This window comes from Equus caballus, chromosome X, assembly GCF_041296265.1.
Source record: "Equus caballus isolate H_3958 breed thoroughbred chromosome X, TB-T2T, whole genome shotgun sequence".
Taxonomy (NCBI): Eukaryota; Metazoa; Chordata; class Mammalia; order Perissodactyla; family Equidae; genus Equus; species Equus caballus.
Genome location: NC_091715.1, coordinates 11,402,716 through 11,687,173, shown reverse-complemented (window position 1 = coordinate 11,687,173; position 284,458 = coordinate 11,402,716). Strand labels below are relative to the sequence as shown.

The window sequence follows — 284,458 nt, the reverse complement described above, 5'->3', positions numbered from 1 at the left end:
AACTTGATTTTTGAAGCCAGGTTTCTAAGCAAGGCTTTGGCTTCTTTTCATAGAGAGACAATTCTATATTGTTTGAATTTTCGCAACAACCATGTATTACTTTAGTTACAAAGAGGATTATTTTTAGGAGATCAAGTATATAAAAATAAGGAGAAGAAAGGAAAACAATCTTCAAGGGGGGCGGGGTCCAGGAACACCTAGTTCGAGCTGAGAAATCTTTCTCTGGGGCGTTAACTGTCTGAGGTACATGTCCCTGGTGGACAGGATCAGAGAGAGCAGCAAAGGCTGGCACCGCCACCTGACTGTGGGCCCATCGAGGGGGAGGGCTGTGTCACTTGTTCCTTCTCTTCCTTTGGGTAGGAAAGAACCTGGCACACAAGACACCCTAAAGAAATGCTTGCTGAATATATAAATACCCTAATGGTTATTTTGAAAGTTCCATTTCATTATAAATTGAGATTTGTGTACCTGTGTAAAAAATAGAAGGCTAGTATCATAAGTCAATTCTGCTGAATTTAAAGAAATCATTATTTAAATGTCAAGAAGCAAATAACCAAGAGGGATCTTTCGAAATAGCTGGGGGATGAGGGAGTGAGTGAGATGAGGGAGGGCGTGAATGTCTCTGAAGGGAAATTACTAACTTATATCTAGAAAATAGTAGCGGGGCTTACGTAGGGCGTCTTTTCATTTTAACAGTGCCCTCCACATCACCCTTCTCTTTCTCTTCATGACGTTATAGAAATGACAATGAAGTACTCCAAAACAGAGTAAAACCTACGGGTTCCGCAGCCGGCGTGAAGGAAGGCATTCCCAGGAACGGTTTTAAAGCTAAAGTACCTTTGAGTAATAGCCATGAGAAGCTAAAATAGTACTTTTGTACTTTCGTGTCAAAATAGAAGACTGAAATAGAAACTGCAGTTATCAAACTAGCCAGAAGCCCCAGAGCCCTAAACTCAAGGATTGAAAATGATTAGAAAGCAACGATCTAATCAATTCTAGATATAAGTTCATGGTTGCACTTGTGTTGAGATTGGTAACAGTTAAGGTTAAGGAAAAAGACATCAAGTTATACCTTAGCATCTTTTGAAATATGCTCTGCGTGAAACAAGGTTGCTACATTATTGAATAATATAATTTAACTTTAGTTTTTTATTTGTGTACATGGTGACGTAAAAAGTCATTGTTCTAATCCAGATGTCAGAGGAGAATTGTGTCATTTGGATTGGATTATGGACCACCTAATGATGCTCACCACATGATGAGGTCCCCTAGGGCAGTTTGGCCTGACTACACGGGGACATGTGACAACTTGTTAAAAATTCAGATTCTCAGGCTGCACTCAGACCTGCTCTACCAGAATCTCTGGGGTAGTTCCAGGAATCGTGTTTTAATAAACTCTCCATTTGATTCTCATGCATGCTAAAGATTCAGAACATTGAAACATCACGGCAAGTGTCCACCTTTCTGTACTCGATAATAGTATATTTAATTATCATGAGAGTGACAATTAAAGAAAAGAACAAATATCCAACAAATAATTTTTCAATTCTGCTCAATCTTTGCACACGGTACACACCCTCTTTCTATTGCAATCAGAAAATGTGCTTCTGCTACAGGCTGGGGAGTGTAATATTAAGAGCAGCATAAACAAAATTACTAATTAGACCTAAATTTCACGGAAATCTTTTGTTTCCTACCTTGTTCATTTCTAGATAAGATAATAGACAAACAGCACACAGAATACCATTAAGAAGAACTAGCTAAATTACATTGTCTGTGCCTTGCTACTTTCCTTAAAAAGAATGAAAATGTTGGCCAACATGTACATTCATTCTCATCAGAGCTCCTAATTTCTTCTTCAAGGCTTGTCTTTTTCCCGAAGTGGTTCCATAGAAGATAGGAGTTGCTGAAATGTGGGACGCTTTTCTGGAAGCTAAATAAAAGAGAAACCCAATGGTTTAGTCTATGAAGGTTATGATTAAAAACATAAAATATAAAATGTTTTATACCTCAGTCCTAAAGCTAGTGACGTTTAAAATGTGGAAACTCTACAGACATTTCTACTAAAGAGAAAACTAGAGGCCTAAGAATTGGAAAAGAAAACATAGAAGTATTTTTTTTGCATAAGATATGACAGCAAACCTGGAAAAACCAAGAGAATCAATGATAGAACCAACCCAAGTATTAAGGAATTCGCCAGGAGACCAGTATATAAAATTAATATACAAAATCAATAGCCTTCATATGTACGTACAACCACTAATTTGAAGATATAATGGAAGAGAAAACCCCATTTACAATAGCAACAACACCAAAATAAAATACTAACAAAAATGCACCCCGTAAATGAGGAAAACTTTAAAACTCTGCTGAAAAATACAAATGTAGACTTGAAAAACATAGAAAAGCAAACGGTGCTTGTTCTGGAATAGGACAAATCAGTATCATAAAGATGTCAATTTCCCTAGGTTAGAATATAAACTAAATACAATCTCTAGTTCATAGATTTTTTTAAATATTCAAAAATAGCTGAGAAAACTATAAGGAAAGATGAGCAATGAGGGAGTGCTAGCCTACCTAGTGTTGAAACATGTTCTAAAATCTTTATAATTAAAACAATGCAGTGCTAGCACATGAATTGAGAACAGAGAACAGAGAAAGTCCCAAAATAAACCCAAATATGTATGGAAATTTCGTATAATGTTAGGGGGTATTTTGACACCATTAGATGCTATCTTATCCCTGAGGATAACATGGTCTTTAAAAAAATGGTGCTGCAACAACTGGGTAGGCATTTAGAAAACAAGATCTTTGAGTCTATCCTTTATACCATACACCAAAACAAACACCAACTAGATCAGAGACTTAAATGAAAAAGAATGAAACCAGAAAAGTACTAGAGGAAAATCTGACTGAATGCCATTATAATCTGGTGTGGGAAAGCCTATCTCTCACTCAGTTTTCAGAAGCAATAAAAGTAAACATTGATATAGTCAACTATACACTTTTTAAAAACTTTTGCACGGCAAAAACCACCATAAATTAAATCAAAAGATAAATGACAGACTGGGAGAAAATAATTACAACTTGTGTCACAGATAAAGTATTAATCTCTTTAATTTATAAGGGGATCTTTAAAATCGAGATGGGAGAAACAAAAACCTGATAGAAAAAGGGAAAAGACATGACATATAACTGTCAGAAAGATATACAAATGCCCTTAAAAATACACCTCACTCATAATGGAAGATGTACCTATGCAAGGTGCACTACAATGCCATTTCTCATCTGTCAGACTGGCAGGAATTCAGAAGCTTGACAATGGTTTGTGTTGGTGAGACTGTGGGATACTAGGCACATTGTTAGAGGGCCAACACCTGTGGAGAGGAATGTGCTACTTTTTTTAAAGACAGAAATGGAAACAAAAACACATATACGTACATGCGCCTTTTTATGCAAAGAAATATGGGAAAGGTAAATTGGCATCTAATGAAAATTGTGAATGTTCTTCCAAAAGTTGCAAAATAAAATATAAAGGGGAGACCAAAATGTACAGAATGCTCACTATATGCAGACCCTTCAACTGGGGATTGTCTCTATGCAAACCCCTCTCAAAGGATTCTGCCACAATTCACCCACTTTCCCGGACCAGCTGTGAAGAAGGAAGAAGGCAGTTGCTTCCTGTTCCGGGCACCCTGTCCATCTGACGGTGCAGTCATATCCCCAGGAGCTAGAGTGGGGAGGGCCAGGGAAGTTCCTGGCTTCAACTCAAAAACCCCTTGTCTGCTCCTCTTCTCCATCTGACAGGTGAGAGCAGTAAGTCAGCCTGATTGTGGGCAGTGATAGGTCTCTAACTCCCCTCTGACCCAGTCTGACCCTCTAGCTCTGCCTGGGGCTCTCAGCACCTCAGACATTACACTTGGGGTAAAAAGGGTGGGGCAGCCTTAAATAGTATTCAAAGCGCCGTAGGATGGGAAACCACGAAGCGTCCATACTCCAAGAGATAATTTAAGGCTAAACAATAAAATATTATTATGTGATGCAGTCAGCAACCCTTCCAAAGTGGAACTCTAGGCTCCAACACAAGAGATTAGCAACTCTTTAAGTCGTGTGCAGCAATTTATTCTGAGCACCATGCATAGCGCCTGGTGCATAGGTACTCTGTAAATATAACAACAGCAAACACTTAGAGTACTTACTGTGTACCAGGCACTGTTCTAAGGACTTTATAATACTAACTCATTCAATTCATACAATAATCCTATAGGTTAAGTACTATTTCATAGTGAAGCACAGAGAAGTTAGGAGGCTTGTACAAGGTCACATGGCTAGCATTCAATCCAGACATTCTGGTTCCAGAGTCTACATGCTTAACCACGACACCAATCTGCCTTTTACCAGTGAATGAATGAATGCATCAAAGCATGAATGCAGCATTAGGCCCCTTTGTCAATGAGGCGGTACCATATAATGGCTATGAGCTATGGGCTCTTAGATCAACGTTCTTAAAAGTCCTCTATTGTCATGTCACCCTCAAAAGCCTTCAGTGGCTCCCCATTGCCTATAGAAAGCAAAACTCGCCCTCCTCTCCCTGTCATTCACTCTACAGAATCTGGACCAGATCTACTCTTCCAAATGAATTTCCAGCCCTTCCAACGATAGCTATAGCCAAGCATCACGCGCATTCTTGCCTCTGCAACTTTGCCTGTGCTGCTCTCACCTGGACACCCTTTGACAATGTCTCCTCTCACACACCTCTGGACATTCTGCGTGGATTTCCTGACCTGGTCGGATAGTGATGCATTCAGCAGGCTGGTCTCCCTCTCCTTTGAACTCTTCTTGTACTCGCCTATGTTTCCATTCGGTATGTATAATTATAAACTGCTTGGTGTTCTCAGTCCCACAGTGTGCGTGTGTGTGTGTGTGTGTAAAGACTGAGTTTGGCGAGGGCAGAGATGGAGCCTCATACTTCCTTAACATCCCCCTTAGTTCTACAAGCATAGTAGATGCTTTGCAAATTAATCTCTGCAATTTCAGCTCCATGTCTACCCCCAAAGATACTCTTACTCTCTACCTGCATGGGATGCTTTTATTCAGCATTTGGGAGGCATGGGAAGAGAGGATGGAATGGTGTCCATTACATGTTCTCTACACATGGTTGTATGTTCTCTGTTACACATATTCTATTTGAGGAGAGACCCCATAGTGTGTGGATAAGAACCGGCACTCTGATACTAGCTAGCCTGCTTCTTAGCTGTGTGACCTTGGGCAAATCACTCAACCTCTTTGAGTCTCTGTCTCCTCCTCTGCTAGTTTTAGCCATAATAGTACCTACGTCATAGAGTGTTTCCTCATGGATAAGTGAGTTAATATTTATCAAGTTCTCAGAACAGTGCCAGACATAAGCTGTTTGTTAAATTTTTGGCATCTACGTTGCTTGTTTTGGATTACAGACACTTGAGGGCGGGGTCCCAGGCCCATTTCCACCTGCTCTGTAGCAGGTGCCTTCCCTCAAAAATGCTTTGCCCAGCGGTGACACAGCAACCAGCCTGGATGTGACTGGCACCCCTTCCAGCTCCCCCTGGTGGTGCACTTGCCTCGTGCCAGCAGCTGTACATGATCTGGTAGATGGTGTCTGATGCCAGTTGGGGCCGATAGAGCCTGTGGCCCTGGGAGACCTTCACAACCACCTGGGAGTTGTCATACAAGTCGTAGGGCTGCTTCCCCAGGCTGAATACTTCCCACATCAGGATCCCTGCACCGCACCAAGGGGTGGCCGGCAGACAAAGAGGAAAGAGAGCCAACATCAGAAGGGACAGAGTTTGTCAAGTGAGCTTCACGCGCCAGGTCAGGAAGGCTATGGGTCAGAGTGAGGGATCCTTGGGAAATGAGTCCTAGCAAAACGGGCACGGTATGGAAGGTGAGCCTGTACCATCATTTCTGGAGCCCAGGGCCTCTTCCCGATGTTCCCTGAGACCTGGATGCTTGTTCTTGCTGGTAAACAACCAGCAAGGGCAGCTGCAGAGGGAGCTACCTGGGACCAAGATTCTTGGACTGCTTCCCAGAGGCAGTTGGGGCTTCAGCCCACAGTGATGACCACCCAGCTCCCACCCTTAGGAGTGGTTGACTGAAGTCTTTGCCCTTTCTCTCACCCTGCTTGGGCAGTTGTGTGCAACGATTTCACTGCACAATCAAATCACCTCTCAGTGGAAATGTAAAGACAAAATCATTGACAACATTCCTCCTCTTCCTATTGCCACAATAGTTCATAATATGCTGTGGGTCTTTTGAGAATCTGATAAAAGCCATTGGCTCTCCCTCGGGAAAGTGAACACACAGTACTTCTGAGTTCCCTGTCTGGAGATTCACAGTGCCCCAACAAGGGCATCACAGACTCCAGGTTAGGAAACCGAGGTCCGGTCATGGTGGTTAAGAGAGTGGCATTTGGGGTCAGTCAGATGTGGCCTTTGAAGCCCAGTCCTGCCACAGATAGGCGGGGCAAGTTTCTTAACCCTTCTCAGCTCAGGTTCCCCATCTGTAATATGTGGATATTTGCACATCATAGAGTTGCCGTGAGGATTAAATAGGATACAACATGCAGAGCACTTACAAGAGCACCGGGACATTTTAACTGCTCCCTAAATGGTGGCCATTTGCTGTTCTACTGGCCGAGCCGGAGAATTTCAACAGTCAGCCAGTTTGAAAAGCTTGGAAAACCAGAAATACGTAAGAAGGAAGAAAATTGTTCTAGAATCATTACTGAATTACTACCTTCAACTCTTCTTTGACTTTAAGGGCTACAGATTTTACGTAAAATATTTACAATAAGGCAATATTACAAGCTGTTATGGCTGTATTTTTTTTAAACTTTCTAAAACAATCATCCAAAAGCATGTTGCCCCCTTCACAATTCTCTCTTTGCAAGGCTATCCACTTATCTCAAAAATAGTATCATTGCTTCAAATATCTGTGGGACTCCTCCCTGAGAATTGCTTTCAGAGGCCCTGGTTCATTTTGAATAACCTCATCGGGGACAAATTTTTAAGAATAGATTTAACTTTTGGAAACAGCCAGAAAATTTCTTTCATATCTTTCATAAGGCATATCCATTGATACAAGGAGACTTAAACTAATTTTGGCAAGTTAATCAGCACAAAATGACATAGATATTCACCAAAATGCTATCTTTGTGTTTTTTCCTTTTTCCATGTACATTGGATTATTTTTTTAATGAACAATACCACTTTTACAAAAGGAATAATTATTTTTAAAAATTGTGTCACATAGAAAAATGAATGGCTACCTAAATTTTCCCTTTTTTCAGACAGTCTTTTGGATGTCACATAGAAAATCTAATTATGCTTATGGACTAAGACAGGCCAGAAACAGGTCTCAGTTGCATTTAATATATTCTGTAACTTTCTAATAATTGGGATTATTTATCCTAAATCCATCTGACAGTGGTTGTAAACAGGACTGACATTCCTCACCATGTAGAAAAATATCAGAAAATCTATAAAATCGCAATTTAAGAATTGTTTCTGTTTTCTAATTACTTTTATTAAATTTCAAAATAGATCTTTTAATAAAATAGAGGTCAGCAAAGTTTTTCTGTAAAAGGCCAGAGAGTAAGGATCTTAGGCTTTGCCGGTCACGCAGTATCAGTGGCAAATACCCTACTCTGCTGTTGCAGCGCAAAATCAGCCAGAGACAATACAGAAATGGATGGGCGTGGCCGTACTCCAGTAAAACTTTATTTACAGAAACAGGCCACTGGATTGGGTCCTGGGCTGTGGTTTGCTGACCACTGATCTAAACGATGAATTTTAACGAGGACACTAGTTGGAATTGGTATGGTCCAAAGAAAGCACTGAGTCACGTTTGGTGTTCACACCAGGCATGCCGAAAGAACCCATCAAGTCAGGAGGGAATGGTTGTCACAGCTGCCTTCTCACAGAAACTCGATGACTTCATTTTAAGCCCTTCAATGTTTCGGACTTCGCGCAAACTCGGTTTTAATTTTTAATGACTACTTTTTAAAAACTGTTTGAAATCTTCAGTGGAAGAGCTTTTATCCCCTATGATTTGATGAGAAGGTGCTAGCAGGATGCAGATTATACAATATGTGGCAGACATCTAACACCGACCCAAGAAAAGGTCATCACCATCTTCAATCTCTTGCTTGTCTCAGGCCACACAGGTAATTTCGTAACTGCTCAGAGCTTTTGCTAAAAATGGATGTTGCTGCTCTTGTGGTTTCCTGTTGTGGAAACCAGCTTATGCAATGGGGCTGGGGCCTGTGCGGCCACATTCTTACCAAATGCCCATACGTCTGACTTGCTGCTGTATTTGAAGTAGTGAAACACCTCTGGGGCTGACCACTTGACTGGAAACTTTGTTCCTACTGAACTGACATACTGGTCATCAAGAACATACCTGCAGGGAAGAATCAACATAGATCTTAAGCCACTTGGCTGTGCAAAATGGGAAGACCTCTGCTGGCCACCATTGTCTCCATGGCGGTACAGGCTGCTGAAGGACATAGAGCCATCCAGCCTCAGCCAAACGCCCCGGTTTTCTGGATCTTTTGCTTCCTTTCAATGTGCAAGCTTCACTAGAGGCTGATTACGACTTGTAATCTTTAAAAAATGATATCTAGGGGCCAGCCCCATGGCCAAGTGATTAAGTTCTCGCACTCCACTTTGGTGGTCCAGGGTTTCGCCGGTTTGGATCCTGGGCACAGTGCAGACATGACACCGCTCATCAGGCCATGCTGAGGCAGCATCCCACATGCTACAACTAGAAGGACCCACAACTAAAAATATACAACTATGTACCGGGGGGCTTTGGGGAGAAAAAGGAAAAATAAAATCTTTAAAAAAAAATCTAATTTTGAAAATACCAAAATCTGAAGGCAAAATGTTTAGTAAATATCAAAAACCACCAAAATGTAAAACTAAAAGCACTCAGAATCCCACCCCCAAAATAACCTGTAATTCTACCATTCAAGACACATTTTTGCTTGTATTTTCCAATCTTTTTTTTCTGTATATAATTCGAACAAAATTGGGTTTCTGTTGCATTGCAGTTTGCTTTTATTTTTCTTCTAATGGCATATCAAGAACATTTTCCCCATATGGTCACATTTCTTCTGCAGCATCATGTTTATTAGCTGAATAGTATTCCCTCTGATGGATTAACATAACCTGCTTAACCATGTAAGTTGCTTCTAATCTTCTGTTATAAACAATGATGAAAAACAATATCCTATGGAGATATCAAGACCATAATATATTCAAAGATGTGCCCTATACTTTTGTCTGTAATAATGATAAAAATGGAAGCAACCTCAATGGCTATATGTTGAGGAGCAATTAAATATAAAATGGCAAATTAATGCAATAGAATAGTGTGCAGCCATGAAAAATGAGATAGTTCTATATTTATCAAAATAAAAAGATGCCCATGGTATATGGCTATGTGCAAAAGCAGGTATATATAATGTGATTCCATTTTTGTGGGAACAAACGGTAAGTGTACATATTTGTGTATATGATTGGGTATACATAGGAATAAGGTGTAAAAGGACATCCACCAAATGTGTTAGCAGTAGTTGGTCCCAGTGCTGAAAACGAAGTGAAGGGGTCAGGGGCAGATTCTACTTTTTACTTTATACACTATTGCTGTATTTCCTATAATAAGCATGTATTATTAATATAATTAACAGAGGGGAACCTTGTATATTTGCCCACAAAAAAGAACAACAAAATAACAACTCAACTCAAAAAAATAGGAAAATGAAAATTATGGAAACTGAAATTTTGGATACACTTTGTAGGAAACTTTACACACCAAAATGTGTTAGAGATATTTACTGTAATTAAAAATATCAGAAAAAGCTGATTTGGCAAATCATTCTTTGAAATATTAACAATCATAATAAATAAATAACACATTCATAGGATTATAGACAGCACCTTCCATACTTCCCTCCCCAGGCCCCCCTCAGCTTCTCAGACACCCGGAAACTACCCTGGCACCCCTGACTGGGTTCTGCTCATGGCTTAAAGCTCCCTTCAAACCATCAGGACCAAGTTAAGTCACAGGCATCTGAACGGTGGGACCATAGATCTTCATGACCAACAGGGCCTGGTGCATGGCCTCCAGGATGCCTTATTCAGAGCAAGACCTTGTGTCTCCCTTTTCCTAAGCTACAAAGAACTTGATGGTCTATTCCCTGGATGCTAGCATACCAGCCAACGTTCCTGCTTTGAGAACAAGGTGGGGATCAGTTCCCTTGTCCTGGGAGCTTCCCCTGCCCTAAGGAGCCATGAATAGCTTTTACTCTTGCGCTCCCGAGAGCTAGACATTTGGAGTGTCAGTGTAGGAGACTCAGTGTATGATGGTTGGAGTGATGGCAGGTAGCACACACCTAAAGGGATATCTTGCCAATATTGAGGGGTCCCAGAAGAGGAGCATTTCCTAATACTGAATTTTGGGGAAGACTTAAAAAAATAGATCCCCCTATAGTGTTTTAGAGCCATGTTTGCTAAATATAGAGCTGGCCTTAGCCAACACTTCAGGTCTCTTTGAAACTGCATTATTCTTTCTCAGAATTATGTGAGCTTATGTTGAATCAGCACAACTTTATAGGTGTATTTTGTCTCAACATTAGGGACATCTACTTGCCTTCTGGACTAAAATGTGAGCATATGAGGGCAGGGACTATCTGACATATCAGTATCTCCCACAGGCCCAGGTATCTAGTAGGCACCCAATAAATCTTTGTTGAATGGAAAGGCCAACATGTATGTCTTCATTTCCCATGTAAAATCATGAAAATTGACTCTGAGGCTTAAATAGCATGAGGATTCAGAATCAAGGAAACAGAATACTCTTTTAAACTGCTGTAAGAATCAAAATAATTTCTCCAAATCATGAAGTGGTGATAGAATGCTCACCAAGAGAATTTCCGAGTCTACTTCCATGTCTTACTTGGTGATACATAAAATGTAATGACACGACAACAAAATCTTTCCTAGTGGTAATGCTATGCCTATTTGAACATATATTGAGAAAAAAGCAGAAAGGGCTAAAGGAGCCTTGATTGAATTAAAAATATATGTAGCCAAATAATCTGGCTGTAGCATGTTATATTTAAATATTTAGGATCTCTCATGGAATTTATTCCTAAGTTTAGAAAATATTTATTAGAGTGTTAGAAGAACTAAAAGGGACTTTGGATGATTTCTGAAGAACAAGTCCATCTTACAGGTGAAGAAATGAGGTGAAACATGTTTCACAGGTAGTCAGAGGTAGTATGGGGGAGGGGATCCAGGTTTCCAAGGCCCTAATTCAGAGCAGATTCTACGCCCCCACAAAGTCTTCAATTATGATGGCATTTAGATGTGAATGGAAATCTCTCTTTCATAGGTTGCCCCTTTGGAGCCGGCTTACCTCGTCATTCCAAAGTCAGATACTTTCACAGAGAGATCACTGTCCACCAAGCAGTTCCGAGCCGCCTTTGGAGGAAAAACAAAATTACCAAGTAGTAAAAGTGACCAAGAATCCGATGTCAGAATCCAGCATTTTCCTTCTCTTTGGCAGAGTTCTCAGCAAAATCTAAGATTGCCTATCAAAAACCCAAATGTTGAGAAGCTGTCTTTTTTCCTTTGCAGTTTTCAATTTTTTGAAATGAAAATGTGCTTCCCTAAGTGTTTTCACCCAAGCATCCATCCTTGTCAAACAACATGAAAGGTATTTCACATTAAACACAGAACCTCAGCCCATCAACGAGAAGGGAAAAATTATTTCTAGGGGTTTCCTCTCCACCACTAGGATACCGTGCATTAAGAAGGGCTTTGAAGGCATGATGCTGCACTGAGACTCAGAGAATGCACTGGCCTGGTGTGCATGGCATGTTTGCTATTCAGGACAAGGAAATCTCTAAAGATAAGCACCAGTACATAGCAAGCTGAACAATCCCCACTCCCACCCTGACCCAAAGACACCAATTTTATTTCCTTTTTTTTTTCTTTTGTTTTTTCAGTTATCGTATTAAGTGACTGCTTTAGCACTAAGCCCTTCCCGGAGTAAAGGTCAACTTGGGTTTAAAGGTTCCGAGAAACACTAAACTGACCAAAGCCTTTCCTTTCCATCTGTTTTCCTTCATAGCACAATGCAACTACATAGATCTTGATGGCTTCTTTGACTCTTTCTGTACTTTAAATATTTTATTTTGAAATTGTGGTTTTCATTACAAAACTGTCATGTATTTAAGCAAGTCATAAGTAGGCAAAGTAAAAGTGAAGATGCCCTCCTTGCCATCCCTCCTGATGGCCCACTGCTGGAAGCGGGAACTGTGGATTGCTTTCTTTCCTTTCTTTGAGCTTCCAATGGCTTTGCTTACCAAGTCCCGATGTATGAACTGGTGCCTCTCCAAGAAGGCCATGCCTTCACAAACGTCATAGCACATTTCCAAGAGCTGGGAGGGTTCAAGTCCTTTTCCATGACTCTTCAGGTAATTAAGCAAGCAGCCATTGGTTATATATTCAGTCACTATGTATATAGGGTATTTCTTTGAACACACTCCGTAGAATTTCACCAGCTTGGGATGGCTGAGTTTCCTAGAAACAACAGATTTTCAAAGTTCAGTACTGAATTTCCACACTCCATTTTCCAGATGTCCTGAGGAAGAATCATTCTCAGATTTTTGTTCATTTTAATTTCCCCCTTCTACTTGATCAGAGAAAGAGAGAGGAAAGTTTAGGATTTTATTTTGTGAGCGTTAGCCTTTGGAGGCAAACAGTGCTGCCTCACATTGGACATTGACAACCCCAGCAGCAGTTTAGCAGTTGCGGGGGCTGTGTTCAACTTACCTGCAGAGAATCAGGGAAGCAATGGTCTGTTGCCTCAGAAATCCTGTTTCGTCTCGTGGCACTTGAGAACTTCCATGACTGATTTGGAGGAAGCTATAGCGTAAGAGCAATCACTTCCATTTTAAAGCATCTAATTTTCATATCTAAGTATTTTATTCTAAAAAATTTGTTTCAGGGGCCAGCCTGGTGGTGCCGTGGTTAAGTTTGCACATTCTGCTTCAGCAGCCCGGGGTTCGCCGGTTTGGATCCTGGGTGTGGACCTACACACCGCTTGTCAAGCCACGCTGTGGTAGGTGTCCCACATATAAAGTAGAAGAAGATGGGCATGGATGTTAGCTCAGGGCCAGTCTTCCTCAGCAAAAAAGAGAAGGATTGCTGGCAGATATTAGCTCAGGGTTAATCTTCCTCAAAAATTAATTAATTAATTTAAAAAATAAAAATAATTGTTTGAGAATATGAAGGGCATAGGAAAAATGGAAATAGTTGCCATGTTAGGGAAGTGAGATTAGGCGTTATTTTTCTTTCTTTTAAAAAAATTCATTTTATATTATTGTTACATTATTCTTTCAATAATAAATTTAGAAAATAGTAACCACATGTCACAGCACTTCTGGTAGGTCATGATGGATGGACACTCAGCTATCATGATGTTCACCAACTTGTCCTTATGTGATTGATCTATTCTCAATAGATAGATTCAGGTAATTAAGGATGATTCTTTAATGTTCAGATGCGTAAAGTAAATCCAAATTTAACCTGTTAACTTGTAAACTTTTTAATAAATAAGGGTTTATGAAATATTTAGTTATTTTCTTCCTTCTTAGTTTAACTATAGGGACATGACTTATCATGTTACTCAAGGCAATGAGCTCAGTTATGTATCTTTCAGCAAGTTCGGAGACCTGCATGGTACTCAGCATTGCTCCCTTCAGAGGGAGGGCTTGTGGTGGGACAAAGGTCCACCACCCCATAAAAACTGTTTCTTGAGCAAATTCAGTCACTGACTGACAAGCTTATGGTGGGAACACCATGTCAACTGATATGTCCCACATGACAGGCCTCAGTTTCACCATTACATTTGGGATTTAACAATTTCCCCTTATGGTACAGTTTGACCTCTTTCGTTATGACTAAGTGATTTGGTAATGACTTTTTATGATTCTTTATGATTACCAGCTTAGTAATAGCAAAAAATATGTTTTAAAGTCACACCAGGACACAGGGGTTACACCATGAGCCTAAGGGAGTTTCAGCCAGATTTTTTTGTCCTACACAAAGAAGACATCAAGGGCCCTCTCCCCACTTTTATGACAGCACAATTGCCAAAGGCAGAACCATCGACATAATTTGCAGGGACTAGTGCAAAATGAAAAGGCAGGGATTCCTGTTTAAGAATTATTAAGCATTTCAAGATGGTGACAGCACAGCATTAAACCAAGTGAAGAGCCCTTCAAAGTGTGGGGCCTCTCCACAGGGCAGGTTGCATGCCCATGAAGCCAGCCCCAGCCAAAGGCTTATATTCACATGGTACCTTTGCTTCCAAACAATTCTGCAATTGTGGTAAAAGTGATTGTTCTGATTCTCCTGGCACCTTTGGCCTTCATAAAGGAATGACTAAGGAAATGGACACTGGAATGTCTGCCCTGGTTTGCATCTCTGCTTTGCCGCTTTTACTAGCTTGGTGACCTTGGGCAAGTTATTTAACATTTCTGTGCTTCAGTTTCCTATAAAACAAAGATAACCATGGTACATCTCTCATAGGCTTCTTATGAGAACTGAATGTGTTAATATCTAGAAAGTGCTCGGAGAGATGCCTATAAATACTACCTAAATGTTTTAAGTAAAATTTTTTTAAAGTGCTATTATTCTGTAATGGGCTAGGATTTGTGATTTCAACTATCTTTGACCACAGTCCTGCTATAGCATTGTTTTCACATCATGCTGATCGGGTCCCGAAAAGTAGGATGACCAGCTGTGTCAGTTTACCTAGCACTGAGGGGTTTCTGGGATGCAGAACATTCAGCACTAAAACCAGGCAAGTCCCAGGAAAACCCGGATGATTGGTCACCCTTCAAAGTCTGATTCACATGTTGACAAAAAGAGGTAGAATCATCAAAATAATTCTTTGTGGGGCAGGCCCAGTGGCATAGTGGTTAAGTTCGTGCACTCCACTTCGGCAGCCTGAGGTTTGCAGGTTCAGATCCCAGGTGCAGACTTACACACAAGCCATGCTGTGGTGGTGTCCCACATACAAAATGGAGCAAGATTGGCACAGATGTTAGCTCAGTGACAATCTTCCTTAAGTGAAAAAAAGGAAGATTGGCAACAGATGTTAGCTCAGGGCCAATCTTCCTTACACACACACGATAATAATAATGACAATAATAATAATAATAATTCTTTGTACTTACATAGACGAGAGAGAGAGAGAAAGAACAGAGAAAGAGAACACATATGTATTGCCAAGAACTGAGGACAGTGCTTGGAGCTGAGGCCCATTAGGAAGGGCATCTTCACTTGTCAGGTGAGGAAAGAAGTAGGGTGAGAAAGGGATTTTTACCAGACTGTACTGAAGCTACCAGGAAGGAAAAGGATACTGTCCATAGGGCGTTAGTGTTCAGTATTGCTTTAGTCCTGCCCACTAGAGGCTCCTGCTCTTGGGCATGTGTTTTACAGGGCCCCACTCTGTTCCTCATCCCACTATGCACCTCCTCACAAGGCAAGGAGACCAAAGGGCCAAGAAGACATACCCACTCAGAACCTGTCCATCTCTTTCTCTATCACCCTCAGGGTACCAGGACTCTGGAATCCCCTGTCCACATGGTTCTGAGGCCTCTGCCAGGATCCGTGCAGACTCTTCCTAGGTCTGTCCCCCTAAGACTGAGCCATGCTGTTGAGATGCCTACCCCTAACCAAGATAATTAGCCAATAAATATTTATTTGCAGGAGACACAGGGAGTTTGGATGTACTGAATGCTGTGTCTGCCAATAAGTACTGAGTATAGGGCAGGATGGAGCTGGGGTTGGGAGGAGAAAAGACAGAAGTGGAGTTTGGGTGGAGGGGCACGGGCCAGAGGCTAGTTTCTCTAGAGTCTGAGAACTCTAAACTTGAATACAGCCTTTCAGGTTGTTATGAAGGTATACTTGTCAAAATAGGAGCATAGAACCGATTTTATTTAACAGTGTGTTAGCTTGTTTATAATTTCTATGTATTAATATCTATGATCTGTGGAGTCTTGCTCCAGGCGTTGTAAATATTAGGGACAGGACTGTTAGCATGAACGTCCTCTCACGGTGAGGGCTAAATTGTCATTCCTCAGAAGAAACTTACATCATGGTCTGGGCCTCCTGGAAGAATTCATCCTCTGACATGGAACCCTCCTTGATCATCTTAACAGCAACATCATACTCCCCCTTCCACTTGCCCAGATGGACCACTCCAAACTGGCCACTTCCCAGCTCCTTCAGCAGGGTAATCTCTTCTCTTTTCAGTTCCCAGAGTCCTAATAAGGCAAGACAGGCATTCTTTAGGATGGGAATAGAAGGCTTTGGGGCTAAAAGCTCTCCAAGAGATTTTCTCTCCAGTGAGAGTTTCCAATTGATAATATGAAGGATAGCAAGACTTTTTAAGTAGCCCACTTAAAAAAAAACCCTTAGTGATGTGGTCTTATGACCTATTAGACCACATGATAATGCCACCTGGACAATATTGTTCTTGAAGCAGCTATAGTTATTAACAAGAAAGCTCTGAGTAAAAACACTTTGCCAACTAGAGGCAACTTGGAAAGGTTCAGTGTCAAAATGTGCTCAATGCCCTTAGCCTGGTAAAACATTGTTACATTTTCTTATAAAACAAATTAAACCATGATCTGGGTGGATGTCATTATCCTAAATACTCAAGGTTGAAGACTGGTTCCCCTGAACAGGCACAGAATCCCGGAAGAAGAAAGGAGAGGCAATGGGGTTCTAGAGGCTGATGATTGGGTTTATCAAGAGGAAGAATTTGACAATCTTTTTGGTAATGCTGGGGAGATTGCAGATTTAGATTGGGAGGACAGAATAGAGTTTGTTTTTTTTTTTAAGAAAATGAACAAATACATTAGAGCTGAAGCCCTGCCTGGTACAACCTGAGCAGGGACCTCCTTCCTGTCTTCCCTCCTTTTTCAGTAAATTAACTATATATATATACATTTAACCAAAAATGGTGGGAAATGGAGTTTAAGAGCCCAAGAGTGTGTCCATACCACTTCCCAAGGACACGGAGATGGGAACCTTGTTGGCCTTGGTCGACACAGGGTGGCGGAGTCGTGTGATCATGCCTGCAATGGAATCAGCACCACATCATCACATCATCAAACCATATCACACCAGATTACATCCTAATGGTTCACACCTCTGCTTATGCTCCCTCCAGAGCAGCTGAAAAAGCGCAGAGTTCAGGTTGCTGTGATGCAGACAGAGAATCCATCCTGACCATATTCATCCCGTAGTTGTACTAATTTGTTTTTGACTAATTAGCTCAGTGTAAAGCAAAAATTCAAAGAGTAAAACCAATTTATTTGACTTCAAAAAAATCCCATCGAAGTTAGTTGCTTGATGGAATCTTTCATTTAAAAAATTTTCCCTTTTTTATTTTGCTATCTCCTTATAGTCCTATATTTAAATATGTAAACACACAGCACATACATTTGGCAAAAATCCAAACAATTTAGAAGGGTGCAAAATAAAAAGCAAACCCCTTGAATTTTTAAAAATTGAACACATTACTAAATTGCATTAAGTGGTAAAGGCATTTTATTTGTTTACATCAAGTTATGGTAAAGCTGGGTTAAAACAGTCATAGTATTTACAATGGCTTGAAAGAACTCATTCAAAAAAATATATTTCTTGCTTTAAATGTGTGACGTTTTCCAAGTCACGAGAACTACCACACATGTCCTTTTTTCCTCCTTCCTTTTCCTATATATTTGTTTACTTTTTATATGAGTAAATCCTGAACCTTTAATAGACCAAAAAAAATTAGTGCATTCCTCCAAAATATGTATATATACAATTACTGCTTAATTGATAAATTATGTGAATCATAAAATATACTCACAAATAGAAAATTTAAGAGAATGAAATCTAAAAAAACAAACCTAAATAAACACTTTAATATTTTCTTCCTGTACTCTGTGGAGTTTCTTGAGCATCCTCTGGAGTGGAATCATTCCACTTGGATATGTCTATTTATAAAATACCTTTTCCAAAGGGTACTTTTGAGGTGCTACAGGTTAAAATAAACAATCGAGGAAATTTAGACAAAGGAAAAATGCAAGAACCAAAATGAAAACCAGGAGTAAGGCCAATTCACCAATGTGCACGCAATCAGGTCGGATAGAGTTGCACAAATTCGACGCTGAGCCCACAGTTTATTTTAACGCATTGTTAGAAATTCATCCAGTCACTGCCCATAAGCGGCACTGTTCTAGAAAAGACATTTAGAAGGGATCTCTTTTTTCATTTCTTTTTTGTCCAGCGTTATTGAGATGTTATTGACATATAACATATGTAAATTTAAGGTGTACAATGTGATGATCTGATACATGTATATATTGAGAAATGATTACCACAATAAGGTTAGTTAATCTCCATTAGAATGTATTTCTATATACATTTTCACTAGGTGATTAGGCAAAATTTGAAAAGAGTAAAAGCACCCAGTGTTGGTGAGGATGAGGGAAATTGCTGTTGGTGGGAGCGTATATTTCTGAAAAGCATTTGACTATGTCTAAATTTTAAATGTTCTTAGCTATTACAAATTCCACTTCTAGGGAATTTGGCTACAGAAACACTCTTACAGGTACACAGAGCTACATGTGTAGGACCTTGCACTGAAACATCGGTGTATTGTGAAAATATCAATAGAGGGTTAGGTGAATAAATTATGGAGTAATTCTACAATAGAATTCTATGTAACTGTTAAGTAGAACAAAGTAAGCTATGTATATTTGCATGAAAAGACCTCTAAGACACATTGAATAAAGAAAGTAGGCTGTGGGGCCAGCCTGGTGGCGCAGCAGTTAAGTGTACATGTTCTGCTTTGGTGGCCCGGGGTTCGCCGGTTCGAATCCCGGGCACGGACATGGCACCACTTGGCAAGCCATGCTGTGGTAGGCGTCCTACATATAAAATAGAGGAAGACGGGTACGGATGTTAGCTCAGAGCCAGTCTTCTTCAGCAAAAAGAGGAGGACCAGCAGCAGTTAGCTCAGGGCTAGTCTTCCTCAAAAAAAAAAAAAAAAGAAAAGAAAGGCTGAAATGTAGTATGTGTTGAATGATCTCACCTCTGTAAAAATATAATGTGTATACCTACATATGCAAAATTTATCATTATATATATAATGACTAATAACTGTTAGTATCAGCATAGAAAAAAATTTTGTCAGAATAGACATCAACTTGTCCATGACGATTACCCTTCCAATGATATACATTTCTATTATGTTCAAATTTTGCAAACAAGTTACTTCTACAGGCAGAAAAAAACCTGCAAATATTTTTATAAAGAGAATCTCTATTTCTAAGTCACTCAACTCACTCAACTCCATTTTTTCTGGCATTATAGAGTACATAATGTTATATTCCAGGAAACGTAGGTGAAAAATCACAGCAGGCATAGGGCTTGAGAGCATTCTTTCCCTACTTTCATGGTTCCCTATATAATTGAAAATATTAAGAGGATCAGTAGTATCCAAGAAAAGTGATATTTATCAACAAGGACTTATAAAAGAAAAACTGAAAAAAAATTACCTGCTGAATTGTGTTGATGATAGTGAATAAGCTTTGGAATGGAATCAAAACAGTAGTTTTCTGCCAGGTACAATTTGTTCTCAGCATTTGTATGCACATGGTAATGTTTGACGGTTCCTTTCTTATCACTGGTAAGGAAGAAAGAATGTTAGACTTATTTTTTTTAATGTTAGTCGTTTTTAATAAACAATTGAAGCTTGATTAAACAATGGCTAAATAATTAATTTAGTTGCATTTGTAAATCTTGGATAGGGAAGTCAGAGACGGTTTCTCAGTGTGGGCATCTGGTGTTTTTCTGGAGGCAGCCATGACAATCAGGAATTATGGAAGGCAGCTCCTCTGAACTCAACCGATCCTTTGTGCACATACAGAATTCATGTATAACAAAATTCCAGCTCTCTGGACTGTTCCTTCCCTAGTAAGTCTAAAGCTGGAATCTTCCTTTGATGATCGAGAGCCCTGCAGTTCTTTACGATCATTATTCTGAACACCAATTCTCTTTTAGGATAATAATAGAGATAAAAATCTGGGAGGCAAAGGTGATTAGGCTGTGGGTGTTCTCACCCAGAACATGGATGGGAGGCCCTTTTGGGAGTGGAATATGCAAGATGAAGTGGGTTAGGATATCCTTTAATTCCTCAGGTGAACTTGTATCTTTTTTGTATGAAACACTTTTTTTCTTTTGCTCTACTTTTAGAAAATAGCGGTGAATTGATGCACATTGGTTTAGGCTGATCAGGAATGGTATGCCTGTTTTGGATTTCAGAGCATGGTATAGCGTCAAGAACCGGGCTTGACTCCAGTTCTACTGCCTGCTAGCTACCTCATCTGGGTGTTATAAAGATTGAATGAGATTATCTATATATCAGTTTGCACTATGCTTCATGCATAAGAAACTATTAATAAATTGTGTTGCTGTCATGCCAGCCTAGTTAAAACTGCAATTAGAAAAAAGAGAAAGGGTATTTCTCTTTGTTGCAAATGGCTACTTGGCTCTTGGTCTCAGCATGAGAGTCACTCAAGCCCATTGATGGTGTTTCATAAAAGACGGCTTCTGGATTCATTGATTGGGATTGTTTTAATGTGATTCCTCATATACTTGCTAATTTATCTATTTGACCACCTTCAAAAATGAGTTTCGTGTCAAGAAGCTTGACTAGGAGGACTTCCGGTATCAGGTTTGGCTGGAACTGCAGGGCCAGAGTGCCACAGAGATTTTGCCAGTCAGTGAACCAAGTCTTCTCCCGGTTCTTACGTGGTTGGCTTTAGCCAGCATCCAGGTGCGCAACCTAGCACATGAGATGCCCCTAGGATGTGGCTTTTGGCATTGGAGAACGTCATATGACCGCTTAGGATACATCCAATTACCTCACATTGGAGGTAGGTACCCTAAAAAAATTCTTGAAATAAAATAGCTTTTTAATTATTACAAAAATATATATATGCACCACAGGGCAGGGTACATGAAGAGGGCACCAAAGCAGAATGACCATTCAATTCCACCATTAAAAAAGGATCACACACATAGAAATATTTTCTTTCAAAAGATCATAATCAAGATTTGGCCAGATTCTTATTCCGAAACATTGGGAATTTCAGTGTAGAAACAGGAGTGTGGTTGAAGGAACATGAACTTGGCTGTTGAAGGCCAGGCTTCAAGTCAGTCATTTATGAGCTTTGCAGGCAGGTCTTTGTAAGCTCTCTGAACCTCAATCCTCTTATCTGTAAAATGGTGCAAATAAAAATAGCTTTCCTATTTGCTTTGCAGGATGATTAGAAGGAACAAAAGAACTAATAACCAATGGGAAACTGGCTTGTAAAACTCTGGAGGGGGATCCTGATGTTGGTGACGATGACTTGCATGAGATGACTGTGGGTGTCTTACGTGCCTTAGTGTTGAGGTGGAGGTATTGGAGCAAGGAGAATTACTCTTTCTCAGCAACAGCAACAATAACAGTAATTGCTGTTAGTTTATTGAGTGCTTACTATGTGCCAGGCGCTGTTCTGATCCGATACATGAATTAACTCGCTTCATTCATAGAAAATAATAATCATTATTATGTCCCCTTCCAGATGAGGAAGTTGAGGCACAGTGGTTAAGAAACTTCCTAAATGTCATAAAGCTCTGGAATGGTAGAGTCAGGATTTGGACCCAGAAGTACAGCTTCAAACCAGGCCTCTTAATCACAGAAAGAGGATAGCCCACTAGAAGGAAGCTGTCCAGGAACACAGCTACACTGATTTAACCTTCTGCTGACTCTGCCCCCACTGGAAAGACTCGCTAAAAACCAGACTCTGGGGTAGGTTTCTCAGCTCAGCAGGTGGCTCAGGCCAAGAGTGTAGAGGCTTCATTGCTGTTTTTCTCTCTTTCAGGCTTATGACTGAATCAAGGAAAATAACCCAGGATTTCTTTAGCAAATGTTTACTGAGGGGTGCTGTGCGCTGGGCACTCTGTTGCTGCCTGGGACAGGCAGGAGGGGATCAGCCACAGCACAGCCTCTTGGAAATTGTAGGGGAAAAGGCAACTGCAATGGTCACATCCAATAGAAATACTTTGATCCCAAATTCCAGGCTTTAAAGAAGATGTCTTACCCCAAAAATGTGACTAAGTGACAGGCATATTCAAAGAACATACTCAAAAGATAAAAGAAATAAATTCATGTCATACTTACTTCACAGCCTTACTAAATAAGGACACTGTGTACATTCCCGCCTGGCTGGAATTTCTAACCATAAACGCTCCTTCTTTTCCCTGAAAAGAAATGTAAATGCGGAAGGAACAGAAAACGTTTTCATTATTCTTGAAAACTATTTTTCTTGGTAGGTGGTAGGAAATTAGATCTTTTAGATCCACTTTAAATGTCATTGATGACACAGATTATCCAACAGTTGGCACAGAAGGGGACCCACGGTTTAGCTTTCCTCCTTTTCTCACTCAGTTTCTTTACAGTTCTACCCCGTGTGCCTCAACTTTTCTTTTCTAGTTAATTTTTAACCCTCTCTGGCAATTTTCTCTGTTTTGTGTTTGTGCAAGCCTAATGTTTTAATCTTTCAGAAATAAAATTTAAAACCGGATATCGCCTATCACGCTCTTTGAAGGTTTTAGAAAACCAAAGATGCAGAATAAATCATTTGTTAAAATTCTATGCTCGGCTTGTCTTTCTTAATGACTTGAGCTAATTCTAAGCAGATCCAGCTTCAGAAAGAGCAGATAATAAACTATGAATGTGACCAAATACTGAGTTAGGTAGTGAAGTCATCACATTCTCACTAGTACCCCTCAAAGAAATAATGGGTGTGTTTTATTAGGTTGAACCATATCAAAGTGTCATTTTTGTAGGTCAGAAGTTTGCTCTTGGTAATTCCATACCAATTGGTAAGAAAATCAGGTTGATTTATCCCCTGTTACATCTGCTGTACTCTGGTTGAAGTCCTAATGAGCAGTGACAGAGCTGAGGTAGACTCTTACACAGATGGCCCCAATGAGTCATCTCTCTGTGTTCGTGCCCTGTGTAGTCCCCTCTCACGTTAACTCTGGGCTGGGCCACGTGACTTGCTTTGGTCAGTAGGATATTAGCAAACATGACAAAAGCAGAGACCAGATAAATGCTAGCACTGAACTGTGGGGCGTGTCCTCTTCAACCACTGTCTTGAGATCACCATGCTGGGAGGAAGCCCAAGTTAGCCACATGGAAAAGAATTATGGCACCCCGGTTGACTGCCTCAGCTGAACTCCACCCTCTTGTCAACCCACCAGCTAAATGCAGCCATGTGAGTGACCCTAAGCAAAACTTGCAGAAATGGTGAGAAATCATAAATCTTGTTTCAAGCCACTAAATTTTGAAGTGGCTTATTACACAGCAATAGATAATGGATCAGAGGAAGTGGCTATATGTGAAGGGCCTGGTATCTCATCTGCTGGATGACCAACGCTATGGTGACTTGACTATCGTTAGCAATAAAGTTTCTATGACAGGTGCACTATCCTCTGGGCCCAACAATAGAAAGAGATTCTTAAAGCCTATTTTAAAGACTAGATTATTTACCTTTTGTCTCAGTAACTGCTCAGATTGTGACCTGGAGATGTCACCTGCAAACCAGCTGCAATAAAAAGGAATTCCGTATTTGAGAATTAATAATTTTTAATTGCATAAGTTGTCATCAACTTTCTAATCTATAAAATGAGATGTTGGCCTAGATCAAGGGTTTCCAAACCTGGCTGCTCAAGAGAATCTCCTGAGGAGCTTTTCAAAAGTTCAGATTCCTAAGTCTCCATCACCCAGTTATGATTCTGGGGTGGGGCCTGCATATCTGTATTTTTAAATGGGCTGGCATTTAGAAACCTTTGGCCTCCTTCTAGGCGATCTCTAAGTTTTCCTACATTTCACCATTTTCCATGAGAGCCAGAGATTAGACCAATGAAGAATATTCCAAAGGGAAAGTCAGGATTGCCAAGGATGAAAGTTCCTGTCTTTCAATCCTATAATTTTCATTTAGTGATCCAAGAGAAACACACCTCATAGCATCTATTTTTTTTTAAGATTTTATTTTTTCCTTTTTCTCCCCAAAGCCCCCCGGTACATAGTTGTATATTCTTCGTTGTGGGTCCTTCTAGTTGTGGTATGTGGGACGCTGCCTCAGCGTGGTCTGATGAGCAGTGCCATGTCCGCGCCCAGGATTCGAACCAACGAAACACTGAGCCGCCTGCAGCAGAGTGCGCGAACTTAACCACTCGGCCACAGGGCCAGCCCCCTCATAGCATCTATTTTTAAAGCAAATGCTTCTCTAAAAATATATATATTATTTGCCGAATAGCAATAATAGATAAGCATCTAAGGTTATATTAAGACAGAAGCAATTGTACTTAACTGAGAAAAAGATGATGTGGGACAGCCAGGTGTAACCTTTACATACTGCCATTTTTACTAAGTTAGCCAAGAACATCATGTCTTATTTTATATGTGGAGCTCAACAAGCCACAGAGCTGTTTCTTATGTGAGATCAACAATGTCTGTAGTCTTTTGGCTTTGGCCAAAACATCATACTAAGGAAATAAACAGGGGGTGAAGTGGGATGGGGCATGGGTTTGGGGGCTTGGGAGGACCCTCTGGCTAGAAGGTAACACCTAAGGAGTAAAGAAACCATGAGGAGGTGAGAGTGTATTAAGTGAAGGTGGGGTGTCAGTTGATGGCTAGTTCAACGAAGTGGAAAGAGCCTTAGACCAGCCAGCCTGGAGATTTGTGTTCCAGACATAACTTCCTAATAAGTAGCTGTCTGGCTTTGGAAAAGCCACTTAACCTCTTTGGACCTTGGAATTCCTTATTTGTAAAATTAGGATGCGGGTTGAACTTGATAAGTTTAAAGTCTCTTTTAACTCTACCCTTATAGATACTGTATAATTAACACTTGAGATATTAACTGATAGTTTTTTTAGTGAGCTAATAGTTTAAGATAAGCATAGCTAATTAAAAGACTATTCAGGGAATATGATCCAGGATATACGCCTATGGGAGACAGAAGAAAGAGACGATCAGGAATAAGGAGAAAGGCCTGGAGAGGCAAGGGGAGATTGTGTATTACACTCCCCCTTTCCCTGCCCATACACACACACACACACACACACACACACACACACACTCACACACACACTATGCCTGTGTCATAATTTTGCTAAGGCCTGGCTCTGTTTGTTTTAAAAACTATTTCAGCATTTCAATGTCAGAACAGTAGAGATTTAGGCTTAGTCTTAAGTGATCATTTTCCACCTAAACCTCAGAGCCTCAGTCTTTAATGGAGTGGAGTAGAGTTGCTCATGAAGTTATGGCCATAAAATAAATGCTTCAGTGACACTGATAGAGCAAGAAGCTGAGGGCACCAAGTACAGGGTAAGAAGGCTGAGCCCCAGATCACACAGCCCTGCAGTCCTGATCTCCCTTCAGCATCTCTTTGAAGAGGGCAGGTCTTTCCTGATCATTTCTCCAATGTACATCTCACACCATTTGAATTTAGAAATGATGGAGATAGAGACTATCTATATGGTCAGACGTGAGTTTTCTGAATCAAAGAAAGACTTCCAATTCATCTAAATGCTAAAGACTAAAATCCGTGATTAGAGGTTCACTCCCATTGGCTTAAGTCTTTGTTATCTGTTAAAGTGAAATTATCTTTGGATAATTTTCGTGCTGGTCTTTCTCAGTCTTTTATGTCTTAGTTTGAATTATTCCATCAGATGCTTTCCTGAGGGTAGATGTTGGGGAAGAAAACAGGGCTAAAGAAGAGCTAGAAGGTGGCAAAGAGACCGTGCTGCGAAGCGGTGGGGGGTACAGCATGTCTTCCCTAATGTGACAGGTATGCCTAGGGCCAGGCTGGGTTAGAGGTAAGAGGAAAAGTCAAAACAGTGGCATGTACTTTATAAAAGCTCTCATTGCATTTATAGCCAACATAGCACTCGTACAAAAACAGAACTAGAAATATGCATAATCCTAGTGTTCAAACGAATTGGTTGCCATTGGATAACAGGTGTCTGAGAGATGCAGTATGCCCTGGTACTCCCACCTCTCCTTAATGCCAATCTTGAAGTCCAGGAGACTCATTTGTCCCTGTTTGTAGAATGATAGAATCTTAGATTTTGGAAAGGACCTTAATGGCCACGTAGACCAACCTGTCTCAGTATAGTTGGAGTGGTCACACATTCTTATTTGCCCAGAAGAGTCCAGTTTATGCCTGATGTCAGGTGTAACATTTAATAGTACACTCTTTCTCTCTCTCTAAAGTGTCCTGCTTTGGATGTTAAATGATAAGGTCACCCTAGGAATAGGACTCTCTCAACATAAATGTTATCACGTTCAAGTCTCTGTTGTGCTACCTTGTAAAATTACTGCATCATAAATAACTTCAAAAGATGGACTCAACGTTAATAAGAACCTTCAGTCATCACCTGGTGAAAGGCCTCCAGGGAAGAAACAATCAGCAGAAATGTCATATGCTGTATCTCTGAAGACAAAGGGAAACAAAGAGGACACCAGGTATATGATGAATCCAATGAGTACGTGCAGCCAATTTAGATAATCCAGATCGGGAAAAAATATTTTCACTAGTAACAACCCAGCTCCTTGTCACCTGTCCTCCAGATAAATGGCCCAAAACTTCACCTGTGTTTACCATGTAAACACAGCCTCCTGAGCGAGTCTGAGCTATCCGTTTTAATGCCTTTGGGGAAGAGTAGAATAGCAACATCTATATTTAGTTTCCAAGGAACATAGAGGACTTTCAAAACTCACTCATAGTCATCCAGGTTTTCCTCTTCTTCAGATGAACTTGACTCAGGGAATCCCCTTAAGAAGAGAGAAAACAACATGAATACAAAAAACCACCATGAAATCTTCTAAGTGCCTAGCAGTGCAATATCAAATCCCACCCTGCTTTCATCCACATAAATAAAATTCAGACTGTCGGGTTTCCCTTTTTGCACTTGGGAAGGAGTCAGTAAAGTGAAGAGAGAGTCACTCAAAAGTTGAGCTCATGCCCAGTCTAATGAGAGCATGACCCTTTGATACAGGAGGCCCCCAGGAGGGCCCCAGGCATGTGAGTTTCTTTGACTCTTAAGAAGAGTGGGATCATGAAATAGATGAAGATGTCTTCAGAGGCAACTGTGGCATAAAGTTGAAAAAAAGATCTCAGGTTGTATATAGAGCTATTCTTAGAGGAGAGTTATTCAACTCAAGGTTGTTTTTTCTCCTGCTAGAGATGCCTGAGCTAGGTGTATTAATGTTCATATTGACACCAGTGTAGATTATGGATGATGGATTGGAAAAACCAGTGTGAGGAAAACTGTAACCTATAAGTCATCGACTCAGACCAACTTAAGGGTTGGGAGAGGCAAACTACATGGGTTTTTTTGGTTCATATTTACTTTCATGTAAAGTCTAGTTGCAAAATCATTGAAAATTTGGTCAGTTTTCCCGCAAATGGAAGTAAAGGAATATCTGAGTTTGATTTACCATGACATCTTTGAGGTGCTGTGATTTACAACATCTCTTTCCCTTTGGTTACTGCACGCAAAATCTTCACTGCTACAAAAAAGACACATTTCATAAATTTATGTTCATTTATGAATGTTAAATGACAAAAGAAAGTCATTAGATATGTTTTAGCTTTATTTAACATTTTGACCCATACATTTCACTTGTTTTGGAAATTTAAGCTAATGAGTCATTTTCACATTTTCATCCTTGCAGGACTCCAATAGAAATCAGTAGTTCGACAGTATTCCTAAACAAAAGAGAATTGTTAATAAAGGCTCGTAATAACCCCAAACAATAGAAGACTTGGATTAATAAATCATCTTGGTGGGTTTTGCCCTGATTTCCTTGTAGATATGCAAGCATTCTGTCACTTACATATTTTAAAATGTTATTTTCCTCTATACTGTTGTGACTGCAATTAAAAGTCTTGAAAATACTGAACTTTTTTTTTTAAGATTTTATTTTTTTCTTTTTCTCCCCAAAGCCTCCCGGTACATAGTTGTGTATTTTTAGTTATGGGTCCTTCTAGTTGTGGCATGTGGGACAACGCCTCAGCATGGCTTGATGAGCGGTTCTATGTCTGCGCCAGGATCCAAACCGGCAAAACCCAGGGCCGCCAAAGCGAAGCACGCGAACTTAACCACTCGGCCACGGGGCCGGCCCCCGAAATACCGAACTTTTAACTCTGTGTGGACACAGACAGATCTGCAGGATTTTCATCATTCTCTGCCACTTGTCATTTTCTCTCTTTCGTTTTGGGTGTTAAGCAGAGCATGAGAAACTGCTTACCTCTCCAAGTCCAAAGGCTGTTTTATTTGGAATGTAAGACCTATTTTCTGTTTGCCTTCATATCCCAGGCTCTTTTTCAAAACCACGCTTCATAGTGGCAAGCTTCCTTAAGTAAACGCTCCTCTGGCTCTATTTCAAGGCGTGCCTGGAGAAAGCCCTCAACACTAGAACGCCACCCTCCCCGCCCTCCCAAAGAGCCTTGCTCACCAACATAGCTTTTTTACTTCATCTCTTCATAAGAAAATTCTTATTTAAAAATGCTATGCAGTTTATTTAGCATTTTCATTGTTTTTAACAACACGTGGAGAATGTCCATCAATGGTCCATCTCTTAGGTTTATCCATATAATGGAATACTATATAGACATTCAGAATAATCAGGTAGGTTGCATAACAACGTAAATGTACTTGACACTACTGAACTGTACACTTAAAAATGACTAAGATGGTAAAGTTTATATTATGTTTTGCCACAATTAATTTTTTAAAATTAAGTATATTGTGATGTATTCGAATGGGAAAGATGTTCAGTGAAGAGAACAAGTGGCAGAGAAGACTGTGTGGCGAGAAGCTGATTTTTAATTCTATGTATCAGGTGGCATGCACATAGCAAATATTTTAGAGGAATGTACACCGAATATTCTGCGATGCTTTAATGGGAGCATGGATTATTTTGCTACTCAGAAAAAAAACCAAAGATTAAAAGGCAGCTCAGGCGAAGATAGCACAAATGACAGAAAGTTGATAAAAAATATTATCTAGTTATGTGAGCTGAGAAACATGGCTGCGTTTTTAAAGTTCAAGCCCTTTTAGCAATTATCATAATTCACTCACACACGTAACGCTGCCATGCTAAGAAGTGATTAATCAATCTTTTGTTCAGATAACTAGCTTTCTGAAGTTCTAGGGAATAACCTAGGGTCTGGACTAAATGTTGGGTGCAAAATTGAAGGGTGTGTCAAAAAACTCAGTAATTGAGGTAAGTAGTGTTTTAGTGGAATATTTTAAAAAATAAACATTAATACAAAAAATCCACGATGAACAAAATATCAGCATTTTAAATAAAGATAGGATCTGGTCATCCATGAGTTGGCAGCTCTTCAGGAACCCCATGTGAATCAATAGTGCTGACCTCTTATTTGAAAACTGGTGGGTCAGTCTCACTGTACACCTCCCTCAGGGAATCCCTGGGGCTTCCGGCAGGGAGGGGACCCGGCACAAAGTTGACGTGACATCCACTCTTCTTGGTTCTGGGCTTATTGATTGTGTCCTTCCACAAGAACACTGGGTTTCAGGCAAATAAATGTAACTCCTTCCCTCAGGCACCAGATATAGATGAATATATTTAGATTCTAGCTCCGCTTTAGATTGAAAGGCATCATGACTTGTTATACTGAAAACAACTGAAAGAATTCACTTATATCCTTTCAAGTTCCGTATGGCCCTGTGGCTGTATCATTGGTACAGTGAGGCATTTGCTTTAGGTAAAAAGGATGAGGATGGAAAGAATAGAAGGACAGGGGAGCAAACAAAGAAAAGAGATACACGGTGAGTCAGAGAGATGCCCTGCTTCCATTGTGGGGAAAGACAGACGTTGGTACCCTGTAGAGATGCTAATAACTGGGTGAGAAGATGTCAGACAGTGAACAACATGATGAGTTGGAAGGATAAGGCAGCAAATAAGGAAGGGTAGTCACCTGACCCTTTCTCTATTGTCATATTGCAGTTCAATTCAATATATTTTGAGCATCAAGTGTGGAGCCAACTTGGTGCCAGATCCCAGAGACATACACAATTTGCCTTCAGGGTACTTTCAATTTTGGCTTTTGGTAGCATCTTTTGGCTTAAAAAATCTGAGAAAAGTAATCACGTCAGGAGAGGCAAAGGTGTACATCCTGAGAAAGCAAGCCATGGTCTTGCTTGAAATGCTACCTGTCATTTGGCCAGTGATGTCCGAAGCACATTACAAAAGTAAGCCCACTTTAATCTTTTTCAAGTAAAGGATATATTTTAAAGATTCAGAGTTCTGGAATGTGAGGTTATTTGGGAGAAAGGGGGAGAGAAAGAGGAGGGAACAAAATGCTCAAGCATTACAGTCATGTGTCACTTAATGACAGGGACGCATTCTGAGAAATGCATCATTAGGTGATCTTGTCATTTTGCAAACATCACAGAATATAGTCACACAAACCTAGATGGTATATCCTACTACACATCTAGGCTATATGGTTTTAATCTTATGAGACCACCATTGTACATGCGGTCCATTGTTGATCAAAACGTCATTATGCGGTGCATAACTGTACTTAGATCATGAGATAGGATAATCTAAATGGAAAGTCTGAGCTGCTCAGTCCCAGTGGGGCCACTGTTTGCCTAGACTTCTGGCACTGAACATTTTCTGAGAGGAGAGCCCTATCTCAGCTAAGGCCTGCGTGGACAGTGTTGAGGCTGAGGTCTAAGGCAGTGGGGTAATGTCTATTCTATATGCTGGACAGCCAGACTAAAAGAGGAGGCTTACCTTTTCAGTTTTCTGACTTGCCACCAGTCAGGGAAGTCTTCTTTCGGAATATACCGCATCTTGACGTTTGACTGGGAGCCATAGTCTTTCTTTGAGTCACTGTCATACTGAGCTAGAGTGGTACTTGAAGATGGTTCATCCATTTTGAAAACAGGAACTGCTCGAGGAATCTTCAGCTTTGGAGGACAAGAGATTTTAATATATCACAGTGAGGCACAGATTCATGTACTGGGAACTAACAACCAAAGTATATCAGCTCTTAAATTAAAAAGAAAAGAAAAAGAAGGAAGGAAAGAAGGAAGAAAAGAAAGAAAGGAGGGAAGGAAGGAAGGAAGAAGGAAGGAAGGAAGAAAGGGAAGGAAGGAAGGAAGAAAGAAGGAAGGAAGGAAGGAAAGGAAGGAAGGAAGGAAGAAAAGGAAAGAAAGAAAGAAAGAAGAGAGAGAGAAAGAAAGAAAGAAAGAAAGAAAGAAAGAAAGAAAGAAAGAAAAAGGGAAATACGAAGTATTGGAAGAGATATGGAGCTACTAGGGCTGGCCCTGTGGCAAGGGAGTAAGTTCGTATGCTCTGCTTCAGCAGCCCAGGGTTTGCGGGTTCAGATCCCAGGCACTGACCTACGCACTGCTCATCAACCCATGCTGTGGCGGTATCCCATATGCAAAAAAGTAGGGGAAGATTGGCACAGATGTTAGCTCAGGGACAATCTTCCTCAAGCAAAAAGAAGAAGATTAGCAACAGATGTTAGCTCATGGCCAATCTTCCTTATTAAAAAAGAAAAAAGATTTGGAGCAACTGGAACTCTCATACTTTGCTGCATGGGGTATGAAGTGGTATAATCACATTGAAAAGCTGTTTGCAGACGAATGGATAAAGAAGATGTGGTACATATATACAATGGAATACTATTCAGCTGCAAAACAGAACAAAATCATTCCATTTGCAATAACATGGATGGACCTTGAGAGAATTATGTTAAGTGAAATAAGCCAGTGAGAGAAAGATAATCTGTGTATGACTCCACTCATATGAGGAATTTAAAATTATGGACCAAGAACAGTTTAGTGGATACCAGGGGAAAGGTGGGGTGGGGGGTGGGCACAAAGGGTGAAGTGGTGCACCTACAACATGACTGACAAACATTAATGTACAATTGAAATTTCACAAGATTGTAACCTATCAATAACTCAATAAAAAAAAAAGAAAAGCTGTTTGCATAATCTGCTAAAGCTGGACACGCACATCCCCTGTGATCCAGAAAGTCTATGTACATATCCAACAATGAAATCAAAAGACATGTAAAAGAATGTTCATAGCAGAATTATTTCAATTAGATAAAAACTGGAAACTACTTAAATACCCATTAAAAGGATAAAATAATAAAGATATTGTAGTTGTAGTAGGGTAAATACTGTGTCGCCCACAAAAGATGCTCATGTCCCAGTTCCTGGAACCTGTGAATATGTTACCTTACATGGTAAGAGGGATTTTGCAGATGTGATTAAGTTAAGGATCTTGCGATGGGGAGATTATCCTGGATTCTTGAGGTGGGGCAGATGTAATCACAAGAGCCCTTAGAAGAGGGAGACAAGAAGGTCAGAGATTAGAGGGAAGATGTGAGGATGGAAGCAGAGATCTCTCTTTGTGTAGAATTCAGTGACTATTAGAAATAGAAGTTTTATCAAGTTGCGATTGCCCACAATCCAGTCTTAACACATTTCTATCACTCCTATAAGATCACTCATGCCCATTTGTAGTCAATCCCCATTCCCATCCTGGCCCCAGGCAACCACCAACCAACCTTTTGTCCCTATAGATTTGCTTATTCTGGACATTGCTCTTAGGTGTTTTACAGGGTCATAGTTTTCAAGCTTCAGAACTGAAGCACATATTCAAACCGAAACAGCAATATTGCTGATATCAAAATAAAATCCCCAAACCTTAATAATTCTATTAGTCTCCTAGGGCTACCATAACAAATTAGTACACATTTGGTGGATTAAAACAAGAGAAATTTATTTCCTCACAATTCCGGAGGCCAGAGGTCCAAAATCAAGGTTTCAGCATGACCATGCTCCCTTTAAAAGCTCTAGGCGAGAATTTTTGCTTGGCTCTTCCAGCTTCTGGTGGTTCTAGGCATTCTTTGGCTTGCGGCCGCGTAACTCCAGTCTCTGCCTAGGTTTTTAAATGGACTTTTTCTCTGTGTATCTCTCTGTATCCTCTCATCTTCAAAGGACATCAGTCTTTGGATTTATGGCCCGTCCTAATCTAGTATGATCACATCTCAGTTCTCAACTAATTATGTCTGCAGAGACCATTTCCAAATAAGGTCACATTCTGAGGTTCCAGGCAGACATGAAATTTGGGGGACACAATTCAGCCTACTACAGTAATGGATTTCCTTTTGCCTTTCATGTTGGTTCACAAAAATTATGTGGTTTTTACTTAGATAGAAAGATAGAAGTAAGTGTGTGTGAGTGTATGTAGCTGGAAATAAGTACCCAAGACACCATAGAGCCGATGGATGCGTGGAGACACTCCCTTACTTTCAGGTGAGCTCCCAGAGAACCACTGGAAGGCCATTGGATGTGTCTCCTGGCATTTGAAGAGGCTGACACCTGCCTGAGAAGCCTAAAAGCAGGAGGCTATGGCTATGACCCCAAGGAAGCAGAGCAAAAGGAGAGCAGCAGCCTGTACTTTGAGAGCGAGCCACATACGGTTTTACTAACCAGAGCAGTCAAGGTTTTGTTTGTTTTCCTGTAGGCCAGCTCCACCCTTGGGAGAGGGTTGGCTGGGAGCTATCTTGAAAGAAACTCTGGCCAAGTTGGTAAATTGACCCAGCAGAAAGATTGAGGGCTAGAAAGCTAAGAACTAAAGGTCAGGACATTTCCTATGTCGTAAAACTACATTTGGATCTGCACCCCGGGGGGAACCCCACGAAAGTCTCCCCTAAAGCAAAGAATCAAAATCAGAAAACCGTCTTACCCAGAAGCCACCACTACCAAATCATGATGGGACCAACCATATATGACTGTCTCTTTTTCATTTGACCCACTCTTCCTGGGCCCCAACCCTGAAAGGGTCAGAAATTTTTAGCCTTTCCATGACCTCTCCGCCAAAGCAGGCTGCCCTCTGCCGCAGACTTGAGCTAGATAGAAGGGGAAAAGCTCTAACTTGGAAAGATGTTTGCAGTAGCGTGATTATAACATTGGTTGGGACAATTTAGAGGCTGTTCTCATGACTGCTAGTAACTGGGAAAATTTATGTCATTTGAGAGTGACTGGAAAACTCTGGAACCTCCCTGAGATTCTATCCAGGGACAGAGAAGAAAGCCCACCGAATAGTTTTGAAGGGCTAATGGAGGGGAAGAATTATGCTGTTTTCTGCTTGTGCCCTGTGGAGCCCCATTCCTTCACCAGGATACTTACAGGACGCAGTCTTGGCCATGCTGGTGGCAGGGGAGGAATGACAGCTAATAATAGTTGCCTGTTATGTGTGATGCCATCTTACGGACTTCTCCCATAGGCACCCATTTTTTGGTGACCACTTATATGCTTACAGGTTAGAAAGAGGCCCAGTTATTAAAAGAAAAAATATAAAATGGTAAAATGGTTCTACATTTGAATTTATAATTTGATACTGCTATTGCTGTTGGTGATAGCTCACGTTTTTTCTCTCTTTGCTGAGCAGTCTTAATGAAGCCCATGCTTTCTTGAACCTGGCAACTCTCGCTTTACTTAATACTTTCTGCCTAGGAACAAAAATTTAAATGTTGACTTACCACTCTGTCTGGGAAGGTGGGAGCTCTGTGTTTCTCTTCATTGGTTGCAATGTGCAGATCAGCATCTGAAAAGTAAAACCAGTAATGTCAGAAGGAACTTTACACAAAACGAATCAAAGCACCCAATGTTAGGAATCAAAAGAATGAGCTAGTTTGCGTGAGCAATACTCCAGATTAAATGAATTTAAACACAGCATCTAGAGTGATTCTGGTACTATCCTGTATAATGTCCAGCTCGAACACTACGCCTCCACCATTGATTTTCAACATCCTGTCAAAATGGATAAAAAATTCAAGTTCCTCTACATCTTATAAACTGGTAATTTATACCACATTTCCAACTTGTATTTGAGTGACAGATAGCTAATCTCGTTGGGTAGTACCTGTGACCCTAGGATTCAGAATCCATGTCTGATTCCTCTTTGACTGGCTCATACAAGATGCTTATAAATAGCTGATTTATAAGTGAACACCTATCCCATGCTTTTTTTCCCTCTTCTTATGATAATTGTTGGTTTCTCTTTCTACCCACACACGTAGGTAGATGTCCAGGCTGTGAGTGTGAAGCCGTTATATGCTTTATAAGTGGGGTGGCCACGGTCAACTTACGTGTAGGCCATGTACCCTGGAAAGAGGGTGGTCCAGGGCATTTTGGAGACAGAAGGAAACAAAGACACTCAACTGTTTCCTTCCTAGCAGCTGCGCCCCTGGGGTGTCCTGTAGCTCAGCAGAGGAGGCCAAGGGAGTTAATTACACTTGGGAAGATAGACAATATCACAGCTGCTTGTGAGCCATGACACCTTTACATTCTGTAGTTTTCTTCAGAGGCTGGCAAAGAGCCTGTGGCACCCAGGGCACATAGCAGGTGCCATCCAGACAGAGCCTAGGAAGAGAATCCTAAGGCAGTGCTCTCTCTGGCCTTTTTCCTGCTTTTTCCCAGGGAGTTAGGGCATGGTCAGAGCTGGAATCTGGCCTGCTGGGTAATGATGCCAGACCACAGACAGAATAATTGGAGGGAATGATTAATGCTGTAAGGACACATTACTTCTCAGCTCCTCACAGTGGAGGGAAGATCTGTGTATAGTAAATTCTGTAGAGTTCATTAAATCACTATAATTATGAGTATAAAGAGCAATATGATCCAGTTAAGGTTAACAAATAGTCATTGTGTAGTTTGAGATGGAAAACACGACAAATATTTATTCATTGATTTTGTAAAATTATCAGTAGTAACGTTAACATAATTGTCGGTTGTTAATACTTTATGGAGTGAATTTGAACAATATTTCATGTCCCTGCGTGTTCTAAGTTCATGAGATATTATCATGCAGCTGATCTCATTCAGTTCTTTAAAGTCATTGTAATCCAAGCATATTTTGTCCAGGTTGGTAAAATTGTTACTAAAATAAATTCTCCTTTTTATTTGTTGACAACTTCATGTTGTTAAACAATGATACACTTCTAAAATATCTAAGACTGCCTCATGTAGGGATCCTGCTGGAGGAAGGGGACTCCATGGGGCGCGAGCAGAAAACAATACAATTCTTTCCCTCCATTATCTGTTCAGAGCCAGTCAGTGGGCTCTCTTCTCTGTCTCTGGATAAAGTCTCAGGCAGATTTCCCTAGGACTATAACTCTGGATAGAATTTGGTTGCACTTAAAAGCAAATCCTTCACTACCTTCTCTGATGTTATTAAGAAATCAACAAACATGTACAGAATGGTAAGCCACCTTAAATATATCTTTTAAAACTTGGCCATCCAGCATTTTGGTATACATGGTGATTAAAAGTGTTACTTAAATTTTATCATTTGATTTTTTAAAAGGATGTTGGTTTTTGAGTTTATAATTTTAGGTTACGAACCATGATGATATGTTCACCGCACTCTATCTATTTGGAGTTTATCTTAAACGAGGAAGAATTATTGGAGGTAACAAACAGCTCCTTGCTTGATTCATGATTCCAATTTAAAAAATATTTCTCATGAAATGAAAGAATGGCAGATGTTAATATTGTTATTATTTTAACGAATATGACTCAATTGACCCTAGACTTAGACTTCATTTGCCAGATAGCATCTTCGAGTCTGGATTTTCATGATGCCAACCAATCTGGCACATCTTGTTTTCCTGAACTGGCAAGCTGTTCTGGCATGTGGCAGGTTTGCCTAATGGGACACCATCCACCCAGGGTCCAGCCCAATAGAGAGGTCACATTACATGCTTCCCAGAGTGTACATCCCGGGGCCGCTTTGCAACTCTGTTGGCAGCACAGGAACTTCCCGTCCACGAAGAACCCACTATGGTACTTGATCAGCAGGTGGGGGTTGCCCCTTATCTCTGGGGAGCAGGCAGGAAGAAAACACGACATGAGTAAACGTTGGCCCAAGAGAAGAAACATTCAGTAAGAGCTGTTATCACAGAACAATGAAAACCTCATTTTGCCAGCAACAAGAGTGAGGGCAAATGGTTCCCAAAGGATGTGTCTTTCACTTAGAAGTTAAAAAACCAAAAAGAAAAGTCTAACTACGTGTATCGTGAGAACAACACAATAACTTACATCAGTCTTAAAAAAAACTAGTAGGAAATGCATGTACAGATCAGCTTGGTGTTAGAATTTTAGAAATACATCCATAAAGGAAGGAAGTGAGTTATGGCACATGGTGTTCTCTTGTGGCCAAAAGAGGCTGGAGGGTAGGACCAGATCGTAGCAAAAAGAAAAAAAGTTCTAATATACATTCCTTCCACTTTATATTTTGAAACATTTCAAATGTACAGAAAGGTTGCAAGAATAGTGCAATGAACGTCCATATGCTGTTTACCCAGGTTCACCAATTTTTAACCGTTTGTCTCATTTGCTTTCTCTTTCCCTCTCTGTGTATACATATTATGATTATTTTTAAATTTTTTATCGTTGTATTTTACTCAATCATTTGAGAGTAAGTTGCAGATATTACGACCTAAATAATGTCACCCATAAATACTTCAGCACGTAACTTCTGTTAACAAGGACATTTCCTTATATAACCATAATACAATGATCAAATTCAGGAAATTTAACACTGATATAATACTATTACTTAATACATACTTCATATTCAATTTTTTTCACTTGTTCCAGTAACGTCCTTTATAATCATTCACTTTCTTCTGATGGAGGATTCAATCCAGAATCACTTATGGCATTTAGTTAATCTAGTTTTCCTTGATCTAGAACAACTTCTCATCCCTTCTCTGTCTTTCATGACTCTGATCTCATTTACGCATACCAAGGAATGAATGGTTTATGGGACTACTTTTCTAGGAATATGTGCATATTTTAAAAGCCCGTGGAAATAGGACAAAGAAAGCCAAAGAAATGAAATTCCAATATTGGAATATAATACTGTGTCAACAACAATCTAGCCTCTCTCAACATACAGCAGAGGAATCTAAAAGGTCTTCGTAGAGTGGTTCAAGAAGGATCTCTAGGTAGGGAGGGCTAGTTCTATGTGCGGCTTCAATTCTTTACTTCTTGATTTTATCTTCATCTTGAGGATCCCTAACTTGATCCCAGGAGAATTCTGCTCCTCCTTTACAACTCTGACTCAAGGAAGTCTAATCATAATAATTACTTTATTATTAGATAATAATAACTACTTTACTGGGTCATTGGAAGGATATGAGAAAATGTATGTAAAGCATCCAGCACAGTGTTTGGCGCAGAGTGGGTGTTCAATGAATGGTGGGTTTTAGTTATATCATTCCCTTAGTTTAACTCAGTTCAGCTTACCTGAAAACACTGCCGTTAAAAAAGACCTTACTGGGGGCTGGCCCCGTGGCTGAGTGGTTAAGTTCATGCGCTCTGCTTTGGTGGCCCAGGGTTTTGCCAGTTCGAATCCTGGGCGGGACATGGCACCACTCATCAGGCCATGCTGAGGCAGCGTCCCACATGCCGCAACTAGAAGGACCCACAACTAAAAATATATATATATATGTATACAACTATGTACTGGGGGAAAAATAAAATCTTTAAAAAAAAGACTTTACTGTATATTAATGGGAATTAAAGGAAAGTTATTACCAAAATCACAAAAAGCAAAAGGAGTTAAGATTACAAAACACTAGTTTCTGACCTTGACAACGGTCATTACAATTCCTTGAGCACATTACTTGCCTTCCTGCTCCCTAAGCTCCTGTGTGCCAAGATCCCTATTATTTCCTACTACATGGATTTAGTTTCCTGGGTAACCAATTCTTTCCCAACGAAGTCCAAAAGTCCACACTGAACAGTGCTACCATCTAATAATGACAATAACAGGAAGTCATAAATTAATATGTGTATAGGACTTTAAATTTACATATTTTTCCCTCACATATATCGTCTCATTTAATCTACTCAATAACCTTGGAGTTGTTATCATGGCTCTTACAGGGTTAGGTAAACTGAGATGCCGAGGGGTGGTGTAACCTGCTCAAGTTCACAAAACTAATAAAGAGCGGATCTGAGACTCAGCCCTAAGCTTTTTCTACTATGTTCCAATGCACAGATGCTAGCTTCCCTGCCAAACACCTTTCAGCTGAATTCAGAACCATGGTAGCTGACACTCCTTAAGTGTCCGATGAATCAGCCCAAACCTCCCAAGTGTAGGTTACCCTCTGGAGAATTCTGTATCTCCAAAGTCCATCTCAGTTTATAATGCCTGAGCTAAATAATAGACACAAAAGGGGGGAGGGTCATTATATCACAGTGAAACTTCATAGGGGAGAGGATTTGAGTGATGGAACCTCTTTGTTTTCTTGTGGCAGGTTGGTTTGCCAACCTGACAGCTGATACTACCTTCCTTCTCTCTTGTTACCTTCAACCTGACAGCCGATCCCAACCATCTTCTCCCTTGGATTCCAGCATAGAGGCTGGAAAAGCCAGATACTGTCTTCCAGCCTCCCTTGCACATAGAGATGGCCGTGAGACACAGTTCTGGCCAATGAGACATGAGCAGAAGGTTGCAGAGGGGCTTCTGGGAAAGCTCAGAGCCTTTCCAAGAACCTCTAAGGATGGAAGAGCAGAAAGCTAGGAGGAGCCAGGGGCCCTACTGATTTCATTGAGCTGCTGCCCTAGCCCTGGACTTGCTTACCTCTGGATTTGTAAGAGGAACAACCATGTATTTGTTTCAGCAACTGCTTGGTGTCTTTTCACCTGTATCCCAAAGCATTACTAACTGATACAAATCGCTTCTGGCAGCCCTAGTAATAGGGTCTCTCTGCAGTTTTATAAGAGGATAAGAGATTCACTCCCCCTTCTCTCTCTGCTCTCCTTTCATGTTCCATGTGCCTTAACATGAGCTACCCAGGGCCCACCCAAACCTGTCTACCACATACAGTTCCAGAAGGGCCCACAAAGGACCCTAGTGCATGACCAACAGCTGCGCACAGGAGGTGTCTACATAGGAGCTGCTCCCAGGAAATCCCCCCAAAGTAGACTGAACGGGAAGCAGCATCTTAGAGCTCCTCCTGGAGGCCCCACTATAACCACAGTGACTCATGTCTGTGTGCAGGATACTTTAACAGATTTATGATTCACTCATTTGCAGCTCATCATCATTCTAGGAGAAAAGAAATGTGATCTCCCATTTTACAGGCCAAGAAACTGAGACTCAGAGATGCTGGATGGTTTTATTAGATGCTATCGTGAGGCAGGACTTGGATGCAGATTTGCCTGACTCTAAAGGGATGACTTTCTCACTTCACCAAGCTGGTGGAGGTGGAGGGAGGCTTCTTTCCTTACTGGACCACTTGACTATCTTACAGAAAAAGTTGCTAACTCCTTTCACGCAAAGGGAAAATTAAGCCTTATGTGTGAAAAAGGATGTATTTGCATTGAAGTGGAGTAGGTGATTGTCTAAAGTAGTGTAATTTGAGGTGTACTAAGAAAGAGCCCTAATCTAAAGCTTAAATGAAATAAAATCTTTCCCCATCTGGGAGCTTAATATCTGAAATTCCGATAAAGTCATCCATTTAAGTTAAATATTGTCCTCACACCATTACCCGCATTTAAAATAAAATTATTGCAAGGAGAAACATCATAGTGCCAAATTATTAACACAAATTCTCTCTCTTCGACCAAAAGCTGTTACCAGGGCAGCCTAAGCATCACTGAATAAAAGCTCCATTAAATCCCCAGTTTTGCCTAGCATTTTACCATACTCGTTAAAAAGCTGGGTTTGGGTAGTTGAATTATGAGTTCTCCATTATTAGGTATGTGACATTGGCCATGTCTTCACTTACCTGGAAAATGGAGAACAATATTACCCTTTCCATAGAGTTCTCAAGAGGATTACCCAAGAAAATATTTTGCAGGCACTCAACACAGTAACTGGCAAATGGTTAAGTGCTTAGTACGTATTAGATACCACATTCTGTACACATCCAAAGTACAGTAGCTACAGGACCTGAGGAGACTAGACTTTGCCCTGGCAAAGGCAAGCACTGTGGGTGGAGAGCAGGCAGCCCTGCTTCCTCCATGCTGCTGGGAAGGCACAATAGCCAGCTCTGTGCAGAGTGGTGAGGAGGGCGGGGAGGAGAGGGGTATCTGATCCCCAGGCTTCCTCTATGTAACAATGAGAATGCAAAATAAGGATAGCATGGCACATTCTCTGAGGCTGGTAGGAAAATCAGTAGATTCTCTCCTGGGCTTGGGTCCCTTCCTTCACTAAGCCTCAAAAAAATTCAATCAATAACTCCCTTTTAGGACTTTTTAAATTACCTTTTTGTAATGCTTTCAACCACTGACTTCGGCTCTTTTCATTTGATGCATAGACATAGAGAAGCCCATCTTTATAGACAATCTGGAAAGGAAAAGATTTGGTGCATTTAGATATAATTGCATCATAGTTCACTCTGGCGCAACTGCGTATTTTCTGTTATTCAAAAGAAACGTTGAGTTTGCTTATATAATATGCATTCACTCTGGAATTAAATGAGAAAAAATCTAGTTATTTTTATCCTCCATCCCTCAATTTGTTTCATCCCAGACACCTCTACACTTTGGAAAATCACAGCAATGATGCATCTGACAGCAGTGAACATTGAGGTGTCAGTAGAGATGCCCTAGACCATGGAGAATTATGAGAGTATAAGATGTTAGACATTACAGGTGTATTAGGAGTGTTCTGATCCATCCACCCATGCAGTGCATAACTTTCTTTACAGCCCGTTGGAAAATGTTTATTTGCTCTATTCTTAAAAATATCTTCAGGGATAGAATGTCCTTTACTTTTGCTATGCCATCCTTGTCAATTTCCATATATTTTGATCATTATATAGTTCATGCTTATATTGAGTAAAAATATATCTCCCTATACTTCATTCCCTTGGGTCATGTCCCACCCCAGGAATCCTAGCATAAATCATTTTCTACTCTTTAAAACACTTGTTTAAATGTTTGAACATTGCAATGTCTTCCCCAGATCCTTCTCTATCCCACTTTTGTGGGTAAATAATACAGACATTTAGTTAATACATTTATTACATTTTAATGTAATAATACATTACATTTATTAAACATTTATAAATACACTTATTAAACACCTACTAGTTTCTGGGCTCTTTCTTACTTTAATATTTTAATCCTATTTCAACGCTACAAAAAATATATGATTATGCCCATTTTTCAAGTGAAGAAATAAACTCGGAGAGAGGTTGATACTTTGTCTGTGGTTACACAAATATAGGCAGTGGGGCTAAGAACTCTGTAGGGCTCCAAAGCCTGTGTTCTTCGTACTCTATGCCTGATAAGAAACTGAAGCATCTTCCATGAGCACACACTCCCTTGGTTTCTTCCAGTTGGGTAATGTCCCTTTTTAAAGTGGAAAGTATGGATTGCTCATTAACTGGATTATTTTATTTTATTTCACTTTTGGCCACAGTTCCCTCATACTAGCCCTTGGTAGTCTGGCTATCTGAAGGTCAGTCTGCCTGCCTTTAGATCAGAAAGATAAGTATTCATGATATAATAAAAGTAGGGCATGACTTCAATCAAGCCACTTCCAAAGGGTACTGTAGGCACACTCTCTGTAGCATACCATTGTTTAAAATACTTCAGGGTAAAATTAAAACTCCTCCGCGCGTGCGCTGTGCGAAGCCTTTCATGATGGACCTTGCCCACCTCTCCAGGTTCATCTCTTTCACTCTCTCACGGAGCTGCTTTATTCATGAAGGCTACTTGGAGCTCTCCAAATGTACCATACTCTTTCACGTATCAGTGCCTTGACACCTGCTATTTCTTTTGTTTTGCTGGGCTAAACTCCACTTGTCCTTCCCACCCGAATGTCACCTCCAATAGAAAATCTCTCCTACCTCTTGGAGTGAGGAGTGAAGCTTCCACTTCCTGGGGCACCACGGCTACTCTGCCAACCCTCATCTTAACACTCCCCCTCACTGCATTATAACGATCTGTGAATGCCTTGGAGACAGGGACGGCATTTTATTTCCTATAGTGTGCCTAGTACTTGCAGCACATCAGAAATGCTCAGTAATGTTTGATGAAAGAGATTGTCAGACTCTGAGGCAAGTCAGGCCATTGCTGCTTACATGCTCTCCCTCTAGGAAAGACAGATTGGTGGATAGAATTTTAGCAAACTGCCCAACTCCCATCTGGGGATGTTCCAAGCCTTGTCATTGTGTTAGTGAATCTTTGCAACATCATTATTTATCTCAAGTATATTGAGTTCATAACAGAAAATATTACAAGAAGAGCCATCCATCCAATGGAATGGGTCCCCGCCCTTACCTGAAATGGGTACTGCCTCTCCGCAGGGGTCTGCTCCTCAACATTTACTTTCTCCACGCATCTGATCTTCTTAATCTCGATTGATCCTTTTCTGCTGCCTCTTTTCTGAATTAAAAAGCAAAATATAACATATCTCATGTGACACACAGTGGTGCACAAAGAAAAGCATGAAGTTAAGGTTATGCTTGGGAGGGAGATTGGAGATGGGATGGACATGGGAGACTCACTCCCAATTATTCCATAATAGTCAAAATCCAGAGACAGCAGAATATATCTCTTGAGTGTGGGCACTAACTCATATACTCCTCCGAAAGCAAATCAAGGAGCACTTAATAACTTTGTTTAATAATCTTGAAACACATTTCAAATCACCTGGTATATGGTTAATCTACTCAGGAAAATCAAAATTTAACTCCACAAAGCATCTTCATTTGGTTTTAATTTTGTGTATTTCAGTATTCCTACTGCTGTAGAAATTCTCAACTGTACAGAAATATTCTCATTTTCAGCACTGTGTTAAGGCAGTGTTTCTTTTCTTCAGCACTATTTGGGGTTAGACAATTCTTTGTGGTGGGGGCGGTCCTGTGCATTATAGGATGTTTAACAGCATCCTTGCTCTCTACCCACCAGACTCCAGTAGCACACCGCACCCCCAAATATGAAATTATGACAACCAAAAATGTCCCCAGCCACTGCCAAATGTCCTCTGTGTGGCAAAATCACTCTCGATTGAGAACCACTGTTCTACAGTTACAGTTTGCCTTAGTAACGTTAACCAATGCTTTAAAAATCTTTATCTTGAATTAATTATACCTCGGCTAAGAAAAGACAATGTGATAAGTGAGTGCAAGTTGATTTTTACTGTGTAAGTTAAGAAACCTGATGTTGTTTCATTATAATTAAGTGCGTTGTGGAGACTTAAGAAAAACAAATAATATAAGAACAATGGAATAAATAGGGTCTCACCATTTTGTCATATTCATAGTAGGAGAGGTTTGTTTTGGTCAAAACAAAAAGCCGCTCTTTGTAGTTATTTGGTGACATTTTCTTCTTTTGCTGTGACCTTTTGAGAAGAAGTTCTTCTAGGATGGATTTTGTATCCATATTGTTGTCCTAAATTTAAAAAAAATAATTAAAATGAGTGTTCACAGCATCTCGCTAGGTTCTCTCTTAGCTTTCATAGTTTTTATTCAACTGCAGCTCATTCAGGGATAATATAAATTCTAAAAATTAGATTTAGGGTTATAGAGGAAAACATAATTAGGTAGACTCTTAAACACACACATACCTGCACTTTTTTCTACTGCTTTGACTTTGACCTTTATAAATATGTTGACTTTTTATATCTCCCACCCTGGATCATAAATTCACCATCTTTGCGCTACCCTCTAGACAACCTTATCAAAAGTCTCCTTATTCCTTAAGCATCCTATAGGCATTTGTTGAATTGAATTGGATATAATCAATCTCTTAAAAATTGAGCTCCAGACAGCTCACCATGCATGAAGTAATTGATCAACTGAAATTTCTCTCCATGAATGTGGCAGGTTGTTTGGGCAAATTAAACCACCGTAAGACTCTGATATCATTGTAAACGACACCCACAGCCCCTGGTTATGATCAGATCTTTAACATAAAGGACATGGGTAAAATTTTCAATGTTTCTGAGAACAAAACATTAAAAAAATGCTATCAGAAAAGATTTAAAAGAAATGAAGAAAATGGATTTTTGTAAGCTAAAAACACTTCTGCTTTTCCTTTCAAGCCCACGTAAAACATTAAAACTTAGGGTATTTCTGGAAAATAAATGCACTGATTTTCTGGTTCTACTAAGACTGTTGCTTCAACTCTCAGTCTGATATCAGGTCTGAGAATGAAAAGAAGTAATGTTAAGCAGTAGGCCACAAGAAGTTACACTTTCTTCTGTTCTTCTTTGCTTTGTGAAATAACATGGTTATTAGCAGTCAGATGCCCAATAATTACCATCTTTCTTTATTTATTGATACCCTGAGAGTAATTAACTTTACTTACCTTGCATTTGATCTAGCCAAAGTGTGCTTGCGGGTCCTTAACTTTAACTCTCAAGCTCTAAGCAAAAAGTTACTGCTCTGAGGCACCATCGCTCATCTTCCCTCTATGGCTATGCCAGAGTCAAGCACTAAAAAGAAGATATTTGCATCCTATTTATCACTCTCTATCAGGAAGCACCCACACAGGCATTGCTCTGTCTGGATGGAGGCGGATGCCAAGTGAACCTGTCCAATCACTAAGGGGTACTTCTCACTGGCCCAGGAGTGTGATGGGCCCATGATGGCAGGGGAGTGGAATAAAGGGAGACTGAGAAACAGCCTGGAATTGAATAAGCCGGTCAGGCCCAGCCAGCTTCCCTCCTGACATAGACCATACCACTCTAGAAACGGGAATCAAGAAAATCAGCTTTTATTTTTTATTTACACAGATCAGGTGACTATTTATTAATCCTTCAAATGTTCTCCAAGGGCAGTGTTTGATTTATAGGCAGAAGTAGCAGAAATCTTACCTACTAAATATAATAAAGTCCCGGTCACTTTTTGCTTTGAATATTGTTTTATCTAGGAAAAAAGTATAATTCTTTTGTGAAAGTAGAACAGGTTTCTTTTGAGTACAATGGGTGCTATTCGCTATGGTCACTGTTTTCTTTGCCCCGGATGCAGAGACAGGGCAGAGATCAGGGTGTAGCAAACCCAGCAGGACCTCGGAAGGCAGGTATGCCTACCTTTCACCTGTGCCTCCATCATAACCTCTACACACATGCTTGTTTAGATAAAATTATTTTCCACACCCAAAGTCTAAGGCTGGAAGAGAATTTGCTTGAAGACTGGTTGAAACCATGGGGGGTCTACTTCTTGTGTGTTACAGTCCCCTTTGGGGAGCCACACCACACGAGGCAGAGTTGTAGGGCACTTGTGCCTTTTACACTTAAAAAACTTACTAACAAAGCAGAAAGAGAAAACTACGAACACTCTTGCCAAATGTGTCTTATATCCACAGCTAAAACGTTACACCTCAAACTAGCAGAGTGCTAGTTACATAGATCTGGTTAGTGGAATAGAAAGTTTACTTTTCAAATTCTTTTCAGATGCTGAATCCATTTGTAACATTAAGAACACTGTCTTGAAAATGCAAATCCCAATGTCCAAGGTAGTACGCAGCCTTTCCCAGTACTGCATGATGATACACACACTTTTCTGTTTATAGACTTTCACATTTATCACATGAAAGATGGTTTTGGAGGGAATTTTATCTAGAAATTCATATGGTGAGTCACAGAAATCATTGACAAGTGAAATCCACAAAGTTGCTTCTGTATGTCGAAGGGAAGAAGAACATTGACTAGGAAGGAAGGTACCAAGTCCTTGAGCACATTTTCTAATAAATCTTCAAGGGTTTATACACGTTGCTGTATCTGATGCAATATAATAGTCAAATTCCAACAAAATTGTTCATTCTAAAATCTTGCCCTTTGTGAATTTTTTTGCTTTCATTTTAAAAATCATATATGGGGGCAGGCCTGGTGGCATAGTGATTAAGTTCACACCCTCTGCTTCAGCGGCCTGGGGTTCACGTGTTTGGATCCCGGGCACAGACCTACACACTGCTCATCAAGCCATGCTGTGGCAGCATCCCACATACAAAATAAAGGAAGATTGGCACAGATATTAGCTCAGCGACAATCTTCCTCAAGCAAAAAGAGGAAGATTGGCAACAGACGTTAGCTCAGGGCCAATCTTACTCAACAACAACAACAACAAATATATATATATGGTATGTTTATTCTACAAAACCAAGAACTATGGAGAAGTAAAAGAAAAAAACTGTTAACATTTTGGTGAACATACCTCTAGATTTTTTCAAATATATGTGTGCACGTGTTTATTTTCACAAAAATGAGTTCATATACTGTGCACATGAGTCTGTAATCTGTTTTCTCACATAACAAGCACCTGGAGCCACACTTCTTTGAAGTCCTTCAAAGCTCCACTCTCTGCACTAGACTCCCAAGCTTCCTGCTTCCTCACAAGCTTGAAGAACCCCATTTTGATGACTCACACTTTTGTCATCCGCAGATTGGTTTCTTTTAAGACAATACCTGATTCCTGCTCAAGTTTGGACCTGCCTTTCTCATTCTATTTGCTTCAGTCCCTTTCTTGTACTTCTCTCCTCCCCTAGATAGCCTAGATTCTAAATTGAAGCCATTTCTATGGTCTCTCTTGGTATAAGAGGTGATAATTGGTGATGACTAATTTTTAAAAATGTAATGTCTCCTGCCATGTATTAGGACCATAAGTCAACAGGGCTCAGGTACCACTGTTGATTCAAATGCCCGTCCAGCAACTAACAAACTCAGCTCTGCCTACCCTTATTTTAAGGGAAGGGAAAAAAGAAAAAAATCTTTCAAAATAAATGAGATCCTAAAGCTAGCCAGTATTCACCAGAAATCTATTTCCATAGAGGAGCTGGTGGGACTTGTCTGGACTCTCATATTACCACCTACATAGAATAGACACATCAATTTGCTTACCAAATATCCCAGGCTGCCTATTTCCATAAGGGCAGGAAACTAGCAAGAGATTAAAGTGCAGAGGAGGCAAAGAAAAAAAAGAAACCTGGCAGAAATCAATACAGTATTTTCTATAAGGAAGCCAGCAACTACTGTGTAACCTATAACATACATAAAAGGTGCATGCTGAACTAACACGACTTGGAATCGCTATGGTTATTTAGCGATAATAAGGAAATGTTATCACAAGAGTAAGGAGTTCAACTGTGCAGGTCTACGTAGCACACTTGATTTTGAGCCTAAGTGTGCCTGACAACGAGTGACTGGTTCCAGAAATAGAAATCAGCTCTCCACTGCCCTGAGTGACAACGACTGGGTTTGAGAGAGAGGTTTCATAACTAATTAGCATGCAACGTTGCTGTGGGGTGGTAGACTCAGAAGGCTTGGAGGAGCTTACAGGACTGTCATTTGTGAGCTGTGTCACCTTGACCAAGCCCCTTCCCTGCTCTGAACTTCAGTTTTCTGATCTGTAAAATGTGATGGGTAACAGCTCCTCCACTTTATAAGACTTAAATGAGAAACCTTATGTGAAAATACTGGACACACTGTGGGCAGTGAATCCTGATTGAAAAAGGAAAAGGTGGAAAGAAACAACTGAGGTGCTAGAGTGGAGTCCATTCTCTTTGCTATGAAAGGCCTGAGGAAGGAAAAGTTGTTTTCTTCCTTAAGATAATCAAGGAAAATATTATGGAAGAGAGGGCATTAAAACTGGACCTTGAAGGCTATGAGTGATCGTAGTAATAATAATTCTAGCTAACACTGAAGGAGGGCTCACCATGTGCCAGGGGCTATTTAAAGCACCTTAGAAATATACACTTGTTTACTGGTCACAAACACCCTATTGGGTAGGTCATGATACCCCCACACTATAGTATAGGTTGTGACACCATACCCTATTGGGTACACAGTACCCTATGGGGTAGGCCATAACAACCCAATCCTATGGGGTAAGTTGTAACTAAGTTACCCTATGGGGTAGGATGCTACACCATTCCTTGCTTATAACTGATGAAGCTGCCATAGGTAAGTCAATTGCCCAGGCCACACTGCTAGTGTGTGGAGCTGGGATTTGAATCCAGGCAGCCTAACTCCTCTTAACTCCTGACTATGATGCTAACGTTAGAGAGGGACATGCCAGCTGTGTAACCCACCTCCTCAGAGAAGGCTCTAGCCTAAATATAGGAAGGCAGCCGTAGGATATCAAGGCTGATAGGAATCTTAGAAGTCATTTTACAGATGCAATACTGAGCCTCAGCAGCGTAAGTGACTTAGCCAGAACCACAAAGCTATGACCTAAGAGACACAGCCCAGGGAGCCAGTGGGGCACTGTCTACACCATCGTGGCACTAAACAGACTAAAAGAGATCTATGTGTTCAGCTTAACATGCTATAGCCTTGCTAAGTCATGCTGTCTGGGAAATCTAGGCATAAATTTGAGTCTTACCAGACCCAGGCAAGGGACCTTTTATTGGAAATAGCAGAAAAATGTCACCTAAATAACCTTTCAGCACGAACCTCCAAGGCAGTGTTAAATCACAAAACTCTAGCCCACATTTTAAAATAGGCAAGAACATACAACCTCAAAAGTTGGAATAAATTCTAAGTGGTGCAGAAGGAGGAGCAGGAGGCAGGAAAAGAAGGGAGAAAGATATATATATATAGTCAAATGGGGCCACTGGATAGTTCCCTCAACCAAAAAGTTGACTGGCTCATCATGGTGCCTTTAAAGCTTTATTTTTTAGAAGTGAGAGATGTACGCCTTTACTTGATTTAGTTATCTTCTCTTACTTTACATATCATTTAACTAAGATTTTGATAGGTGTCAAAATATCATAATAATACATGTTGTGGGAGGGCAGTGGAGGGGTAAGGTGAGAAGGAACAGGGAGATGCACCAAGTGCGGACGGGGGTAGAGGCTTAGACGAGGGAAAATAGAGGACCCTGTGACAAACTCCATCTTCAAATATTTGTCCAAGGCCAGGCCTGTTTACTTTCCTGCTAAATAACTGAACAAAATATGTTGGTAAGTTAAACAGGAACAAAAAGCTGAACTCAGAATCGGGTAAAGTGGTTCAAAAATATCTCTTAAGATGCTAGCCAAAGATAAACACGGGCTCTGAAGAATGCGATGTGACAAATTCCTGCTTCACTTGATGTTATGCAGGAGAGAGAAAGTTACAACTGATCTTGGCATGACATGGACAGAAATCCTTTAACATTGACACCCAAATTCTCGGCATTTTGAAACACCATACCTTAATGCTCCAAAATAAATTTAGGAAAACCAGACATTTTGGGAAGGCTATTTTGCACAAAGAATGTGAGAATTCCAATGCCATTCCTGTTGGAGCTAAAATTTGCTTTAGGTGTGAAATTCATGTTCAGTGCCTGACAGAGCTTTTCTAAGCCCTTCCTTCTTTTCAGCAATGTCTTTCCTTCTGCTCTCTCTCCTTTGCCAGGGGCACTCCTCTGGGCACCCTCCTTAGGAAAAAAGCAAAAAGTGGTAAATCCACGTCTTAACACCTTATGCTGAATTAGTTTAACACATAACACTGCTTAGGTGATACACGTTGGTGTGAGCGAAAGCACCAAGCTGGTAGGTCCAGATCCCTGCTCTGTCTCTGTGCAACCTGGCGTGTTGCTTAACCCTGCTAACCTCAGCTTCCCCATCTGTAAAGGGAGTGAAACAATAACCCCCTCAAAGGGTTATGAGGAGTCAAGAGAAAATGGTGGTACAATGCCTAGCACTCTAGAAAATGTTCCCAAACCCTGTATTCCTTCCCCTCATCACTCTGTAGGTAAAGTTTTTAAAAAGACTGTAGCAAAGTTTAAAAACTGAAGACAACAAAATGACCCTCAATGATAAAATTTCAGTCCTCATCTCTCTTCCTCCAGCTCCTGGGGATAGGAGATAAGGGGAGGGCTCCCCACGTATTCTCCAGTCAACAAGCACCTGCTCTGTAGGTCTGTCACAAGCTTTCAGTCCTGGGACTGGTTACCTTAAAATCAGGCTGAACCAGCCCTATTGACTGTGTATTTGTGCCAGCAGGTTTCTTACAAATCAATATGTGGATGTTACTCAAAGTGTGGTCCATGGATGAGCAGCATCCACATCCCCTGGGAGCTTATTGGAAATGCAGAGTCTCAGGCCCCACCCCAGACCAAGCACATCAGAATCTCCATTTTAGCCAGATCCCCAGGCGCTCCCTGAGCACAGGAGAGTTTGAAAAGCACTGACCTAGACCACATTACTGTTGTACTACTTTTTAAATCCAATGAAATCATCATGGTCCATAGAAACTTTCAAAATTATATGGATGTGGCTGTAGCTGTCTGGTTCAACTCCTTCCCATCTTTCTGCGTCCATCTGAAATAGCCCCAAGCTCCCGATTGAGGGAGACTTTGGGAACCTAAGAACAAATATTTGTAGCTAAAATAACGTTAAAAAACCACAGATAAATAAAAGCAGGTATGACTAACATTTCTTTGTCTTTTTGGAAACAGTTATGAAGCCAATATGAAAAGTCACAGAAAGTCAACGCCTAAAGAATAGTATGGAGAAAATCAGCAGAGGAAACGATGCAAAGCTACATAGACCTGATGCTGATGTACACACAAACTGACAGCTTCCCTGAACGAGATTTTGAGCTGGGGGAGGAATTTACAGTGAAACTATAGCAGTCCCCCAAATTACCTGGTCCCATCCAAAGTCCCTGGAGGAGCCCCAGCAATTTCATATGCATAAATTTTTAGTATTTTCATTAAAGGGGGCTTTCCAAATTTTGTGAACTTCAGGCTCTACCACACCCGGATCTGAAACTATTTTCCTGTAGGATATGACATTGTGTAGCCACCTGCTGTTTAAACGCACCATTTTGTCTTGTTCCATCGCCGGGTCCGCTGAGGTGAAGTTAATCTGCCCTTGCAGGAACACAGCCCCACGGTCCTCCTTCCAGCAGTAGCAAATCGTCTCACATTTTCCCGGCTGCTGGGTCAGAAATGGCTACATTACTCAGTGCCCCCGAAACGTTTATTGTCCTGCAAGGCCTTACACAATCCCACAGGAAACCACGCTCAACACTTAGCCAACACTTGTTGATCTGATTGAACGCAACAAAAATGGAGACAAAGCATATTTCAGAAAGGTTCCAACTTTGATAACTACAGCTCCTGCTTTTCCCAGGCAGCTGTCGGGTACATGTGATAACCCTGCCTTTGTTTATAGAGCTCTGTGCTGGAAAGGACCAGAAAATATCTCCGCAAAACCCCACTTCTGACGCTGACTTCTCTCCCACGAGCCAGGAAACCGTGAGGTAATGCCACAGTGCGCAGAGAATCAGCAACGAAAACTTCAGCTCGACGCTGGACAAAGGGAGGTCAGAGAATATATGAGAGAGAAGGACAGTTAATGTGACCGAAAAGGAGCACATTTCCGCAACTTAATTTATCAAGAGATCCAGAAACGGAAAAGAGATCGTTTTTGCTAATGTACCATGCACCAAGATTGCAAGGAAAAGGTGTGATTGTCACTTGACATCATTGATACAACATCACAACTTTTGGTTTTACTGCTTCCACCATTTTCTCGGGTGCATGCTGGCTGGTCATAGCTAATAAACCTAATGACTTATTTTAGGCTCTCTTATTGACAGCCGAGAAAATGAATCATCCTTTTAGCATGCATTGACACACTGTATTAAGTTATAAATTGTTGGCTATGTTAATTATTTGTAACCATCTAGGGTGTGGTGAAATCTTGGGTTGGCAGAGGAGAGTATAGCTACTGACTTTCAAAGAGGTATTCTTTTCAGTGGACACAGGATTAGCATCATTTCTACTCATTCGTTCAAGTCTTGTTCAGAACGTGCCACGTGCTGTAAGCATGCTGTTGGGGGCTGGAGACACAGCGGTAAACAGAGCAGAGGCAGCCCCCGTCTTCAGGGGGCTCACGTCTGGTGGAGGAAGAATCACGAATGAAGGTTGAATTACAGTAGAGTGTGTGAAAAATAACTGGCAGAGATATTTCTTATATTTCTGTTTGAAACTGGAATTTTGGGAAGGGCAAAGAGTCCTTCAGAAGAATTCAAAAGTGGCGAGATTACACCCTGATAGCAAGTAAGTCACTGATGGGCTCCAAACAGCTCTCCACCCTCTAGGAATAAAGCAGGCAGTCATTTGAGAAGGTGAGAGTGGAGCAGAGTAACAGTGGCACAGCAACCTGGACAAATGAATTCATTTTACACTCTGCTAATTAACTTCCTTTTCCACATGGCGATTTGTATTAACTCCACTGTTTATGTATGGTAGCATAGCAGAAGATCAATTCTAGAATAAAAAGTAAATTTAGGGGAGGGGAAGGAGGAAGTGGCAGAAACCTGGAGACACCTGGGCACGATCTCGCGGGATTCCCATCCCTTCTTGGGGCTTGAAATGCTCAAGGGCAGCTGGGAGGAGTGGTTTCCTCTAAGTCAAAATGCCACAGATTTATTTACTTATTCTATTCGTTCACTTCCTCTGCCACTTCTCCCAAACCTTTCTTTGGCTCTGTATTTTCCATGTCTTTAGTTTAATTCTGACATGTTGTGGCAAACTGCTATTTCGATTACATGATTTAATTTGCTCGAATTATAGGCTGTGTTGTCACCTCTACCCAGTGAGACCCTAGGAATTTTCTCTAAAGCTTGTTCATGCACGCCTTCAGCAGGTAACAAGCTTCTGTAAGGATGCAGCATGGGATAAACAAGCTTGTTCACTTGGGAGTAGTAGAGCTTAGATTTTTAGAATAAGAAAGAACATGACAGAATTTATTTTGAGTGTGTGTGAGAGAGAGAAAGAGAGCAAGAGAGGGAGGGAGAGAGAGAGACCTTCTGATTTCTCGCTGACCTCACTTTTTCTCTCACTTAAAAAAATTCATTTGACTCATGGCTTTAAACACCATCTATATGCTATGATTCCAAATTTCAGTTCCTCTCCCTTGAATTCCAGACTTGCATTCGACCGTCAACTTGTCCATCTATACTTGGAATATCTAATAGACATGTCGAACTTAACATGTCAAAGCTGACCTCTCGACTAACCCCTCAAACTAGCTTCTCCTACAGCCTTCCCCTTCTCAGCTAATAGCAACTCTATCCTTCCAGGCCAAAGAAGGCGGAATCATCCTTGAGGTTTACCCTCCCTTCACACCCAACATCCAATCCTTTGCAAAATATGGTTAGCTCTATCTTCAAAATATACCCCAATTTGGCCACTTTTCACCACCTCTACCGCTACCTACTGGTCTCTGTGCTACCATCCCTCACCTGGATATTGCTCTCGCTTCCTGACTGCTCTCCCTGACTGACTCTTGCCCCCTGCAGTCTATTCTCCACTGAGCAGCCAGAGTGAGTCTTTGAAATGTAAGTCAAATCTCACCACTCCTCCAGTCTGAACTCTCCAATGGTCCCCTCTTTTCTGGTCCCCTAGCATTGTCTTTAACATCACCCTATGATTCTTCTCCTTCATCTTGCCTCTCGTAAAACTGGCCTCCTTGCTACTCCTACAATATTCTGAGCACCATCTGCCCAAGGGCCTTTGCATTGGTGGTTTCCTCTGCTTGGCAAACTGTCCCAGATATCTCTCTGGTTCATTTCCTCACCTCCAGGCTCTGCTTCAAATGGTGTCTTCCTAAGCCCTACCCGGACCACCCTGTTTAATACTACAAGCCTCACTTCACCCAGCACTCCCAATCTCCTACTCTACATTTTCTTTTTTCCATAGCACATATCACCTTACAACCTACTATATAATTTACTTATTTATTACCATTAGTATCTGTCTTTCCTCACTAAAGAGCAAGCCCACAAGGGTTCCAACAGCTACTCTCTGCAGCTTGAGCTTTTCCCATGGGTGTGTCTTCGTTTGGGTGTTACTCCGTCACCTCCTGTGCTCACTCCTTCCGGTGTTAAAATAATCTGCTTGGAGGTTGGGACCTGATGTGAATAGTTTACATTTATTGGAATTGAAGATTAATGCGTCACCTCTCCTAAGGATGCTTGCATTTTAAACCTCAGATCCAATCGTGGAATAGCCTTGCTCCTTATGAAAAGAGATGGGTGAGTTGGGGGTGGAGGTGGACACCAAAAGGTTTGTTGTTGTGTTTTGTTACCAGCGTTCCAGACACCTATGAAATTTTTGCATAGATGTTGGCATTTTATCAATTTTACTCCCATTTTTCAGTGGAAGTAAGGATTTGGGGTGTAGATGGGGTTGGCACCTGCTTTTGTAAGGAAAGTGTATTGGAACACGGCCATGACCATTCGTTAGGTATTGTGTGTGGCTCCTTTAGTTTTATAACAGCAGAGGTGAGTAGTTGCCACAGAGACTGTATGCCTGCAAAGTCTCAAATATTTACTATCTGGCCTTCACAGAAAAAATTTGCCAACTCACGCTCTAGAAGAATCCTGCCAGCTGTGGAAGTGACCTAGTCGCTTGGAATTCAGTTCTACAGCTCAAGGCAACAGACATTGACTGAATGGTACTGTGTACGAGGTGCCAGAGTTGAAAGTGAAGAAAGTAGGCAAAGGGGATATCTTTAGGGAACTCTTCCAGCCACGATTCCCTCTTTGATTCAAAATTATTTTTCACAAAATTTTATCATGAAAACTTTCAAAATACAGAAAAGTTAAAAGAACTTTACAGTGAGCGCCCATATACCACCATCTAGAATCTACAATTCCATTTTACTATATTTACTTTGTCATATATCTATCCACTTATCCATCTCTCTATCCATCAATCCACGTTATTGGTATTATTACTACCACTGCCAATATTATTATTTTTTAGTGCATTCAGAGGAAGTTGCAAACATCAGTACAATTCATTTGTAAACACCTCAGTATACATAACATTAAGTAGAGCTTAATTCAAGTTAGCCTTTTATTTTAACTCCAATACTGTGATCTTGAAAGCAGCCTTCATTTGCCAGAAGACGCAACCTTATAAAAACTGAAAACCGAGAAAGGTTATCAGGGTAACTGAGGTATGTATCAGGGGAATCATTCACCTAAATTTCCCCATTTCCCTGGTTCAAAGATGGATCAGTCTTTCAGGGCCAAGAGCTTTTTGCTTGTGGTGAATTCTAAGAAAGTTCTGAGGCTCAAAAGAGAGGGTCATAAGCTGTTCTTTTCTGACATGCTGCCAAAAACCCATGGGAAAGTCAGAGAGGAACACATTTATGAGTTTCATGCAACGGTTGACCACATGTAGCTTCTGGGTCAGAACCCTGGTCGACGGAACAGACCGACTATGTGCAGACTGCTCGCATGAGGGTGGAAATGCAAGTCATGTACACCCATCTTTTCTGAATATATTTGGATGTCCTCAATCATCAGCACATTAATGGCCTTCATAAACTAATGTTTACAAAATAATCAGTCCCTGACTTAGAGCCAACTGATTTCACTCCAAGTGAGTCTGAATCCCTAAAATGGAATATTCCAGAGATATTTGTCATTTTAATGAACAGAAGCTACAGTGCTCTGGGAGGCAAATTACCAAAACCTTACCAATCTGAAAGAAAGAATTTTTGAGATGACTGCTTTCAGGAGAGAAAAAAATTATAAATGATGAAATGTATAAGATGTCCATGTACTTCTATCAAATATATCCTTAAGCAGAAGGTTGATAAGTCATGCAGAAGAAGAAAATAAAATTTTTGAGGAAAAAAGGAAAAAAAGGTCAACTAAAATCTGTTGATAATGGGGGTGTCTTTACAGACAAGAATGGTGTTCTTTGGAATCTTTTGGGGAAGGCTTTCTTCATTGTCATATCAGCATGGAGTTTTCTTTGTTTCCCTGGATTCCAAGGGCCATTGATGGTGTATCTACATGCTCACATATCCAGCTGCCTGGTCGACATCTCCATCTGGGTGGCAAATGACATTGTGAAATGTGTTCAAAGCCCCATGTACAGGGTCACATTTCTCATCTCAAAAGTGGGCCCTGTTATAATGAAACAGTACATGTCCCATACTCCATTTGTAAAAATTCACCCCTCTCTCACCTTTGTTTTTCCTCATTTTAAGTCTTCTGGCTTTCCAGGCCTACTCTTTCTTTCCACAGAGGCCTGCAAGTAGAATTCCCTGCCTGCGCTGACAATGCACGCCCTTGGACTTAACTTCTACCCGTGACTGGCTTATCAAAGACAAGAAGGAAGGGAAATTCTCACTCTCGTTACAGTTTCGGAGCTGGAGGGGATGCTGAGTCCCAGAGGAAGCTTTGAAAAGGTGATAAGCTGAAAGCATCCCCAAGAGTATCCCAAATCCAGTACAGAAGTGGGTGAAATTGTACAGCGAAGCCATTCTCTCCTGTTTTCTTTTGTTAGGAAGCTGTCCTTGTAAATGCTACTTGTAACAGAGGAGCCTATGAGGACACCTGCACTCCAGAGCTTACTGCTATGGCCAGTTGGATGCAACATTCAATCTCTTAAGTCTAGTTTAATAATTGTTTATTTTGCTGGATGGCTGGTTGCCTTGGTAATAACATTTAAATGGATATATCTGCTTTCTGAAAGGGTAAATATTTGTGAGAGGTTTTCTTTAGCCCAGACAACTTTGAAAATCCACCTTGTCTTTCCTCTCACATAAAAGCATATTTTCCAGTTATCTATTATCACAAAACAAACCACCTGAAAACTGAATGGCTTAAAACAACCACTTCTATTTGCTCACAATTCTGTGGGTCCAGAAGTTGGGAAGGACGCAGTGGGGCGTTCATGTCTTATCCAGGTGGCGTCAGCTGGGGCAGCTGGGCCTGGAGGATCCTCTTCCACGGCGGCTTCTTTGTCTACATGTCTGGCGTCTCAGTGTTCTTGGCCTCTGTCTCTTTCCTCACACGGCATTTCTACCTCTCCTTCATGTGGCGTGGGCTTCTCCCAGAATGGTGGTCTTAGAGTCATCACTCTTTTTACACCACAGCTGGCATCTAAGAGGCAGGAAGCAGAAGCCGCCAGGCCATTTCAGAGCCACTCCCAGAATTGGCATAGTGTCACTTCCACTGTATTGCATTGGTCAAAGCAGCCACAAGCCCTGCCTAGACTCAAGAGGAACAGAAGTAAACTCCACTTGTGATGAGGGGAGTGTCAAGGTTGCATTGTAGAAGAACACATGTGTGATGGCAGATACTGTTGGAGTCATCTTAGGAAAATAGAATCTTCCAAAGGATGGCAAACAATGATTGGTGAACAATGTGTAGTTATGATGAGTGCCATGTCAAACTTCTCAGCCACACTTGAGGGGACAGACAGGGAAGGTTTCCCAGAGGGAATGACATGGAATCTGAAAGCTGAAAGATGAATGGGGATAAGCCAGATCAAGGAGAGAGAAATAAACTTCCAGACAGAGTCATAGCAAGCCAACAAGAGGAAGAACACACGTTCCACAGTCTAAAAGAAGTTCAGCAGGGTGGAAAGAGGCGGTGCCTGCGTGTGTGTGTGTGTGTATTTGTCCTTGAGCAAGTGTCAGCGTGTTGAGGGTGAGGCCGAGTTGAAGATATCACAGAACTTTCTTGAGGACAGTGAAAGTGTTGGGCAGTTATTCCATTTCCCTGCAACTTGGAAAATGGCTTTGCCAGTAGTAAGCCTGAAGGCAGGAAGAGTGGGGTGGCTATCAGAGAAGATGGAGGGTGGCAGTCAAAAAGGGAAGGATTGGATATAGTTAACAGATATTAGCAGAATCCGCAGGATTTCACGGTGGAAGAGGGATGGGGATAGCCTGAGTTCCAGGCTCAGGCAATTGGCTAAATGTTGAAATTTTTGGTATGGAACGTAGAACCATTTACTCAGGACTGGAAAGTGCCAGGCAGAGAGACCATGCTTCTTTTTATTTGGAGACAGTTGCAGAAGTAAGTATGGTGATGATAAGCAACAATATTTATTTCATGCCACTTTTAATGTTCATGTGCATTGTCTCATTTAGCCTTGAATCATCTAAGTAAGGTGACGAGGGGGGAAGTGAGCCCCACTGACACATAAGGAATCCAGGGGAAAGTCCTTGTTCCTTGACTAATCTGTTCTTTTAAAGATTGGCACCTGAGCTAACATCTGTTGCCAATCTTCTTTTTTTTCCTTCTTCTTCTCTCCTAAAGCTCCCTAGTACATAGTTGTATATTCTAGTTGTAAGTCCCTCTGGTTGTGGCATGTGAGATGCCACCTCAGCATGGCTTGATGAGCGGTGCTAGGTCTGCGCCCAGGATCCCAACCGGTGAAACCCTGGGCCGCTGAAGTGGAGCACAGGAACTTAACCACTCGGCCATGGGGCGGCCCCTAACCTGTTCTTTTAGAGCAGGGGGTCTGTAAATTGGCCTGCAGCCAAGTTTGACCCACTATCCAGTTTTTACAGCTTGTGAGGTTTTTAGATTTTTCAGTAGTTGAAATTAAAAAATCAAAAGACTATTTCATGACAAGTGAAAATTAAATGAATTCAAATGTCAGTATGCATAATTAAAGTTTTATTGAAACACAGCCATGCCCACTGATTTACATGTTGTCTATGGCTGTTTTTTTGCTACAAAGGCCAAATGGAGCAGTCGCCACAGAGGACACATGTGGCCGCAAAGTCAAAAATATTTACTATCTGGCCCTTTACAGACAAAGTTTGCCAACCCCTGTTTTAGAGGTGTCACTTTCCGTCCTTTCTCAAAACCACGCAGTGAGCTTTCTGGGTTTAGAGGACAGAAGCCCACAGCCATGCCTGTACCTCCTGGTTAAAGATCCTGGCAATGAACTAGATGCTCTCACTGGCTTCTGCGACTCCACAGGTCCCTGGGAAAACGCTCCAACGCCTGTCCACTGCATTCCAACATCCAAGCACTTCACGAATTTTCTCCCCACTAGAGTGCGCCTTTTCTCTAGGCAGGAACAAAAATGTCTTGGCTCCCTCACTCCCCCCACCCCATTCTAAGTGGCAAACTGCAGGCAACTTATGTAACAAACAATTGTTTAGTTCTTTAATTCTCAATACAATCCTAGAGGTTGGTACTACAGATCTTCCTCGATTTATGTTGATGGGGGTTTTGGCCTGATAAACCCATGAAAAGTTGAATATCCCAAGTCAAAAACGCACTTAGGACACCCAACCCGTAGAACATCATAGCCTAGCCTAGCCTCCCATAAACGTGCTCAGAATACTTACATTAGTCTACAGTTGGGCGAAATCATCTAACATAAAGCTGTTTTATAATAAAGTGTTCACTATCTCACGTTATTGATCGAATACTGTACTGAGAGTGACAAAGTGGTTGTAAGTATAGCGGTTGTTTACCCTCGTGATCCTGAGGCTGACCGGGAGCTGCAGCTCACTGCCACTGTCCAGCATCACCCGAGAGTATGGTACCACATGTTGCTAGCCCAGGAAAAGATCAAAGTTCCAAGTATGGTTTCTACTGAGTGTGTATTGCTTTCCCACCATCCTAAAGTTGAAAAACAAGGAGTCGAATCATCGTTAAGTTGGGGCCCTCTATATTGTCACCGTCCCCATTTTACAGTGTTGGAACCACAGGCAGAGGGGCGGCGCCACCCGTCCAAGGTCACGCAGCTAACAAGTGATGGAGGGAGGATTCGAACCTATGCAGCCAAGCTCCACGGGATGCGTGACAAGCAGGTTCTGGTTAAAGGCAGGTTTCTTAGGAGGGCGAGTTGAGACCTTCGCTCCGATCAGAGCACCCGCCGGGCCTACACACATCTCCCAGGGCCCACGGCGCCCCACAAAAGCCTGCCCGGGTGCACATCCCTCCCATCTCTCCCGGGCGGGAGGGGCGTAGGGGCCAAAGGGCAGCAGAGCAGGCTGGAGAGGCGGAGGGCGGAGCGAGAGGATCCGCATGGCGGCGTGTAAATAAAGGCGTGTCGCCCCCGCCCACGGCCCCGAGGCCGGTCGCTTCCCGCCTCCTGCCTCCCTGTGGCCGCGACCGCGAAGCGCTGAGTCACGGTGAGGCTGCTGGACCGGCGCCCTCCCCCACCACCCTCCCTGCGTCCCCCACCGCCGCACGGGCTCCAGCTGCCGTCCCGCGCTTGTCACAAGCCACCCTGTCCCCGCCGTGTGAGTACCGGGCGCCCGCGGGGGTGGGCTGGGGGGTGCTGGCTATCAGTAAGCAGCACCTCGCCTTCCCCAACCCCTTTAGACTCCTAGGGGAGTCTCCTAGGGAGATGACAAGAGATGCTTAAATAGTACTCTGAAAGTTAGTGAAAGTGGTAAACGGCTTTTCCTTCTGCAAAGCGCTGCGACCTGGTAAGTACCTCATCAGTTGTTCACGTGCATAGAATTTAATTGTAGGAGTCTGGAAGGACCCAGAAATAGTCCACATGGGGTAATATCCATTCTAGTTGCTTGTCTGTAGGTGATGACAGTTCTGTATGCCTCTGAGAATCAAGCTCATATCTGTGCCCCACAGTCCAGCACCTAGGAGGTATTGATTGATTGCCTGCTCCTGGGAGGGCACATTTTAGAATGGGCCTTGATGACTGGAGGGCACTGGCAAGTAGAGTGCTCTGAATAAGGCGGCTAACATTCTTAGAGCACTGAATACACCCCTTTGAGGTAGGCAGTCTGATTACCCCTGTATTACAGGTGGAAAAACTGAGAGGCTTAGTGATTGGCCTCAGGTCACACAGCTGATATGTGGTGAGACTGGGATGCAAACCCAGGCTGTCAGGCTCCAGAGTCTATGCTTCTTGCTAAAGCATTTCTCTTGGTTTGAGTAGGAATCTATGAAGGAACGGATTCTATTTAGCTTGAAGAAGAGCTTTGGGGACTGGGGGTACTGTCTGCAAGCATCTGAAGTGGGAAAGGGATTGGTTATACTTGTTCCATGACATCCCATTGAGTAAAACTTAGGCTCACGAGGAGGAAACCCTTTGCAGTAATAAACCCGGGGTATAGATTGTCCTGAAATAATGGGGTGCATTGTCAAGGGCGCCTCCTCCATGAGTTCCCTGTGCTCTCGAAGACTTCATGAGAAAGCTCAAAGATTTCTTGCCACTAAAATTGGCCCACAACTTCAGGGATAAATGGGTCTTAGAATTGGTTGACCATCAAAGATCCCTTTTAATTGCCAGGATCTTCAGCATGTTCTGGTGAGAGTCGCAGACCTCTTGGTTTTTGTCCATGTTCCCAGTGTCGCCACATAAATCTCTGCTGTCAGCCTCACCGGTAGCACCTACCTCATGGGGCAGCGTGGGGTTGGGGGAAGGCTGAGGGATTTCAATGAGGTAAAACAGATAAAGTGCTCATTAGAGGTTCTTAGTAAGTGCCCAACAGAGCTGTTACTAGACCTTGGAAAAGATGGCTGCAGGATCACTTGAGAGAGCAATTGTAAATAATCACTAGGCCTGGGAATCTAGAAAGTACCCATATACATTCACCATCATCATTATTGTTTTATATCACCAAACGCAGTAAGCAATCAATAAGTTGTGGCTGTTAATATTTTGGGCAGGTCTGAATTTAATATCCTTTATCTTGTAGTCCTTAGATGGGCCCTCCTTTAAGAGTTCTCTCTTTGTTGTCCCTCCTTTTGCCCTCCATCCTCTGCAGCTCAGCAGCAGAGCACTTTCTTTTTAGCCTTCAACATGGCGTCCTCCAAGAAGGTTACCCTCTCAGTGCTCAGCCGGGAGCAGTCGGAAGGGGTTGGAGCGCGTGTCCGCAGAAGCATTGGCAGACCCGAGGTACTCTGGTTGGGTGGCTGTTTCATGCTTTTTTGCAGAAGGGACTGATGGGACACTGAGGATAAACTTGGGAAGAGAGGGCCTGGGATGATCATGAGCTGCCCTGTGGGGCCATACTCGAAACTTAGCAGTTGGGGTCCCCCTCGGACCAGGACCAGGCCCAGCCCAGGGCGGGTTTTTATAAAGTGGATTCAGAGGTCCTGGGGGGAAGGTGTGCCTGAAGTATCTCTGCCCCTCTCTGCACACCCACGTCCTATCCTGGGTTCATCTGCCAGCCTCAGCGTGCACATCACCAAACCATGCGCACAGGTCACAGCACTAGGAGTAACTCTGCGTCCCCATTCCAGATTCCCAGGAGAGAGAATCTGATTGGCTCAGCTTAGGTCAGGTCTCTACCCTTGGCCAGTCAGCCATTACCGGGGATTTTGGTTCATAGAGAGACTGCTGAGACCCAACTCAGTGGACTTTTTGTGGTGATGAGGGAAGGCGGGGGCATCTCTCAGAGAAGGCTCTTGTAGTCACGTAAATGTCTTTCAACGTTAGAGAGAAGTTTTATTTGAAAACTACGGGAGTCATGGGACTTGCGGAAAAGGAAATCTTACATTCCCAGAAAGGTGTCTAATGGTGGTTATCGTCCAAGTAATACAGCACCCAGCACCATACCAGATTCCAAAAAAATAATTTTTTTATTGAGGTATGATTGACATATAACATTACATTAGTTTCAGGTGTACAACATGACGATTCAATATTTGTATCTGTTGGGAAACAATCAGCACAATAAGTCTCGTTAACGTCCATTGCCATACATAGTTACAGAATTTTTGTTGTGTGATGAGAACTTTTAAGATTTACTCTCTTAGCAGCTTTCAAATATGCAATACAGTATTGTTAACTATAGTCACAATACTGTGCATTACATCTCCAGGACTTATTTAGTAACTGGAAGTTTGTACCTTTTCAGCACTGTCACCCATTTTGCTCACCCCCAGTCCCCCTGCCTCTGGTAACCACCAATCTGTTCTCTGTATCTACGAGCTTGTGTGTGTGTGTGTGTGTGTGTGTTTAGACTCTACATGTAAGTGAAATCATACTATATTTGTCTTTCTCTGTCTGACCTATTTCACTTAGCATAACGCCCTCAAGGTCCATCCATGTTGTTGCAAATGGCAAGATTTCATTCCTATTTATGGCTGAATAATATTCCATTGTGTATATATATATACACCACACTTTCTTTATCCGTTCATCCATCGATGGACACTTAGGGTGTTTCTGTGTCTTGGCTATCGTAAATAATGCTGCAGTGAACATGGGGTGCAAATAGCTCTTCAAGTTAGTGTTTTCATTTTCTTTTCTTTTTTTTTTTAAGGGAAAGATGTGGTGCTGCTCTTTTTTTTTTTCTTTTTAAAGATTGGCACCTGAGCTACCATCTGTTGCCAGTCTTCTTTTTATTTTCTTCTCCCCAAAGCCCCCCAGTACATAGTTTTATGCTCTAGTTGCCGGTCCTTCTGGCTCTGCTGTGTGGGATGCCGCCTCAGCATGGCCTGATGATCGGTGCCATGTCCGCACCCAGGATCCGAACCAGCGAAACCGTGGGCTGCCCAAGCCTCCGCTCAGCCATGGGGTGGCCCCTGTGTTTTCATTTTCATTGGACAAATACCCAGAAATGGGATTGCTGGATCACATGGTAGTTCTATTTTTAATTTTTTTTTTATTGAGGTCACATTGGTTTATAACATTATATAAATTTTACGTATGCATCATTATATTTTGGCTTGTGTTCTATTTTTAATTTGTCAGGAACTGCCGTACTGTTTTCCATAGTAGCTGCACCAATTTACGTTCCCATCAACAGTGCATGAGGGTTCCCTTTTCCCCACATCCTTGCCAACACCTGTTGTTTCTTGTCTTTTTGAGAATGGCCTTTCTACCAGGTGTGAGGTGCTAACTTATTGTGGTTTTGATTTGCATTTCCCTGAAGATTAGTGATGTTGAGCATCTTCCAAAAATATTTTTGAATAAATGAAGAAGTATATTAGGGAAATGTATTCTTTTTGAAAAGTGAGGCTGGTTTGTTCCTCTTCTTAAAATCTGCTCTGATATTCTCAAAATCTTTCCCCCATTAGCTTTCTATTCACTTGTGAATGTCTTTTGAGGTCCATCACACATTGTTTTCCAAAGGGACACGTGCAAACAGCATTATTCTAGGGACTAAATGCACAGTGGATGTTGGGGGGGTGCAGATGGATGTTGTATCATCTTCTACTAGGCCACATCACTAAGAGAACAATTGTAAGGAATTCGGACACCCATCAGTAAACACATTATTTTATGTTGAGGATAGCTAATACTTTAATTACTCCATCTGTCAGGAACACATCTGCTGAGGGTTTCTTAATTTTTTTGTCTTGTGAACCTCTTTGGCAATCTGATGAAACCTATCAGTTCCTCCTCAGAATAATATTTTTTAAATACATAAAATACATAGGATTACAAAGGAAAGCTTTTATATTGAAATATGGTTAACAAAATATTACAAAGCAAATTTGTAGCCTAGTAATTTTACAATAAGTCCCGAGACTTGGTGGCAGTTCTCATAACTACCTAATTTCCAAGCTATGAGGAGCACAGTGTACCCACAATAATGGTAATGTGGTATGAACACAGCTTTAATTTCTGTTGGTGACAGAGCCACAGGTCCTGGTAATTTACTGTGGTTCTTGAACTACATTTGTAATTGAAGGAATTGTTCGGTTTCATTCTGGAGATGGACAGTGGAGACTGTTGCACAGGAATGTGAATGTCCTTAATGCCACTGAACTGTATACTTAGAAATGTTTAAAATGGTAAATTTTGTGTTATGTGTATTTTACTACCAAAAAAAATCCAGAAGAAAAAAATTTCCAGTTAGAGGTTAGTGAAAATAAAGAAGTAATTTTTTTTGCCATCCAAGTTTACAACTCCTCTGAATTCTATCCATGGTGCCCAGTTAAGAATCCCTGGCTGAAAACCTGTGCTTTAAAGACCCCCACATTCTCCTAATTCAGAGGGTCTCCCATGTCCTGGGTCTGCCTCTACCCTAAGGAAAAGAAAATGGACAGGAATCAGTCCCATGCCATCGCCCTGGTTTAATCACTATTAAGACAGAGGCTGTTTCCTTTTGTGTGCATGTAGTTGTATATTTTACATCATGGGGATTATACAGAATAAACAATATTGTGTCCTTAGTTTTTCATTTAACGTGGTAGCATATAACTTCCCCTGTTGTTATAAATTCTTCATAAACATCATTTAAATGGCTATGACATATCTCAGTGTGTGGGCATACCATTATTCTCTTAGTCATGACTCCACTTTTGATCATTTAGATTGTTACCATATTTTTTAGCACTCCACACACTACCAACTTTTCAGAAAGGTAGACCCCTAACCTTCCAATCAGCAGAGAAGGAAAGCACCAATCTATATTTAAGGCCCTTACTTTTCAAACTTTTTGCACCAAGGCTTTGTCTCTGAAGAAACATCTCACCAACCTTGAAGCCCAAGCTGTTCTAGCATAGAGTTTACAACAGTGTTTAGTATTAGTGGCTATAAGTGACCTGTTCCCTATGACTGTATATGTGGAGGAATAGGAATTTACAATGCTCTCACTGAGCCTTTTGGTGATAAATGATAGAGAAGAGATGGAGTGGGGCTGGCTTATACCTTTCATTACAATTATATGTGATCCTGGCCAGCCAGGCTGCAATTTGAATGATTACATAGCTTGCTGTTAACGTGTAGTTCATCTGAGCTCCCAACAGAAGGGAAACCCACTACTCATCTGCATTTGCCTCTATGCCCTACTCCCCCTTCCACGAGATACTCCTTGGTGGAGTGTGGTTTTCTTTGGACCACTCATATCTCTTTATTTTTTTATTATGAAGAATTTCAAACATAGAAAACTAGAGAAAATAGTATAATGAATCTCCATGTCCCCAACATCCACAATGATCAATTCATAGGCAATCTCGTTTCCTCTATATCCCCATCCATTTCTCCCCTCAAAGTATTTTGAAGTGAATCATTTCATTTTATTTATAAATATTTCAGTTTGGGTCTCTAAAAGATAAGAACTTTTAAAAAATATTACAATCCCGTTATCACACTTAAAAATAATGAGTTCCTTAATATCATCAAATAACTTTGACAAGTCTTTGTCCTGATTGGTACAGCCTGTGTAGATGTGGCTTTCCATTCTCAGAGTCTGTAGACCTTAAGTCAAGGTAGAGGGGCCAGAGTCACAGCGCATTCAAGGCCGTATCGAGATCTCCATCCAGACTATGGGCTGGCAGTTTCCTTCTACCTTCTGGGCCTTACCTTTAGGCCCCAGTCTAGAGGCTGAGTAGGCCCAGGAGGTAGTCTGAGCTGTTGGCGTCTACCTTTGAAGGACCTCTCCCTTCTGCTGCTGCCATATTGTCTTGGTGTAGGCTGGCCTTTTGTTGAGTATTGAGAGGGTGGGGGTCTCCCCTGATTCTAGACGGCTGCCACAGGCATTATTGCCCTTGTGTCAGTTAAGATTAGGTTCAACTGTGTAAAGGAGAAAACATCCTCCAGAACCAAAGGTAAAGATTTGTGTTTCTCTTTTGAAAACCTAAAAGTAGGCGGTCCAGGGTGGACCTGGAGGCTCCACACCTGTCAGAGACCCATGCTCGTTCTATCTTAGGTCATCATTCTTAGTGTATCACCTTATGGCCCAAGACAGCTGTTGGGGCAATAGCAAGGCCCCAAGGGCACAGAATGGAGGAAGAGGGGAAAGAAAAAGGATACATGCCAGCTTTCCATCCTCCTTTCGTAAGGGATTTCCCTGAAAGTCCCACCCAACAACTTCTACTTAAAACTTCTCCTTAGCCGGATTCAGTCACATAACCACACCTAGCTCCAGGGGAGGCTAGGGAGCTAACACAAGTACCACTTGGGATGTTTGTGGAGCACCTTCTACGTACACAGAGTTATTCTAGATTCGGTGGAGCATCATAAAAAAGGATAACATCAGCTCTATCCCTAAGGAACTGATGTTCCTGATGGCTGCTTCCAGTGCTTCCTGATTTAAATAAAATGCCAGGCTGCTGGAGCTTTATTAAGGGAGTGCCATAGGCTTGGGAGATGGTGGCCACAGGTTTTGACTGGCCTTCTCTAAAGATCAAAAGAAATGGCTTGGAAGCTGCCACCTGAATTTGGCAGCTAAAGGATTTGGAACTGTTTGAAGGAAAGGAAGTTCTCATAAGGTTCAATAACTTTGGAGGATCACCAGTTTAATATGGAGAGAGAGAAAGATGTGGATGAGTTGGGGACCAAATCAAAACATTTTAGAAAATCCAAGTTCTCATATAAATCAGATCTTGTCTACAGATAACGTTGTTTACCAACGTTGAATACCTGCCAAATGTTTGGAGAAAATTAGCAACTTTGACAAGAGCTAATACCTAGCCTGCAAATAACACTTTGGGACCATAGTCTAATGCAAGATACTCTTGCTTGTTGGAGGAAGAGTGTCTCTTACACTTGTCCCTCATCCCTTGGCTAGATAAACACTTCATCCCTCTGACCCTTGTCTCAACCAGCCCCCTGGCTTCTGCAGTCTTTTCGTTGTGCTGGCTTTCTTCCCATATGTGTCCATATGTCATGAATTGGTGACCAGAAGGTTTGAATGTGCCATCAATATATGACAAATAGTACTTTCCAGGCACATGAATAACTGCTCTCCTGTGGGTGGTGGATGGTGATGAGGGTAGGACTGGGAAGAGGGAATAAAGTGGGATTTATTTAAGAGCAGGACATATTTGCTCATATGAAACCTTTTGATACCAAGAAGCAATAAATATTTATCTCATCTTTACCTACATTTTAATACCATAGAATCACTATAATGTAGAATTAAAAAGCCATCTTAAAGCTCTAAACCGTTTGTTTTGCACATGGGGAAGTTGTGGCTCTGGGCTTTATAGGACCAGTGCAATACAAGAGATACCACCTATCTGTGTAGAACCTACAGTGCCTCAGGCGCTGGGTCAGGTGCTCTGCATTCATTGTTTCCAGTCCTTCAGGGTGTGTGTTATCCTGTGAGAAGAAAAAATATATAATAAGGTATGAGAATTTTCAGTCTCTCCTCCCAACCCCAGTTCCATTCCTGGGCTTTCACTGAGCTGAAATGGAGTTATGAGTGACAGAATAAAGTTGAAGAGATTCCAGATCTGATTTTCACTGAAAAGGGCGGAGAGTTACTGGTGGAAGAGAAGAGAGTAACTTCAGAAGGTCAGAGGAGAGAAGGAGAAAAGGAAAGAGCTGTCTCCAGGTGGTTCGAGGAGATTTGGAGTTAGAGGGAGAGAAGAGCGAAATACTGGAGACAGATATATATTGGAGAGGAATAAGGGGGATTTTAAACATATCTTTAAGTTGAAGCCCCCTTTGGCATTTTTGAGAGAAGTCAATAAATACTTTGTTTTTCAGTTACTTTTTCATATTGGACTGGGTGAAACACTGAACTGGGATGGGCTACAAAGTGGCCCAGCTTTACCTGGGTCACAGTCCACATTTTAAAGTGAAGAGGCTGAGACTTGATTAGGTGAAATAACTTGAATAGCTTCTTGAATTTGTGTGTGTGTGCATGTGTGTGTGTATTTTTTTTCCCGTAGAAAGTGAAAATAAGAGAGTCAAAACCAGAGATAGAGGCAAAGAGAGGGTTTGGTTCTTTCGTTTCTAGCAATATGACAGAGTCCATACCCTGAAATAAACAAACAAATAAATAACTTAAAAAATTAATTGGCTGAGCTGACAGGAAGTTAGAAAAATTCTGAGAGTCCAAAAATGGTGAGAAAGAAAAAAGAAATAGAAAATCTGAATAGTTTCATAGCCATTAGGGTATTGAATAAGTATTTTAAAAATTTATCACAAAGACAACAGGTCCAGATGATTTCACAGACAAATTTACCAAGTATTTAAAGTACGGATAATTCCAGTAATGCACAAATTCTCCAGGAGATGCAGCTTGTCGTAAATCACTTTATGAAGCGGATGTCATGCCAGAGCGATCTTTCTAAATCTAATCATCTCAACCTTTGATTAAAACCCATCACCTTTACGATAAAATCCAAACTCCTTTGAGATTTGGCCGCTCTCCTCAGCCCCTGTCGCGTCATAATCCGTGTGCATCTTTTGCCCCGGTAGAGTAGTCTCCCCGCGGTTCTTCAAGCTTGCCACGCTGTCTCCCTGCTCTTTTACTTGGAATATGCTTCCTTCTCCTCCACCTCCTTTATTAACTCCTCCATGTACTTCAAGACCCAGCTCACGTGACACTTCTCTGGGAGAACCTGCCCTGGTCCCAGCCCACTCGTATGTGTTAAGTTGTCTTCCTCCAGAGCATTTATCAGCACAGTGCAATCATTGATTTCCGTGTCCCCCACGAGGATAGGATACGGACTGTATCTTGTTTGCACTTGACTATTTAGATCTTAGATGATCATGAAACGCTTGTCTGCTTTTTGCATGTCTTGTAAAATGTCAACTGTTTAGCTTAATCAATGAATCTGTGTGTGCATGTGTGTGTATGTGTGTGCACAAATCTATGTAGAAATAAGGAGTTCTTTCCTATAAGCAATTTTTATTGCAAAAAGTTGCTCATTAGCTATGTGTTTTCAGTGAGCTTTGCTAGAGCTGTTCATGAATATAGCCCCTAGAAGTGTGTCTTAAAAGGCTTGTCTAATCTGCTAAATTCTATTTTTATTTCAGTTAAAAAATCTGGATCCATTTTTACTGTTTGATGAATTTAAAGGTGGCAGACCAGGTGGATTTCCTGATCACCCACATCGAGGTTTTGAAACAGTAAGTAAAATAATTTGACTGCAAAAGAGTGTCTTTTACAACTTGCCTCTGTTCTTAAATGTAGTAATCACTTCTAATGGGAAATTCAAATTTAGAATCAATGAATAATAGGGAAAAATTAATTTATAAGTTCCTAGGTAGACTGGCTGTTACAGAATTGTAATATCTGTTTTACATGAAGTATGCTAAAATTGAAATATTTACTGTTTTTAATATTCTTTGAATTTATCTCACTGTAGACATTGCTATTTGAGCAGTTAATAAATAGCAAGAATTGGTTTCTTAAAATATTTATATAATTAAAATAATCTGTTGGAGTTAGAAGAAACAGTTTAAAATGTGATCTAAATAATTTTATATAGAAAACTTGCTTCTCTTCAAGAATATTCAGAAATGTTTAACCTCATGTAATATAATAATTTAAACCCCAAAACACAGTCCAAGAACATTATGAGTATTTAAACTCAGTTCTAAGGAATTATAGAATCAAGAGGCCGAAATATAACATGGTCTAAAAATTAGGATTTTAAGGACATACATATACCTTTAGAAATTTAACTATAAAATTTAGAGGTTCTGCTGAACACTTATCTTCAGTTTTAGTTAGTTACAGAAATAAAAATGTGCAGTATAGTATTGTGGCCCCTTCCGAGGTTCCCACTCTCCACACGTACATACATTCTGGGAAGAAACAGGGACAGTTACTTCCTAGTTACGAAGGTTGGCCATCTGCTCCGTGAGAAAAACCCGTCTTCTCGGAAAACAGACCAGGGCTTGTTAAAGGTGTAGTGTGTTTGTCACGCCAATCATTGAATGAGTAAATATTTATTGAAGGCCGGCGACATGCAGGTATTGGTGTCGGGCGATCTTTTGTATGTTAGGGTTTGTGTGTTGGGAAGTATGGGCAGAAGGCAGAGGGAGGGAGGCTAATGAAGAATGAGCTGTGACTCCTGCGTACCTCCAGTATGCAGTCTAGTTAAGGAGGTGAAAGATGGACAGGTAAAGAGTTAACCACTGCAGTGTAAAGGTAGCATAAACCAAGAAGCTTCTGGAAACAGTATGAAGGATCAAGGTAGTTGGAGTAGTCTCCCTTCCTCATTTAGCCATCTGCCTTCCCATTCTCTTCTCTGCTAACACTTTGGGGGCATTGTGCCTTGCTTCAGCAATAATGGAACCACTCCTTTCACCTTTCTCTACCCGTGCTGGATTCTGACCCGGTTCCCAAAACATGTCTCCCCGCTGTGCTCTTCTGCTTCTGGTATCAGGACATTCTCGCCACTCCATCCCACAGCTTCAGTTATCATTTTACTAAGCCGTCAAGGTCTTTTCAGATATCACTATCTCCATCAAGTTTTCCAGACAGTCCCAAGAGGATGCACTTTCTCCTTCGTTTGGTCCCCATAGCATTCTATTTTTACCAGTCTCATGCACGTTACACCTTTATGGTGGCGTTGATCATATTCTGTCTCGAATTAGAGTTAGGCATTGCCACAACCCCCGCTCCCATGGCCGAGAGGACTGTGGATTGCTTCAGCTGAGAGAATCCCACACGTCGCCATGTTCTCCAGGTGGAGGTACTCCATAACTGCTGGCTGAATTTAATTGGATAGTAAAAAGAGGTCGGTTTTCCTGAAGGCAATTAATATATTAAATAAAATAAGTGATGAAACACATTGCTTTCCCTTCCATCATGGAAAGGCAATTTAATTTCCTTTATAAACTACAATTTATAAATTGTAAGGTACTCAACTTTACTCTGTGAAGGAGTTCAGCTGTAGAATATTGGTATTTGGCTCTTTGAAGTAAGAATTTTCCTTAAAACTATAGTTATAATTACAGTCAATCCCCATTATTTGTGGATTCTGTATTTGTGGATTCACCTACTCACTAAAATTTCATTTTTAGCCCCAAATCATTACTTGTGGTGCTTGCGCCATCGTTCATGGGCATGTGCAGAGCAGCCCACCGTGCACATTCCCAGCTTAGGATGAACAAGGCCACGCTCTGCCTTCTTGTTCCAGCTGTCCTGCTGTAAACAACTATCCTTCTTGAGGTCTATTTAGTGCCACATTTTTCGCATTTTTGTGCTTTTTGTGGGTGATGTCACTGTTAAAAATGGCCCCCAAGCATAGTGCTGGAGTGCTGTCTGGTGTTCCTCAGTGCAAGGCTGTGAGGTGCCTCCTGGAGAAAATACGCATCAGATAAGCCTCCTTCAGGCGTCCTTACAGTGCTGCTGGCCAAGAGTTCACTGTTAATAAATCAATAATATATGTTAAATAAGGTGTCTTTAAACAGCAACAAACATAAGACAAGGTTATGTATCGATTGGTTGATGAAAATGTTGTGACCAGAGTCTCGCAAGGACCCAAAGCTGTATTTCCCCAGGAACAATGCTTCAATATTTGCTAATTCAGTGACATGGCAACTTTCTAGAACAGAACTGCTGCAGATAACTAGGATCGATTGTAGCAGTTTTCCCCAGGAGTGTAGGTCAGCCAAGGACTCGGCTCTCTTAATAGTGTGAACTTTACAAGTCTGCAATTTAAAACCGGGTCCACTTTTAGACTCTCATGACCTCCTTTCTGGAGCGTTTTCTACAGGCTTGTTATAAGTTTTAAAAATGCTAATTAGTATAGAGAACAAAGTTAGAATCACCTATGTTATCGTACCATCCAGAAATTGGTACTGTTATTGTTTTGATATATTTTCTTCCAGTGCTTTTTTTCTGGTATTATGATGCATGTGTTTTGTGCCTTTTTTTTTTTTTACTTAACATTATGTGGTTAGCATTTTCCAGATATTCTTCAAGAAACTAATCTTTCATGGCTTCATTAAGCATCTGCCATGAGGGTTCTACCAACTGACATTACCACAGCAATGTATGAGGGTGCCTGTTTTCCCTCAGCGTCACCAACACAATGTATTTACCCAACTTTTCTTTATCTTTGCCATTTGGGCAAGTGAAAAATAACGTCTCAGCGTAGTTTTAATTTTCATTTCTCTTATCTGAATGAAGTTGATTATCTTTTCTTTTTCTTTTCTTTTTTTTTTTGGTGAGGAAGATTCACTCTGAACTATCATCTTTTGCCAATCTTCCTCTTTTTTTTGCTTGAGGAAGACTGTTGCTGAGCCAACGTCTGTGCCAGTCTTCCTCTTTTTTTTTTTTTTGCTAGAGGAAAATTAGCCCTGAGCTAACATCTGTGCCAGTCTTCCTCTGTTTTGTATGTGGGACGCCACCACTGCATGGCTGATGAGTGATGTAGGTCTGCACCCAGGATCCCAACTAGTGAACCTGGGCTGCCAAAGCAGAATGTGCTGGACTTTAACAGCTACGCCACGGGGCCGGCCTCCATCTTTTCATTTTTAAACACTTGTTCACCATGCATATTTATATTCTTGGCCTATTTTTTTTCTGTTGGGTTACTGGTACTATTCTTACTGTTTTATAGAAGCTCTCTCTATATAAAGGAAATCAGGCCCTTTTCAGTGGTAGCAGTTGCAATAGTGTTAAGAGGGGTTAGGCTTGTTTTGCATGCTCCCGAAGGTAAACCTTTGGATACAAAGCATAGATACAAAGCAACAGAAGGAAGGACTTCTAACAATTCATTATGCAAGGATAGAATAGGCTCCCTGGATCAAAGTGATTTCCTGACTCCTGGAGAAATGCAAGCATGCACTGAATGTTCGCTTGATGGGTGTGTCATCAGGATCAGTGGTCCCTAAAGTAGGCTGTGTGTGTGAGACGAGTCAGTGCTGTGCAGGAATCAAATACTAGAGCTCCCATTCTTTAAAATAAAATTGAAATTATGCTGTACTAGCACATGAATATAAATAAATATACATATTTTGAGTGCATGCTTGCATTTTTTAAACTGATAGTGACACGTGATCAAAGAAATACGGAGAATATTATTCTAAAAATTCTTAGTGCCTCAAGGGTGAGCCGCGAGCCAGCAGTGGTATCACCTGGAGCCTGGGGCTCTGCCTCTGATGGACAGAGTCAGAGTCTGCGTTTCAGCAACATCCTCAAGTGATTGATATGCGCATAAAAATTTGGGAAGTGCCTGTCTAGATGACCTTCCAAACTGGAAATACTATAATTCTATGAGATAAGAGTGAGAACCTGATTTTACTAAGTTAATTGCTGATTATTCTTCGGTTTGGCTAGCTATATATTTTCTGTTAAAAATTTGCCTGAAAATTGAGGAAGAAGGAATGCCCTAGAGAAGGAGGCACAGCTGGGGGTCACAAGACAAAGGGGAAAATGCACTCGGTATTTCCTGCCGGGAGTTTGGACTCTGGGAAGCATTGTTTTCAAAAGGCCTGAGTGGTAAAGCGTGGAATAATTTTGCAGTTACCTATTTCTGGTCAGGCCTGATATCTTGATTTGTTTAGGGCAGCTATAAATGATCAGAAACAAAGAACAATGTGGAAAATCCATGCCCTGCCAAAGTTTCGCTCGCAAAAGTTCACACACTTTTGATGAACCCTTCACGCACCCTGAGAAGAGACGTATTTTGTGCCTTTCAAAATCGTCCTTTAACTGATAGCCTCGGGGACTTCCGAGGTTTTAGCACTGAAAGTCCCTGTTCTGGGAACCCCTCAGTCCTGCAGAAACCAACATGGCTCATCCCTCCTGCTGAATTGAATTCAAGAACTGTGGAGTAAACCATCGCGCCTGCTTTGCAGGGAAGTTTTAGGATGGTCTTGTCAGTTATGTTGTTAGTTGGGCTTAGAAATGCTTTTCATGGTTTTTCCCTACATGCCTCAGCGGTCTTTGATTTTGTTCAGAACAAGCCCGCCCTGTTTCCAAGGGCGTGCCCATCAGAAAAGCCACACTCATATTTACTGGTTGGCAGCCAGCAGCGTTTGCATGCAGTGCCTGAACAATATCCTGGAGAGGAAGGGAAGGGTCGTGGTGATTCACACCTGGAACTTACAGCTGGACTCAAACCTCCCGGCTCCCCTCCCGGCTCCCACACAACCTGCTTTTTCCAGCTTGCTGTGCACTTTCAAAACCAAACCATACTGTTGTTGAATCAAGGCTGGAAAAAAAAGAAGAGCTTGATTAAATTCAAAATCTATTTTGCAAAGGAAACTAATACTCTAAGAAAACTAGGAAAGAAGGATACTTTCTCAACATTGTAAAGACTGTCTACTGCTCAGCTAACATCCTATGTCATATCTAACACTGAGATATTAGACATACTCCTGTTAACTTGAGAAAAAAGACAAGAATATCTACCAGCACCATTATGATTTAATGTGGTTCTGGAAGCTTTGAAGCTATTAATGAGAGTTACAGCTATTGGAAAGGAGGAGGAAAACCTATTTGTAGGTAATACGCGAATGAAAAAAAACCTCACAGTGGCCACATCCAGCTTTGGGTAGTGATGTGATTAGAGGAGGACTGAGGGCACAGGACTTGTCTTGAAGTTGTGCTTACAGGGCAAGCACGTGGATTTTAGCTTATATGGTTATTTGGAATGATTGGGGGGGTGAGGCTAACAGATTATAGGAAGGAAGCTTAAGCAACCCTCACCTCCAAGACACTGCTCGGCACCATCGTGCTGAGAATATCAACAAAAACTTCTTGGTTTGTAAATGGCTGGATATAAAATAACTGTGCAAAAATCACCTACGTAAAAACAATAACCAGGGGCCGGCCCCATGGCCGAGTGGTTAAGTTCACGTGCTCTGCTTCAGCGGCCCATGGTTTTGCCAGTTCGGATCCTGGGCACAGACATGGCAGTGCTCATCAGGCCATGTTGAGGCGGCGTCCCACATGCCACAACTAGAAGGACCTGCAACTAAGATATACAACTATGTACTGGGGGGATTTGGGGAGATAAAGCAGAAAGAAAAAAAAAGATTGGCAACGGTCGTTAGCTCAGGTGCCAATCTTTAAAGAAAAAACCAAAAAAACCCCAATAACCAGATATAATGGGAGAAACATCCCATCCCTAATAGCAATAAGAACTCCAGTAAAATTCCAGAAGAAAAAGTTATTCCCCTTTAACCCAGTAATCCTACTTCTAGGAATCCAGTAATTTCCTGGAAAAAAACCCAAAGTAAGAACAAAGGTTTATTATACGAATGTTTATTCCAGTGCAATTTTAAAAAGTTGAAAACAAAGGAACAAAGTACGTATCCAAAATAATAAGGGAGTGGTTATATATCTGGAAATTATAGAAGGAAATTAATATGTATCTGGAAGATGGAATGTTTTGCAGTGTTTTTTATAAATGCAAATATGATTCCAGAAAATTTTCATTACCCTAAAAAGAAAGCCTGTACCCATTAGCAGGCACTCCCCATTCCTACTTCCCCCAGCCTCTGACAACCACACTTTCTGTCTCTATGGATCTGCTTCTTCTGAACATTTCATATAAAAAGAGTCATATGATATGTGGTCGTCTGTGTTTGGCTTCTGTCACTTAGCACCGTGTTTTCAAGGTTCATCCATGTTGTAGGATGTATTGGTACCTCGTTCCTTTTTATGGCTGAGTAATAGTCCATTGAGTAAACCACGTTCTGTTTATCCACTCATCTGCTGATGGACACTTGGGTTGTTTCCACTTACACCTTGATTCTCTGGTTGCCTAGATGATCTCTGAAAGGACACCCAAGAAACCGGAAATGGACCTCCCAGGGAAGGTTCCTCAGTGATGAGGGAGGGTGGGAAAGAGTTAACTTTCACGCTAACCCTCTTTTTCTCTTTGTACCTTTAGAATTGTGAACTATGTATATTGATTAATTATTTAAAATATTGATATTTTCAAAATTCCCTCTTCACACACCATATTTGAAGATAAACAGTGTTCTCCTAGTTGGCGAAGCTCCCAATGCTCACTTGCTCTCCAGAAGTCTTGCTGAGGGCTTTGACTTGGGTCTGCCCCCTCCACATGAAATCAGCCTGGTCTGTGTTCTGTTCCAGTCAACCAGATAAGCTAATAATATATGCCAGCGCTAATGGGGAGGATGACCTAGGGGCAGCTCCCTCTAAGAAATATCTGTGTACCATTGGAGGTTCCCGTGAAATTTAAAAGAGTGCTTCAATTTAAAAGCATAACTTTCTCCTCTTCAACATGTTTCCTGGCTGAAAGGAAGTTAAAATTGTGTGTGTGTGTGTGTACACGTGTGAGTTTAGAAGTGGGGATAGAGGACGTATAGTTTGCAAGAAGGTTGGAAAATGATTAAGGAAGAATGAAAGAGGTCCGGTTGAAGAAGCTTCACATTCTGAGGGAGAAGCTAGCACTCATAACAGAAAGTCTGGCAGGGTTTCTTGGAAAATCTGGCCATTAAGTTAGAAATGACTTTCTGGACAGTGTGGGAAAAGATAGAGGGCTGAGTCTGGGGATATAGTAGAAATGGTGAGTAGCTTAGTCAGACTTAATAACTGGATGTGTGTAGGGGTGGGCTCTAAAGCTGTAGGTTGGGCCATTATTGGGGAAAGCCTTCAAGGCGGAACTCAGTCCCTGGTGATGAATGAATGGTCAGTATTTTACATCCTGAAACTCTCAATTTAAGTCAATCATGTTAAATTAGAACCATCTTTATCTGAAAGTCCAGCTTTTAGACTTTGTATATCAGTATTTCTCAACTGGGGGTAATTTTGCCCACACGGGATCTTGTGGCAATTTCTGGAGACATTTCTGGTTATCCCAACTGGGGCTGCTACTGCCATCTAGTGAGTAGAGGCCAGGAATGCTGCTGAGCAGCCTACAGTGCACAGGACAGCGGCACAGCAAAGAATTAAACCCTAGTCTGTGTTAACAAGCATAGGTCACGTGAGGGAAACTAGCAGTTTCACTGAAATATTCTTCAAAAGTAGGCCAAATGAATTCTCCACAACGTGCCCCATCTGCCCCACTCCCACCCTCTTACGGTCGTAAACAGAAACCATTCATGTCTGAGAGACTCCATTCCTAGAGTTCTTAAGTAGACAAATTGAGGGGGGTGGGTAATGAAGTCCTTAAACCAGTCATTAAACATTCTTTTATGTCACACATAAAATAGTGCTTTTTAAGTTAAGACTAAAAATAAGTCCACAATAAATTAACATAGATCATTACATGATAAAAAGCTTCTTGCAAACCTTCCACACTATTAGCAAAACTGCTTCAGGGTTATCTGTCAATAGACTTTTTTTTTTTTTGGTGAGGAAGATTGTCCCTGAGCTAACATCTGTGCCGATCTTCCTCTGTTTTGTATGTGGGATGACACCACAGCATGGCATGAAGAGCAGTGTGTAGGTCTGCGCCTGGGATCCCAACCCATGAACCCTGGGCCACTGAAGCAGAGTGTGCAAACTTAACCACTACACCACCGAGCTGGCCCCTCAATAGACTTTTAAATGCAGTGCCTGACCATATGGGATTAAACCCAAGGAAATTTGCCAGACAATAATATTAGCTACCAGCTTTATGGGAAGCTTCCCGTGCCACCCTGAAAAGTAGGATTTGTTAGCCCCTCATTTTACAGATGAAGAAACAGGCTTAGGGAAGTGGTGACTAGTCAAGCTCACACAGCCCATACAGGGCAGGATTCGACGGGCCCATCTGATCCCAGGCCCACACTTGTCCACTCGTCTATGCTACCACTCCTTCTGGAACAGAGTTCCCTTTCTATACAAGTGATGATGTCTCAATACATTGACATGTTCAGATGATTAAAAGATTTTTAATGCCCTTAGAAATGAGATTGCACGGGTGACACAGATCCTAAAACTGTGCACAGTTCTTATTCCCTCTGCTACCCACTCACCGTGGGACCTGATGCTTTCATGGTTCAGGGATCCAAGTTTTCCTACCTGTAAGCACAAAGTAGTACTCTCACTTCTCCTGAACTTCTGGTATAATGATGAAATGGATTAGGTTGGTTGACTGTCTGGATATTTAAGGACAATCATTTAGCTTCATGCAGCCACAGGGAGACCATCTATGATCTAGTAATGACATGATAAGTAACAAAATCTTGTTTTAGTTGCTCATGACCTCTTATTACAACCTAAAAATTCTTTTTCTCCTTCTATATACCTTTTTGCCCTACCCGCCCGACCTTTTCCCCAATATTTCAATCTTTAAGGACCAGCTGGGGGGGCTGCTTTCTCCATGAATTACTCCTCCATGCTTCCAGATCCTTCCTCATCAGAATTAATCTTCTGTTTCCACCGGGACTAATTGTCCATCTCTTGAGCTTTCACTCCTCTTGGCTGCATGTTTTGGTAGTTGATCCCTTGCTAGAGTGGCAGCTCCCTGAGGTGGGGAAGGAGTGATCATTGTGTTCCTCTGGGGTGATTTCTAACTTTCTGTTTATGACATTTTCCCTTGTGCAGGCTGAAATCGAAGAATGAAAGAGAGAGATTAAAAATTACTTGCAAATTTAAAATTTCCTAAATAAAGACAAAAAATTGGCATCCCTGTGTCAGGCTCCCTTATTAGAAAACATTTTATTGCTTCTTGAAGTCCAGAATCCTGAGGACTGTGGCCCAATAACATCAAATACAATGAATGCATTCACTAAAAGTTTGAGAAATTAAATCCTTATGATGAATTGAATCAGGGAATAATAATAATAATGCACCCATCAAAAGGTGTCAGCTGCTTAATTAAATTTAATGTTATTATAATGGAATTTTAACAAAATAATAAAATGAGGTAAATCGACATGATTCCCTTAAATCTCTCTCTGTAAGAGCCCTGTGAGCCCCAAACCTGCCTAGGACCATGTCTGCAAAGGAGCGTTTTCAGGCACTTCATTCTTAGATGTCTGCCCTGTCAGCTTATAGCTGCAGACTGCTGAGCAGAAAAACTTCCCTGTACACCACAACATAGCTCGGCCCTTGATGACTAGACGGCGGCCTGCCACAGGGACACACAGTCTTTAAGCAGAGACAGTGTGCATGTGCTAGAATATATACAGTTATCAGAGGATCTGTTAACAAGACGTATTCCTGGTTTGGTGAGGACTAGTTTTAGAAAAACAGTGAGCACACATCATTAAGAACAGCAGAGGGCACTCTGAAGCAACAATACTTCTAACTACTTACATTTCACCCTCTGGGTGCAGACACAACACTTTTGTATGTGGGACGTTTGGGTCATCATTGAAGTTGGCAAACCATTCCCTTAAGGCCTCGTCAACATAATATGGGAGCTAAAACAATGGACGCGAACACCTTGACCACAGTTTTACATGATGTAGGTGGTATCAATTAAGAAGCTGGCCTGATGATTACATGGGGATCCAGGGGTAGTTTGTCTGAAGAGATTCCCCAAAAGGTTGAATCCTGACTGGGGTTCGAAGAGGAAGGGCATTCCTGACCCTGGGGTTCTAGAAGCAGCTGGAAGGTTCTGAGGGAGTCTTCAATTCAGCTTGTCTGAGTAGCTAGATTTGAGAATATGACCATCATAGAACCTTGATGTGTGTATCAGAAATTTTACTCAGAGTGAAAGGAAAATTAGTAGATTTGGGAGACTTTTGAGAAGGGGGGCAACGGAAAAATATATAAGGAAAATTGCTTATAAGTTGGTTGTTCTTTTCTCTGTAGTTAGATGCCATTTGGTAGAACTCTTCAACATCCACACCAAAGGAAGATCCCGTGATCACCCCATCTCAGGATTCTGTGGCTGCCTGTCCTTCCATCAGCCTTTTCTCCAGTTCACCCAGGAACCATAAGGCCTATTCCGAGCTTTCTGTGCAATAGTACAAGGACCCTGTCTTTGCCAGAGATAGCCAGTTTGCCTAAAGCCCTCTCAGCTGGCAGTCCTGGCTGCTCTTGCAACTCCCGTCAGATCTCTCCTCAAAGGCAAGCACTTTGCTCACGACACGTACATTCTTGCCAAGACACTGTCAGCTTTTGTGCAGCAACATGGGAGGGTGAAAATAGTTTTATTCTCAGAGGCAGAAAATGCTAATTTAGGACCTTGCTCTGCTATTATTAACAGTGTAACACACTAAGCCACACTGTTGTCATCGATAGCATGTAGATAATAATATATTCCCAGGATCAGATGCTTTTTATACGCCAAAATGCTATGCAAATGCAAGATGCTGCTATTCATTCATTCATTCAACAGATCTTTAGTGCCACCTAGACACTATTCTAGATGAGCAAAAAAAAAAAAGTCCCTGCTTTCATGGAGGTTACATTCTCTTAGGGAAGACAGATAATAAAGGAATAACCAAATAATTACATAAAATATATCCCATAGTAGAAAAGCTAGGAAGAAGAAACAAATCAGGGTGGGAGGATAAAGAACAGATTGATCAGTTAGATGGGCCAGTTGGGGATGGCCTCTCTTAGGCAGTGACGTTTGAACAGAGGCCTGAATGAAGTGAGGAAGTGAACCATGAGAATATCGGGGGACTACATTCCAGGAAGCACGAGGGAGCACCTGAGGGAGGATCTAGGGCGGGATCTCTGCCCGCGGAAGTGTGGCAGACATGCTGATTCTAGAACTTACCAAACACTTCTTATGTGCCAGGGGCTTTGCACATATTACCTCATTTAGTCGTCACCGTGCTCTGTGAGCTCACCTCCTAGGTCCATGCTGTACGTGAAGAAACTGAGCCTCCAAGAAGTTAAAGGACATCATCCCACATCTCACACCTGCTCAGTGGCAAACCTGAGACTCTAACCAGGGCCCCAAAGCCAGAGTGGTTCTCCGAGACAGGGCCACACCAGCAGGGGGCGGTGTGGCGGGAGTCCCTGAAACATTGGTGCCTCTGCAGGATTGTGGCAGGAAATGTCGAGGAAGGGCCCAGTAGAGCTTTAAAATATTTGGATTTGCCTGTTGGCTGATTACCTAAACCGTATTGGTTATCTTTCCCGTTTTGTTAAAACCACCTTTTGGCACTTGTGAAGGTGTGTATGTGGGGTCGAGATTGGATGAGCCAGTTTAGTGGGGGTGATTTTCCAGGTTTCTCAGTGATTGCTCAAGTCACTAAAACATTTTTGTCAGGTAACTTGGGTCCTTAACTGTATGGATTCAAATGTTATGTTTCTATCCTTGAAGACCAGTTAGCAGCTTCTATTATGCAATATGTCCCTTGCCGGCCTCTCTCATCAGCCATGACCTCAACTCCTGTTTTTGTTTTGTTTTTCTCTTTTTCCTACTCAGCTACCAATAGAAAAAGAGCCATCCATTTAGGGCAAATGGAAATTAGAAGAAAACATAGGGGTTTTTTTCCTATAATATAAACATTTTGCTTTAATGAGGAAGTCTTGCATCTATAAGAATGAATGAGGTCATCACACTCTTCCTTCTAAATACCAGCCAGAAGGAAACAACAAACTATATTCTGTCTTATGCTATAATTCTTCAGAATTAATTTATAGCTCCTTGTGGTACGTCTTTCGTAAATTTCACAATGCAGGTGACACTTTTCTTTTATTATTATTGTGGGCTGTGTCCGTCTCCTCCCAAACACAAATACACGAGGAAATCAAAACTGACAAGGAAGCAAAAGTATTTAGTAAAGACCCAAGGAAAGTTTAGGACTAGAAGGAGGAAAGGACAAAGCAGGACCAGGAAGCATGTCAAGTCTTTAAGAAAACACCTGTTTCAGATTACAGATTTCTCAATTAGGTACACACAACTCTTGAGCTTAAACGTAACACCCACAATTCCCTGAACCGCCCACAGCAGTTCTCCAGGTGTTTGCGATTATGTAATGTCCCCAAAATCATCTGGATTGTGTCAACTCTCAGAAGTACAGCTTGAGTCTAAAAAAAATCCGTCGGCAAGCATTAATTTATACTTAAGATCTCAGTGTAGCACTTTCAGCACTTAGCAAAAATAAATAAAATAACAGATAAATAAAAGGTCAATAGTTTCCTTGGTTCCTGATTTTTTCCCCAAAGGCTAAAAGTATGGTTTTTGCTTTAAGTAATAAAAGGCAGGCGTTATGGACTCAGTAAAGCTTCATTGACCAGACTTCTCTAATTCAGATTTTTTAGTTATTTAGAATGGGAGAAATGATGTTTACTTTTATATTACCAGAGAAAAAAGGACATCCACACTGCAAAAGTGGAGGAAAAGGGGAGATAACTGTCTTCTTAATCCTTTCGAAAAAGTGTTGGAATTGCTCTCTGAAGTAAAATTTGCAAAAAAATAAAAATAAAAAACCCTTTCTTAGTGTCCACGTAAATTTTCATTTTTAAATGAGTCACGCTCACCGCAATTTACTTTTTAAAGTTGCCTGACATAGTTTTTTAGATGATTAACAGCTTGAAAGCCCTTCGGCTTGGATAGTTGAAAAACATTTGGGGATGGAAAAGAATATGATCTGAAAGAGGCTCCTGTGAGAACCCAAAGACGAGCTTCAGCCCAAACAGAATGAAGACTGCCGTTATTATGCAGTTATTTTAATTAAAAATGCATGCGTCACAGGAAAAGGAAAGCAATTCTAGACGCTGATCCTTATAGTTTGGCTGTTAGTTTGAAATTTGGAAGCTTTTTATTTGTCCCCTTAAATTTGTAAGCTTTGTATAGGGTCCCAAGTACTTAATTCCTATTCTGGCATGAGTGCCCTCCATAGTAATTCCAGGTCTTTCCCACCTACTAATATATTAAAGTTGGGGCTAACTATGTTGTCCTCACACATAACACGGATTTTCTTCTGATTCTTGGTGTCTTCCTTATGCCTCACTGCCTTCCTATCCAGCCCAGTTCACCTGAACAGGGGACAAATATTCACCAGCTTCTATGCAGAATAAAGCACATCACTTATTTTCATTCACTGATTAGTGGCAGCATCTTTATATTTTTCCAAAATAAAAAATGGTTTCCATTGTAAAAAAGTAAACTACTCATTCCAGAAAATGCAAACCAACAGAAAAGTGGAAAGAAGATATCAAAACGCACCTGCACTTCCACCATCTGGAGATGACCACTGTTCATGTTTTGGTGTATGTCTGTCCAGGCACCTCCATGCATACCCGAACATGACTGCATACAATTTTATTTAAATGAATTCATGTAAATGAATCATTGCATTTGATCTGTTTAAATAAAATTTCTGTTCTGTAGCCTTTTTTTGATTAAATAATATTTCATTTTTCTGCGTCAGTAAATAAAGATGTATATTACTTTTTAACAGTTGTATAGTATTCCCTTGTCTAGCTATTACCATAATTTAGCTAAGTTACCCTATTAATGCATCATCCAGATTATTCCTGTCTTTTTGCTATTGTAATAAGCATTTCAAAAGTAGATTTGTGCAGACATTTTGTATTTTTGTTGTCTCCTTAGACTTAAATCGTGGAAGTGTATTTTTTGCATTTAAATCCTTAATCCGTCTGGAACACGTTTCTGTACCTAGTGAGGACTTACTGTCTCTTCTTATATGGTCAGCAGATTGTTCTAACACCATTTATTGGAAAATGCATTCTTGCCCCACTGCTTTGAAATCGCTGTCATCATGTATTAATTTCCCATACAATTGGAGCTTTTCTAGTCCCATGCCAATGTTGCACTGTTGCCATTACTATAACAAGTTCCCAGGTGGGGATTTTAGACTTAAAACCTATGTATTAGTTAGTGTTCTCCAGAGAAACAGAACTAATAGGATATATATAGATAGATATAAGAGGAGATTTATTGTAGGAATTGGCTCACAAGATTATGGAGACTGAGAAGTCTCAGGAGCTGCCATCTGCAAGCTGGAGACCCAGGAAAGCCAGTAGTATACAGTCATGTGTCGCATAACGATGGGGACACATTCTGAGAAATGTGGCATTAGGCGATTTTGTCATTGTGTGAACATCATAGAGTGTACTTACACAAACCTAGATGCTATAGCCTACTACACACCTAGGCTTTATGGTACTAATCTTATGGGACCACCATCATGTATGTATTGTTGACCAAAACGTCATTATACGACACAGGACTGTAATTCAGTGTGAGGCCCCAGGACTGAGGACCAGGGGGGCTGCTGGTGAAAGTCGTGGAGTCCAAAGGCCCGAGAACCGGGAGCTCTGATGTCTGAGGGCAGGAGAAGATGGATGTCCCAGCTCAAGCAGAGAGAGTGAATTTGCCTTTCCTTTGTCTTTTTGTTCTGTTCAGGCCCTCAACGGATTGGATGATGCCCACCCTCATTGGTGAGGGCCGTCTTCTTTACTCAGTCTGCAGCTTCAAATGCTAATCCTTCCAGAAACACTTTCACAGACCCGCCCAGGAATACCATTTTGCCAGCTATCTGAGTATCCCTTAGCCCAGTCAAGTTGACATAAAATTAGCCATCACAACCTAGAACCTCCAATTTCTGTAGCTGTCTGGCTGTCACCTGCTGGGGTAAAGGTTGTTGCCCAGGCCATGCTGTACACAGTATACCTCAATGACATTGTTCTGCAGGAAGAAACATGGAGAGTCTTCAAGTCAGCCAGCCCTGATTTGCACTGTAGTAAGTGTTCTATAAATATTTGGATTCAAGAACTGGCACCAAATAAAGTTAGCTCAAGAAGAGATGGGTTTATTATAAGACTACTATGTAAGATTTCAACAGCATGACAGTAGCAGGTCTTTCATTGCCCTTAGTTTGGGGTATGAGGAGGCATGATAAATCATGGCCTGTTTTCCCAGCCTGAATTCTGAACCAATGGAGAAGATAAAAGTAAGAAAGGTGGGAGACAGAAATATACCTTTATTTCTGATAAAGCTGATATTAGAGAATATGGCTTACATCTGCAGGCGGCTGGGCTTCCGAATATTGTACCTGAAACTTAAGCACATCTTATTTGGATCTCACTGGTGGTGCTGGACCCCTGCAGGCCACCGCCATGGGGGCTGGGCCCTCTCACAGAGGCAAAGAGCAGAAGGGAACAGTTGCTTCCTGTGGACAGGCTGATTCCCAGAGAGGAAGGGGTTCAGCTGTGCAAGTGCAGTTTCTTCTTTCAAGTCCACCAATCAGATTAAGTTGTCCTCTCCCCACTATGGAAGGCTGGGCGAGGTATAGCAAGAGGTGAGGAGAGCTCATGTCAATGGAGTACCCTCCGTGGGGAAGGATATATCAAAAAGGGCAGTGGAGGGTTTTCCTAACTCCGTGTGGAACATCGTGCCCTGGTTTAATCAGCTGCAGCTGATGGAGCAGGAGTCACGTGATATAGGTCAGGACATGGCTGTGGGAGGACACGGTCATGGCTAAATCTAGTATAGCACTGTGATTGGTTTTATTTCTTGGCCCCTTCTCATCTCTCTAGGCTTATCTCTTGCCATTGCCATTGCTTGAATGAGCCATGCTTCTCTCTCACTTCTCAGTCTTCTCTTATGCCCGGAATACACTTCTGGGCCACCTTCACCACCATCTTTTTTTGTCTAGCTTATTCCCATCCCTCCTTTAGCTCTCACCTACACTGAGAAGCTTTGCCTTATGTACAAGTGTGAATTAAATACCTTCCTGTTCTCCTCACAGTACCTTATACTCACCCAACGGGACACTGATTCCTTATTTTATTCCTGATTACTCTGTCTTCCACATGAGAATGTAAGCTCGTGAAGACAATCACTGTATCTGTCTTCTCCATTGGAAGACCTCAATGACTATTTGTTCAATGAATTCATAAATGAATGCTGTTGGTGAACTTGCCTTCTTAATTTTTTATTTTAAAATTCTTTTGTCGTAGGTTTTATATCTGTGAATTGGTCATATTTTGGCTGTTTCTAAATATACAAATGTATAGGAAAAATGGTCAAAAACCCACTGCCACTTATGATTTATAAAACAACTTTTTGAATTTTCATATGAAAAAGATCAGTTAGGTCTACATTTTATATCTTAGGATAAAGCAAAAGCACAGACTACAAAAGCGATCTGGCCTAGACATACATAATGGGTTCTGGTATGGAGGAGGAAGTAATTTTATTTGTGTAAAACAGCAATATCTGATGTGTATGCTGAGAACTTCATAAATATTTTCTCTTCTCTCACCTCTTGGTTAAATTTTTTTGTTATTCTTTCTTGTTTAAATATAATGATATTTTGACTCTGTTTCTTTTTGTGATTTTAGAGAGTTGTGGTTTGTAAGTAAGAAGCATTTTTTTAAGAACTGATTTGAATTGTTATTTAGTTGAATGGATCTTTGAGTGAAAATTAGATCTGGCTTACATAATTACAAGAGATGCTTGGATTTTAATTGCAGACTGCATTTTCTCATTCACTCATTTAATGGTGATTAAATAGAATTTTGAAGTAAAATTTCCAAGATTAGAAAGGATAAACACATTAAGCTGTAAAGAAAACATTGGGAGAGCTAGAATATGAAAACTTCATCCGGTAACGTAAAGGTTCGAAATTGTTACTTGTAGGCCTGAGGCGTGGTTACAGATAAACATGGTTTTGCACACGCCTTTCAGATCTGCTTAGGCTAGTTGATATTTCTTGTTGGAATTACAGATGGATTTCATAAATGTGTACAAAATGAACAAAATGGATGGTCAAATCTAAAGAGTTATATAGAGAGAGCCCATACCTTGATGCATACACAAGATTTTTTTTTTTTGAGGAAGCTTAGCCCTGAACTAACTACTGCCAGTCCTCCTCTTTTTTGCTGAGGAAGCCTGGCCCTGAGCTAACATCCATGCCCATCTTCCTCTACTTTATACGTGGGATGCCTACCACAGCATGGCGTGCAAAGTGGTGCCATGTCCGCACCCGGGGTCCGAACCGGCGAACCCCGGGCCGCCGAGAAGCGGAACGTGCGAACTTAACCACTGCACCACCGGGCTGGCCCATACACAACATTTTAAGCTTTAAGTATTAAATTGTATATTTCAAATAACAATGTTACCACATCCCTGGGGTAGTTTAAAATTCTAAGTATTTGGGGGTCTTTTTAATCTTTGTTTGTTAGGATAACCACAATAGCTTTAAAAATGAGAATTTTAAGAGTTGCTTGATTTTTCCTTTTAGTAAAATAATGTAATAAGAAGGGCTGAATTTTCTCCTCTTTAGAGTTGGTGACATCTCATTCTACCAAAAGGTACTGTGATTGCAGAGGGTCCTGGTAAGGTTTTGCTCCCCACACAAAATGCTTACCAGAGCTGACTACTGATTTCCAAATTTGTTTATCCAGATCAGCATTGTCAAATAGAACTTTCTGTAAAGACAGAAATGTTCTGTAATCTGCGCTGTCCACTATGGCAGCCACTAGCCACATGGGGCTCTTGAGTACTTAAATGTGGCTAATACAACTTAGGAGCTAAATTTTTGATTTTGTTCAATTTTATTATTATTTGTGTGTGTTTGAGGAAGATTAGCCCTGAGCTAACATCTGTACCAATCTTCCTCTACTTTGTATGTGGGTCGCTGCTACAGCATGGCTGATGAGTAGAGTATGTCTGCGCCTGGGATTCGAACCTGCAAACCCTGGGCTCCAGAAGTGTGTATGAAACTCCAACTACTTGGCCATGGGTCCGGCCCCCAATTTTGTTTAGTTTTAAGTAATTTAAACTTAAACAGCCACATGTGGCTAGTGGCTACTCTATTGGACAACACAGCATTTCTTTCCACTTCTAGATTTAGTATGGGCATGCTGCTGGAAAAGTTGACTTTAATTTGCATGAATTCATTTGATGTGTTTCACCAACATTTATCAAGCACCTAGTGAGTTTGTGTGCCTGGTGTCAGAAATACATTTCCTTTGGATTTCTTAAATCAGCTTTTAGGGAAAGATGTGGAGACCTGAGATCTGTCATCCTACACAGCTGAGTGAACATGGCCTTGGTAACAGGGCCCCTGCTGTTTCAACAGGAGCTGCCTCTCTTTCACCCTGAGCTCCAGGACCCATGGCAGGGCCATTGCCTGCCAGGCTGAGGGGATAAGTGGGGGCTCCTCTCACCTGGCTGTGAGCTCTGGCATGGCTCAGGGCTGCATCTGCCCAAAGGAAGGGGCTCCTGTTTGAAATTCTCTCAAAGACGTTGTATGGGCTAGCACAGCCCTTTCACTGAGATTCATTCCCTCAGCTTGCCCTTCTGGCTTAGCTGCTCCTGACACTTTCCTCAACACATTTCTATGGAAAAATTGAACAACTCTTCACAGCTACCCAACATCTACTTTTTCTTCTGCTTATTCTTTTCAAAGGTGTCTTACCTCCTGGAAGGGGGAAGCATGGCCCATGAAGATTTCTGTGGACACGTTGGTCAAATGAACCCAGGAGACCTGCAGGTATGGGCAAGGAAAAGGAATTGCTGATGGTTTAATAGTCTTTGGGTGTGCATGCTTGATCTCACCCACTTCCAGCACATTCGTGCTTTCCTTCCTCCCTCTGTTAGATCCTTGACCTCTCCTTTTCTAGGGATCCTTCCACTCAGCCTGGAAGTCTGCACAGGTCTCTTATATTCTTCTCTCACGCTTCCCTTGATGCCCTCAATCACTTTTTAGCTCCCACCTAGTCTTTTTCTTACATTTCTCAAACGAGGAATCAAGAGTGACTGTCTCAACTTCCTTATCTTCCATTTCATCTTCCACTCACCGAAATCAGAGTTGGTCTCTCACCAGCCCCAAAACCTTTACTGAAGCTGTTCAAGTAATGGTCACTCCTGATGTCCTAATTGCCAAATTCATTGCACCAGTTTCAGTCCTCATCTTTCTAGACCTTTCTGCTCCATTTGAGACAATTTACTGTTTATCTTCCAACTCATTTACAGGGGTAGGTATTGTCACTTAAGACGGTGACCCAAACCCTGCCACCATCCTAGTCTTGTCTGAGACGTGTTACAATTAAAATCCCCGGGAAATGCTTGCATCATCTTTGCCCATTTTGTAAGTCTGAACTCTATATCATATACTTTCTGGGATCATTTGCATATTTTGTGGAATGAAAACTGCAAATATTTGAATCGTAATGTTTCAATAAACATAAAATTTATAGACAGAAAAGCAAAAGGACAAAGAGTTGTGGCCAAAAGTCAACAGTATCCTCTCACTGCAGCAAGACATAAAGTGGAGGCTGCCCAGAGTGGTAGATGAGATGGCTGGTGTGTCCTGACCAGGGAACTGGCAATTCCCTTGCCTTCAGGCTGCCTCTGCAGTTGTACCTGTTAGGTGCTGGTCAACACCTCTCCTACCATTAGAATTTCACATTTGATTAGAATAACAATTGCATCATGTCTTTCTGTTTATTCAGCATTTCCGTATGCATGATCTCTCTAAGGTAAGTATTTTTTTTTACCTCCTTCTAAAAATGAAAGAATGGGGATTTAAAGAGTTAAAAAAATGATGTCCACGGCTTCAGAGGTATTAAATGATGAGGTTGGAGAGAGAACCTTGTTCTCCCCCTCCAAATCCAATGGGTGAGCCATTTAAAGAAAGGTATTGCCAAACTAGATGATATCTGAAAAAGAAAAACCAAGGTATGAAAGGCAGATTGAACATACGGAGAGATGAACTGTTAACAGGAAAATGCTTAAAAGTGAGAAGACAAGTCTGAGGAACACCAGTAGCGCTCGTCAGATAGAAGTAGTGCAGCATGGGAGGATGTTTAGATTTACTTTCTATTGCATTAGAGCAGGAGTCAGCAAATGTTTTCTATAATGGCCAGATAGTAAATATTCTAGGCTTCGCAGGTCATATGGTCAGTAGTAACACTCAACTCTGCCTTTACAGCAGGAAAGCAGACAGACAGTGTGTCAGTGAATGGGTGTGTCTGTGCCAATAAAACTTTAGGTATAAAATCAAGTGGCAGGTGGGATTTGGCCTGTGGGCTGTAATTTGCAGACTCCTGTACTAGAAGGTTTCATCAGCCTTATCAAATGGAAGACAGAGGGAAGTCTCTTTAGATTTAGTGAAAGAAAGAAAGAAATCTCTAAAATATGCACTGGCCTTCTTTCAGATCCTTGAACTGCTCATTCTTGTCTCAGTCTTTTACATGCCGTTCCCTTTGTATGGAATCTCTTCCCCTTCCCCTGGTCAATTCTTGCTCCTTGTTTGGGTCTCAGACTGAAGGCTGATGCCTTGAATGAGCAGACCATTTCCTTTGCTCTCACAGGAGCCTATCATTCTCCACAGCGCCAAGCACAATCCTAAGATCAATAATTATTTGTGTAATTGTTTAAGGATTGTTTAAGTTACGAGGGCCGTGTGGAAGATGCTGTTTTGGCTTGCCCTGTAGCCCTTTGACCCAGCTCTGAATTCACATGGTCACAGTCCCCACGTGTGTGCATGGCTCCCCATCTCCAGTGCTGCTACTCTGCCTGAGAGCTTTCTCGAGCCCAGTACTTGGCAGTCTGCAGCCCGGATGTGCCAAGGATTTACACCGCCAGGGGGACTCTCGTCAGTGAGGGATGGGAGTCGGTGGATAAACACCCTAGCCTCCCCTCCTCTCCAGCCAACCATTCTCAAATGCATCTTCTACATGGTTCCCAGGGGAATTGCGCCCCAGGTGCCCACGGGTGTAGCTCGCTCATTAACACTCCTTTTTGGCTTTCTCCCTCACCTAGCTCACTCTTCCCTACTCTTCCCTGCTTGTGCTTTCTGCATCACTTTCCAAATAAACTACCTGCACTTAAGTCCTTGTCTCAGGATCTTCTGTGGGAGAACCCAAGCTAAGATGGGCAGGAAACCTATCTGTTAAGTTCCATCCCTTCATCCTCTGATCTCAAGGTTAGTGTCTGAGGCTGGCCCCTGATATGCTCTTAAAGAAGAAGTAAATGCATGCTTGAAGAATTTGCGCAACAGTGGAGGCAATAACTGTTTCTCTAAGTAGTGAGGGCTCCATTACCGGACTTGAGCAAGCAGAGACTCAAGTCAATCTTCCGTGGTGTAGTGGATACTGTGGACCTCTGTGTGTATCTCTAGGCCCATGCCTGTATCGTCCAGCTGCTGATGGCTCACAGCTGCATCCCGCCCTGGGCACTGCCTTCTGCTGCAGCAACTGCCTCTCTCAAGGTTGTACTCCCTACGAAGGGGTGGAGCATGGTCAGTGGTTTGCTGATGTGGAGATAGAAAAGCTCAGCAATCTTGCCTCAATGTGGGACAATTCAGAAGGTTCATCCAACTCTAGAGCTCCCTGTTGGCTTGGCTGAGGCTTCTGTTAGAACTGCGTTGCTGCTTGGCTTCTCCCCCTGCCCAGTCCTGCTTTTTTCACTTCTGAAGGAGTATGTCCTGCGAGCACTCCCCAATGTGCTATCTGCCTGCAACTCCCCATCTCAGAGCTCAATCAAAGGCCCAGGGATGCCAAAGAGGATTCTTCCATTTGTGTGAACTTTGGATCTGACGCTTTGATTTCAAATGAGGAAGCATGGGAAGCGTTTGGGAAACTGGGAAGGGCTTCAGCAGTTGTCACTGTTGTTTTGTTATTCCTCATGACGCCCAGGCACTCTGAAAGCGGCACTTGTAAGGTGCCTCAGTTAGTTACTGTGTCATACTCGTCCCACCCGCAGACTTGTTATAGGGGGCTTACATTTCCTTCTTGTTGATCTGGTGTTTGCAGTGGATGACTGCGGGCCGGGGCATTCTGCACGCTGAGATGCCTTGCTCAGAGGAGCCAGCCCATGGCCTCCAACTGTGGGTTAATTTGAGGAGCTCAGAGAAGATGGTGGAGCCTCAGTACCAGGAACTGAAAAGTAAAGAAATCCCTAAACCCAGTAAGGATGGTGTGACAGTTGCTGTCATTTCTGGAGAAGCCCTGGGAATAAAGGTAAGCCGTGCTGTCATGTGTTTGTGAAAACAGAGGTGTAGGATGACATAGGCTGGCCCCATCTGGGTCAGCAGCTCTCACTGGGTTTATCACAGTTTATGTCCCGTGGGATGGACTTGCTTCCTAAGTATCGGAATAAGTGGAACCTAAGGGAACCCAGAAATTTTTTACCACATGCAAACCCATAGAGTTTGGAAAATTACGAGAAAGCAAGCTCATATAAAAAACTTAGTCCAAAAGCAATTTTCAAGGTACATCTTAATATGCATACAGTTTTTGCCTATTTCTTTTTGCTTATAGTGCAATTTTGTGGCTCCTTGGTACTGTGAGATCGGTACCTTTAAGAAACCAACAGAAAACAAAACCAACTCCACTGCCTGAAAATTTATTCAAATTATTTATTCCCAACTTAGTAAGTATGGAAAGCACACAACTACATCATAGAAAGTTTTTTTAAAACATTAACATGAACATTTATCTAACCCATATAAACACCATGCCCTGTACATTCTTCTCAACTGAGACTTTATAATATTTAGATTTAGAGTCCCACCTTTTTAATCAAATAAGATCAATTTAGGCTAAAGATGATGAGCAGATTTGTGGTAGGAAAAGCATATGGCAAATACTGTGTTAATTGCACACCAGAACTGCTGCTGGGGAGGCCAAGTTCCTCACGCCAGATGGTTCGAGGTACTGGCCAGCTAGGTAGTGAGCTGGGTAGTGCAGTTTCTTAGGTGAGGTTTCCCAAAAGCAGACCCTGAGATGAGAATTCGTGTGCAAGTGATTTTAAAGGAAGTGCCCCTACGGGAACAGAGAAACAAACCAGGACAGGGAAGGGAAGGGAGCCAAGCAAGGGTGCCATCTCAGGCAAAGTCCCACAAGAGATGGAGACTGGAGGATCAGTCTGCCTCTGAGTTGTCCCGACCCACCCTGGGCAAGGGAGCTGGGCTTTCATGCTCCTTTACCCCAAGTCATTGCTTATGGCCATTGAGTGTGGGATAGGGGGCACAGACCTGGTCGCACGAATCCTTGGAGTTCACAACTGCTTCTCATTTATAGAACACAATGCAAATTTGATGTCGGAACTGGTTCCAATTACAGGCAGAAGGACATTTTAAAGCACTTCCAAGCAGCAGACCGCATGGTCTTGCAATCACAACTAAGAATTAGAGACCAGAGGTAATGTTTTAACTTTGTAAAATCATGTTTTAGTAGCTGCTGGCCTCTCTTTTTTCTTCTTGTCAAGTAAAATCTTTGAAGTGAATTGCGTTCTCCCAAGTAAATGATCAGACTTTACTATGAGAGCGTTTTAATAAGGGGCTCTTGGAACCCTGGGAAGCATTATTTTGAATTTTGAGAGGCAGTGTGGTGCTGTGGTTACCAGCATGGACTCTGGAGACAGGCAGCCTGGATTAGACTCGCCACCATGAACTAGTTGCGTTGCCTTGGACAAGCCACTTAACCTCTCTGCTTCAGTGTCTTCATCCATAAAATGGGCTTGCTGTGAGGATTAAGGAAGTTTTTTATACATTGAGCAATCAAAACGGCGCCAGATACGTTGTAAGCACCACATAAGCACTAGCTGTTCTTCTTCTTATTATTATTTGATTCCTTTGTGTTAACTTGGGCAGGAAGTGGGCTGAGATTATGTTTGCTGTCTATGCCAAAGGGACTTGCTGGGATTTGGGAAAAGTAATTAACCTGCTCTGAAGAGAAGACACCAGTGAGTCATTGTAAACATGGGGGGACTATTGGCCATTTCTTTCTGTGTCTCTTAAGAAACAGTTTCGTATATCTGAAGCCTTAATATCTGCTCACCATGAAATGACTGGATCTTAATTAGTCTAGATGTATCATAAAAACAAACTGAAGATTGTTTTGCATCAGGAAGATAATTTTAAGTTAAATTACAAGGCTGAGAGTATACCTTTCAAGAGACTGATGTGCTTATAACCAATATAGAGTCAACAGCTCCCTTCTGTGCAACTGAAATATCTGGAAAATGGAATTAGTGACCATTCCAGCGCTTCTCCAACTTTAATATTTATATGGATTACCCAGGGGTCTTGTTAAAATGCAGGCTCTCATTCAGCAGGTCTGGGTAAGTCTGAGGGCCTACATTTCTGACTGGCTCCCAGGTGATGCCCATGCTGTGGTCCAGGGACCATTGTTTATAATATTTGTAATGACCATGGGATCCAAGACATGGAAGTTTATTCATCATGAGGAACTATTTGATTAGGCGCCTACAGAAGATGTTAAGGTCCAGCTCTGTGGTTTTTGGGAGACCTTATTTAACCTCTCTGGACTTCAGTTCCAGTGTCCACAAAAACGGTGAGCTGGTTTTGTGCAAGATGCTATAAGCTTTTGCAAGCAGCACAACTGTCCTTTTGCTATTCCCAAAGGTAGATGTGTCCCCATTTCCCAGGTTGTGTCTATTTCAGTCCCTGGGAAGCCACAGCCAATTTTTAGCAAGATTCTGCCAGGCTAGCACAGTCTAAAATGAAGGCTGAAAGGGGGAAAAGATAAAAATGGGATACTTTGAATAGTTTCTGTCACTCCTGGAAGGTCAAAATCACATGTTTATTTCATGAAAGTATGAAATTCTCCAAACCCCATTCCATCCTTATCAGGCAGCCAATCAGCAATATTTATTGCCAGTTCTCTCTGGAACATGATTCTTCTCCAACAAACGCCTGTACTTGCCTCCTGCTGTTTTAAATTCCATTAAGTCAGAAGCAAATCTTAAGGAGGCCTCAGCCTCACTGGGGTCAGAAAAAGGCAATCCGGAGCCTGACTGCCTGGGTTCAAGGCCAGCTCTAGCACTGACTAACTTTAGAGAAGTCACTTAATTCTGCTGGGCCTCAGTGTTCTCATCTGTAAAATGGAGATAATTCTAATGACTCGGAGGATCATTGGGAGGATGAAATTGGTTAATATGTGTAAAGAATTTAGAACAATACCTGGTGAGAGGTAAGCCCTCTGTAAGTGGTTGCTACTTTCACTTCTTTGCAAAAGCTTTGTCCAGTGTTCGTGTGGCCTACAGACATAGCAAAAGGAAGCTTCCTTCTGATGGGCAGACTATATTCAGGTATTAGATGATAACCAAAATTGTAAAAATTCAATTTCCAAGAGTTTGCCAAGCATTCCATGTAATTCGCTCAGATCTTGCTTGCCACTGTGCCCCCAGCACCTGAAACAGTGCCTGATATACAAGACAATCAGTAAATATTTTCTGGGTGCATAAGTGAAGTCATTAAAATGTAAATGAATGCTGGAATAAGAGAAACTAGGACAAAATGGGAAGAAGATAGACAATATAGAAATTAGCAATGACTGCAATTCTGCTTAATATGAGCCAACTAAGAAGTTGAGAGAACAACAAAATTAGCTGAACTATATTTTTAAATAAAATAAACTGTTTAAGGGATTAGGAAGTAGAGAAATGAAAACCAGATAGATTTTTTTTCTTTAAATGTAAATACTAGGCTGTTTTGCAAGACCCAGATTGTTCCCTGCAGGTTTCCTAAATTCAAGCAGTGACAGCAATGATGAGCAGAGGTTTTGAGGTTTGTGCTTCTCTTTGGGGGTCCACAGGCAGGTGTCTTCTTGTCTCCTGTAGCATCTTTCCTGTGGGTTTTCAGGCTGTGGCTTGATCTCAAGTAGTGGACACACTTACCAGCTTTCAACGTGTCCCTGCTGGGTGTGTCCCGTTCCTCGCCCTGGTTGAGCTCTGGCAGGCATTGGAGGACCCCATGTCCCTTAGGCAATTCTCTCCCAGCCAAAAAGCACCCTGCCCACTAATCAGCAGGGGTTGGTGCGTGATTTATAACCAAGCCTGCGATTGTCACCTCCGATTTGGAGAGCTAATGGAGTCTCTGGGCTGTGGCAGGCCATTGGTGCACACACACACTTTTTCCTATACCAGAACTAGAGAGCAACAGCTACCCACCACATTTCCCAGCTTTTGTTTTCACCCAGGAAACTTAGGGGCAGAATGTCATTTGAAATACTTTATCATCAAGATGCAATTTTGTCAGTATCCCTGCTACGTTAGTTTGATTGAAAAATATATAGTTTATGTGGCTTTCTGGGAAGTACTTTTATAGCATGTCCAAATGCCAAATGACAGTGGGTTTTTGGCAATCAGAATGCTGGATAGTAAACTTAGGACATTTTTGCGTTATACCCTTTTCTCTATTTCAGGGGAAATTTGAATTCTTCGATTGTATCTGGCACATCTTAAGTGGATCTTGCTGACTTTACAGTTGAGCCCAAATTCTCAGCTTCTCCCTTCACCTGCCTGTCTGAGTTTGCTTCTGTTCACTTCATGATGGGGGGAGAACCAAACACTTCCCCCGCCTCCACCAGGAAGCTCTCTTTTCTTGGCAAGCTCAGAAGAACGACTTCTTAAAGTAGCATTTAAAAGCTATTAAATCATGAAAACAGGTAGCACAGGCAGACGCGTTTTTCCTTCTTTTTTTGCCTTTGCCGTATTCCAGTGAGTTCCTGGGGCTGGCTCAAAAACGGATGACGGCTGTTCTCATGGCAGAGCTTGGGAGTGGGGCAGTGGGTTTCCTGACAGAGGGAGTCTGAGGTAATGGGCTCCAGCTGTTCCGGAGAGCAAGCAGAGGCAAACAACACGTGCTCAGAAGGAGTGAGCCCTTCCAAAGGCCTGTCTGTTCATTTATTTTATTTATAAATCAGAGCGCTCTGTAATCCACTTAAAACTGGATGTTTAAAAAAAAGTTCCCTTTGGGGTGAGGGTGGGGAGGATAAGGATGGACCTGAGTCTTCTCTCTGTATGTCTTTTTATTTTGAAATTTGAAAGCTGTGAATGTTTACATATTTAAAACATCCAGTTAAACAGAAAAAGAAAAAAACACCCAAATCTTAAAATTAAAAACAAATGGGAACAAACGAAGAACTTAAAAATTTGTGTAAAGGTATCAACAACATAACCACATGGAGAAAACATTTATTTTAAGGGCTTTTAAACCTAGTGCTCTAACTGTACATTTTTAGTGGGATATGTTCTAAAGACAAAAAGAATGGCACAAAAATTTCAGTCTTCACTCCGCTGTTTTATTATTAGTGTTGTCATTGCAATTTTAAAAGTTTTGTGTATATTGTGAAATAAAATGAATGAGTAAATTTGTTAATATTTTTAGGAATCGAGATTTTCAGGGTAAGAAAAATAAGTACAATATAAAAGAGCTAAGAAAAATGATGTAATATTCAATTTTACATTAAACATTAAGTGGGCATTTAAAAAAACAGACAGCCATTATCTCTATGAGGCAGTTTCTAGACACCTAATATGATTTGATCATTTTTGGAATCTAATATCTTTAATGATGCAATGACCCATGTTTCTTTCTGATAACAATTTCATTTTCCTCTGGTTTTTGTTTCCATTGATTTTTCTTTTATGGTCCATGTTTAATTAGATACTATGCGGAATGCTAAAAAAAAGTCCCACCCGTGAAATTTACAATCACCCAAATGAATTCTAGATGAATTTCCCTTTTGAGACCTTAAATAAATGTATTTTAATGGATGGGTGTGGGGAGAGAGGAAAGGAAATCTCAGCATAAGGCAAGAGAGCCTTCTGGTCTTCCTCTGACACAGGGCAAGGAGGGAACAGAGCATTTGGGGGAAAAGGATTTTGTGAAGTGCAAAGTCCTATAGAAATGTGCAGTTGAGGGTTTCACCATCTCCATTTCCTTGCTACTATTAACCAAGGTCCAACCAGTGTTTCTTCTCTTTGGTGAAGCCTTCTGGGCTGCCCTACATCCACACAGCCGTCTGTCTTCACAACCCGTGAGGTTTTTGGACTGACAGTTATCATTTGATTCATGTGTCCCATTTGTCTATGAGCTCTATTCATTCGGTCGTTAGGCATCTGTCGTGTACACGTTGTCTAGTGCCCTGGAGAGACAATGTGGGTAAGATACAACCACTGTCCTCAGATAAGGTCACAGCCTAGCTAGGGAGAGAAACTGGCAAACATCAGAAGCATAATGTGATATGAGAAGGGCTAAAACGGTAGTATGTACAACTTCTATGGTAGTCCGGAGGAGGGGGAATTGATTTTGCTTGTGTGGATGGAGGGAGGGCAAGGAAAAAGAGAGGAAGACAGGAATCATGTCTTATAGTGATTTGTATAAAAGGTTTGGATAGTAGGAGTGCAGTAACTATTTGGGGATCATGATGGGAGGCTGCATGGGCAACCAGATCCTGGTGGGATTTCGACAGGGTGAGAGGAAGTGATGCAAAACATTGGGCTGGAGGGAAACCAAGGTGAAGTTTGTCTTCTCCTCGATTTTGCCTAAGGCTGACCTTGTTTGTATGTATATTCCTGCATCCCTCTCTCCCACAGTTTTCAATAGCATTGTTCGAGGTTAACGTAGGGTGGGATGCTTTGTGTAGTCCTATCTCACCTCAAATTTCACAAAGCAGTTCATTCTGTAGGACCTGCCCAACACAGACATGTAGCCTGAGCAGATGATCAGCATCGTTCCAGACAAGTGCAAAACTTGGTTCTGATTCAGTGTTGGGAATAGGCACAATTAGGTCTGTTAGCCTTGTTTAGTAAATAGGAGGACACCAAAGAAATACACCCAGCAACTTCAAAGACTTGTCGTGTGATAGGCAGCCATAGTTGGCACTTCATTTGCAGTTTGGAATGTTCAAATAAACAGTGGTCAGGATCTGCTCAAATCGGCTGTACAAAAGATTGCTCTTGCCCAGGGCAGCCTGCTCACCCTGGAAATACCATTCTTGGTGCACACAAAGGGTGCCAGATGTTCTTATTTCTTCAAGATGTCCCTGCTGACCTAATCACCTAGGAAGTACATTCCAGTGGTGTCGACAGGCCCTCTTCTGCCAGTAAGTGAAGAATGGAGAGGTGCACTTTTTAAACCAGAAGGTATATCCTGTGCCATTCATACATCGTTGGCTCTAGTAATCAGGATTACAAATTAGTAAAGAAATTTAGACTAAGGGCATAAAGCTATAAAAAACCAAGTTGTCATCTTCAATAAAGGTGAGTGGACACTTTGCATATCATTGTAATCACTTCTGTGGATGTCAAGGCTTGCACTCTTCAGATATCTTCCTCCCCAGGAACATATTACATATTTTTCCTAACCACAGTGAAAAATATAGAAGAGCTTCAGAGAGCTTCAGAGGTTCTTGCATGTTGCATTAAAAGCTGAGCTCTTGTGGATATAAATGAGGTAGATGTCGGTATTTTAAAGATTGGTATTGGCATATATAAAGCTATGCTGTTCATAGCTGCAAACACAATACTTTCTTTTGACCGAAGCACAAGTCCTTGGGATCATGTAGCTTTTGAACATTTTGACCAAACTCACACTAAAATGGAATGAGAAAATTTGATGTCAGGTATTATTCTAGTTACTTGAAGCGTTAGTAAGAATTCTGCTCCTGTGGACAGGTATAGGTACTTCAAGGTAGACAAGAATTTAAAAATTTCAACTCAAATGGGCTCTAAATCATTGCTAGGGATTACTCTATTAAAAGAGGAGCATGCTGTACTCTTAAAACCATGGGGAATCCCTCTCACCATCCATTGTAGATCCATGGGCTGTTTCGTATTCCTTTGGCTTAGTAAAATGAGATGAGGAGACTGTCAGATCCTGCCATTCCTGGAAGGACTTCCACACTGGCCATGGGGAATTGGGAGGATTTCCCAGAAAGGTGTCTATGCCATTATAGTTCGGTTTAGCTCAGCAAATATGTACTGAGGGCCAACTGTGTGCAAGACCTTGTGAAGGGGTGAGGGAAAAAGCTGAAAAAATCATGGAGCTGGAAGGGCACCATCCAAGAACAAACACATCAACTGCTAACACTGGTGTACTGTGGGGAGTTGCCAGACTAGTAAACATGGCGGATTTAGAGGAAGGCAGAATAGATAGGAGGCCCAGCCCAATCTGAAGGTTCAGGAAAAGCAGGCCTAAGTCTAAAGGAGATGACTGGCCAGGCAAAGAAGGGTGGAAGGAGTCTAGACAGCGCGAAGGAGACTGGGCAGGGCCATAGAGGTGTTTTTAAGGTGTTTCTGGAAAGAGGTGTGAAAGTGTCCAGTGGAAGGACTCAGTGCTCTTAGAAGGCCTTCAAAACATATCTTCATTGTCTTAAGCATGAAAATTGGAAAAGTTATCATCTCTACCGTGTAGAAATTTCTGGTAATTTCTCTCCTAGTTTTTTTTTTTTTAAATTTTTCTATTCCATTCTCTTTTGTCTTTAGAGATATCTTAAATATAGCAATAATGTTTCACCTGGAGTAATTGCTCTTCTAACCCCTCTGCCTTTTATCTCTGTCTCTGAGTGATCAAAGCTAAAACTGCAAAATTCTGAAGAGACAATGCTCTCATGTCGCTATCTATGGGAGTCATCCATATTAAGAGTAGAGCTGTTACATTTGGAACACAGGATGAATTGATTAAGGTCTAGCTCATCCAGGTTCATTGAAGAATAAAATAATGATAATTCTCCTCTTTTTCATGAAACCTTAAAGCCCTCTTGTTCTTTTTGCTCGCATATAGGTGGTCATTTTTAACATTACAGAAGGAAACCATGATGGCCAGAATTTTTCTTTCCTGGTCTAACTATAAATAGCAACTGGAGAAATTTAAATACTTCCTTTTAGGGGGAACATTTTGAAATCCAGAACAAGGCTCTTGTGTCCTACTACTTTTAAACAACTGCTTCTGGTCAGTTTTCTTCTCATATCTAGGCTCTGAGAACAATACTGGCTTCCCCTCCCCCTTCTGCTATTCCCTGATTATAAGAAGCGACCCATGAGAGAGAGGGAGAGCTAAGCTGTGAAAAGGAGGAAGAAAAGTAACCCGACACATTTTCTACTCCATCTTGGGTCCTTTAGCATTGATATTGGTGCCTTTCCATCCTTTCTCCACCAGTGTTTTCTTGTAGACCACCCCACCCCCACCACCCGTCACCACCACCAATTAGAGCTTCTGCCAATTGAGTCCTCCTGGCCAGATTCTTTTCCCCAGCAGCTTCCATGCCTGGCTGTGGCAACTCTGCTTGTCAAGAGTCAGTACCCACTTACATCTTTGCCACCTTGGAGACTTTGAGTGCCTCTGAGTAACTGCTGTGACTCGGCTGGTGGATTTTCCCAGCATCAGATACTGATTTAAGGCAGTCTGTTACTGATGAGTCCAAAAGAAGTTTTGAGCAAGACTTCCTGGTGACTGTGATTAAACATTTTCATAGGTTTTAACTGACAAGAGTCTGTCAGCTAAACAAAAGCAGAAGAGGACTTAGAATTGGGTAGAAGTCAAATGTAGGGAGTTGACATGGAGGAAAAGACCAAAAGATAATTATTCTTTCTTCCCCTCCCAAGTTCAGAATGAATTGAGAGGTAGACTCTGAGGCGTTGGCCAGATGGGGATCCAAATATCATGTTTATTACAGTGAAATCTGGATAAGAGCACGTGAGTTGTATCTGAGCCCTTTGGAGCTTCTTAATACTTCTCCTACTTCATGAAACATGTCCAGGCAGAGCTGTACAGTCATAGGCATCCTTTCCAGAGGCAGACTTATTACCTCATGGCAGAAGAAGCGATAAAGAGAGAGAAAACAGCCCAGAAGGGTGTGACCTGCGCATACTCAGTTCCTTGAATTATCCTCACCAACCAGATCCCATCCTTCCCTCTCCCGTCGACACCCAGGAATAAGTGAGGAAGGTAGAGAACAGCTGACTGTTGCCTCATGGGGACATTAGGGATGGGTCTGGATGCTCCCCCAATATCCCTCAGCATTTTGTTCCATTAACCTATTGGATTTGACACTTAGCAGTGACTGACCCCTCAGGGAAGAAGAGAAGTTTATCAGTGTGGATCTCCTCCCACCAAAGCTAACTTCTGCTCTCTGGGATAAATTTTACCCCCAGAAGGGTCTGAAATGAGTACAGAGAGTATTTTCATTAAATTAACACCAAGGCATATCTGTATTCTAGGCTGCCATTCCCTCCTGATTTCTTTCCTGTCAAATTATTCCCAATCGTGTTGTGAGAAGCCTAAGTAGCAGCATAAAAAGTTAGCTAAATATTGAAATATCCCAAATTTGAACATAAATCTCTCCTATCATCAGATTTCTAAGACAAAATCTAAACCCCTGATCCAAAACTCCTTGCCTTTGTAAACCAATCGAAAAATTATAATTAAAAATTACATTCTAAATAAAGTCTCAAAGCATCCTCACCCAATTTTGATTCTGCTTTGCTTGGGTGGAATATGGATTTTCTTTTTCTTTATAAGCACCATAGCCTAGGTTCCCTCCACTGGACTGGATGTGGCTCCATCAGGGCTGCCAAACTTGAATTCATTCTACCCCAATTTTCACTTGTCTCGCTTTAAATATAGTCCCAAAAGATAATGAGACACATTTATCACAATACCAGCCCTAGATCTCTGAGATTTCATTGCACAAGCAAATCTCCAAGCCCTAGAGCAGTTGTATCTGCAGAAAATTGATGTATGTAGAGAGCGCAAGCATTAAAATAGCTGGGAGAACAAAGCCATGTATCCTGAGTGCCTCTAGCCTCTGAGGTGAAACCTTCCTACCTTCTTGAAAAGTTAGATGCTTGTGTTATTGGCAACTCTATGCACTAAGAGAATCCTCTACTCAGCTATTGAGGTTGATGAGACTGTGAAGAGATGTTCTTCTGACCAATATACAGAGAAATGTAAATTCAGATAATGTGCTACCACTTGACACTCTGCAGGTTTGCAAAAGTTAGAAAGCTGGATATTGTCAAGTGCTGGCAAGGATGGGAAGAAATAGAAACTTCATGCATGACAGGCAAGTGTAACTGTATTCATTGTGGGGAGCAAGCTGGCATTACAGTCATGAGTAGCTTAATGATGGGGATACGTTCTGAGAAATGTGCTGTTAGGCAATTTTGACATTGCGCGAACATCCAAGAGTGTACTTACACAAACCTAGATGATATAGCCTACCACACATCTAGGCTATATGGTTCTACTCTTATGGGACCACTATTGTATATGCGATTCATTGTTGATTGAAGCATCATTATGCAGTGCACGACATACTTAGTTACTTAGTGAAGCTGACACTGTATATAGGGGACACCCCAGCAGTTTCACTCCCGGATGTTTACTGCAGCAAGACTTCACCAAGTAGACACATGACAGTGGCCATCCCAGCATCATGCTTGGTAGAAAGGAGTCAGAGATGACGTAGGTGTTCACCTCTTAGAGAATAGATAAGTAAAATATGGTGATTACGTATGATGGAATACGATGTTGCAGCCAGAAACAATGGACTGTATTTACTTACATCTGTATATTAGATCTCAGGAAGTAATGTGGAATAAATCAGAATAAGAAAGCAGTTTTACATACAATGCTACTTATTTTTCAAGGACACCTGTATATCTAAATAAACATACAAAGGGTAGACTGGAAGGATGTTCATTATATATGCTTGACTGAGAGCCAGTGGGGGAATGGGACTGAGCTTGAGGCTGATGGGGAAAAAATACAAAACAAGAGGGACTCTCATGGATGTATGATGACCCATGTGCCATGGACCATGATGTATGACCAGTTGAATTCCATTCCCTGCACCTAAGGTGAGAGAGAGAGAGATTGGTTTGTGTCTAGCAGTAGCTTTTAATTTGGTTAGTGTAGTTGACCTCCTGTGTGGGTGACTTAAGAGATTCTAGGATGCCCTAACACATGCCAAAAAATCTCAGTTACTTATCAAAACTATACCATTAGAGAGTCACTCCTTTGACAGTATGATAGATTGAAAAGAGTATGGACTGTGGAGTCAAGCAGACCTGGGTCCAAATTTCAGCTCTGTTGTTTAATACCTCTGTGACCTTGGGAAAATTATTTTTGAGCCTTTATTTCCTTATCTACCAAATGAGGATGATAATGAATAGTTTTTGAGTTATTTGTATGATATGTAATGTGTCTAGCAACATAGAGGGTACTTAATAAATGTTTGTTCCCTTTTCTCTCATCTGTCTCCCTTTCTGCTCCCACGTTCCCTTTTATTTTTAGGCTTTCCTGAGAGCAAATCTCCAGAAGTTCTTGGGAAGGGAAATGAAAATGGCTAACATCTTTTGTGGGCTTATGAGGTACTAAATTCTAAGTCAGAACTGTCCAATGAAAATAGAATGGAAGCAACATGTAATTTAAACTTTTCAGTAGACGTATTTAAAAAAGTAAAAAGAAACAGGTGAAATTAGTAATGTATTTTTACCAAGTTATCCAAAATATTATCATTTCAACATATAATCAGTATAAAATTATAATGAGATATTTCACACTTTTTGTACCAAGTCTTTGAAATCTGGTGTGTATTTTACACTTACAGCACATCTCAGTTCACAACTCGCCACATTTCATGTGCTCAGTAGCCACGTGTGGCTAGTGGCAACTGTACTGGACAGAGAAGTTCTGAGTGCTGTGCATGTATCAGTTCTTTTGCTGCTGATCTAACTTGAGTTCTCTGGAAAACAGAGCCTAAAGCAGGTCTTATGTGCAATCCCAGGGCAGTAAAGTGAAGGAGAAGAGAAGTGAGACTGATGCTTGGTGGTGCAGGATGCCTGTTCAGAAAACTGTACCTCAGGACTTACTAATGGAGGAAGAATTTTTCTGTCATCCCACATCTTCCATCCCTCTTTGGCCAAAGTCTGCCCCTTGGGGGCTAATTTTCTGCCCTTCTGGATCATGTCACCTAGCCCCTTCAGGCAGCCTCTGAGAAAGCCACATACCACGTCTGGTAGCTTGGATCTTCATTCCAGTCTGTGTAGAGGGAGGATCCAGAGCCTTAGTAGGTCTGTCAGATCAAGCCCTGGAGCTCTGGAGCTGTTGTAGCCCCCACAACTGAACTTGGCAGTCAGACAGGAGGGGCCACAGTAGCTGGAGATGTCAACAGTGGTCAGAGCGATGACCCCCAGGGGTCTCCATAAGTGGCCAAGGGCTCAGGAGTGAGGCTGAGAGACTGAGGAGGCACATAAAATGTGTCCAATTAAATTCTCATAACAACCTAATGAGAGAGGAAACTGAGGCATAGTGAGATTAGCAACTTGCCCAGGGTTATGCACCTAGGAAGTGACAGAGTTGGCATTCCAACTAGATATCTGGTTCCCAGTTTGTGCTTTTAACCACAGCTTACACAGGTCTTTACCAGTTTGCCACAACCCAGTGGAAATCAGATTTTCTACTGAGAGCAGGTTTTTATGGAAGCTGTAAAGACGGAGAGGGCCTGAGAGGAGAGATGGATGTTGAAGGGTTCAGAGGAAATTCTTGACCCGTCTGTAATTTTGCTAAGGATCTGACCACTTCTTACTTGCCCAACAATTCATGAACGTGCCCCTGCCCTGGATGGGGTAAGTACTGACCCCTTCCATAGGTCTCCAGCCCTTCAGCAGATTTGTCAACTCTTCTTCAAGAGTTGTTGCTGAATAGTGGGAAACTGCCTTTCTTGTTTGTGGATAGGCGGGAGGCCATATTCAATACTTTTGGAGCATATTTGTATACTTACTTTATTTAGATGGATTGATGTAGTAAGTTTGGGGTTTTGGAAGTTGATCAAGGAAGAGACCAGTTCACGAGAGGCAATAACATGCGAGCTTTATTTGAGTGGAACTTGTACAGAGTTGCCTGAGAAGGGAAGTCCCTCGCAGTTGGAGACCTTCCAGAGACAGTGGTGCGAGACTACCACCCAGAAGGGGAACAGGGCAAGGGACCTCCTGGGGGAGTAGGGGAAATCAGAGACGGGGCTTACGTGTGCAGCTGATGTCGCTCAGCAACAAGGTGGAGGATCTCTGGCTCAGAGAACTCCAAAAAGCAGCAGCAGTTTGGCGACTTTTATAGCTGCAGAATTTGTCTTTATTTATGGCTAGCAGATGTTGGGTGCAGTTTCACAGGGTATGTAAAGTAGGTAGGCTCTAAGTGGCTAAAAATATGTTTATTTGGAATATATTTAGAGCAGATGTGTGAGAATTTGAGTTGGGCTCTTGCAGGCTTTGGGCTAAAGGTCCTAGCCTGCTATGAAGAAATAAACAACGTGGGGGCCATTTTTGCCTAATACACAGAGGCTATCTCAGGCCCATTTATATGATAGTTGAACAGGAAACTTTTCTATTAATTCACCTCTTCCATTGCTGTAGTTGGGTATTAGGATCTGGATGGAGTTCTTAAGGCAGCTCGAGTCTAGAATTCCTGACGGTATGAGATGCTTTTCAGAGCAAACCAAGACGTACTCTTCCTTTTTCTTCTGGCACTTCCATTGGAATCAGAATGTCAGGCAGTGATGGCAGGGAGAGATCAGCTCTCCAACTCCACCACTTTGTGGATGAGAATGCTGCAACTCAGCTAGGCAGAAAGTCTTTCCCAAGGTCACACAGCTCATTGTGGAAGGAACCTAGACCCAGTCTCAGGTTTCCTGGCTTTTGCCCCATTTTATTTGTGCAGTACCCCTCCCTTATCACACCATTCCGCCCTGTACATAAGCTTTCTGAGTGTGTCTCTTTCCAGTCTGGGAAGGCCTTAGCTCATTTTCATGGAAGGAAGCTTCAGAATGAACCTCTCTCTCTTTCCACACCAAAGGGTACCTTCAGGCACGTGTCTGTACAGACACCCCTGACTGTGTCAGAATGTCCTGCAAATGATCACACAGGAGAAGCCCTGTGCCATAACAAATTCCCCCTTAATCATAAAATTGAAGGTTCATATCTATACGAAGGTATCAGTCCCCAGAGCTCAATGAAATCTTATCTTTGCCAAATAGTTTCCCATCTTGATGCACTTTCTTACAAAAACACTTAAAAAATCTTAGTTAATACCAAATGTAACTAATAGAGATTAAAAAAATTATAAAGCTCTGTGAGGAATATTCTAGCATCAGTTAATAGATTTGCTGACTCAACCTTGGAACATATTACCCATGGATGAGAGATAAGGGATAGCAAGGCTCCCTGCTGGCATATTTGGGGGTCATTGGTGGCTTTATTGTACTGTTGCCTTTGTAGGATTATGGGTGGATTGTTCATATAAGAGATGGACGTTTGTTCTTTCTCTGGTTTTAATTTTCCAAAAATTAGAACATCTGTAACCTAATTTTAGGAAAGAATGCTGACTCAAAGGGTGAAGAAATCAAAGTCCGGTTTCACAATTAACATGTCTCTGGTTAAATTTCAGGACTGTGAGTCCTGTCAGCATCTTTATTCCTTTCCCCTTTAGCTCTTCTCTCCTCACTACCCCTCCCTTAAATAAAAGGTGGGAGGGAGAGGGACTAGAGTGTTACTATTGATTAAAGTGTTGCTTGGAAAAGGATTCTATAGAGACTTTTTCTATCCCAGTCGGATAATTGGCTCTGTCCAGAATTCTTGGTCAGCTGGACAGCTTGATGCTCAAGATTTTCCACAGTCCTTTATGGAAGATAGAAGTTAAAAACGTAGTCTGGCCCTCTCTAACTCTCACCCTATACAGAGTCATTGGCATTTTGCCTAAGAGTTCCTTGTCTTCTCTTTGTGTAGCACTTCATGTATATGTCAAAATATGATTAGAGGGTTTTAATCCTTCCCACAATACACTTGGCATTGAGGATGGAAACTAATCTCTCCCGCTCCTTATCAGAATTCTTTAAAATCATCAAGAATTCAGAAATCAGAGTGCTTTGGATTGGGGACAGAAGACTTATCCTTTAGTTGAAGGGCATCAACCTATTTGAAACAACAAGCGTTGGAAATTTGTTTGCAATAATGTGGTGAGTCTGCTTTTCATTCCTCAAGCATTTCATTCCTCAAGACATTTCTCAAAGCCTTGAGATCTCCAGGAGAAAGAGGAAGGTATGCTTCTCCATGCAGGGGCCAAGGAATCTGGCAGTGAGTTTCTTGAGTGAGTGTGAAGGTGTAAAGTGGTGGAGGGAATAGGTCTTTGCTGATGGGTTTTCTCCCCAATGCAAAGCCCAGCAGACCATGAGAGTGAGCAGTGGTGGAAGGAAGATGAGGAGGTTGGCAAGCACTGTGGGAGATGTGCGAGATGATGACGAGAACTCCTGTGGAGTAGATCTTCGTCTATTAGTTGGGGATCCTAAGCTCATTAGTGAAGTTTTCCCCATTGAGGCTCTTCCTTGTGATTGGCAGAAAGAGAACCTGCCTGAAATAGACCCAGGTATATGTGCAAACTTAATAATGATAAAGAAGGTTATCATCAATTGGGGAAAAAAAGAGACGAATAAGTCAACTGGGACTATTGGTTAACCATTCATAAAAAGAAACCAGTTTAGTGCATGATCTCATACCCCATAGTAAAATAAATTCAACTTAGATTAAAAACTTAAATGTTAAAAATTCTGAGCTAGAAAAATACAGGAAAACATTTCTGTGATGTTTGGATGGGGAAAGACTTTTTAAGTTTAAAAGCATTGGAAGGAAGAGATTGATAGGTCTGACCCATGTCAGAAATGGCATAAATGAAGTTAAAGGCCGAAACCAAACTGGGAGATTTTTACAACAAATATTATTAAAGGCTAATAGCCTTAATTTATTAAGAAAAAACACCTGTCATATAAATTGATAAGAGAAGCGCCAGACTCTCTTGACCCCACACCCCCCCAATTCTCTGCTCCCTCTGAGTCATCCTTCCTAGAATATTTGTCTGCACATGTCATCTCCACTTCCTACATGCCCTCACGCTGGCATCCACCCCCATCAGTGCATTGAGTCACCGCTGACTTCCATGTGGCCAAACCCAGAGGTCTTCCTTTTCTTTCTCATGCTAACTCTTCCTTCCCATGGGTTCAACGCTTCCTCCTTCTCCACATCTTCTCTCCTTTCTTTGGCCTCTCAGATAACACATTCTTGTGTCTCTGGATGCTCCTTACTCCTTCAGTTTCCTTTCTCAGGTAGGTACCTTTTTCTCTATGAGACTCCTAAATGCTCAGGTTCCCTGGATCTCAGGCCTGAGTCCTCTTCTCTCTCATTGAACATTATCTCCCTAGGTGACTTTATCCATTCCGTGGATTTAGATGCCATTTGTTGTGTTAGAACTCCCACATTTATATTCACAGCACAAACCTCACCTCTGAGCTCTGTGTACTCACATATTCAACTACCTACTTGACTTCTCCATTTGCATGCTTCCCAGATATGTCAAACTTAAAATAGCAAAAGTTGAAGTCTTATTCCCCCTACCCCTGCCTGTCTGGATAACAAACAAATGAAAACTTGTTTCCCTTCTAGTCTTCTCCATCTTAATGAATGAATGGTACCATCACTCACTGCTCAAAGTAGAAACCTGGTGGTCATCCTTATTCTGTCTTCCCCCACCCACATCCAGTCCATTAGCAAAACCTTTCTATCGTTTTAAATCTATCTCTGTCTCTCCCGTCCGGTGCCTAGCCCTGGCCAGGCCCAATGCAGCAGCCTCCTCCTGGGGCTCCTCTCTCTTGTTCTTACTCCCTTCCAGTTCTCCCACATGGTAGCTCAAGATTTTTATCTTTAGGATAAAAGTTGGATCAATGTGTTCCCATTGTACTTTTAAAGAAATCCTAAATACTTTGCTATGGACTACACCTGACTCGGTCTTTTCTAACTCTCTCAACTCATCTCATGCGATTCCCTCCAGCCACCTCATTGTGTCTGCATATTGCTCTCCTCTCAGTTTCTGAATCCTCCAAGCTCTTTCCTGCCTCAAGGCCTTTGTACATGCTTTGCTCCTTTCTCTGCCCAGAAAACTCTTACCCCCAACTCTTCTCATTCGAGGCCTTGCATTACTCCCCTATTTTATTTTCTCTCTATATACCCTATTTATTTCCTTTATAGCATGTGTAATTTGTATTTAATTTGTTAAATTACCTTCCTCGTTAGAAAGTACGCTCCACAAAGGCTGAGCAGATGTATTATTCACCGATATACATATCCAATGGCGAGCACACTACAGGCTCTCCATCAATATTTCTTGAATGAGGGAGCTAATTAATAAATGAATGAAAACTTAAGTAGGTTAATGAGCACATATTTTATAAAAAGGGAAATACAAGTGGCCTAATTAATACACATGAAGCATCTAGAATAGTAGTGCTTGGTACATACTAAGCCCTTAATATATTTAGCTATTTTTATTCTTATATTAATAATATTTAATAATATTTGTTAAATTAAAAATAATATCACCCAAACTAGCAGTCACATTAAAAAAGTAAGGAGATACTAACTTCTGCTTCTTAAATTAGCTAATATTAAAAAAAATAAGATGGTTAACATTTTGGTGAGATGGGCGCTCTTTATAGGTAGTTACCAAGTGATTTGACAGGAACAATTTGGATGAAAGCAATTCGGTTAGTATCACAGCTGATCAAAATGATTGTTCAAAAACAAATACTGCTAGACACTGGGCGTTCAAATATTGGTATTTGTACTATGGAGGTGGTGCCTTTAAACTTTTTCTAGGTGAAGCTTTTTTCCTTACTTTTTCTTTTTGTCCATCTTTTCCAAGATTTTCAGGTATTTTTTTCTTTTCCTTTTCTTTTTTTTTCCCAGCAATTAATCCTTCCCTTCTCTGTTTGTGACAAGGATATACTGGGGAAAAAATCTAAATGTGCAGCAAGAGGGAGTTTGTTGAAGTGAGTTAACATTCTAACACTAGGGGTTTAGATGGGGGAAAAAAGAATATTTAAAGCACATAATGAGTTGAAAAGCTGCCTTGTGGTGTAGCAAAATTACCAAGACTAGAAAGACCAATGACTAACAGTGAAAATGTTCAGCAAAATTGCTGTTCAATCACATGATCGTGTTGACCAGTTTGCTTCTGGGCCACAGTGCATTTAGCCATAAACCTACAGATATATCAAGAACCTTTAAAACGTCTAGACTTTTAGACCAAAAATTTCACTGTGAGGGGAAAAAAAATGGAAATGTGATCAAAGACTTATACGCAAATCTATTCATCAAAAGTTAGCAATGATGCAAAAAAAAAAATCCCGTAAAACATAATGTCTAACGTTAGGGGGATGATCCAACATGAGGGTGATGTAGAAACACTGTTTCTTTCTCATTTAGGATATTGAGGATTTGCACTTGTCAGTACAGTTGCTTAGAGTAATTTGCTTAAGCAACATATAGTAAGAGTGAGAAGTTGAGTGCATTTCCTGAAAAATCACTAAATCATAAAGGGTCTTTGAAATAGTTCCCAAAAAGACATGTGAAAGCATTTATTACAGCTCTGATATGTGACAAATTGCTGCCACTTGCTTTTAAGGAAGGCCAGCGCAGTGGCAAAATTAGCAGGATTCAGGGATAAATGGGAAGTTATCTGTGAAAGGAGCAGTGGCAAAATGAACGATATTTCCTTTGTCATCCTCATGCATGGCAACCAAGGTAGAATGCCCTTTTCTTTTTCTTGGGAAGACATCTTAAAACCACATGGTTTCCATGTGGAAGTGATTTCACCTCCTAATTAAGATCACATTCATGAATGAAAGCAGAGGAAGGAAGCCAGCTTGACAAGGGTATCATACCCTTACCAGCGTAAGCGGGAAGTCTTTGAAGGCTGTAAGATGAAGGGAGTTGGGGTTCGGAAGGAAGTGGTTTCGTAGACCTTGTTTTGTCTTGGTTGTTTTGCAGTCATTATTGGAATGGTGTCTTAGGCTCATTAAGGGTTTAAGTCTGACATATTTATAGAGAAAGAGAGACAAGGCTTGTCTGGATTTGGCAGCACCCCTGTTGTTACAGGTTAGCCAAAATTTACCCTTAACCTCTCTGAAGAGTTATGTTAATTACCTTCTGGAAGCTTTGCCCACATGATATTTGAACTGTAAGATTTTAAGCCATTAGGCTTTTCAAATACAGACTAAAACATTTAAAGATAAGTTTTCTAAACACTTTTCATAGAGAATTATGAAATGAGAAGAAAGACAAAAGAGAAATAGCTTTGGATTTTGGTACCTGTGCAGGTACTATTAATCAGGACCAGAGAAAAGGAAAAAAGAAAACAATTTTACTGATGGAATTTAAGTGCATTAGTTCTGTTCATGCTGAAACAGATCTGTGGAGGAATGTTTTATTTTAGGTTGTCATGAACCAATTTATTTTAATCCTGTGGAAATAGACACATTGATAGCTAAATTTAAACCAAAAAAAGAATGATTTGTTTAATTAAATTCTCATTCTATTTTGAGAGTCTATTAATAGTTTAATACTATACATAAAAATAAGCAAAACAGAACACAGGAAAGAATGTGCCTGATGGCGATATTTCTTTATGGTTGCAAATCAGCAGTGTGTGTAATAGAAAAATTAAATCCAGGTTTGCTCAGAGGGCATTTGAGGCTTGCGTTATCATCCTTGAGTTAAATAAACATAATTTACATTTGCTGTTTCAACAGAATTACCGTGGAAGATCAAAATTAAAAAAGGAAAACCTACCTGCTTTTCAAAAACTGTGTGTGTGTATGTGTTGGTATATTTATATACATACACACACAGTCATGGGAATAGCTTCCAAACTGAGTTTTATTCTGTTAAGGATTAACTGAAATAGAATAATATACATTTAGGTTTGGGGTAGTTGATTATTCAAGACTTGTGTTATATTGAAACCTTCAATGATCTGTTTTTCAGTATGAGAGGGATATTAGAATTGGAATTATTTTCTAGGCTATAGATGTGAAAAACACCTTCAAAATGAATTAAAAATTTCCCTTTAGCCCTTTTCACACTGTAAGACAATAGGATATATTTGTGGCTTTATAACGTCTCTCATTGGTTTCAGTTTAAAATTTTGTAAATGAATACATAAATATAGAATTCTGTGTGTGTTTGTGTGTGCGTGCACACGTATCTGTGTAGTGGCAGTCTTAGAGAGATAGGTTATGATTTTTTGGACAACACGAATTAGGTTGAGAAGCTGGAGGCAGGAAGAAAAGAGAAAGAGCTAGCCAGGAGGGCAGGATTGATGGCTGAGGTTGAGGGCAAAATAAAGCGAGTTAACTAGCCGCTCCCCACTCACTCCCACAGCACTAGTTGCTCTCCCTTGCCACAGCCACATTCTCTCTTCTCTACAGCTCTATTCTGAGAAATCAGGAGGGAATTAAAAAAAATTAAAACATGGGGGAAAACATTAATTTTCTGACTCGGAATTTCAGAACCAGAAATAGACTTAAACGTCAGTGAGTTCCAACACCAGATTTTCAGATGAGTGAACTAAACCCAGAAGAAGATAAGTGCTTCGTTAGTCAGCAGGAGAAGCAGCGCTAGCATCAAAGACTCCTAGTTTCCAGTTCAAGGTTATTTTTATGACTACGTTCTGGGAGTATTTCTAGGAAAAATTAAAACAAGAGCCTTTTGTGATTAATCTCTTCACTATAGGCAGGTGTACTGCCTCTGCCACTGAGGCAGAAGTTAGGAAAGATGCTTAAACCAAACATGGGTTCTTTTTCTGGAAGAGAGCAAAATATTGCCCAGGAAGAGAAGTTATCTGATATTATGGGAAGCTTACCCTTGATCTTTTTAGAGGTAATTTTAGAAGTCTTCATCAGACAAAACCAGATCCTTTCCAGATGGTCTATTATACAACTAATGATACTGGAGAATCAGACCCTGTGTCCCACGGGTACTGCCCTTGTTTTATGTATGTTTCAAGCTCTTCAGATTGATTGTGAATCTTTGGCCTCAGGTTGCACTTGATGTCACGGGTCTTTCTGGTTTCATTTATGTGTGCACAGGGGAATTTGCTTTTCCAGTCTTTGAAGCTGTATTGATGCAGCTTGATCTTCTAAGCCAAGTAAAACCACCTACCAGACTATTTAAAGCCGGAACCTTCAATACATGAGACATTGATTGGAAAGGGAACAATCTTCTATAGCATTATTTACACTTCTCTATCCAAAAGTTTAATGTGCAGACTGATACTTTGACCATACTGAATCACCTGTCCTGAAGAGAGGCATTTTGCTAAATATAGGTAAAGATATTGATGAATGCCCTATATATACTATAAATAAATGCATTATCATACATGGGATTTTCCATTATGAAACATTATTCAATAAATATTTATTGGGGCTGGCCCCGTGGCTGAGTGGTTAAGTTCTCACGCTCCGCTGCAGGCAGCCCAGTGTTTCATTGGTGCGAATCCTGGGCGCGGACATGGCACTGCTCGTCGAACCACGCTGAGGCAGCGTCCCACATGCCATAACTAGAAGGACCCACAACGAAGAATATACAACTGTGTACTGGGGGGCTTTGGGGAGAAAAAGGAAAAAAAAATCTTAAGAAAAAAAATATGTATTGAGCAACTACTATGTGACAGGCACTGTGGGTTGACCCTAGGTGAAAAAAGCAAAAATATCCATGTCCTCATGGAGTTTACATAATTATTCTCTGCAAAATGATGCCTTTATCAAAGATAATAAATAATTCTGGGCTCTGGATTCTCTCTTTTGGTCTATTTCCATGTGCATGTTTTTAATGAATGTAAACTTTTTATTAAGATAACATATACACAGAAAAGTATACAAATCAAGTGTACAGCTCAGAGAATTTTCACCAAGTGAAGACACCCATGAAACCAGAAACCAGGTCAAGAAACAGAATATTGCCAGGCCCTAAAAGCCCCCTTTTTAACCCTTTCCAGTTATTAACCTTCCCAAGGTAACCAGTTTTCTAACTTCTGACACCCTAGATTAGTTTTGCCTTGTTTTGAACTTTATAGAAATAGAATCACGTGGTATATGGTCTGTGTCTACCTTCATTTGCTCAATATTGTGCTTGTGAGATTCCTCTGAGTTGTTGCATGTATTTGGTTCATTCGTTCTCCTTGCTGTACCGTATTCCATTGTATAAGTATATTGCAATTCATTTAGCCATTCTATCATTAAAGACATTTAGAATATTTCCAGTTTTGGGCTGTTACTGACAGTCTTGCTGTCAAGATTTGTGTACATATCTTTAGGTGAACATTTCTGTTGGGGTACACCTATGAGTTGGAATGCTGGGTCATAGATGATGCATATATTCATCTGTACCGCATACTACCAAGCAGTTTTCTAAAGTGTTCATACCAAGTTATAGTCCCACCAGCAGTGTATGAAAGTTCCAGTTACTCTACGTCCTTGCCAAATTTGATGCTATGTGCTTTTTCATTTTTGTGTGTATTTTAAGTTTAAAAAAAGCAGAACAGAACCACTGGGGCTTTTTGATAAACAATGAGACATAATAAGGTTTGTAACAACAGTGATAATCCCTTGGATTTTAGTCTATGCCAGGGATTCAGAATGGTATCATATTGAATTACAAACTCTGCTTAACTGTTGATGGAATCAAAGCCACAGTTTACAATACAAAAGCCTGCAAAAGTTTGCCTTTCTTATATTTGCAGTTATGGCTTTTGCAAACCAGCAGTGGTGGACCACCTTTTTTTTCAAGAGGGCCAAGTTAGAACAAATAAAAATATTTACAGGCCACTTTTTTTGAATTTCAAAATGGACGTGGCTTTACTGAGACCTGGAGAAAAAACATACATTTGGATGTGAGATAACCTAACATATCGAGTGGAAGACTGGAGGTGAGAAAGTTGGAACGACTATTGGCCAATAAACTCTTAATATCAGACTGTATTTGAGAAGTGGCTCTAGGAAGACTGTGGTCATTCCTGAAATTAACTTGTCAACCATATTGTCAAGCTAGGAGGGCTAACTTTTAGACCAAGACTCTTAAGAGAGGGCTGTATTGGCAGCCCATCTCCCCACTTTAACAGCACTTCCTAAGGAAGAATTGTAAATATAATGGGTCCAGGCCTCGGGCCCATCACAGAAGGGCCCCGCTGAAGTAAAGAACCTTATTCTTGGAAAGACGCTTATGGTTTCCTTTTTCTTTTCAGTCCAAGATTTACACTCGCACACCCACCTTATATTTGGACTTCAAATTGGACCAAGGAGCAAAGCATTCCCAGCCTATTCCTAAAGGTATGACGTCTTCTGGGGTTTAGTGATGATTTCAGGGCTAAAAACAAGGGACCGTGTTCTCCGGAATGTGCTTGTTTCTGAATCTCAGCACAAAGTTCTATGAACTTTATGTTTAGTTATGTTTAAAATTAGCAAATGCTGATGAGGATTTCAAGTTAAGAAAATCAGGAAGAATTCGTAAAATGTTAGGGACGGACCGTCCGAGCTGCTCCCCTCATCATACAGGTGTGAACTTGAAGGTCCAATAGATTACTTCCTTGTTCAAGGCCACGTAAAGACCTGCTGGACAAGGCAGGGCTTTTACCATGTCTCCCGACTGCTGGGCCGCTAGTGACTCGCAAATTCTGGCCTTATTACTTACGAACAAGTGCATCGTTGACTGAGATACTCGTATCTCTTGATAAAGGCATTGTTGTGGAGGACTTAGCTTTAAATTGACATTTAAGTCCAAAGAATAATTAGAAAACTTCCAAGTATTTAAGACTAATTTTATTTTTTAAAAATGGCTGCACCTCAGGTCATTAGGCATCCTCCCACCCGTTATTTTCTTCTTTGGTTTTTTCATTCTGGCTATTTTTAAGTACAGAAAAAAATTTTAAATTAATTCACTTTAACATATGCCTCCCTTTACACATAACTTTTCTAACAATAAGTGTGAAAACACATATGCTTGCACTTTTAGTGCAGTGCTTTTTTTACGTTTGAGTTTGCCTCCCTCTGATCCCTTTCCCTCCCTTATGCACCCATAGCAATGCCCTCCCTCTGTCCCAGATCCAGGATGAATCCCAGTTATATCCTTGAAGTAGACCTTGCTGTATTTTCTCCATACTCACTTTTCTGCACTGACATCTATGTGCATGTAAATATACACATATACAGGGTTATTTTGTCATTGTTTTACTAAAACAGAATCATATTAGAAATACACTTTTGCCTCTTGCTTTTTTGACTGAGCAATATCTCCTGGAACTCCCTCCCCATCTACTTGTCTTGTTCTCTTTGATGGCGGCATTCTGTGCCTTGGGTTGTCTACAATGCATTTAGCTATTTCCTGTCATCAAGCACTGCCTTTGTTCCTAGTGCTTGCCTACTGCACACTGGTCGGCAGTGCACATCCTTGTATACATGTCCTTCCATATGGGGACTTATTTTGATGTGACGGGTTTCTAGGATGGTCACAAAGTATATGCAAGTTTCATTTTAAAAGGCATTGTCAGATTGCAGTCCAAAAAGACAGTTCACGCTTTCCGTCAGCAGTGTATGAGAGTACCAGTTTCTCCATGTCCCCACCAATGCTGTCTATGGTTCCTGTTACTGTTTGCTCTATGCTTAGCCACCATCCTGTATTGCCTTGTGAGAGAATGTATATCTGCCGGTTTACAAAGCTGTACTTTTATAATATTTTGTCACTATGAGTTTTAGACCTGAGATTGGTTTTCAAAAGCATTTTTGGACGGATACAAAAGCAAGTAGCTTAGAAATGCATGTTTATCATTGAGTCACTGTGAAGCCACTTGAAACAGGTTTTATAAACCCAGCTGTGAAGCAGAAGAACCAATCTTTTCCAATATGTCACTTCCAGTTATAGTCTGTTCTCTCTCTCTCTCTCTCTTTCCTTCTCTTATACACACACACACATATGCACACTCACTCTCTCATCCATGCTTGCGTTGCGTTGGGTGACCAATCCAAAGTTTTAGCCTTCCCTGTCCAGTGCTAGAGAAACAATTAATTTAAGTATGACAAAGGACTTATTATTCACGGATTTGATAGTTCTGGCTGCCTGTCATCAGACATATTGACTGGTAAAATTACGTGTATAAATTTTATTTTCAAGTTAAGGTCACCCTTTGTCTATTTTTTTATACCACCTTTCCAGGTCCAATTCCATTATAAAATCCAATAACTGTCTAAATTCACTTTATTTAAGTGCTTTGCTGCAGCAAATATTCCTTGAACTGTGTGGGTTATTGGCTGGGTCCTGGGCATGTTTTGTTTATAATACTTTGATTGTTTTGTTACGGTAAAGGGATTTGACATGGATGTCTGGGTTATGTTTGGCTTTTGGCATAAGCTTTGCAATCTAACTAATTTACTGTTGACTTTGTTGTATCATTACCAAACTAAAGGGTTAGAAATAGAGGCAGACACTGCTACCATCCCATTGATGATACCAGGAAATGCATCTTTTCCAAGGGACTTCCAGTTAAGGGAGACTGGAAACATTCTCATGAACCAGAATAGGTTTTATCTGAACTTATTCCCATAAATAGTATTGGGATCGATTTTTACCATCTCTTTATTTCCTTCGGGCAAGGCATGTTTCTGTGGAGTTGTGCTAATCTTGCAGAAAACAGATGTTTCATGCAGTGATGATTTGGAAGGCAGCTGATATCAGGAATTGAGCTGGACGGTGCATCACTTACAAAGAATCCGATTTATTGAGTCTCTGACAGTACCAGATGCCTTTCACATCGGCCACACATTTTTCATGTTAGCTCTTGGCTAAAGGAAGTAGTTGTTGTTTTGCAGTGACTTTTGCCATCTCTTGCAAAGCAACCTGATTTTCCCTGCTGTAAGCTGATATACAGATAACACTGTTTGTTATCATTCATTGAGAAGGACATAAATCTGTATTTCTAGGAAAATATCAATCTTTTCCAAGAAACTTGTGCCTTCTGGTCCTCATGTCCCTTTTGTCTTCTGACTGACTGCATCCCAGTTTGGCCCTCAACAGCCACTCTGTTTATTTTTCCATCTTCCTTCACAGCATCTCTCCTACTAGGTATTTAAAAGCATGATCTGGAATGTTAAAAATGAAGGATTGTTATGGTATGGGAAAATGTAATGTTGTTAAGCCTTTTTTGCTTCCCTCAACTTTTAACTTTTCTTTACAGTATATGTACATCAATCAACAAAATTTCTTTAGAGAACATATAGCCTACTCCTCTCTGGTAAGCAGAATAGTGGCCCCACAAAGATGTCCACGCCCTAATCACTGGAACCTGTGACTATGTCACCATACATGGTAAAGAGGAGGTTGCAGATGTGATTAAGTTAACCATCTGGAGATGGGGAAAGTGCCCTGAATAATCCAGGTGGGCCCAGTATAAGCACAAGGAGCTGTAGAAATGAAAAAGGAGACAGGAGTCAGAGAATATGAGATGTGACAATAGAAGCAGAGCTCACAGTGATGTAATTGCTGGTTTTGAGAATGGAAGGTGACCACAAGGCAAGAAATAAGAGCAGCCCCTAGAATCTGGAAAAGTCAGGGAAACGAATTCTCCCCTAGAGCCCCCAGAAGAAATGCTACCCTGCCTACATCTTGATTTCAGACACTGGAGACTCATTTTTGGACTTCTACCTTCCAGAACTGTGAGATAATAAATTTCGGTGTTTTAAGCCACCAAGTTTGTGGTAATTTGTTACAGCAGCAATAAGAAGCTAATACACCCTCTTAAACATCACTAATATATTTTTGCCTCCGTGTTTACCTTCCAGGGGAATAAAAAGGAAAGGAGCCACATCAATTATATCTCAATAAAGCTGGAGGAAAAAAGAAATAAATGCTTTATAACACTTTTTGAAAAAATAGATTTTAATCCCTGCATACAGTAGCTACTCAGTAAGTCACATTAGGATATATTTAAATAAATCTTATTATATTAGTTATCTATATTGCTGCATAACAAATTACCCCAAAACTTAGTGGCTTAAAACATTGGTTAGCTTACAGTGTCTCACAGTTTATCTGTGTCCTCTGGCTCAGGAACTCTTGCAAGGCTGCAATCGAGGTGTCAGCTGGGGCTGCAGTCATCCCTGGGCTCCCTTGAGAAGGATGCACTTCCAAGCTCACACCCATGTGGTTGTTGGCAACATTCAGTTTCTCAAGAGTTCTTGCCTGAAGTCCGCTGTCAGTTCCTTGCCACGTGGGAGTCTCCGTAGGGTGGCTTACAACATGGCCACTGGCTTCATCAGAGCCAACAAGTGAGTGAGCAAAAGAGGATCAGCAAGATGGAAGCCAGAATCTCTATGTGACCTAATCTCAAAAGTGACATCCCACCACTTTTGCCTTATTCTGCTGGTTAGAACCAAGTCACTAGGTGCAGCCCATACTCAGAGAAGAAAGGCTGTACAGGGCATGAATACCACGAGACAGAGGGAGTCTCAGAGTCGACTTGCCAAGCTTATGATCTTGGTTCAAAGTGCCACACATTTTTCCATATGGTCAATGAGTCAAAAATGAAGTAGTGACTTTTTTCTCTTGCCTGTGATTTTCTTTATTTCTGGAGAATACATGGTGAGTTCTCCTTAGAGTTCCTGCCTAAATGTCTTTTCATAGTCATTATCTACTTTTTAAAGGAGAATGCCCCAAACATGAATGATTCACGTGGAATTTTAGATTTTCAGGTGTTCTCATAGAGAAAGCAAAAGCTGGTTTTGTTTACTACACAGAATACATGATTTAATTCATGGGTAGTTTTTGCAAAGCTTTCTAATGTACTAATGTACTACTTACCAGTAGTACATTAGAATATTCAATCATGATTCCCCTCATACTTAGAATATACCCGTAACAGTTATGGATATTAATCAGTAAGTCTTCAGAGCAGTGATGAACATGAACCAGAGCTTGAAATATAAAATTATCCAGTGGGAAGCTTCATGTCATTTTCCTTTGGGTGGGTTGTCTGTCTTTTTCATATTGATTTGTAGGAGCTCTTTATATATTCTGCATTGTCAGTTATTTGTGTTGCAGATATCTTCTCCCTTTTTCCTTGTTTTTCACTCTTCTGTACTATTATATTTCCCTACATTTTAATAAATAAAAGCTCCTTAATTCTATCAGTCTGTTCCTTAATGGTTGGTGCTTGCTGTAGCTTCTTTAATAATCTTTCCCTAATCCAAGATCATGAGAATGTTCTGTTGGAGATGCTTTCTTGTTTTGCCTTTCATATTGATTTATCTACACCTGGAATTGCTTTTCTTGTGTGGTGAGGTACAATTGCATTTTTTAAAATGTGGTTTTGAAAAAGATAGAAAAAATGGCGAAAATCCATGATGGGAAATATCGTGAACATTTTTGGAAGCTCACACTTCACTGAATCATCCTGTAGTAATAACAATAACCATAGCTAGCATTTATTAAGTGCCTACTGTTTGCCAGAAATGGCTCTAAGAACTTCCTGTGTACTAACACCTGTGAGCCTTATAAGTCCATGAGGTAAGGACTGTGATGATTCCATTGTTCAGATGAGGAAACTGAGATACGAAGAGGTTAAGTAACTTATTCAAGGTCAACTAGCTAGTGAGTGTTGAGGCTGAGCTTCTAACCCACACAGTCTGATTTTCACTGTGACTCTTAACCACTAAGTATCAGGCACAACAATGGACCTTTCGTGACGAATACCCTGTTGGTAGTGCCTTGGGAGTCTTGGGAAAGAAACCCAGGGTTTTGCAGATAGGTTAAAAAAAAATGACTGTTTTTGAAAATTTTTTAATGAATAATCTCACCAGTTTGAAAATTGTATTATTTTGTCCTAATATATCATCTTTAATAGAGAACAGATGAAATTGCTGGTCAATGTAAGGTAAGAAACTATTCTAAGAATTTAAACACATTTTGATTTTGACAAGGATGTATTTTTTTTCATATTTTACAGGTACTACTTAAAAATCTTTTTCTGTTACAAAGAGCCAGGTGTCTAAATATGCCCTCCAATAATCTTAGGGGTGTTTATAACACTCTCTACTTATTTCAAGTTTCTATTGTTTTCTGAACCTTTATTTAATCCTTAAAGCTCTGTATGTTTTAGTTCTTAATTGTCTATAAACTTGGCTTCAATCTAAGTTCAAGTGCCTAAAATACAGTCATGCACCATATAAGGACGTTTTGGTTAATGATAGACCACATATACCATGGTGCTCACGTAAGCTTAGTACCGTATAGCCTAGGTGTGTAGTAAGCCATACCATCTAGGTTTGTGTAAGTGCACTCTATGATGTTTGCACGATGATGAAATCACCTAATAACACAGTTCTCAGCATGCACCCCCATCTTTAAGCAACGCATGACTGTAGATTCTATTTTACAACCCTAAATATAATTTTATGATTATAACTGCCTGTAAGAATTATTTCCTGAATTTTTCTGAGCAGTTAAAAACCAATTGTGAATACTGTATATTTGAAGAGGAGAAAAAGTCTCAAATAAAAGGTGGTTCAAATAAAACCAAGAAATAATAGTAGCATGTATCATTTTAGTTAAAATGATCACATTGAATGTCTTGTTGATGGGAAAACGTCAATGTAGGCTTGGTCTCTAAAGGGCAGGATAAGCTTGTAGGAGATTCTAATATATTTTTTTCTTGCTATTTTATTAGCGAGAAGATAGTCAGCAGAGTTTGTCCTCCAGAGGGCTAGGCTCCATTCTGGACACACAGAAGGCTGCCTTCTGAGAGCGTGCATTCTAAAGAGCTGACATTCCTAATACATTTCTCATTCAAAATGTTAAATTTCGTTTGTCTTAGTTTTTCTGTTAGCCTCTGATGCAATGAATATTCAGTATTATCAGTGTGGACTGAACCGTTGGGGAAGGTTCTCTTGTAGGTTGTAAGTGTTCTTGTTTAAAATATAGAATCTTTAGAGATGGCTCTTCATGTTATATGCCCGTGGCTTATAAACACAGATCGTAGTATGATCAGACTGGAATGTTTGAAACACATTCTGACTATATTTTACTCTGGAAAGCTAGTTGTCTCAAGTGTCTTTATCTGTGTATCATTCTATGCAATATTGTCGGGCATTTTATTATTGGTGTTACTCACCAAATTTGGTAAAATGGGCATTCTCCTGTTTTCTTTTGATGAAATTCCCACAAGGTTATCTAATAACCTCTCTCTTTTCCAGATTGCAGTGCTACAAAGTTGACACTTCTCTCTTTCTGTTTCTGTTTGGTTATAAGATGGAGCCTAAATGCTTGTTCTTGGCACACTGAGAGCTCTTATAGTGAGCTGTCAGTAGCTGTATGATCAGAAAGCCCACCTTATGTCACCAATTCTAGACTGCAGTGTTTGCTGGGACACAGACAGCATCCTAACTGCCACAAGGTTCTTGACAGGGACAGCAAGGATCCGTTCTCTACATTTTGGGAAACAGAGACCCTGCTGAGCTTTGCTCAGTGCATAGTGCAGTCCACGAGGAGACCAGTTGGCTTGGACTGGAGAGGGGTGCACTGGGGAGCATGAGGTCATCTCTGTGGTGATGACCCTTCTTTGGCCTGGGTCTCAGCTCATCAGAAGCATAGATAGCAGCCACTGCAACCCTGACCTACATAAGGTCTGAGGAGAGTGGAAAGAGAAGGAAGGGGCAGGAAAGGGAACTGACATTTGGTAAATGCCTGCTAAGTACCAGGCATTGTGTAGATAATGTTAAAAACCTGTAACACACACTCATGCCCATGTACATATATATATGTAGGCACAGATATACAGCGCCACTTGACCATCACAACAGCCCTGTGTTATACATATTATTTCCTTGTTTTACAAACCAGGAGACGGGCTCAAAGAGGTTAGGAGTCTGGTCCTAGATCTGCCTGGGGGTCATTTGCTGATTTTTAAACCTGCACTTTTTGCCTGTAACTGTGTGTGTTCGTTTAATTGCTCTTTTATTGTCCCTTAGTTGGTTTGTTTTCCATGGCACCAAAGGCCCCTGTAAGGTTTGCTGCTGCCCTACCCTTCCTCCTTTCCCCGGAGGGGTTGCTGGGTTGGAATTGACTATGGAGGTGGGACAGGCAGAGAAGGAGCGATACTGGAGAAGAAGTGTAGGACCAGACTGAGAAGAGTCTGTCTGCTAGGGTCAGGGCTATAGGCTTGTCCTGGGAGACCAGGGAGCCATTGCCAGGTTTTAAGTGGGGCTTCTAGAAAGGTCACATGTGCTGTGTGTAGAAAATGGATGGGATGCAACCAGTTAGGGGATATTTCTCTCACTTATATGATTTCATCTGTAAAAGAAAAGAGATATAAAATAAATATGGCAACATATATGTTCATTATTTCATCCTTTGTGCTCTTATGAATTAAAAATTTAAAATATTGAAAATAAATACAATCTCTTCTCTAAAGTTGAGAGGGAAGGGATTAACAAACACTTTGGTCTAATGATGAGGAAACATTGGACAAACCCAAACTGAGGGGCATTCTACAAAATAACCGGTCTGTACTTTTAATGAAAGAAAAAGACTGAGGAACTGTTTCAGATGAAAGGAGATTAAACATGACAACTAAATGCAGCATGTCAACCCGGATTAGATCCTGGCCTGGAAATTTTTTTCTTTTTGCCATAAAAGACATTACTGAGACAACTGGCACAATTCGAATATCTATACATAGATAATAGTGTTGTATTAATGGTCATAATTTTTTCATTGATACTGTATCAATTTTATAATTTTCATAAGTACACCATGGTTATATAGGAAAATATCCTTGTGTTTAGGAAATACATACTGAGAATTATTTCAAGGTAAAAGGGTATCATGTCTGCCAGTTTACTCTCAAATATTTCAGAAAAAAAGAATGATATATATTTCTAGAGAGAAGAATTATAAAGCATATGTGACAACATGTTACCTTTTGGAGAATCTGGGTGAATGCTGTATGGTAATTCTCTGTAGTATTTTTGTAACTCTTCTATATGTCTGAAATTATTTCAAAATAAAAATTAGAAAACAATTTGGTGGAATGAGGAGGGAGAGGAGAGGACCAGGTGTGTCTGCCTCCTGTCCTAGGAGGCTAGGCCTCAGGTCGATGGGAGCTGCCCGCCCAAGCTAAGCGCAGGGACATCCAGGGAGGGCTCTTAGGAAGCAGCACCGCTTTGGGGTCTGGCAACCAGTGTGACCCAGAGCTTGGAGAGTGGTTCATTCTCTCCTTGGCCCCATTCCCTGCTCTCCTTCCCTCTCCAAAGCTGACCTTTGTCGGGGACTTGGTGTGTTACCAGACCGTATTTTTCTACTTCCTTTACACATACATGTGTAAGGAGTAGTTGTAAAGTTCATTGAAATAATGAACTCAAAGACTGAGGCAGGAGAAAAATGAGCTGGGTTAAGGCAGGAAATGTAGGCCAAGAAAAGCTCTCACTAGGGACATTTGCAAGAATTGGGAACCTCCCTGGAAATGAGAGCAAATGCCGCAGAAAATGATTTACATATTTAAAAGACAAGTTTTACATTTTTTATGCTTGACTAAAGGAGGTCTGACTTAAATGTCTTGCTGATCAAACCTTCCTACAGGACCAGAAGTAAAATGTGACCCCTAGCCCGACTCATTTTCTTTGTCATTGCCCCAGGGAAGGGAAGAACTTCCCAGCTGCAAAGAGCCAGTAGCTTGGAAACCACATTTGTAGAAGAAAGGAAAGTATAGGGTCTGTCACCTCCTGAGCGGGGGTGGGGGGGGGTATCAATTCCTGGGGCAGGACGCAAAAGTGGGAGGAGAGGTGGGGGAAGCTAGAAAGATGAGAAGCACCTGAAAATCTCACAAGAGAGCTCTTTGCTGATGCAATTCTGCTCTTAGCAGAGAAGGAATTCTAATAACATATGATGGTTCTTAAACATATAGTAGGCATTCACACAGTTTGGCTCTTGTTTTGCTGTAGCTTTAAGAAACAATGCTTAATGGAAATTAGTTAATAGAAGCAAGTGCAGATGGACAACATGTTAAAAAGAAGAAAAAAAGGAAATTGCTCCCTGTTCCTATTCCATTCCCTCTAACCCTCTGTGCCTTCCAACCAGTAATATGAATTGTGTTATTCCTGGTAAAGATGGAATCTATATCCTAATAGAAGACTTTTTCACAGCGCAAAAATAGGTGAATGGACTGAATAAATTGACTTGGCCATTCCTTTAAGCAAATGTTTGATCCTTCTGGATTGTGTGAAAAAGATAAAAATGGAAAGAAAACAGACAGAGGCAATTATGTGTGGATTGGCTCTCTGCTTGGAGGGTGAGTAGGAATGAAGCAAAGGGCATGGAAGAGAAATGAGATTAGAACAGTCAGAATAATCCCAGTTAAAAACCCAGTTGAGCAACTGAGAGCCTTGAGGTTCTGTCGCACTTGGAAACCATTAATTTTTTAATGCCTTGCAACTGTGAAGAGGGGATCGGTTATATAAATTAGGACACGTTCTTACAATGGAATGCTTTGCAGTCTTTCCCAAGGATGAGTTATGTCTCTGTTTTGACATGGAAAGGTGTCCAAAACAGAACATTGAGTTTGTTGTAGTTTTTAAGCAAATTTTACGGCACATAAAAGAAAGAAGAAACTGAAAGCCCAAATACCAAATTGCTAACAATATTTATCTCAGGGTGAGTGTGAAGATTGCAGAAAGTTTTTCAGTTTAGACGACATCACACACTTTTACAGTCTTAAAATATCTTTTAAGTTAATGTGTCTTACTTTTTTGTGATGAGAAAAAATCAGTAAAGACACTTGCACTTTGAAAAAGAAATTTAAACAATTTTTTTAAAAAGCAATGAAGAAAGGGGTTTTGTTGCAGAGTTTTATTATAAATCAGGCTAAGTAGGACTCAGGAAGCTTCCCACCCATTCGAGGGCAGAGAGAGAAGTGCTCTAGTGGAGCAGCCCATCCAGATGGATAAGACAGGGGGAATCGTGGCTGTGAATTGTTAGCGTGGGTTTTCAGCATCCACCACAAACCTCCCTCCCCAAAGTTGCACAGCTTGAAAACCTGGCTGTGCCTTATTCATCTTCATGTCTCCACCCACAGTGCATGCACATGAGTGGCAAATGTTCACTACATGATAGTAGACTGAGCGAGTGGGTCAATAAGGGAGAAAATGTGTAAGTGAGCTATGAGCAAACAGCCTTACTACCAGAGGCCTTAAACTTGTTCTAGTAAAATCTCAGAGGGAAAACTGAAATAGGAGGGTGAAAGAATATCCTTTGGCATCCACCCAAGTGTCTGTTTTTGCCATCTTTCGGATTTTGTTAACCAGACTCAATTTATGTTAAGTTTTCTCAGTTATACCTTTTCTTTTGTACCTCTCTTGCATGTTTCAACTCACCTGCCATCACATCCACATCCCTAGAGTATATTTTGTCCTCCATGATCCTTCCACATCTGCCTTTGTTTTGTTTACTCTGTCACCACGTTGACTCGCACACAGACTCCAGTCTGTGCGCTGCCTTTCTGCCCTGCAGTCCCTTCCCAGATCTTCTCTCTTTTCCATGGAAGGTACACAGAATGATGGTCTAATTCCATTTTGAGCTTGTCATTTCTAGGTTCATGTCTCTCAGTGTCACCACAGCATCTTCTGGGCCATAGGTACAACACATAAATACCCATGAAAATCCAGTGCCGGTGCTGAAAGAACAAACGGCAGGTGGTCCATGGTTCTGAGTTCTTGGCCCCACGGGTCCCAGTAGGAATCTGGTGTATGCTGTGTACCCTCTTCACAGAAAAGTGTACACACTTGAAAAATTGTGTGGACAATCCCAGGGAGTGCACAGGCCATCCGAAGCCCATTTATACCCCAAAGATTATGCATCCCTGCATCCCTGCAACTCATGCTCCATTTTAGGATAGATAAAAAGGAATGAGTTCACTGGGTAAAATGTAACTTAGTAAAGAAAAGCATATTTCTAGCATTCTCTTCACACTTAAAACTACCTAGAGGCACAAGAAACTGAAGATTAGCCACACTGGTGTGTGTGTGTGTCACAGTTGTATTAGCATGATGTTAGAACTGGAAGAAACACTTTATTTGTCAGTACAGCTGTTGGCCTGTAGGTGTATAGCCAAGTGAATTGTACACTCTCTGCTTGGGTGGCTCAAAAACATTTGGGGCCAAGTCATTTAGGTTTATGGGTGTGTATGTGTATGTTTTAAACAGCTCACATTACAGAACTTAAATTTTAAATATGTATCTAAAAGAAAATAAAGGATTTAATCTCCAAATATATCTTTTATATCTGTCATATAAATTTATATATTTGTATTTCATATATAGAGATATTTTTAAAATATATTGTTATGTCTTTGTTCCTTTTGGCATTCTGGACACTAACTTTTTAATGTCACTGGTCCCTTTTCAGGGTGGACAAGCTTCATTTATACCATATCTGGAAATGTGTATATTGGTAAGTGATGAGTATGTTGCCTTGGGTTCAATTGCAGTAAAATTTAAACTACAGAAGAAGAGAAAAGGTAAGATGACACCTCTCATGTACTTGAATACTACGCCACCTCCTGTCCGACACCAGCTGTTTCTACATCCTAGTACGTACTGGTATGCCCAGGGCAGGGCACCTCTCAGGTTCCAGCATGTTCAGTGAGGGAAGAGAATATGAACACCAGTCATGACAGCAGACATTTTACTGTGTGCAGCTGTAAGGTCCAGGCACGATTATGTGGGTTGATACCTTGCTGAGATATTGACAGCCTCCATACTGATCAAGGGATAGAGCTCTAAGGGGAGCAGGAATCTATCTCCTAGGAGGTGGAAGGAGGTGAATTTTCAGTCCCAGGTGCCTCTGAGAAATCTCATTGTTGGTTTTCTCTTATTCCAAGGGTGGTATATGTGTCGCTTGTTGAGTCTAGCCTAGAAGGAATGTTGAGACCCAACCAACTCTAATTTTATAGATGAGGAAAGTAAAGTCTAAAGAAAGTTATTTACCTTGCCAGGATGATGCGTCAGTCCATCTGGGACCAGAACCAAGGTCTCCTCAATCCTACTCCCCACACCCCACCCCATATTCTTTGTATGATGACAAAGCAGGGACCACGCCATCTAACTTGTCTTTTCTAGTCTAAGCCCTTTAGCCAACCCAGCAGGAGAAGAGCCAGGAGTGGCGGGAGAGTGCAGCTTGTAGAGCAGGCTGGCTCCTGCCTGCATCTCCTGCCACCCTCCCCATCCTCCTAGAAGCAGCCTGGGTGCCAGGAAAAGTCTCTCTGTAGGATTGACAGAAAACTGCTGTAGCAGATGCTGTTGGTGCCCTGCCCACACCCCTGGGGCCTTAGCTCCACAGTGCCCATTGACCAACTTCCAACTGCCAGTACTATCTGTGGCTCTTGGCCTGAGGCTTTCTTTGAAACCTGGGAAGGCTGCTCTGCCTGAGTCGGGACAGGAGGAAAGTGCTGGGGAATTCATATTCCCAGAAACTTCCTCACTGCTCAGGTGAGCTAACTCTGAGGCCTGTGTGTGAGGCCTTTTCTTAGAGTTTCCCCATGGGATGTTCATACCCATAATGGGAGTGTACTTGATAACATACCCTTCATCATCTGCCTTTCCTTTCCTAACTTTCCTGATTCCTGGACTGTTGTTTCCTGGGATTGCCTCCCAGATAAACTCCTTGTATGCAAATGTGCCTCTCAGGTTTGGCTTCCAGAAAACCTAAACTACGTGAGCCAGCCTCCCCTCTCTCCCCTGCACCTCATGGACAGTGATGGCGGGGGGGGGGGGCAGGAGGCGGGGAGAGCATTTGACTGCTCCAAGGTGCAGGCCAAAAATCTCGTTCCTGAGACCCTCTGGGGTTGGGTGCTCTCTACCCGCCTCCTGCAGACTAGCCTCCTCAGCAGTGAACTTCCTGGGGCCCTAACATGACCACCTCCTTGGGCAATACACTCCCTGCCCCAGACAGCTGGCTTACTGACAGCATCTGCTCAGGGTTTGAAGGCCACACCTGGAGCTATTTAAAGCATTTTGTGTATTCTCCAAAAGGGGTGTTTGGGGGCCGACCCTGTGGCTGAGTAGTTAAAGTTCCACACACTCCATTTTGGCGGGCTGGGTTCAGGAGTTTGGACCCTAGCGCGGACCTACTCCACTCGTCAGCCATGCTGTGGACGCATCCCACATACAAAATAGAGGAAGAGGGGCTGGCCCCGTGGCCGAGTGGTTAAGTTCGTGCGCTCTGCTGCAGGCAGCCCAGTGTTTCGTTGGTTCGAATCCTGGGCGCGGACATGGCACTGCTCATCAAACCACACTGAGGCAGCATCCCACATGCCACAACTAGAAGGACCCACAACGAAGAATATACAACTATGTACCAGGGGGCTTTGGGGAGAAAAAGGAAAAAAATAAAATCTTTAAAAAAAAATAGAGGAAGACTGGCACAGATGTTAGCTCAGGGCTAATCTTCCTCAAGCAGAAAAGAAAATAAAAGAGGAAGGTTGGCAACAAATGTTAGCTCAGGGCAAATCTTCCTCACCAAAATAATAATAATAATAATAATAATAATAAAATAAATAAAAAGGGAGTGTTCAGTTGCTTCAAATTATTCTTCTGGAAAATAATGGTAACCAAGCCCATGTATTTTGATTTTATACAGTAGAAATTGGCTTAGTTCCTCTTTCACTGAAAGCATTTCAAGTATGAGTCAGAGGCAAAATTCATTTATTTTAGCATTTGAGAAAGAGTGAAAAAATTTAGTAGTAGTATCTCAAGTCTGTGTGCACACACATTAAACTACATTAACTATCTGGAAGAGATGAAGCATCATTTGTTTTTATGATTTTTGAAAATCTTGAGTATCACGTGGTACTTTATAAAAATGGAAAGTAAAAACCATTTTTATGGAGGTGGCACCCCTGACTTATGATTTTAAGAGAAACAAAATAATCTGCACAAATGAAAAGTCATAAAGCAAGCACATGAATTCTAAGGTGGTAAGGATACCAGAAATGTTTGTGTAGGAGGCAAAACAGGAGCAGCAAACTTCCTGTAAAAGGACAGATAGCAAATGTTTTCATCGTTGGGGGCCGTACAGTTTCAGTTACAATGACTCGTTCCTGCCCTTGTAGGACAAAAGCAGCCACAGGAAATACGTAAGCAACTGGGGTGGCTGTTCCAATAAAGCTTTATTTATGGCCACTGAAATGTGAATTTCATGTATTTTTCATGTGTCATGAAATACTACTCTTGATTTTTTTCAGCCATTTAAAAATGTAAAAACCTTTCTTAACTTGTGGGCTCTAGAAAAGCTCACATTTGATTTTGGTTTAAATGGAGTTGTAGAGAATGAAGGGGAGAAAAATTAACAAAGGATCTTAAAACCTGTTTTAATTAGTAGTTACAGCCTTGTTTCCTGACAGACCTTTAGTCCAAGAATTTAGCAAGTGAAAAGCTCAACAATTTGTGGGATAAGGATGACTTATATAGCCACTTGTTTTTCTCAGGGAGAGGCAGGGTTTTCCTGAGTCATCTCTACTCTCTGGCCTGGTTCCCCCCTCGTGACCATGGGCCACAAGAGCAGAACATCTGGCAGGAAATGGGGTCGCAGTGTGTAGTGCTAGAGTGAACTTGCATCTGTCCAGAGTTAACTGGACCGTGGAGAGAATCCAGTTGGCAGAACTGGCCTCTTGGGACTCTGCTTTAGCCAATGAGTGACAAGCCAGATGACCTCATTAGAATGTTATCTCCTTCCCTTCCTCCTACCCTCCCCCTAATAGAGATGTTAATGAGAAAAACAAAAGGTCAAGAACCAAATCACCAGAGAAAAAGAAATGACAAAGCAGAAATAGCTATTGAATATATACTGACCTATAAAATCTATAGAGAATCCAGAAAATGCTTCCTGACTTTACTGCCTCAATTTTATCTTGCTTATAAAACCAGGGTGGCACCAGCCAGCCACTGATGGCAGGAACTGATAAGCAAGTAATTGTCTTTTTCAAAATGACAAGCACCTCTGCTCTGTTGAAATAGATGTTATAATATATATACTTTGTGTATTGGGCTGGAGTAAATAGATAGCAGTTTGGGTTGAAAAAGTAATCTAGGAGATTCCTTAAAATGGAGATTTAGGAGGACTATTAAACAGTATTAATTGATGCAGGAAGTGCTTAAGAGATGAACATTGGTAGATTTAGTTTGAGTTTAGACAGGTGTAGTTTTGAACATTAGAAAATTCTGGACATTAGCAAGTTGTCTAAGTTAGTCAGGCATTTTAACATTCAAGGTGAGTACGGTGAAGCTGTGTAATTGCCCCCTAATGACACCCTGAAGAAGACAAGGAGTTAAGAGAACTAAAGTGAGATGAGTAGAATTAGCACTTTCTTATTTACAAAAGTATTTATATATTGAGATATTTTGTGCTTTGCCAGATTAATTTTTGATACATTGGGTTTTTTTCAAGCCTTCTAAGCTGACTGTTGGATAGTAGCTTTAAAAATTGTGCAGGGGAGAGAGAGACATCTTTGACAGCGATCTTGTACTGAGGCAACAAGTCCTTTGACCAGCCCTCAGCTAAAATCTGTGCAATGTATGATTTTAAAAAATCAAAAAAAGGTAAAAATTACATGTTCAGAAAACCAATAGATCCCAAGGATACTAGCCCTGAACCCCTTCCCTGAAGCTGAGATGAAAGTGACGTTGAGCGTTAACATGGAGATCAAAAGGGTAGAAGAGTTTAGATTCTGTATCCTTGAAACTTGGGACAGTTTATCAGCTTGGATACCAGTCCCTTAGAAGGACCACTAACAAGTATACTGTTGGGGCTTAGAAAATATATTTAGAAAATCTGAAAATGTCTGTCTGTGGTTATTGAAATGACAGCTAACTGGCTTATATAGGTGGTAAATTGTTTCAAACTTATTTAAATAAGTAATTACTCATGCTTAGTTTGTGCTCAACCATTTGCTTCTGGTTCTGGGTAGTATTAAGAAGTTTGACACAGCCCTGGATCTCAATAAAGGTGAGGAAGCACTAGAAGCCCTCCAAATTGACCTCCACTTACCCAAAATGAATTGGATGAGACAGTGCTCTTCATTGCATGGTGAATACCTTGAGTGGGGTGCCTGAACACCCAGGATGATCATGTGGGGGCCTGGAATTGGCCACCGCAAGATACGTCTCTTTGGCATGAGGATTGTTTGGGGCTGGTTACTTTTAATAAAAGCAACTCCGAGGAGCGGAGTTTGCTTGCCCTTTGTTGGGAAACATTTACATTTGTAAGGGAAATCTCCATCTGTAAAGTTGTCTCCCTCTCTGTACCAGGAAGAGGGGGATAACCTTATTTCTAGAAACTCTTAATCAATGCCAAAGGCAAGGACTTAAATCTGCATTTGTTTACTGTACTTGTGTGGTAGTCTCCCATGATCGACTCCCCCTCCACCCTCAACACCCTCTTTTGTCGTTAGCTGGATATGATATTTAAGGTGGTGGCTTCAGCCATTTTGGCGAGTTGCTCAGCTTGCCTGAGCCTCTCCCATGTATACATGTTATAAAGCTTTGTTTAATTTTCTCCTGCTATTCTGTCTCATGTGAATTTAATTCATTTTCCGGCCAGAAGAACCCAGATAGGGTAGAGGAAATATCTACCTCCCCTACAGTCAGCTCTCTTGGTCTACCTGCCCATTGCTATTCCCTACAACAGAATTGAAGTGGACTTAAAGGCAGTTGTGATTGCTCTCAAATCTGTTTATACCAGTTGCACCAATACTTGTATTATACAATTTAATTAAATAATATGTAAATGAATGATGTAAGTGTGAAAAGAGAGTTGGTATTTCTAGAACAACTAAGTCAAATGCTTTGTAAACATGAGTTGCTAAAGAAAAGCCTTGAATTAGTATGGGAGAAATGAGAATAAAAGATTGATGGGAACTAATAATCTAGAAGGATTTCAGTGGTGCATTATGCATATGCTTTACAAAGAAAGACAGTGCTTCACAATCCTAAGAAAAAAGAACAAAGCAGGAGGCATCTCAATCCCTGACTTCAAAATACACTACAAAGCTATAGTAATCAAAGCATCATGGTATTGTTGGTACAAAAACAGACACACAGATCAATGGAACAGTATTGAAAGCCCAGAAATAAAACCACACATCCATGGACAGCTAATCTTTGACAAAGGGGCTAAGAACATACAATGGAGAAAGGGAAGTCTTTAGTAAATGGTGTTGGGAAAACTGGACAGCCACATGAGAAAGAATGAAAGTAGACCATTATCTTTTGCCATACATAAAAATTAACAAAATAGGATTAAAGACTTGAAGGTAAGATGTGAAATCATAAAACTCCTAGAAGAAAATATAGGTAGTACACTCTTTGACATCGGTCTTAGAAGGATCTTTTCAGATACCATGTCTACTCGGACAGGAGAAACAAAAGAAGAAATAAACAAATGGGACTTCATCACCCTAAAGAGCTTCTGCAAGACAAAGGAAACCAGGAACAAAACAAGACAACCCACCAACTGGGAGAAAATATTTGCAAATCATTTATCAGACAAGGGGTTAATCTCCAAAATATATAAAGAACTCACACAACTCAACAGCAAAAATACAACCTGATCAAAAAATGGGCAGAGGATATGAACAGACGTTTTTCCAAAGAAGATATACAGATGCCAACAGGCACATGAAAAGATGCTCAACATCACTAATCATCAGGGAAATGCAAATCAAAACTACATTGAGATATCAGCACCTTACACCCGTTAGAATGGCTCTACTCACCAAGACAAAAAATAGTAAGTGTTGGAGAGGATGTGGAGAAAAGGGAACCCCCATACACTGCTGGTGGGAATGAAAACTGGTGCAACCACTATGGAAAACAGTATGGAGATTTCTCAAAAATTTAAAAATAGAAATACCATACAACCCAGCTATCCCACTACTGGGTATTTATCCAAAGAACTTGAAATCAACAATACAAAGAGACTTATTCATTGCAGCATTATTCACAATAGCCAAGATGTGGAAGCAACCCGAGTGCCCATCGACTGATGAATGGATAAAGAAGATGTGGTGTATATACAATGGAATACTACTCACTTGTAAAAAAAAGACAAAGTCATCTCATTCACAACAACATGGATGGTCCTGGGGGGAATTATGCTAAGCAAAATAAGCCAGACAGAGAAAGACAAACACCATATGATTTCATGCACATTTGGGAGATAAACACATGGACAAAGAGAACAGATTAGTGTTCTCCAGAGGAGAAGGGGGCTGGGGAGTGGGCATAAGGGGTAAAGGGGCACGTACATATTGTGATGGGCAAATAATAATGTACAACTGAAATTTCACAATGTTATAAACTATTGTGACCTTAATAAAATTTTAAAAAAGAGAAAAAAAAGGAAGAAAGACTGTGCTTTAATCCAACCGACAGACCTACCTTGACTCTATTTCTAAAAATTGGCAAATGAATGCAAATTTACACTTTAATTTAAAATAAAATGTTTGAGTTTGTCTTTTTCAATTAATGATCTTGATTGTGTCAGATAAAGGGGCTTCCACTGTACATATGAAATTAATGATATCAAAATCTATGATGGAAGTACCAGAATGTGTGGAACAGAGAGTAAATGGGATAGCTGTTCTTATAAAGAGAAGAAGAAGAAGAAAGAAATCTGGCATATGGGGAAAATTGTACAGCAATTAATCACACATTGAAGATGCAGCACTGACTTTAAAATATGTCTTAAAGTATTTTGCCCTTTTATGATTGTTTAGGCAAACAAAAATATTTGTAATTAAATTGTTTTCAGTTAAATTTTCCTTAACTGCACTATTAGATTTAACATTCTTGGCGAAGCTTCTCAATGGAAACTATTTATTATCTGATTTGGCTCTATTTATAATTGAAAGTAGTCAGAAACAATAAAATATATTTCCTTTGAGACTTATTTTAGGTTCAGGAGATAACCAGATGGGTGAAATAGCATAGAAATGACATGAAGATAGAATCAGTTTTGCTTTCTGTGACCTTGTTTTAAACATTTCATAAAATAATACAGAAGCTAAAGGTGCGTTTAAAATAATTAGCCTAGAAACCTGACTACAGGCTCTATAAAAAAGGCCTGCCGGGGGGGGGAGCATTGCCAATGGCCTCTTCAGTATCAATACTGTGATTCCTCTCCCAGATCAGCAAGAAGAATGGGCAGAAATACATTCCATATAAAGTTAGAGTGAGCGCTCTTAGCAAAACATCAACTCTTGGTTTCTAAATTAAGATTTCCTCACAGACCAATGAACGCCATAGTCAAACAAGCTACCCTGATAGGAGGTACAGAGAAATCCCAATTCAGCATTATTTTTGAGAGCTGTCTCTTGCCAGCTCACTCCATTAAAACAGTGAAAGAGGGGCTGGCCTGGTGGATCAGCAGTTAAGTTCACACGTTCCGTTCCGCTTCTCGGCAGCCCGGGGTTGGCCAGTTCGGATCCCGGGTGTGGACATGGCACCGCTTGGCACGCCATGCTGTGGCAGGTGTCCCACCTATAAAGTAGAGGAAGATGGGCATGGATGTTAGCTCAGGGCCAGTCTTCCTCAGTGAAAAGAGGAGGATTGGCAGCAGTTAGCTCAGGGCTAATCTTCCTCAAAAAAACAAAACAAAATAGTGAAAAGGCTTTATAAATTGTTTTAGTCTGTGTATCATGAAATGTTCTATGTGATTAAGTTAGGGGCCAGGAGTAGACCATGTGGGTAATGGGTGCTATATATGGATTAGTTGAAGATAAAGACATGGCTCATTGCTCCCAGGGAATCTTAGTAAAGCACACAATAAAATGCTGCTCCATATGACAGTTGAAAATATTACCCAACTCTAAATGAGGTTATTCTTAGCCTCCCACACCTCTCTTTTATTGGCCAAATCCTTGCATGAGTGGAAAATCCATGGAGTTCTATCATTTGCTTCCATGAAATTTGTTGACCTAAATCTTTGGTGGAGAAGAAACCTTTAGTGGTATGCTGGGGCTGGCTCTTGACAGCTCGCAGGAGCTGGTTGGGCACCTCTTCCCTGACCTCACACTGGGAGCTTCAAGTTGGCTTCACTGGGACCATTTACACCACGGAAATTGGCACACACTACAAATCAAGTTTGTTCTCCCCTTTGTCCCCGAAAGCCAGTTGTTAAACGTTAACCAGCACACCACTGTCTCTGGGACAAAAGTTCTTAATCTTCTTTGTACCATGGACCCATTTGACATTGGCCAAGGCCCCACCTCTGAGTGATATGGTATTTTTAATTCAATGAAGTCATTAAAATGTTAAAAGAACAGGTGTATAATTATATGGGTGCTTCTCTACTGACATTTGAAGTAACATGATCCAGCAGCAGGTCTGTTCTAAATTCTAAGTAGTGTTGAACATAAAGTGTGTTTTGAGAGATCTGCAACACTGTAATGTGATAGGAAAATACCTGTGATTTCTACTGGAGACAGTCATCAGTCCAGCTAATACTGCTGTGGTTTGTTACCTATATTCATGACTGAAGGAAAGGCCACATTTCAGTAGGCTGTTAGTGAAAATAAAGATGTAATTTATCTCCCATCCAAGTCCATGATCGCTCTAAATTCTATCTACGGACTCCTTGGGAGCACGCTGACTCCAGGTTAAGAACTCCTCCTCTATTAGAATCCTATTTCACATTTGCAAGCATCAGAATGAACCCTGTTGCTTCACATAGGTTATCTCCAAAGTGGAGATAAGGAGGATTTCTGCAGAAGATATAGCTATGTTTAGAGTCTAATCAATATTCACAAAATCCACAACTTATGTTTCTATTACATAATAATTCCTCAAGCTATTGTTTTCATTTAAATAAGCACTTCCTTACTGATTATTCAGCTTTAGCACTAACGTGTCAGGTGAATGCCCTTATTTATATCCCCAGATGTCATGCAGGTGTATCCCCCTGGACATCCTTATGGGCCTCTCACCCTGCTTAGAATCTTTTGTCTGTTGTCCACTTGCATGAATGGTTTTTAGCTGACTGAAAGACCCAGCCCAAATCCCACCACCTCTCTACGGCCTCCCGTGGCTGTTCTAGCCCACTTTGGCTTCTCTGTTCTTTAGCTCCTCTTGCAGAACCGCTGTTGTAATCTTCAGGTCACTACATCATTCTGCTCCTAGTGAGAATCATGTTAGACTCTTCTTTGTCCCACTGTCACCGAATCTTGAGATTCTTTCACAACTCCACCTCTCCAATCCATCCCTGTCTTTCTGTGTTCACTCTACTAGTTCAGACTGTAATTCATTTTCACTTAGACTGTTAGAATAAACTCCTAATGGGTCATCCTAACTTCAGTCTTCCCCCTTCCAATTTATTCTATTCTCTGCTCCCAGAGTCATTTCTCCATGACACAGATCTGACCATTTCACACACACACACACCCTCTCCTCAAAGGCCCTGCATGTTATATGAATAAGCGTGGCCTTCAAGTCTTTCCTTGATCTGAAGGCAGTCTACGTCTCCATCATTCTTCCCAGAAGAATGTTCCAGCAATGGTAGAAAGTTCACCATTCGCCCAGAGATGCCCTGCACATTCCCATTCCCTTGTCTAGAATGTCCTTCATCCTAGCTTTGCCTCTTGTAGGTCTGTCTAATCCTGCAGAGCTCTGTTCAAGTCTTTACTCTTCCACAACAAATTCCTAGGGTCCCTAGACCTGAATTCGCCCCTACAACCCCCTGTTCGCTCATTGAACTTTGCTTATTACTTTGTTGTTGCCTTTAAGACATAATTTGATTTGTATTGTTTCATCTGTGCACCTCAGTATAGAAGAGATGGAAACATATTCATCCTGAAGATCCCCACTGCACCCCAGCATTTAGCACAGGGCCTTGTTCATAGTTCAATAGCTATCCAACTTATTTTTCAGTTGAATAATTCTCTGGTTATTTTATGAATATATATTTAGTTTCTCCCAATGAGATTTTGAATTATTTGTACGCTAGGAATCTGCTTTGCACTTCTTTGTATTTTCTCATAGTATTAGGCAATTGTGGGTGCTCAGTATACTTGTTGAAATGAATTTACTAATTTTCCTAAGTATGCTTAACCCTTGTGAGATTTATAATTTTCCCAAGGAAACACTCCTATTAGCATATAATGCCAAGGACTTTGCTTATTAATTGAACTGTTAGGCATGACATTAAAAGTGTAAATGGAAATACAATGCAGACTCAACCCCCTTTTCTTTTCAACATTGGAAACCAGCCAATTTGAGACTTTAATAATTGCAAATATAATCAACCAAGAGATTTAAGGAGATTCTTAAGTCTGTTATTTCTGAGGTTGAAATTAATATTACGGTGCTATGTAGTTAACCAAATTTGTAATCATTTGATAAATATACTATAATGAGTATTAAATTTAGTGGGTCATCTTTTTTGTAGGGCCTGATGATGCACAACAAAAAATAGAACCTCATCACACAGCAGTGCTGGGGGAAGGTGACGGCGTCCAGGTGGAGAACAAGGCAAGTGTTAAAAATCTTGAATTTTCTTAACTTGTACTTTCTACTTGTACTTTGAAAATGCCTCAATCTCCTTTGTAGCTGGAAATTTTTCTCTCTTCCTTGAGGAAAGAAACTATGCCACAAGTTTATCAATGCCTTTCGTTAACCTTTGTTATTTCTCTTGGTTTATTTCAAAGCTTTATCTATACTGGTTCCTCATCTTCAGGAATCATCTGAAGTCCCTATTGTTTACCTCTAGAAATTTGGGTCTGGAGGCAACACATCTTCCTTGTCTCTTAATTTTCTTTCTTTATACAATTGATTTATTTTATTTTTAGCATAAGTGAAATGGATCGGCCCATTAGGAGTCTAAATATAGATCTACGTGTGTACTCACATAGAGCCCTTTGGAAGTAGTCCCCGTTTCGAACTGAGAAGAGAACACGATGCATTTCATAGTCCTTTTGTATTGCATCCCTGTGTTTTAAGTAAAGTTTCTGATATTTTAGGCATCTTAGGAGCTTTTTCTCCCAGGTTGCCAAGTTTCTTCCCTGTGTCTTTTTTGTTCTCTTGGGTGATTACCCACCATCTTGTGAGCCTATTAAACCAACTTGAGTACTTTGTGTCATTGTAATAAAGGGGATTGAGGAGACAATCGTGCAGAAGCTCCTGAGTAGATGAATTTTGAAAAGTAGGGATGAGCACAATTTCAGTGTGCAGGTGACTGGTGGAGAGGCAATCTGACTGGCTGGGCAGGGGCGAGGTCCTCTGACCCTGCTGTTGGAGAATGCAGTGGACTGGAGGAGTTCTCACATCTTCTGCCACTTGCCTGGCAGCTCACCTCCTGCTGCTTTAATTGTCTGCAACACCACCGTGAACTGTGAGGTAAACAGAAGAAAAGCCTCAGGAGCACCAGAGGAAATGCATATGTCAGGGTCTGTGCTGTTTATTATTAGAGTGAACTGTATGAAACTGCCACTTTTTACCTACAAAAATGGCAATCTCGGGGCCAGCCCCATGGCTGAGTGGTTAAGTTTGCACGCCCTGCTTCGGTGGCCCAGGGTTTCGCTGGTTTGGATCCTGGACCTACACACTGCTCATCAGACCATGCTGAGGCGGTGTCCCACATGCCACAACTAGAAGGACCCACAACTAAAATATACAACTATGTACTGGGGGGCTTTGGGGAGGAAAAGAAGAAGAAGAAAAAAGATTGGCAGCAGTTGTTAGCTCAGGTGCCAATCTTTAAAAAAAAAAAAAAGGCAGTTTCATTGATTTCAACCCAATGCAGGAAAGAGGCATGGAATCTACACATAGCCCAGAACCTTCTGATAGTGGATTCGTTTGTAATGTTATCTGGTTTAACTTGACAACCTCTGTTTTTCCTGTAATATAGCAGGGGGCACATTGCAAATGATAGGGATTTGGGAGCTGAAATGGAAAACCAGAAAGAAGTGGTGAGGGGAGCCAGAAAGACGGGAGGCAGCTGGGCTAGAAAAGAGTTGGCTGAAACCATCACTTCATCGGCAAGCAGCGCTCCTGGCTCCAGGGGCACCATTCTGTTATGTGCACTTCTGTAATTCTTGCTGTATATAAGCATAGCCTGAGCCGTCAAGACATTAGAAAGACTTCTATGAAAAAATTAATTTTTAAAAAAATTAGCATTTAAATTGGCATTTGTCACTTATATCCATGAATAGTAGAAAGCCCCTCTTAGATTACAACACAAAAGAGATTGTGAAGGTGTGAGTCTTGACTTTGCCACTTGTTAGCTGTGTGACTTTGGACACGTTTCTCAACCAATCTGAGCCTCAGTTTCTTTGTCTGCACAATTCGTATAATGATACCAACTGCATAGGGTTGTTGGAAAGAATATATGAGATTACATACGTCAAGAGTCTCCTCCAGATCTAGCACAGGGCTCAGTAAATTATGTCCAATAGGCCAAATGTAAGCCTGTTTTTGTAAATAGAGTTGTATTGGACCATAGCCACACCCATTCATTTCTGTTTGTCTATGGGTGCTCTCACACCACAATGGTAGGGTTGGGTCGTTGCAAAGAGACTGGATGGCCCACAAAGCCAAAAATATTTACTTGCTAGCTCTTTACAAGGAAAAGCTTGCTAATCCCTGGTCTAGTACATAGTGGGTGTGCAATAATGGTAGCTGGAAAGTTCACTGATCTAAACAGGTAATTTAACAGATAGTCATGCCAGATACATGTTACCTAATAAGGATTCATACCTTATACCCTGAGGTTTAGGGCATATGACAGTTTCTATAGCTAGAAAAAGGCCCTAAAGGATCCTGATTCACTCAGGCTTCAGGCCAAGGTTATCTTCACTTGGAACTAGTTTTAGCCAGAGGATAGATAAAGACAGATGACGTGACTTCCTGGTGCTCCCTCTAATCCCATTTGCACTGAGTTGTGGTCAAGAATGAGGAGTTGATACACTCCCTGGTTTCCTTCTAGCACTGTTCTTCCTGTGCTTTCACTCCTCCTCATTTCTGTGTCTTCCACCATCACGCCTATCTTTCTGGTTGACTAGTAGTATGGGTGATTTCCTCTAGAGTGACCAATCCACTGGGGCAGGAGAGGAGGGCAAGGAAGGATTGACATAGATCACATCTTTTCTCTCCCCAGGTTTCTCTGCTCCATCTTAGCATTTGACGTATCTTAGGCCAGCACATTTTAGGTTGCCGGGACTCCTGTCTTCTTCACTCAAAGGGTGGACTGCCTTTTGTGACCATTACTCTGAAATCTTCCTTGGTGGGTAGCAACTACAGGGGCCTGGTTTATGCTAGATTTAAGAGACTTTAAGCCAGACCCTTTGATTTCTTGGAGGAAGCCCAAACCCCAACAATGGCTTCAAAATGGCCTCAACTTTTTCAGAGTTCTTCGAGATTGGGGTCAACCCCAGGCTACTCTGGACATTTAATCCTGGACTGTACTGTACTAGTCACCCTGGAACAGCCTCTGTTTCCTGGCCTAGGGCTCTTCTGTGCTGCTTTGGCCCACAGTTGGTGCTCCGGTTGCCAGGGTAGCTCTGTGATCAGAGAGCCCATGGATTTGATATGAAAGGCTCCATCTCACCTTGAGACCCATGTTTATACTCGTGTCCTATTGAGAAGGTCTTAAGCCTCATGGATTAGCAAACTCATTTGTAGTTTGTCAGGGTAGACACCAATTCCTCACTTGATGCCATCGAAACCGTACTTGAGAGCAACGATACTCTTTAACTGGCGGCATTCACGGCGAGCTCATTAAATTAATGCAGATTAACATTTGATTAAAATAAAGATTGAAAGACAGAAATAAAACCAAACACCCTGTTAAAGCTGGACAACTTTTTTGTTTATTTATGCATAAAAATTTATAACAAAATAAACCATTAATTGTTTTAAACTGATAGCAGTTAATTGTTTATCTTTTATGGCCTGAGAGGTGTAAACAGTGAAGTCTGGTAAGAACGCTTGCATGCAATGAAGTCATGCTAAAGCTCAGTTTCTTGTCATTTTTTCAGGTACTGTATCAGTATAATAAATGTTCTTAAAGCAAAAGCATGCCCTCAGATTCATCCGCAGTCCTACTATCATCTTAAGCTTTATGTTTATAATCAATCAAACAAACTGTGAGTACATACTCATAGTGTAGAAATGATCCACACCTTAAATGAATCACAGGGCCTTCATCTGGGCTTTGATCATTTATTGTTGGTATCCGTGGAACTCAGGACATAGCTTGGCAATAATATTTATGGAATAACCAGAGTAATTTGTAAAAGTGAATTATTTAAGTAAACCCAGAAAAGCCTAACTCTGAATTAGGAGCTCTGAGAAGGTGCACCAAAGTAAAAGACATGGTCTGGTGCCAAAAGATCCTGAATTTTAGTTGGGGTAATGATACATGAAGCAGCAAGTGGGCCTCTGTTACCTTTGTAAGGGATCTTTGCATCAAACTCCCAAAGGGCATAGATCCACACAGGGACTCATGTCTTAACCAGGTCTTTCATTCTCTTGCTTTTGCTTGATTTTCATCATTTGATACCCTATACAGGGTCACCATAGACAAGGACTTCTCAAGATAACAGCACTTGGGACTCTGAATCACATCAACGCTCTACTGAATATCCAGAAAGATTATCAGCTTTCCCCAAAGAAGGCTAGTTAAGGAAAGAAAAGATGCATTTAAGAAAAAAGAAAAAGACAGAAAACATCTGGTTTGGGTTAGAGGAGAAAGGGCCATTCAGCGGTTAATTTTGTGGAAAAGTCATTAAAAGAAGCTTGGACCATCCTTCAAATTTCTAAAATGGAAAACCAAACTCCTGAACTCCTCCACACCCAGCAGTTTAATCATTTTTCACTTCAGACCAAATTCAAGTGTCCTTTTATCCTATTGTCTGAATTATAAAGCGAAAGTCATCATTTGATTTGAGCAGTATCAAAAGGGGCAAAACGTTTATTTTAAAAATTTTATAATCATTCCAAAACGTGTAAGCTGTAGGACATGTTTGCTGTTCACAAAACAAGCATCTTCTGAATTAAGAAACTTGCATTCTGAGGAGTCAGCACATCCTTGACACAAGGAGGTAGGCTTTTCCTCTTCACTCCTCTTGTAACCTCTAGCCCTTAATCCTCTGCCTCCTGACCCGAAAACTCATGTGTGTCTCCCCTCCAGAAAAACACCTCAGAACACTATTTAGTGACGTCTTCTTTCAGATTAAATTATAAATGATGTAATGCCAACCATCTGAACTCTCTTTCTGAGATACTTTTCTTTCAAATATCTATTGATTAACACTAAAATTTCACCACTCCAAAGCCCTTAGGGAATAAATCTTTTTTAATAACTGTATTTTGTTAAGTTCAATTTTTAGTGACTTAAACATGGCATTGAAAAATAAATCATTTCAGATAGAAACCTTCCCCTTTCCTCTGGGCTTATGTTATATTATGTACGATTTGACTTATAACCTTGGCTCATCAGCATGTACAGTCATGTTGCTTAACGACAGCGATGTATTCTGACAAGTGCATCAAAGGTGATCTCGTCATTGTGCGGACGTCATAGATTAGACTTAAAGAACCCTAGATGGTATAGCCTACCACACACCTAGGCTGTATGGTACTAATCTTATGGGACCACTGTCGTATATGCTGTCCCTCATTGACCACAATGACGTTATGTAGCACATGACTGTATGTTAATTGTTGTCCTGAGCTATAAAGTATGATGGTGTCTTTAGCACCTGCTGGCTCCTACAGTAAGTGGTCCTACACTAATTCTTAAGCTTCTGTGCCAGTTTTTCATAGTTTTTTCTTTTTCTTTTCCACCATTGATGTTAGGCTGTCCATTTTGTGGTATTGCTATATATATATAGTAGTGCTTTCCTGTCTTCTAGCTTTGAATCTCTTATAGATCTGATAACCACAAAGCCTAATTGTTAGCATCATGTATAAAGTAAGAGCAAGTAGGGATTGAGTGAGGATGTGTGCTGAGGTTACAGCACTAATCTTTATTATATGGGGCTTAGGACATCTATTTTGAAATTTGAATTAGCAGAAGTCTTTTTAGGCTGACCCTTTGGTTTTCAGCTGGGTTCGTATTAGCACATTTTGACAGCAAATTGGGTTATGGATAGTTAAGGTGATGATGTATAAATAAATCTAGGCCTGGGAATGGTTCAATAGAGATATTTTTTAAACATGCAGAAATGATTAAAGCATCCACTGGGTGGATGTACTAAATAACACCAGCCTTGGGATTGTGGGGAGTAAATTGACTTTTGCAGAAACTATTCTACTCTAGATTCCCTTTTAATAAAGTTGGAGGCAGAAGGAGAAATAAATTTCAGTCCTGTAAAATATGAGGCTTTTTTTAAACTACGTGGAAGATTAAAGAATTCATTATTCATTTTTATTGAGTCCAGTGATAAGTCTCCTGGCACTAGTGACATTGTAATGATTTCTAATGTAAGAGCTGTGTATTAGTAGAAGCATGTAAATATAATGTGATATAGTTTAACGTAATATCACATATTTAGAAATATGCCATACTATTAGAATATGGGCGAAATTTTTAAAAATTTCGAAAGCTTTGTTCTAAAGTGCCTATCATTTTGGCTTTATTTATTGTTTTATTCTAAATCAGATAAACCTAAGAGACACTTCAAAAGAAATCCATAATATTCAGTTATCTGTTAGTGAGTGCGAGACCACCCTAAAATCTAGTGGCTTAAAGCAATTATTATTTCTCACAAGTGCGGTGGGGGTTCTTCTGGTTTCTCTGGCATTACTGGGTGAGGGAACATCAGCAGTGGTGGGATTTGGAGTCATATTGTCAAAGAGCTCTCTGGAAGGATTACTGCACCAATTTAAAATCTCTCAAATGATATATACAAGTGTATCTTTCCCTGCATCCACACTACCACTGGATATTCTAATTAATATTTTTTTTCAGTTTCAGGGGAAAAAAATCTAATCTTATTTCTAAATAAAAGCTTTTAGAGACTTAAGAGGACCATTTTGGAGAGAAATTTGCCTGAGCAGATGTTCCGCGGATGTTTTTCTAAGGTTCCATTGAGTGTAACATCTCTGGGGCATATTTTACACGAATCGTCATAAGTGTCAAAAGTAATAAAATGTTACTTTTGGATTTGCATAAATAATCTTCCCTTTAAAAAATGATACTGTTAGTGGGGAATTATAAATCGTATAATAAGCCAAGTCAATCACATGGTTTGTCTTAAAGATGTTTCCAGTTAAAGAAAATCTTAAATTCTCCTTCTTAATTTGAGAAGGTTAATATTTTGGCAGTCTGGACTTTTCTTGAGTTCTGATTGCTACCAAACATTTTAAGGAATAAGCATTTCCGTATTGAGTGCTGCACAGAAAATATTTCTGGAATTTATGTTCAGAATTAGGAACATTGTCCATTTGGCTAGTATGTCAACTTCAAATTACTCCTAATTTGACATTAAGAAATAAGCTTGTTTATTATTTGATGCTTTCTTCCTTGACTTTAGGATCCTGAAAGAAGCCACTTCGTCCTAATTGCTGGGGAGCCATTAAGAGAACCAGTTGTCCAGCATGGTAAGCCCAAAATGATGGCGATTTTCTTGGTTGATTTTCTTTTTCTTTGAAAGTAGTGTACATATATAGTATTATTGGAAAGACTAGCTGGATTTTTATCCTATCTCTCCATCTACAAATTTGAGAATTTTGTTTCATTTCTCCATTGTCAGAGGAAAATATATACATGGCATTTATTTCTACATTCGTTCTCTTCTTTCTTTTAAAGAAACATTTCTTGAGTACCTATCATGTGTAGGGCATTGAGCTTGGAACTGTGGGGAAAACAAAAATAGTATTTTTGCATTGTGTCATAGGGAATTTCAACTGAAAAAAGATTTTGTGGTCTATTGGGGACTTGAATATCATCTTTATCTTTAGCAAAAATAACAGTGTTTGTTTTCAGTACTGTCCTTGTGGTCTATTGTATTTTTAGTGAAAAATAGAAATCTCTTAAGAGTATTTCTTTGGAAGTTCTAAAATATTTGAGTAACTCTTTGTTTATTTAAAAAAATGAATAGAAATAACTGTGGTATAGTAGAAATAGGACTATACTTGGAGGCAGAAAATCATGGAATAAGTACGCATAATAGCCACTTCAATTCTTTGTCTTGATTTTCTCATAATATTGTTGTTTGATTAAGTGAGGAACATCTAGAAGCACCTAGAATCCAACTTATTTAGATAAATGCCTATAAAATGTAACATATATGTTCACTTATCTAATTATGAAATTTAGCATGCATTAAAACCCTAGAACATCAACTTGCCGTGCATGAATTCTCAAGTATACACAGCGATTTCAGGGAAAACCCCCAGCTGATCATAAATTTAAAGAACACCGATTATTTTAAAAATATTCTTCTTTTTGTTCTAGTCATAACTTGAGAGGAAAGCATTAAATTATACCCCACCTTGCTGATAGCATTTGACCCCCATTTTGCATGCTTCGGTTTCCACTCCAAAGGTTTATGGTTCTTGTCTCCTTTTATCTTGATTGAACAGCACTGAAATAGTTTGTTATTTTGGAAGAAGCCTGTAGACCAATTGAGTAGGGCCATAGTCTTTATTAACAGCGACTAGAGTTTAGGTGGGAAAAGGATGTATGGGATCTAAGTCTTTGAAGTTAGACTGCACCAGTAATGGAAAAAAAAGGAGTCCAACTGAATGAAGTGACACCCCAAGGCCTGGAACTGCTCGAAGCCACCCTCCATCCGTGTTATGTGAGTCCTCTCTCAGAGGTTTGGGTCTCAGGGGCGCTGCATATGCCCGCACATACAGACTCATTAACCAGACAAGATAGGTGTGTCCCTTGAACCTTAGTTAATGAGAAGCAAAGCATTTTGTTTATTTTGGTTTTTTTTAACTTGTTAAAACCCAAACATTTAAGTTTTTCTTTTACCTGTGCGTGTTTAAAGACAGCCACAACCATCTCTCGACTATTTGGGAACAAGTACTAGTTTACTGAATTAGCTAAGGGCCTTGTTTCTCTAATCATGGAGTGTCCTTAATTATATGTCTGCAAATTAAGGGCAGGATGCCATAGAAGTTTAGAATAGGAAATGCCCCTAGCATCGATGGAGTCCTGTGCCTTTTGGAAATTAGCAAATTTTTTTATCTAAAAAATCCAGATATTTTACTGTTATGTACTTAACAGATACTTGGGTAGCATTTACTATTTACAGGATTGGTCAAAGTGCTTTCCAAATATTAATTCGTTTAATCTTCAAAACAACCTTACGAGGTAGGTACTCTCATCCCCATTTTACAGATGAGGAAGTGGAGGTGCAGAGGTTCATTGGGTTGCCCAGGGCCACGGGCTAAATTCACAATCAGGCTGTCTGGTCTCCAGCTACCCTGTCCTTCTGCCCTCTCCATGCTTGTTGCCCCTCCCTCTGCCCTGTGGCTTCTCTGAAGGGAAGCAGTAGTTAGTGGCAGAGCTGAGATTTGAACCCTAGACTCCTGACCCCATGTTTTGTGCTCTCTGCACTATACCAAGCTTCTACATAATGAGAGATTTAACTCACAGCATTTTTATTACTGGGGAGGGAGTTCGAAGTTTTAATTAGAGAAGAGATGAAAACTGTAGTTTGAAGGAGGCTTTACGGGATTATCGATAGGTATCCAATAATTTTCTTGTTTATAACCCTTATAGTTGATCAATTAAAAAACATATGCTTTCTGAGGGATGTAATGTTTAACATGTAGACTATGGTCAATAATACTGTATTGTGTATTTTGAAAGTTGCTAACAGAGTAAATCTTAAATGTTCTCATCAAAAGTAAAAAACATTTTGTAAGTGTGTGGTGATGGATGTTAACTAGACTTACTGTGGTGATCATTTTGCAGTGTATGCAAATATCCAATCGTTATGTTGTACACCTGAAACTAATGCAATGTTGTATGTCAATTACACCTGAATTAAAAGAAAGAAATTTAGTGATATAGTATCCAAAGAAAAAAGGAACACAAGAAGAAGAAAAAGAAACGTATGGTTTCAGTTATCTTCTTCTGGAGGATTTGAGGAAATGAGCTTCCTGAACTCAGCTTTGGAGGGCTCCAAGCTTCCAGTGCTCCCCATGTTTCTCAGAGTGTGGTGTGTCAGCAGGTGCATCACTCGAGAGAGTTAGAGACGCAGAGTTTTATACCCCACTCCAGATGTCCTGAATCAGAATGGGCATTTTAATAAGATTTTCAGATGATTCATGTGCACGTTATAAATTAAGAAGGACAGCAGAATACCCCAGAAAAGTGTCAAAATGTAAGCCGAGAAGTACACTGTTTTTACAGAAATATAATTGGGAAACGGGAGAGGTGCTCCCCAACTCCAGACTCTAGCAAAATGATGGCGTGCAGGAAATCGGTCCTTGGCCCAGTACCTGCTCTCATTTTCCGAGTCCCATTTCCCTTTCTTCTATGTGCCCTTTTAAAAGGTAGCTTCTCCAGGGTGCCCTCTTGAATTTATTATTTATTTTGCTCATGAGGGCTCTCTCATGCTTTCCTACCTGATACAGTCCAAATCTCAAGCTCCAGATGAAAGTTCTCTCATGAGCTCCAGATCCATATTTCGAACAATGTACCAAGCACCTCTGCCAGGAAGCCATATTATTGTCTCCAATACCTCCATGTCAGAATTTCCAGAACTGAACTCCTTGCTTTACACACAGCCTCCTATGTCCTGTTACCCTTAACAATTTCACTATCAACTCAGCCTCCCTGGCCTGACACCCTCTCTACCCTGATGCCAAAGTCTTCTTTAAAAACTGCAAGTCAGATCACGTTACTCTCTACTTAACCCTTCAATGATTCTTGGTCATCTGCAGAATTATGTCCAAACTTCTTCCCATAGATGCATCCAAAGCCCAGATGGGTCTGGCCTCTTCCTACATATCAGATCCCCCCATCCTTTTTCCCCTTCACTCCCACCTTCCAGCACTGTGTCACCATCCTCAGTTCCTCCTGCATGCTAATCCTGAAAATGCCTTTCCTCCATGTATGCCTATTCTGACATCACTCCCTTTGTGAATCCTTTCCTGGGCCCCTCCTCCTCCCCTTTCTGTGCTGATCCTCTGGATTTTACATACTTTTATCATTCCATGTTTTATCATTCCATACTTTTACCATTCACACTGTTTTTTAATAATTTGTTTCCATATCTGTTTGTGTGATAGATTTGGGGTCCTTGGGGGGAGAGAGTCTGTCATTCATTCGTCTTTCATTGTCATTCATTCGTCTTTCATCTTTACATGTCTAGCTCCTAGCACAATGTTTGTCATTTAACAGGTACTCCACAAATACTTGATAGATAAGTAATTGAATGAATGAATGAATTTAGATGCCTTCTGCCTCTTTTCCCTTTCTGCTGCCATCCTATTCCCTGCAGCCTCCCAAAAGGCCTCAGCATCATCAAAACATATTATCCTGTGTCTTCCTTCTCAAGTGTTAAGCTAAAGGGAGCGCCAAAATCTGTGCTGACAAGCTAACAGGGGTTAAAAAGTTTGAATGTGTTATTCCCTCTAAGTAATAGTTAGATTTTAATCCGAGTTTCTCAGAGAAAGTCCCTTAGAGGAAGAGCTTCTGTAAAAGGAATGTCAGGGACTTCTGAAGACTGGTGGAAGAAATATACTGAATGGACAAAGCTGTCAACTGCTTTCAAGACACTGCCAGTGCCGTGTAAGAGCTGGCCTCGTTTATCCAGCAGATCGTGGGAGTGATACAGTCCACTATGCCTCTGCCCCTATGATATGTAAAGAAAAGGGAAGATACAGATACTTTGCCTCCTGGTAGATTAGAGGAGGACTTCTACACTTTTAGCAAAACCCGAGTTCAAACCTAGGAATTAGACAAAGGGGCCGACAAACTGACCCGTGGGCCAAATTTGCCCACTGCATGTTTTTGTAAAGTTTTATTGAAACGTAGCCATCCCTATTCACTTTTGTATTGCCTGTGGCTCCTTTTGCCCTTCAACAGAAGAGGCCAGTAGTAGTTGAGAAAGACACTGTTTGACCCACAAAATCTAAGATATATACTATCTTGTCTTTTACAGAAAAAGTTTGCCGACCCCTAGAGAATCCAAAAGTGTGATACTTTCTTGACTTGAAATTTTTGTAGTCTCCTGTTTATTGTCAATGAGGTGCTACTAATTTTCAAAAATGTCTTAGACCCCCTCATGTAAGTGCACAGCCTCATATACTGAGTAGACACCCAAACTACGACAAGACTTTCCAGTTCTTTGTATCAGATTGGTTCAATTCTTGATATCAGCTAATGATATAAAACAAACTACAGTAAATCTTAAAAGTTCTTATCGCAAGAAAAAAAATTCTGTAGCTATGTATGGTGACAGATGTTAACTAGACTTATTGTGGTGATGATCATTTCTCAATATATGCAAATATCAAATTATTATGTTGTACACCTGAAACTAATATAATGTTGTAGATCAATTATACCTCAATTTAAAAAAAAGGAAGAAAAAACCTAACTACAAAAATGGTTGTAATAGAACCAAACCTAAGAATGTTTTGAATAAAGAGATTGACATTGCTGATGACAACCTGCAACGAATGGGTGGGATGCGATTGTGTTAGTTTATCTGAATTTTGATCTTTATAATCATGAACAATCCTAGTCCACATACTTGTATTACAGTCCTTGGGGATTGGATGCTGCGAAAATAACCTTTTACTGTTCAGATATGCCTGGATTTGTTTCAAATGAAGGACTACGGAAATACGTACCATTTCTAGTGATAGAAGAAAACATTGTCACCTAGAACTTTCTGAATGTCTTTTTCTGCCCTAGGTCCATTTGTGATGAACACCAATGAAGAGATTTCTAAGGCCATTCTTGATTTCAGAAACGCGAAAAATGGGTTTGAAAGAGCCAAAACCTGGAAATCAAAGATTGGCAACGAGTGAAGAGCAAAGAGCAGGTCTCAATGCTTTCTAGAATCTTGCCATTTGTGGCATCCATCCATTCAACACATTCAATTTCCAAAGCTGACTTAATCAGTTTCTTAACTTGTAAAGAATTCCATGGTAAAGCAAGAACATGGTTTTTATAGGAATGCACTTGAGATATTTCCTGGCACGTGCAAATAAACCTAATAAATCAGTTTTCTTCATTTTGACCTAAGTTACTAAATTTCTGTTAAAAAAATCATTTTGTGTGTGTTTGCCTTTTCATGTGTGTATGGATATTTTGTTATTTTTGTGCATGTGAATTTTTTTAAGCAAATCTGATTGCTTTCTGTGTGTCACTGGCAGTAGATGTGTGAGCATCTGAGGTCCCTTTCTGAGCAATGCAATTTCGATACAACAGTCATGCCTCTGGGCTGGGGTTTCACGTTACAGGTTATCTGCGTTAAAATAACAGCAGTCCTGACGTTTGAGTCAGTTTTTAAAACTGCCCTGCTATTGGTAGGGACGCGACAGGATTACAGCCAAGACTTCCCTGCATTTTCTGCCAAAATCTGGGTCAGATTTAAGACACATGCTTCTGCAAGCTTCCATGAGGGTTGTGAAAAAGTTTGAATCCAGAATCGGGTTCCCCCCTCTGTAGCTGCAGACATTGGTGGCCGCACCACCTCCTTACAAAGCAACTAGAACCTGGGGCAGAGGGTGGAGAGAGATTTTGTTAATTTGCTGGACATGAAATGGATTTAGAGTGCTTTCTCATTTCAAGTGGAAGACATGTCCACCTCCTGATTATTTTTGGAGCATGAGAACATTTACAATTCTTTTCATGTCTCTCCCCCCATAAGATTGTGCAAAAACGTACCTTGACTAATTGAAGTCGTTTCGTTGGATTTTGATCACAACTGATTGTTTGTTTTCCATGTGAAGTCTTGGGGTTTCGAACTTTCCTTCTGGAGGATGCCTTTTGAAACAGTTTTCTCTAGCTGCCTGATGTCATCTGCTTGGTAATCAGTGGATATTGAAATATTCAAAATGTACAGACAGTGGGCAGTGGTGAATATTTTTATGATGTCTTATCTGCAGTTGGTGCAGGGCTCCAGTTATGAACATGGACCAGTGAAGGTAGGTGAGCTCAATTTTTAATATGATGCAGATTTTTATATTTGCTTATACAGAGAAATTTCTTTCTTTGCCCCCACTATTTTTGAGACAATATAGAAATGCAGAACACTCCTGGTAGTGGGACAGGATACATCCTGCATTTAATCATGAGTGTTCTGTTTCTTCGGCTTACTAAGATTCCTGGCATGAGTGTTTGAAAATGCTGGGAGGGGGGGTTTTTGGAGACGTAATAGAACTTGAGAGAGCATTCTGGAATCTTCAGGTGGGGAAGTTTCCCCTCAATTGTATATGCAGATGGCACAGTGATTTTCTAATGAAGCACTGATTTGTTTTTATGACACAGATAACTATGGGACATTTATTTTCAGATCATTTGTGAGCAGCAAACGTTAGTTTATTTAGTTAGTTAATTTCTTCTGTAAATTGAAAACTACAGTGCTTTCTACAGACATTTTCTATCTGGTTTTCAAAATTACCCATTGCCACTATCTAGAAAAATGTTCTCGGAAGTTGTTTTGGTTTTTTGCTTTTTGAAATGTGTGAGGTTCAACAGTGATTGACTCTGTGGTTCTGTGAGCGAGCATCAGATAGAGTCCAGTGAATTGAGAGTAATGCAAAAAAATTAACTGGGATGTTACTGACTGAGCAATATTTTGCCCAATTTTAGGTATTTCATAGATTATATTGTGCTTTTCTTCAACTTTTTATTTTGAAAATGATTCAGATATAATTGTTTTGACTGAAGTGCTAAATCATTATTGATTTAGGAATTTCTGGCCGTGAACAGACAATCAAATGGGGACTTGAGTTTTTGTAGCTGTCCTTAGGACATGCATTTTCAACAGGGGTGATATCGCCCCCAACAGGGGAGAACTGGTCCTTGGGAATGAAACGATCTTAACTCTTGTCGTGAATAAAGCACATATATGCCTGCAGCGCATAAACCGAGAGTGCGTGCAGTGTCTCTGTAGAGGTCGAACACGGTGTCAGGGGTAGAGGCACCTGGCCAACAGTCTCCACCTTTCTAACTTTCCAAATTCTGATGGACACCGAGAGCTCACAGCCCGTCAGCTCCACCTCATTGCCGCCAGCCTGGATGTTGGATCTCAATGCCAGATTGCAGGTAAAATGGAATCTCATTTTGAGCCTAGGTGACGGGAGAGAAAAATCAGACTTGTTTGAAGCAAGAAAGACTTTTCAGGCTGTTCAGCTTTTTTTAAGTCCACAAAACTCGGGAGTCCTTTAGAATGCGTTGGGTTCATGGAGTTGGGTGTTCTTTTTCCAGTTTTATCACATGGAGTTTTAAAATGTTTGTATTTCTCTTTGAAATGTCAATTGATTTGATAGTGCGAGAGGAGGCTTTGAATTGTTGGCAATAGGTCGTATTCTTAGGTCCTTCAGCTCCTTTAAAGAGCACAGACACCAAAAATTCCTTCCGTGTCCTGGGCACAGTGAGGTTTTAAATGCTTCAGATTACTGCTAACACATAAACTTTTTAAATGGGGCAATGTGGGAAAGCAGTTGAATTTGCAGGTGACAGAAAACGTGTCCTTATACATAGAAGATGCAGCATTATATGCTTAGTAATACTATTAGGGATATTGTTCATATCTACTCGAATTTCCTTTAAAAAGTGAATCTACATATATTCACTCAACCCCCAGCTAAATTAAATATTTCTGATATGAAGGGAAGGGGCACCTGGAGTTAAGCAGAAGTTTGAGCGTCGATGTGACTGGGTTGGTGAAGGATAAGGAGGTGTGTCTTATTGGTTATTACACCTTTCCTTTCCTCTCAACATTTTCTTAAAAGAAAATCTAAGAAGAAATATGTTCCTTAATGTTAATGTTCTTCTTGTTGAAATTAAAATTTAGTATGAAAGCATATTCAAGATGGTAATGGTGTGGACACTGGGATATGAATTTATATTTTGCTTTTTGAGAGAAAAATGTCTCATTTTTTATGAGACGTTTTCAGGGTCCTCCTCAATAGTAGGTCCATGAGCATGTTCTTCTGTCCACTCTCCCCTCTTCTAACCACCTCTTTTCCAGAATGGACGGCCATGCCAGTTCTGTCCCTAGCTTGCCCTTCCCCCACAGTCCTCACTCTCTAGCCTTGAACGTTCTGTTTTTCCAGCTTAGACTAGCATTGCCTCTGCTACAGTTATATGAGTCTGTGAACATTTTTTTGCAGCAGCCATGCAAACAGCTACCAATGCCCCGATAATTAGTCTTACCACTTAGGAGAGCTGTTTGGAGTTAGCAGTGCATGGAATTTGTGAACTGAGATAAAGCTGTTTAAAATCTCAACTCAAATATACTGTATATAGCATTTAGCTGCTAAGTTTCTCAATCTAAGCAGAATAGGTTTTCTTCTAGAAATAAGGTTAACCCAATGCCTGATCTTGGCTCACTAATATAATTGGATTAACCATCTAGATGTGGGATTTATTTCTGTGTCTATTGTCTCTAGCTTTTTTGTACAGTTGGGATAGTCGCATACAGTTGCATAGGTTGTACACTGCACAACTCTAGGAAACTCCATCCACATAGACTCACATCTGTATGTGACAACCCTGAGTACAATAGTGTAGACAGTCTGGGCATTTGGTAAATAAATACCTGCAGCCTCACTGTCCTATCATTCACATTGACCTTCTGGCCAGCACTATTTCTGATTTATTTGATGAGCAGTTCTTGTCACCAGGAATCATGGCACCCCCCTTAAGCCACTAGGGGAAGCCAGCCTCCATAAATCTTTTCAAAGTCACAGATGTAGACATATCAATACAGCGATAAAAGAATAATTTGGGTCATGGTAGGCTTTCCCAACTGTTTTCTGGCAAAATTTGTTTCCTTCTCCCCCACACTTTTAGCCTCCTCTTTCTTAACCTCATTGGTGGAAGAATATTGCTGGGTGTTGGAGTCGTTCAAACTCTGTGTAAGACTGGAGTAAGTCCAAGATCCACAGGACAGCGAGATACCTCTAACTTTCATGAGAAGTCACATGGCTCACAAGACTGCATAAGCTTTGTGTCACTTGCCTTCTTCTGAAATTGTCTCTAAAGTGAATTGAATAACAAGGATGAGGTGTGCCTTCCATATTTGAGTCCAGGAAACAGACCCCCCCACACACCCCCCTATTCCCACTTCCAAAGTCATGCACAGGGAAGTCCATTGACTTTGTTGCTAGTCAAATGGCCCAATGAGCTCTTGCCTACTTTTCTATGGGGCACAGTCCTTGGCACAAAAGACACTTGAAATATTTTCCATCAATTTCTTCTGTATGTATGACCTTGTAGTTAAATGTGTTGAATTACAAAGACACAGATCTATTCTATCCTAGTCACTTTTAACTGGTCGTTAAAGCTTTTATATCACTATGGCATATTATTGGTACTCAGGATAAAATAGACTCCCTGTATCTTATATCTTGAAGATAATACTTCCTCGTATGACTTATTTTTTTAATTTAAAAATCCTGATTTAGAATTGTGGGTAAACCTTTACTATAGACTGCTAAGAGCTCTAGGAAAAAAAAGTAACATTAAAGTTGAATATTAAACGCCTTCTATTATGGAACCCCTTCTTGGGACAAGCCTATAAAGACAATTTATGGAATGAGAATATAGTATTTGGACACATGGATGCTTCCATGGAGAACTTGACGTAATAAGATCTGGAACTCCCAGGCACATTTATCGTTACCATAATTACCTAAAGGTACTAGAGAAATAGGGAGACAAATGACAGTAAAATTGTTTCTGAGCACATTTCCAAGCTCAAGTCTTCCCTACCACTTGAGATTAGCAGAGAGGGCAGGAAACTAATTGGGAATGTGCTTGACCTGAGAATTTCTTCTTAGGTTGCTTTTATGGTGGCAAATCCACTTTTCTCTCTCTCTTGCCACTAGTTCTTAGTCTCTACCAAGATACTAGGACATTTTAAAGCAAAGATACTCTGAGCCCCCTCCCCCGCCTGCGTCTTGAAAGCCTTCACCGGTTGTGATGGCCTAATTCATAAAGGATCTCCCTTGCTCCTCATTGGAACTTTCCAATATTCAACAGTTCGTTCATTTATTTCTTGAGCACCTACCATGTCTCCCACTGATCACCCTGCTGGGAATGCAACAGGAAACAAGACAATGTTTCAACTCTCATAGAACTTATGTTCCAAGTGTAGTGGGTGAAGGCATGCAATATGCAAATCCATAACATGTCAGGGGTAATAAGTGCCGTGAAGAAAATGAAGCAGGGGGAGGAGACACAGTGTGGGTGGGGGAGACTTCTCTGATTGAGTTTTGTTTGTGCAGACCCCTGAAGGAAGTGAGGGGGGCAGAGGCAACAGTTGTACAGTGGCCGAGGTGAGGGTAGAGAGCTGGCTTGGGTGTTCGGGTATTAGCCAGGGGGCCGGTGTGGCTGGAGTAGGGAGAGTGGAGGCCAGAGCCGCAGTTGCTGAGGTTGGAGAAGTAGCCAGGGCAGATCATGTAGGGTGTGGCTGTGCTCCAGTAAAACTTTATGGACATTGACATTTGAATGGGATATCATTTTCATGCATCATGAAATATTCTTTTCATTCGTTTCAACCATTGAAAAATGTAAAAAATAATTCTTAGCTCATAGACCATACAAAAATAGTCAAGCTGGATTTGGCTCGGAGACGGTCGTTTGCCAACCCTGATCTATATCATTACACTATTTTACGTCTTCATATGTATCAATGTAACAGTACCTGACATTTTCTATTTGCTGTGTGTAAATTTATTGCTTTGTCACCCTCCACTAGAATGAAAGCTTTTTAAGAACAGGAGCTTCTCATTGTCTCATTTACTTCAGTGTCTCAATCACCTGTGCAGAGCCTGTAATGGAGTGGATACTAAGAGAAGCATTTGTTGACTGACTGATAGACTAGGATTCTAGGATTTTGAGATACTCAGGTTATGAACTGCTGCATTAATTAGTCTGCAGCATCTACTCTCATTATGGCTTGTCTGATTTAACTTTTTTAAAATTCTAAGGCATTTTTTTTATAAGGCAGTATATTCACCCTGTGCTATTTTCCCATGGGGATTAAAGAGGATTTGGGTGGAAGTATCAAAGAATCCTCCAGTGTCCTTCCACCCACAAGCTCTCCTATAAGGGGTTCACCTCTAGGAGCCAGTTGTAGAAGGACACTACCTTAGCCCATTATTGCAATCTGGTGGTCACAGAAAGAGAAATGGGCAGAGCAGCATCTGGCTACAAGGACATCTGGATAAAACTTGGACACCTTGATGATTTCCTTCATCTTTGAGATCCTTTAGAAGTGCTATCTATGTTTTCATCTTACACCAGGTGGTTTGTGAAAATGTGGTAAGTTGTGGCAAAGTGCTCTGGTCAGATACTTTATCAATCAGGCTAGGCCAGGATGTGCTGCAGTAACAAACAACCCCAAAATCTTGGTGGCTCATAAACAACAGAGGTTTACTTATTGCTCATATCATATGACCATCCTGTTTCGTCCAGGGCCAGCTCCACGTCAGGATGAAGCTGGCTGAGCATCCAGATCTTGAGTGTCATTAATGACCATAACAGAGGGAAGGAGAGGTCTGGAGAGTTTTGCCCTGGCAGTTAAATGCTCTGGCCCGGAAGTGACTCCCATTACTTCTGGTCACAGCCCCTTGACCCACTGCTCCATCCAACCACAAGGGGCCAGGAAGTGTAATCTTTCTGTGTACTCAGAACGTAGAAAGCTAGAAATATTTGGTGAACAGTATTAATGACTAACACATACGATGTTGGTCACTTCTAAATGTTTCTAAGCATACCTTTGAGATAGGAGACAGGCGTGGCGGACACCGAGGTAGAATCACTGAAGGAAAACACTCAGGTTTATTTCTGCTGTTCAGGAGGCTCCTCCCTGGGCAAAGGAGAGCTGTACATTCAGTTCAGTAAACATTTGTGGAATGTCTACCCAGGTGTCAGGCACATGAGTGGAAATGAGGTTTTTATAAAATAAAGATGTCTTAGTTATTTGCATGTCTTACCAACAACCAAGGAGTTCAGTTTGGCCCATAGGAAGGATAATTTTAATGCCTGAAACTTTGACGTTGTAAATTTTTATGAGTCTCTTTTTGTCATTCATTGTTATCTACATAACATTATAACACTCACATGTTGGAGAAGAGTATTGCTTTCTTGAAATCTAGGTTGGCTAAAATTATTTCTAGAGAGAAAATGACGTGTCAAATATTGCTATGGCAAATATTTTCTTATTGCTTACTGTCCCTTTCTGGAGAGAGTTAGGAAAAGAGTAATTTTGATTGAATGAATACCTTGAGTTCATCCTAAATAAGAGACTCCCCAAAAGGAACAGAGGGGAATGAAAAAAGTAGCCTTTGCCTTGGTCTGCTTGGTTCATAACTACACTGTCACAGCAAGACTGGGGATCATCTTAGACAATGCAGAGGATGTTGGTGAGGAAGGGGAGAAGGAGAACAGTGGATGTTGACATGGAACCACTGCATCTTTAGAAAGAAAGGTGAAAAGGAGCACACTGGGCTGACTGCCAGTGGCATGGCAGGGCTGCCTTGTGAAAAGGATGATGAGGTTTTACGTAAAGATCTGCCCATCCAATGGATTAGATTACACTTAGGCTGAAATACGGCTGTAGTGGTTAACTCTTGCCACAATAATGTTGTGTAACAAACCAGTCCAAATTTCCCTGGCTTAAGGCGTCAATAATCTGTTCTCACTTAGGTTTCTGTGGGTCTGCTGGGAGTCAGAGGATCAAGGCTCAAGCCATAGGTTGAGTGTGGGTCTGCCCGCATGTCTCTCATCCTCCTGGGATCAGTGGGCTAGCAGGGGCAGCTGCTTGTGGTGATGGTGGACATGTAGGACAACTATGCAATCATAAGTTCATTTCAGTCCTCTGCACTGTGTCTTGTAACGTCCCATTGGTCGAATCAGGCACATGGCCCAACATCAATGGGACTGAGAAATATACTCCTCCCTTGGTGGAGGAGGCAGTGAAATTGTTTTTAACACTAACCTAATTACCATAAAGGTTTTGGGTTGTTTCCTTAGACATTAGGTCCTTGATCTTTGAGATCAGTGCTAAAAAGACTGTAATAGACCTCAGGAATATATACTTTTGGGGTTACTCAGAGCATCCTTTTAGAGTTTTGCCACTCAGGCCCATCCCACACTCATCTGCCCCCACATTTCCTAAGCACAGATGCATCAAATGGGAGCAGAGGCATTTGAGTAGAGCATGGATTTAAAACATGTAAAGGGGGGGCGTACACATACAGACGCTAGACAATCTGGCTGGAGAAAAAACCACCAACAGTTTTCATCAAATTGGAGGATGTGGAGCTCCCAGGCATCTTAGCCTTCTAGTATCCACTTAAAATACCCAGCAGCTATGCACACACACTCAAAGAAAGGCATGCCTACACAAGTGCATGCACATGCGTGCACTCCACACACACACACCCTTTACCTGCATTTGTAGTTCCTTTCCTTAGTCTAAGTTTAATTAAACACCCTGGGTCTCTCACATATATCCATTTAAACATAGAACTGCATGAGTAAAAGAGCTACCGGTAGCATGAGCCCCCCAAATGGCCAGGTTTCTGGATTTCAGAGAAGCAGGACCAAGCCCTTGGCTGCTTCCATCTGAGCAGCTCGCAGCAGTTGGAGTCACAGCAGTAATTATTAGCAAGTGTGCATTCTCCTCCCTGCCCTCAGGTGGTACACCCCATGCCGTTCGGTACCATCTGTTCTGGGTAAGGCCAGACCCTGATAATAAAACACAAAGGTTTATGAAGTGGGTGGTTTTTCTCTTCATCCATCTATAAAGACGTATGTAAAGCCTGAGCAGATACTTTAAAATTGGGCTTTCATCTGAAAATACCTCCAAGAAATGTTAAAAAAGAAAAAAAAAATTGTCTTTGATTTACCCTCGAAAAGTTTTTTTAATTTGTAATTACTATGATCGGAGTTGCCCCATCTTGTTCTTTTCAAACTCACCTCTCTGGTTCGTGAGGGAAATCAAGGGCCGTAAAACACAGACCTCTAAACCCCAACGTGGGGCCAGATGCCCCACCCTTGGGAAAGGAAAGAAAGGAAAGGAACTTTATTGAGCGCCTACTCTATACTTGACCCTTTCCCGCCTATGGCCTCATATAATCTCCACATCAGCTCTACAAGATGAGTATTGTTAGCATTGCCATCTAAAAACAGGGAAACCAAGGCTTAAGGAAGTTAAATAATTGACCCTCAGGCTAATAGCTAAAAAGGAGCAGTGCCTGGATTCAAAGCCAACTTACTTAATTTTTTTAAGTTATTATATAGTAAAATTAACATTTTTTCCCTTTTGGGGTGCAATTCTATGAATTTAACACATGTATAGACTTGTGTACCACCATCAGGATACAGAAAAAAATCATTTATACTACTCCTTTATACTCCTCCCAGCCTCTGGCAACCTCTGATCTAGCAACTATCACTCTTGCTTTGGTTTTTTGAGAATGTCGTAAATGGAACCATGCAGAATGTAACCTTTTGAGATTGGCTTCTTTTACTCCGGACACCTTTGAGATCCAGCCAAGTTGCTGTGAATACCAGCAGTTCATTCCCTTCTTTTGCTGAGTGGTGTCCCGTGGGATGGCTGTAGCACGGTTTGCTTAACCATTCACCTGTTGAATGACATGTGGGTTGTTTCCAGTTTGGGGGCTATTACAAAGAAAGTTAGTCTAAGCATTAGTGTAAAGGTTTTTGCGTGAGCCTGAGTCCTCACTTATCAACGGTAAATTCCCAGGATGGGACTGCTGGGTCATATGGTGAGTGTATGCAGAACTTTATAAGAAACCACCCTTACATTTTCCAGAGTGCCATGCCATTCAGAGCCAGTTTGGAACAATGAATCCATGCTGTCCTCTCTCCAATAAGCTGTCTGTCCAGATGACAGAGTGGTTTACAATATCAGGCAAAGCTTCCTTTCGAGGAACATTCTTTCTTCCCACTTGGGAGCTACGAAAGGCAAAGTCACAAAACTTATATTTGGACTCACAAGTCTAACCTGGCCTGGGCAGACTCCTTGACAGGTGGCAGAGTGAGAAAGGGTAACAGAGAAGCAGGGGGACAATATCTGTGGAGGACAGCTGGGAGCATGATGGTGCGACTTGGACCTCAAACTAGGAAAAATTTAGTGGTTTTGGCTAAGCCTTAAACATCAAATTAAAGATGAAATGAAAAATGCTCTTCCATTAAACAGAAGAAGTTGCTAAGAGGTCGAGGGAACATGGGGCTATTTGTATTGCAGCCTGATGCACCTCTCCAAACCCACTGCAAAGGGAAATCGCTGACTGTGGTTCCCCTCGGCAGCACTTGTAAATCCCTAAGCAAATCTAGGGAAAGCTGCGTGAAATGTGATGCCTCCATAGCTCACCCCGAAGCTTATGGATATTCTGAATATACAAATTCTATCCATCCCACTCCCTTGTCGCTGAACTTCCTGAAGATGAAGGCATTGCCAACACAGTTTGACAAAATAACATCAACAGTTTTAAAAAGGCTTAGAAACATAGTCTTAGACCCACAGTTCACAAGAGGTCCAGTGAGGAATTTTGCAAAGCCGGTCTCCTTTTCCATATCTAGAACAGGAGGATTCCTAACAGCCTTGGACTGGAATGGCCCAAGAAAAGCTTTTTGCAACTCTTCGAGGAAAGTAGTCAGGGTCCTTGCTCAGAAATTCCTTGCTAAGGGTCTGAGAGCTCAGGGCCAGGATGGGAACCCAGCCATGTACTCTTAAGCCGCACTCCCTCCACTTGGCATCTATGTTTATGTTCTCATTTATATTTTCTTTCAAATATTTTATAGACTGCCTTGTGAAAGGATTATAATTTATACTTCCCTGCTGAATTCCAGTAGGTAAAAGCAGTAGCTATTATTTTTAATTCTGTTTTGAGAAATGGGTTGTTTCGGCTTGTTGGGAATTTGAGAAGCAATTTATTCTGTCATCTAGGATGGTTTCACACGAGGCCGCTGACCTCCTCTTGCTGTTTAGCCTGGAAAACAATATTATTGGTCTTCAATCTTGAAAAAGCCATACAGGTTGGGAACTGGTCCACAAACAGGTGACTCGAGTTAGGAAAAGGCTTTGAAAATCCAGTTCAGCAAGATGCTCATACAGATATTTTGAATCCAAGGTATAACTCAAAGGGGTTTAAAAAAATAAGACTTTCTCAGCACGTATCTACCATTTATTCCCTACTAAATGGACTTGTACGTAGCTTAGGCACTAATCCAGGTCTTTGAAGTTAAAGCAGCATGCACCATCCCCCAAATTAGTGGTTCTCATTAAAATCGCTTGGGAAGATTTTTTAAATAAACTTTTTATTTTGAAGTAATTTTAGATTTACAGAAAAGTTGCAAACATAGTATAGAGAATTCCTTTGTATATCTCACCCAGCTTCCCCTAAGACTAGCAAACACTTGGGAACTTTTTAAAAATCCTTTTGGCAAAGCTGTGGCCCAACCCATAGAATGAGAACCTCTGAGGCTAGGCTCCAAGCATCAGTATTTCTCTGCAGCTTCTTTCCAGGCAGATTCTAGGTGAAGGCAAGGTTGAGAAGCTCTGCTGCAAACCCTTACTTCTCAAAGTGTGGTCAGCCAACAGTATTGCCAACACCTGGGAGCTTTTTAGCACTGCAACATCCTGGGTCTCACCCCAAAGCTACTGCTTCAGAATCCGCCTTCTAACAAGATTGCCAGGTAATTAGTATGCATATTAAATTTTGAGAAGCACTACTCTATATAAAAAATTAAACAGACCACAAAAACCCGGGCCCAATCTCTATTTGTTAAATGCATGTATGTATTTATTACTTTATAAATTCCTTCAAGTTCTTATTATATAAAAAGATGAACCAGACACATATTGTACTCTCAAGCAGATGATAGTCCAGTAAAGGAAAGGCAACGTGTTCATAAATAATACAGTTTAAGTTAGGGACATCATAAAAAGCTTAATGGAAGAGGTGGCATTTGAGTTGGACTTGCAAGGAGGACACCTGAAGGAAGATATTTAAAAGATAAGTGATGTTGTTTGAATAAATGAATAATCTCAGGCTTAGATTTTCTGTAGTGTTTGATGAATCAATTTCTTTATTCATACATTTAATAAATATTCAGCCCTTACTATTGCTATGTGAAAAATACATATTACTGCCCCAGTGGCCCTTACAATCCAGTGGGGAAGACAAGCACTAAGCAACTAGTGACACAAATCATTCATTCGTGTCAGTGGTGATAAGGCCTGGGAAGAAAAAGGGTGGGGTGCTAGGAATCCATATGACAGAGGGACCAGACCTATGCAGCGGTAGGAATTGTGGGGGAGGTTTCTCTAAGAAGGTAACACCTGGCTGAGAAAGGTTTAGCTAGAAAGTGGAGAGCATTCCAAGCAGAGGGAATGGCATGGACTAAGGTCAAAGCAAGAAGAAATAAACAAAAGAGTAAACCAATGAAATGGATGTCCAGTAATATTCCATTCAACTCTCAAAAGTTTTCCATTGCCTACTGAATTGGTACAAGTAGCCTGGTCTTCAAGCTTCCAATCCTTCCTCTTTTTTGTTTTAAACAATTATATTGATAGACAATTTATATACTATAAAATTTACCCATTCACCATTACTTATATTTTAAGCAATCAATGAGTTTTAGTAAACTTACTGAATTGTGCAGCCATCATTTATACAAGATCTCTTGTGCCCCTTTAAGGTTAACCCTCATTCCCACTCCCAGCCCCAGGTAGCCAATAATCTGTTTTCTGTCTCTTGGGTAATACCTGAGAATGGAATTGGTTGGTCATATGGTAAATTTATGTTTAACTTTTTAAAGAACTGCTGAACTCTTTTCCAAAGTGACAGCACCATTTTACAATCCCATCAGCAATGTATGAGGCTTCCCATTGCTCCACAGCCCTGACAACACTTGGTACTGTCAGTCTTTTTGACTGTAACCATCCTAGTGGATGTCAAGTGGTACGTCACTGCACCAACCTCTCTTCCTAATTTTATTTGCCAATCCCCCCACTCTTAAACCTTCTTTGTGCCCACCCAAAGTGAACCTCCTGCTATTTTTTCCACTGGGGCTCTTTGATATCCCCATATCATGCCTTTGTTCACGCTTTGAATGTGTTACTTGATTAGATGTTTCTTGAGGGCACAGGGGGTGGAAATTTGGAGTTCAGATTAGTAGGAATACAGAAGGCCTTTGATTTCCCCACGACATGGGCACCTCCAAATCCCTCCAACAGACCCACCCACCATCCCTTTCCAAACATCTTGCCTGCCATTTTAGTCACACTTGGCCTAGATTACTGCCTAAGCCTGAGCGATGAAGATGCTCATGCTTCCTCAGGGAAGAATGCTATGTGAACTTAGAAATTAACAAAAGGGGAAATGGCTGCCCTTCATATTGTCCTGCAGAAAGCAATATACAAATTTAAATAATGGTAAAATCTTGTTATAAAGACCTTAAGCCTCACAATTTAGCAACAGGCTTATGGTAGCCAAGACATCAGAGAATGATTTGTTACTTAGGAGTGAAATTGCTAACAGTCTTGGATTAATTACCAAAAAAAAAAAAAAATGCTGCTGTAATAAAAGCAGAGATCTGGTAACCCTGCTTCACTTCCTTCCTCTTGCTGACTGCTTTCTAATTATTTTACTTTTGATTAGTACTTCCATTAGAAAATAGGAAGAAATTATGAACAACTTACTTGGCAACCATTGAAATCAGTAGTTTAAATGTATATTTGGGACTATATTTACACTGTTCAATTTTAATTTTTGTCTTGCCCAAGCAGATAACATAAAGTTAATTATACAAAAATCAACCAGTGCAGAAAGTCTATTGGAAACAGCCATTCTTGACCCTTTGTAAAGATATGCCCCTGATGAATTAGTTGCAAGGTTTCTGCTTATGCTGAATTGCTAGTACTTCCACTTGTAATAGCAAAATCACTGTCTGAAATTTCTCAGTTATTTCAAACCAGGTTTTAAATTATGAGGCTTAAAGTATGCTTAAATAACTCTGAGTTCTTGAGTAAACACTGCATTTTTTTGATGAGACAAGTCATATGAGCCATTCAATGGCTTTAATTCAATCCAGAGAGTTGATATTTTCTCCTCAGTCCTCAAGGTTGGATAGTTTAAAAATGTTTCTGAGATTGAATTGAAACCTGTAAGAGCTATGAAGCCATCCATTAGTCTGTATTTATGGATGGTATTGAATAAAATTTGCCTCAACAAATAAAAATCCTTTCAATATAGTACAATTTTTTAAACATTTAAAAAGCTATTTGATTGGTTTCATTATTTTTGTGTGGAAGCAGTGTTGTAACAAAATTTTATTGCAAAGATTGACTCAAATATGGAAGTAGTTAGATTGTCTAACTAGAAGAGAGAGTGAATAATCAGGAAAGGAGAGACTATTGAAAAATGAGCCTTAATGGAGAATCATTGAATTTCAGAGTTGCTGGAGACATTAGTAATTATTCAGTTTCATTTCCAGATTTCTTAGATGAGGAAGCTGTGGCATGTTGCTTAAATTCAATGCCTATTCCACAAATCCTATCTAAGCTTTTCAAGCTTCCTCCTCCCCTCACTCCCAGAAAATTGCCTTGATTCAAATTTTACAGAGAAGTGAGAAATCGTAGGTCCCAGGAGTCCTGCTATCTACAAACCCATGTCGTTCACTATGAGCCTCCTGTTTCAGAGGGTGACCCTCTCATCCATCCTGTGTCCACTTATCTCTGGAACTTAGGTCAAACCAACCCCTCTAGGTTTCTGCTTTATCTCTCCTGCATATGCTTTCAGTTTCTCCCTCTCTGTTGGCTCTTTCCCTCAGCTTATAAACGTGTTCAAGGTTCTCCCGCCTTTATTAAAAACGTGCACACACACACACATACACATTCACATCTGGATGTTCAAGCAAGATGACCTTCTAAATTCATGTTTTGAGACCTTTTATAGTCCATAGCAATGATAGATAAAATAGAAAATTGATCTGATGATGGTTAATATCTGCAGATGGCAAACATTTGCAGAAATGGTACCAAAAACATGAAGGTGAAAAAATCAACACATTGTATACCTTAAATTTACACCATATTGTATGTCAATTATATCTCAATAAAAATAAATTTAAAAAACCATGAAGCTGAAGCTGCAGATCTGATGGACTCTGAGTCTGGAAGGTAGAGGCCACCAAGAGTTCAGCTCCAGTGGGTAATGGGCTCCATGAGCGCTACATCAAATCCATGAAAGAGGAAGGAAGAGTTACTGCTCATCGCTGCCTGGAGCTGTGTCTTCTATGAAACTGCTTAACTAGGGGCAAAGGAGGAAGCAGATACTTCCTTGCAACCAGGACTTGAGCTGGGCTGATCCGTGAGTCACAAATACTCAACAAGATTCTGGATTCAGGGCCCTGGGAGTCAGGGTGGGGGTACAACCACAAAACTTTTAAATGACGAAAAAAGAATAGTGAGAAAGGAAAACAAATCTCCCAATGAAGATGAAACAAAGTTCCAAATAATTACATAGAGGTAATTATTACTAAGAAAGATAGCCAATAAAGTGAATAATCAAGACATAAATCATATATATATGAAGTTAAAATATAAAACAATTTGGAGAAATGCTTAAAATAAACCTATTTAGGACCCCTAAAGAAATAAAGGGATAATTTTCTCAAAATAAAATGTTAAATTAGGAAAAACATACAGAATGAAACTAAAAGAAGATAGGAAGGAGAAGTAGAAATATTTGAAATTAGAAATATGGTGATTGAAATTAAAAACTTAACAAAATAAACTCTAGACTCACACAACAGGAGAATTGGTAATTGGGAAGATGAACCAATTGATTTATCTATAACACATTAAAGAGAGATGAAAGGAGAGAAAAATAGATAAATATGAAAGCACATTTAAGAGACATGTAAGATCATTAAAAGGCTCCAATAATGTCTGATAAGTATTTCAAAAAGGAGAATAGAGACAATATAATACATGAAATAACAAAAAATATAATGCCTGAGAATATTAAAGAATTGAAATAAAAAAAGATGGGTGGCCTCAGATTAAAACTGCTATGAAGTTGTCTGTTGCAACTTCTCAACTCTGCCATTGTAGAGTGAAAGCAGCCATAGACAATGTGTAAGTGAACGGACATGGCTGTGTTCCAATAAAACTTTATTTATAAAAACAGGCAGTCAGGGCCAGCCCCTCGGCCAAGTGGTTGAGTTTGCACGTTCCGCTTTGGCGGCCCAGGGTTTCATGGGTTCAGATCTTGGGAGCCGACACGGCACCTCTCATCAGGCCATGCTGAGGTGGCATCCCACGTAGCAGAACTAGAAGAACCTACAACTGGAATACACAGCTGTGTACTGGGGGGCTTTGGGGAGAAGAAGAAAAAAGGATGATTGGCAACAGATGTTAGCTCAGGTGCAAATCTTTAGAACAAAACAAAACAAAACAAGAAACAGGCAGGCAGCAGGCTGAATTAGGCCAAGGGACTGTAGTTTGACAACCCTTGATCTAAAGAATTAACCATTGTTTATATTTTCATGTATATCCCTCCAGATATTATATATATATATTTAATTTTATATATATGATTAATTAACAATGGTCAATTGCTTATATATATGATGTATATTATACACAAATATATACATAAGTAATTTAAAAAGTTATAACTGAATCGTACATGACTTGGACCACACTTGCTCTTCTGAGCATCCACATTCGGACAACTCTCAGTATCCACCATCATATTGGAAAAAAAACCCCTACTCCCCAAACAGAGATGAATGATGTAGTTTTTAAAGTTTTTGAGGGGCAGTGGAGGAGGGCGTACATCACACCACCCAAGGTAAAGCTTCCTAAAAGTCCCATTTGCTCATCTCTCTTTCTCCCCACTGTTTCTCCACCTGTAGCAGGCAGCTGATATTCACCTCTCCCTCCACTTTCCTGTCTCAGCACCATCCTGCAGCTACACGGGTCCTCCATCTTTTCCCTCACCCCAGTTCTGAAAATCCCCTCAGCCCCCATATCCAAACCACCAAGTAACCCAGTAACCACAGGCCTAGCAGGAGAAAATCCGGATCCCTAACCATAGACAGACCACCTATGGTTTCTCCAGCACATTCCAGGGAGGAGCTCAATTCATTCCGCCCAATATACACCTACATCATTGATTTTGATGTGATCATCAAAACCAATGCATGTATCATTATTTATATAACCAAGTCCCTAATTTTGAACAATTAGGCTACATACTGAAAATCTTTTATTGGCTGAGCCTTTTTTTTCCTCACAAATCCATGCACTGTATCAGTCAATACAGTTCACGCAACTGTGTGGAAAGCAAATTTGCAACTTAAAATGCATTTTATCAGAAAAAAATCATGTCTTTGAATAGTAAACAGGTTTAAAAAGAAAAAAAAGGCTCAGAGGGTTAGAAGTCAGAAAATTCAAGTTATCAGGGTCTTATAATCTTTCTTTCTTGTGTGACTGTAGGCAAAGTCCCTGGGATTTTGTGGGTCAGTTTCTCAAACAAATAACAGAAATGAAAACAACTGTCATTGGCTCCTCTCACAAAATAGTATGATTTTAAAATCTCTATTAGTTTCCTGTGGCTGCTGTACCAAATCACCACAAAGTTGGTGGCTTGAAACAACAGGAATTTATTCTCTCACAGTTCTGGAGTCCAGAATGCCAAAATCAAGGTGTCGGCAGGGCTGTGCTCCCTCCAAAGACTCTTGGAAAGAATCCTTCCTTGCCTCCTCCAGCTTCTGGTGGCTCCAGGCCATCCCTAGCTTGGGGCTGCATGACTTGAATCTTTGTCTCCGTCTTCACGAAATCTTCTGTCTCTGTGTCTTCTCCTCTTCTAAGGACAATTGTCTTTGTATTTAGGGTCCACCTGGATAGTCCAGGATGATCATCTCAAAATCCTTAACTTCATTATATCTGCAAAGATCCTTTTCCCACATGAAGTCACATTCACAGGTTCTGGGGGCTAGGAGGTGGACATATTTTGAAGTCCACCATTCAACCCACTACCATATTGTTTTTAATTGTTCTGAGAACCCAGAAGGAATAAGTAAATCCTTTGATTCAATCATAAATGAGTAGAATGTGAATCAAAAATACTAGATGTCATTTTTCCTAGGTACCGGTGTACATTTAAATAATCTCCCTAATTTCTTTTCAGCTCTATTTACATTTTCAAGTGTTGGCAATGAAGGTTATCAAAACAAACTAAAACTTTAGTAACTTGCTTTTAAGCCAATGTTTTTGGTTCTTTTTAAGCGGGCATCGCAGTCAATGTTAGAACGGTCTGAACAACAGATTAGGGCAGCTTCTGGTTTGGAGGAACTGCTGCGGATCACGCACTTTGAGGACTGGAAGCTGTGGAGATGCCGGCTGAAGCTCAAGAGTTTTACCAGCACAGACACTCGCTCTGCATCCCATCGGTCCACCAGGTTTGCGGCAACTTTCTATGACATTGAAACACTGAAAGGTAGGTGTGTGCATATGGAGGCCGATTCTTGCTCTTTATCAGATAGTGACAAATGCACCAACTTCTTCCAAAAGCTTGAGTAGGGCAGGCACGTGTCGGGAGAAGAAAAGGGGGTCTTTGATTTCATAGCTTTCATGTTACTGGAGAATCCTGGTTTCCTGTGTTTACTCTGCAGAGACATATATTCAATATGATTTTGAGATAAAAAACCAACACAAGGGGCTGGCTGGGTGGTGTACTGGTTAAGTTCTCATACTCTGCTTTGGTGGCCTGTGATTCACGGGTTCAGATCCCAGGCGCGGACCTACATACTGCTCAGCAAGCCACACTGTGGTGGCATCCCACATATAAAATAGAGGAAGATCGGCACAGATGTTAGCTCAGGGCCAATCTTCCTCACCAAAAAATAAAAATAAAAACCGAAAAACCAACACAAAAGAACACTTCAAAATACAGAAATATATTTAACTCAGAGATGTGAGGGCAAAACAAACCCAGAAAGACTGTTCTCAATAGAAAAAAAAATCACTGGGTTTACTTAAAAAATAAAACAACCTGGGTGTTCATCAGCAAGGAGCATTCTACTAACATACGTACACGGATAAATCCCAAGAGATTAGGTATAGCTTTTTTGTTTCTTCAAAATTCTGTGATGTATTTTAGTAAAAATGAAAAGTAGAAGTTAGAGGCTGAGTTGTAATAATACAATTACTAGGAGAATAATGAAGGGGGAAATTCTCTAGACAAAAGAATCCAAACTCCAGATTAGAAAATAACATAATTTGAAATAAAGGGAATGACTGTTCCCTAGTAGGGTATGGAGGTTCTTTATAAGAAAACCATTGTCCGTATGTACTATGCCATAATGAATGAAATGCTTGCCAAATAGTGTGGTCTCCGATTTGGCATTTAACATTTTTGATGACGTGTCAAAATGACACAAGAAGCCGCTGTGGCGTTGTTGATCTAGTATTTTAGATTTGATCAACATATGATTACCTGGTAACAGATTATATCTATCACATGATTCAAATTGACCACTAAGCCGAAATTATTCTTCTCTTTCTTTCTAGAGTTATCTTTATTTTTTGCCATTTGTAAAAAGATGATGTTGCACAAGCCACTGTTGTTGGCTGTGGAGAAGGCTGTGCATGAGCGGGGATAAATCTCTCAGCAGCACCGCCGGCATGAGTGTGGAGAGCATTCTTTGTGCTCATGTGTATGGCTGTGTGTCTAAATGAGTTGAGGTGGTTGGAACCATGGCCTAGAACCCACTTCAGACAGATTTTGAAGCTCTTGTTGTTTCTATCTGGTGAATTAGCATGGACCTCATGAAAACAAAGGGGTCAGACCTCACCTGGAGATCCAAGGCCTTAACTTAGATGACCTGTCTCAAGATCTGAGGTGAGACATCCGCGAAGATGGAGGTAGACAAGCGTTATGATAAAATCAAGACTAGGTGATAAAAAAAAAGTGACATTGACATTTTCTAAGGAGGAAACCATAAAAAATATATTTAAAAAATATTTTAGGGGCCAGCCTGGTGGCATAGTGGTTAAGTTTGCAGTGCTCTGCTTCGGCGGCTGTGGGGTTCACAGGTTCGGATCCCAGGTGCAGACCTAGCACTGCTCCTTGAGCCACACTGTGGCATCATCCCACGCAAAATAGAGGAAGATTGGCACAGATGTTAGCTCAGGGCCAATCTTCCTCACAAACAAAAATATATATTTTAACAACACATAAAAATATGGAACTTGCCAACTCTAAAATGTCTCTTAGTACGTGGAGGATCATCTAAAGTTATTTACTAAGTTAGAAGCAGTAAATAATAAAATCGGTGTGTTACGCCTGTTATATTTTGTTATCAACTCTCCCTCATGGGTTTCAGGGTGATTCCCTGAGGCAGAGCAGTCCTGCTGGGCAGTAGTAAAGAACAGCCGAGTTATGAAGCTTTGATCAGGGACGTTGATCATAGTTCCATGCAATTGTGATGAAAATCTTACTGCATCAACTTTCAAAACTTAGTTTTTTAAAAAAGCAAATGGAAAGCAACATTTAAGTAGAATTTTAAACAAGGAATATTTTCATAAGTTGATTACTTGTTTTTCCAGGACTCATGATTAATAATAGTGAATTAAATAATGCCCATATTAATACCTAATTGGGTAATTCATCTCTCATATTTACAGTCTTCAGGCTCTTTATATAAATATTCATAATCATAAATTTAAAAAAGTTTCTTAGGATTGAAGATTTTGTTACGAAAAACAAAGTTTAGGCAAACTGTGTAGTATATGCAATGTTTCTCAGCCAGCCAAACACCTTGTATTTTGCATTTTCAGTGATTAAAGAAGGAACATATGACGACAATTGAGATTAATGGGGAAAAAAGGAAACAGAATATGGAAAAGATGCTTCTTTTCTTTCTTACTTTTTCAAAAAATTATTTTATTGAGGTCCTATTGGCTTACAACATTATGTAAATTTCAGGTGTACATCACTATATTTCAGTTTCTATATGGATTGCATCGTGTTCACCACCAACAGTCTGGTTTTTATCCATCACCATACATATGTGCCCCTTTACCCCTTTTACCCTCCCCACACCCCCTTCCCCTCTGGTAACCCCTAATCTGTTCCCCTTTTATCTATGTGTTTGTTTGTTTATCTTCCACATATGAGTAAAATCATAAGGTGTTTATCTTTCTCTGTCTGACTTAAAATACAGAGAATGGAAGAGCTGTTTTAAAGGAATAATTTAGAAACTAGGGTCAGATCTCCAACAGTCATATATCTGTATACTTCAAGCAGAAGTTCTCTCTGTCCCTTCTAGTGGAAACATGTTCACATATATGGGAATTCAGAATAATCTGGAGAGAGACCAACACAAATTTTTGAAGATGGGGTGAATATGGAGAACAGTTTATCTATTGCTACACATTACCCCAGAACTTAGCTGCTTAAAACAACATTTTTTTGTCTTACCGTTTCTGTGGGTCAGAAATGCAGACATGACCTAGATGGATGTCTCTCCTTCAGGGTCTCTCCAGGGGCTGCAGTCAAGGTGTCAGCTTGGGCCACGGGCAGCATCTCAAGGTTCAGTTGGGGCAGGAAGTGCTTCCAAGTTCACTCAGTGGTTGTTGGCAGGACTCAGTTCCTTACAGGCTATTGGACTGAGGGTCCCAGTTCGTCATTGGCTGTTGGCCAGAGGCCACCCTCAGTCCCCTGCCATGTGGACCTTTCCAACATGGCAATTTGCTTCATCAAAGCCTGCAAGCCAAGAAGGCGAGAGAAAGAGTGCCAGCAAGAGATAGAGACTGCTAAGAAAACAGAAGTCAGAGTCTTTTTTAACCTAATCGTGGAAGTGAAATCTCATCACTTTTGCTGTATTCTCCTCATAAGAAGTGAGTCACTAGGTCTAGCTCACACACAGAGGAGGGGCGTACACAAGAGTGTGAACACCAGGAGGTGGGCATCACTGAGGGTCTGTTTAGAAGCTGCCTTACCACAAGAGGTTTTCACCACCATCCCCAACGTATATAATAAATTCTATAGTTCCATGGCAAGCAAAAAGAAAATCTTTAAATGTTGTCTATCATAAATTGAATCATTTCCTAAAAACATCCGTAGAAAGGCTATACAACATTAAGTATCAAAGTGTCAAAATCTAATTTAAACAAAAGCAAGTACTGTTTTACAAGAATGTATGTCACCTTTTCTTTCCCAGAAAGTTGTCTCTTTTTCTTGTTTCCCTCAAATTAGCTAGAATGGCCAGAATATTGCTCCTTCCATCAAAATGAACAGTCTTATTTCATCATTTTATATAATCATCAGTATTGGGCACTTGCAAATGAGAAAACTCTGACTTTAGGAAAGGTTAGTTCCACTTAAATGTCCATTCAAGTGTTTGCCAGGTTTGAAGCCTACTATAGTTACTTAAGCAACCAACAGAAATGTATTTCTTGATGGTGCTAAAACCTACCCACACCTGGCTTGGAGTAGAAGAAATGCTATCCAGCTGTATCCTGTAAATTGCTTAATAAATAACACTTACATGTTATTTCTTTACATGCTTCCATTTACTTCCTTATTAGCCAGCTTCTCCAGATGTACCCAGTGTAGTTATATACAAGACATGATGTTCTGCACCAAAGGAAAATAAAAGAATATTCTACGAAGGTATTGTATAAATGGGAAGGAGCATAGATTTGGGTTTTAATTTTTCTGAAAACAATCTTTGGCTAAAAGACTGACAAAAAATATCATCTAGTAAAATAAACAAGCACTACAAATGTGACAATGACTGTTCAGCAGAACCCTGGCACACATGCCAGCGCGTGTCAGGGCCATTTCTTCTGCTGGCCCCAATGAGCTCCCTCTCTGCAGTCATAGATGAAGAATGGCAAAGAACCCAGTGCAGCCCTAGAGAGACGTGCGTGGAGGTTGCCAGCGAGCTGGGGAGGAGCACCAACACGTTCTTCAAGCCTCCCTGTGTGAACGTGTTCCGGTGTGGCGGCTGCTGCAATGAAGAGAGCCTCATCTGTATGAACACGAGCACCTCGTACATATCCAAACAGGTATGAGGACGTCAGCAAGTGTGCCTTCTCCAAAGCCCTGATGGTGATAGTATGGATAGCTACAACTAAGTTTATTGCCAAGCACTGGGCTAAATCCTTTATGTGCCTTATCTCCTTTAATCCCTGAAACAAGCTACAAGGGTATCTTATTATCTTCCTTTATAGGTGGGGAAACAGGCTCAGAGAGGTAACTTATGGCAGAGCTGAGATTCAAATCCAGATCTATGGGACTCCAGAGCCTGAACTCTTATCAGTTACTGTCTCTCTGATGCTATAATGTCAAGAAGCAGGAAATCTTCTGGAAGTTACTAGGACAGACATTAAAAGGAATGAAGACAGTTGCAGTGTCTTGTGTATTCGCTAGGTTCCATGTTGTTCAAATGGAGTGATTGAGAAGAGTTTAATGAAGGGTGTGGGCAGGATTAGGGGAAGGCAGAAGGGCTTGGGAAGCACTCAGGGCTGGCACAAAGAGGGAGCTGTTCCCACCCTTAGACTGAAGAGGCAAGGGGAGGGAGGAGTTATGGGAACCCAGAGAGAAAGTGGAGAAGAGAGCTGCTGGACTGGCTAGCTAAGTGGAAGTGGCAGCTACTGCCAACCCTTAGCCTGCAAGGAATCGGGGTTGCGGGGGGAGGCAAGAGGACCTATAGATGCGGTCCGTGGAGGTCAGCATCCTGGGACACAGAGCCCAGTGGGGAAAGAAGGAGAGAAAATGGTGTCTCTCTCTAGAGGGGCAAATGGCAAACATTCAGTATAAATGATCTTTGAAAATCTACAATCTCCATGAAAGAAATCATTCTTTCTTCTCCATCTTATAAAATCCCTTTTGCTCAGTAGATGTCTTTCTTTCTATTGCTACCATATTGTTGTAAAATGTAATAAACGTTGCATAGGAGAGCAATAATAACAAACCTAGGAAAATATATTAAAAAGAAAAAGCTGTAAGTCAAACTACATTCCTTTTGGTTCTATGTTGCAAATTTCCTCATGCGTGTTGATATATTCATTTAATTGTCACATTTGCCTATACAATCTATTCTCCTCACGTTTGTGAAAAGAGGTAGTACAATAAAACACATAGGTACCGAGTAGATCCATGTTAGGTAATTATCTTAATTAGATGGAAAGAATGGAATACTGACTTGTTTGATAATAGGCTAACTTATTAATTTTGTTTCCCCAACCCCCTAAAATACCCCTTAAACTGGAGAGTTTCTGTTCCTAAATCCTTTTAGAGAGTCTTGGAACTTGTGAAAATTCTGACCTCTACTATTTGACAATCAGTAAAAAAAAATGATATAAGTATGGCTAAGCATCAACTGTTAGTAGAAACAAAGCTTGCATAATGTGACCATAGTATTCCCTAGAGCATAGTTGAAAAATTTCGCAAGAAGATGAAGTTTATGCAAAGTAAACACTCTAAAAACTCTCTTAGTCAGACTCATGGAAGTTCCATTACATATCAAAAGGTCAGAATAAACACAACTTTAATGGATTGTTTCCACTTAATAGATAGTTGAGTACTTTATTTTGACTGCTGCACTCAACAAATGATTAGTTTTAAAGAATGTACTTAAGTGTAAGTGTACAGCAGTTTTTCTTTCTAAATATGCATATTTGAACATTTTAATAGTGCTTTTGAAAAAACTACTTCTCATCCCAAAGTTATGGACTATTTGAAATACCTCTTAGAAACAAAGTGAATAAATGAATACTCTGTGTAGGAAGGTCTACATGGAATGGTGATTAAATGGACAGCGCATTAAAATCAAGTTCAAATTCATCCATACATCATAGAACCACTCTAGATGCAAAGTAATTGACATTTCTCTAAATTCTACTTGCTAAGATCCTACCTTACTTCTTCTAGTCACAGCAATTTCATTCCAAAAAATAATCAAGTGTATTCTTAAGAGTATCTTAAGAGTACCTCTGGCTCTAGAATAGACTCCCTGGGTTCAAATCCCCACTCATTCAATCAATAGTTATGTGGCCTTAGGCAAGTTATATAACCTCTCTGTACATCTGTTTCTTCACCTGTAGCGTGGGGAGTAATTTAAAAAAACCCACCCCATAATGTTGTTATAAGGGGTAAATGAATTAATATAAAAGTGCTTCCAATAGGGCCTGGCATATAGAAACAGAAAGAATGATATTTGTGTTACCTATAATTACTTGCTTGGGCATAACAATCTTGTGTCAGTCAGTTATTGCCATGTAATGCTGCATAATAAACACCCCAAAACTCAGTGGCTTCAAACAACAATGAATTATTCTCACTCGTGTATCTGAGATGCAGTTAGTTTAGAGTGGGCTCAGCTGGGCTTGACTCCAAGCTGCAAACTGAGTCCAGGTCTGTTCCCTGTGTCTCTCATCCCTTGGACCAGCAAGCCTGCCAGATCATGCTCTTCTCATGGCTACAGCATATGCATGAGAAAACAAGCCCTACAAAGCACACACAGTTCAAGTTTGTACTTGTGTCAAGTCTGCTAACATCCTGTTGGCCAAAGCAAGTCACATGGCCAAGTCCAAAGTCAAGGAACAGGAAATTATATTCCTTCAATGGAGACTGTATGGGAAAGGATAAGTAAATAGTTTTGAAGAATAATCTATTCACCATTGTCTCAAAGAAACTTCATAGCTATCATTTCATTTAATCCTTACAATTTACACTCACATTTAAAGCAGGAGCAAGGACAACAGTGCCTTTTATAAAGGTACCAGTGACACTGAAAAGTTAAGAGCTTTGACCAAACGTAAATACTTAGTAAAGTTGGATAAGGCCCTGATCTCCTGACTCCCAGTCCAGCATTCTTTCCATCATGCCACTCTTAGCCTTATTAGTTCTATACTTAATGGACAACTTTGCCAAAGTCACTACCAGAAAGGACAATGGTAAAAATGTAGACTGTAGAAATTATTATTATTTTTAAAAATATATGTGTTATGGTTATCTTTCTCTACTCTAGCTCTTTGAGATATCAGTGCCTTTGACATCAGTACCTGAATTAGTGCCTGTTAAAGTTGCCAACCATACAGGTTGCAAGTGCTTGCCAACGGCTCCCCGCCATCCATACTCCATTATCAGAAGATCCATCCAGATCCCAGAAGAAGATCAGTAAGCATTTCTCTTGATTATACTTGTTTTTGCCTTTGCTAAAGTTATGTGTGGAGAATACTTCATTAATTATAGAGTCATCACTTTCTCTTCAAGTTCTTCATCTTTTAGTTTCTAATCCAGATCTACTAGTAATAACTGTTTGGCAAATATATTTTTTTATTAGGTGTTAGATGTATATTGCAGTAGGACCAAAATCTCAGCGGTTATGAACTCAGCATGTCCATTTGTAGACACCTTTGTTCTTTTTTTTTTTCTGCTTTATCTCCCCAAACCGCCCCCCCCCCGCCCCCGTACACAGCTGTATATCTTAGTTGCAGGTCCTTCTAGTTGTGGGATGTGGGACGCTGCCTCAACGTGGCCTGACGAGCAGTGCCATGTCCGCGCCCAGGATCCGAACCCTGGGCCGCCGCAGCGGAGCGCGCGAACTTAACCACTTGGTCACGGAGCCAGCCCTGACACCTTTGTTCTTAATATGCATAGGCTAATGCAATTATAAATCTCTACTCCAGCCTCAAATTTGGCAGATGTTCTCTCATTCCAGAACAAGCATTAAATAAAACTCATTTCAGGCTGTTTACACATTTAAGTCCCAAAATTAGGGGGAGAAAACCTCCTGGCATCAGTGGAGTGGCAAAACTGTCTGCATCTGAGTTTGGAGATTTTCTAACCCTTCCTCTTAAGATTAACACATGGAAAATTCTTGTTTTAAATTAAGAAGACTTCAAATTAATTTGACTTTGAAATTTTTGAGAGCATTTTGTGATTCTTTATGAGACAAATTATGAACTCCTGCAGTGTTATGAAATCAAAGGTAAGAATCATTGATTTGGGGAAAAAAGAATTTAATATAGAGAAACAAATAAAAGACAAATTACAAATACTGAATGAAAACATAGAGTAACTAAGTTGGATACTTAGATCGCACAGAAGTAAAGCAGTAAACACAATGCGTGAGCGGCATGTGAAGGAGTGACCTGGTGGTTATATGTCAGTTAACACTGAGACAAGAAGATACCTCGAGCCCCCTCAAGCAGAAAAGAAAGCTCACATAGAAGAACCTTTTATCCTCAAGATGTCCCTGCTGTCCTACCAATGTTCTTATCTCCATCTTAAAGAAAATCATGCTTACGAGCTATGTTAGAACAATATTTACTTTTGGTAAATAAGCTCTGTAGACAGCTAATTTGCGTAGTTTTAACACCAATCTTCTTAAAAAGATTATAACTTTCCAAGATTACAGTTTAGTTTCCAAAGGTTTCCAAATAGAATATTTGTAATTACAGAATTACTGTCTAATAACATGCAGTTCATAAATATGAATTAAGCTCCTTAAAAATCTTAACTATTCTCCACTCAGAAATTTATTCAACATTTTGAAAAAGTGTTCCAAAGGTATGATTGCCCTTGAAAGCTTTTAAATGTGCTTTATTGTGTTCTTTTCCTAGTTGTTCCCATTCCAAGAAACTCTGTCCTATTGACATGCTGTGGGATAGCAACAAGTGTAAATGTGTCTTACGGGAGGAGAATCCACTCCCTGGGATGGAAGGTAATCATGGCAGTAATGAAATAATAATAGTAATAATAAAAATAGCAACAATAGCAACTAATGTTTATTGACCAGGCAATAGTGTAAGCCTTTTATATATATTAACTCATTTAATCCTCATAATAATCCTATAATGTACTGTTATTATCCCCCTTTTTTACAATTACAAAATGGACACACCAAGATGTCTAGTAATTTTCTCCAGGTCACACGCTAAGGATGATAGAAGCAGTCAGATTCCAGAGCCCTCTGTGCTATAATTATATAGTAAGCCCACCAATGTATCACTCTGCTTTTTAATCTTAAAGAAAAACCCAAAGTGATTAGAGCATCCTAAAACATTGAATTTGAAAGGGGATGGTAACCTTTAATGAAGGCCACTTCAGAACTAAACACTTAGCCAACCATATTTTACTAATTTATTTCTATAAAAGTCTCACAGGAACATAAAGTAATTTTGGACTTGGTTTCTTTCAACTGTGTCATATGAAAACATGCCAATAATTTGAAAAAAAAGTGGAATAAGAGAAAACTTTTCCTGAAACTGGGGCAAAGTAAAAGCAGACATAGCTATTGGACTAATGAGAGTTGGGAACCAAATGAGATAGGCTATCGTCACTGCTCATAACTCATAGTGCCATGAGTTTGGGTGATGAACATTTGGCTGAAAAAGAATGCATTTTTTATTTATTTCCCAGAGAACTTGACATGATTCCACTGAAAAAATCACAAGGAATGGTGCAATATGAACCTTGCTCATTGTAAACTATGATCTAAAAGCAAGACTCGTAAGGAAAACTCTAAGGAATCTGTCCTAGAAACCAGAAATAATATCCTACTTCCTATACTTCTGTTTCTCAGCTTCCTTCTAAATGTTTTCATGAAAGCTCAACCCAGGGTTTGAGGGAAACTTAAAGTTCATATAGTTTCTATGCCCATGCAGATCTTGAGTGTCACCTACTCCCTTCCCACCAAGTCTTCAGCCATCCTCTGCTAGAATAAATATCAGTCACAGGGAAACTCGCCACCCACTGAGGCAGCTCAGTTGCTCTGGACACACTCTTGTTTCTAGTAAACTACACTGAACCCGAATCTCTCTCTCAAACAGCACTGTCTGATAGAATTACAATGAGAGTCACATATGTAACCTACATTTTATAGTACTTACATTGTTAAAAAGGTGAAGTGAAACAGGAGAAATTAATTTTAATATATTTTATTTAATCCCATATATCAAAAATAGTATCATTTTAGTATACAATCAATATAAAATCTTTGATGAGATATCTTTCTTTTTTGTGCTAAGTCTTTGATATCCAGTGTGTATTTTATACGTAGAGCACAGCTCAATTTGGACTTGCCAGTTCATGCTCTATGGGGCCCATACCTACCGTGTGGGACAGGCCAGCTCTAGAGCATCAACTCAGTCTAGGTTTTACCCCATAGAACCCTATAAAACCAATCTAATTCTTTCTCCATATGACTCATTTTTTAATAGTGTTAGAAAGTTACTGTGGGAAGCAATATACATAGGGCTTAAAGGCTGTTCTAATTGGGGTTTCCCTGGTACACAGCTTCTAAGAGAGAGATTTGTATTCAGGAGTTTGCGTGCAGGTACAAGGCATTAAAAGGTGAGAGAGAGGCAGGACTGCACAGAGAGGAAAGTTGAACTGTGTTGCAGTTGCTAAGAGGTGTCAACCAATCCCATGGGGAACTTAAGCTAGGACAGCCCTTGGGGAGGATGTCCCAAATCAAGGCAAAGGAGTTGGGTCCTAGGGACTGGTTGTTGGATACGGGCTGTCTCGTGGAGGGACATAACCTTGTGTGAGGCAGCTTCTTTCTGCTGAAGGTAATTCCTGGAGAAGGACTTAGCCTGTGCACACATGTGTTGAGGGTAGGAAGAGTAGTCAGGAAGGAGAGAGGTGCTCTGAGCAGGGGAAAAATGAGTGCTCAGGGTTAGAGAGAGAACATAGTACATCCAGGGTGCTGGAAGAAGTTCTGCCAGGTGGGAACATAATGGGAGGGGGCTGGGTAGATGTGAGAGAGGAAGCTGGAGAGGTTCACAGGGGCTACGTGGAAGGACCTTGTGAACCTTGTCCCAGAGCTTGGATGTGATGCTAAGGGCAAAAGGAAACCACTCAAATGGTTCAAGCAGTGATAGCACCAATTAGAATTTTAACAAAATCTACCCGGTGACAGTGTAGAAGAGGATGGGTTGGCCTGGGACAGGAAAGAAGGCAGAGGACCTTTTGGGAAGTTGTAGCAATCGTGAAAGTGAGAGGCACAGGGTAGCCTGGATCAAAATCACTTCCAATTTTCATCTCCCATAATTCAATTGATGTGGGCCAAATTCAGTCACTTCTCTAGTGGCTCCAACAAACTGATGACATATACTGAGGTTACTGTTCACTAAGCACCTTTTTCACACATGTGGCTGTTAAGCCAACTGCCTTTCTACAATAGCTTCTCTTCCCTGAATGAGCAAATTTGGGTTAATGAATCCAAGTCAAATTTAATTTTATCTTGTTAGATTCAGGGCATTGCTCTAAACTGTTAAAAAGAAAACCACAATACCAAAAAAAATTAGTGAGTCATGATTCTATCTTTTAAATTCTTCAAGATACCCACAACTTCAAGAATTTACTTGGAAGAATTCCATCAGTTTATTGATAAAAATGATAAATGGAACAAGGCTGAGAACAGAACACATTGGTATCCCATCATCAATCTCCATAGTATTGAAATCAATATATAATACTCCAGGGTACCACCCTTAGCTAGTTGCTGCTCCACTCAGTTCTCCTACATCCAGACTCTGTCACTACTAACTTGCCTATAAGGATTGAGGCCAACCTCTGCCAGCTACCTTGCTGACGTTCAGCAAACACCCAGTTGCCTGTTTCCCTAAACCACCTGTCCAAGAATGGAGTTGGTCCTACTTGATGTTCTGAATGAATCTCTACTGCCACCTAGTGATTTATGCAAATCTTCTAAGAGCTTCTTAACTATCCTTTAACAATCCATTCTCATCTTCCCCCAAAGTGACATCTGCCTCGCTGGCATATGGATTACAGGGCTCACTTTTTTCCTCTTCACACAGTCTAGAATGGAGTCTCTCCAGATCTAGCCTTCTAAGACTCATTCCACATGATCCCTCAAAGATCATTAACCACAGAGCTGTTAAAACTATGAGATTGGACGAGGTGAGATTACCATTTTGATACATTATTAATGGTCAGATACTGGCAAGAACATATGGTCTAATCCAATGCCTTGGAATGCTGGATGGGATTCTTCAGAGTCTCCATACATTGGCCTGCTTCAAGACCCTTTTATTATGCCAAATAAACTCAACAAACATTTACCAAGTGCTTAGTTTATGCCAGAACAATGAGACATGATCCCTATAACCTTCAGGACTTTTTAATTAATGGAGGAAATATAGACATAAACAGACAAATGTAAGCAGTGCAAGAAAGGACAGTATGGAAATATGCACAGGGCAAGCGTACTTGGCTAAACTTGCAGAAGCTGGGAAAGATATCAGGGGGAAGGATAACTAGCAGAGAGAAGTACAAGGCCAAAGGCATGGGGCTGAAAGATTCTGGCACATCAGGGGAACAAAAAGTACTCTAATTTGGTATGGAAAGAAGATAGGATATATGAGAGAGAGACAGATAGAAGATGAGTCTGGGAGGTGAGTGGGGTCCAATTCATAGAGTGTCTCAAACGTCCTGGTGGGAAAATTGGCCTTTATTGTGAAAGAGAGGGGGATCTTTTAAAGTACTTAAAGCAGTAGAGTGATGCGATTAGATTTCCATTTGATAATATTGTGGAGAATGATTGAAGGAGTAAAACTGTAGTGGCAAGATGAGTGATAGCTATCTATACAAAAAATACAAGGTACTGACTGAATTGAGACGGTGGCAGTGAGGATGAAAAATAACAAATTCAGGGAGGCAGAACTGGGTGGACATGGTGATTAGATTCAATATGGCAGGAAGTCAAGAGTGATGGCACCATTCCCTAAATGAGGCAAACTGGGAGAGAAGCAAGTTTGGGGAAGAAACTAAACATGTACTTTCCTCCAAAACCTTCAGGAATGCTAAGTGACATAGTCAAGTTCTTCTAAAGTTTCTATCTGTTCCATTTTTTTGCAATGAATTTCGACTTGATGATCAGAATTGGACTTGTAGTAGTAGTTATCCAATTGTTTTGTACACTTTCTAGAAGAAGTATCTGTTGGCTAAGTGTGTCAAAACTTCTCAGACTCTCCTTTCTCAGCTGAACATATGTTCCAACAGATATCTGTGGAATCTAAGTTCATTATGACTGTTGTATCTTTTATATCAATGTTGTGATCTGCGAGTGGAGGAAATACATCACTGTTTCTACCCAGAATCTGGAAGATCTGAGATGTATTTCTGTGCCAATACTTCTGTTCCTCTTTCTTTTTGATCTTCACCTAAAAAACTGGGAAGGACTAGATTCATAATCCTTAGACATCGTAGATTTTATTACTGATATTTGGTTGTGAAAGTCTGCATTTTTAACAAGTCACCAAGCTAAAAATTTCTTTAAAAATCTTATCAAAAATATTCAGCTCATAACATTTTGGGGCTGGCCCAGTGGTGGAGTGATTAAGTTCGCACGTTCTGTTTCAGTGGCCTGGTGTTCGCCGGTTTGGATACTGGGTATGGACCCACACACCTCTTGTCAAGCCATGCTGTGGCAGGAGTCCCACAAATAAAATAGAGGAAGATGGGCACGGAAGTTAGCTCGGGGCCAGTCTTCCTCAGCAAAAAGAGGAGGATTGGCAGCAGATGTTAGCTCAGGACTAATCTTCCTCAAAATAAATAAATAAATAAATAATAAAAAATATTTAGCTCATAACATTTTTATCACAAACTTAGGAGAACACATGAATTCTGTATTTGTGTCGTGAAATCAGAGGTGAATCGCCTTCACCTTGTGAAAAGTTTAGGGACAAAAATCTACAGGAAAGGAGATTAGGTGACTCTAAGTTATTTTAGAATGATGTAAAGTATTCAACCAGCTTTGGTGATCATGTTATCTGTGCTACAGCTATTCAACCAACACTCTTCTGTTTCTCTTTAGACCATTCTCATCTCCAGGAACTGGCTCTCTGTGGGCCACATATGATGTTTGATGAAGATCGTTGCGAATGTGTCTGTAAAACTCCCTGTCCCAGAGATCTCATCCAGCACCCAGAAAACTGCAGTTGCATTGAATGCAGAGAGAGTCTGGAGAGCTGCTGCCAGAAGCACAAGATATTTCACCCAGACACCTGCAGGTGAATGGCTTTTTCATTCTTGCCTTAACCTGACTCATTGACATTTAATGTAAATACAGTTTTGATTTAGTGAGATTCTTTATTAAGCCAATTTTTTTTTCAGTGCTTGAGCCCCTTTTTATTAGTAAAACAGAGGTTTGGCAACTAATGAATAAGTGAGAGTATATAGAGTGATGATTAACTGTGGAATCAAGAAAGTCCTGTCTGCTGTTGTTGGCTTATGGATCTTAAGCAAAAACTAAATTGATGAGATTTAAAAGATTATTTTGGGAGAGTTTCAGATCAGCAGACTCTTTGGTTCAATCTCTCTCTCAATATATGTCCATATATGTTTGTTTGTTTTTTCTTTGAGGAAGGGGTTGTCACTGGATTTACAAAGCAGGAAATGTCTTGATGAATAGAACACTTACAGGTTACCGATTGGGCTTTCACAGATTTTGAATCCACATGGGATAACCATTCAGGATTTGATACTGACATTTTAAATATGTATCTGGAAATTTTACTTTGAAAACTTAAATCAGAACAGAGTTATTCCTTTGAATTTAGTCCTTGATCCTGAATTTTCATGTTTATTTTCTTTTGCAACAGCTGTGAGGATAGATGCCCCTTTCACAGCAGAACATGTGCAAATGGAAAACCAGCATGTGCAAAGCATTGCCGCTTTCCAAAGGAGAAAAGGGCTGCCCATGGGCTCCAGGGTCGAGAAAATCCTTGATTCAACTTTGTTCTCGAGTTCCCCATCTTGTCATTTTAAACAGCATTCTGCTTTGCCAAGTTGCTGTCACTGTTTTTTTCCAGATGTTAGAAAAAAATCTGTTTTACATAGTACCATGGTGAATCCAGACCAACCTTCCATTAAACACTAGCTGAGGATTCCCTGGTTCACTGACAGATGTCTTCTAACTGAAGATGCCTCCGCACAACAAAGAATGGAGAGGAGGAAACCTCTATAACCCTTTTTTTTTTTGGTGAAGGAAAAAGGTTTGATCATCATGGAATGACAGGTGCCCTGTGACTGATTACTCAGAGCAGACGAGGCAATTCGCATAGTCTCCGAGTCCTTTGCTAATTGCAACTGTCTTGTGAATTATTCTGATTCTCTTATGCAGATTTTGATTTGTATGATCAGCACTGATTTTCTGATTACCGTCCAGCTTTTAGTTTTGAGTTTACAGAACTACTGTCTGTTGTTTCATATTTAAGCGTATTTAAAGAAAATAAACACCATTATTCAAGCCATAGAATATTGTGTGTTGTTTAATATGCTACCACTCTAAGTTTTATGCCAAAGAAAAAAATGTTTTAAAGAGAGAAAGGAATTTAGAAGTGGGAGGTGTGGGGAGAGACCACACGCTAGCTCAGCTGTTAGTCTTATTCGCATCTCAATTATCATGGCCATATGATTCTTCTCTCGGTTCCACAGCTACCCAGAAAGGGCACAACAAAACTTGATGTCAGTTTTGGGAAACTGAGGGAGTGGCTCTCAGAAAGTTTAAGATTCTAAAGGAGGTGAAGCAAATGTGACGCAAGAATCAGCTGGAAATCAGTGTTTCCTTTGAGATTCAATTATTAACTTGACTTGACCCCCATCCCATGATGGAGGAGAGCCCACTGATGCCCCTGACATCTTCGACGGCTTGTGTTTCTTCAGGCCACCTCCAGCTCCAAGTTTCTGCACTAGCTCAGCTGTTAGCCTTATTCACATCTCAATTCTCATGGCCACATGATTCTTCTCTGTTTCACAGCTACCCAGGAAGAGAGCACAGGCCTTTCTCCCTTGCTTTTCCCCCAAAATACTCCCACAAATAATTTCTTGATGGCATAGACTTTACTGAAAGTTTGGTATAACAGAGGGAATTTAGCAGCATTAGGGGATTTAAGTTATTTAGCAAATAACTAAAAATTTGATGCCATCCCCAGCATCTTGCATAGATAGATAGATAGACAGACATTGTCTATTACAGCATTTATCACACACTTTTATAAATAGTTGCATTCATGTTTATCTCCCCACCATACTGCGACCTCCCTTATGATTGGAGACTGCATCCTGATCAAATATGTGTAACCCAAGTTTCTCAGGCCAAACCATGTGGAGCCGTACAATAACAAAGAGAAAGATATTGACAAATAAATATAGCAAAAATAGTTTTGTTTCTCGTGATGTCGCATGTTAGAATTTTTGGATCCTGGCCCAAATCCCTGCCCTTCCTCCTCGTTCTCTGAAATTTTCTCCTCTCTGAAAATTCTCTGAATTTTCTCCTCGTTCTCTGAAATTCTCTGTGACCTGTGGCTCCAGGCCCTCTGCTCCTTTCCTGGCTTTAGCTCTCAGTCCCTGCCCTGGGGACAGGGCTGATCTTGACCTGGCTTGCAGTCGGTCCCCACTGTGCTGCCATTATCATTGCCTTGTCATTTACTGGCATTGGCCCAGTCACTCCTCTCTTGTCACTCTTCCTCTCGCCCTCACTTTATGACCTTGATGCCAATGAGCCTTCTTCCTTCTAGTTTTACTATTTGATTCTTAGCCTTCTAAAGGGCTCACACATAATGTATTAGCATTCAACTCCTTGCTTTGTCCCTTCATTCAGTTTCTACCATTCTCTCCTCCTCCATAGTATTTGGTTAAGTTCCTTTGAGAGCTGGGGCAGCAGACAGCCCAAGGGACACTGCACAGTTAAAGGAGTTACTTTGCTCATCTTTGGTAAAAAGAGAGGCTGAATCTCTGACAAGCAGAAAAAACCTGAATTTAAGGACAGGCTCTGCCACCTAATCACAATATGAGGCTGAGCAAGCTCATGAAGCCTCAGCTTCCTCACCTATCAAATGCGGACGATAATCTCATCTCCCTGCATCTCAGGGTTGCTAATTTCACCTGAGTTATCATAAGTGAGAACAATTTGAAAAATACAATGTACTTTACGAATTAAAGGAATTACCCAAGGAGAGAATCATTACTGTGAGCTAAGTTCTTGGCTTATGCTGGATTCCTGGATCTACCCCAAACCAACTCAAATCGTGTTTTGATTAGTGGCTCTGGCTTCCTAACTGCCATTTAGATAGAGACATTATAGGGAATTCTGGGCTAGGACAAAACTATTTGTGATCTGGCTTTGCACTTCTAAAACCCCTCCCCCTGCTTCTTCCCCAATTCCCAACAAACGCCAAGAGATGTGCACTTGGATCCCTGAGCCTGGTCTGAGCTGGGATGGGGCTGGTCTTCAGGGTGGAGGTGGGGTAACTGACCTATAACCTTATTAGAATTCGCTGGCCATTGTACAGGAATATTTCTCATACTAATAGCTTTGGAATCTGGGCTGAAAATTCTTAACTTGTTGCAAAATAAAAATATATGAGAAGATTCAAGAGCTTAAAGCAAACACAAAAAATGCCAGCGATGCATGATGTCCCTGATTATCTAAGCCACAAGGCCAGAGAATGTATTAATATGACAGCACAGATCTGTGACTAAAGCAGTGAGGTGAGAGGTCCTTTAGAGATGGAAACAGATTGGACTGCATAATGGTCAGAGTTGGATGAGATTAAAATACTGTCTGAGATACTTGATCAAGGAGATGACACAAATAATCCATTTTAAGGCTTTTAAGGAAAACAGTTCAGTGAAAATTGTGAGCTTAATGGATTTGGTCATTTGGTCAACAAGAGCTGGACTTTGTCTAATTTACTCATAATCCTCAGTGTGAGAACAATGTCTTGCATATAGTAGGTGCCTAATAAATAATTATTTAATAAATAATAAAGTATTGCATTGATTTTGTGACCAGTGAATGGAAACTCACCTGCTGCTGGAATGTCCAAGATGAACTCTCATTCACCAGGGCCTCACTCCAGGTGGCTTTTCATCATTGGATATCTTGCCTGAGCTTCTTCACAGCATATCCATTGGCTTTCAAAAGGAAAGGTTTCAATAGGACATGCCCCAGTGCATAAACATTAAGTTTCTGCTGCATCTCATTTACTGATGTCCCATTGGCCAAGCAAGTCACATGGCTAAGCCCAGAGTCAATGTGGGAGGGGATTAGACAAGAGTGCAAATATTGGAAAGTGGTTCATTGAACGCCACCAATGTAATGGTCTCCTACAAGGCTGGTTCCTGTCTCCAGCCACATGTGGAGCCCTGTTAGTCTCTATTATTCTACAAGAGCTGAACACTGGTTCATGTCTTCCTGCTTCCACATAGAGTCCACGACCTATGTGGCTTTGGTCTGATTACCATTTTGAGTTTTGGTTCTGTTTCTGATACATGGAAATGTTTATGTTCTTTTTTGCTTTAAATCACAGCTATAACATTTCAATTTTCTCATTTATATTATATCTCATTTTTCTATTTGAAGCAGAATGAGGAGTGAGGAGTCTCAAAATATTAACTGAAAATGTCATCTTGGATGGAAGTCTGGTTCAACATCAAGTCCATTTTTCTTAGTAAGATCCTCCACCAGTCTGCTCCAACCTTTACTGGAAATGCCACCCTTTTCTTGTCTGAATCCTTCCTCTTCTCTTCCCCTGTGTAATTGCACAACAGTGTGCCCTGGACAGTCAGCACCTGTCTCCGTACCTTGTTCAGGTTGTTCTTGGAATGATCTTGCTCCCAATAGTTGAATGGGCACTCTTTCCTTCTACTAGCTAAATGCTGGCAGCCAGAAATACTCTTTCCCACTGAACTCACAGTATTTTTCTTGTATTTCTTTTATGGCCATTATCACTTTCTATCTTTTATCATAGGTATTTACATATGCTTTAAGTCTGTCTTGGTTCCTTGGGAGTAAAGCTCATACCAGATTTTCCCTGCCTTGTGCTTGTACATAGATAGCAGGTTCTCAATACAACTGTGTTGCCTTTCTACTCCAAGATTATTCATGGGAGCTAATTTACATATGAATTTGCAAAGAGTTGAATTTCAAGGGAAGGTGATATCCACGTTTATTTTACACGTTCTCCATTTATAGGACATTCTACACTACAACTGGTACTGATTGCCCTCATATTTTATTAACTGTGATCAGAATACAGTGCATGTAAGTATTTTAGTCTAATTCTAGTGGTTTCTAAGAAAATTCTCTAATGGCATACCTTGATTCCATACATTTAGGCAGAACACTATGATTAGAATTATCCCCAGATTTATAGCTTAATCCTGCTGCTACAACTTTCTTTTGACTTTTAGAAAATAGCCTTACCTAGAGACCTTTGCTTAAGGTTTAATTGATTATAAATGGAGTCTTGTATCCATGTGAAATTAAGAGCCATGTGCAGAATCTTGATTTATTTGTCTTTTAATACTCAGTGCCTAGGTCTAAGACTGGAGCATGTTCAATGTTTTCAGACTTTGTTGGAACCTATAGACTTTGTTAGAACAACCTGCAGTTTTCTCAACCCCCTCCCCCACAGAGACTCAGCAACAGTGTGCCTTTATTAATATCTATTTATAAAGGTCAGCCTATTCTACAGTATTTAAAACACAAAGAACCTTTCAAGAAGAGGGGATTGTTTTTTACTATTGGTATATATAAAGCTATTTATAAAAGTTAGGAAAAATAAAAAGCTTTTAAAACATAGGGACTATGTTTAATATTCCTTGAATTCCCCACAAAGCCTTTTACAGAGTAGTCACTCAGTAAATGCTTGATGACAATGATAGAAAATATTTGTTCTGTTTTGAAAAAAAGATCACAACTCCTTTGAAGGAGTATTGGCATCAGGATCTTAGAAGATTCATGGTAGAATTTCAAATGTGTATTGTGATCAGAACTATGGCAGTGGCAAACCAAGGGCTCAATAAATCAGGCATAAATCTCATTTATACTTTCCAGGATTTCTACCCACACTCTTCATCTTAAAACCTATTGCAAAAATGAAAAGGAGACAAAAGCTATGCAGTACCATCTGGTAGTGTTCGTGTTATCTGTGGAACCAACTGCAAATTATTAATCTTGAATAAGTATCCTTGAGTCTTCATCACATTTATCCTCTGATGTTCAATACCAACACAGGGCGGAGAACCTATTCTATCTTGAGCCTTACTCAAAGTTAACTCATTATATACTTCAAATCCTACGACCCAAAATGCCCTTTGAATTATACCATTGCGCTGTAGTTTTTATAAGGTACATTCCATGAAATATTTTCAATACATTTTATTGGGTATGTAATATGTGTCATGGATTTGCTGGAATTGAATAAAGAAATTCATTAATACAACTAAAACTTATTCAATGTCTATTACCAGGACAGACCCTGCCTTAGTTTACTATCTGGCTGGGAAGGCAGACACTTAAGCAAATACAATTGCCGGTTTTCAGAAAGAAGTCCACGTGAGACCCCCAACAAGACACAAGTCTTCAAGGATCAGTTTGAGAATGAAGGGGAATGGCAGCCAGACAAACAACTTGCAAATCACTGATAAATGCTATACCAGTATATAGCCAAAGTACTATCAAAATACAAAAGAGGGAGGATTTAATTCTCTGTGGAGGCTTGGGGAGGGCATCAGAAAGGAGCTGAAATCTTCAGGGATGAATAGGCTTTCTACAGGCTTAAAAGGGGTGCTGGCGATGGTGCTCAGGAAGGCATTTGCTCTCGAAAGTGTATGCATGGCAGGGCTGGGGAACTCCAAGTATCAAGTGTGAGGGGTGGATGACCATCAGACCACTCCCACTGATTTATTAGCCTCTCGGCCAAGCACCACCATAGCCACATAGCCATTGAACCAGTTTGAGTGGGAGCTGATATTTCAGTCCAGACCTGAGATTTTTTTTCTCCGGAGTGTAGGGTTGCCAGATAAAATACAAAATGCCCAGTTAAATTTGAATTTAAGGTAAACGACGAATATTTTTTTAGTAACGTCTCCAATATTTGGGACATATATATATATATATATATATATATATAAATTATTTGTTTACCTGAAATTCAATTTTTTAAAAAATTTGATTTGATTTCACTTTTTATTTTGTGTATTTTTATTTGCTGCATCAGGCAATCCTACCAGAGTTTAAGAACCAGCACGGTTCTGTTGTGGCACAGATAATCACAAACAAAACGCCACTATGACCCCGGCTTTCTGTAGCCTTCCTACCCAATCAAAAGCCAGAGAGACCAGGCTTCCAGAAGAGACGCTGTAACCAGGCAACCAAGGCGCGAAACCACCTGACAGTCCTCAGGCTCCCGGTTCAGAAGTGCGGTGCATCCTGGGAGTGAGTTTTCTAAGTTCGGATTCGCCTCCAAAGGCCACCAGACTACAACTCCCAGCAGCGCTACAGGGTCGCTGCGAGGCACGCTGGGAATTCTGGCCTTACCCTGCAGAAGGGTTCTAGAGGGCTGCTTATGTAACAAGAGACCAGGGCCAATTTTGAGATTCGCGACATTAGGAATTCACATAAAAGGTTAAACCTATGATTACCGCTTCCAATACAGGGAAAACAACTCTTGGGGAACATCATGGAAACACGTGCATGCGCACACTGACGTTACCGCCCGCGCTGGAAGGGTGGGGACTGAGCGACGCTCCCTGCACGTGACACAAGCGCCTCTTTGTGATTGGCTGCCTTGGGGGCGCGGCGCTCGGGCGCGGACGCCTCGGATTGGTGTTTCTGGGCAGCGGGGTGGGACTATGGTTGCAGCCGCGGGAGGTCCGGACACTGGCGGCCATGGAACTTGCCGGTAAGTGCGCGTCTGACCTCCCTGCGCGGGCACTCTCGACCGCTTCCGGATGGGACTGGGCTGCTCCCATGGGAGCGGGGCTGGCGGTGGAGGGGGCGAAGCCTCCCACGCTTGAGGCTCGGAAGTCGAGGTCGAAGGTCTCCAGAGTCGAGTGGGGCTGAGGGTTCGCTGGGGCGGCTGTGCTGGAGCCGGTTCCGCAGAACTGAGGCGGGCGGGGCGGAGGCTCTGGGACCCCGGTCTCGGGCTCCTGTTGGCTCTCGGGCTATTTTTCTCGCTTTGGGCCCGGCGAGATGCCGCCAGACTCCGGCAGGTTCGCTGTCTGAGCGGGGTCGCCCCTTCCTTGGCCCTGGCGCTCCCCAGCGACCTCTCAGTGAGTGAAGGCGGGGCAGTGTCCAGGAGGTGGATGAAAGCACCGTCTTCTTGACCCCTCGCCCCCGCCGGGTCTCCCTAAGGCTTCTCTGGAGCCTCTGCTGCTGTGACTGCCCAGGGACTCGCTGGCGATTGTCGAGAATTTTATGGCCATCTGGCGTTTGCCGCTTAAGTGGCTGTCTGGGGACCTTGGACAAATCGCTCAACTTGCCTGGCTTCTCATTTGCAAAATAAGAGAGGTGTTTAGTAGATTTCCAAGCCTCTCTTCAGCTTTAAAATCCAAGAGTCTGTGATTGTGCTGTTTGTTGAGCTTTTACTCCCTAAAGATGTTGGGCGTGATAACCTGATGGAAGTAGGTGGACTCCTCACAGAACATTGCAGGTTAATGACAAAACTTTAAATGATTTCGTTTGGTTCTTTACTCACTGTTTGGTTATCATTCGTGTTTTTAAGTTGAATGGAACTGGAAACCTGGGTGAGAAAATGTTAGTGAAGGCACTTAAAAGTCGAAACTTGGAGAATCTCAATTTTTGGTGATATTGAATCTTAATTAGTAAATTCAGGTCAACGAACACTTATTGAGTATTTCTGAGAATATATTTAAAATATAGATGAGTTTGTTGGAGAGAATCGATAGTTAAGACTTTGCATATGCAGTTAATTTGCCTTTTCTGAGTTTGCAGGTGAGATCAGAAACTCAGACCTTTAGGATGGCTTCCCATTGTAAGGCAAGTTTCTAGGGGCGAGGAAATCTCATTTGTAAAGCTGAGGAAGACTGATTAGCTTTCCAAGACTCTCTTTAGCTTTAAAAGTCTAAGAATCTGTAATAGTACTGAATATTGAGTGGGCATTTTTGCTGATAAGGAGCTAGGGGACCCCTGAGAGAAACATTTCCTACCTTAGATGTGGAAAATGGCCCCACATCCAGCCCATCTCTTCTTTAGTCTTTGTCTTCAAGCTCCAAACTGAAAGGGGGGACACTCATGGAGGAAAGGCCTACATAACTGAAGGCAAGGTTAAGAAAATGAAGGGAACAGTTTGATCATCTCCTTCCTTGAATAAGGAGGGAGAAAATGTGGATGTCTGCAGCATGTGCTACAGGTGACACTTGACAAAACTGCTCTCAAAAAGACAGTTCTAGCTCCAGGTATATTTTAGGGTAACCACAAAATTAATACTGGCAGAACTTTATGAGATGCATTGAATCTGTGGCTAAGCTCTACAGTGGGGTTGGCAGACTTTTTCTGTAAAGAGCCATATATTTAATTATTGGGATGAACTGGTTTGTTAGCATGGCAAATTATTACATACTGTGGTGTAACAAGCTTATTTTTTAAAAGTGTGTGTAGCAGTATTTTTAAAGCAAAATTAAGATCTAAGGACGTTGTGGAATCTAGTTTTGTTGTGTGGCACAGTAAATGCTAAGAAAGTAAATGTCAAATGAGTAAATTCATTACATACTTTGTTTTATTTCTAGGGGAAAAGCTAGCAAATTTACATTAACATTAGAACAGTATTTGTATCTGGACTTGGACTATGGAATGTATTTTGTCTCTGAGCTGAGATCCCGTTTTACTCTCTTTTTCAGGTACTAGACGACACATAACTGGGTTGCTCTAAGGACTAATGCCTAAACCATCTCAGCATGGCCTATAGAGGAGATGGGCCTGGCCAGCCTCTCTCAGCTGCGCTCTCCCGTGTTAGCCCTGGAAGTCATTCCACATATAGAACCCATACCCATAATATATGCATGGTGTCGGACTTTTTCTACCCAAATATGGGAGGTGTGGAAAGCCACATTTACCAGCTCTCTCAGTGCCTGATTGAAAGAGGGCACAAAGTCATAATTGTCACCCATGCTTATGGAAATCGAAAAGGCATCCGTTACCTCACTAATGGCCTCAAAGTCTATTACTTGCCTCTGAAAGTCATGTACAACCAATCTACAGCCACGACCCTCTTTCACAGTCTGCCATTGCTCAGGTACATATTTGTTCGGGAGAGAGTCACGATAATCCATTCACATAGTTCTTTTTCTGCCATGGCCCATGATGCCCTCTTCCACGCCAAGACAATGGGGCTCCAGACAGTCTTCACGGACCATTCCCTTTTTGGATTTGCTGATGTCAGCTCGGTGCTTACAAACAAGCTTCTAACTGTGTCTCTTTGTGACACAAACCACATAATTTGTGTCTCTTATACTAGTAAGGAAAACACTGTGCTAAGAGCAGCACTGAATCCTGAAATAGTGTCCGTCATTCCTAATGCGGTAGATCCTACTGACTTCACTCCAGACCCATTTAGAAGGCATGATAGTGTAATAACTATTGTTGTTGTCAGCAGACTTGTTTACAGAAAAGGTAATGAAATGATAGCTACAATTGCACTGCTCAGACTTTTCTTGTAGAAAGCTGTTGAATACTTGTATGTAATGATTGTTTGGCTTTTCATTTTGTTTCATGGTTTTATAATTACTTCTGCATTAAATAGCAAAGAAAGGTCTGACATTGTTTTATACTCCCAAAAAGAAGTTTTTGGAACAGTGGTAAATGTTGCCTCCCCAACCTTTGATGTCTTAATAGTAGTTAAAAATAAAAATAAAAACTTGATGCTGTTTAATGCATCAGGTCTTCTTAAAAGTTAAAACAGCCCTGTACATGTAGTAAGAAGTACAGTGCTGAGCCCCCCACATAGCCCTTTCTTTCTGATTGCAAAAGTAATGTCTTTTCATTCCAGATATTTTGAAAACTAAGAAAAGCCCAAAGGTGAAGACTAAAATCGGCTGTAACTGTGCTATTCAGGGATAACCCTAACGAATATTTTGATTTATGGCTTTCCTGTCTTTTTTATGCATATACTCAAAATCACTGAGCTTGTTCTCCATGTTACTGTTTTGTAGCTTGCTTGTTTCATTTAACCATAGATAAGACGTTAATAACATTGGCAGGTAAGTGATGAAGGAAGGGGGATTAGACGGCCCGGAGGCTGATCCTGGCTCTATCCCTTTGTGTAATCCGGGACAGGCTACTTAACATCTCTGAGTCTCAGTATTTTCATTTGTGTAATTTGGGCAACAGTGGAATATTGTGAGGGTTCTGTGATGATTCCTATGAGTTCCTTAGTCCAGTTTGTACTTGATAAGTGTCTGCCGTTATCAAGGAGGATTTTTGTTCTAGTGCCTCTGCAGCACGTAACAGACACCACGGTAGAATTTGTAGAGCCTCGTTTACTAAAAGTCTGAAACAGTCTGGGTATTCAAAGCATAAGTGGTCTACTGGGTGGGATTTGAAAACCTGTCCAGTAATCAAAATTGTCACCTGAAGTAGGAAATCATTTAAAAGATAATATATACGCCTCCTTAAATATATGAATTTAACTCAAAATATTATTACCATGCACTGAATTGCCAATAGTTTGTGGACCTGCAGGCTTAAGAGTACTGGTCCACTGATTTGAGCTGCATCATCTTTCTTACACAGTCACCTTCAAAAAGCATAACTTACAGTTGCTAATTTGGATTTCTTTTAAGCGGGATGAGAAACTAAAGGCGTATGAAGTAATGTGCGTCCGGATCTTTAATTTGTTTTTGATCTTATACAGTGGTTTAGGATACCCTCTAATCTGACAAGAGCTTTTTTTCTGTGACTTCCCTTTATTGAATTTTCCAAACTGTTCAGCTTAGTTTCATAGAAACTCATTTTGTCAGTTGATGTGCTGTTTAATTAAATTATCCAATACAATAACAAGTACGGCTGGCATCAAACAGATTTGTGGACAAATGCAGCAGATTCTTGGTAAGCATGGAGCTCAGTGGTGGGATTAGAAGTGTACCAGTGTAGTAGGGAGTGGCCTAAAATCCAGATGGGGGCCTTGGTCAGTATGGTTTATGTTTGGAATGGGGAGCTTTGGTTGATCCGGCAAGCCACTTAAGCGGAGATTGCTGCCTCTGAACTACGTTTTCTGGGGTGAAGGCAGTGACGTGCTTTTATTCTTTAATCAAGAAGATGTGAATGGATCAGCCTTCTGTATTCTGAATCCCTTTTGTGATATTGGTGATTGTTTGCCGTAACTTAGAAAATGCGCCTAATCTGTTTTTTAATCAAATATTTTACCTTTGTGAAATAGCTAGCTAAGAAAGAATATGATGCATGTATGGTGGAGGATCAGAGCAAAATTAACTATTTGTACAAAGATTAAGCCTGTTACCTTTACTAACTATGGTATTTTAACCAGCTGAGCTAACCACCAACAGTGAAGGTACAGCCTTTCCTTTTCTCAGTTAAATAACTGAACAAATATTTATTGATCCCTTTCTGTATGCCAGGCACCATGCAAAAAGTAACATTCTGAGAAGGAACGGCCACATCTGTAGCCCAAAAGTCAGTAGTACTAATGGTCCATTAATTATTAACAAATTAATTTCATTGGGAGGCATTCGTTTGGACCAGTATCAAAGGCCCTTGGGAATGTATTAAGTGGGAGAGAGGATAAATCAAATTCTTATTGCCCAGGTTTCCTGGCTGGCTTCCTCCCTCTTCTCTCGAGCCGATTTTCCTCTCAGTCAGGGTTTCGCAGTGCTCCTGTGCTGGGGCAGGCACACCCCGCTTCTTGCTGTGGTGGTAATAATTACATTTATGTTCTGCAGTTGATAAAGCCTGTGCATGGTACAGTACCTCACTTCACCTTCCCAACAACTGTAGGGTAGATGTTATCTGCATGTAACAGACAAAGAAACTGAGTCTCAGAGAGGGTAAGTAACTCGCCCAGGTTACACAGTAAGTAACAGATGACAAACACAAGTTCAGCTCTTCTTGAGTTAAGGTCTCCCGTTCCTTCCACCCCCAGCCCAGCCGCCATTATCCTGGGTATAGATTCAGAGAGTCTTTAAAATATTGTTAGACTGAGCTTTAAAAGCAGTTCAAGTCAGGAATTTTCCTTGTCCATTTTGTGTAATATGGCAATTGAAAGTCTTTTTGTATGTTCTGTTGTGTTAGACTCTTCTTAGAGGCCCTGGAACATTTTTTATTGTGGGGGGAAAAAGCCCTTTATTTTTAGAATATAGATCATTGATAGTATTAATCAGTTCCATTTCTTATAAGATAGTTGTCAGGATTAAATGACATAATGCATTTAAAGTACCTTGCCTGACATAGCACTCGGTAAATGTTAGCTATTGTCAGCAATTATGATTATTACTCTATATGTGTTGTTTTTTTCATTTGAAGAATGGGTTCTTAACCTTTGTATTAAAGGAGAGAGTGAGAAGGAGAGGGGAAAGAAAGGAAATGAACGGAAAGGATTATAGGCTAAATGTCAGAAGTCATTAGGCCACGTTCTGGTTTATCTAGAAATCCAAATGATAGATTTGGTAATAGACTTGAAACAATGATAGCTAAGATTTTAATGAGAAGCTTTCATAATTCAGAAAAGCCACGTGTGAACATATTTTTGCTAATCATATTTTGAAAATAATAGTTTACTTAATAAATCCTACTTTAGATTATTTAATAAAAATGACCCTATGTATATTATTTCCCCCACCATCTTTTTTATAATTGATCTGCCTATATTTAGGAAGATGGGTAGAAGTACAGTTCTTGTTTGTGTGTGTGTATGCATTTCTTTTCTTTTTTTTTTTTAAAGATTGGCACCTGGGCTAGCTGTTGCCAATCTTTTTTTTTCTTTTTTTTTTCTGCTTTATCTCCCCAAACCCCCCCTGCACACAGTTGCACATCCTAGTTGCACGTTCTTCTAGCTGTGGGATGGGGGATGCCGCCTCAACGTGGCCTGATGAGCGGTGCCATGTCCGCGCCCAGGATCCGAACCCTGGGCCGCCGCAGCGGAGCATGTGAACTTAACCACTTGGCCACGGAGCCGGCCCCAGCATTTCTTAAATTAATAAACTTTAACTGGGTTATTTTACATTTACTTTTACTTTATATTATCTGAGGTTATATTTACATAGTATGAGAAAAGTGTTTCATTTAAAAAAAGAAAAAAGGAACCAAGATGCATCCCTTTGTCTGTGGACCATAATGATCTGGCAGTTGAGGTCCTGCTACCTTCATTTGCTCTCATTCAGGGGAAGTGGGCCACAGCAGGTTTGGATGGACTATGCTTTTAAATTTTGCTGATACCATAGTGTGTACTGCAAAATCCTCTGTACAAACTGCATTCTGAACAAAGTGGAGGCAGCACTTACACTTTGTGCTTAGCCCTTTCCTGTGGCATGAAGTCGAATCATAGACGGGTAGAATCTTAGAGCTGGAAGAGACCTTGGACTTTAGGTGCGTAGGTCTCTTCACTTTCTCCATCAGGAAACTTTCCCATGATCAAAGCACTTGCTTGTAAAAAGGCTGAGATGAGCCCTAGATCTCTGGTCAGCTCTGCTGTCCTGCTCTGTGGAAGACTTTAACTCAAATGTTAGGTATCTCAGATACCCTTTTTTAGAAGTAGGCGATACGTAAACAAGTGAATAACTTAAAGAACATTATGTTGAAATGAAACAGAATAGTCTACATATTGGATGTGTGGAAGGTAACAATGGATGTCAGTGTATATCTCTTCAAGAACTGCCACTTTGGGGGACTGCTGGCAGTTTGTGAACGAGTCCACCCTCCCAGGAAAGGTTTATGAGAATGAATTTGTTTACTTAACAAGGGCATAGCTAATACTTTTCAAAATGAGTGGATTCTCAATAGTTCTGATGAATTTTTTTGTTTAAATATTAATATCTCCAATCTTCAACTTTATTTTATATTTTCAGGGACCGATTTGCTTAGTGGTATAATACCTGAACTCTGTCGGAAATATCCAGATTTAAATTTCATAATTGGAGGAGAGGGACCAAAGAGAATCATTTTGGAGGAAGTACGAGAAAAATACCAGCTTCATGACAGGTATTGATGGATTCCATATTGTCTTGGGTGAGAAAACATCAATTACCTAACTTTGGTTTTGGCTTCATGCCTGTCTTAAGTGGGCTGCTGCTTCTACATGTACTTGATGTGAAAATGTAGAGCAAGGCCTTTTAAAAAAAATCCCTATAAAATGGGAACCCTAGGTAAAAAATTCACAATTTTATTTTTTCCGTTAGCTCAATATTGTTTGACTTTAGGGGGCAGTGATTGGAGGCACCCTAGAAAGCACCAAAAAAATAACCACTTTGACTGGAAATGTTTGCAGATTTTCAAGCCGTACTCAGTTGGGATTTAAATAGCATGGCCCAAGTCATGTAAATTCCTCTGCACATACAGATTCGAACATTTCTCTTCGTCAGGAACTTAGACTACATGCGAGGTGTGTGTGTGTGTGTGTGTGTGAAGCATCAATTTAAAAGGGGCATTTTTCTGTTTAGAAATGATAGTTTAACATTTACTCATCAAAGTATATTAATATTTTCATTAAATGCAAACTGATTTTGGAGAAGAGGAAATTTGATATGTGTGACAAAAACTAGAAATATGTTTAGCTATATGAGTTTTTTTTTTTTTTTTTTTTTTAAAGATTTTATTTTTTTCCTTTTTCTCCCCAAAGCCCCCCAGTACACAGTTGTATATTTCTCGTTGTGGGTTCTTCTAGTTGTGGTATGTGGGACGCCGCCTCAGCGTGGTCTGACGAGCAGCTCCATGTCCGCGCCCAGGATTCGAACCAACGAAACACTGGGCCGCCTGCAGCAGAGCGCGCGAACTTAACCACTCGGCCACGGGGCCAGCCCCTAGCTATATGAGTTTTAACCAAATAGCTGTAAGACTGTTTCTTTTAGATTAGAATTTGGTGATATTAATCTTTTGAAGTGGAAAACATTAGAACCAATAAGAATCTTAAGTATAATATGAATAGCACATTTGGCTTATAAATTATATTTCTTTTATAGCATGATTTTCACTCCCCCCTTTCTTCTCTCATTTCTGCAATCAGAGTGCGTCTCTTGGGAGCCTTAGAACACAAGGATGTTAGAAATGTCTTAGTTCAAGGACATATTTTTCTTAACACTTCCCTTACTGAAGCATTCTGCATGGCAATTGTGGAAGCAGCCAGTTGTGGTTTACAGGTAAAAAGCTTTGAGGGCTTACATCGTTCGGGTTTCTGTACTTGTATTTTGGGAAATAATCAGACACATTCTGTAATAATTTTTTAAGTTGATTTGGCTTATTTTCCTGAGATATGAATTTTGATGGATAATGTCTTCTTTTTTTCTTTTTAAGGTTGTAAGTACCAGGGTTGGTGGAATTCCTGAAGTACTTCCAGAAAATCTTATTATTTTATGTGAACCTTCTGTAAAATCTTTGTGTGAGGGATTGGAAAAAGCTATTTCCCAAGTGAAGTCAGGAGCATTGCTGGCTCCAGAAGATATCCATGACATTGTAAAGACTTTCTACACCTGGAGGAATGTTGCGGAGAGAACTGAAAAAGTATGTCATATGCTAAGAAAAGGGCATTTGAAGATTGTGTGTGAATTCTTCCTGGATGTTTAATGTACACATTTGCTTTGTCTTATATCGGTTTACCATTTCTATTCTGTTCCTTAAGTTTATGAAGTCTCTTCCAAATGAAAAGAAATGAACTGTATCACTTTGGGTATATGCTAGGCTAAGTTTCTAGTCACATCATTGCGTTTGACATCTGAAAATAACAGTAATGCAGTCTAGACTTTTCCTTAAATTGGACATAAGGAAGTTACTGGAAATTTTCTAGAAGTCACAACAATTAGAGGCAAAACTAATATTAAAATCCACTCTTAGACATTTTCTTGAATCTGTTTATAATTCTAAAGCATATCGGTCTATTAGAAAATATATGGTTTTATGTAGCCTATCACAGCAACTTTATAACTTGTAAATATTTAATTTAGGCTACTTCCTAAAACTCTTACATCACTTGCCAACTACTGCAGTTTTCTGCAGGAAAAGGATTTTTGCATCTTTTGGCTCATTGAGAACATAAGTTAGAATTAAAATACTCATGACAAATGTTGGAAATATGATCACAAATAAAAAGCAGCAAGAGAATTTCCAAAAGGACAAGTACAGGAAATAGATTAGTACCCTTAGATGGGAGAGTACAGTTGTGGGAAGTGCTTCCTGATTTCGAGTTAGGGACTTCATTTATTCTACCTGGTTTCATCCTTTAAGTACCTCTCATTACTTCGTCTGCCTCATGCCTCTTCTCACCACATAACAAGCTGGATGGAAACACTCTGCTTCTTAGTCTATAGAAATTGTGAATCAGAAAGACAGTCCCTTGGGAACATGGGGCAGCTAGTAGTTTAGACTAGTGCTTTATATTGTCATTGTATTCAGTGGAACAGCAAGTTTCTAGCCGGAAGTAGAGAGCAAGATGGAGCTGAGTAAGCAGAATAGCTCTTTACTGTAAGGCTTTCCTCTTGGGTTTAAATTGTAAATTCCTGTATGTAAGATGAACCCATATGTGAATATAAGTGCAAAACAACCTCTTATCTCTAAAAATTGTCATATCCATTTGATACTTGAGTTAACAATCAAACAGTTTTGACTGAAATATCTCTGAGACACTCTCACGTAGAAGTTTTACAGTATCTCCACTCATAGGAAATAACTACTTTCTTTGTTTTCCTTTGGAAGTTGAAATGTAGCATTGATTACCTGCTGGGAGTGCCTGTCAGAATCGCCCACGTAGCCTTTTCAGGATCTCTTCATTTCATCTTCCTGTCCCCCTGCCTGCCCAGCCCACGTTCTTTTTTTTTTAAGATTTTATTTTTCCTTTTTCTCCCCAAAGCCCCCCAGTACATAGTTGTGTATTTTTAGTTGTGGATCCTTCTAGTTGTGCCATGTGGGATGCTGCCTCAGCATGGCTTGACAAGCGGTGCCACATCTGCGCCCAGGATCCCTTCCGGTGAAACCCTGGGCTGCCAAAGTGGAATGCGCGAACTTAACCACTCGGCCACGGGGCCGGCCCCACACTCCTCAGATTCTAACATGACCCTTTCGGAGCAGAGGTGGCATTTGGGAATGGTTGGCAGGAATATTTGGTTGGATGGGCTTTTTCAGTGATACTGACCCCACTCTCTACCCTGGTTGAGAACCACAGCTCTGTAAGTTGTGACTTCACCCTCTTGATCAACATTGTGTAAGCCTCAGAAGTCTGAGCTACTGTACATGGAAGTTCAGGGGCAGAGACCTATGGTGACCCTTTATCGGCATATGTTAAAAGAGCTAATTAGGATTTTTTTTTTAAAGATTTTATTTTTTCCTCTTTGTCCCCAGCCCCTGGTACATAGTTGTATATTCTTCGTTGTGGGTCCTTCTACTTGTGGCATGTGGGATGCTGCCTCAGCGTGGTTTGATGAGCAGTTCCATGTCTGCGCCCAGGATTTGAACCAACGAAACACTGGGCCGCCTGCAGTGGAGCGCGCGAACTTAACCACTCGGCCACGGGGCCAGCCCCAATTTAGGATTTTTTTAAACTACAAATTTTCTTTTAGTTATGCTTAATAGTAAGCATATTTAGTACATGTGAATTTTTTTCTATTTTATACACTAAAGTGATTTATAGTATACATTCAGGAAAAAGTTAAACCTTGTCTATAATGGATTGTCATCCCTCTTATTCTCTTCTTAGTAGTAAATTATTATTTTGTCACTTCAGCTCATAAATGAATTCACCTAGAAGTAAAGGTGGCCACACAGGTCAGCTTATAGTTGCTCTTTTCATTCTACCTGTTTCACACAGGACGTTTTGATCCTTTTCAATTCCTCCTTCTTTGTTTAACTATAATATTTAGAAAATTGATCAAGAAATTAAATCAGAGTTCATGCTGGAAACATACATATTCAGTTACAAACTGCCAGTGTCGGCATAATTCTCAACATAATCCTGATTAAAATGTATTCCAAATGTCCTCAGGGTAGAAGAGCTAGATGAAACCATCCTGTACCTTTCAAAGACCATTGGCCTGTAGAACTTGCACTGCGTGTCATAACTTTGAGTTCAAAAGGAGATGGTTTACAGGTCTGATACGTGAGAATGAGCACAAGTAGTGCTCAAATGCAATTAAAAACATTAATGCTGTCCTGTTTTATGTGTTCAAAATCAGCATGTTTAAAAGATGTTTATTTTTTAATATTTCAGAGTTAAGCCACCTAGTATCATTCTCAGCAATAAACTGTTTTGTTTGCCATTGTTTGACCTGTACCATCTACTAAAATTCTCCCCATCTCTTTCCTCTCTTTTTGTTTGAAATCCATGAAATATTTCTGTATATTCTCACCATCTGTCCTCAGCAGCACGAAAGAAGAGCCTCTGTACCCAGAAGCATACTAGGTTGTAACTCTGATTGTGGTTGCTGTCTGCCAGATAGTGGTGAGAGCTTCTCAGCTGAGTCAAGGAATCTTAGAAGGCCAGTCTTGCTTCAAAGAGTCACTGCTGAATTAAATATGGCCTCGACAGGGGTGACCCAAAAAGTAGCTCCAGCTTCTCAGAACTTTGGAATTCTCATAGTTGGTTAAAATCGATGGTGATCTCCTAGCGGACAGGAGCCATGACGTATGTGTCTTTGTACTACATGGTGTCTAGCCCAGTATTTTGTCCAGAATAAGGACTCCATAAGTGTTGAATCAAATGGCAATAATTACTGTAATTAATTTATCACATCATTACTGTAACAACAACAATGAAATGTAAGTGACTTTTGTTTCTTCTGTTTACATCTGTAACATTTCTGGTCCATGCAGATTATTTATTGTGGGTCAGAGTGCTCATTCTTGGCCTCTCTCCTGCCAGGTATATGACCGCGTGGCAGAAGAAGCTGTGTTACCAATGGACAAACGACTGGACAGACTCATCTCTCACTGTGGCCCAGTAACAGGCTACATTTTCGCTTTGTTGGCTGTATTCAACTTTCTCTTTCTCATTTTCCTGAGATGGATGACTCCAGATTCTGTCATCGATGTTGCAATAGATGCCACAGGGCCAAAGAGTGCCTGGACTTATCAACACCCTTACAGTAAAAAAGGGAGAAACAGTAATGAGATGTCTAAAACCAGGTAGAAGAAAGCCTGGATTGTAAGATTTTAAACATTTGTAATAGTTCTATTAAGACTATTAAAAATAACTTTGCTTTTTTTTTCTTTTTTTAAGAGTTAATTTAGTAAGTTATGCTACCTCTATAGCATTCAATGTTTTATTTTGAGGAAAGATAAAAACTTATGCAATTCCTGAGTGTAGAAACTCCTTGCACTTATTTAAAATTTAGGAGAGAACATTTAAGCCACTCAGGTATGAAATTTTTCAGACTACTGAAATCCCTCTAGCAGAGATGTTTTAACATTATATTTTGGGAGCTTTGGGTGCTGAAGGGCCAAACGTTTTCTGGGCATTTTTTGGCCAGAAACATTTAAAATTTAAACATTTAAAATTTGGTTTTAAATGTTCTACCATTAATTAGACATTCACCAGATGTTTACAAGTTTTCTTTAGGAAAGTACAACTACTATGTAAACTATTTTAAGTCACGTTCATACAGATTTATTAGACATTTAAGTCATGTTCTTAAACATTTATTGGGTATACTCAGTAAGTGTTACATATAATCAGCAGGTTCCTTGAGTAAAGTGGTCCGTCAGTTACCAGTATGTTTTAAGCACCTGCTATGTGTAGAACATTGAACTAGATCCTTCCTACCGTTAAGGACCAGGGGCACATTCACTCTTTATCACTCAAATGGTTCACTTCATTGTAGTGACAGTTGACATAAAATAGTAAAATATCCAACATGCCAAAAATGCTCATGCTTTTAATGCCAGGAAAAAGTTGCCGGCGTATTCCGAGTACTTCCTTGATCCTGTTGTATGCATTCTCCTAGGTAGAGCCTTCATCTTCAGTTGTGTTTATGAAAATACATTTTGCTTTTGAAATACTAGGGACCGATATCACTGTTGATGATAGTGCAGAGAAGCCCTCCACGTCTTTCAGTGCATAGTGTAGTCCTCTGTAAATGCCTTCGTGTTTTCTGAGCAGGATGTATGAGGTGTGCCATCTCAAAATCAGCTGCTACCCTGTACCTTTGATAGAAGTCACTTCCCTTCCCCTGTGGCCTAGCTAATGTCTGATAAGTATTGTCAGTGTGCAAAAGTCTTTAACTCAGAAATGTTTTATTTATAGCACCTGAGTCTGAACATTTTAGGGACACAGTCTCTGTGGATGGATGTTGTTAACTGTAATTGTTGTTGCCCAGAGCCATGGGTTTTTAAACCCCACTTAGCCACATGGTGTGTCTTACTAATTCTTTGAACTCCTTAGAATAAGTTTTTGTGATAAAGGACTGTGAAATCGAAAGAATGAGGCACTTGTGGGTGCACTAGATAGATTCTGGCAGTATTGTGATTCTGTACAGGATTTTATTTTTAATGACAACGTTCACAAAACTTCTTTTTAAAAAGTATCTTAACATGGCTGTTGATGGTTGCCACTGATATATAAGAAATATATTTGTGTTTTGTACTAAAACACAAATGCAAGAGTGCAATTTTTAAAATCTAGAAGTTAGGGGTTCTTTTGTTAAAGAAAAATGGACTGACCCAAACCATTAAATCTTATTGGAATTTTTATGCATAGAAACTGACTTATTTAAATATGAAATAAACAGTGCCAATATTCATGATGAAGTGAGAAACTAACATTTGGTTTTATTTATTCTATTCAGCAATTATTCAACAGCTTTTAAAGGAATACTACTGTTTTTTTCCTATATTTTTGTTTCTTAGCATTTTTTCAGAATTGTCATTTAATTATTAAATTGTCATTATTTCAGATGGAAATAGGATTTAAAGTTCTTCTTGCATGTAAAATATGTAATTTACAAATTTAAATTATTTTCCTTTTTTAACAAATAGAAGTAAATTTGCTTGTTCTAGTAAATCTTAATTTTCAGGCTTCCTGGATACCTTAATCGTAACCCTCAGTGTTGCACTGGTCAATATGTGGAAACATATTGTTCTACCCTGCTACTTAAATTTATTTGAAAGTGAACTTGCAGTGATGAAGAATTTATGAAAAAGATACTGTATTTCTTTTGCTGTTACAAAAAGTAGCACATGTAAAACTAATTTATGAAAACGTGCTACATGTCCCAAATAAAGACCAAAATGACATTTTGACAATTTTCTGAGTTTGTCTTGTTTTATGAACAGAAAATTATTTACTGGTTGAACAGCACTCCCCCTAACCCCCTCCCTTGCGTGCTATCTTTTTCAGGGCAATTTGAGGTGTTGCTTGGTCTGTTAGTAAAACAGGAAATATCATTCAGATGATGAATTACTCTATCTTTTCTTTCTAGAATGCATTCTCTTTTACTCATGGACTAGCAAGTTCAATTGTGCTTTTGTTTCCTGATCCAAATAAGGCCTTGTTTTTCACTGCACTAGTTGCCTCATGAGACAAGTGAATGCATCTATAAACTATTGTGTATGTGAACTATAAATTATACTTTATGTCTTGCAAGCTGTTGTAAAAGAAATTTGAATTTTGACTTTATTTACAGAAGCCCAGCTTCTCCCACCCCTTTTGTTGGAAGCGGTGGAAATCAGTCCACCTACATTGGTATGTTCTGATTTATCTTACACCAAAACTTATTTTTGGCAAAGTCAGGGGGTATCATAGGTCTGTGTTTACTTTTGTGTAGAATTTTTAAAGTCCTCTTTATCCTTCTCTGCGTTCCCAAAAGAATCTGACTAGATGTAAAATTATATCATCCTGTGACTGGATTTTTTTAGATGAAATTCTGAAAACTAAAGTTCTATACAGAATTTGATTTATAGTCACTTTGAGGAGTTGATTTTCCTTTATCCTGTATCATTTGTATTTGGCGATGGCTCAGTAGTTCTCCACTGGATGTGGAGAGGGGGTGCAAAGAGGGTGGTGATTTTGCCTCTTGGGGGACATCTAGCAATGTCTGGACACATTTCTGGTTGTTACAGCTGGATAAGAGTAGGGCATTGGCATTGAGTAGGGAGAGGTCAAGGATGCTGCTAAATATCCTACACTGCTTTTGGACAGCCCCCCACAACAAGGAATTCTCTGGCCCAGCATGTCAGTAGTGCTGAGGCTGAGAAACCCTGGTGCTGTATGTAGATTATTTCATCTCCTGTAAAAGATATCTTAAGTGAGCTTACTTCAGTAGCTTTTTACACCCATCTCAAAGGTAACGTTCAAATGCAGTAACGGCGGTCTCTCAGAAATAGTATCTCGGGGGCTGGCCCCGTGGCCGAGTAGTTAAGTTCGCATGCTCCGCTTTGGTGGCCCATGGTTCGGATCCTGGGTGTGGATATGGCACCGTTCGTCAGGCCATGCTGAGGCGTCGACCCATATAGCACAACCAGAGGCACTCACAACTAGAATATACAGCTATGTACTGGGGCCTTTGGGGAGAAGAAAAAAAAAGATTGGCAACAGATGTTAGCACAGGTGCCAATCTTTAAAAAAAAAAAGAAATAGTATCTCAACCTTAAAAAAGTGAAGCTTCTCATGGCCAACTTTTCTGGTATGTAAAACAGAAAGGACAGCTGTGTTTTAAGTGACAATTAAGGCCAAAACAAGATTGAATAATACAGTATACGTCAATGAGCTGACATGAGTAAATGATCGCCTTCTTAGAGTACAGTTGAAGAAAGAGACATGAAAAGAGCTAAAATACTTGTGTTCATCCATGTATTTTTGTACATTGGCACTCTAGCAGGTAATCTGAGCTTGGTAAAGTGAATCCTATATGTTAATATCTGTTCTTGAGAATGGAGACAACACAAGATCCTTATGGTGCTGTGATCCACTGAAACGATGCACTGTATATTCTCGTGCATCAGCCTTTTAACAGAGTACAAGGAAACAGTTCTTATATAGGTAGTCATTGTAATGCCAGAGTGCTGGGAGAAGCTCCCATATGTTTGCATAAAGTATTTGTTAAATAAGTTTATTTAGTCTGCTCTTATAATTTTATTTTGGCTTGTCTTTTCCGATAGGTTATAGAAATTTAGGAAAACTAACATAGCCAAGAATGAAAGAGGAGACCTAAGTTTTCCTCACCCAAGTTTTCTGGGTGAAGAAAATTTAAAATAAATCAACTTCACTTGTATTGGCCAGCTGATGCATGTTGAACAGTTAGGGCTATAAGTGAGTATTTTCCGATGAGAAAGGTATTAATTCATAGAATCTTTGGATACTTCACCCAGAACCTAGGGTATTTTCTTCATCCATTTCATTATAAGTCTTCTATGATCAAGGATAGCCCACATTTTCCAGAAAGAGGTACCATCTTTACTGACAGTGGAAATGGAAAGGGAATGATCAGGAGCTTTACTAGGGGACCTTGTCACTGATGAAACTATTACAGCTAGTGGTCTCATGCTTCCAGTCTGACACTTCCACTTGGAGAGGCATCTAAGATGGGCCTTTTATTAAATACTGCCTTAGAGTGAGTAAATGGTCTTTTTTAATGGTTATATTCTCGATATGGGCTTTGTCTCCCATAAACCTCAGAATGAAGAGAAAATGAAATGTTCCAGGAGCTAGCACTTCACACCAAGAGCATAGGTTGTATTTGGACTTCTTTGAACTTCAAACAACTTGCTTTGTCCCTCTGGGATCTGAGAAGTTTGTTTTATCTTTCTCATCCTGCCTTCCAACATAACATACCAAAAGGGGATTTAGGAACAAAAAAGGTTTGGATATGGATCCTGTTTGTTAAATAGCATTGAGGAATGTAGGTTTGGAACTATTGGGTGTTTCTGGTTAGAAGGCAGTTTCTTTAGTTCATTTAACATTGCCGTGAATGTCAGCACATGCAGTCGCCAAATCACAGCTTCCAGGCTACAAACTGAGTTCTCCGTAATAGGAGCACCGAGGACTAGAAGGTTTAAAATAGATGTCATATGATACCAATTATAACTCAGTGAAATTTTGCAGTCCCAAGAACCTATGCGGAGTGTAAGCCAAAATGGAAGACGGTCCTGTTTTCTATGGCTTTAAAAACATTTTCATTACAATGTTTGCTACTTTTTTTTTCTTCAAGCTTTTAATTAAAGTGTTTTTGGCTCTCCTAACCCATTTCTATATCGTCAAAGGAAACAGAAAAGAAGCGGCTAGGATAGCAGAAGAGATCTATGGTGGAATTTCAGGTAAAAATACATGAATTTGTTCCCAGTACTTTAAAGAAAACCTTCTAGATAATTCATATGAATAATGTTTCTGGAAGGCAGATTTTATTTATACTTTGGCTTTGAGTGGGTAGTTTTAAAAAATTATTATCTCATGTAGCAAATGGTGTTGACTGCACCAATTTGTGAAGGATTTTCAGCTTTGTTTTTTGCAAGTTAACAGTTCTATTAGCAGTTATTATTTAAGAAGTAAATAGAGTAGTGGCTTTCTAAGAGTATCTTGAGACATCTCATTTCTACTAACCAAAAGAATTACTTGTATAGGATTATTTTCTTTAATATTTTTAATCAATCTTTAACAATGCCTTCTAATAAGATTGTTTCCTCAGGAAACAGAATGACCAATAAATTTGATTTAAAGCAGCAAATGTGGCATGCTGTATATACATATTTTTTTGTGCTGTCATTTGCAATTCAAATTGATTCGCCACTAGTGACTGTCAGGAAAAACTCTTCACTAAACCCATTTATAGGTGGCACCACGCAAAGCACTGCAAACAAAGGTTATGATATGAAATGCCAACATTTGGGTAAAACATTTTAAAGTCTCATGCTTTGTAGAATTTAGTCTCCATTTCTTTCCAGAAATGATTCACCTGAATTGTAGTGAGATGCTACAAAAGTAAGTGAATCAGATATCCTTGAAGCTGCTAGGATTGTCACTTGATAGAGGAGTATTTATTCATAAACAGAGTTCAGAATTTCCCTGTGTATTTTTAGTGTTCATAGGGGTTCCAGGATTACATCATTCTTTATCTAGTATCCGTTTCAATTTGCATCCAGGATTCTCTTTCAAAATAGCCTTATGCGATTCCAATACACTAGACAACTTTGAAGACACTAGGTAACAGCAGTCTTTTCCAAAGAAATAAGACCTCCAAGGACGAAGCATCAGAATGCTTCAAGTAACTGGGGAAAATGAGAAGAATCTTGAAGTTTCAGAAAGTGTCAGGCGGCCTGGACTCCGGAAAGAGATTTCTTTTGGGGATTATATTTGTCACACATTTCAGGGAGGTATGTTGCTTAGAGTGGTTAAAAAAATATGTTTATCTTTAGTTTCAAGTTAAGCATGATCTGAAAAGCTATTTTCTAATTTAATTTGTAAATCTGGGCAGGAGCTTTGTAAAAGTTTCGGTAACACTGTTTTGGTATTCTCATAGATACATCGTCCTCATGGTTTAAATTAGGTAAAGTTCAACAAAGTCAATATTGGCAAGAGCATGTTAAAAATGTTTTCTCCTGTTGCTCGTGTGCATTACTTCTGTCTTTGTGGTCCTTAATTAAGTACAGTCATACAAAGTTTTTATGATAGTCAAAACCCATGTAAGCATGGTTCAAATTTAAGTCTGGAGCCATAATACAAGTCTCTTAAATAGAGTTCATTCATTCTTTAGCTCAAATATCTTTACTTGTTTAAGCTCCTAGGATAGAATTGATTTAATTTGCAAGTAGCGTGGTGTTATAAAGGAAAAAATGTATTTTTCGATTATCATTAACAGGAGGCAGGGGGCAGAATAGAGCATGTTAATTTCTCAGTTTAATCTCCTTTCTATATGTATATGTATACACACACACTCACACACCCATATAATAGAGAGTATATCTAGATTGGGTAAATAAGGCTTTCTTTAATAATGTAGGCAGTAACATGCCAGAAACAGTGGTTTTTACATGATTCTAACAGCGTTTCTTCTTTTGACACTGTCAGCAGGCAGACACTATATACTTAAAGCTAGATGTAGTAGAAATCAAGAATAGAATTTTGTGCAAGTGTGCAACTCAAACCAGAAATTATCGTTGCTGCTCATGGGTCAGACAAATGTTTGTTGGGAAAATATGTGACGTTTAATCAGTAAGTTAGCTAATTGACTTCGAAAAGTCTCAGCCCAAGGTTAAATTTCTTGATTCCAATAGCATATTATGTTCCTATAAACTATCACCAGTCCTGTCAAAAACAAGGGGAGGGCAGTAAAAAACTCAGCCAGGCAGAGTTTAGCCTGTCACAGGTCCTGGCACTCTTCCTTTTGTAAGCTACACCTAGCATCATATCCCTCATTAAATATCTTTTTTTTGGCCGTAAAGTCTTTTGGAAAATTATTTTTTATTCTGAAATTTCACATTCTAGAATACATCATTCGATATGTCTTTGTGGCTTAAACTGTTATATTTGTAGATAACTCATCAGAATTGAGTTAAGCTATGGTTGGCTGTTACTAGTTTTGCTTTTTCAGGCTTCTTTGTGTAATTTGTCAATAATATATATACTTTTTAAAGTTTGACACATTGTCATTGGCCCTTGGCATTCCATCTAGAGCACCAGATGGATCACCGAACCCCACCTTCAGCCCATAGATGTTTCTGCAGGCACTGTCTTTCTCCCAAGAGACATGGTGTATGATTTTTCAACCTTTGCTAATTTGGCCAGAACTAGAGCTATATTTAGTAGAGTGACTTAGTCATCAAACTTGATAAAAATAAAGTGCAGATACAGGTTGATCATCTATTATTCACAACCCTTGGGCCAGATGTGTTTCAGAATTCAGGAGTTTTTGGGGATACTATAAAGATCACACAACTGTGTATACTGTATATTACACAGCACTCCCAGCAGGGCCAGGAGCTGCCACCCATAATCAAACATTTTGATATTTCTATAGTGAACATATAAATATTCACACTAAGTGAAAAATAGAAATAAAAGTAATAAATGGCTTAACCTAAGTCCTGATCATGTTTTGCTGCCAAAGGAGTTTGCATCAAACTTGGGAAAGAACTTGGTTTTTAGAATCTGGGACATTTTACAATTGCAGATAAGAGATTGTGGGACTATTGTACCCTTTTTTAAAAAAATGGCTATTTTATACTAAGCCTAAAAGATTAGTTCTATTCTAAGTGTCACACTTAAAGTTGGTTGTCCTTGCTCTCAATTCAAAGGACTGACCTTGATTTGGTGGCCGCACCTCTCCCTGCCTCATCATCCTGACTCCTTTTTCCTATCCTTCCCGTTCCGACAGGATTTTCCTGCCTTTCATCCGTTCTTGCCCAGTCCTTTCCCTAGCCTTCTACTCTTGCTCGGTTTTGCCTGTTGTCTCCTCAAGCCTTGGCCCAACCCCCCTCTGAGTGGTTACATACCACAGGTGCCTGCTGGCTTTCCCAAGTTGGGACAACCAGTCCTCAACAGGGGCTCTGCCGCTCCGCCTGTCACCTTTAGCTCAGCTCTCCTGCTCCTGATGGGTTCAAAGGGACCTTCTTTCTAACAAACTACAAAAAGATGCTTATTGACTGTGCTTCATCTCCTGACCAGAACTGAGTGTTCTAGAGTATGCATTTTAACTCACTTTTATTATAATATTTTAGATATCTCAGGAAATTTGTTATAATATGGTTTTCCCTAACTACCTTTGTTTGACTTAGAATATCACTAAGTCTTAGCCAGCCCCAATGGCCTAGCAGTTAAAGTTTAGTGTCCTAGGTTTGGTTCCCAGGCGCAGAATAACACCACTGGTTTGTCAGTAGCCATGCTGTAGCAGCAGCTCACATAGAAGAACTAGAAGAACTTACAGCTGTACACAACTATGTACTGGGGCTTTGAGGGGGAGAAAAAAGGAGGAAGATTAGCAACAGATGTTAGTGAAGGGCGAATCTTCCCCTGCAAAAAAAAAATCAAATACTTTAAAAAGCAATATCACTAATTCTGCTAGACTCTTGCCTATATTTTGGTTCACCATTGAAATTCTTTTTGAGTTTTCTTTTTCTTTGATAAATGCTACAGGAGAAGATATTGCTCCATGTCATTTTGGAACTTAATAAAGAGAATAAAGATTGTTCCATGTGCACTAGAGATTATAACCAGCTAGGTGATTTTTTTAAAATTAAAAATAAACCAGTAAGCTCAAATACTTGTTGGAATTAAGAAGGGCAAAAATTGCAAAAAAATAATAATTGATTTCTGTCTTAAATACTTGGAACTCAGACAACTGTGTTCTATCTGAATCGATGTTGTCATTGAAATGTATGTTTTGGAAGTTGTCATCCAATTGTTATTCAGAGAGTCTGAGAACTGGAGATATCAATCACATTCTGAGAAAAAGTCAAAGGGAGGAATGAAAAAGTGCTTGAACATTTTCCATACACCTCATCAGGAACAAGTAAACATATTTGTAGGGTAAACTATCTTCATAGTGTGCTTGCAGCCCTGTGACACAGGCAGTCTGCCAAATAACTAAAAATAGACTGCCTTAGAAAAGAATGATTGATTCCTACTTAAGCATTCATTTATTTGGAGAGCTTAGTTGCATATTTCCCGAAAGGAATGGAAAAACTCCCTAGCTGCCAAATAACTTTTATCCTTAATTTCTCACAATTAGCTTTAATTTGCAAGACAAGAATGATAAGAGTGAGAGACTGTGCATTGAGAATTAAGAACGGAAAAACAGGAGAGCCCACCGTGGCAGAGTTTCTGGTAAAGGGTTTTGTGTGAAAACTCTTCAAGGTCCTTTGAAGCCAACTGCTGGAAAACAATGTAACTGGAAAGGTGACGTCCTGGAGAGTGACTTTGTTTCCAGTTGGGAAACAAAAATGATTTCTACATTGCAGGCAATACAATTGAATTGTTTCACATTATTTATAGAGATAAGGTAGATATAGCAAAACATCCCAGACAAGTAAATCTACCATGAGGACATGCAGAATTTAAAAACCAATAGTTCTTAAAGCCAGAACAGGGTGTGTTCTGAAATCACAAAACTTTGGATTTCAGTCCTATTTCCACCACTTACGAGAAGTCATATCTATTCCTGTGTGGTAAAGGGGTTGTCAGGCATTTGGGGTGTTCCGGCTCATGAAGCAAGGCTCTTCCCTTCCCTCCTTTCTTGAAAGCCAAAGGATGGGGGCTCCAGGAGAAATACAAGTTTGGATAAGGGGCACCTGAAAAGAGGGGAGCCTGCTATTTCACTCTCAGTTGGAAGTCTGCATAGGCAGACAGCTCACTGAACTGCCCCCTGTGCTACTCAAATAGGAGAAAAGAGAATTGGAAAGCAATGGCATGGTGAGAGAGAAGCCCAGGACAAGCCACCATTCCCTCTCTTTTGGTGGAATGGAAGATGGCCCTACAGGCTCACCACAACCTCAGGCATCAGAGGGTGCTGCATTGATGGCGGACACTAGGAGAGGTGGTCAAATGCTGGTGCATAGGAAAGGGGCCTGGCAGTGAGCCCTGGTGTGAGCGGCAAGCCCGCAGACCAGGAGTGAGACCTGCAGTTAAGGCTGAGCAAATAGGACTGGCCTCTTCTTCCAGTTAACTGGGGAAACATTTTCTCTGTCCCTCTTGCTTCTCCCCATCCCCAAGGCGCCAGAGGAGCTGGCACCTAGAAGGAAGTGGGGACATGTATGAGAATATGCCACTCTTCCAGCTTTAGCTGCTTGGGGCGGTATAGAGGGCCATACCCTACCCTGGGAGTGGGCAGAGGAGCGGAGATTACAGTTTTAAAGTGGATTGACTGGTAGACTGGTCTTTTTAAAATCTCTTTATTGAAGTATGATGTAAATACAAGTGCAGAAATCCTAAGTGAGCAGCTGGATGAATTTTCACAAAGTGAACTCAATCAGGTACTAGCCCCCAAGAGCAAGAAACTGCATATTATTTTCAGCAAGGCCCCCACCATGCCCATTTCCAGTCAGCCCCCGCCCCTCCTCCGGGGGGGGTCCTTTTACCTCCCAACACCCAAGGTGAATCTTGCTTCCTTTTGAATTTTATAGAAAGGAATCACACAGCACATGCTCCTCTGTGTCTGGCTTCCTTCACATAACCTTAGGTTTGTGAGATCTAGCCAAGTTGTGTGCATGGAGTGGGTCTTATGGGACTGAGGAGTAATAGAAAGTTCCTAGAAATAGGATGAAGACGTGGTTAAGCTTCCTGCTTCCCAGAAGGAAAGGGGACACCACAACCCACTTGGAGGAAAGTTTTAGAAATAATAAAGCCATTTCATGTTGATATTCTAAGTTAATAATAGCAAGTTACCGCTTAAATCTTGTTTTTATTTTTATTTTTGAATCAAATACTTATAGTACCTTTAGGTGACTCAGGTTCACTGGCTATTATTAGAACAAAAGAATAACAAAGCCATGGCTGTGAGTTTGCTTCTTGCATTGATGAGGGTGCTGAGTTGTCGTCCATGGATGAAGACCATGCTCACAACCCTGGTGCCTGTGCCCATTTCCAAGACTGATGCGGCAAGGGGGCAACATGTCTGATGCACGTTTCATATTGAATGAGATAGAGATGTATTAGAAGAAAAGCAAGGCTGACTAACTGAGGATTATATGCATACGTTATCTTATTATTTCCAGCTTATGCAAATTATAAATGTCCAAAGAGATTTAAAAATATTCCACTCATCAACTTTGACTCAGGAACAAGTGGAAATACAAATGCAATATATTTTCATTTTAAAACTTTAATTTGTTTTTCTTATTATAAAAGCATTACACATTCATATCAGAGTGCAGAATCACCAGTGATTTTATATATATATGTATATATAAGTACGTATATATATATATATATATATATATACACACACTATTTTGAAACTAATTTCAAAATGACAGAGAAGTTACAAGAGCAGTAAGGAATTCCTACTTCTCTTCGCCCAGAGGCCCCATTCGTGTTTACCCAACTGTCCTAATAATGCCCTTGAAAGCAAAAGGACCCAATCCAGGCACACAGGTTGCCTTTAGATGTTATGTCTTGTCAGCCTCCTTCAATCTGGAACAGTTCCTCAGTCCTTCCTTGAACTGGTTATGGACCAATTATTTTGGAGAATGTCCCTCAGTTTGAGTTGGTTCGCAGTGTCCTCATGATTAGATTCGGGTTATGCATTGTGAGCAGGAATATCACAGAAGCGATAGTGTGTTCTTTTCATCGCATGCCCTCCCATAGCACGTGATGTTGCTCATCGCGTTCCATCAAATGGCACAATGTGCCAATTTGTTCTGTCACTTCTGATGTTAACTTTGATCCCCTGGGTGAGGTGGTGTCTACAATTTTGTTCTACTGTAAAGTTACCACTGTTCCCCTTATAACTAGTAATTATTTTGTGAGGAGATAATTTGAGGCAGATTCTGTCATTTCTTCTACATTTCTAAGTAGGTGTTCTACTATGAAGAAGAGCTTTCTCTTTTCCCTATTTATATATTCATTTGTATCAATGAGGACTTATAGATTCCTATTTTATTTGATAGAGTATAATCTCTTACTATCATTCTTTATTTTGATGTACAGATTGTCCCATTTTCGGCCAGTCGAATCCCCTTCAAGCCAGCTTCTGTGTCTTTTTGACATTTCCCATCATTCACTGAGTACTTCCTTACTTTCTGCAAGGTGTTTGGGTCCTATCTTATATTTTTCCTGGCCCACCTCCTGGAATCAGCCATTTCTACAAGGAGTCCTGGTTTAGGTTTACTCAGTGCACTGTACTGATATAGATATATATATATAGATATAGATATATAGATAAAGATCTCACCAGATAGATCACCAGATACCACCTTCAGCCCATAGATATTTCTGTAGGCACTGTCTTTCTATATATACACATATATTGAAAATCACATTTTCATACCAATTGGTCCAATTTCAGTACAACCCTGTAGAGTTCATTCTAGCTTTCTCCCTTTTCATAACCCAAAGCGTTAGAAACGATAAAAATTGAGTTTCAGTATAAGAAGAGGGCTTATGGAAATGTTTATAGCCCTGGTTCTAATCCATTGGAAAAGTTCACACTCTCTTTGAGGCCTTGAACTATTTCAAATTTACATAATTCCATCTTTGGTGGGATTGTTTTTGCCAAGGTTGCAAATATGGGAAAATCTGGATTCTTAACACCACCGGGATCACCTAGAAAATGTTGATAAGATGAACCCTTTGTGTTAAATCCACATTGTATTACATGCTACTTAGTGTATGAAGAGCAAAGAATGCCCAAATTTTGCAAACCAGAGTAGGTTGTCTTCCAAAACAAATGATGCCCCTCTGGCAGGTTTCGTAGAGGGTTACTTCTCAAATGCTCATTTAAGCTGTTTTGCTGATAAGCAATTACAAGAAAAATAGATTCGTAAAGCAGTTCTGAGGCTGTTCCTTAGAGCACTGCCCTACCATGTGTACTTGTTAATCATAAGTTATCTTGAGCACCTAACATCATGGATGTATTTTATTGGCCTATTTAGAGACCAAAGCACTTGCTAAACACTAGATTGCTATATCTCTATTTCACAGATCAGGAAATTGAGGTTTGAATAATTTTAGTAACTTGTCCATATTGGCAGGGAAAATGGCTGAGGTGGGACTTGAACCCAGGCAGTGTGGCTTCACTGGCCCCATGCTTAGCCATCATGCTCAGCTGCCCACAAAAAACTTTTGGAGGATCATGTCATCTGAAAAATGACATTCTGCATTATGATAATAGATAGATATGCTCCGTTACCAAAAATGAAACAGAGACGATTACCCAGGAAATTTAGAACAAAACCATTTTCCCCGATCCCTTAGAGTGTCCTTCATGGTGTATAGCATGTTGGGTCTGTAGGGTAGGGGTGAGGGTGAGAGGCAGGGGAAAGATGAGAGTAGGGAAGCTCACTGACCAGCTTTGCCCTAATTAGAGTTATCGGATTCAACACTGGGCAATATTTATTTGAACTAAATGTATTTCTTGTTAAAACTGCTCCTGAAACACCTGACAGATGGTCTGTTCTCCCTCTCCACACACACCACCAAACTAATGGACCATACGCTCAAGGGCTTGTCACCCTGAAAGTGGCTGACGAGAGAGCCTGATGCATAGTACGAGCTTCCCTCCTCTTCCCCCTAATCTCCTCTCACTGTGGGTGAGCACATGAACAAGCTGGAGGAAGAAAACTCCAGACCTTGACTCTGAGCTTGATTTGTGTTTCAGATTGCTGGGCTGATCGATCCCCACTTCATGAAGCCGCGGCCCAGGGGCGCTTACTGGCCCTTAAAACTTTAATTGCACAAGTAAGTAAACTGAAGACTTGATCCTTTGTGCTCGTGCCATAATCAAGCATCACGTTTTATTAGCGTTGACTGTAGCAGAGGTCTTGCTTGCCCACATCTAGGTCCCAGCATGGCCTTCTAGGTGTATGTGTCCTCTCACAGCTCAGCATTTGTGGTTCCTGCCTCTCCTTTGTTGGGGAGCTGGCTCATTTTCTGCCCAGTTCTATCCTTCCCCTTCTGGGTCTTCCTTTGCTTCAGAGAAAGTTTACCTGTGAGGCTGATGGGGGATGCCCTCAAATTTGTGTTGCACCAGCTCACCTTATACTCTTCCAGTATGCCTTAGTAGCAGCAGCACTGAAGTTGCGTTAGTCAGCTATTGCTCTGTAACAAATTACTCAAAACACAGTGGCTGAAAACTACCAATACTTAGATTCTCATGGCTTTTGTGGACCAAGGAGCAGCTTATCTGGGTGGCTCTGGCTCAGTCTCTCTCGGGCTTCAAAGTATCAGCCAGGGCTGCAGTCATCTCACAGCTCAGCTGGGGGAGGATGTGCTTCCAACCTCACTCATGTGGTTGTTGGCAAGCTTCAATTCCTTGCCACATGGGCCTCTCCATAGAGCTTCATCATGAGATGGCAGCTGGCTCCTCCCAGAGAGAGCACAAGACGGTACCTAAGAAGGAAGTCTTAGTATAACCTAATCTCCAAAGTGACATCCCATCACTTCTGCCATATTCTGTTCCTTAGGTGTGAGTCAGTTAATCCAGCCCACACTCAAGGGGAGAGGATTACACAAGTGAGTCAACACCAGGACTCAGGGATTGCTGGGAGCCATCTTAGAGGCTGCTACCCCAATGACACACTATTTCAAGAGCAAACATTAAAATAGCTTGACAAATGGGTGAATCTTACTCTTTGGGGAAGATTTACGAAAGTCTTAGTTATGAAGCCTACTTTATTTTTTTTATGACTCTGTCCCTAGCACCTTGAACAATCAATAGCAGCCTAGTAAATATTCATGAAATGAATGGAAGTATTTACACACTCCATTTGCTTTGTTTGTTTTAGAGTCCACGTGTGTACAGAGGAGGTGAGTCATTATACCTTTTTTCCACATCCTAGGTACCACTGAACCTGGCTTCCATACCATTTTGACTTTAAACAGCTGGGCACACTGCTTTTTGTGTGTGCACGTGCCATTTTTTCTCCTTGATGAGTTGTGTTACTTCTCAAGAAAGAGACAAAAGGAAAACAGTCCTGCCAGTAATGATCAAATAGGCTTTGTACTTGATTTTATCACTTGCTTATTCATTTTTAAACACTTTGAATTTGATTTCATTATTTTTAATATGTAGTATATTCACATAGTTCAAAAGGTAAAATGATATAAAAAGGTACACAGTGAAAAGTCTTGCATCCACCTCCTCACTCTCAGCCCCCGACCTCAATGATTTTATTAGTATTTTTAAGAAGCATTTTTATTTTTGAAGAATTTTAAAGAAGAGTTGCAAAGATGATACAGAGTTCTTGTATACCCTTCACCCAATTTCCCCTAGTGTTAACATTTTGCATAACCATGGTACTTTAGTCCAAAATAAGAAATTAACATTGGTACAATACCACTATCTAAACTACACGCTATTGGGATTACACCAGTTTTCCCACCAGCGTCCTTTTTATCTTCCAGGATCCAAGCCAGATACCACATTGCATTTGGCACTTTATTTTTAACTATACTTCATAAGCGTGTTGGTTTCTATAGTAGGCTTAAATATGTAAGGAGCATTCTTCATAGAGAAGTTCAACTTTTTCTTACTGCACTCCCACTTCTTTACCCGTATACATTAGCCAAAAATGTATTATTCTACTTTATTCTTTACTTTATTTCGCATTAAGATAGTGTCGTGTGCTGTGAGTAAAACATTTAACTGAGGATCAGGAGCTCCTGATTAGCATGCTGGCTGTCACCCACAGCTGGGGAGCCTCAAGTCTTACTAATAATTTGAACTTTCTGCTTCTCCATCTTCTCAAGCACAATGAAGGTGATTCACTCTAGATGGTCTTTCAGGCCTGTCCAGCAACACATTCCCACAATTCCAGGGATTCTGCGAGTTTGCGCTGGATCAGAGTTTTTTCTAGCATATTGCTGCCACCTTGTGGATTAGCCTGTTTTACTTATTTTCTTGAAATCTTATGTGGGAAAAGGAAAAGGACAAGGAAAAGGCTTTTCTAATTGTATTAGGAATTCAATTTGAAATATGTAGCACAGCTCTGGAGTCATGAGGTCATATTCAGGACCTGAAAATGGACAGGACCAGGGAGGCTTAGAGAGGCCCTAAGCTGAAGGGACAGGCAATAGTGGGAAGTCTCAGTTGCTGGTCACAGCAGGGAGGCACCCAGGGCCACGAGGTCTGGCAGGAGATGGTGGGAACTTGGGTTAGAGGTTGGGGTCCAGGGTCATGCACTAGGTTTTGAAAGCTTTCAGTGGGTCAGTTATGACGCAGAGAGTCAAAAGCACAACTCGGCTCACAAGGATCGACCTAATTCCTTTCACAGATAGAAAGTGGTAATTATGGGAGAAAATGGTAAGGGCCAAGTTTTTAAAATCGGGGCGTGAAGTCTGAGTTCGCCAGCAGCTAGGTTGATCCTGTCATCTACCACATAGACTCCAAGATGAGGAAGGTGGACACAGCAGCATGGAGAGGGGGAATATGCTAGGCCTGGGTAGGGAGATGGGGTCAGGAGAAGCCCCTGGCCCCAGACCCTGGTACTTCAGAGGCCTCTCCACACAGTGCAGTGAGGCAGACAGCAGTGCTGCTACCGTGGCATATGAATCCTAAGGGCACTATCTACTTTCTACTCTTAAGCCTGGGAGTCATTCTCCTGTTCCAAATCCAATTCTACCTCCTGAACTTCTTGAGACCCCATCACCTACTTCTCATACCCACTGCTGTTCACTCCCATATCAGGCCCATATCAGCTCGGGCCTGGACTCAGACCAATGTCTTCATGGCTCCTTCCTTCAGTCTCACATCTCTACCTCTCCAAGCAACCCTCCATTGTGCTACCAGTGTGCTTTTCCTAAAACGTCTAATGCATTAGCTCTAGACCTTCTACGGCCTAACGGACTTGGAAGGTGCCTCATTCTCTATGAGACATGCACCCCCTGTTTGGAAATAAAGACCTTTAACAATCTGACTACAGCTCACTGTCGTCCTTCATCTCCCCTCATCTCCTACTTCCCCTTTCTTCTTCTGCCTCTGTCATGTGTGGGCTCTTTCTGATCCAGAAATACTCAACTAGCCAACTGTGGCCCTGCTTAGTTGCTTCTACCTAGTTGCTTCCTGTATGCATATGCTGTTCCTTCCTGATGGAATATTTTTTCTTTGCCTTCTTAGCTCGAAATGTTTTATGCTTCAAGCCTTAGCTGAATACCACCTCACTTGCAAAGTTTTCTCTTATTCCCCAAGCCAGATGGAAGGATACCTCACGCTCCCAATTGAAATTTGAACATGCTTCCAGTATAGCAATATTCTTGCTGGTTTTTTTTTTGCCATTTCTGTCTCCCCACTAGGTTCTTGGAGGAGAGAAACCCATGTCATAAGCCTTGAAGACCCAGGTACTAGCAGGTTGCCTGGCCTAGAATGCTGACTAAACATTTGTTAAATAAATGAATTTGAGGCTCCCTGCTGTAATTCTTAGACTCCTCTGGTTGTGACCTCTACCCCTCTCTATATGGTGCTAATATGATACCCACGGACTGTGAACACTTCAGAAATACATCCAACAACGTTGGTTTTATTGCTATTGCTAAAGCAGCCTTTAACCCACTTCTCTCCAAATTGTAGGGTGTCAATGTGAACCTTGTGACAATTAACCGAGTCTCTTCTCTCCATGAGGCGTGCCTTGGAGGTCACGTGGCCTGTGCTAAAGCCTTATTGGAAAATGGCGCCCATGTGAGTACTGCCCCTGCCCCTGTGAGTCTGTCTGCCCAGGTGCAACTGCTAGGTCTAAAGAGATAGTACCTTCCAGACTGCTTACCCACTGAGGGTCGGGCCCCATCCACGTTCATATTCCTGAATGGTCAGGAAGACACTGCTGGTTACCCCTCTCTTCAGCCTCTATGCCCATGTACGAACATTCAGATAAGGTCATTCACAGGAATCTTTCAGAACTGTGATGCTGACTTAAAAAAATCAACTTGGGGGCCAGCTCCGTGGCTGAGTGGTTAAGTTCAAGTGTTCCACTTCAGCGGCCCAGGGTTTCGCTGGTTTGGATCCCAGGTGCGGACATGGCACCTCTCATCAGGCCATGCTGAGGCGGCGTCCCACATAGCACAACTAGAAGGACCCACAACTAAAATATACAACTATGTACTGGGGGGACTTGGGGAGAAAAAAGCAGAAAAAAAAGATTGGCAACAGTTGTTAGCTCAGATGCCAATCTTAAAAAAGAAAAAAAATCAACTTGAACTAAAGTAATTTGAAAACCAATCTTGGAAAATTTATTGTAAAACATTAAAAAGAACACATTTTAAAAGAACAACGACAGCAAAAAACCACTCTTAATTCAACACCCTAAACCAAAATGAGCAATATTATCAAACTAAATGAGCTTCTAATAAATAATACATTGAAAAACTACAAAATTTATCTTATTTTTAAATTCTTCCCTCTTTTCAAGGGGTGACTGAGGTGCTGTGTCAAAATTCTCTCTTTTTTTGTTTGTCTTGCCTGCTAGAATTCAACCTATTCAAGGAGAGGCAATTGTCTTACCCGCCTGTGTTTCCAAAACATTGTTGCCTAATCGGTGCTCAGTAAATGTTTGCTGCCCTGAACTGAGAGAGAAACTTACAGGAAACCAAATCAGATGACTTCCTGGACTGAGGATGAGGGTGATGCCTAGTAAAAACAAATCAAACAAGTTCCACCAAGTATTTGTCAGTAAAAAAATGTAAATCAGAAATCCCTGGATTGTATAAATTTACCCACATTTTTTCCAGTCCATGTCTGTCTCTGCCATCTTAGCATCTCATCTTTAACTTCCAATTTAACGGGGGCTATCCTGGCACTGTAGAGAAGTATCTTTTTTGTTTCTGAAACAAGGAAATTTGGGATCCTGATTATCGCAAGCATCTATCCTTAGTTGTTGAGGCAAAGTGGTTTGACATCAAACCCTCCTTGTCCTACATGTCAATCCTATCAGAGCCTCCCCACCAGAATGCCTTGGTCCGCTGATGTTCTTTCCTAGCCATTGCTAATACTTAAAGATGCCTCCCAGCTGTGCTGGTTCTCACATGCCTCCCACATCCCTAGAAGGCACTGAGGATGGTTGGAAACACCATGTTGATGGCTATTTTCTTTGTGTCTTTGTCTTGGTCATGATCTCTTTAGGAGTCACTGCTCGCATATACAGTTTGTATGGATTATAGTAGACTGGAAAAGAAATTTGTGGTGAGAAAGACAGAACTGTGGGCAATTGCTGAGGAGATTCTTTGCAAGCACAGATTTTGGGACCTTAAACTCGCTGGTTTCTCCAAGTACTTTTGGTTCCTGCCATGTTTGTTCATGATTGGGAGGGCGAGTCAGCTCCATATTAATGGAAAATGGAAAAATTGTTATTGCAAATATTTATTGAATGCTTACCGGGCACCAGACAATGTTCTAAGTATTTAACATATAGTAACTAGCTTGATCCGCCAAATAACCTCATGAGGTAGCTTCTTTTATGACCATTATTTTACAGGTAAGAAAACCAAGGCACAGAAAGTTAGTATCTCAGTCAAGATCTCTGAACAAATAGAGAGCTGCGATTTGAACCCAAGCTAATGATTCCAGAGGCCATGTTCTTAACCACCTCACAGGACCACTCCTCAATGATTAGGAGGCCCCTCAGAAGCTCTGAAATACCTATAAATACATTTTAAAAGCTTTGGCCCCTTTTGTCCCACTTGTGGTATTATTTATAGATGAGAGTTGATAGGCTACTTAGTCCCTAGAAAACATAATACTGTGATGATATAGAGTTCCCTCACTCATTCACCTGCGTGGGAAATTTATCCAGGCAGATACATAGGAATACATACTTGTAGATGTTGATGAAATAGCAAATCCTCTGGGTCTCTTTGTCCATCATTAGGTCAATGGAGTGACGGTTCATGGAGCCACGCCCCTCTTCAATGCTTGCTGTAGTGGCAGTGCTGCATGTGTCAATGTGCTGCTGGAGTTTGGAGCCAAGGCCCAGCTCGAGGCACACCTGGCTTCACCCATCCATGAGGCAGTGAAGAGAGGTAAATGAGCCATCACATTGCATACAAAACATTGGTGGACTCACCCCAATCTGCATGAGTCAATGGTATTATGTTCATCATGCAAGGATCACCCAGATCTTCTTCGCCAGTAGACTATGTGTAGCTTAGAAATCCCATAGCAGTAACTTCAATTTGCCTAAGTCTTCAGGAAATACCACTGGGGCATAAAACAGCTCTTCTTATAACCTGGGAATGGCTTTCTGTCTCAGATGTCCTGGTTTCCTGGGGACAGTCTCTTGGCAGGTCTTTCTTGAGGCTCTTTGTTGGAGTTTTGGTGGCAGCTGGTGCAATCAAGCCTGCAGGGGTGACTTCCATGAGTTGTACTGTGCTTGTGTCTCTGTCCTTCCTAGAAAAGAACAGCTCATCCCCTAAAGCCCATAAAACATCAACCACTAACATAAAATAAATTATGAAAGTGTCTGAAAGCCAAGGCTGATAGTATCTCTGATGGAAGATTAAATGTGACTGTCCACAACAATCAACGCGCTCTAGATAAGTTGATGACTTCAAGGTCATTAGTTATTGAAAAAGAAGTTGCGACTTTAAAAAGCATGGCATTGGAAAACTTGAAGTTGACTCTAACTCCGGTGTTCTCAGTTACTTTTGAAATGAGGGAAAAGAGTAAATTTAAGGAATTTTAAAACTACATGCATAGTCTAAACATGAACAAGAAGATACCATTGAAAGGCCAAGGCCATTTGTCAAAGGTCACACTCAAAGAGCAATATTTCTGTGTTGCCCAGTAGTGGAGTTATTTTCTTATATTGAGAGCAGAAATACAAGGGAGAAGTTAGAACATTATAAAACAGTGATCTTTGCTGGTGTAATTGGGAATGAAAGTGTTTATTTCCACAGACAATACTAAAAGATTGGCCCCGGATTATTAAACATGTCACTTGGGAATTTTTTTTGCAGTGGATTAGTTAAATGATACAGAAGGCCAAAATCTCAATATACCTATGGTTTTGATGTCCTGTACATATTTAATAAACATTTATTGATTAATAACTGATGTTGGTCATTTCCCAAATTTCAAATAAGTCCTTTAAGTTGTAGGGAAATAGTCTACTTTGGAAATGATATAAGTCTTTAAAAAAATTTTTAGTATTGATTTGAAATAAAAATTAATTTACTATTTGCATTTCCATCCAAACATTTAAAAATGGATAAATATTGGGAATGATTTGAATTACTTAAGTAATTCTGCAGTACTTGTATGGTTATATATGGAGTGTTTGGTATCTATGTGTCTACAAAATATATATACATACTTATCATAAACACACGAATTCACTTGTCTCTACATACTTTTTTCCTGTATCATAAAAGCATGTTAGGAACCAACATGCACAGAATGAAAGGATAAATAGCAAAGTAATTATTTTAGACAGTATTATATTAGTGCTAACCATTTGACTTTTATATATTCGTTTTAAAACTTCCTGAGAATACTTAAATTTAACTCAAACTAGGCTCAGTTTCTTTTTATGCAAAAAAAGAGAAAAATAATAGGAATTATTCAAAAATGTTTATTAGATGCCCTGTATCTACCAGGCAGTTTTAGGTACTGATGAGATATTATTTCAATTCTTACAGCTTTAAACCTCTATGAACAAGCTGGGTCAGTCTGAGTCAATACTTTGCAACATTGATGCTATAATCCAGGTATAATATTTACTTATGTGAACAAATAGTTTGAATCCACAGAATGCTTATTTGTACATTTTAATGCATATTTATGCTTAATTCAGAATTTGTGATAAATCAAGCAGGTTTTAGATGAAGCTTACTTATATGTTATCTATAAAGAAAAGGTTGGTTAAGTTAATCGGTGATAGTAAGATTTTTTAAGGAAACATTTAAATCTTCGAAGAGAACAAACTCTACAAGCTCCCGTCGATACCTCAGAAGCGTTTGCTCCTGAATGAATCATTCATATGCTGCAAATTAATCATGCCTATCTATTCATTGGCCAAACTCCCTAAGGAGAATACTTGCTCGTGTAGTTCGTTAGCCACTGAATTTGAAAGTGCATTTAAATCTATTCTATACTTCAGGCTTTTTATTAATTCTCATAAGTGTCTTCCAGGTTAACCTAAAGAAGGAAATTTTACTGCATGGCTCGGCCATACACCCAGTCTTGCATGCCTGAGTGAGGAAGAGAATGAGAGATTTGTAATGGAGAGGGATCAGGGCTGGTATTTGAGCATTGGCTTTTCAGGGTAATAATAGGATGAGTCATTTACCCCTCTGGGTCTTGTAGCGTCTATTTGTAAACTGGCGGCTTCATTCTAGAGAGGGATTTCAGCTGTGCTCCTTGGAGCCCTTAGTGTGGTTGAAGGTACCTCAAGGGCTGCAAAGAGGAATTTAAGTGGGGGAAGCATGGACATGCTTCTCTTTTTAATGGTTTTATTTTGGAGATTTCAGAAAAATTTTTTTCTGCTTCAAAAAAAAACTAGGTTATTTCTAAAGCTCATTCCAGATAAGCAGTCCTGTAATTCTGTGAATAGTCACTATTTCCCTTACTTGAGCGAGGTTATCTTGTGTTCCACCAGGTCATAGAGAGTGCATGGAGATTCTGCTCGCAAATAATGTTAACATTGACCAAGAAGTGCCTCAGCTCGGAACTCCCCTGTATGTGGCCTGCACCTTCCAGAGGGTAGACTGTGTGAAGAAACTTCTAGAATTAGGTAACTTCCAGAAATCTTTTCATGAGAAGAACCTATTAACTTTGTTGGTTTTCCATGGCTTCAAAGATGAAGTTCTTGCCAGGCTGGACAAAATTCTAACAGCATTTGATGTTTGAATGCTTAAACAGAACTTCTCCAGAGAAATGAGTGTCTGTATTTCTCTGTTCTGTGTCCTTTGATATTGGCTCCATTTACCTGTTATAGTTCTCCTTGGTCTCAAGAGAGAGCAAGGGTCTCTTTCCCACAAGTCCTAGGGGAAAAAAAAATTGTATTTCATTGGCTCTTTTTGAATCACCAATCATGGTGGCCAAGGGAATACAATGCACTGATTGGCTTAGGCCCGGATTTGTCTACACTGCAGTTGTTTGGCTTCACTGGAAAAACATGACCTGGGAAATCACAGGGGATGGTTCGCCAGAGGGAAATCTAGGTGTGGTTACCAGGAAGATGCTGGATAGTAAAAACAAGACATTTGCCATGGACTACTTTAGATCAATCCTGCTAAGTTATTTAGTAATTTTTTAATTTCAAAAGGAATATACAGAAACTGAGAGCCCAGGGAAAAGTAAAATGTCTTGAAACTATTATTTGGTTAAAAATTCCCCAAACTTAGCCACTGACATAAAGGTGGAGATTACATAAGAGTTCTTACCTTTAAATAAGAATTTTTATCTCCAAGATGTTTCTTTGTCTTTTTTATCTGCCATCATTTACTACTCCTTATAGTAGTTCAGAAATCTTTTTTGTGAGCCCTGAATAATATAAATAATAAACTTAGCTTTATCCTTTGACAAAAAACAAAATAGCTCTATGTAAAAGGATCTGCAAATATTTAATTTTGTATGTCACAGAGTTCATATGGGAAAGCAACAAAAGTATTTAAAATGACTAAAAATTTTTATTCGCTTTTCTCATCAAAATATTTTTAAACATTCTTAATAGGCGTTGCTGAGGTTCTAGGCTAAGTCACATAGTTTCAAAGATTTGTCACATGTGTCATGGCATTGAAGATGTCTTCATCTACAGCTACTATATTTTAGGTTCATTGTGTTTCTGCATTAACATTTAGTGTTGAATTGTGGCCATCTGCTTTGTTAAGGAGCGAGTGTTGACCATGGCCAATGGCTGGACACTCCTCTCCATGCCGCCGCGAGGCAGTCCAGTGTGGAAGTCATCCACCTACTAACAGACTATGGGGCGAACCTGAAGTGCAGAAACGCTCAGGGCAAAAGTGCACTTGATCTGGCAGCTCCTAAAAGCAGCGTGGAGCAGGCGCTCCTGCTCCGTGAAGGTAAGGAGGCTCTGGGTGTCCATTTCTCTTCCATAAACACATCTGCTCTCTCTCCTTCCTGTCTCATCCCTAGAATTTCTTACCTTTTTCTTTCTCTTTTTAATTGAGAGTGGCATTGTGGGAGGCAGCAAGTGTTAGCATCACTGAGATGGGATTTTATATACTGTATATATTCACTTATAGCCAAAGGATATGTACATACAACTGTATGTTGCTGTGTATTTTCCATAACAATAAAATAATCATAGAACTTTGTTTTCACCTTGAAAAGGTTGAACTGCCATGTCTATCCTGGTATAATCACATGACTGAGCAGACCAAAATTCTGCTTTGCAATATTTGCAGGCAATTCAGGGGAAATTGGAAATACTTGAGTTAGAGGTGATAGGGTAGACACAGAGTGTGTGTTTCAGAAACTGGCCTAAGTGGGGAAGTTGTCTGCGTGTTCTCCAGATCAGGGAGCAGGTGGGTCTGCATTCCTCATGGCCTCACTCTCATCCCCACCATGGGCTAGTGCAACTACAGGTGTCAGAGGAGGCAGGGCGGGCATCCAAAAAGCTCTGTATTCCAAATTCAAAAGAGAACCGTGCTATGTCCATACAGAAGGAGAACATTATCTGAGCCTATATTGATCATTTGTATGCTCGGGAGAATATTAAGGATAATAGTAATTATTCAGCTTTACATGTGTCGGGTGCTGAACTAAATTCGAAACAGATTAATCTCACTGAATTCTTAAAACCCTAGAGCAGTGAGAACTTTATAGTAACTGGTGCTATTCCAGCTGCAAATGGGAAAAGAGAAGCATAAAGAGATTGGCTTGCAGAAAGTCACATGAGTACTAAGAAGTAGACCTAGGACTCTGACCAAACAGTTTGACCCCAGAACGTGCACGCTTAATGTTATGATGCCCCAGGGCTGAATCTTCTGGAACAATTTCTAGTGGGAAAGGGTTTTATTTCACTGACCAGTTCCCTTTTGTGAAGCTACCACATGTCTTATATACCTTTCAGGTGGAATGCTTGGTTCAATAGTTTTGGGACCAGTCTCTAGGTCAGAGCTTCTTCAGCTTTAACGTGCATATGAATCACCTGGGGATGTTATTAAAATGCAGATTCTGATTCAGCAGGTCTGGGGTGGGACCCAAGACTCTGTGTGTCCAGCAGGCTCCCAGGCGATGCTGGTCTGAGGCTGCACTTTGAGTACCACTGGTCTAGATTATTTCCAGTAGTCGATGCCATTAATGATTGTTCTTTTATTTGAATCTCCGCTTGAAGAATTATGATCTTCCTTACCAGCTCCCAGTTTGCAAATACCAGGTACTTTTCGACTGTTAGCTGAGAATATAATTTATAGCTGTTGTCACATTTCCTCTTTTCTTCCATCAAAAATGTTTCCAGGCCCAGGATTTGTATTTCTTACAAGCAAGTTCCTCTGTCCTCTCTCTTCATAAATATAGCTGCTTGCTCTAGGAGGATGAACACCAGCTCCATCAGAGTTCACTCTGGTGTCTCAACTTCCGTAGGCAAACTGTACAATTTGTGTGCATTACTGTTTTCCAGAGGTGCTTTAGTTGGGCGACAGGTAAAGATGCTTTCCATTTTCGCTTCCCAAGATTTTAACTAAGGATGATTGTTTGGTCCTCCAGGTAGCTTACTATCACATGGATGCTCCTTGGCAATATCAACCCAAGTGTTATCTGGCTATTTGCATATGCAGTCCACCATTTCTCATGGGGTGCAAGATGCTGTTACAATAGGATTTTCTTAAAAAGGAAAACTTTGTATAGTTTATTAATTATATAGATCTACTTGAAAAGATCTTTATTGAGACAGAGAGGTTAGGAAATAATGAGACATTACACATGCCTCTGTATAACTGGTATTCCAGCCAAAAGCTTACTCATCCTATTCAACCATATTTTGGACTCTCATTAGTTTACTTTCCTTCAAGACTCCAAGTCACTCAAAGCCATAGGAATGATAACTCCATGAGACTCCCTGAGACTGAGGTTCAGAGTATAATGGGGCTAAGTGAGTTGGGTCCTTTCTTCAGATCCTCTATTGAGCTAGGATCCTTGTGAGAATGGAGGGCCCCTTCAAGTATGACTCGGGACCCAGCCAGCACTGCCTCTTGGACAGCTAGAGCCAGGAGGTCCAGGAGGCGTCTGAGGCCTGAGTACCAGGCCCCTGGCACATCTAACATTGCCTCTGTGATCATGCTGGCTGGGCTTCCTGCTGACACATTCTCGGCAGTTGTCCCTTGCTCTGAAGCTCTGTCTCAGGGTCCTGCATGCTCAGTGCCTTCACTTGCACTTTCTCCTTGGCCAGTATATCACATTCATTGGCACATGTGATACATAAATGAAATGCATTCCCTTTAGACCCCACACGTCATTTCTAACTTGCCTCTGGTTAGCCTCATTCTTCAGTATTGCTAATACAGTGACCATTGGAGGATCAACTTAAAGAAACATGTCCCCATCCGGAGGGGCAAACCATGATCTCTTGTGTGTATTTAGTGTCTGCTCCTTCGGTCTATAATTCCTATACAGATTCAGCTTCTCTTAAGCTTTTAGAAAGCTTCTGCCTCTTCCAGTCCTCTGGTCTCCCCTTCACCCCCATCCCCACCCCACTACCATGAGGTTCACACCATTTTAATTCCTTCCTAGGCCCGTCTGCTCTTTCCCAGCTCTGCCGCCTGTGTGTCCGGAAGTGCTTGGGGCGAGCATGTCATCAAACCATCCACAAACTACATCTGCCGGAGCCACTAGAAAGATTCCTCCTATACCAGTAGTCCCAACTGTCCAAGGGAAGATACTTGGAAAGAAACAGGTTGTTGCCTGCTGTACCCAGAGTACCTAGTGTAGACGCCCGACAGCTAGACTCTCAGTCACTTCAAATGAGCTAAGCCAGTTAGAGTAAAGCCCTGATGAACTGGAACACTTGGGGAGTGGAAACTCCTGGTTAGTTTGATATTCCTATTAAGCAAGGGGCAACCAGAAACCTTTTCGTTTTTAGCTCTTGTTGTTAAGAAACTTTAAAAGACTGTGAAGTAGAGTGAAAATAATAAGCTATTTTTGAAGAGTCATGATCTTCAATTATGTAAGGGTCAACATTATGAATATCGTGCAGACACATGTAAATCTGGGTGAATAAGATGGTGAGGAATGTAAGTATTCCAAGATGTGCTCCTGTTTTAGTTCCTTCCTCCTTCCCTCTTCTTTTCTTTCCTTCCGTGAATAAATCTCTGCAATAATTTTGATTTTCTTGCCTTTTTTTATGTATAAAAAAGCTGAATACTTTTAAAATGTCACAGTTAATTGAGGCTTCCAGTTCCTGAGGTCCTGGTTGATAAGACAGATGTTGGAAGAGATTAGCGCACCCAGAGGTTGGGGGTTATTGCTCATCATTTCTGATATTAAATGCTATTCTTTGAAGGAAACAATTCCAGGATTGAGCAACACTGGGTGCTACCAGCTACCCAAACCCACTGGCCCTGTTTGACGCATGTTGCAACCCAAGCATCCATCAGCTTATTTTCAGTCAAGAGCCTCAGGGTTTTTATAATAATTCCATGTTGATGCCTGTCACCAAGACGGGCTCAGTGCTGGGCTGATGATTATTTCTGTGAGCAGGGGCCCAAAATAAGCACACAGGTATACTGGAAAAACAGCCTTCTCCTCCTCTCCTTTTTCTTCTTCCCACCTCTCTCCCTGTACGCCAGCACTCCTCCTCCCCCTTCCTCTCCTCCTTCCTTTTGTGAATTTAGAACATGGAAATTGAATAGACTTTTAATTATTATAAGTACTACTGTCATGGTTCAGTGACTATGGTAATATTAACTTGTGAAAAGAAAATTTTCTCTCAGATGATCCTAAGATTCATTCCAAACATATTTTTTTTCTAGTTTTTCTAGACCTTTGATTCTCAGCTGGGGACAATGTTGCCCTACCCTCACTTGGGGATATTTGGCAAAGTCTGGAGACCTTTTCGGTTGCAACAACTGGGGGAGGGATGCTACTGACATCTAGTGGATGCAGCTAATCATTCTGCAATGCACAGGGCAGCTCCCTATGGCAAAGCATTATCAGGTCCAAAATGTCGATAGTGCTGAGGTTGAGCAGCACTGCTCTAAATCTGTGCTGTTCAGTGCAGAAGCCACTAGCCACATGTGGCTATTGAGCAGTTGAAATGTGGCTAGGCTGAATTGAGATATGTTGTAAGTATAAAATACATACCACGTTTTGAAGATTCGGTACAAAAAAAGAATGTGAAATATTTTATTAATAATTTCGATGTTGATTACACATTGAAAGAATATTTTGAATATATTAGGTTAAATAAAATTCATTATTAAAATTAAGTCCACTTTTTTAACTTTTTTAATGTGACTGCAATATCATTTTAAATTACACACGTGGCTAGCATTTTATTTATGTTAGTACTGTTCTAGATCTTTTTCTGATTTTCATAACTTTGGAATATCAAATAAGTTAATCTTAATTAGTTAAGTATTTGGGAGGAAAAGGTTAAATTCTTATTTTACATAATATTCCAAAAACAAATCTTGTTTTTTAAAAAAATGTTAAAACATTTTAAATGATGCTGTAAAATACTAGAATAAAATGTTCATAAATGTACATGAAAGGGAAGGTCTATTCTAAGCATAATATCAAAGGCATAAACTTTCAAGGAAAATACTGGTAAATTAAAATACATATCAGAACGTTCAGGAATTGGAGGCTTTCTATCTTCCAAGTGCTCTCCTGAGTGCCGTTTTTGGTCAACCTGAATCTTGCTGAATGTCTGAGCTCTGTATTAAGCCCCAGGATGTCCTAGGATACTCAGTCCATCGTGGCCCCAAGGAACTTGAGACTCCTGCTGCTCCATCCACTTTCTGAAACTGCAGACCATGGATTTCACGAATCCTTTGTATGGACCTCCCAACTCTGGTAGGTGTGTACGTGGAGGGGGCACTCTAATCCTGAATTGAATCCCAAGAGACCACTCACCAGAAGCGATCTTCCGGTTCCAGAAGGATGTGGATGCAGAACAGGGCCAGATCCCTGCATCTTGAAGTTGTGATGTTCTATGATTTATGAATGTAGAGATTGGATACGACGTAGACTTTAAATTCCCTTCGAGCCCTACATTCCATCAAGCTAGAATCAGACCATCAGAGGAATCATCTGGTTTATGTGACATTATATTGCTTGCTTTTGGGGGTTCTTAGCACTAATATAGATTATTTCATTTTTCACAGGATGTGGGATATTTCATCCCCAAAATGGTGTAATTTTTTACAATTTCAATCATATTTGAAGTGCTCTAGGATAACTTCCCAATGAACTCATTCAACACATTTTTACTCAGCATCTATTAAGTGCCACACACTGTTTGAGGCCGTAAAAAAGATAGATGAGGTCCTTGCCCTTGAAAAGTTTATGTGTTAGTGGAGGCAATGGGAAATAAGCAACACATACATACATATCATCATGTCAGGAAGTGATAAGAAGAAAAATAAAGCAGATTAGGGTAAAGAGTGATAATGAGAGCTACTGTTTTAGGTGAGGTGATTAGGCAAGGTTCCTGGCAAGATGCCTGAATTTTAAAAGAACTGCTCATGCATGTATCTAATATTTATTCATTTTTACTGTTAAGGTTTTAGTGACTCTTTTCAGTGTATTTTCAGTACATCATGTTTATTTTGTTTGTTTCTTTGCCTGATTTAATGTAGCAATGCTATTATAAAAGTATTTTTGATTCCTGCTTTTCCCACAAACTATACTGTAATGATTTTCTGTTTCAAACCGTTTGAAACTATCCTTTTAAAATGGTTGTATTGTATTCCTTAGCTATTTCTGTATTGTTGGATACTTAATTTGTGATTTCTTGCTATTATAAATAACACTAGTGTGAACTTCATTTTTTGTACATTTTAAAATTTTTGAAGTATTTTTAGAAGATTTTCAGAAGTGATATTTACTGATTAAGAAAATTATTTAGAGCCAGCCTTGATGGCCTAGTGGTTAGGTTTGGTGCTCTCACTGCTTTGGTGGCCTGGGTTTGCTTCCCAGGCATGGAACCACACCACCCCTCTCTCAGTCACCATGATGTGGCAGTGGCTCACTTAGAAGAACTAGAACAACTTACAGTTAGGATATACAACCATGTACTGGGGCTTTGGGGAGGAAAAAAAAAAAGAGGAAGCTTGGCAACAGATGTTAGCTTAGGGCAAATCTTTCCCTACCAAAAAAAAGTCAACTTAAAAAAAAGAAAACTATTTAAAATAATAGTTTAAAAAATTTAAAAAATATATATACAATGAATCTTTTTTTCTTTTTTTTTTTTGGTGAGGAGGATTGGCCCTGAGCTAACATCTGTTGCCAATCTTCCTCTTTTTGCTTGAGGAAGATTGTCACTGAACTAACATCTGTGCCAATCTTCTTCTATTTTATATGTGGGACACCACCACAGCATGGCTTGATGAGTGGTGTATAGGTCCGTGCCTGGGATCCAAACCTGCAAACCCTGGGCCACCAAAGTGGAGCGCATGAACTTAACTACTATGCCACTGGGCCAGCCCGTACAATGAATCATTTTAAGGGAAACATTTTCATAACCAAACAAGTACCCAATATTACCTATCCATATACCATCTGTCTATATATAGAGACATCTAATCTACCTATCTATATACTATGTGTCTGTCTGTCTGTCTATCACCTATTTGTCTATCCATCATTTATCTGACTGCATCTGTCATCTGCCTTGACCCATTATTTAAAAAAAAAGCTTTCCTGTGTCACTTGAAGGTTTAAGCCTCAACTCTTTCAAAATCCCTTAAATTATTTAAAAGGTTGGGTATGTCATTCAACATCTCTAAGTTTTTTGTTCATATTTTATTAAGGAATTGTTTCTCCCAAAGTAATTCTTCTCCCTGATATGTCTAGTATTGCCATGTCAGACAAACCTGAGGTTTACAGATGATTCTTTTTTCAGTAACAATGCTCATTGCTGAAAAGATTTTATTCGCTTAACACAAAGAGAAGAGCTGACGCTTCAGAGACATTGCCTGAAGCTGTCATGGTGAGGGACGAACCGTTGAATAACCACAGCTCGTCAGGGGAGGGTGCTTTCTGCGCTGGAGGACCTCATATTTTCTCCCATTGCAAATCATCGCCAGGGGCTGCTCCTGCATGGACATTTGCATATGGAATATATCATCTCCTTCCCTTAGCAGAATCTGTACTAGGATGAATACCGGGTCATACTCAGAAGAGCAGCTTCCTATTTTAACATGAGTTTAACCCATAAAAGGTGTATACCAGGTTTTAATTTTCATTTATTAATTTTTCTTCCTTCACCATTGTTATATCTTGAAAATTTTCCCACTTATAGAAAAATTGCAAGAATAATACAATGAATATTTTTGTGTCCATTACCTCAATTCACCAACTGTTAGCATTTTGCCACATTTGCTTATGTGTGCTACATACGCTATGCATGCCACATTTGCTATGTATATGTGTATACATATGTACTCAGGCCTATATAATATATATGTATATATGTAAGCCCGTGTATAATTAATACATATATAAATATTTAAAAAAATGAACCATTTGTGAGTAAACTGTGGACATCACGATTCTTCACCAGGGCTAGGATAGGATGAGGTGAGTGAGGCAAAAAATTTAAGGGGGCAAAGAAAAACTCAGTCATCCAGATAAATATTTTAGTGCAATATTAAAAAATTCAATGTTAAGGAAAAAAGTCCACGATGACCAAAATCTCAAAAATTTTAATAAAGACAGGCTGTTGTTTGTTTGTTTTATGACACTGCATAATTGTGCAATGAGAACAGTGTTTCCACAGCCTGCGGTTCTGGGACATGTGGCTGTTGGGTTTATGAGGAATGACAATGGCTTGCAAATGGATCGGACAACGTGAGCTTGATAAATACTCATGTGTTTTGACTGTTGAACTTGCATTAACTTTTTCTATTTGGTGCAAACTGTTTACATAGGGATGTTCGTTACTGCCTTTGCATAATGCTCCCGTATGGCTCTGTGCTGAGCACTTCAGCATGCATCTCCTAAGAACGCAGAGGTTCGTATCTTCCTAACTGTGGTGCAGGATAACATGCAGAAAGTTTGACATTGATGCACTATGATTATCCCATGTAAGTCCATATTTAAGTTTCCACGATTGTGGCATTGATGTCTTTTATGTCTTGTCCCCCTCCCCCCAATCAGGATCCAATCAAGGGTCAAGCATCGTATTTAGTTATCAAGTCTCTTTATTCTCCTTTAACCTAGAAAGCCTCCCCCGCACTTTTGTCTTTCACACAACTGGCATTTTTGAAGAGTCCAGCCCCGTTGTTATGTAGACTCTCTCTCAATTTTGATTTGCCTGTCTGTTTCTTCAAGAATACTAGATTATGCCAGATTTTTAAAAGCACATGCTTGTTTGAATCTTATTGTACCGTTAGATGGAGTGGGAATGAATGACTGCTTTCTAAAGTAGCAACATCAGACAGCTTAGCATGCAGAGCCGGTTATGCGCGGACAGCCGAAACAGATAGGGATTTTGCAGAAACAGCAGACCATCCCAAATTATCAGAGGAGATGTGCACCTTTTAGGTTTTAAAGGTTTTGTGCTAGAAAAATTGCCAGCTGGAATGACAAGAAGCTTCAGCTCCTGAGCCAACTTTGATTGATTGGAGGTGGCTTTCAAGGCCCCCCAAGACCTTAGGAGGAGAGTCTCATAACTCATGAGTGATGTCAGCCAGGGACATCCAGGTGAGGGGCGGGGCAGAGGCGCTGGCTGGTGTTGAGACTGCACCTGATAAGGGATGATCATGGCATTACTGCTGCTGCAAGCCATAATTCTTTTTTCTAGCCTAACCTGGGCCAAGTTTCCTGAACGTGCAGACACACAGAGGACTGACTAGAAGTTGGGAAGATTGTTTTTCTCCTGTGGCTCGTTGTAAGCCAGCCTATTTCCGTATAATCACAGCTCATACACACGTAATTCAACTTTATCCTCATACAGATCCTTTAAAACACACGAACTCCTCTCGTAATGGTTTTCTAATTCCTGACTAGAATGTTGTTAAACAGTCCAAAAATATCAGTTCCCATCCTCCTATTCACAAGTGTTGATCCACATTATAAATATAATGAGAAGATTAAAAGCTGATTAAATCCCTCCCAGGTACTAAGGCAACAACCTGGACATCTTCGTCATTGTCATTTTGGACAATAAACCTAAATTTGAATAGGGAGAAACCTTATCTTCTTGGAATTTAACTAAAAATAAATAAAGAAGCTGTACTATGAAGATTTTACTCAGAAAGAATGGCGACGGTATCCAGCTTCCCCACTGCGTCCCTCTGTTGAACTCCTTGTCATCCAGTCTAGGTTGAGAGGAAATTTCTCCCTCTCTGCCGAATATGAGTTTTATCATTCTTCAAATCTGTCCTGATGGAGTGGTGGACGATGTATATATTTACGGCCTTCTCGGTTAAGTCTGCAAATAGAGCTAGAGGGCAATTTGGCAGTGTTTATCTCAATTTTAAGTGAAGAGCCTCTTTTTCAAGGTGAAATTTGTATTGAGATAGTTGTACATTCACGTGCAGTTGTAAGAAATAATACAGGGACGTCTCCTGTAGCTTTGCCAGTTTCCCCCAATGATCACTTTTTGCAAAACTGTAGTGCAGTATCACAACCAGGAAAGCGTCATTGATACAATGCACTGATCTCATTTGAATTCTCCAGTTTGACTTGTACTCACCTCTGTATGTTTTTAGTTCTATAGAGATTATCCCATGTGTATGAGCACACATTTGACCCAGCATTTCCACACTTAGGAATCTCTTCTCCAGAAATCTTTGCATATTTGCACAAAGCCATATGTACAAAAATACGGACTGCAGTATTTTTGTAGTAATAGAAGAAATGATAACATTCTGCCTCCATCATTAGGGGGAATGATGAAATCCTTTTAGCACACTATATAATGCTATGCAGTAGTGTATAAAGAAAGGGGCGTAGCTATAGATGCTGAAATGGAAAGATTGCCAAGACAAAGTAAGTGTAAAAAGCATAGAACAGGGGCTGGCCCAGTGGCATAGTGGTTAAGTTTGCACCCTCTGCTTTGGGGGCCTGGGATTCGTGGGTTTGGATCCTGGGTGCGGACCTACATACTGCTCATCAAGCCACGCTGTGGCAGCATCCCACATCCACATACAAAATAGAGGAAGATGGGCACAGAAGTTAGCTCAGGGCCAGTCTTCCTCAGCAAAAAGGGAAGGATTGGTGGCAGATGTTAGCTCAGGGCTAATCTTCCTAAAAAAAAAAAAAGATCTACAATCATTTCACAGCCAGACTATGCTTGAGACTAACTGAGAGCCCCCTGGAATGGGGAAGAAAACTCCCCTTCCCCCCTGTAAGAGAGGACCAGCAGGAGTCTGGGGGTGGCCATCAGCCTGAACTAGCACCCAGGGCTGTGGGGAAACTAGGTTTATCTGAAGGACACATGTACAAAACCCAAGGCGAAAACTTCACAAAGTAAAACTTTATATAATTAACAATTAGGAGAAAGACAGCAGGTCTCTTCCACGCCCCCATGCCACCCAGCAATCCATTTTTCCATTAGCAACCATTAATTATTTGGAAGTTAAAATATAATGTGTGGAGGAGGGGTGAAGTAGGACATTTAATGAAATCCCTGCAGTTGGAAGAAAATAGAACTTCTTTCCAAAGGTTCATTTTTCTAACATATAGACACATTTTCCCATAAGAAACTCCCAGAAAAATTGAAACCACATGTGCAGATAGCCAGGGCATGCTGTGCATGTTGCTGTGCAAGCAATTCAGCAGGGCTTCTGCAAAACCAGCTTTCTCAGCTCTTGGGTTCTGGGGCTTGTCTCAACAACAAGAAGCCCCAAATAACAAACGGATCCCAGCAGGGTGAACAACACTGCAGCAGGGGAGCTGTTTCCTTCACTCCTACCCTGTTCCCTTTGCTCTCCAAAAGTTACAAACTGTGAGTTTCCTTCCTGATAAACCTCAAGGCTTCCACACTGATTGGTCTCAGTTTTGGAAAGGACGTGACATCAGCAACTGTGCAGACTTGGGGCTGGAGGGCTGTTGTGGGGCTTTGGCCAGCCTCCAGCCAGCTAGGTGGAGCATGCGTGTGTGTGTGTGTGCGTGTGTGCGCGCCTGTCTGTGTGTGTGCTTGTCTGTCTGACCACAGGTAGTACTCAGATTACCCTGCCTGTTCTGTTCTCTGCTGCAGACGGCTGTTCTCCACCGTCTGACCAGGACGGTGCAGCTCAGCCAGCCACAGCCCTGGAATTTCCCAAGAGCGGGGAGAGCATGGAATTTGGACTTTTCTGAGCAACTGAAGTGGAGCGTGGAGCTTGCCCAGCCCAGGAGAGCACCATGGATGTCGAACCACGGGGCAGGAATGGCAGCAAGCCCCTGAGGCCAGGAGACCCTCCTGACACCAGGCTCCTTTCAAACCCATTGATGGGGGGTGAGTCAAGGGGATGTGGCGTCAGAGTGCTGGGGAGGTTGGTTAATGTGCTTAGGAGAGAAGAGAGAAGAGGGCTGGGCAATTTCAGTGGCTTCATGAGGTGTGTCCATGGGGCAGTTACTGGACAGATGTCCACGGCCTACTGGTATATTTCCTTTACATGGTTGTTCAAAAGTGTGTACACCTCTATCTGCAGAGTCCTATAGACCATACAAAGTCAATTATTGCTGGTTATTCTCCAGTAAAAACTTCAGCTTTCAGCTCCAAAGAATTATTCTTTGTGGATCAAATGTATCACTTACATTACATTGGAGGTTTAAGGGTTACTTATAAATAGGAATGTTTTTACTGCTAAAACATTCATCAAAAGGTCTTACGTATTTGGCATTTAGGTGGGGCTGGGTTAATAAATGATGTTCAAACATTGAGCGCTGATTGATTCAGTTTAAAAGGAGTCTTTTTTTTTTTTTAAACTTTGGGGACGTGTCTTACCAGTATGAGTCTCACCTGTCAGGTGGTGCCTTTGCTAATGTAGAGAGTCTCATGCCTCTGGGCAACTGTCATTTCCTGTGAGTATTCAGCAGGTGCCTGCTAACTGAAAGGATTCTGAAAAATGGGTATAGGCATTAGAGGAGAGATTATTATATTTAGCACCCAGGTAGGCTGCCTGTACCACTTGTCAATCAAAGGGTCAATAAGCAGGGACCCTGCAGTCAGCTAGACTTATTAATTTCCTACTGTACAGGTGCTGAAAGGGTAAAAAAACAGAAGAAATTAAAATACAAAATGCCTTCCCTCTGACTAATTGAGCACACAAGACTGCTCATTCTTTCGTTTCTCCGATTTTGCTGATGAAATGAGCAGGGCACTCAACAGTGAGTGGGATATGGATCCACAAAGGCAGGACTGGATTGATCAGACCTATTGAGCACAAACTTGGAGCAGTAGAAAGCAGAGTGGGTGGCACCAAAAATCACCTTTAAAAATTAATTTGATAAATACATTTTTGAAGCTGAAAACCAATCAATATGGGGAAGAATCAGTAATTTGGTTGACTCCCTCATGATTACTGTACAGATAAGTATTATGTTTGTTTTTATTTCCACGTGAGAAAATTGTGCCAGCCACTTTTCACTGTTGAGAGTTTCTAAAGGTCCTAATCCAGCCCTGGTTGGGGCAGAATGGGTGTGTGTGTGGGGCGTGGTGAGCAGGCATATATACACTCAAAGGTATGGTGCTTAGAAACTGAACACACTGTCACAGCTAGAATGTGGAGTGTCTTAGGAAGTCTAGTGAGAACGAGTTTGGAGAGATGGAACCTGATAATGAAGCTTCAAAAGCTAGGTGGAGTTTAGCCTTCATAAGGCAAGGAATTGGGAGCCATTGATGGTTCTGGAGCAGAGACCTGGCAATAATGAATACTGTAAGTAAATTAATCTGGTAGCCATAGTCAGGATGGATTGTGGTGGGATCACGGGAAATTCTCACACTAATCCATTGATTCTCAAACTTGTATATGCATTAGCATCACCTGGAGGGCTTGTTAAAATGCAAATAGTTGGGCCCCACCTCCAGAGTCTCTGATGCAGTAGTAGGTTGGGGTGAGGCCTGGGAATCTGAATTTACAACAAGCTCCCAGGTGATGCTGATGGTGCTGGTTGGGGACCACACTTTGAGAGCCACTGCACTAATCCCAAGCATGAAGCTTATATTTGGATTGAACTTGGAAATGACAGAGAAAGGGGAAATATGAGTGAGAATTTCAAAGGAAAGAGAACTCAGGCCATGTTGCTTGATTAAATGTTGGGGCTAGTGGAGAGAAGGCAGCCAAAATTGTAAAGTTTTCGATCCTAAATTAACGTCAGATAAGAGGGCTAGGAAAGAGAGTAGTTGGGAAGGGAGCTGGCTTGGGAGCAGAGTGAGGAAGGGAGGACAAAGACTTCTATTTTGATCATAAAAGTGCCGATGCCAAATGCACAGCATGAGGACATGGGACTGAGGCTGGGGAATGACTACAGGACAGGAATCAGAGACCGTAGAATGTTCTGCAGAGGGGCTGTGCTGAAATCCTGGGAAACGAGAAACTGTCTGATGGCCGAGAGCTAAGAGCCGAGGATGGAGCCCTGGGACAGGCCTCCAGTCGAGGCCATAGGACCAGTGAGTTGGACAGAGAAGCAGGAAGAGACTTGAATGCTGTAATTCCACAGGGACTCAGGGGAGAAAAGTTTTCAAAGAAGTGGAAGTTGCAAAGGTAGATGCCAGGACTCTGCTCTCCTACCTCCTCCTTCTCCTCTTCTGACTGGTGAACTCCTACTCACGTTCTGCACCCAGCCGAACCACTGCCCCCACAAAGTCCTCCCAGATTTTCTCCCTCTCCCTACCCAAGCGGCGTCTTTCTCTCCCTGCTTGGCATCAGTCCTGCTCCTTGGGCAGAACCTCGATTGTAGCTGGATTGCATTTGTTTATGCTCTTGAAGTCTTGACCTTGGTGAAGTGCGGAATGTGAAACACTCAGAATGCTGTTTCCAAATGACCATGCGGAGAAACTTAGCTCAGGTGAAGCATATCCCCTGGCCCAGGACCAGGACAGAGGGAAAATAGGGCCCAGGTATGGCTCGTCTTGGGGAACGTGGCTGCCCCCACCTCCACTTGCAGGCTTTTCTCTCTCTCCTTCTCTGGAGGAAGAGAGGAAAGGACATGAAGATGGCAGCCAACTCTTTATAAAGATTTGTTTAATGCCTGACTCCTCTGCCCCAGGAGCAGGAAAACAATGTCTTTTTTTTCTGAAAATACCTTGTTATGGGTTGAGTTGTGTTCCCCCAAAAGATATGTTGAAGCCCTAACCCCCAATACCTCAGAATGTGACCTTGCTTGGAAAGAGGATCGTTGCAGATGTAATTAGTTACGATGCGATCAGGGTGGGCCCTAATCCAATGACTGGTGTCCTTGTAAGACGAGGAGAGGAGACAGGGAGAATGCCATGTGATGACAGAGGCAGAGATTGGAGTGATGCATGTAATAAGCCAAGAAACAGCAAAATCGATGCCACCACCAGAAGCTGGAAGAGGCAAGGAAGGATTCTTCCCCAGAGCCTTTGGAGAGAGTGCGGCCCCAACACCTTCGTTTCAGACTTGTGGCCTTCAGAACGATGAGACAGTGAGTTTCTGTTGTTTTAAGCCACCCAGTTTGTGTACTTTGTTATGGCGCCCCTAGGAAACGAATTCAAATCTACTTATAGAAACCGTGGGAAATACATTGAAGGATAAACTAAACCACCCACAATCTTACTGAGCAGGTAACCACCATTCGCATTTTTAGTGTCTATCCTTCAGGTTTTTGCCTGCGGATTCACACCTGTAGAGAGATATCCTTCATCACAAAATTAAGCGCACCCTGTAGAGAATATTCACGTTTAAACAGAAGACAGGCAAGAACAGGTGTGGAAAGGAAATAATTTCATTCTCTTATGGTGGATTTTTAGATATTGGGGCGCTTTGGCAGGGCTGAATTTTCTGGGGGAAACCTGTCTGATCAGATGGAATGGGGATGGTGTGAGGTCCCTATGGAGAAGGCAGCCCAAGACAGAGAGAGACAGAGAGAGAAGAGGCTGGCTGATGGAACTAGAGAACAGATTGCAGTGGACAGGACCGACTTGCCCAAGAGTTGCCTCAGTGAGCCTTTCTATTTCCCTGTTTCTGACTGCAAGCCTCTGTTTCTCTTCCTCCTTTTTTTTGTTTGTCCTGCAATTCAACCAAGATCCACTATAGTTGTAAACACAGCACCCAGATCCTCTTCAGTGTTGGTGCGCACCACTGAACCTACCCTATCATGTCCCAAAGACTGGAGACAAGTGCTCCTGCCCTCTCAGAGCGACTCGACCTCTCCTTTTCCCTCCCTTGACCTTGCAAAATGTTTTCCAGGATGGATAGATCTATGCTACTGCTCAGCATTCACTGGAGGCTCTCAGAGCTTCGTTAATAGCTCTTTTCAGAATGGACCAATTAGTGCATTTAAAATATCTTCTGAAATAATGGAAATTTTAAAAATCATTCCAGAAATTGCAATAAAAATGAAATGGCAGCCTTCCTAATGTACTGCAGCGTTTCACAGAGACTCAATTTAAAAGAAAGGTAAGTTTAATGGCACTAATTGGAGAACTTGTGGAGCAGTTTCATTAGAAGAGCTCCCTGCCCCATTTTAACCATGAGCTACACTACTGTATCTGTGGCATTGCTGGTGACTCCATTTGGGATGTATTTTTTGGCAGTAAAACCAATAGAGCCTGGCTGAACAAATGTTGGGGAAGAATCCTTAATGTATACCAAGGGCTTGGATGATGTGTTGTATACAGATAATGGCCCTTGAGTTTCAAAGACTTTTTGGGGTCACTGGAAAAGGAGATTGTGACCTTGAGTCTCCCCTTCATCCACAGTCTTCTACTGTGAGCATTTCCATGTTATGGAAGGAATAGTCCCCTTTTCCTGCTTATTTGGCTGTCTCTAGTTAGCAGGAAGGCAGGCAAAGCTGCTTCTGGGTTTAATTGCACATGTGTTGAGCCTGTAGCTTATTGCCTGCTTGGAGTGTGGGCTCTGGAAAACCCTGGAGAAACATCTCCCTGATCCTCCCAGGAGGGATCACTCGAGGTGCACTTTTCAGCTCTCTCTTCAGTGTTTTCAAGAGCTAAAGAGTGTGTGTGAACTAATCCATGTTGCAAATTATGGTGTTTGCTAAACTGTGTGTGTGTGTATATCTCCATGCTATCAGTGCTAGAAAAATATGAACCTACCTGTTGTCACAATTTTAAGTTTTTACATAATCACTCAATTGTTCAGAGGCATGCTGAGGCTAAAGTCCTTGTATCAATTTGAGATGAATTTTGGCTTTACAAGAACCCAAGTTTTTCTTCTAAGCAGGAGTAGGGGCACTCTGATAGGCTTGCCAAACCCTAGTCTGAAATGACTTTAAATGAAAAAGGGAAGCATCATGCACTGCTGATGGGAATATAAAGTAGTATAGCTGCTTTGGAAACTAGTCTGGCAGTTCCACAAAAGGCTGAACATTGGGTTCCCATATCATACAGCAATTCCACTCCTAGGTGTACATCCAAGAGAATTGAAAACATACATCCTCTCAAAAATTTGTACGTGGATGTTTGTAGCAGCATTATTAATATTAACCAAGAAGTGCTAACAACACAAATGTCCATCAACCGATGAATGAATAAATAAAATGCAGTCTATCTATACGTTGGATATTATTTGGCTATAAAAAGGGATGAAATACTGATACATACTATAAGGTGGATGAACCTTCAAACATGATGCTCAGTGAAAGAAACCAGTCACAAAGGACCACATATCGTATGATTCCATTTATATGAAATGTCCAGAATAGGCAAATCCATAGAAACATAAAGTAGATCAATGGTTGCCAGGGACAGGGGGAAGTGGAAATGGGGAGTGGCTGCTAATGGACAAGGGGTTTCTTTTTGGGATGATGAAAATGTTCTAAAATTGATTGTGGTGATGGTCGCACAACTCTTTGAATTTACTGAAAACCATTGAATTGGAGGCCGGCCCCATGGCCGAGTGGTTAAGTTTGTGCACTCTGCTTCAGCAGCCCAGGGTTTCTCTGGTTCGGATTCTGGGCGCGGACATGGCACTGCTCATTAGGCCATGCTGAGGTGGCATCCCACGCTACGACTAGAAGGACCCACAACTAAAATATACAAATATGTACTGAGGGGATGTGTGGAGAAAAAGCAGAAAAAAAAAAAGATTGGCAACAGTTGTTAGCTCAGGTGCCAATCCTAAAAAAAATAAAACCATTGACTTGTACACTTTAAATGAGTGAATTGTATAGTATGTGAATTATAACTCAATAAAGCTGTTAGAAAGACAGATAAAGATTGTCAGCGCCCAATACCTATGTACCAGGACAACACCCTGTGTTTCTCAAAGACACAGGCAGTCTCTGCACTGTAAATACATTCTAAAGCAGGGGTACCAAACCTCAGGTAGCATTTTTTTCCTCTTTGAGAAGTACATAATTCTTTATTTATCCTAAATAGAAGGAGTGACGGTTCCATGATGAATGAATATAAAGTAAAGCCCATTTTTGTCTATACTTGAGAATATAATTGTATTGTTTTTATGAAATCTGAACAGAGTTACAATTTAGGACACCAATTACCTGCCTGGACTGTTTAGGCTGTCAACTCGAATTATCTGAGGTAGCTTTAAGAAAGGCAGCTATATTTTTTAGCAGCTGAGCACTTGGAAGGAAAAATGGATTAATCATTCACACACATGGTGATCCATTAGGGTACATTTGCAAATCTATTTAAAACTGATTTTTAAAACCTTTCTCAATTTTTGGCTCTTTCTTCTCACTCAAGATTTTGTGTGGATGGTATCTTGCATTAGCAGCAACAGGATAGAATTAGTCGTCCTTTTAATTCTAATTGGGAGAGAAATCTTTCTATATCTACAGTCTGGATTGTAGGCTCCAAGCCCTAGAAGCAGCAATATTTTTCCTGAGAGAATTAGCAACCTCAGAGAATGCTATGAGGATGCTAGGTTCCTACTGAGCTTAAGGTTTTGGAGGTAGGAAAAGCCATTTTGCTTAATGTGCCTCAAGCACCTTAGTGACCCCAGAAGGAAAGCATTGGATGGGCAGTGTGTAAGGAAAGCATTGGATGGGCAGTGTGTAGGCAGGCTCATTCAACTTCCTTTTACCTATTAAATGCTTCATGATTCCATCTGGAAGGATGGTAATTTGCTCACTGGGAAAGATTTTCCAGGGCATTGATAGCTCCAGGTAGCAGGCAGACCTCAGCCAGCATGTGTTAAGTACAAAGGTTTCCAGCCTCCTCCTTTCTGGCCTTTCGGTTTGCAAGTCATTAGTAACCACCCTGGTTCTCCAGGTCTTCTCAGCTCTTAGGAGATACCAGTCCCTTTACAAGGCGTGACTGGTATCAGACCATTCTGCCTTGTTTGTATGTGGCGTGTTTACTCAGGCAGGCATAGGTGGAGCTGAAGCAAGCTCAGACGAGCCTCCTCACACTCTGACTTCCTGCCTTTGTTTGTTCTGGAAATCAAACGCAGCTTGAGATGAGAAAAATTCAGGTCTATGCCTCATTCAGGTTACATCCACACTCAATTGGAAAGAGAGAGAAAAACATTTAATGTTTTGGGATAGGGTTTACAGGCCTCCTTTCTAAGAATGTGTATTCTTTCCATATGGTTGTAGAATAAATTTGCTACTTTAAATAGCAGTAATTACGGGGTGGAATCAAGACTCTCTGCTTAGTGTTAGGACAGGATAATAATAGTAGCTAATAGTATTGAGCCATGGGGAAGTATATTGCTGTCCTTGCTTTACAGAGAAGGAAACTGAAGCTCAGAGCCTGTGCAGGGACCCACAGTTCAGAAGAAGCCAAGTGGGTCTGAATTCAGAGCTTTCTCTTAACCACATTGGCATGCTGCCATTGGAGGTAAATAATGTCCCTGTTGCAAGGTCAGACTGGATTCTGATTTGTGCTTGATATTGGGACAAGAGGTAATCCATAAATAGATATGGTTCTGTTTAGATTTTATTCCAGACCTAATGGTGTATGTAATTACGGGATTACTACTATTAGTATACGGCACTGTTTGCTGAGATGCCAAAGTTTGTATTTCATGCAGGCAAGTAGATTGGCAACCACAGCTTAACACACTAATGCTGGTGATTAGTGAAGCTCTCACTTAACTAAATAGACTGTTTGCCTTTGAAACCAGTGTGGAAGCAGAAGTACAGTACTTTGTCATTCCAGTCCACCTCTTTTGTCCTCAGTTTGGACGTTGACTGTAGTTCTTTCTTTAGCTATCTAGACATTTCAAATAATCTATGTACAAGAAACCTCAATAGAGAGGAGAAATGCCGAAGTCCTGTTGGGAGTTTTGGTTGATTGACTCCAATGTCTCTGTGCAGTAAGACCCATTAGGCTCTTATTGACGGGCAGGGATGAGTTTCCGGGTCTAAAGTGCATTAGTAGGCTGTAACCCATTTCTCCCTTTCCATACAGATGTTGTGTCTGATTGGTCTCCTGTGCATGAAGCTGCGATTCACGGACGTCTGCTCTCTCTGAGGAACCTCATCAGCCAGGTAGTAGCTTTTTGGAAAAAAAGAGGCCGGACCAGTGGTGTAGTGGTTAAGTTCACACGCTCCACTTCAGTGGCCCGGAGTTCACGGTCCCGGACCCTGGGCCTGGACCTGTGCACTGCTCATCAAGCCACACTGTGGCAGCATCCCATATACAAAATAGAGGAAGGATGGGCACAGGTCTTAGCTCAGGGCTAATCTTCCTGAGCAAAAAGAGGAAGATTGGCAACAGATGTTAGGTCTGGGCCAATCTTTGTCACCAAAAAAAAAAAAGTAAAAATAAAAGATAAATATTAAGCATATCCAATTGCTCATTACACTGGAAAAAAAATCATAGTCTAATATTAAGATATAAATTTCTTCTTCAGCAAAATGGGGTGAATCTCATCCTATGTAACTATTCCTTTATTTGGAAGCTGGCATAACACTAGAGGTTAGTATAATTCTATGCACATAGTAGGTACTACAATAAATATCTCTGGAGTGAATAATGAGCAAATTAGTACATTCAAGTTGCCTTCATTTTATTCAATAGACTATGTTCTTAAAAATTATCATGTAAAACAATGTTTTTCAACTTGGGCAGTTTTACCCCTTAGGGGATGTTTGACAATGTCTGGAGACATTTTTGGTTGTCACAACTGGGAGCAGGAGTGGGGGTGGGTGGGTGGTGGCGATACTGGCATCTAGTAGATAGAGAGCAAGGATGTTACTAAACATCCTACATTACACAGGACAGCTCTCCATATTAAAAAATTATCCATCCCAAAATGTCAGTAGTGCTGAGGCTGAAAACCGCTGATGTAAAATAAATGCTTGAAAATGTCTTTTTTAACATGTAATCTTATAATTTCAAAGACGTTTTCAGTTCTTTTGAATCTCTAGTTGATAGTGGCTCTGCCCAGCTTGATATTAGTTGCTCTGCTCCTCAGGTATAATTTCAAGTACACATTAATTTGAGTTTTGCCAGTTTGAAATTATTGGGAACTTAAGCAAAGGCACTTTTGAGAAAGCAGTTTAAATCACCATTCAAAATTCTAATAAAGTTTTTGTCCAAAATATTCTGTTCTCTGAAAAGACTATAGATCTTTTAAGTTAGGAGCTCTTGGCCCTTTCTGTACCATGGAGCCCTTTGGCAATCTGGCAAAGTCTGTGGACCCCTTCTCAGACCAATGTTTTAAATGCATAAAACACAAAATAGAGGAAACCTATCAAAATATTAAAACACAAATGTGTGACATAGTAATATATGGACTTCTTTATTCATGCATTAAATAAGAATATTTAGTGGTGATTCTAATGACTACCATGATTTCTGAGTAGGATGGACATATACTTTGAGATATTTTAGATATCTGCTACCATTTTAATGCAATAAAAAATATCTGTGATTCCTCTCCATGATAGTCCTATATACTGCTATTACTACTGTGGTTTGTTGTTTACAACATAATTGAAGGACATGATACATTTCAGGTGGTGGATAGTGAAAGTGAAAGTGTTTTTTAAAAAAATTCCAATTCCATGGATCTATCTAGACTAAGAAATCTTCCTATAAGAAAACAATTTCTAAAGAAAAATTTCAGACTTCCCTAAGCCACTACCTTAAGCTGTTTTTGGGTAGCAGCAGCCTATTATAAATAGAAATATAGATAGCAACAGATAACTCTAGCTAAAAGAAATTAAGCTGCTTCTCAGATAAAATGAAATAGTTACCTTATTTTGATAGGATGAAAAATGATCATTGCAGTTTTTATATATGACTTATTAAATTAGACTGATATTCATTTATATTCGGTATTTATATGTTTACTCAACAGAAACCATGTCTTTATCTAAGCTCTATCACATTATTTGAGCAAGTCATTTTCTTGGGACCTCAATTTCTGCCTTCATAAAATGAGCATTCCAGTAACCTGCTTGTATTAGTCAGATCTTGCTGTGTAATAAACCAGCCCAAACTCAATGGCATAGTACAATAAACATTCATTTCTTGCTAATGAGCCTTTGGGTCAACTGATCTAGGCTGGGCTTAGCTCCAAGCTGTGGGTTGGGTGCAGCTCTGCTGCACGTCTCCCATTCTTATTTGACCAGTGGCTGCCTGAGGAATTTTCTTCTCATGGCGAAAAGCGGGGCAAGCCCAACTTGCAAGAGTATTTCCAATCTGCTTATGTCACACATGCTAACGTGCCATTGGTCAAAGCAAGTCAGATGCCCAAGTCCAAAGTCAAGGATCAAAGAAGCACATTTTGTCAACTATGACGTCATGGCAAAGGTGTGAATGTATTACACTGCAATAGGAAAGTAAAGAATTGACACCAAACATTCAATCTATTATATTTTCTTTTATGGATTTGAGAGAATTAACTGAGGTGACATTATGTAAATTACCTATTCTAGTTACTGTCCTCACAAATGGCATCTATTTTCTTATCACAATCTACATAGCACTTCAGATAATCAAAGAATACTGAAAAACATTGTTGCTAAACTAAACAAACATATTTTAGTAAGGGGAATAAGACCAAACATTCAAGAAAAAAAATTATAAAAAATAATTCTCATTTGGTCCAAGAAGGGAGAAACTGAATCTGTAACTAATTCTTTACCATGGCTTCACAGTAAAATAATCTGGGATATTTTTTAAAAATAACAATGCATGGGCCTCCCTCCGGATGTTCTGATTTAGCCTAGGGCAGGCTTCATGCATTCGAATTTTTTTAGAGCTCTTGTAGAACCACTATGTTGAGGGATTTTAAAAAGGCTCTTTTGACAGTGGAGAAGAGAGAGGGAAAGGCATTTGAAATGAAAGAAATGGTATAGGGAAAGGAACAAAAAGACTGATAAATTGGATTTCAATAAAATTAAGAACATCTTCATCAAAACGCATTATTTTAAAGGTGAAGAGGCAAGCCACAGATGAGAAAATATTTGCAGTATATGTATCTGACAAAGAACTCATATTCCTAGTCTAAAATCAATACGAAAAAGACAGACAACCCAACAGAAAAATGAGCAAGAGGCTTGGCCTGGAACTTCATAAAATATGGTCTCCAAATGTTTGGTGAATGTGTCAAACTGTGTTTATTAGTAATTGAGGTAATTCAAATTACAAATAAGAGATTATGTCACCAGTTCCTCCCACGAGAAGGGTTAAATTTGAAAAGATAGATAATATCAAGTGTTGGCAAAAATGCAGAGCAAATGGAACTCTCATACATTGTTAGTGGGAGTACAAATTTCTACAACCCACTTTAGGAAATTGTTAAGGAATATCTACTAAAGCTAAAAATATCCCTACCCTACAACCCAGCAATTCCATTTCTATGTTTATATGCAATAGATAGGTATACATGTGTTTGTCAAAAGACACATACAGGTATATTCATAGCAGCCTTATTCATAACAGCAAAAAAACCCCAAACCCTTGAAAGCAATGTAAATGTCCATCAAAAGTAAGATGGATAGATATATTTTGATATATTACTCAATGGAACTCTATGCAGCAATGAAAATGGATGAATGAATGAGTCTGAAAAACATAATGTTGAATGAAAGTAGCCAAGCACACACACAAAATACAAACTTCATAGTTCAATTAATATAATGTTCAAACCAGGGAAAACTAATCTATGGTGTTAGAAGTCAGTATCGGGGATGCCTTTGTGGATGAGAGGTGGGTAGTAATTTGGGTAGGACATATGCGAGCTTCTGGCAATTTTTTTTTCTTGACCTATATAGTGGTAACAGATGTATTTTTTTTGTCATAATTCACTGAGGTTTACACTTAGAATTTATGAACTTTTCCTTATATCTGTTGCAGTTCAATAATAATTTATTTAAAAAAAACAATAGCAGTTTGTTAGGTCAGCATAAAGCAATTAAGGTACCACTTGACCATAGTGTGACCTTGATTTAGTGGCTCTCAATCTAGACTGTACATTAGCATCCCCTTTGGCTGGGGTCGGGGGGGTTCTTGAAAATACTGATGCCTGAACTGAACCACTTTTGATTGTGTTGTAATTGCTGTGGGATGCAGCCTGGGTATCAGAACTTTTTTTTTAACTCCCCAGGTGATTCCAGTGCACAGCCAAGCCTGAGAACCTTCCCAATAAGGTCTCACTGCATGCAAGTGGTGAGGACTCTTTTCAGCTCCTTGAGTAAAACTCCTTATCCTGTCCCCTGCAGTCCTTAAAGAGCTAAGTCACTATCAGGGCTGAAACTAGGAAAGATCTTGGCATTCTGAAACTTCAGCTTTTTAGGATGTGACAGCTAATTGAAGGCTGAGTGATAAAGACTAGGAAGAAATCTCAGATAATAACTGCCTAGAAGTTACTGAGGGCTAAGCATTTTGCATACATCAGTTTTCAGTCCTCATGACAGCCTTGTAGGGTAGGTACAATTGTCCCCATTTTACAGATGAGGAAACTGAGGCTTAGGGAGATAAATCACTGGCCCAAGGTCACACTGCTTGTTAAGTGATGGTGCCAGCATTTGAACTTGGGAATCACTCTACTAACCTCTCTCTGAGGTCTCAGTCCTAGGTAGGAAACAAGATAGTGGTGCCATTCAGAGAATTAGGGCTGGCAAGACAGGGAGCTCTTTTCAGGGAGAGTTTGGTTGGCAGAGGCTGAATTTATGTTGTTAGCTGGTCTCTAGGTGGTTCTGTTTTAGCAGGGAATTAGAAACATGTACCAGGGGTGGAGCTTTAGATTTGAAAGTAACTTCAAACACACACACACACACACACACACACACACACACACACACAGTATGTAGAGAGGATTGAGAGAAAAGAAAAGGATTTGAGGGCAAATGCTTGAGGAAATGCCTGCATTGGGAGATGTAAGGAGGAAAAGGACAGAGTCTGTGAAAGAGACAAACAAAAGTCAATCAGAGGTAGGAGATAATTCCAAGTAGAGCTCTGTTTGAGAAGCCAGAGGTGAGGTTTCATGAGGTCAGGATGAATATGTAGCAAATTCAGAAGTGGAAGGAGGTGGAGGACAGAGCAATGTATATTAGATTCGATAAGGAGGAAGTCCCTGGTGGTCTTTAAAAGCAGTTTCAGCAGGATTGTGTTGGTGGAAGAGGAAAGAAGGGGTAAAAGTAGAGACAATGGGGATCAACTATTTTTGCAAAAAAGGGGGGCAGCAGTGAAGGGAAGAGGGCATTGGATGGTAGCTTGGCAGAGGGTCAGGATTGAGGGATGGAAAGACTTTGAAAGGAAAAGGAAAGTGTACCTGTAGAGGGACGGCTAGGGGTCGCATGTGAAAACCCGGATGAAGGAAAGTCATGGGGGTAGCAGAGGGACATGGTGAGGCCATGGGCTGTTGGGCTGAGCTCATATATTTCTTCCTCAAAGAAAGGAGCAGTGGAAGAAAAGAAGACTGGAGAAATGCAGAGAGATTTTAGGAGTGGGGAGAAGGAATGTAGGAAGCTCACATCAAATGGCTTTGATCTCCTTGGTAAAGTAAGAAGGGAATGATGTGTTGTGATGAATGTGAGATGGGCGTTCATGGTCTTCCTTTCTGCTGAGTGTAGATAAGGAAGTGGTAACTGTGGACAGGACAAAGGAAAAAGCCTAACCTTCTTGTACTCAGTTGGTATAGCCTGGGTGGGCATTTGATTTTGGGCTGGGACAGAAAGTTGTCAGGTATTGAGCGCTCTGTCACCCACGAGTGCCCTGATATTGCGCAGCTCCAAGAACCCACCAAAAAAAGCTTCTGACTGTAGCTTGAGATTAGGGAACAATTGATAATAGAAAAATTAAGGATAAACCATTCAGTCCAATTTTTTTTTTTTACTGAGAACCCACTGTAGACTGGATCCTCTGTGAAGTAATGGGTTGAAAATTACCTTACAATAGTATGTAATTTAGACAAATAATTCAGACAAATCACCACAGTTCATTTAAAGTAGAACTGTGGCTCGATGATGAATTGAAAATACAGTCCTAAGTTTGCAAAGGGAATCTGAATTTAAAGGAGTTTCTTTGTAATGTGATTATGTAATGCGTCGTGAAAACTTTTTGTGTTGTGAATAATTTCTTTTGTGCATCTTCACTTACCTGGATTTATGTGTAAACACCTAAACGATGGTTTAGAAATGGCAGTCGTTGCTTGAGGAGTACATTTATAATAACAGAATACCTAGTAAATAATTCCTTTAAAGGACAGTCTTCTTTTACCTCATGATCTGTCGCACAAAGAAAAGTGCAGTTAACATTTTGCTGTGAATTCTTGTGTATTCTAGCAGTGTGAGTGGGAGAGATTGGATAAATATAGAGCGTTGAGAGGGAAAAGAAGGGTTTGAGAACAAATCTTTGAGGGGATGCCTCCAGTAAAATAATAATGACAATAGTAAAATAAATAGCAGGTGCCACACTGTAAAGTTCATGGGCAGTACTTGTGAAGGTATAAGCTTGTATAAATGCAATAACTCAAATTCTTCTGAAGTCAGGGGTCAGTAAGCATTTATTGAGCATTCATTGGGTACAGATGGGATTTGAGCTTATGAAGGAAGGGAGGATACGGTCCCTTCCCTCCCTGTGAACAGCACAGCTGAGATGGAAAAATACTGTAAATGATATTGGAATTTCTCATTTACAATCAGGTTATTTCGAGTCTCCCAGAACCCCTTCCCAGCGCCCCTCCCAAGGCTCTGGATTTGAGATCCTGTAGACTGAGGTGCATGCCCAGAATGACTGAATATCTCAAAATGTGTGAGCTTACCAATCAGAGGGTAAAAGCCAAGAGGACAGGATGATTAGAGGCTGACTTGTGAATGCCCACAAAAGTAGAAGGATGTGTATTAGGAATGATGGTGACTGAGGCAATTTATTAGAATGATTTTAGGCAAATTTTACCTATTCTGAGAAGAAAAGGTACAATATATTACCTAGTCATTAATTAAACTAACCATGCTTTTAATTGACGTGCCCCAACAAAAAGAACTTTTATTGCACCCAGTTTCCCCTGTTAGGAATAATGTGGATCAGGGGGTCAGTGTCTGTGGAGCGTCTCCTGGAGTTCTTTTGATGTTCTGCTCGGCTTGGGCTCATGATCCATCTCCTGGAGAGCACATTTTCCCAGAGGTTGATAAACCCCAAGGCCTTTCAGATGCTTTTTTGCTCTTTAGACCTAGAACACCTAGAATGAGAATGTAATTGCCCCTCTGCCTTGGGACTTTCTGCCTCTTTGTGGAGGATCCCCTAATGCTTTGGCCCCATATTAATCATCTCTTGCTGTGTAACAAATTATCCCCAAACTTAGCAGCTTAATGTAACAAATATGTGTTGGCTCACAGTGTCTGTGGGTCAAGAATTTAGACACAATTTAACTGGATCAGAGACTCTTATGAATCTGCAATCAAGGTGTGGGCTGGAGCTGCAGGCATTTTAAGACTTGGCTAAGGGTTGACCTGAGTCCAAACTCACATTGCTGTTGGCAAGATTCAGTTCCTCCTGGGTTGTTGGACTGAGGGCCTAAGTTCCTGGCTAGCTGTCGGCTAGACTAGCTAGGACTGGTAGACTGCCCTCAGTTCCTTATCATGGACCTTGTCAGAACAAGTAAGCCAGCAAGTGAGAGGACAAGAGATTGAGAGCAAGATGAAAGTCAGTCTTGAGTGTATATACCTAAGAGTCAAATTGCTGGCTTGTAGGTGTGTATATCATCAGCTCTAATAGATACTGACAAACTGTATTCCTGAATGGTTGTTTCATGTTACATTCCCACCAGCAGTATGAAAGTTCCTTATTTTTGTTTTCTTACATCATTGTCAACACCTTAGTGTACTGTCACATTTTGAGCCAGGTTAAGTTTTTTGATGTTGTTGTTGAGGAAGGTTAGCCCTGAGCTAACATCTGTTGCCAATCGTCCTCTTTTTTCGCTTGAGGAAGATTGTTCCTGAGCTAACATCCATGCCAGTCTTCCTCTATTTTATATGTGGGTTGCTGCCACAGCATGGCTGATGAGTTGTGTAGGTACATACCTGGGATCCGAACCAGTGAACCCTGGCTGCCAAAGCGGAGCACACCAAATTTAACCACTATGCCACGGGGCCGGCCCCCAGGTTAACTTTTAAAAGAATTGTCACAGTACTGGATTTGTGACTGAAAACTAATCCTACAAAACTGTTGATTTTCACTCTTTGCCCATTTCCCCTCCTCCAGGGGTGGCCTGTGAACCTCATCACGGTAGATCAAGTGTCCCCACTCCATGAAGCCTGTCTCGGAGGTCATCTCTCTTGTGCAAACATTTTATTAAAGCATGGAGCTGAGGTAAGTGCAGCTCAAATAACAGCTTAGAAACCATGAATGAAAAAATGACTATTTCTATCTCTTTTGAATAATTTCCAGTATTTTTGATTAACCTTATTTGAAATATGAAGAGAGGTGTTTTTCGAAAGTATTATGTCTATCAAGCTTATTTACTTTAGCAATAGATGAAATAATGAATTTTTAGCCAGAAAGTAATGGTTCAAGTCTATATCATTTTATTTAACAGCCACTACTAATAAATAGCTGTTAGATTTAAGCCTTCATTCTTATGGCTGGAAGGTAGTGAAATAGTATAGAAAACACATAACATTTGGCTCCATAAGGCTGGAATAATGGTCCCAGACCATGTTTACCATTTACTAACATTGGAAACTTGGACAAGTTACTTAGCCTCTGAGCTTTAGAGTCTATATCTAAAAAAGGGGGGAAAATAAAAAAGTTGTATAGCTTATTGTGGTATTGCGAAGATTGAGAGAGATAAGGTATATGATTATTACTTGGAGAATGAGACTCAGGATGGCATAATGAGATCCTAGAGGAAGAAGGAAGACACACAAAGTCATTGAATTTGAAAGTAGGGAGCAGTAAGCCTTCCATTAACTAAGTCCCCTCATGCTCAAAAGTTATGGGAAAATCTGGTCAGAAAATTATATCTGAGTTTCTCATATTCTCTCAACCAGTATTGACTGAGCATTTATTCTATGCCTCACTCTGGATAAATACATTTAGGAACATTTAAACTAAATGAGGGGACAACCAGAGAGGGGCATTAGTGAACGTAACACTAGCTTCTTCAGTCGATAAACCCTGGAATCTCAGTAGCCTGATATGATGAAAGTTTATTTCTTGCTCAACTAGAACTCCAGTGTTGGTGTTCCTGGTTGGGTGGCTCTTTTCCAAAAGTGATTCAAGAACACAAGCTCCTTCCATTCTGTTACTCCGCCATCTTCCACAAGTGGCCCATGTGTGCTCCAGGGGTCACCTCCATTCCAGGTGGTTGGTTGGGGAAAAGATGTGGAAGATTGTGCATAGAAGACTTTTAAGGACCAGTCCTAGTCCTCGTAGTGACATATATCATTTTTTCCCACATCCCATTGGCCAGAACTCAGGCCACATCTAATTGCTAGGGAGACTGGGAAATGTAGTATGACTCTGTGCCCAAGAGAGAGGAAATAGGTTTGTTGAATGCATAGCATCTTAGCCACAGCAGGCAATTACAATACACTGTTTTTATCCATTAGTTTTTGCTGTGTAACGAATCACCTCAACTTAACAACTTAAAACAATAGCTGTTTGTTTATCTCACAATTCCTTGAGTTGGTTGGACAGCTCTTCTGATCTGGCCTGGTTCAGCTGACCACAGCTGGACTTACTTATGCATTTGAGGTTAGCTGATAGGTCGGCTGGGGCAGGTGGTTCACGATGACCTTGGCTGGGATGGCTGGGAGGTCTTGGGAGACGGAAAGTCTCTATGTGGTCTCTCGTCCTTTATCAGGTTGCCTAGACTTATTCACATGGTAGCAGGGATTCCAAGAGCAGCAAAAGAGGTCAAGCTCTCTGCTTGCATCATATTTGCTACTGTCCCATTGGCCAAAGCAGGTCGCATGAGCAAGCCCAGATTCAAGGACTAGAAAAATAGTCTCCATCTTGTGATGAGAGAAGTTACAAAGCCATATTACAAAGGGATACGCATATTGTGCAGAGAATCTGTGTCCACTTTTGCAAACAACATAATAAGTATTAGTAGTAAGGGGTTGTTGGGAGCACACAGAACTGCTTCTAAGCCATTTATTTCTGATGAGGGGAGAGGAAGTCAAAAGAGGCTTCCCACAGGAAAGGTGTCTAAGCTGAAACCTACAGGATCTGTTGGAGTTCATCAGCTGAATGGTGGGTTGGGAAAATGATGGGCTTCACACCCACTGGGAACAGCAAATGCAAAGACCTGGAAGTAAAAGTGAGTACACTTTCGTGAGTTCAAATCATTCCTTGTGGCAGGAGAGTAGAGTGGGTGAGAGGGGTCAGAACACAAACAACCTTGTTGTCCATGCCAAGAAAATGGGCTTCATCCTGAGAGCAGTAGACAGCCATAGGTTAGCGCATCATCAGGTTTATATTTTGGTTAAGAAAACTTACTCAAAACTTGGGAACAGAGGCAGGACTAAGGAGAGGCAAAAGAGGCACCTCAGGCTCATGCAGCACTTGTGTGACCCTGGGAGTAAGTGTCTCCTTAAAGTTTGCACACTGGGCATCTTTTGTGCCTCACTAGTCCTGGCCTTGCTTGGAAATAGAGTGTGAGAATGACTTCATTGTCTTCACAATATCATTGTTTAGCAAGTTCACCAAAGAATTACTTAACGATATAGAAAAATGCATCTGCATTTGTCTTTGCTCTTTACCATTCTATTATAGTCCAAACACTGTGAAGTTAGATGTTAACTTGTAAGTTTCGGGCTGATTTCCAACGTTAGAAAAGATAGCCCCAAAGGTGATAGTTTCATGGCCCTATAGGACATTAACCAATTTTGTATCTATTAGCAAATTTATTCCAGCATTCCACTGACTGACTCTATAAATTCTACTTTGAGCCAGCCTTACCATCTTACTGGTTCCCCCACTAATGAATGAGTTGAATAAAATCTTTGGCATGTGTTCACTTTATATTTGTATGAAAGCCATGTTTTCAAATTTTAAGAAATGATATGTTAACAATCTTAGAAGGTTACTCTGGCTGCTGTGGGGAAACTGGATTGGTGTGAGATGGGTCATGGATAAAATGTTGAAAATAAGGAGATTAGTTTGTAAGCTATTGAAATTATCCTGACTAGTTTCAAAGTCTATGTTCCTGGGGGGAGCGTGGAGGAGATAGAATATTGAGCAACATTCTTGGTGCCTTACATCCGATGCCTCGTTTAGGTTTTCACAACCTGGTAGATTTTGATTTTTTTGGTCCCCATTTTAAAACTGTGGAATTTAAGGCTCAGAGAAGTTAAATAGCAGCTTGAAAGTGGTGAAGTCTAGAGTTGAACCCAGGACACCACTGCCTGCCTTCATCGTGGAGCTTTTCTTTGCAGGTAAACGGAGTCACCACAGACTGGCACACTCCCTTGTTTAATGCTTGTGTTAGCGGCAGCCAGGACTGTGTGAATTTGCTTCTGCAGCATGGAGCCAGCCCCCGCCCTGCGAGTGATCTGGCATCCCCCATCCACGAAGCTGCTAAGAGAGGTAAATCTGTTGAGAATTTAAGCTTTCTACCCACTCCTTCAAGGGACATCTTACTGTTGAAAGAAAGAAGGAAGGAGTATGTTTTAGAGCAGTAGTTCTCAATGTGGGGTCCTGGAACCAGAAACATCAGCATGAGCTGGCATGCAAATGCAGATTCTTAGGCCCCACTCCAGACTCATTGAATCAGCAACTCTGGAGGTGGGGCCCAGCAATCTGTAGCTTGTTGAAGAAGCCTTCCAGGTGATTCTGATGCACAATAAGTTTGAGAACTACCGTTTTATGGCATTTGGAATGTTGTTCACTGCTGTATTTCTGGAACAGGGCCTGGCGTATAGTAGACTATCCATCAATGTTTGTGGAATATATTGTTGAACCCAAGACCCCCATAGAAATCAAGTTATTTCATAAAGCAAATTATATTCTTCTATTTTAGGACCTTAAAGAATATTGTCTTGGGGTCACCTAAGTTTGCTAAGTAAAACAAACTTTCAATTTTTGGAAATACAAGATGTTATATAGAGTTTGGAGTAATTCTTTTTTCCTCTCCAGCTTTATTGAAGTGTAGTTAACAAATGAAATTGTATATATTTAAGGTGTACAATGTGATGATTTGATATACGTATACATTGTGAAATGATTAACATTCATCACCCCACATGGTTACCCTTTATTTTTGTGATGAGAGCACTTAAGATCTCCTCTTTTAGCAAATTTCAAGTATGCAAAACAGTATTGTTAACTGTAGTTACCATGCTGTATGTTAGATCCGCAGAACTCCTTTAGGGTAATTCTTTTTATAAAGCCACAGTTTTCCCGATATTCTTAACCCTGAGACAAGAAATAAAATTGCGAGTTTTGCTTTTCTCCAATGTTCTTCTTCTTCTTCATCATCATCATCATGACCATACCTTGCTAGAGGGCTTTCAGTTTCCCAGTGGCTTTCACAAAACGGTTTCCCATGATCCTTACAGCAGCCTGATTTCACTGGATCAACCCATATTATAATTATCTCCCAAAGCATTGGCATTTATTGATTAAGAGACATGCTAACTTGCCACATTCACTGGAGACATAGAGCCAAAATGTTATAACAAGAGAAACACAAAGAAGCAGCATTTAAATTATGGCATTCTAGACAAAGAAGAGTGATTCAGCTTTCACTGAACCTGGTTTGCCAGACTGCACCCTGCTCATGTTGGATTTGGTAGCTCCTTCTAAGCCTTGCCTGTGCCTACTGTGGCCTGTTTTTCCCAGGGCCTGCCCTTGGTGAGGTTGTAAGTTTCTTCTCTGTCCCATGGCCCACACTGTGCCCTTTCTTCTTCATATCCACCTTCAGTCCCTGTTCCTCCTTACCTCTCCCCAACTCACTTCAATTTCTGTGCTCAGACTGATTACAAAGTCACAAATGATTGAAAAGGGTAGTTGGTTGCTGGTTGCTTACTGTGCCTGGTAAACTCAAGTAGAGTTCCATCCAGAGCTGCGGATCACATCTTATGGTCAACCCCTTAACTGATAGCAGTGTTTAAAATCATCCCCTATTCTAAGTAAAGGAAATAGCTTTTGGTCTCCTGGATAAGTTTCTGGCAAATTTAGACACACAAAAAATGGAGAAGGTGTTGTTTCACTAGCTAAGGGAACCTATGCTGTAACCATGTTCTTCCGTTTCGGGCTGCAGGCCATGTGGAGTGCATCGAGTCCCTCGCAGCTCATGGGGGCGACATTGACCATAACATCAGCCACCTGGGCACTCCACTATATTTGGCTTGTGAAAACCAGCAGATAGCCTGTGCCAAGAAGCTTCTGGAGTCAGGTAAAACAAAAAGCAAAATGAAAAATAAATTAAATATATTTTAAAACTCTTTCTATTGTAGCAGAGGAAAGAATGTGGGCATTGGAGTCAGACAAGATCAGGGTTCATACTGACCGTGTTCCCATGGGGAGTTATTTTAAACTGTTTGAACTTTAGCTATCTTGCTTGTAATGAGGATAATGATGATGATGATGGTAATATCTCCTCCCAGGGTGGTCCTCAACGATTATTACTTTTTCCTCCCTTTCCTCTCCCACCCTTCCTCTGGCCAATCATATTATTAGGCTCTGAATAACTCCCAAAGTTGCTGGGTTAGGACTGAGTCTTCCTATTTGGGGCCCTCTTTACCAGTTCTCTTTGATTTGGAAATTCAACTTGCCCAATTTTAGCCCATTGTAAATATTAGAGTTTCTTTGAAAAGGCCTATGTAGCCTCATTCTTTTTCACCTCCTTGCTGTGTCCAGTCCCTTATTCAACACTTGGAACACCATTTCATCACCTCTTTAATTAGAGTCCTGTTTATTCTTTAAAAATCCAGTCATCTTTCCCTCCCCCGAATGTTCTTCTAGTTCTTATTGCCTTCTACTCATTTGGTAGTCATTGCCATGAATTAGGAGATTTGTATTCTTTCTCTTTCTCTTTCTTTCTCTTTCTCTTCTATCACCCTAGGTAGATGTTAAGCCCCTAGTCAGAAGAGGCCCAGGTTTGGCATCCCTCACAAAGCCAAGAACAATATAAGAACAGTTCAATTAGCACTTGTTGAGTGGACATAGATTCCCATTTTTCTAGAGGGACAGCAGCTCAGGCAAAGCCACACATCCCCACATGTCACAGTGGGAGCCAGCATCCAGGCTGCGGTGGGGATTTGTTGAGAGTATAGGGATGGAATTGGGTGGGGGTGGTGTAGAAATCCACCTTACTCCTGAAGAGGAGGGCCTCACCATCTTCCCTTTGATCTTGGGATTAGCCACCCCAATCTAAGAGATGCCCTCACAAGTTGCTTGCTCTTCACAGTCCAAATCACAGAGTCCCAAGTCCCAGGTTTTAAACTCCATGGCAGTTGCTCCGTGTATGAATGTAGCTGCTTGCTGTAGATGGGATTCCACTGTCTAGCCTCACTTCCTGTCTATACTGGCTGATATTTGGGCTCCATTAATAATGAATATGCAGCTTTCACATCACCAGGATTTTTCTTGTATGTATCACACCTAGGTATAGTGCTCAAGGGTGAGGTTTTAAACCTCATATGCTGTATAGCTCATGTTGTACATTCAGTCGCATTGTCAAATGACATTTGCCCCATATTTTTAAGTGGAATCCAGTCATCTGTTTTCTCAGGAGAATTGCTGTGCGCACTGTAGATTCCCTTTTCTTAGGGAATTTTGAGGTGCAGTGCTTCGAGAAGGGGGCTGCTTGGACTTTGCTCTTTGACTGACTCTCTGTTTGTTTCTCATGACTCTTTAGGAGCAAGTGTGAACCAAGGCCGAGGTCTGGACTCCCCTCTTCACACAGTGGCCAGGGCGTCCAATGGGGAGCTGGCCCGCCTGCTCATGGACTATGGAGCAGACACCCAGGCCAGGAATGCCGAGGGCAAACGTCCTTTAGAGCTGGTGCCTCCAGAGAGCCCTCTGACCCAGCTCTTCTTGCAGAGAGAAGGTGCTTCTCCCTTGCCCGAACCTAAGCCCTAATCCATAGAGACTCCAGCGGGCTCTAGTAGGAGGCAGGTACTTACCAAATTCTGACTTCTGATCCTATAAAAAAGATCATTCTCTGCCATCACTAAATGTGGGGAGTTGAGATGATTTAGTATTCCACAAGGTACAGTACTGGTTATGTAGTAAATAACCATCCTGCTGATTGGCATGTTGGAGACAGGCTGTTTTGGATGATCTAATGTTCATAAAAGGGGGTAGGCCAGTTTTCAAAGAGTTAAGATATTGTTTTAAAATTTTAATGTTAAAGTTATCTAAAACATGCTTTAGAATGATACAGCAGAAGGCTCTTTGGGATTGTCCAATGTCCCAGGATGTCTTCCTGCACTACAGATGGGCCGAACTAAGGGGCATTTGGTTTCTGGGGGTAAAGGTACAACTAATTAAGCGTATAGGTAGGATATTACTTTAATGAATCACAGCAATCTGAAGACATTTACTATTATAAGTTGACCAACACTAAGTCCACATTCCTCCATAAATAAGAACTGACACTCCTGACCCAAATGACCAAGCGCTGTGGTTGAGCAGTGTGCAAGGTGGTAGGGGCACTTCCCTGGGCTGTGAGGTCATGGTTGGGCTGGGGTGGGGAGCAGAGACCCCTCAGATTGCATTCTTAATTGCCCTGAGAGGTAGAGAGCAACCAGCTCAGGACCCAATTTTTTTTTTTTTTGTCAGTGTGTGGACTGTGTTCAGTTTTAGGAGTTGTGGGACTTTGAAGCAGGCTCCCCTACCAGAAGGATTCTGATGTCGTGTAACCTGGTTATTTTCTCCCCACATGCTGAGAATTAGGGCTGGCTCTGGGCAGGATGGTAAAGTAGCCACAGAATTCTTTTTTCCTGCCCCCACTGCCCCAGGGTGCTCGTGGCCAAAGCCCCACCTTGGGGCCTCCAAACAAGGCCTGTACTCCTGGAGTCATGCCAGCCCGGCTGGAGAAGACCCACCCCAGGCACAAGGAACAGTCCAATAGAAACCCCTTTATGTAAAGCAGGGGGATAGTCATCAGGCAACTCTACCTGCGTTTTGATGATTTCTTGTTTTAAAAAAATTCTACTATATATACAAAGCTGATTTCTCCAGCAGGCACAGACAGCACAATGCTTGGGGCACGCAATGTTTTTAGGGGCCCACAGACATGTTTTAATTTCTTTTAAAATCAGAGCGAAAAAATGAATAAAACTCAACCTGGATTATGTTTATCTTTACATTAACACAGTTGTAAAATATCATGTTTCTTTTATTGAGAAAGAAATCCACAAAGGCAAAACTGCCTCAGGGCCCCTTTTAGTCATAAAGTCATATATATAGACACACACTCACACAGACACATACATATATATATGTGTATATATACACATATATATAATATTTCCCCACCCCATCAAATAATCTCATTGGATTTTCAGATCGCCTCCACTGACTCTTCCCTTCCACTTTATTTCCCAAAGCCGTTCCTAGACCCTTACGTTGCCTTTAATTCCTTTAATCCGCTTTTTAGTGACAGTGTGGCCAATGATCCCACTGGTTTATAAAATGTCATTTACCATCGGAGAGAATCATGGCTTCTTTTGTCTCTCTGAGTCATTTTCGGGGTTCTGGTGAAGTCGCCTGTCAGCAGGCTGGAAGCCCATGGGAAATGGGGCCAGGCAAGCACAGAAAGCCAGACCTGCAGATTTACCACAGCAATTTCTGTCTCTGGGTGTCCCCAGAAAGGAGTTCAAGAATATTACACCTCATGTCCTTTGAAAAGCATCAAAAGCAGTGTTTACTCATGGCACACAATGAAAACTAAAAATGACTCTCTCTCAGCCCAGCACGACAGGAGCCACCCCTGAATGTGCTTTGGCCTTAAAGCATCATGAGTGTTACTGGGGAAAAAAGGGAAATCAAGACCCAAAGCAATATACCAATTCATAAATATAGAATTAGCTGATTTTATTATTGAGTAAAGCAACCTCCATGAATACTTACAGGTGCCAGCAAGTGGCCGCAAAGCTGCAGTGGGTTTTCAGCTCTGTTTACATGGAATTGAGGCTACTGTTGCCATGCATCAGTCTCCTCGTGGTAAACAGCAGAGATTCAGTTTGCATCAGTAGTTACGCTGAGCTTACTCTGATGCCCTGCTTTTCCTCATTCTCTATCAGGCTTGCTCTGACGTCCTGCTCTTCATAATTCTCTATCAGTTCCTCCTCCAGTTGTCCCTGACAGTAGCACATATGATTAGGCATGTCCTTCAACATTCCTTAGTGAGATAAGATTAAGTTCTGTTTCCCCACAAAAGCTGTAGTTCCCCACAACTGCAAAAACCGTACTTTTTGCAGTTGGTTAATATGTACCCTGGACATAAACTGGGAGGTGCCCTAAATTCCAACAGGGGCCTCTGAATGTATTGTGAGGGCGTGATTGAAAATGCTGCATTTATCTTTTTGATTATACAATCAAATTGTATATGATTATACAATGTATCTATTTCCACTTCTTGTTCTCCATCCCCTGAGAACTATGTAACCCAGTTTATCCTGTAGCTTGTGATGCTATAGGAAATTAGAGGCCGCTGTACCCTTTTGGTTGTATTCTCAACCCTGGCTGCACAATAAAATGACCTGGGGCACACGCCTTTAAAAAATCCAGATGGACAGGCCTCACGCAACAGTAACTGAGCCACATCTCTGGGGTGGGGCCCAACGTCATGTAGATTAAAGCTTCCTCTGGCAGGTGATTCTGAAATGTAGCCTGGATTGAGAGCTATTGCTTTATGGGACTCTTCAGGGTATATAGCTTTGCTTTTCTGTGTGTTTTTAATAGCCAAAAGAGAATTCCCATCACAATTTGGTGCAGGAGGTGGAGGGGGTGGCTGGGAAATCATTTCCCATCCTTTTACCCTGGAACAGGGTTTCTCGACCTCAGCACTGTTTGTTTATGTTTGGGGCCAGTTGGGGGCTGTGCTGTGCACTGTAGGATGTTTAGTAGCATCCCTGGCCTCTACCCACTAGATGCCAGGAACACCATCCCCAAGTTGGGACACCAAAAGTGTCTCCAGACATTGCCAGGTGTCCCTGGGGAGCAAAATACCCATCCTTATTCCTTCCTCCCACCCCCGGTTGAGAGCCACTGGTTCCCTAGGCAAGCTTTGTGTTAGTTCACAGTATGAGTTGAAGCACTGGGATAGCTCTGAATGCAGAATATAAAAACAAATATGACTTAAGGTAACGTACACTTATGCTTCACTGATGGTTCATTATATTTGAATATTTGGAAATTGCTCAAATTATAAAATAAGAATGTTTGCATCTAGAAATAGGACCTTTTTTAAAGGTAAAAGACAAGAAAGCTGTTAAATGTGAATTTTATTTTCATTACTGGGAATTTTGTGTAGCTTCGTCATTCCAAAATTAGCTTCCTTAAACCTCCATTAGTGAGATGAAGGTTTGAATTTCTTTTCAGTCGGTTCTAAATCAAAATCTAACAAACTCATTCCGATGAGATACCAGAAAAGAGAAAACAGGGCCTAGAAATTCCTCCTACAAAATACAGAAAATGGTCTTAAACAGCACCGTATTATTTCCTTATAACAATGTTGTAGCTTGTATGCTTTAAAAGAAGGAAAGGAAAAGTAGTCTTAGATCAACGAAACCGATGTGTGGCTTGTCTTATGATCTTCCCTCAGGACCCCCTTCTTTGATGCAGTTATGCCGCCTTAGAATTCGGAAGTGCTTTGGGATCCAGCAGCATCATAAGATCACCAGACTGGTCCTCCCCGAGGAGCTGACACGGTTTCTTCTACACATTTAAATGTGTCAAGGGAATGAAGTCACAAACAACAAACATCGAGTGTTGCAGCCATTGGAATTTTAAAGTCAAGTCAGGTTGAGAGAGCTTGGCTAGTTTTTTCAATTAGGGTTTTATTTTCAATGGAAAAACACTGGGTACTTTTGCATTATTGGTTGGAAGGCATGAAGACTTTTTTCCCTCCTGCCTGGAAGAGGGTGGCTAACATAACAACTACTGTGTTGAATATCTACTACATGCCGAGCACTGAGCTAGGAACACTTTATGCATCATCTGGTTTAGCCCTCTCAGCATCCCTACCAGGTGGGCACTAGTCCCTCCCCTTCTCCAGGTGAGATATAAGACCAGGGAGGTCAATTTGTCCACTTAGCCACAGCGAGGACGGGGAAGCCAGATTGGAGTATAGGTTTTCTTATGCTAACCTGGGGACTTCCGAGTGAGGTACAATTTCCCGGTATAACTATCCAGGCTCCATCTCCTTTACATAGGAAGGAAGATAGAGAAGACGTTTCTCTGTCTACGTCTGACTTTTTTTTTAAACCTTCCCTGTTCTTGTGACAAAACCACTACTGCCCTAGTAAAGTATAGGGGTCAGTTCTTTTTCTCAATCAAAATTTCATATATGTATTAGGCATATTCTAGAACCATGCTGTCCAATACAGTGGCTACTAGTCCAGTAGTTCTCACCCAGGGGCGATTTTGCCTCCTAGGGGACATCTGTCAATGTCTGGAGATGTTTTTGGTTGTTACAACTGGTGGTGGGGTGCTACTGGCATCTATTGGGTGGAGGCCAGGGCTGTTGCTAAACGTGCTACAATGCACAGGAGAGCCCCCACAGCAAAGAATTAGCCAGCCCAAAATGGAAATAGTGCTGAGGTTGAGAAACCCTATACCAGCCGTATGTGGCTATTTAAAAAATGTAAATTAATTAAAATTAGGTAAAATTAAAAATCTAGTTCCTCAGTGTCATTAGCCACATTTCAGGTGTTTATAACCACACATGGCTAGTGGCTACTGTATGGGACAGCACAGATATAGATCATTGCAGAAAGTTCTATTGCTCCATCATTGCAGAAATTTCTACTGGACAGTACTCTTCAGAAGCTCGATGAGTGGACTGTAACTGCCTTTCAGTTTCTAATTTACGTGAGACCTGTGATAGAATTTAGTAATGATGGCTGTAGTTTCAGTCTTCTGAGAGATGAATTTGGGGCTCCGTGGCATCAATAGAAAGAAAGAAAATATTGTACCTCCTTAAGGCAAATTCTTACCTATAAGATGACATATGGCCTAGATGATCTCTAATGACATTTTTGATATAATTTTCTGTGATTCAAAATTCAATTTGCTATATGAAAAATAATCTAGAATATTTTTCTAAAATGCCCAACTAGTTACCCAGCAGATGGCGCTGCTGCCACATAGTCATTTAAACAAAAGGCTTGCTCCTCATAAGTGACCCATTGTAAGATGGTGTACAACATAGACTCTGGAAATTTCCATTCAGGAATGAAAACTTTGTAGTGACAAATTGCATGGACACTGGGTTTTCTTTTCCTCTTCCAGTTTGCCCAAACATTCAAATGTGAGTTTACAGTACTTCACCTCCCTGGTCCTTTTTTTCCCCGTCTTGTTCTGGTCATGTTTACATTTGTAACTGCTCGGAATTTAGACAGAAAACGAACACCAGCGTTCTGCTACTTGCTAATTCACTTAATTTCATTAATTCATTTATTCAGGAAAAATATAGTGAGTGCCTCTGTCTGTGCCCGGCACTATCCTAGGCACCAGGGTGGCCACAGTGAAGGAGATGGGCAAAGACAGTGAACTCTCTGAATCTTACACTCTAGTTAGAAGAATTATTTGCTAAGGAGTAAGGAGCTGTAGGCATTTTGTTATGGTTTTCTTCTTGAAAACGCTAGTTTAAAAAATAGCCTGATTTCTCACATTAAATGTATTGGACAGACTCTTGCTTATGTTAATCTTCCCTTGGCCAAATCCTCTGAGCTTAACCCGGACTGTACAGAATTGCTGGAACAGCATTTTTCTTCTTAAATCTTCCAGACAATTAACCAATTTGCAAATCCATATAATAGATGGTCATCTCCTTAAATGTGAAAAAACCACCACCACCTCCCTCATTGCAATTTAGGAAAATTTCAAATTACCTCACTTAGCAATGTTCAGAAAGAAGATTCTATTTAAATAGGAAGCCTATTTTTATGATTCTAGATGTGGCTATATTTATAAGTGTCATACACCTTTGAACACTTTATCATCACAATCTGGCACAACTTCATAAATTCTATCCTCAAAGATGATTCAGTCACATTTAATAGACCCCCCACCTTCATGAAGGAAGGATGTAAATCTTTAGCCTCATGAAACCATCTTTTAAAAATGGTGGCACTGGCCCCATGGCCGAGTGGTTAAGTTTGTGTGCTCTGCTTTGGCAGCCCAGGGTTTCGCCGGTTCAAGTCCTGGGCACGGTCGTGGCACCGCTTGTCAAGCCAGGCTGAGGTGGCATCCCACATGCCACAGCGGGAAGGACCCACAACTGGAAATACACAACTATGTAGTGGGAGGCTTTGGGAGAAAAAGGAAAAATCTTTAAAAGAAAAAAAAGGGGCTGGGCTGGTGGCACAGCGGTTAAGTGTGCACATTCTGCTTTGGTGGCCCAGGGTTTGCTGGCCCAGATCCTGGGTGTGGACACGGCACTTTTTGGCAAGCCATGCTGTGACAGGCGTCCCACATATAAAGTAGAGGAAGATGGGCCCGGATGTTAGCTCAGGGCCAGTCTTCCTCAGCAAAAAGAGGAGGATTGGCAGCAGATGTTAGCTCAGGGCTGATCTTCCTCAAAAAAAAAACAAAGGTAATTACTTTGTTTTTAGAGTATAAACTTAACATATATTTATTGTAGCCCAGTCTCATATTATCAGTTTACTACATTCCCTTGGTTTTATCCAGTAGAAACGCTGACCAATTGGTACACATTGCTAGCACAATTCGTGTTACAATGAAAGAAGATGTCCATTGTACAATGCCCATGTACCAGGCTGGATTGGTGAGTCATTAAGCAGACAGTCGGGCCTTAGAACCAAGGGACCAAGATGTGCTCAGCTGTCTTTCTGGGGCTTGGGCTTGAGCATTTATAATATGATGAAGGCACAGCATTAGGGCTTGAGTATAAGACCAAGTCAGCATCAAAAGCAGCTAAACAACAGCTCCCATTCTGCAGAGCTTGCTACCAGCTAGGCCCCAGGCATCAGTGATACATAAGCTTTACCTCAAACCTTCACAACTTTGTTATCCCTATTTTAAAGATGGAGGTGCAGAGGGGTTGAGGAATTTGCAAAAATCACAGTCAGTAGGTCGTGAAGCCAAAATTTAAGGCAGAAGCCAGAGCTCTTAACCATGACACTCTCTGCCTTCTGTTTCCATCAATAAATCCTAGAGCTCTGGGTCCTAAAACCCCCTGCCCAGTTTCCCCTGTGTGTGTGAGAAGTGGAGGTGGAGCCGAGTCTGTAGGTCAAAGGTATTGGCGTGACATCAGAAGGCTATGCCAGGTTTGGGCTGGACATCACCCAGCCCTTTCCCCGACCAGATGAACCAGCCCGGGAGGCTCTAAACTTGCTGCCTCTTGGGGCAGGTGGGTCAGCTTTGCCCTGCCAGCAATGCTAGTGAGTGCACAACAATGCCTTCCCGTGGGACCAAGCCTAGTGTGGCAAATGAAAACATTTTTTTCTGAACTGAGAGCGTTTTGTACTGACTTTGTCAGTTACAAAATCTTTATCTGTAATGTGGCAGGGTAGAGGGGAAGCTGTCTGGGCTTTGAATAAAATCACCTGGCTGCTCATGTGCTAGTTGTGTATGTTTTTTCTTTTCTTTCTTGTTGTATTAGTGTTCTATTGCTGCATAACAAATTAAAACAAACTCAGTGGCTTAAAGCAACACAAGTTTATTATTTTGTAGTTTCTGAAGGTCAGAAGTCTAGGATTGCCGTGACTAGATTCTCTGCTCAGGGTCTCAGTGGTCTGAAATTAAGGTGTTGGCCAAAGGTATAGTTCTCAACATCCAGGGCTCAGGGGTCTTCCTCCAAGATCACTGGTTGTTGGCAGAATTCAGTTCCTTGGGGTTGTAGGACTCAGGTTCCTGGTTTCCTACCAGCTGTCAGCTGAGGACTGCTCTCATCATCTAGAGACCACCCACAGTTCCTTGCCATGTGGCCCCCTCCATAGGAAGTTCACAACATGGATGCTGGCTTTCTTCCAGGCCAAGTGGAGTACATCTCCCTGAGTTCCTGTGCTGTGGTCAGCTGGAGGAAACTCTTTGCTTCTAAAGGGCTCACCTGATTAGGTCAGGCATACCTGAATAATCTCCTGATTTTGGACCTTAATTATATTTGCAAAATTGCTTCAAATGAGCACCTAGATTAGTGTTTACTTGAATAACTGGCAGAAGGGCTTCGTATACCAGGGGCCCAGAATCTGCTAAATGGCTAATAACCATCAATTTTGTATTGACAAAGTCCAATGTATAGCAACATGGTAATGATTATTTTTGTTATTCAATCAAATATGTATATAGTGCTTATTCTATGCCAGGCATGGCTCTAAGAATTTCACAAACGACTCGTATAATACTTATAATAATCCTGTGATATAGGTGTGTTGTTATATTCATTTTACAGCTAAGGAAACAGGCACAGAGAGGTCAAGTAGCTTCCCCAAGATCATACAGCTGTGTCAGGGGCCACATAGTTCCTTTAATCACATCAAGCCTAGATCAACAAGTTTGGCAATGGATGAATGAAGGTCCAGATGGGGCCAATAAGTGGGACTTCTCAGCCTTGACTCCATTCCCTTTGAACCTGCTCACTAAGTACAAGGTCACTGGCATGCCTGCCATGGGGGTGAGGTGGGGGAGTGTTACTCTCTCTTATGCTGGCCTTTGTGACTCTTCTGTAAATCTAGGTATGTTATGAACTGAATGTTTGTGTCCCCCCCAAATTCATATGTTTAAATCCTAATCCCCAAGGTGATGGTGTTAGCAAGTGGGGCCCTTGGGAGGTGATTAGGTTATGAGGGTGGAGCCCTCATGATGGGATTAGTGCCCTTATAAAAGAAACCCCAGAGAGCTCTCTTGCCCTTTTCACCATGTGAGGACACAGTGAGAAGGTGGCCATTTATGAACCAGGAAGCCAGTCTCCACCAGGCTCCGAATCCACCAGCTCCTTGATCATAGACTGCCTAGCTCCCAGAATGGTGAGAAAGAAATGCTTGTTGTTTAAGCCACCCAGTCTATAGTATTTTTGTTATAGCAGCCTGAATGGACTAAGACGAGGAAGGACAGGTTCGATTAGGCAGACGTTTTATAGGAGACTTCACTAAAGTTTATTGAATCCAAAAGGGGAGCCAAGTAATAAGCTCACAAAATGCAGCTAAGATTGCTACCTGTCTGCCTCCTGGCCTTGCCCCTGGCCAACTCCCCTCAGGCAGAGGACATTAGTCTCTTACCTCTCCTGACTTCCCTCCAGCACTTATCTGTGGTGTCTCCTTCACACCCAAAAGGGAAAAGCCCGGAAGTGGATAGGAGCCCCCTGGCCTTCCTTCTGCTCAAGGCTGACATTCCATACTCTGGTTTCCTATCTGATTCCCTGGTGATATCACTGGGAGTGGCCAGCCCCTACTCACCAAAGCATGGACTTACTCTACAGCCACAGGAGGTCTGTCTTATTAGATGGCCCAGAAGCCCCCAAATGCCAGAGGCACTCACCATCAGGGACAGGATAAGGGGGCCTTCTGTTAATGTAATCTGGAAGCTTCTTCTGGTGAGTCAAGAGCAGGCACTCCTAGGACTTCTGTGTCTTGCTCCAGTCCCACCCATCAGAGTGTTTGGGCTGGGACTGAGGAAGTTTGGCTTCTGCCATGGGCTCATCTTGATGAGGAACATGGCAAAAATCCTTCGCACGGTCCTCTCACTACAGAAAAGGGTCCAACCTTCATGCTGTATCCTTCATGATGTGCCTAATACACCTTCCAAGACCTTTAGACTCCTTCAAGTGTATAAATTCTCACTGATTTGACAAGATTGATTTTCTACCCTTTACTTTGCAAAATCCATTGTGAGGCCGAAGCAAGTAAAATTGATTTCTGCTCACTTTCCTCCCCACCCAAGGCCTCTTTGCTCACTCCTGGTGATAGGAGATTTTTCAACTTTATATGCCCTTTTGAAAAGCTTGATTTTTGGGGAGTAAAGTGAAATCAGGTGGTTCTACAGGCCAGTGTGGGAATTTTAATGTGATGTTTGAGATGTTTAAGCTTTATTGGCTTGGAAGATACTTCTGCTGGAAGCCTAAGTATATACATTGTAAACGTCGGGCTATGACCATGAAAACTGGGGATGGTATCATCCTGCTTTTTGTCCAATTCACGTTTTATGCATATTTCTTAAATAAGAATGTACTTCAAAAGCCACAGGTGGAAGTTTATTCCTATGAGTTGCATTGCACAGAATCAAATGTGGTGGGTCTGCATTTATGTCCCATTTCTTTTAGTTCTCTAAAATGAATTTAATTGAGATGCAACCTCAGTCACAATGTGGACCCCATTTAAGGGTTTAGCAGAGATCTCAAGGGTCTTATGTTGCCCAGAACATGAAAGAATGGCCCTCTGGTCTTAGGTCTAGGTGGAAACTGGTGATATCTGTTGTCCAGGCCCTGGCAGTTCCTTGGAGATAGGAGGCTCTGAGGCAATCACATAACCTAATGCTTGGGCTGAGGCTGGGAGCCCTAGTGCCTATGACTCAGCCTTCCTAGAGAGACCCTGTAGAAATTCTCTGTTAAAACTGTGCCATTTCCCCAAGCTGTTGTGTGGGAAGAGGACATGAGCACCTGCTTCTGGCACCCATCCAAAAATCACTGTTTCCTTTCAGTCTTGTGGAATTAATGTCTCCCCATGTTAACAATTCCACCCTAGGTCTCCAAGTATTCTCTCCCTTCCAGCTCTGGGAAAACCTAGCATGATCCCCTCAGTGAGTTTCAGAAACATAAACAAAGAAAGTGGGCCCTTAGCACAGAAGGTGCCTACAGAAGGCACCCCAGCCTTCAACCCCACGTCATAGATGTTCATGAGCCCATGGAAGTACAGGCTTGGGTAGTTTCCATTTTCCCAAGGAAAAAGGAAGAGTCAGTAGGAGTAAGGGACTTTGGAGGTTAGAGGATGGACAGGATGTAAAGCAGTTGTCTCTGAGAGTGGAAAAGTTAACTCTACTAGAGAAATGAGGTAGGATTGTTAAGTATGCAGAGTGCCCACTTGAGATCTGTGGTCACGATTGTGTATTTCCTCTAGCCACACTCAGCGCTCAGGTGCAGCTCTGGCATAGGTGCAAAAATGGGAAAGAGGGTCAGGGGAGTTAAGGGGAGTATACAAGGGTATTATTACTGTCTACACTGGGCAAGGAGGGATAGGAAGATGTGAGAGGGTAGGGCTGGGGGTCAGTGAAAAAGTGGTAGAGCCAAAGGATTGGAAGTCCTAGTGACCTCAGGGAATCCAAAAACTATTGGTATCTCCGGTAAGTGGGTTAGAGCAAGAGAGTTTGATTGTTAGTGAGAGGCTCCAAATCAAGATTTTGGAGGTAGTTTGGGTTCTGGAGATGACAGACTCTGGGAGAAAGGGGGCGGATTCAGGAAATGATCATTGGAAGCGAAGGCTGCAAGGGACAGAAAAGTGGGAATGTAGGGTGAATTATCTTCTCCACAGTGGGAAACTTTCCATGAGCGATGACAAGCATAAAAGATTAAGAGGAAGACAGAGAACTAGGTGTAAAAACAATTTGTTGATGACCATAACAAGGAGGGGTGGTGGATTGTATGCTCTGATGGTGTATACTTAAAAGGAAATAGAGGTTTGAGGAAGGAGGAAGAGAAATGATTTAGAACAGAGGGTGGCAGACGATTATTGGCAGACCTGGTCCATCTTGCCTCCTGTTTTTGTAAATAAAGTTTTATTGGAACACAACTACACCCATTCATTTACATATTATCTATGTCTGCTTTGGCAGTACATCAGAGCTGAGTAGTTGTGACAGAGACCACAAGGCCTGCAAAGCCTAAGTTATTTACTCTCTGACCCTTTACAGAAAAAAGTTCACTGACCCCTGAACTACAATTAGCAATGAAGAACATTAACCTAACAGTGAGAAGTAAGCACAATTAATATCACAGTAACTTATCTTGCCACACAAATGTCAAATCCTTCTGTCCCTTTCAGTCTGGGTCTGCTCTAAGTCAACAAATCAACCACTTTTCACTCAATTGATTTTTTTTTCCACAGTGAATCAACCAGTTGGATGACTGAAATGACAGAATGCCTGCTTTATAGCTTTGTGCGTGGATATATTTTTCCATGTAAGCCAGAGCCAGCACACATGACTTCAATGTATGAAATTTACAGAGGTGCATTTCATCATGTACAAATCTAGATTGCCATTCATTCAAAAATAAACTGCAGGCTATGGCACTACTCTATGGCTTGTGAAGGTACTGAGTAAAGATCCTAGTGGATCTGTCTTCCACAACCAATTTCCTGTTCTAGCTTACCTTGTTCCTTGCTATTAGTCTTTAGAATGGGAAACTATCCTACATGGCTTTGCCCAGTATAATGGCATGGACAGCATTCGCAGAGTAGTCAATCTGATGCTTGCCAGTGGTCATTCACATTCCTTCTCTGGAAAATTTGAATCAAGCAATACAAAGACTCAGAGAATGGTCAACTGAGTCAAGTAAATGGTGGGACATCAGAGTAAGTATTCATGTATGCCTATTGTTAAGCTTCTTGAAGCTATATTTTTTATTCCTACTGTTCCTGAAACCTGGAATCGATACAGCTTTCTCTTCCATGAAACCTTTATGCTTTTACTTAAACTAGCTTGAGTAGATTCTATTCCTTAGAACCAAAGGATTACTAAAACAGTCAGAGTGCCAGGTTCTTCATCATAAGTGGATCTTTTGTCTTGTCTCTTCTAGGATTTAAGATAAGATGTGTTCTCCAGGCCTGTAGTCCTTTATGCCCTTTGTCCTAAGGAGAAAAGAATATGGAGGGAGCAGCACAGATGCAAATCAGTCTTGACTCTTGGGAAAACCACCGACAGCCCAAAACCAACTGAAGCAGAGTTAGTAGGAATACTTTCTGTAACATCTAGACCTTTCTAGTCTTAATAGGAAGGACTAACACTCGAATAGCAAGAGCCCCTGTGGTTATTTGCCTCCCTCGGGATTCTCTCAGACAAAGCTAAGAGTGAGCATTTGAGGTGCAAATGGTTTCCTTGGAAGATTTTTATGAACTGGAGCATCACCTTGGCCATTTTTCTCCCTGCATTTTTCAGAACTGACATTAACTGTGGTGTTTGTAGAAATGTTTTTCAAATATAGTTATAGCAGTTATTCTCTGGACCTGTGAAACTGCAGTGATGGAAAAAAAACTTTAAAAAAAGAATTCCTGCACAGCCCCTAGCTACTGACGGTTACTGATGGAAACAGGCCCTGTTGTGCCCTTTGGCTCATTAATAAGTCCTTCTGATCCAATCACTTCTTATGTTAGTTGGCTTTAGTGAAAATGCACTCTGCTGTTTGGGGATTTAGCAGCAGAAGAGAGGAAGAACCAAACACATGTACTAGTACCCGCTACAGTGAAAACACTACACCCGAGATTTGGGAAGATTTTGACCAATGGGAATCCTGATGTCTTGGGTTCCAAGGCTCTAAGTGTACTCTCTGTCCTGTGCCTGCTCAGTGATGACTCATTTCCCTCTGATTAATGAATAAGCAATTCTTTGTCTTTAGTTCACTAAACTGTAGAATGAAGGCAGCTATTCTACCGTGGATCCCCACCAGTGGTGGTGATGCCAAATTGGTTGTTAAATGAAGCTGGCAGATAGTTTTCCTTGGGCTGTGAATTTCTGTGTCTCATGTGATTGCCACTCTAGGTCAGGACTGGAGACAGCTACTTTAGAAGGGAGAAAAACTTTAGTTTGATGCTTGATTTCCAACTGTACCGTGCTGGAAGAAGCCATCAAAACAAATGACTTTTTCTGTAAACCTTCATCTTCTTAGGCTTTTCACAGGGGGCAAAGATCCCTTGTTAAGTGTAGAGTCATGGGTTAATGAGCTTCTCTGAATTAGGTTGTTAGTCATGAAAAGAATGACTCAGAAATTGGTGATGAGGCCTATTTTCCCCCAATGTGGGGTGACAGGCCAATACTTGATAGTGCGAAGACCCACTTTATCAAACACTTTACCTGACTACTGGAGGCAACATAATGACATTTGAGTTTTGTCTACTTGGGCATGGACAATAGCTTTTGAGTAGTGGTGTGCTGGTAAATGTTTGACATCCAGATCTCCAGAAAAAAACACAAACATCTGATTTGTAGCGTTTACCAATTTCTGTGGTGCAAATACACCCACTGTAGCCTATTTCAAGCCACCAACCTGACACCATTTAATGCAGAATTGGGAATAAATATGCACAATCAGCTTTTAGGAGCCAGTACCAACTGGCTCCAGCCACCACTGCAAGGAATGGTTAGGCTGGCTTCTGTCAATTGCTTCAGAAGAATAGCTGCTGGAGAGGAGAGTTAAAGGATATGTTTTGATGATGTTGCTTTTAACTATGCCTCACCTTTATGGCTTAAGTACAAGCTGAGGGGAAGCTGTCTAACTTGATGCGGATTCATTTGGCCACTCTAGATAAATTGTATGTGACCTCTGACTACTTCAGTTTTTCATTGTGACAGTACAGAATTGTGGAAAGAACTTTGTATTGGAGTGTGGGTGGGACATATTGGGGGAGAAATCTTGCTTCTATCCTTAGCTCTTCCAATTATTGGCTGTTTCACTCTTGGACAAACCATGTGTCGCCCACTCCCTTTCCTGCCTCCTCCAAAATTTATGATTAACAACCAGGCACCAGCTTCTTCCCAACCAACACAAGAGCAGACCTATAGGGCTGTGTATTTTACCCTTTGTCTTCTCTACTCTCCCTCTGGAAGTTCAAACAATAGGACAATGAATGGAAGACAGAAACAAGATGTCAGCAAGCTGACCACACCTGGAGCAAACTGCACAGTCTCCTCTGAAAGGATTTCATCACTTTGACACTTAAAAATGTGATGTACAGCGTGTTGACTACAGTTAACAAGACGGTGTTATATTTGTGAAAGTTGCTAAGAGAGTAGATCTTAAAAGTTCTCATCACAAGAAAAAAAATTTGTTCCTGTGTGAGGTGATGGACGTTAACTAAACTTATTGTGATAATCATTTTGCAATACAAACATATATGAGATCATTATGTTGTACACCTTAAACTAGTACAATGTTATGTCAATTATATCTCAGTACAACTGGGATCCCGGGTACAGACTTAGCACAGCTCGTCAAGCCATGCTGTGGTGGCATCCCACATAAAATAGAGGAAGAGTGGCACAGATGTTAGCTCAGGGCCCATCTTCCTCACACACAAAAAGGAGTTTTCCCCTATAATCAAAAAGAAGTGAATGTAATTTGCACATTGAAATCACTAATCACTTTTGAATTCACTAGTTCTTTATAATACAATTTAGAGTAGATATTCCCCAACTGTAAAATCACACAGAAATTCTAAAAATACTGATTTCCCAAATCCCACCTCAGACCTGAGGATTTAGAATCCCAATTGGAATGGGGAGTGGAGAGGAAGAACAGACCCTGTATTTAAAAAAAATTCCTCTGGTGATTCTGATGCAGATGAAGATTTGGAAATCATTGCTCTAGACAGAAGAAGAACTTTGGTATTGCTCAGCTAAGCAGCACTCAAAGTTAAGCTGTGTTTTGTAGATCAACAGTCCACATGGGAGCCCAGAAAGACTGAGGCATTTACAGATAAATGTTGCCAGTGATAAGACGCTAAACCTCTGTATCAGTGGTCCATCAACATGGCTCCCCGTCAAACCCTAAGATCCCCAAGCTTCACTGCTAATGTTCCTGACTGACAAGCCCTGTGGTGTTTGCCAGCTGCCAGCCATTTTGTCTTCCCACCCCTAGAGCAAAATCCCTGAAACACAAAAGCTTCTGAAAGTATTAGGGAAACTGAAAGAGATGCCACATCTGGGTGACTCTGATTGCTTTCAGAGGCTGAAATAGCTGTCAGAAAGAGAAGCTCTTAGCTATCGCGGCCCTTCATGGACATCAGTTTTTGGTCTTCAAGTCAATGTAGATTAGGTGCATCAATTCCTATTGCAGCCAACTGTCAGTTAACATCTCTGTCCCTTATGATAACTGACTTGAGTATAATCAGCAGGTAAACACACTCTTTATCGTTGTCCATCTTTCTAAGCTTCTGTGTATTGATTTTCAGCCTCAGAGCCGGGCCAAAACAGCCTTGAACTCTAAATGATTTTTCTACTCTGCCTTTTTCTTCAATTCATTCATTTACTCATCAAATAATAAATGCAGAAGGTCTGCTACGGTCCAGAGATACTGCAGTAAAAAAATTAGACCAGAAACCCTGCCCTCCTTGAGTGCCCCGGTGGGAGGATAAGAAAGAAAATAATAAGCAAAGTGTTAACAAATAAATATGTTAATGTGGTGACCAAAATAAATAAGTAAAATATATAGTATGTCAGATGGTGCTAAGTGCTATGCAAACAAGGACACCAGAGATGAGAAGGGGGAGTTTGGGTTGGGATTGTGTACTAATGGTGGCAGTTAAACAGGGTTTGATTGCTAAACAAGACTCATAGGACCCTAAATGACAAGGCTTACAAATCTGGAGTTTATTACGGGATAAAGAGACAATAGAGAAAGACATTAAAATGAGGCTATGCCCCAAAGCCAAAGACTGTCTCATTGCAAAGGATCTGGAGAGGATGGGGTGGGGATCTGTTGTCCACCCTCTGTAAGGGCTGTGGCAGGATGCGTGCTTGCTTTCCAATCAGAGCCATAGATTGTGTACATGGCAACCCCAGGAACCAGGGAACTCAAAGTGGGGTCTTAGCTGAAATTTCTTTATTTTGCTGGTTGTGTATGCATATTCCTGCTATGTAACCCACCTTAACAGCAGAGAACTCTGAGGGGCTCACCCTGACCAGATGCAGATTATCCATCTCACTGTTATCAATAAATAGTACTGACAAGCTGGTACAAACCTCCCCAAACTCCTTGAACCCATGGTCACACGGCAGGACTGCTTATTAATGGGTTTCATGCCTTGGCCAGGGGTCAGTGCCATATAGATGGATTTCTTATTTCAACAGAATGGCTTAGGCCAATTCCAGGCATGCTGCAATTAACTCTCACTGCACAGATTGCAATTCTAAATATCAAGTCAGGGAGAGTTTAATGGAGAGGTGACATTTAAGCCAAAAATCTCAAGGTGGTGACAGAGCTAACTATGTAGAAATCTGAAGGCAGCTGTTCCCCCCTCAGGCAGGGAGATCAGCAAGTGCAAACGCCCTGAGGCATAATTGTATTCAGGGAAAAGCAAGGGGGGCTCTGAGGTCAAAGCTGAATGAATGATGGGGAAACCCAGTAGATGATCTCAAAGAGGTCAGAAGCAGCTGCTGGGTGGAAATCTGAACCACCTAGCCTTTGAAATGTTTCTGGACTCTGTCTTGCTTTTCATGTTGCAATGGAATATGTCAGTCCATTAGAACAGGAATTCTTAGCCTGGGAGTCTATGGATAGAACTCAAGAGGCCTGCAAATTTAAATTAAGAAATCTTTGGTCTCACTAACCTCTAACGAAATTGAGCATTCCTTTCAGTTAGGAATGCAGGCAACCAGAGAACTATTAGCGGTACCATAACTCTGCCATCCATAGATCTCACAGATATCTTAAATCTTTGTTGTTGCAAATATTCTGAAATAGCTTTTATGCTCGTCACTTCTCTGAAATGACAGTAGCTATTAACCTGCTGCTAGATTGCACATGATCCTAATCTTCCTGTTTCCAGATCAAATGATGAAGTTGAATATTTTTGCAACTAGAGTTAAACTCAGAAAGCTCTGGAGAATTCTTATTGTCTTCGAGAGATTATCTTCGCCTTGAAAAATGAGCTGTGGAAGTTTAATGCCATTTGCAACAATATATCTCTATGGATTGGCTTTTCAACATCGGTGACCATTAAAACAAAAAAAACTGGTGTTGATTGGATATCCGACGTGATGTGCCTCCGACCTTATCAAAGACCGCTGCTCCGCAGTTTAGCGTTCTTCAGAAACTAAGCAACAACCGCCTTCACACAAAAATATCTTTTAAAAATCCTGTAACTTGTGTATATGTGTTGTATTGTTATTTTATTTGTTGTTATTTAGGGTGCTAACAAAAGGCGCTTAAACTACTATGCCATAAATTCATTCATTTCATTTATTTTTTAAGATCCCTTGAGTTATACTTTACTGGTTGCAAAAAAAAAAAAAAGAAAAACGAGCTCAGCAAGAACATTTCCTATTAGCTGTTCCAAACAGATATGTGAGGTCTCCAGGATAACAGCTGGTGTCTTGAGAAATTGAATTTTGCAGTGCCGGGTAAGGTTGATGAGGTATTAGCTCCTGAATAGAATATATCATATAAGATTTGACAAGCTTGAATTAATACCTAATGTTCTCAAAAGGGGCGGGAAATGATTGGAGAGCAATCGGGGAGCGTTCCCAAAGAGGCCACAGACAACGTGAAAGCAGATAAATACGAAAACGCACCCCATTAGCAGGTCACGAATGGACTGGCATCAGCTTGTTATTGCTGAGGGTAAAATGAAAGCTTAAGGAGATGTGTGAACACAGCAGGGAACTGGCACCTCCGCTGATTTTTCCCTCTTCGGTAACCAGAGATTTGTTTATCGGGCTCGGCTGTTCAGAAATGCTTTTGGCTGAAGGCTCTATTTAAACAAAGAAAAAGGGCCTGCTCAACCAAGCCCCCTATGCTGAGAGATATGTGCCTTTGGTTCTCTTTCAGTTATTGATCTGGGCTCTGACCACATCTGACAATCATCTAAATTCGGTGCCAACAGCCAACATTTAAGCCAGCAACTCTTTCTCCACCATGCACAATGCAGTGGAACCTTCTGGGGTCCTCTTGGGCTCACTGACTTCT

General features: G+C 40.8%; 6 protein-coding genes and 1 long non-coding RNA gene across 22 annotated transcripts; 5 read left to right on the top strand and 2 right to left on the bottom strand.

The window, feature by feature from the left end:
- Positions 1–1,461: 1,461 nt before the first annotated feature.
- On the bottom strand, positions 1,462–52,463 carry BMX (BMX non-receptor tyrosine kinase). Of its 2 annotated transcripts, none has more exons than XM_001490091.7 (19): positions 52,017–52,463; positions 44,511–44,657; positions 43,545–43,649; positions 41,520–41,601; positions 36,998–37,117; positions 34,778–34,842; positions 31,003–31,178; positions 27,670–27,741; positions 26,950–27,003; positions 23,716–23,770; positions 22,342–22,421; positions 19,670–19,797; positions 17,123–17,197; positions 16,210–16,381; positions 12,410–12,626; positions 11,458–11,522; positions 8,318–8,436; positions 5,598–5,755; positions 1,462–1,933 (listed from the first exon to the last, which is right to left on the bottom strand). In XM_001490091.7, exons 1-19 carry the CDS (start codon positions 52,032–52,034, stop codon positions 1,859–1,861), a joined length of 1,983 nt encoding a protein of 660 aa, XP_001490141.4. In that variant the 5' UTR covers positions 52,035–52,463; the 3' UTR covers positions 1,462–1,858. The 2 variants fall into 2 exon arrangements, with proteins under 2 accessions (XP_001490141.4, XP_070113055.1); XM_070256954.1 differs by having other exon boundaries at positions 27,670–27,738.
- An 8,218-nt stretch (positions 52,464–60,681) lies between these two features.
- Positions 60,682–153,259, top strand: PIR (pirin). 4 transcript variants are annotated; one of them, XM_070256948.1, is made up of 11 exons: positions 60,831–61,220; positions 62,715–62,845; positions 70,616–70,708; positions 89,795–89,878; positions 90,840–90,866; positions 93,144–93,350; positions 117,266–117,350; positions 129,463–129,507; positions 140,494–140,576; positions 147,581–147,647; positions 152,932–153,259. In XM_070256948.1, the coding sequence occupies exons 2-11, from the start codon at positions 62,750–62,752 to the stop codon at positions 153,045–153,047; spliced, it is 903 nt and encodes a 300-aa protein (XP_070113049.1). In that variant the 5' UTR covers positions 60,831–61,220; positions 62,715–62,749; the 3' UTR covers positions 153,048–153,259. The 4 variants fall into 4 exon arrangements, with proteins under 4 accessions (XP_001490068.1, XP_070113049.1, XP_005614061.1 ...); XM_070256949.1 differs by having other exon boundaries at positions 61,102–61,409; XM_001490018.7 differs by lacking the exon at positions 90,840–90,866 and having other exon boundaries at positions 60,682–61,220.
- A 264-nt stretch (positions 153,260–153,523) lies between these two features.
- Positions 153,524–187,542, top strand: VEGFD (vascular endothelial growth factor D). Of its 2 annotated transcripts, none has more exons than XM_001489992.5 (7): positions 153,524–154,169; positions 171,530–171,740; positions 176,127–176,317; positions 179,284–179,432; positions 180,881–180,981; positions 186,100–186,295; positions 186,887–187,542. In XM_001489992.5, the coding sequence occupies exons 1-7, from the start codon at positions 154,080–154,082 to the stop codon at positions 187,011–187,013; spliced, it is 1,065 nt and encodes a 354-aa protein (XP_001490042.1). In that variant the 5' UTR covers positions 153,524–154,079; the 3' UTR covers positions 187,014–187,542. The 2 variants fall into 2 exon arrangements, with proteins under 2 accessions (XP_001490042.1, XP_023489910.1); XM_023634142.2 differs by lacking the exon at positions 153,524–154,169 and adding an exon at positions 154,340–155,292.
- On the bottom strand, positions 170,885–175,062 carry LOC138921753 (uncharacterized). The gene is made up of 2 exons (XR_011434603.1): positions 174,726–175,062; positions 170,885–171,909 (listed from the first exon to the last, which is right to left on the bottom strand). It is a non-coding gene; the product is annotated as an uncharacterized lncRNA (long non-coding RNA).
- A 5,879-nt stretch (positions 187,543–193,421) lies between the features above and the next one.
- On the top strand, positions 193,422–208,482 carry PIGA (phosphatidylinositol glycan anchor biosynthesis class A). 3 transcript variants are annotated; one of them, XM_001489837.6, is made up of 6 exons: positions 193,422–193,975; positions 195,933–196,704; positions 201,111–201,243; positions 202,265–202,397; positions 202,552–202,758; positions 206,105–208,482. In XM_001489837.6, the coding sequence occupies exons 2-6, from the start codon at positions 195,990–195,992 to the stop codon at positions 206,369–206,371; spliced, it is 1,455 nt and encodes a 484-aa protein (XP_001489887.1). In that variant the 5' UTR covers positions 193,422–193,975; positions 195,933–195,989; the 3' UTR covers positions 206,372–208,482. The 3 variants fall into 3 exon arrangements, with proteins under 3 accessions (XP_001489887.1, XP_070113048.1, XP_023489035.1); XM_023633267.2 differs by having other exon boundaries at positions 193,972–194,725; XM_070256947.1 differs by lacking the exon at positions 195,933–196,704 and having other exon boundaries at positions 193,883–193,975.
- Positions 208,483–211,236: 2,754 nt separating this feature from the next.
- Positions 211,237–234,094, top strand: ASB11 (ankyrin repeat and SOCS box containing 11). Of its 4 annotated transcripts, none has more exons than XM_001489836.5 (7): positions 211,237–211,491; positions 220,482–220,561; positions 224,388–224,495; positions 226,678–226,828; positions 229,405–229,539; positions 230,639–230,830; positions 233,502–234,094. In XM_001489836.5, the coding sequence occupies exons 1-7, from the start codon at positions 211,311–211,313 to the stop codon at positions 233,624–233,626; spliced, it is 972 nt and encodes a 323-aa protein (XP_001489886.1). In that variant the 5' UTR covers positions 211,237–211,310; the 3' UTR covers positions 233,627–234,094. The 4 variants fall into 4 exon arrangements, with proteins under 4 accessions (XP_001489886.1, XP_003365799.1, XP_001489909.1 ...); XM_003365751.5 differs by having other exon boundaries at positions 211,263–211,491; positions 224,439–224,495; XM_001489859.6 differs by lacking the exon at positions 211,237–211,491 and adding an exon at positions 212,183–212,544.
- Positions 234,095–238,861: 4,767 nt separating this feature from the next.
- ASB9 (ankyrin repeat and SOCS box containing 9) lies at positions 238,862–273,187 on the top strand. 6 transcript variants are annotated; one of them, XM_001489813.5, is made up of 8 exons: positions 238,862–239,017; positions 242,137–242,376; positions 250,444–250,523; positions 258,691–258,798; positions 261,870–262,020; positions 263,696–263,830; positions 265,295–265,486; positions 269,210–273,187. In XM_001489813.5, the coding sequence occupies exons 2-8, from the start codon at positions 242,283–242,285 to the stop codon at positions 269,332–269,334; spliced, it is 885 nt and encodes a 294-aa protein (XP_001489863.1). In that variant the 5' UTR covers positions 238,862–239,017; positions 242,137–242,282; the 3' UTR covers positions 269,335–273,187. The 6 variants fall into 6 exon arrangements, with proteins under 6 accessions (XP_001489863.1, XP_070113052.1, XP_005614060.1 ...); XM_070256951.1 differs by having other exon boundaries at positions 265,295–265,554; XM_005614003.3 differs by lacking the exon at positions 238,862–239,017 and having other exon boundaries at positions 241,029–242,376; positions 265,295–265,554.
- Positions 273,188–284,458: the final 11,271 nt, after the last annotated feature.

Bases quoted from the DNA above. Each gene is read 5' to 3' on its own strand.
- ASB9 (XM_001489813.5), top strand. From the start codon at position 242,283: ATGGATGTCGAACCACGGGGCAGGAATGGCAGCAAGCCCCTGAGGCCA. The intron at 242,377-250,443 runs GTGAGTCAAGGG...CTTTCCATACAG, and splicing joins TTCAAACCCATTGATGGGGG to ATGTTGTGTCTGATTGGTCT. The intron at 250,524-258,690 runs GTAGTAGCTTTT...CCCCTCCTCCAG, and splicing joins TGAGGAACCTCATCAGCCAG to GGGTGGCCTGTGAACCTCAT.
- BMX (XM_001490091.7), bottom strand. The intron at 19,798-22,341 runs GTAAGTATGACA...CTTCCTTACCAG, and splicing joins TTATTTAGTAAGGCTGTGAA to TGATAAGAAAGGAACCGTCA. The intron at 16,382-17,122 runs GTATGGACACAC...TTGCCTTATTAG, and splicing joins CTCCGTGTCCTTGGGAAGTG to GACTCTGGGAACTGAAAAGA.
- PIR (XM_070256948.1), top strand. From the start codon at position 62,750: ATGGCGTCCTCCAAGAAGGTTACCCTCTCAGTGCTCAGCCGGGAGCAG. The intron at 89,879-90,839 runs GTATGGGCAAGG...CTGTTTATTCAG, and splicing joins TGAACCCAGGAGACCTGCAG to CATTTCCGTATGCATGATCT. The intron at 129,508-140,493 runs GTAAGTGATGAG...TCTTTTTTGTAG, and splicing joins ATCTGGAAATGTGTATATTG to GGCCTGATGATGCACAACAA.
- PIGA (XM_001489837.6), top strand. From the start codon at position 195,990: ATGGCCTATAGAGGAGATGGGCCTGGCCAGCCTCTCTCAGCTGCGCTC. The intron at 196,705-201,110 runs GTAATGAAATGA...TTATATTTTCAG, and splicing joins CAGACTTGTTTACAGAAAAG to GGACCGATTTGCTTAGTGGT. The intron at 202,759-206,104 runs GTATGTCATATG...CTCTCCTGCCAG, and splicing joins TTGCGGAGAGAACTGAAAAA to GTATATGACCGCGTGGCAGA.
- ASB11 (XM_001489836.5), top strand. From the start codon at position 211,311: ATGGAAGACGGTCCTGTTTTCTATGGCTTTAAAAACATTTTCATTACA. The intron at 211,492-220,481 runs GTAAAAATACAT...TTTGTGTTTCAG, and splicing joins GATCTATGGTGGAATTTCAG to ATTGCTGGGCTGATCGATCC. The intron at 229,540-230,638 runs GTAACTTCCAGA...TGCTTTGTTAAG, and splicing joins GAAGAAACTTCTAGAATTAG to GAGCGAGTGTTGACCATGGC.
- VEGFD (XM_001489992.5), top strand. From the start codon at position 154,080: ATGTACAGACAGTGGGCAGTGGTGAATATTTTTATGATGTCTTATCTG. The intron at 176,318-179,283 runs GTATGAGGACGT...TCTCTACTCTAG, and splicing joins CCTCGTACATATCCAAACAG to CTCTTTGAGATATCAGTGCC. The intron at 186,296-186,886 runs GTGAATGGCTTT...CTTTTGCAACAG, and splicing joins TTTCACCCAGACACCTGCAG to CTGTGAGGATAGATGCCCCT.